Below are 281,598 nucleotides of genomic sequence, written 5' to 3'. Positions count from 1 at the left end.
CCGCTTCCTACATGCTTCTATTGTTGCTTGCTCTCGTGTTTTCTGAGCGCTCCAAGCTTCATGTTCTAAGGTACTTCTTAGATACTTCCTCTTGCTTCTCACGTGGCTTGTTGCACCAACTTCTTGGTTTGATATTTGTTGCGGTGTTTCTTCTCCAAATGTGTGTTTTGCAATAATGCCCATTAGGATTTGGGTCTGTATTTTAAGTTGGATCTAATTTGATTTTCAAGCTAAATCCCATTTAGTTTTATATACACTAGAATATGAGAACGAGAAATATGAGCATTTTCAACAATTTTTTTACAAATCCAACCATGTGGATGTGCTTGGCATCATGAAATTTCTAGGAATTAACGATTGGATTGTGTATTTGCAATGAAAAAATGTGATTTTTGAATGCTTGAATATTTATGAAGATTATGAGCCATCAATTTTAAAGCCTTAAAAAATCTCGTTTATGCATCAAAATCAGATGATTCAAGAACTGATTCTTATAAAACTAATCATGTAGATGACATCCGTACAATTAGATTCAAGAGAAAAGAATAAAAATTCCATAAAAATCACAGATAACACATTAGTTATCATATTTTCAGTTCTCATATTCTAATGACTATATATGGCACATGCAAAGAGTTTTTTTATCCTTTTTTTTCTCCAATGGATCCGATACCATATCTTTCCAACCCATATGCAAACTTGGGCTGCAGAGATGTTCACGAGATTTGTGTGGCACAGATCAGACTCGATAATCTATGGCAAAAATTGCCATTTCCTTCCCTTTTATTTTTTTGGGACCTCCTTTTGCTTCTTTTTTTTGGGAGGTCTAGGGCAAAGATGGGGAATTCGATGGGGTTAGATATGATGTGTAGCCTTTTCCTTCTTTTTTGGTTACGTCAGATCTGATCAGAGATCAGAGGGGAGAAAGAAAGAGGTAGTTACATAAATGAGAAATAGGGAAAAGGAAGAAAAGCAAAAGACGTCCTTTTGGGTTTCAAGATTCACGGTTAGATATCTAATGTCACGAGAATAGATAAGAAAAGAACAAGGTCAAAACGAGAGAGAGAGAGAGAGAGAAAATAAAAAATGGGTGACTTATTTTTTTTTGTTTGGAAGAAGAAAAACTGGGACAATAAAGATGTGAAGAACAAGAAGAGAAAATTAAGGAGGCTAAACCAAGAAGAATAACCTGTATGGAATCAGCAGCCTTGACTCGAGAGGGTCTTATCCTTACCCCGGTCTGCTGTACACGTTAGAGAGAAGAGAAGGGAGAATGACGCAGCAATAAGATTGTTTTCTCTGGGTCACACGGATCCGAGACGCTTCTGCTAGAATCGAAGGCCTTGAACCGCTTAAAATGGACAGATCTCTAGGACAGAGTCGGTTTCATTTGCTTTATCAGGACAAATGAAAGAATAAGCTGTTCTCCAAGAAGCTGCTGTTCGGCCTTGAGCTTTGGGTTATTTGGTTGAAGGAAGAGATTGCAGCGTTTGGCCAGAGATCTTATATAAAATAGTCCTGGAGACAAAAATACCCCTCTATACAGCAGCAAAATTCAAACATGTCATAATGAACAATTACAGAAATGCCATGTCATAATATAGAACAATTACAAACATGCCCCTGGGACGTCTATTCTCACTCTCTGAGGGGTACCTAATCTTGAAACTCCCTGGGGAAACATTGTCCTCATGTAGTTCAGGTTCTTTGAGTGGCCCTTCTGTCATAGGCCTCCTAACTGATTGTACCTCCATCCATGTTATTTTAATTTTTTAGTATAGTTAACACATAATTCACCATATTTCTGTTTTGGGTTCTAGTGGGACGGGTCCTAGGCCTTAACTGACAAGATTCACATAGGATTTGAACCTAGACTGTCCGTCTAACAGTCTAGGTCCCATCCCACTACACCAAACCCCTTGGGTCTTGTGATGATTTTTATCTTATTTGGCTATTAGCCTTGTAATTGCCTTTGCAGCAAATGAAGAAATAGATCTTTTTATTTTTTTACCCTTATTCGATATAGAGAATGGCTCTTAGTGATAACCAAAAACCAGTGACGGTTACCTAAAGAACATCCTATCCACTTTGAAGCATAGTAGGCTCTCATGTTGGATAAAACAGTCTTGTCCAACTTTTTAAAGGTGGTCACACAGTTGATGAGTGTTACATTATTAGGTTTCATGTGTCGAAAATTATCAAAATATTGATGGATATAAGTTAACAATGTAGGATCCAAAAGAGCCCCCTGTATCTCCTGACCCCTGCAATGAGGTGTGCCTTGACTAAACCTTTGACATGAGTGATAAATATTAAATACTTTGTATTGAGAGATGACGATACTGGGTTTGGATCCAAACCTAGATCCATCAGATCTAATTCAAGTCTGGATATAGATCCGGATCTAGTGTTTGCATTTGGAATTGGATTTTGATTTGGATATGATCAAGTACATTGGATTTGGATTCAGATATGATCTAACCCATATCTGATCGGTTTGCACCCCACCTCATAGAGAATATGGGCACCTACTTGGCTACTTCTGGATGAGGCCTCATTTTATCTTATTTTCTCGTTAAACTTTAGAAATCTCGACCTAAGCAGGTATCACTTTCTGCTACGGAGAACTTTTTGGAGTTTTTGTTTTTCATGATCAACATGTATAGTGAAGAGGGCCTTCGTCTTATACTTAGCCCGGTTTATCATGTCAAATAACGGTTTATCATGTCAAATAAGTAGGCCTTTCGCAATTTCATGTGAAAATTGTTGCAAGGGCTCACCAAAGATGCTGCGGAAATTGGGGATATAATCAACGGGGTGCCTCTAGGTGGTGGGCAGCATAAGGGCTTGGCTGTCGGTGACTCTACCTGTGGTTTACATTACAAAGAGTGGGCTCATTAAGTGACCCGGTCCACCATGAGGGTTCCATTATATGTGTATATATATATATATATATATATATATATATATATATATATATATATATATATATATATATATATATATATATAATGATGATGATGATGATAGGGCGCTCTTGGAGCACCTACTCCCTCCTATTAGAAGCTTTAGATTTCCAAATTTCTTGAACTTTTTTTTGTTAACCAGACCCCATATATATATGATCTACAAACATTATTTAGTAGAAAACAAGTTTTCGATAATGTGATTATAGCATACATGTGGGTTTTATAAAACCTTTAAAAATCAACAACTTACAATGTATCAAAATTTCATGACTTGAAAAATCCTTTCTTTTATGTCCAAAAAACATGTTTTGAAGCATGATTCTAACAAATAAACTATGTTGAATACATCAATAAGGACTAAATGAGAAGATGCAACCTACAAGTATGATTTCTAGTATGTGGGGGTAGGTGCACCTCGAGCATTGTAGCATTACTCTCTCTCTCACACACATATATACATTGCGAACATGCTAAATGAGATTTTGAGGCTTCTTTATCATATCTTTAAATTTTGATGTGGTCAAAAGCCTTCATTTTTTAGGGATCAGCTATTAGAGTGTTCAAATCTCATGGGAAGATTTTTATAAGGTTAAAACAAATCAATGATCCAAAATCTTTGTAATTTTTTGAGGCTTTAAATATTATTTTTTTTATAAAAAACAAATGATCTGTGTGTTGATTCTTAGTAAATCAAATATATATATATATATATATATATATATATATATATATATATATATATATATAGAGAGAGAGAGAGAGAGAGAGAGAGAGAGAGAGAGAGAGAGAGAGAGAGAGAGAGATTAGGGTGTAATAGTGGTCAACATTAGTGGCCCACTATTAATGGACGTGCACCTGCCATTGATTGCACACACGGTCAATGATGAACATTGATTTAAACAAAAAATACCTTTTAGCAGTTCTCGACCGCCTCTAAAGGTGTTTTTTTTGCCTAGAGCTTCACTGATGATCAAGACTGCCACTAAAGCCCATAAATTGCATAAGAAAAGTAAAAAAAATGATCATACTGTACGATAAATATGATGCATTTCTTCAAATGCCACAAGTTTTTTGAAATCTGCCTATTGTCCAAAATCGTAAATATTTAGCTTTAAAAAGACCATTTTATTCTTTGCACATGTGGATTTTTTTTTAAATATGTGAATTTCCTCTCAACTATATGGTTGCTTTATGCAAAATAATCTCTATTTTTAAATCTTTCTCTCTCTGATCTAATGTCAAAAACTTGTATTTTTATAGTCGTTGGAAAGATGAGACATATGCTTGTAACTTTTCTATTTTGAGTTAGAACCAAAAACCCCTCTAGGGTTCTCATTTATGAGTTTCAAAACTAAAATAAAAACATACTCTGCAGACTAGAACAACCAAATAGTATATCTTTTAGAAGATGTTTCAACTAAGAAAATAAAAGATTTCAGAGAAACACACAAAAAAAAAGAAACTAGAAAAAAATACCTTTACAATGACACCTGATTCATTGAAAATGATGAATGAGCGTTGAGATATATCTTCAACAATGTTTCTAAAAGATGAGATGAACAGTCATAAGTGCACCATTTCTGTCTATTCTATGCTTAACTGCACCAAAAAGAAAAAAATAGTAAAAAGGATAGACAAATCGAGACGTTAACTTTTCAACTCTACTAAGATCACCTTAATTTAATTAGTGGTTGGGAATAAACCTCATCTAAAAGATAGACCATTCAACTATTTCAGTTTGTAGAGCATGTTTTTATTCTGATTTTAAAACTAAAAAATGAGAACCCTATATGGGTTTTTAATTTTGATTCAAAACAAGAAAGTTACAATAATGTGTCTCAACTTTTTAATGACTATAAAAATGCAAGTTTTGACATGAAATCAGAGAGATACAAATCTGATAACATAGATTGTTCTGCAGAAAATATGTGAATATATGAATTTTTCTTCTAAATATGTGAATTTTCTCTTAAATATATGTAATTTTCCTCTCAAATATGCACATTTTTTCTTAAATATACACATTTTCTATCAAATATATGCACATTTTATCTCAAATACAAGCAAATTTTCTTATAAATATATGCAAATTTTCTCTTATATATGATTTTTTCTCAAATATCTAAATTTTCTCTTAAATATATATGATTTTTTGCTCAAATATGTGAACTTTATCCTAAATATGCAAATATGTGAATTTCTTTCTAAATATGCACATTTCCTCTCAAATATCTACATATTTTCTCTCAAATATCTACACATTTCTTTCCAAATATATGTGAATTTTCTGCCAAATACAAGAGAGTTTTTTCCTAAATATATAAGATCTTCCTCCCAAATATGTGATTTTCCTCATAAATATATGCGATTTTTTCCTTAAATATACAAAATTTTCTCCCAAATATGCATATTCTTATATTTAAGATAAAAATCACATATATAGGAGGAAAATTATATATATGTAGGAGGAAATTCACATCTTTAGAAGAAAAATTGCATATTCACATATTTTTTGTAGAACAGTCTCTGTTCTTAGATTTGTATCTCTTCGATCCAATATCAAAAACTTACATTTTTATAATAATTAAAAAGCTGAAATACAAGCTTGTAACTTTCTTGTTTTGAGTTAGAACTAAACCCCCCCTTAGGGTTTTCGTTTTTGACTTCTAAAGATGAAATAGAAATATGCTCTAAAGACTGGAACAAGCGAATAATCTTGCAGAAGATGTTTCTCACCAATCGCTCATCAGATTAAGGTGATCTTGGTGGAGTTGAAAAGTTAACATCACTATATGCCTTTGTTTTTTTTATCATATTTCTAAATTTTTGGCATAGGTAGCTAAAAAATAGCATAGAATAAACAGAAAAAGTGCAAATGCTCCTATTCATCTCTTATTTTAGGATCACTGTCATGACTGTATCTCAACGCCTGTTTGTCATTTTTCAACAAATCAGGTGTCAATGTAAAGGTAATTAAATTTAGTTTCTTTATTCTTTTCTATATTTTTTGGGTCAAAACGTTGCCTAAAAGATAGACTGTTCGACTGTTCCAGTCTTCAGTGCATGTTTCTATTATGGTTTTAAAACTTAGAAATGGGAATCCTAGAGGGGTTTTCGGTTTTGACTCAAAATAGAAAAGTTATAACTTTCCAACAACTATAAAAACATAAGTTTTTAATGTCAGATCAAAGAGATACAAATATGAGAATAGAGACCATTCTACAAAAAATAGTCATATAGTTGTGAGAAAATTCATATATATGGAGAAAATTTGCATGTGCAAAGGGTAAAAAGGTTTTTTTAAAGCCAAATATTTGTGGTTTTGTACAACAAGCAATTTTCAAAAATTTTAGGGCATTTGGGAAAATACATCATATTTGTTATATAGTACACTCTTTTTTTAAAAAAAAGTATAGCCAAATATTTGTGGTGCGTTCAATGATTGTTCAACAGAAGGGTATCCCTTGTTACGCCCTTCCGTGTGTGTATATATATTTCTACTTTATAGTATGACCATAACTTATGCTGGTACACACTTGATTTTCATAGATCTAAGATCAAATTGCAAAATTTAACCTTTGGATCATGTTTAACATGTGCTATTTATTTTCTCCATGTGTTAAAGTTGACTTAGATAAGATATATGATATTTTATACCAATTTTAGAAAACCCTTATTTTCATTAATTATGAGCCATTGGTGTTTAGTATATAAAAATTATGATCATGTGATGGATTAGACATGATAAAACCTTGTAATATAGTAAATAAATCATGCTAAACACAACTGTATGATTAGGTATCATGGTACAAAATCACCTTATATATATAGTAGGTGTTAGCTGTCTACACTTTTCTAGCCTATCGCCAGTCTATCGGGCTTTGAAAGGTTTTTTTTCTATTTTTTTCAACAGCTGACCATACAGTTGTGCTCTTCATGTTTGATTTTATAGGAATCGACTCTTGGATTATCTGATTCTAGCACACAGGCAATTTTTTATAAGATTTAAAAATCAATGGTCTATAATTTTCAAAAATATTCAATGATTAAAAAATCATGTTTTTTTATCGTAAAACATGATACAAGTATCGTTTCCTAGCAAATCAACCATGTCAAACATATCTGCAAGGTCAGATTTGCGAAAAAAACTTGAAAACACTTATTCACTTGTGGTAGGCTGAAAAGTAGTAGGCAGCTATCACTTTTCACATATATATAGTAATGATATGTGCTCCCGGAGCACATACTCATGCAGAAATATAGCAGTGTTGTACTTTAAATATGCATACTGCTTACTTAAATGGTAGCCCACCAAATTTCCATTAAAAGGGAAACTGAGCATTTAATATTGGGTTTACTTTCTTAAATGACTCTCTCTCTCTCTCTCTCTCTCTCTCTCTCTTCACACATGCATACATGGTTCTCTTGCTCTCTCATCACCTTTCTCTCACACACATGACATGGATGATGGCATGTGAGTACATGCATCCATGTCCAACTATCTTTGGTCTTCTAAAAAAACTTTTGTAAAGTCTCCCTTTAGTTGTCTAAACTCTCTCTTGTCCATCTTAAAATTTCATTTTATATGTACTGCCTATTTGTTCTTATGTCTTTCCAAGACATTTAGTTGGGAATCAATACCTGTTTTCGTGTCACATTCTCAGCTAGAGCAGAGTATCACCCAGGTTTTATTAGTTTTTTACTGTACAAGGTCATATAACTGAATAGCTAATTACATCCTTTGCCAGTAAACCATACTTGATATGAAATAGGTAACTGCTAGATCATTGTAGAAGGATGATCAATTGGCAGATCATGTGATCATATATTCTCATCAGCATGTATAAGGATGATGCTTGGATGAAACGATTAGTCTTTGGTTTGGAGGAACATAACATGCACTACAGCAGGTAGAATTCAAAGCAACAGAGTTCATTTTATTCCAATTTGATCACGGCTTGTTTGGCAACGTTTCTCTTAACACACTGTCATATAACGTGTAAAGCTATTTTTATTTTTTTCAAATTTGTTTGTCCAACAAATTTTTTTTTAATGAACTTTTGTGAACTGGTGTAGGGTGTACCCAGTTAGGCACACGCATGCAACAACCAAAAAAATATCACTAAGAGGTGCGTAGAAAAAAAAATCTCTAAAAAGAAAGAAAACCCCAATTCTGTCAACACTTATTTTCGACACACAATTCTATGAACACTTTAAAATTCTTTTTTTTCTTTACATGCATTGATATTGCATCCAACCAAACCAATTCGGTTTCAGCACAACAGTTGTGTTTGCAGCACTATATTCAAGAAACACAAGACACACACAGAGCACACAATCGGTAGAACACATGAGCCCAATTAATGCAGCCACATGTTCATCTGCCAAACACTATTGGTCCTCTTCTCTCTGACACACATGCCATCATCCATGTCATGTGTGAGAGAGAGGTGATGAGAGATATCCACGTATGCATGTGTGGAGAGAGAAGAGAGATCCACGTATGCATTTGTAAAGATAGAGAGAGAGACATTTAATAAAGTAAACCCAATATTAAATGCTTAGTTTTCACCATTTAAGTAAGCTGCAAACATAATTAAAGTGCCATCATGCATCACAACCATTGGATCTTAAAAGTTTCAACATTTAATAAAAAGGAGTAGGTGCTCAAGGAGCACCGCATCATTACTAATTGTAGATACCAAAATTTTATGATGCCCAATTGCTAATATCTTTTAACAAGTGTTTACATGTATTAAGAAGGAATCAAGCACCCTTCCAACTCAGACCACTAAAAAAATTTCACCATCTATCTAGAGGACGACTTAGTGAACTGTCGTCTACTATCAGACAGCAAAACATATCACAATCTATTATATGATGGTATAATGGGATGCCATCCACTATAGGATGACAACAGAACATTGTTTGCTATGGGACGACACAATCATTTCATCATCTGCTGCATCAAACATGTGGATAAGCTTTGAGGCTTATCCTTATCTCTTTCCAACCATCCTGCACATTTCTCAGGGTGGGAGGACTCCTCTTGGATGAACCTTCATCCGAGAGTACTCTTATAGATGAGTCTTAACCCCATTTGGGAGAGATTTAGATCCTCTAGAATCGGATCTGGACCTAGAAAATCCAGTGATTCATGTCTTGTTCTGAACTTTATAAATATGGGCTCGCCCCTATAACCTGATCATCTAAAAATTAGATACCCAAGTGTTGGCTCTGTAAGAACAAGTCTACTCATGCCTTGTCGGTATGTTGTCCCTACACCATTGAAAAATACTTATATCTACACGAAGCTGCTAGCATACATGAAGGAGCTTAAAAGCTAAAACAAAACCTTGAGTACGAAAAAGGTATTTTCAAGATCCCTAATCTGTCTATCTCAATTTCATTTATTCTTTTATTTAGGTACTTATACACGCTTAATTCTTATTTACATATCAGAATCCGCAGCGGTGTGATTCTAACTCCAGAAATTGAGAGACCTGTTTTGACTCTACCTTTCCTTCAGATAAAAGACGGTCAAAGCTTGCAAACGGTGTCCCCATAATCTTAAAAAGGATTTTACGTAATCCATGTAAGTCTCATCTTTCTCAAATTTTTAAATTTTTACCAATAATTTTTGGCAACCATGATGGGACGTCATATTTTTTTTATTTTTATAGCTATAATTTGCATTTTGGGAAGATTTTGAGCCCTAACGAGCCCAAAATCTATGTTTTTCGGGTTGTTGTCTCAGTCTGGACGACAAACCCTGTTTTGTCGTCCATTGATCTTTAGTCATTCGTTGACCATTGTCCTTTGGCTCTGGCCATCTAGTGACTGCCGTCCACTAATTTTTGGTTATCCATTGACCGCCATTTGCAGACCTGTAAATCTGCATATCCGTTGTTAAACAATATTGTGTCATCTAGATTCTGCTATTTGCCTGATCCTTTGTCCGTAGATAGTGCCGTTTGTAGAAAGTGTTATCCGTAGGCAACACTATCCATAGATTATGTCGTTTGCTCTATTTGCAATATAAAAAAAACTGTTTACAGGTTCTGCCATTCACAACAACACTATGATCTGCAGACCTTTGTGTCTATAATTTTAACAACTTCTGCTGAATGTCAAATTCTGCCATCTGACATATTGGTCGTTTGATAAGGTTTTGTTGCCTAGATGACTTTGACATTTGGGTAGTGTGGTGTAGATCACCATTGCTTTCTTTTGCTTCTTTTTGTTAGATCTCCTATTTAATTTTGATTTAGCCGTTTTACCATACAAATAGGTTGCTTTATATTAAATTCATATATCAAAATTAGGTTTAGGCTTATTATATTTTAGAAACTCTTGTTGGGTATGTCACATAGAAGATAGAAAAATAATAACCTCTAGCAAGTTAGGGTTTGTTTGAGACATTGCTTGATCTCATTGTGTGCTCTTTATTTTTTTATTCCCCTCTCTTAGGAAAATAACCCTTATTTTATTATGATTTTTTCAAAAATATCTTGTCCTATCATTTGGATCTTCGGATCCCCCCATTAGTACCCTTAAGTTATTAGTTTGGATATATCGGTGGTGGTACTATTGAAGCCAGATATTTCATACTAGTACACTTAAGTTGTTAGCTTGGGTATATCAATGTGGACCTAGAAGGAAACCCTAAATTTTAGAACCCAAAGAGACCTCACGGATATGAAGAGCCCTCAAGTTGTTAGCTTGGATATAATTTTCTACGTTGTCCATTATTTTGAAAATCTCTCATTACTTGTTTGGGCCTGTGTGAACCAATTGTCTGGGGTACAATGAATACCCGATCTAAAATCCAAAAACTTCAAATCCAATCCATCCTAGAGGAACCACTTCTAGAAAATCTCATGTACAGAATGACACCCCATATGATGTAAAACATCATATTTGATAAGGATTTTGAAAAAAGAACCCATACTGACATCCCTGATGAGTCCATAGATGATCAAAAAAAGAAAAAGGCCCTAATGTTTTCTGAATCCAGCTCACGTAAGTACTGTCATTGGTCTCGTAAAGTCTCCCACATGGGTTACGAGTTAGGTAATTTTAGCATGGATGACTTTACCAAAAATGAATCCTTGGAACCTCACATTTCAAAGCTTGGTTCAAAGAATGATACCCTCACCAGTCTCATAAAGTTTCCCATACAGGTTATGAGATGAACAACTCCAGGACAAGTGAGTTTACCAGGAGATGAACTCTTACAGACTCATATTTCAAAACCTGGTCCAAAGAAAGAGATATGCTAGCACAAGCAAGATAGAACATGGAGAGGATTGAAGAGAAAATGAGAGAGATCAAAGAAAGGTTGGGGCAAGAACAGACACAAGGTGAAAGAAGAGTCAGAAGAGCCCAAGAATCAGAACATAAAAAGGCATAGGCTGACAGAGAGATTAGAAGAAGGACTCCAGAACCGCAAGAGGACATAGAGTACAATTAGTAGAGAGAGTCTCAGGTGTCTGATGTGGAGAAGATAGTCTACAAATGTAGGCTAACTTATCTAGTTCAAACCATATTGTTCAAGTCAGACAGAAAGATCAAATCACTGGAAGACATGATCTGGAGTCTAACCTCAAGAATGAGATACATGGATATGAATTAGAAAGAATACTCTATGAATAACTTTTTGCTGGAGAAATATGATGAAGTGAATGATTAGGCCCCTCCAAAATTCCTAAAGTTCAATGGAAAGGGGGACTCAAGGACTCACTTGTTCCTATTTATGAAAAGTATGACCAAATATCGAAATAATGATAGGAAACTAATTAATTGGTTCCTCAGAAGCCTGAAGGGAGAAACATTTGAATGGTTTTCTACCTTTAATCTCCAAAATATCAGAGAATTTAAGCAGATTATCAACCTGTTCATGAAATGGTTCCGCTTTAATGCAGAAGCCCTCCCTACCATTAGCTAGTTATATGATTTGAAACAAAATAAAGAGTAAGTTACCTATGAATTTATCAACCAGTGGCAGTCTATGGCCAGTAGGATGAAGGAGTCGATCTTAGACTCTCATGCATTGGTCATCCTGATGGACAACTTCTCTCAATCTCTATGGAGCCTCATCAACATGGCTTAAGTGAAAACCTATGTCAAACTCATTAAGAAGGATACCACCTTTGAAGTAGGCATTACAAGATAAGTATATGATGGGTTTCTGAAGAGCAATAAAGACAATAACATATATAGGAAGTCAGACCCATCTAAAGGTCAGGTCAACAAAAATGCAGACTACAGGACAAAAGACCAAGAAAAATGGTAGCTAGAGGCAGACGATAGACAACCAGATGGGCTCTCCGAAGAAGCTGAACGAGAACAAATATTAAGTCAATCCCAAGTAGACCAAAGACCAAACATTCACCAAGTTCGAGCAGCCTCAGTCATAGGTCCTGGGTCTACTGTTACAGGATAGCCTAGTCAAGTTACCTGAGCTATCAGATTCACCACAGATGAAGGGCAAAGACTCAACTAAGTACTGCCAATATCATAGAGCTGTGGGTCATAACACTGAGGATTGCTTTATCCTTAGACACATCATCCAAGATCACATAGACAATGAGGAGCTGTTGGTAAATAAAGAACTAGAGTCAAGCAACAACAACCGCTCCATAGAAGAAGTGGTTCAAGTTTGTGAAACAAGAGAGAACTGGTTCTCAAGGAAAGGTATAGAGTAAGGACCATCTGATAACATAATGGTTTATGCTCCATGAATCTTCATCTATAGTAATTGTTTCTGCTCGATGCCTCTAATACTCCAAATCTGTTATCAAGGAGGGTGAAGGGTCTAAGAAAAAGGAATTCTATGGAAGAACCAAGAAATCAGTTAGATAAATGTGACTAATCTAGGTTCACCAAAAAAAATCATTCCAAGGTTCCTCCCCCTGCATCCGAGCAACGAAAGTCCATTATAGAAAAGGACAACCTTCCTGTATAACCTGTATCGTCTGAATCTAAAAGGCAAACTGGCGTACCGACAATTTAGTTAAAGGAAGAAACAATCCCATCATCTAACTCATTTGTGAATGCGACATCATCTAGTTCAAGCTAAGTGTCAATAAAAACCCTCTATAAAGGCCCAAGGTTATACGAGAGCCTCTTCCAGCCGCACCTAGAATGATAACCCAAAGTCTCAGCTACAAAAGGCTTTTGTCTCAGCTACAAAAGGCTTTCAATGAAGTAGTAGACAAAAGAGCTCACATGGGTCATGAAGGACCATTTCACGAAAATGGCCACCATCATAAGCTTAGTAGAAGATCTGACCACATTAGAGAACACAAGACTGACTTTTCTCCTATAAGGACTCAACCTAGGACAAAAAAAGCTACAAGGCATCCTGGACTTTTTTGTCTCTCTTTGAGCAAAAGGAAGACACCGCCCTCAGAATATGACAACAAAAAGTCAGAGCAGAATCATAATGATATGAAAAAAAAGGATATCTTGCATGAGTCATTATCCCACGACCCCAAGTAAGCCTTCAAAACATGAACTTTGTAAATAGCTTTTTAAAAAACAAAAAAAAAGCAAAAAAACCAAAAAATTCAAAAAGATTTTTCTTTCTAGGGTCCAAGCTATGCTCTTCATTGCAGAAGCATGCTATTCCTGTTGATGAGACTAAGGAAGCTTTTATCAAGTTCTTAGTTGTTTTCTGATCATTCTCAATAATGTTGTTTTGTCAAAATCATGTGGGGGCATGACAAAAGAATATGAATCTATTTCAAACCCAATGAAAGGGAATCATAAAGCCATTTTAAAGTATAAATCTCTTAGGCAATATAGAACCGTTAGCAGCCAAACATTTAATCCCAAACCAGCTCAACCTCGTTTGATGAGACCTAAGCAGTCTTGAAAGCTCGGTTTAGCTCTGGACACTGGTCTGACATTGTTCGGCGAGACCCACAACAATCTCTACATCCGAGTTGTTCTTGAACTAGTCTGACCTCATTCGATAAGACCCAAAACAGTCTTGACAATCCACTTTACCTTGACTCCAATAGTCATAGGAGAAAGATAGAGCCATCATGATGCTAGGCATATCATTGAAAGATCATTAAATGTTAGAGATCTTCTCTCAAAATGGATTCAGCTCTCTTCATAACGTTCCTTCCTGCAAATGTATCCTTGCACATAAGAATCTATCACATAAGATATCCAATTCTCATGAAAAGATAAGAAAGTGATATAGTGAGGCTAACATATTTTAATCCAATGATTCTAGCCCATGAGTCTATAAGGATGAATTATAAGGGCATGCGATCATTATCAATGCATAAATGTAAAGCCTGTGAAACCCACCTAAGCAATCAACTCTCTAAGAAAAGGATTGAGTGTTAAATACCTTTAATGCTAATCTGTTTCATAAGTTAGCCTCCCTAAGGAGTCTTTTTCTTTACCTCGATAGGGTAAAACATTAAAAATATATAAAAAATATAAAAAGTATAAAAAAAAATGCCAAAAAGAAAAGAAAAGGCCCAAGAGTCATTTATGCATTTAGGCTGACACCTACTCCGAGTCCATGATGAGGTAGCAGGCTCCGGTCATGAGGTTTCCTTAGAGGTAGAGGTTAGAATAAAAAAGCGTGTGCTAAAATAAATTCAATACTTACATTTAGACCTATGACAAGATGGTAGGATCCGATCATATGACCTTTGGAGGCAGAGATTGGATTGCTAGGAGCATTCCCCCTTAACTGGGTAGCCATGAGACTCATGGTTGCCAAGCCTCAGGTCAAAGGACAACAAAAATGAGGATTAAAGCCCCTCTGAGCTGAAAACAATGACTTTAGTAAACTTACCTAGAGGGCAAAAGGTGTACTTGATTGCATTCTTGTCAAGCTCTAATTCTCCACTGAGGCTTAAACTCTGAAGGATTTTTCCTCTCTCGAGTTGGTATAAGATAGTGACATTCGACTTCATAAAAAATTCTCCTCTAATTTTGCTTTGTTTTCGAGCGACTAATTATAGGCACATGAGATTAAGTCTAATGCATTCAAGTACTATCATATCTAACATGAATGAAAATGGTGTATTATCATACCTAACATGACTACCTTGAGACCTAATCTCATGTGCCTATAATTAGTTGCTTGAAACCAAGGCAAAATTAGACGATAATTTTTTATGAAGTCGAGTGTCACTATCTTATATCAACTCAAGAGGAGAAAATCTGAAGTGTAGGAATCTGAAGTGCATGACTCAACTTGTTAGGAATGTTCTAATTTTTAAAGAAAGAAAAAAAATCTGTGACCTTATATGATCAATCATTCATAGTTGTCATATGAGACCCACTTTATCACAAATGCATGAGTCACACTGCATATCATAAATTCTCATTACATACATCAAACAGTCAAGCTATAGGGATGATGAGTATAAGATACACACAAATATCTGCCCTTTTTTCGATGTTACCTAATCAAAATATGCCTGACTCCCCTCACTTGGATGGGAGTCTCATATCTAAATTGATTATCTTAGGAAGGGTATATTCGCCCTACGACCTTATTGGAGAAACTCTACCCTATCCACGATCCCACAAGAGTTGGACGTTTGATGTTTGCCCTCACAAATTTTTAAAATAAAATGATCAAAAGGCATCAAAAAAATAAAAAAAAATTGGCGTAAAAGGCATGAAAGAGAGCCACATTCCTCTTATGCTATCTCTACTCGAATCCCAATATTTTCTCTCTATTACAAATAAAGTAGTTTCTGAACTGACCTGACCTGACCCCATTTGGCGAGACTCACAAAATGGTCTCTATATCTTGATTCTTTTTCTTTTTTTTGACATTGGCACCGACCTCATTCGGCGAGACCAGTCACAGTCTCGACAATTCAGTTTTTTTATAAAAACACTGGCACCGACCTCTTTCGACGATACCAATAATGATCTCGACAACCTAATTTTTTTACAAAACTACAAGCATTGACCTAGTTCAGTAAGACCAATCACGGTCTTGGCAACCCAGTTTTGCTCAAAAAAGCACTAACACACTGGAGAGACCAATCACGGTCTCGACAAACCAGTTTTGCTCCAAAAGCACTGACACTGACTTTGTTTAGCAAGACCAATTACGGTCTCGGCAACTCAGTTTTCTCTTTAAAAATGTTGGCTTGTCGGACAAGATCCAAACGATCCACAAAACCCAATAATTTTTGAACACTAGCCCACCGTCGTTTGACAGGACTGAGCCTAGTCCCAACAACCTAGTATTTCAAGCCTTGAGTGTATACTTCTTTGTCATAAATCGAATCACATTGATTAAAGACAAAGAAAGGAATATGTTGACGCCAAAATTTTGTGATGCTCAATTGTTAGTATCTTTTGACAAGTGTTTGTAGGTGTTAAGCAAGAATCTAGCACCCCTCCAACTTGGACGATGAAGGATACTTCATCGTCCATCTAGAGGATGACTTACTGAATTGTCGTTGACTACGAGATGGGAGAATAGATCACCATCCATTATGAGATGACAGAATGGGACACTGTCTACTATGGAATGACAGAGCAGACTGTCGTTGGCTATGGGATAACACAATCATTTCACCGTCTGCTGCACTGAACTCATGGATAAACTTCGAGGCTTATCCCTATCTCTTTTCAACTGCGTTGTGTGTTTCTCAGGGTGGAAGGACTCCTCTTGGATGAACCTTCATCTGAGAGGACTTTTTTGGATAAGTCTTATCCTTATTTGGGATAGACTCAGATTCTCTGGGATCAAATCTGGACCTAGAAAATCTAGTGATCCATGTCATGTTCTAAACTCTATAAATAGGGTCTCACCCCTATAACTTGATCATCTGAACATTAGGTACCTAAGTGTTGGCCCTGCAAGAACAAGCCTACTCAAGCCTTGATGGTATGTTCTCCCTATGCCATTGAAGAATACTCATACTTACATAAAGGTACTAACAGACAAAAATGAGTTTGAGTCTAAAAAAGGTACTTTTTAGTTCTCTAATCTGTTTATGTCAATTTCATTTATTCTTTTGATTAGGTACTTATATACGCTTAATTCTTATTTGCATATCAGAATCCGTGACAATGTAATTCTGACTTCAAAAATTGAGAAACCTATTTTGACTCTACCTTTCTTTCGGGTAAAGGATGGTCAGAGCTTGCAAACGACATCCCCATAATCTTAAAAAGGATTTTGCATAATTCAGGTAAGTTTTATCTTTTTCAAACTTCTAAATTTTTATCAACACTAATATATATAAGTCACTAGAATATAAGAACTGAAAATATGAGAACTAATGTGTGAACCATAATTTTTATGAAGTTTTGTTCTTTTCTCTTGAATCCAATGGTACATATGTGATTTATATGCTTGGTTTCATAAAAACACTCTCTTAAATCATCCAATTTTGATGCACACATGAGTTTTTTTAAGGATTTAAAATCAATGGCTCATATTCTTCATAAATATTCAAACATTCAAAAATCATATGAGTAATGTGTTCTTTAGACCCCTTTTTTTCGTTAGGTCTCGTCAGGCCCTTTCAAAAATCACAATTTTAAGTATTTTTTTTCAAGTCTAACACCGTAGATGTGATCTATAAGTTTTGTTTAGTGAGAACCAACTTTTGGATCACCGGAATCTGACATGTATACAGGTTTTTCGGTGATCCAAAATCAATGGCTATGAAGGTACCAGTTTTTTTAGGCTCATAATATCTTCTTTTTTCCATAAAAAAAACATGATCCAAGAGTCAATTCTCACTAAATTGATCATGATAAACACATCTAATGGTTCAGATCTATCATAAAATACTTAAAAGATTTTGATTGACCAACCAACTCGAAAGCAGGATTTTGTTTTATCGACTAGCTTGAAAGCAAGATTTTGTTTGATCGACCAGCTCGAAAGCATAATTTTGTTTGATCGACTAGCTCGAAAGCATGATTTTGATTGACTGACTAGCTCGAAAGCAAGATTTTAATTTGACCGACCAACTCAAAAGCAAGATTTTGTTTGATCGGCCAGCTCGAAAGCATGATTTTGATTGATCAACCAGCTTGAAAGCAAGATTTTGATTGATTGACCAGCTCGAAAGCAAGATTTTGATTGATCGACCAGCTCAAAAGCAGGATTTTGATTAATCGACCAGTGCAAAGACACAATTTTGGTGGAAAGATTTAATCCGAAGGATTGAAATTAATAAAATTGCAACCAAAAGGTTGAAAAATGATTGACATTGATAGGATTGTAACCTGAAGGTTGGAAAATGATTGAAATTGATAAAATTGTAACCCGAAGGTTAGAAAATGATTGACATTGATAGGATTGTAACTCGAAGGTTGGAAAATGATTGAATTTGATAAGATTGTAACTTGAAGGTTGGAAAATGATTGAATTTGATAAAATTGTAACCCGAAGGTTGAAAACTGATTGATCTTGATAGAATTGTAACCTGAAGGTTAAAGAATGATTGAAATTGATAAAATTGTAACCCAAAGGTTTGGAAAATGTTTGAAATTAACAAATTGATGACTCGAAGGTCTGATTGTGAAAACATGGCATTACGCACAAAGTTGAATTTGGAAGTTCGACCTGCTCGAAAGCTAGATTTTGAAGAAGGTCCAACTCAGAAATTAGATTTTTGAAAGAAAGTCTGAGTCAAAACTCATTTTTGAAAAAAAGTTTGAGTCAGAACTCGTTTTTGAAAGAAAGTCTGAGTCAGAACTCGATTTTGTGAGAGAGTTTGAGTCGAAACTCATCTTTTGAAAGAAAGTCTGAGTCAGAACTCGTTTTTGAAAGAATTAGACAAACTTGGGAGTTGGATAACATTCAATCTGAAAATAAAATTTTTGAAAAATTACCGGTGTGAGGAGTGAAACTGTTTGATTTAAGATTGAAGATTTTGAAAATGACCAGTGTCGGGACTGAGTTTAGAAAATGATTCGATCTATCTGAATGGGGCAGAAGGAAAAATGCGTCTTAATATATTCAATGTTATATATATATATATATATATATATATATATATATATATATATATATATATATATATATATATATATATATATATATAGTACTTAGAATATGAGAACTAAAAATATGGGCATTTTCAACACTTTTTTTGTGAATCCAACATGTGAATGTGCTTAGCATGGTGAATTTTCTAAGAATCAACTATTAAATCATGTATTTTTTTATGAAAGAATGTTATTTTTAAATGCTTGAATATTTATGAAGATTATGAGCCACTGATTTTAAAACCTTAAAAAAATCACGTTTATGCATCAAAATCTGATGATTCAAGAGGAAGTTCTTATAAATCCAAGCATGTAGATCACATTCGTATGATTAGACTCAAGAGAAAAGAAAAAAAAATCCTTGAAATAGTGGTTCACACATTAGTTCTCATATTTTCATCAGTTCTCATCTTCTAGTGATTATATATATATAGGATAACTGAAATATGTTTACTGGTGTGAATCAAGATTTTCATAGGTTCTTTTTTACTTTTTTTCAAAAATTATGATTTCTTAAGTATATGCACAAGGTGCCCAATGTCGGAGGGGTCGGATTTCAAAACCAACCATATAGATGTGATCTAGATGCTTTGTTTTATAGAAAAATACTCTTGAACCATCCAATTACGATGTATAAGAAGAATCTTTTAAGGGTTGAAAATCAATAACTTAGAATTTTCATAAATATTCATGCATAAAAATTCATATTTTTTTATCTGATTATGATGATCCAACAATTGATTCTTAGCAAATGGACCACGTCGAATGCATATACAAGGTTAGATTTGCAAAGAAAAACTTATGAAAATCTCGATTCATACCAGCAAATATATTTGGTTGGTAAAATATTTTAGTTTTTCATATATATATATATATATATATATAGAGAGAGAGAGAGAGAGAGAGAGAAATGTTATGGTGCTCCAGAGTACCTACTCCCATGTACTAAAAATCATGGTTGTAGGTTGTATTTCTTAATTAAACCTCTTGGATGCATGTATCAACATAGTTTATTTGATCATGCTTTGGATCATGTTTTTTTGACATAAAAATAAGATTTTTTAAGTCATAAAATTTTGATACATTGTGAGGGATTGACTTTTAAAGGTTTTAAAAAACATAATCCAAACCTTGTTTTATACTAAATATTGCTTACAAATCATATCTGTAGGGTTTGATCAACAAAAAAAGTTACTAGAAATTAGGTGGGAGTAGGTACTCTAGGAGCACCTTATCATTACTAATATATATATGTAAGATTTATAATTACATGAGAACGGGTGTCATGACTCATGTATACCATGATAATCCCGTGACGATGAAATTGAAGTCTTGATTTGTCACCTTTTTGTGGGCCCATACTTCTGTCTTACTTGTACGTGTAGGCCCACATCATAGCGTGTATGTAAGATGTAAGATAGAAGAAATAAAAGTGAGGGCACTCCCGCCCAGTTCACGAGGAACGGATGGGAACAGTCGAACCTTGGGGTGGGCAACGGGCCGGCCCATGGCCCGTCGATTAGGGCCGTTGGCTTAAATGGGCTGAGTTATATATATATATATATATATAAAAGTTTTCTCACACAGGTGTTTCCATAATTTTAGCAATTCACCGATGAAAAACTTATTCCTTATCTGTAACTCATACAAGGAGGTTGTTTTTGACCAAATATGACCTTATACGTGTGTTCAGCATGGTCAAAATACTCTGGAGTCATAGTTTTTGGATGTAATCATATTTTTTTTGAAGTTTGAAAATTCAGTACATTGCGTAGGCCGTTGATCTTTAAGCCATCATAAAATCTGACATATACGTCTTAAAAAGATGATTCAAGGTCACATCTGGAGGGTCCGGTGTGCAAACAAGAAATAAGCAAATGAATGAATAAGAATAAATGAGCCTATGGAGGATGCGTGCATAGTGTGTGAATAGAAAGATCATGAATGCACGGAAATCCCTCAAATCCGTTTCTTTCTGCTGTCTCTTTAATTACCATTTACTAAAATCCATCACCATAGACCAAAGCACGTTACAATCTTTACTCTAATTAAGCAAATTAAGAAATAATATACAATATATCAAACACCAAACTGGCCATGATAAAGTCTCCATTTTGGGTTACACTGACTAGGAGACCTGACCAGACCCACATTGGCCTAGCAATTGGAAGTTGGCACCACTTAGTCAAGCTCACGAGCAGTTAATTTTCCCCTCATCGGTTGAGTCATGAAGAAAAAGATAATATAAGTAATAAAAGATTAAATTGGTTTAGTAACTGTAAAGAATTCATTATTATGAAATCAATTAACTAAATGATGATTAAGCACGTAATTGTCACAATATTCCAACGCTCCTCTTTCACTCCTTTCCGTATCTGAAAAAGTTGCCACTGTGACTCCCTGACATCCAAAAACCATGACTCAGAAGTCAAACCTCTCTTCAACACACGCGCACTCCAAATAGAGTACTGTAAGACCTCCAATTCTCTTTAAACAAAGAACACCCAACAGAAAAAACAAGAAAGTTTCAAACATAAAGAGATGAGGATTGCTCCATGAATATGAATTGATGGTCTTCATCAATGGGAGGAGGCTGGTTTAGATCAATGAGAAGGACGTGACTACTTTTAGTTCCATTTGTTGTGTCCTTTCGCTTCTCCCAATGACACCTCTTGTGCCCACCCAATGCTTGTCCTGTTGGGAAGAGCTTCTTGCAAATGGAACACTCATGGTGAGAGGAAGGCCTCCTCTTCCTGCTACAGACAACTCTACCACTGTCCTTTGTCTCTTTATCGTGGAAACTGAGGGGTTCTAAGCGTCCCATCATCAATTCCACCACGGTTTTCTCTCTCTTGCTCTTCTTATCACAGTCTTCTTGCTTCAGGCCGGTAGCAAAGCAGCAGCCTTTGATATTTCTGCGGCTAGCTCGGTGACCAACTAAGGCTTGGTGAGAGATGAATGACTTACCACACTTATTGCATTGGTGCTTAGTCTGTACTGCAGAAGCATGATCAGAATATTCTTCATTGTTGGTAGTCATGATTGTAGAAGCTTCAGTGTTTGTGGTGGTGTTGGAATTACCACCAGATGAGAGCATCACAAGCAAGTGGGCAGTGTAATATTCTTGAGAGAGAAAGGATGGAGGAGAGAGAGTCTGTGAGTGTACTCTCTTTCTACCCCGTTTGCCAGTGAGAGACCAGGAGAGAATGGTGGAGTTGTGGTTGTTGGGCATTGGGGGAGATGGGTTTTGGGTGAAGTGAGGTGGAGTGTGGGCGTGGTGAGGAGGGGAGGGCGAGGGAGAGGGAGAAAGAGAAGGGAGGGAGGGGTTTGTTGGGGAAGAAAGGGAAGGAGTGGTGGGAGAAGTGAGGGTCTTCATGAAAGAGTGGTGAGCGAGCGTAGGAGAGAAAGAGTAAGAGGAGAATGTCTACTCCTATCCTTGACAGTAGTAGCATCCCTACCCATCTTTGCTCTCATGTTTTTGTACTTGATTCTTGTGTAACTGACTCTCCCTCTCTCGTATTTGGGTTCAAGGTATAACCTTCGCACTCCTGTAAATAAGAAGAGATGACCTTAAATTTCTAGCGGGGACTCTCTCTCTCTCTCTCTCTCTGGGGTAGTGGGGACCTGTCCCATTCAGCTTTTAATTCTCTCGATTTAGCTTATTACATTTCGCTTTGAATGCATTTCACACCTAAACGGAAGCTGAATAGTTTTAATGTCGTTTTTGAGTAGTTTTGATGCCAGAATTGAAAATAAATACTTGGCAACTCTCTCTCTCTCTCTCATATCTGCCCGAGCATGTGGCTCAGTCGTCCAGGTTGACTAGGATCCATCTTTCATTACAAACCGTGGTATGGATCACTTGGAACAAGAGGCTTCAAATTAATTGGGAGATATGGATCACTTGGGACTCGGTCAAAAGTCAAAATCGAGTCCACACGGTGGCTTAGACATGGATATCAACCAATGAGGCTCAAGCCGAAGTCAACCTGAGTTCCCACCATTCACTTAGTGTTTGTTTCACCACTTTTCATACGAAAGAGACCCACTTTCATATGAAAAGATGGGCAATTTCTCACAGGGATGCTGGGCTTAAACAGACGCCCGGGGGAAAAGCGGATGTGGTGTTCACATTCTTTCATGTGAAGCACCGTGTCTTGTATGAAAGTGGCATAACACCTGCCAAACCACCCATGGAGAAGCAATTTTCCACCGGAGAGGGCATTTCGTAGGACCCTGATTTCCGGCGGCCGGGCATACGTAACAAACAGCCCTTAGGTTGATTTGACTTATCCATTGTGAAACTGCTCAAGTCATTTAAGCCCGACTTAAGATGCCCATGAAATCCTTAAGGACTGCCTTAGCAAAGGAAGTATCCAACTTTTTGTTTGATATTTAAACAAAGAAACCACCCACAGGATCAAAGACCTAACTTCGCTGGTTTTGCCTGCCATACTTCTCGTCACTATCTTGGCAGTATAAAACTCCGTGGAGATCCGTGGACCCTTGCCCTCAGTGAGTCTCCACGCTTTGGCCTGTGCAAGAGTGATGTCCATGAGATTTGAACCTAGGCCACCAAAAAAATTTCTTCTTAAAGCATCCTTTCATGTGGATCCCACTCTCATTGTAGCTTGTCTACCAAGTTAAGGGAAGAAGGAGAAATGAATCAAATTGAAACGTTCATTGATCATGTAAATCTGTACCAAGCAAATTTCCTAAAACTGTGGTTCCCATCTTTATCAGTTCATTGCTTTCGCATGACATGGGTGCACATAAAAAGAAGAAAGAAAATCATGAACTCCAACATAATGTTAACATGACCAAGTTTGTCAAAATCTGAAATTCTAGCAGTAGCCTTGCCGCTCATGAACTTAGTCACGTTCAACATTATCCATAGTGTAACTTATTTGTGATTCTAAATCTTGCCTTAACTCGATAATTAAGGTCTCTGCATTACTTTTTTTTTTGGACAATGAAGTCTCCACCAAAGCAAGTAATCTCTGAGTAAGGTCACCAATACCCAAGCACTTAAAGAGCCCACCAGTTAAAGGCACCTGCACACCAGTGGGAGGCTCCAACATAAGACAAAGGGGTCAGCACCTTCTCCCCAAAGGCGGGAGTGCTTTCGGCATCACATTAAACACAATAAAATTCATGCACACCAACTACTTTGCTAGTTTAATGAAGCATTGGAGTCCACGAATTTGGCAAAATTTCGTTTCTACAAAACTGATGTTGTCAAATGCTCAGTCTCGATTCATTTGCATGGACAAATAGACTTAACCCTATGATCAAGTCAATAACCACCATGCAAACTAATGCAACAAATATATGCTTCTTAATTCAAGATAGGTGATTCTTCTACCAACCAGAGAAGTCATCATAGTTTCATCTTGCTTCAAGTGGATCATCATCTAGGTTGTTATCGATCTTTACAAACTAAAAGGTCGAGCTCTTGGCCTATGCATGTTTGTCAATTCCCTCCTAGGCACCCCACAATCAGTTCCCTTAATTGTGTGCTGATGGAATAACGAGATTTTAGGAGAGCGGTTGGCATTTTCTATCTTTAGAGATTGACATGTTTTAATTTAGAACTATCATTAGAAACCTCCCATTTTGTGTTACCTTTTACTATTCTCTGTTGCTTGTGCTCCTATATGTAAAATGTACATGGTGACTAAATAAAAGAAGAAGGAATGTGCCTATTCTCCATTGTGGATGTAGGTCATAATGACCAAACCACGTAAAACCAATTGTTCATCATGCCGTTCATTTATTTTCTTATAGTTCTTCATTATTACTACTTCCACATGTTATCCGAGCCATCCAAGCGGAGAATCTCATCATCTCATGGCCCATAATACTGATTCATCATCTACTATGGAAAATCAGGGGAGTGCAAAAACTATTGTTCTACATGAAGCCTTAAATCCATCCAACAAGATTACCTTAGTTCTGTTGAACGAATTCAAGAACTACTTGGCATGGGCTAGATCAGTGATGTTCTATCTCAGTGGTAAGAAGAAAGCTGAATGTCACTGGTGACCTAATGCAACCATCAGTAGATGATGTCAAATACAAAGAATGAAAGGCCTCTAATGATATCGTTATGTCTTGGCTCATAAACTCTATGGTGCTCAAAATATCACAAAGTTTTATCTTCCTCGAAACTGCAGAGGAAATATAGAGAAATGCACACGACTTATACAACAAACAAAATGATATTGCTTGCATGTTTCACCCGTCCCAAAGTATCAGTGAACACAAGAAGAAGACTCAATTCTTCAGTGAGTATTTAAGCAACCTGAAAGGTATGTGAGATGAACTAGATTATTACATGAATATGTCAACTAGTTTGAGAACTATTCATAAATTGAAGGAACAACAATTTTTTTTAACTCCTTGCAGGTCTTGGGCCTGAGCACAAGAGCATTAGAAGTCAAATTTTAATGTCTCCATAACTGCCTTCTCTCAATATGATGTGTTCTATTTTAATGAGAGATGAGTTACGAAAAAAAGTGTTGAATCCATCTAAGGATGAAATTAGTTCAAATGATGCAAGTGACAAGGTTGCTTTTGCTTCTATGAGTCGTGAATGTTTTTAGGATAATCACAAAGGAAAGAACAAGGTGTAGTGGTTTTGTTCGCATTGCAAGAAGGATGGGCATACCAAGGAGAGGTGTTGGGTGTTACACGACAAACCAAATTGCAATAAAAGGGGGAGCGAGCAGGATGGGCATACCAAGGAGAGGTGTTGGGTGTTACACGACAAATCAAATTGCAATAAAAAGGGGAGTGAGCAGGAAACATCCTCAACAAAGTCCTTACAGATGCAGCTGATAATGCATTCATTCTTAATACATAAAATTATTCACTTTAGCATCTTTTATTGGTTTACATTTCATGCTTATAATGTTTTAGGGTTAAAGAAGCCATGGTTCAAATTTCATATAATTCAGAGTTAAAACAAGGAAGTTACGACCGTTTTACGATTTTTGAGCAAATCCCAAGGCAATTCAAACCTTGATCCAGTTCAAAACATGTCAATTGGATCATGGATCCAATTCAAACATGTTAAAAAAATATTCCAACTCAAATCCACATTGAAAAATTATGGAAACCTCTTTTGAAAATGACGCTAACACCTCTTTTTGGAAATTTTTAGTTAGTGTCATAGCTTTTTGTAAATAAGAAAATATTAGAGTAGTTAATTAATAATTTTCTTTCTAACCTAACATAGGCTATAAATACTCATTAAGGGCTGGTGTGAAAGGGGTCTTCATCCCCTTTTACGTCACTTTCTCTTCTTTCTCTTTACCTCTTTCTAAGAATTTTGAATAGCTCTCTCTCTTGCTCCTTTTTCTCTTCTTCTTCTTCTTTTCTTTTTCTTCTTTTTTCAGCAAAGAGGGTCTACTTGGAAGCCACTTCGAAAGGGATCTGGACATCTACAACTTGTTGAAGATCATTCTTCTTTACCTTCACTCGTCGGATTCATTGGATTTTGCAAGAAATTTGGTGGATTCTCTTTATCCCTCTCTTTATTTCATGTAAGGAATTAGATTAGTTTCTTTCTTTCAATTGCATTTTCATTTATTTAATTTTTGTTTTAATTCTGCAATTAGATTATTTAAGAATTAGATCTTAGTCCATGATTCTCAAATTTGTTGTCCTTTGATCTAATTCAATAGATCAAACTGTGAAAATCAAAATTCTAGAAATTTGTTTTTGTTGATTTTCTGTAGCTTTTTATTTTGATCATAAATAGAGTTTTCAAAATCAAAATCATGATCTGTAAAATAGATTTGATTCTTGCTTGAGGCTTCTTGCTCTCTACAAAAATTCAGCAAGATCAGATTCATTGTCCATTCTAAGACTTTTCTAGAAGCATATTTCGACAACTCTGTTTTCTGCAACTTTTATTTCCTGTATTTTTTATACTTTTTGTTTTTGATATATCTGGAGCTTTCAAACTCCAAATCCAAATCCGTAAAATAGATTAGATTTATGAATGGATATAATTTTTTCTATGAAATTTTTGTTAATTTTTAACCTATTTTACTATACTGAATCTGTTAAATACTGGAAGCTGTCAGAAATTTTGACAACAATTTCCAGAGTTTTGAAGTTGTTTTTCATTTGTTAATGAATTGAGTTTTACATTGAATTTTATAATTCTGTAAATTGGATTCTCTTCATTCACATGTTGAAAACATATCTAGAAATTTTGAGAATGATCTAAATTTAATTGGTACCTGATTTGGTCAAATTAAAGAAACCAATTCTGACAGAAAATTCTGTAATAACCAGTGTCAGAATTATAATTTTGTATATTAATTCAAATTAGTGTAGAATTTCATATTTTTATATTTTTGCTGGTTATTTTTGCAGGAAGGCACCATTTGCTTATTACACAGTATCGAAGTAAAGTGTATTTGAATTTAAAGTGAAGAGGCATAGGGCAAAGAAGCTTTATTTTTTTTTGTATTTTCCTTTTTCTAGTTAATTAGGGCCTTTTTGGCCACATTAAGGAGTTGTAATTAATTTCAATTAAGTTCTTGGGTTTGTAATAATTCTTAATTATATTTTACTTTTATATTTTTAGTTAATTCAAATCTTTCCTTTTAAGACAATAAACAATTGGCATTTATGGAATACAAAGTTTTATCAACCCATTCCTCGAGTTCGTTACCGGTTCTCAATACTTGTGAGAGTTGGATTTTTAAAATTTGGTGACCAACTTTCATAAATACTTTTCATCAAAATATCCTTTTAAAAATACATTGATAAAGTATACACCAAATTTTTGGTGCCATTGCCGGGGAATGGTGATTGAAAAATAAGTATTCATTTATTGCCTTCTTGTTTGTTTACGCTTAATTAGGATTGTAAGTTTATTTTTTGCAAAATAATTAGGATTGTTAGTTTAATTCATTGCATTTTTTTAAGATTGTTAGTTTATTTTTGCAATTAAGATTAGATCCACGTTGCTTTCAATCCATAGTGCCAAGTTTACTTTTCTTGCACAGCCTATCGAGTAAGACAATCCTTTTCTAGGTGACGTGTGCATAATTGATACCTTTCACTTAGTTTAATTTTAAAAATTTAATTACGTGTTTGCAAGTGCATGTTTGATTGTGTTTACTTACTTTTTAGTTTACTTTTACAAATAATTGCTTACTCCGTAGTTTGCGTGGTTTGATCACATGTGCACACTAGGTTTAGATAAAAACTCATTTAGGAGAGTTGATTACACCAGACTCAATCTAGGTGTGTGCGCGTACGTAGATTCAAGGATCCTAAACTTGTATTGCCAATCGAGGACCCTGAGTCCTTAGTTAGAAAAGCGAAATGATTTATCCCCATGGAAGAAGATCAAAGATTAAACCGTTCACTTTGAAAATACTTCATTTCCAATATTTATAGTCCTGCCTCTTGCATCACGAGACCTGATGTGGAGGCAAACCAATTTGAAATTAAGGCCAATGCTATACAAATGCTTCCATCTTTTTATGGCCCTAGCAATGAGGACCCATATCGTCACCTCGTGAATTTCTTGAGATCTGCTCTACTGTGTGGATCCATAATTTTGGGAATGACGCTTCAAGGTTAACTCTTTTTTTATTCTCCTTTAAGGATAAAGAGAAACACTAGCTTAAATCCTTAGATAAAGTTTGTATTACTACTTGGGACCAAATGCTAAAAGAATTTCTAAAAATTTATTTTTTCATTGGCAAAATGAACCAATATCGAAAGGCAATAACCAATTTTCTCTAAATAGAGGGAGAATAGTTTCATGAGACTTGGGACAGGTTAAAAGACCTACTCAGAAAGTGTCCTCACTACCAAGTGCCCAAGTGGCAGTTGGTGTAATATTTTTATGATGACCTGTCTAACAAAGATAGGCAAATGAATGATTCATCTTGTGGGAGCATATTTATGTTGAAAAGCAAGGATAAAGCATGGACTTTATTTAAATTATTGAGTAAAAACTCAATGCATCATATTGTAGCCTTGCTAATTGATAGGACACCTACGGGACCCAAGAAAGGGGGGATATACGAGGCAAAGGCCTCCCTAGAGCTGCACCAGAAAGTTGATACACTAACCCAAAAATTAGATAAGTTACTTTCATGCTCTACCCCAGCACAGCAGGTGTGTGCTTTGTGTGCTATGCCGGCATACCATGTCATGGATTGTCCAATTGCACCACAATATCCTGAATTTGTTCAAGAATAAGTCTAATTGGTACAAGGTTTTGCTAGATCTGAGAACAACCCTTTTGCATAGACTTATAACCCAGGATGGCAGAACCATCCAATTTTTTTTTGAAGAATCCACAAGGCCCACTCACCTTTCTTTCCCAAACCCAGGGTAGACAAGGTAACTTCCAGTCAAGTTACTCACGTCCCATTTTTTCTCAAGCTTCACCTCAGTATAGTCAGCCTTCTCCCTAAGAATCCACTTCTAGCTAATCATTTCAGAAGAAACTTTTGGAAGCCTTTTCTAACATAAAAGGCTAACCTCAGTTCCCATACGTAGTCAATAGCCAAGCTAGAGACTCAAATGGGACATCTGGTTGAGGTGTTAAGTAGGCACAATGAGAGAAATTTACCTAGTCAGCCCATTATCAATCCGAAGGGTAAGCAAGTACCCATGCACCATGGTTTGCATTTGACATATGATTATTAAGAGCAAGCAAAGGTTGTGATGACCCTTCAGAGTGGAAAGGAGTTTCACCCACCTAAAATGATGACTAAAGAAACCATTGACCCACCCATAGAACAATCGAGTCCTTCTACCAGGCCCAAGGAAAGTGGCCAAGGCACACAACCTGAGCCATCACCTTCTTGCATCCCTAGAGCCCCTTTTCCATAGGCCATAGAGAAGTCGAAGTCATTTTCCAAGCAGAAAGTGAAAATGAATGAGATATTTGAGTTATTAAAGCAAGTCAACATAAACCTCCCATTGCTTGATGCAATTCAACAAGTTTCAGCCTATGCAAAGTTCTTTAAAGAACTTTGCACCCAAAAGAGGAAGTTAAGGTCCAATGCTCCCAAGCGAGTATATTTGACAAAGCAGGTGAGTTCAATGCTTTTGAACTAGACACCACCTAAACTCAAGGACCCAGGGGCGCCTATCATTTCATGTGTCATAGGAAACATTACTATCGAGCGTGCATTGCTCGATCTTGGGGCAAGTGTCAATATCTTGTTGGGTTTTATCTATGATACATTTGGGCTTAAGGATATCAAGACTACACCTATGACATTGCAATTCATAGATAGATCTGTCAAGGTCCTGCGAGGGATTATTGAAGATGTATTGGTCAAGGTGGAGGACTTCTTTTTTTTTGTTGACTTCATAATTTTGGATATGAAAGGCGTATATAACATCCAACAAGCACCCATCATTTTGGGTCGACTCTTCTTGGCTACAACAAATGCTTGCATTAACTGTCGCACTGGAGCCATGGATGTATCTTTTGGCAACAAGAAGATGCGATTAAACATCTTTAATGCTGGCATGAGACTCGCAGACAGTGACACTTATTTCCAGGTTGATGTTGTTAAAGACCTGGTTGAAGCCGAGTCTTTATGGATGTCAGTAGACCATCCTCAAGAGGAGGATGTTGTTTTATGTTCATAAGATGAATTGGATGATAATGATATGATGATGGTCTCACCAGGCGAGAGGAGGGCAGCCTGGACCTTTGAGCTCTTCCTTGAGTTGGCAAAGTTACCTGCCAAACCCTCTATTGAGTGTCCGCCAATACTTGAGTTGAAGCCCTTACCGGCTACCCTCAAGTATGCCTTTCTAGGTGATAGCAAAATAATTTCCATCATGATTGCTTCAGACCTGACAAGTGATCAGAAGAATCAGTTGATTCAGGTTCTTCAAGAGAATAAAACGACAATAGGGTGATCAGTCATAGATTTAAAAGGGATTGATCCTTCTTTCTGCATGCATAGAATTATTATGGATGAGGGTGTTATACCGTCTAGAGAGATGCAAAGAAGGTTAAATCCAAATATGAGGGAGATGGTGAAAAAAGAAGTGGTTAAATGGTTGGATGTTGGGATCATATATCCCATTTTTGATAGCCAGTGGGTGAGTCCTACCCAAGTTGTTCCCAAGAAATCAGGTCTCAGAGTGATCATGAATGAAGAGGGAGAGAGCATTCCCATGCGAATCAGTACGGGGTGGCGAGTCTACATTGACTATATGAGATTAAACAATGCAACAAGAAAAGTTCATTTTCCTTTGCCATTTATTGATTAGATTTTAAAAAGACTCGCAGGCCAGAGTTATTTTGGCTTCCTGAATGGATATCCAGGATATAACCAAGTGGTCATTCACCCAAAAGATAAGGAAAAGACCACATTCACATGCCCTTGGATGGATAATATATCCAATTATGGACTCATCCAGTGGATCTTGTTACTACAAGAATTTGATCTCGAAATTTGAGATAAGAGTGGAAGTCAGAATGTAGTAACAAATCATCTGTCGAGACTGATAGTTGAGTCATCCCCTCGGTTGGGGCCAATTAATGACTCTTTCCCAGATGAGCAACTTTTGAGTGTTAGGCGTTTCCCTTAGTTTGCCAACATAGTCAATTATTTGGTGACAGGAGAATTACCTACGGATTGGAGTAAAATAGAAAACGGCCATTTTATGGCATAGGTAAAGCATTACTTTTGGGAGGATCTAGAACTTTTTTTATTAGGAGTAGACCAAGTCATTAGGAGGTGTGTTCCCGAGGAGGAGGTTTATTCCATCTTGAACTTATGTCATTCCTTAGTATGTGGAGGACATTTTTTAGTAGAAAGACTGCAATAAAGGTCTTGCAGTCTGAATTTTGGTAGCCCACATTGCATAAGAATGCTTATGAGTTTTGTCAGAAATGTTTGCGGTGCCAACAAATGGGAAACATATCCAATAGGGTTATGATGCCCTTGATCCCCATCTTGATAGTTCAGATCTTTGATGCATGGTGGATAGATTTCATGGGTCTATTTTCACCTTCATTCAATTTTGTTTCTTGTTGGTGTGGATTATGTATCCAAGTGGGTAGAGGCAGTGGCAACTAGAACCAATGATCACAAGGTAGTGCTTAAGTTTATTAAGCATAACAACTTTAGTTGGTTCGATATGCCACGTGCCATCATTAGTGATGGAGGTAAACATTTCAAGAATGTGCAAGTTGCTTTTTTGCTAAAGAAGTATTCTGTGCATCACAAGATAACCACCCCATATCACCCACAAACTACTAGGCAAGTTGAAGTCTCCAATAGGGAGATCAAGAGGATCTTAGAAAAGTCAGTCAGACCAGACCACAAGGACTGGTCTTAGCATTTGGATGATGCCCTATGGGCATATAGGACCGCTTTCAAGACCCCCATTGGCATGTCGCCATATCGATTGGTTTTTTAGAAAGCATGCTACCTTCCCGTTGAGCTAGAACGTAGAGCCTATTGGGACATCAAAGCGTTTAATTTTGAGTTATCCCAGGTTTCTAAGGAATGCAGGCTATAATTGAGTAAACTGGAAGAGTTGTGTAATGAACCATATGATAGTGCCAAGATCTATAAAGCACGAACCAAAGCTTTCCATGACAAGCACATCAATATAAAGCAATTCATGTCTGGACAAAAAGTTTGGCTATTCAATGCTAGATTGAAACTCTTTCGAGAGAAACTTAGATCTAGATGGAATGGTCTGTTTGTGGTTCACAAAGTTTTTCTCATGGAGCAGTCACTCTAGTGGACCCCAAAATGGGAGGGCATTTTAAAGAAAATGAGCGTAGGCTGAAGCCCTACATTTTCGATCTTGGTGAAGGACAAGACATGGAGTCCATCAATCTCATAGTCTGTGAGGGCTAAGCACTATCTGACGTCTGTCTGAAGACGTAAAACTTAGCGCTTGGTGAGAGGCAACCCACACTATTGTTGTAAATTAGTAGCTTTATTGCTTTATTTCTTATGCTTTTGTAGCATGAGAGTTAATAATAGATCATGCATACACACCATGATGAGTACAGGTATAGGACAATTTGGAGCTTCACACCACAAGGCATCTTATCAAAAGAGCTCTAATATTTTTTATCTGATCGTATCTTTTTCTTCTTTTGCTTCTCTATGCCTTTACGTGCATTCATTCATTCATATAGTTTCATTCAAGCATGAGGGAGTGTCACTTAGGATAGTGACATTCTAGCATGGGGAAATGTATGATCTACCTAAAATTTTTTGTCCATGTATACATTTTTTTGAAAAACTCATAAAAAAATTGGCATTTATAAAGCAAAAATTGAACAATATATGATGGGTTTTGCATATCTTTTAAATTTTGAGATGAATTTTAAGCCACATGTGAAAATTTTTCCAAAATCAATTTAGATGAAAATGTTACTTATATGGCATTTGAAGAAAATATTTGTTTATAACTGTGAAAGTTTATTATGATTTAGATAAATACAAATGTGCTAAATTTTTCAAAAATAAGCAAATGCTAACAAAGAAAGTAAAGAAAGACCATATAAATAATATTTTGACACTTCTAGCTGTAGTGCATTTAAAAGCAAGGTACATGCACAAGTTAAAGTGCTTGTACTAATGTGATTGAATTCCTAATCATGGAGCCCAAACATGAGTTGAAGTATTTGTACTCAAGTGAATAGTGCAACTTGAATATCAAAACTCTCTGTGCAATTATCACATGAGGCCTTTTGGATTCGAATAATTAAGCCCAAGGGGTGTTCTATACCGGGTCCCCTATAGCCATCTAGTTTTGGATCCACCGGCCCAAAGCTCGTTACGAGGATCCATTAGAAAGACCAGTTAGTAGAGACATTGCTAAAGCAAACAAAAAAAACTATACGTAACTATGAAAATTCAAAATGTAGTAACTCGAGTGACTAAGTCTGAGGGACACTTTGTGTCTAGTACCTTAAGGTTGTCTGACTTAGGAGTCACTGGCCTAAAGCTTGTTACATGGGTCATAAAATTTGATAATTGATATAGTACTCAATGAAAGAAAAATAAAAATAAAAGAGCTTAAAGAAAAGAAAAACATTGCTTGAATTTTTTTACAAAACAGTGCAAAAGCATTTGTGTAAGGATAAATAGAGGATGACAGGAGTAAACAAATGTTTCTAAAAATAAAATATAGCCAATCTAGAAATATAAAGAGATAAATTTTTTTTTCTGTTGTGTAGACATGGATGATTCAATAAACAAAAAAGAATATGAATACTTGAAATATACTTGTTAAAAAGAGCTTTTTACTTGCATGATATTTGAGATAATTATGAAAAATATGTATGACAGAGATGTTTGTGGGTATCATCACTGAAAACCCTCATAAGACCTTACTCGTCCACTGGGGTAACCTAGGAGTTTAAAGTGCTTGTTGCATGTGCTAAATGCAACCGTGATTTCTACAAAAGTGAGTTAGTCATTTTTCTTTAGTTTTTATATTTTTTAGAATTGAGCTTTCATTTTTTTTATACTATGGAATAACGTTTGCTCGAGGACTAGCAAACAATAAGTATAGGAGAATTTGATAATGCATGATAATATATTTATTTTTAATATATAAAATCATGCATTTAAGCATCTTTTATTGGCTTTTATTTCATGCTTATAATGTTTCAGGGTTAAAGAAGCTATGGTTCAAATTTTGTGTCATTCAAAGTTAAAACAAGAAAGTTACGACTGTTTTACGGTTTTAGAGCGAATCCTAAGGCAATTGGGACATTAATTCAGTCCAAAACACATTAATTGGATCATAGATCCAATTCGAACATGTTCAGCAAATACAAATACCCATTTCACTTCATAAAAATTCTAGATTCTCTTTTGAAATTGGCACCAACCCCTCTTCTTGCAATTTAAACTTTTGTAAGTCGCTTTTTTGGAAATAGGCTAAAAATAAGAAGTTAAGTTGTAATTTTTTAAAACCTAGTTTTTACTATAAATAGACCCTTTTTTTTTTGGGGGGGGGGGGGGGAGGCGTTAAAGGGCCTTCAGCCCATTTTACGCCAACCCTATTTCCTCTTCTTCACCTCCTCTTCTTTGTCCAAGGCATTCCCTCTTTGCCTCTTTTCTTTTATCCATCTTCTCTTATCTAATTTTCTTCTTCTTCTTCTTCTTTTTCATTTATTCTTTATTCCAGCAATGGAGGCATGCTTAGATACCAATCCAGATTGGAGTTGCACATCTACCTTTGGTTGAAGATCATTCAAATTCATTAGATCTAATGATTTGGTGAGTTTTCCTTTTCCCTCTCTTCAATTCACGCATGGGAAATGTGTGAATGCTTGTGGTTTTAATTCTCTTTTTCTTCTTTGCTTTGTTTTAATCATTCTGCAATTCTTATTTTTTTGCAATTCAATTAGTTTCTGCAAATTGTTTTTAGAATAGTTTTCATATTCAAGAGCCAATTGACCACTTGAATCGCTCCTTGCGCAATCCAATAGGTCAATTGGCCCTCTTGAAGCAGTTAGTTGTTTTCCTTTTAAATTTCAACATAGTTTTGCTTCTTAGTTATAATTAGATCATATTAGATTAGATCCAATCAATGGATTTATGTCTAATCTGAGTTTTTATTCTTTTTCTTTTATTTTATTGAAAAACATAAAAAAAGAGAAGGATCTATGCTGAATTGATATACATTCAATTATAGCTTTAGATCAATCATTATCATATCATAGATTTCAATTGCTGCATTTTAATTGTTGTTTCTTTGATTCAATTTTTGCAATTAGATTAATTAGATATTAGTTTAGTGTTAGGGTTTTAGATTAATTCACTCTTTGATCCAATCTAATGGATCAAAGAGGAAAAGATCAACATCTCTTAATTTCTGTTTTGATTTTAATCTCTGTCAGATTTTGTTTTCTGTAGAAATGGAGATTTCAGAATTCAAATTACAATCCGTAAATTGTATCTGATTCGTGTTTAAATTCTCTTGTTCTTTGCAAAAATTCAGCAAGATCGGATTCCATTTCATGGTCCGTTTTGAGCTTTTTACGGTCGTATATTCTGGCAACTCTGTTTTCTGTAATTTTTATTTCTTCTATTTTTTCTACCTTTTGTTTTTAATATATCTAGAGCTTCCAGACTTCAAATCCAAATCTGTAAAATGGATTGTATTTCTAAACAAATTTAATTTTTGTTCTGAAATTTTTGTTCATTTCCAATCTGTTTTACTATACTAAATTTGTTAAATACCGGAGGCCGTTAGAAATTTCGACAACAATTTTCAGAGTTTCGAAGTTGTTGTTTATTTGTTAATAAATTAAGTTTTAAGTTGAATTTTATACTTCTGTAAATTGAATTATCTTCATTCACATGTTGAGAATATATTTAAAATTTTTAAGAATGATCTGAATTCAATTGATACATGATTTGGTCAAATTATAGAAACCTATTCTGATAGAAAATTCTGTAATAACTAGTGGTAGAATTGTAATTTTGTATATTAATTCAAATTAGTGTAGAATTTTATATTTTTGTATTTTTGTATTTTTGTTGATTGTTTTTGCAGGGAGGCACCATTTACTGATTCCATAGTATTGAAGTGAAGTGTAATTGAATTTAAAGTGAAGAGGCAAACATCGAAAAAGCTTCATTTTTATTTTTTTTGTATTTTTCTTTTTCTAGTTAATTAGGGCCTTTTAGCCACATTAAAGAGTTGTAATTAATTTCAATTCAAGTCTTGGGTTTATAATAATTTATAATTATATTTTATTTTTATATTTTTAGTTAATTCAAATTTTTTCTTTTAAGGTAATAAACAACTAGCATTTGTGAAATAGAAAGTTTTATCAACCCGTTCCTCGAGTTCGATTCTAGTTTTCACTACTTGTGAGAATTAAATTTTTAAATTTTGATGATCAACTTTCATAAATACTTCTCATCAAAATTTTCTTTTAAAAATACAATGATAAAATGCACATCAAGGAGATTTTAGGAGAACGGTTGGCATTTTCTATCTTTGGATATTGGCATAGTTGTTGAAGATAGCATTCTGTTTTAATTTTAAGCTATCATTAGAAACCTCCCATTTTGTGTTACCTTTTACCATTCTCTATTGCTTGTGACCCTATATATGAAGTGTAAAGGAAAAAAGAGTGTGTCTGTTCTCCATCATGGATATAGGTCATAATGACCGAACCACGTAAAACCAATTGTTTCTTGCTGCTGATCATTTATTTTCTTTTAGTTCTTTATTATTACTACTTCCACATGTGCACCCATATTAAAGCGATGTAAGCAACTTCCCAGTGGGGGAGGAGGCGAACTTGGTTTCTTTTATATCCAAGTCGGAGCAGATCCAATGATTGGTTCGAGTACTTTACAAAATACTCGGCCAACACAAAACACATAAAATCCTGCAAGTGTGGCAAATTTCAATGTTTTGTGTTTTACACAGAAAATCGATGCCCACATAGCGTTTTTTTGTATTTGTATTTTACATAAAAAAATCGCTGCATAGCAAGTTTCTGTATTTTGTGTGGCCTGAGTACTCATCCCGATCACCTAAGCATTCCTCTATCCAAGTAGGGGCCAGTCCATGTGAGATTTGAGCCCACCTCGATTGATCTAGACTTTAGCACCCTGGACAGGTTTCCACATTATCTTTTTTTTTTTCGAGAGAAAGAGATATATATTAATCACGATATAGCAGTACAGCAGAAAAGGAACAAAGCATAACATTGGGAGGTTGGGAAGTGATGAGATATCACACATCCAATCCCACGCACTCAGCAACCTTCAGAATATAGAAAATTAGAGAGAAAACAGGGCAACAAGACCAAAACCGTTCTTAACAAAACACAAAGCAAAATAAAAAGAAATGTCCATTTTTAGCAGGACCACATCTAAGAAATAGACATCCAATTTGTCAAAGCAAGTGAGACTCTGTGTGCTTGAGAAGGTTGAAATGCTGCGGTGGTGCTTCCTGTTGAAGAAAATGCAATGGACATTGGACCATTGATGAATCCTCTCATTGTCATGTCTGTTTTGCACTTAATTGGTTATGTCAAACCAAGTGTGGTTATTGATAATTCAAAGATCAATATGCAGCAAATCCTGCGCTCTTGTTTATTGGCAGAAAGAGAACATATCATCAGAGTATGCAATGATCTTGATCACCCACTAGTTTGCCGTTGGCGGAATGCAGGTCGGTGGGTCCTCCCTCCGATCAATTGGACACAAATAAATATACAGTGTTTTCAGTAGACTTATGGCAAGTGGGTTTTACAGTTGGGGACTCCCAAGGTCGATAACTGAAAGCAGGATGGATAGTGGATGACTTGAACATCCATTTGGATGACACCCCAAACCAGGTTTCTAATTTGGTTTTGGGTGAAAATCTAGTTAACATGCAAAAATCAAGTTTTTGGCATGTTTGGATGCCAAAAACTTGGTTTCACTCAAGTATAGACCATTAATTGTCATGTTTGAATTAACAAGCCCGGAGCTGCATAAAAAGCAAAAAAGGATTGCTACATGATATGTGTCATGTGTCGATCTTAGGATATGGATAGTTAAGATTGGTTTACATTCTCAACTGTGATCATAGATATGAGCGTAATATGCATATAGCATGATAGCTAGGAGCGAACCCTCATGTTTGGGGATTGGTCACAAAGTGACAGGTTACCATTGCTCCTCTTGCTATTCAAGCCTGATGATAATCCTTGGTCGTCGACAAGATCTTTGAATACTTGGCTAGGTGGATTTGCTTAGGGTATTCAGGTTGAAGGATGTCACAAGTTTGATATTTGAGGTATACGTTCCTTGCTGTAAGGTTGATGCCAATAAAAAACTATCTGGTGGACAAGGGACTACTCATAGAGTTTTGTATTATGCACACCGAAACAAGGACACTCATGGCACCTCGGGGTCTACAATGGGATATCCAAACCATAGCAGTGATTTCTCCCTGTTATTGAAAAACATCATAGCCCCTAGGTGGATTTTCGCTCCACCTGAACGTCAAAGCTTCACCAATCATCACTAAGAAATTTGGTATATATATATATATATATATATATATATATATATATATATATATAATGCATTCCTTAGGCCCATTGAAAAATTATAGTTTTAAGTATTTTTTTCTCACGTTTAACACCGTAGATGTGATCTATAGGTTTTGTTTAGTGAGAACCAGCTTTTGGATTGTCGGAATCTGACCTGTATACAGGTTTTTTAGGTGATCCAAAATCAATGGATATGAAGGTACCAGTTTTTCTCGGCTGATAAAAATAAATTTTTTTTTGTCGAAAAAACCTGATCCAAGAGTTGATTCCCACTCAATCGAGCATGCTGAACACATCTAATGGTTCAGATCTATCATAAAATAATTAAAACCTGTGGGGGCAGAACGAGAAATGGGGTCTAATATGTTCGGTTTATATATATATATATATATATATATATATATATATATATATATATATATATATATATATATATATATATATATATATATATATATATATATATATATATATATAGTGTGTGTGTGTGTGTGTTTTACAGTTGCTACAATCATTTGTATGTACAAAAGACTTGGCGATTTCTATTTTTTTATATGTTTTGGTCCAAATGATCCCATTAATGTAATCCACATGTTTTTAGAGAGAACCAGCTTTTGAATCACTGAAATCCTACCTGTGTACAACTTTTTCACTGATGCAAAAATCAACAGTTATAAATGCACCGATTTGTTTACTTAAAAATCATTTTTTTATAAGAAAACATTATTTTTCATCGAAAAAACATTATCCAAGGGTTGTTTCTCACTAATTCAAACATGATAACACATCTATAAGGTTAGATTGAGTAAAAAAAACTTGCATCATGAGATTCCAACTAAATTGTACCTATAATCGATTGAATTTTATATTATATAAGTTTCAGACCATTTATCTCCTAGGCTGTCCCAAACTCCTTTAAAAGGCAGACTTACATGTATTTTTTATTTAATTTAAATGTGTAGATGTGATCCCTATGCTTTATTTAGTAAAAAACATGTATTGGTTTAAACATTTTTCATGTTTTTATGTGTTTTTAGCTTAACCAAAAAATTAATGGTTCATATTATACCAAAAAACTTGATTAAATAAAAATCAAGAATTGTTATTAAATTGTTTCAAGCCAAAGCATGATTTTTAATGAATAAACAATGATAAATACATCTACATGTTTAGATTAAGTATTAAATATATGCAAGTACATTTTTTATACATGACATTTCAATCCAAAGCATGATTTTTTAATGAATAAACAATGATAAATACATCTACAGGTTTGGCTTAAGTATTAAATACATGCAAGTATATTTTTTATGCGTGATAAATGGTATGACACTTACACACACTTGTCTACTAGAAACCATGGTTGTAGGATGCAGGAATATATGCACATGTTTTATACTAAGAAGTGTATGCAGATCATATCTTTAATGCTTGATCAACAAAGAAAAACTAAAAATGATGAAAATTGTAGTATCTAGCAAGTGGATATAGGTGCTTCAAACATTTGGCATTACATGAAATGTAACCAAAGTTGTGGATCCTAAAAAGTTTCTGCTAGTAATGACTGGGAAAGATTAATTGTTTAGGGCGTGTTTGGTGCCCCATATTGAGGATGAACTTCTGTAGAAGTTAGTTCTAGGGATGGCACAATTCATAAGTTCATCTACAAGATGAAGAAGTTGTTTGAAAACTGTATCTTGAAAGGACTTTTAAACATTAATAGTGTATTTGGCACATTAATTAAGAAGGCCTTTTAAAGCACTGTTTTTGTAGTAAAGGACCAACTTACCCTCAGCCTTCTAGAATGGGCACAATTTTGGGTTGGGTACATGTTAGACTCACCCAGCCCAACCTGAACCCAACTCGAGGTGGGTCTGGTCTGGTCATGAGTCAGGCCAACCTGAACCCAACTCGAAGTGGGTCCGGTCTAGGTCCATTTCACATCGATAAAATTATGCCAATCTTATTCATATGTTAAAAAATATTAAAGTTATGACATGAATACAAGAGCATACATGCATTGGTTACATAATTAAACCTTCTAAAAATAACCTATATGTCCTCTTTGTACACTTTCTTGTACCACCCACTAAGATTTTATCATCCCTTGTCTTCCATAAAAAGTGAGAGCTATGAGGGGAAAACAATTGTTTAAGTGAATTTTTGAAAGCTATAGGCCTAAAGGCAAACAACTATATCACTTCACACTGAAGCCAAAAAAGCAACCCCAGTAGATTGAAGACAAGACAAGATGACCCATAAATAAACTATGCTACTACAAATTTGTTGGTTTCTTTTGAACTTGTGATAACTCTGTGTCTTGGCCATTGCACCATTTTCCCAACAGCAACCACATTAAGGATAACAAGAAAAATTGATAAGCAGAATCTATTTCAGTTGTAATGCCCCAAAATCTTAAACTTGAGAACTTTTTAGGAGAAATTTAAATGCTTGGCAATCAATCAATTTTCAAAGTTTTAAAATAGCAGTTCAGTGAAAAATGGTGTTTGAAATAACAAGTCAACGGACCTTGAGCTAATTACAGGCAAACTTTTCTTTACACAAAAGATTTGTATCTTCGTATAAGCATTAAAACCACATAAATTCAAAATAAGGTTTTTGATAATTAAAGTTTATACAGAAGAGAGATTTCAAAAGAAACCCTTATGCAAAATTTCAAAACATGCTCAAGAACAAAACATTAGAGAATAAGTGGGATCTTGAAATCATCATGTCATTGCATCATCGCCAGCCGTACCGACCTAATCATCACCTGTACCCTATAAAACGGGTCAGACTTATAAAAATCTGGTAGGTGCATAGATATCAAAATTTAGAACAAAATTAACATGTGCATTATTCCTTTAGTGATGTGTAGTTCAGAATAAGTAAAATGTTCATGATAATCTCATTTCAATATTAACTATCTTGAGGGCATACATAGAAGAAATGTAGAAACAACTGAGACTGCCTGAGGGTTTATTATTTTATGTATTTTGATACCCCAGACAACTAGCTAAGTCTGCTTCTAAAGAGACAACCGATTATCGAGAGAATTCCCCAGAGGCATACATGGCAAGGGATGCATTTGAACTTCTGCAGAAACCAATGAGATATACCACCTAAAATAATTTTTGATAGCTCAGTCCCCTAACTTCGATGATCGAGAATGTCGAGTTATTGCTACTAGAGGAGCGTAGTTGTTAACAACTTGTCCATCGGAGTTTTTGTATTATCCCATCTTCTCTCTTGAAGGAACCAAATAAATGAATGAGTATGTCAGGTTCTATTTTAACTGATGACCTATTCTACATGCCCTGGCCTTTTAAATCAAATCGAGCATTTTGCTTGTGAAGGCGATCATCACCATTTATTTGATTTTCTTTTAATCATCGTGCATTTTCATACTACAAGGTTACCATAAACTTCCAATCCAATCATTGTAGTACTAACATGCCATGCATGTCTGATAGTACTACTACAATGAGGACATTGGTTTCTCGAAAAGAAATCTCAACTTTTATTTAAAATTTCAATGTTTCATGCTTTAGACCAGAGAATATCTAAGACATTTCGGATACCAAAAAGAAGGACCGAACATACGTACCACCTAGGGTTACATAGTCGATGCCTTTCTATTATATAGGTTTGAGGGAAAAACTCAATTGTGAATACGCAAATGCTAAATACTTGTTTTATTTTTTGAGACAACGAATAACATGAGCTTAAAATCTCGCATGTGAAATCCTTTTAAAAATAGAGACTCGACGAGATGCACAAATCTGTGTCTTTAAATGTACGCGTAATCTAAAGTAAACAAGAGTGTGCAAAATTGCATACTTTATATATATATATATATATATATATATATATATATATATATATATATATATATATATATATATATATATATATATATATATATATATATAAGCATAAGCCTATGCACATTGCAGCACGATGGCAAAGTAAATGACATAAAGTTGGATTTAAATTGAAATATATATATATATTTTAGTTGTCTTATCTATAAGTTAAGATTGAACTTGGATACAATAATTGATGATGACATTTCCTCGTTAACCTTCATTTCAATAGAGAGACCTTGATCACTATTTGAAAGGTGTTAAGAATTTCTTAGAACTTGCCTAGAACAATAATGTAGTATGCCAGAGAAATCTCAGGTACCCATGTCGAAAGTGTGCCAACCACTTGTGGCAACTGATGCAGGATATATTCGATGATATAATATGCAATGGATTTCTAGAAAGCTATGTCAACTAGCATTTTCATGTTGAACCTTTAAAACCAAGTGCAAATTCCTTAGTGAATACATGTTTTATAATCATCTCATTATAACATATTAATTCAATATATCATATTTTTATAATATATTGATTGAATGCATCTTAAATCTGATTTTTTTTAAAGTATGATTTAAATTTTAGGGGTTTGTATATTAATCCTTACTTTTGCAATTTTCTTAGTGAATGCATGTTAAATCTGATTTATTTTCTCATGTATAATTTAGAATTTAAGGGTTTTGCATTATAATCTATATTTTTTTAATATGTTATTGAATTATGCTTATTTTGTCATAAATATTGTTAACTTATTTTTAAATTTTCAATAGACGCTTCCAATACATGTATCATCAAAAGCATCAATGTAGGGACAAAAGCATGAGGTTGACATTAATGTGTGGCCAACCCATAATGTGAGAGGCGCAATATCTAAGTAGCTTCATAGGAACAATTACATGAGATCCTAACAACACCTTTATATTTTTTTTCTGGCATATATTACTAAATTCTTATAAGGAAGATGTTTGGACTTTAATATTGGTATATATATTCCTTATATATATAGTATCTTTTTTTTTTTAGTTTTAACATTTATTCATTCAACTATATGTAAGATACATATATTGTTAATACAGAAAATGTTAGACATTATTCATATGATGAAAGCATGGGTATTAAAATAATACACAAAAGCCTAAAGAAACTTCAGGTGCGAGCTTAGGAAAATCTTCAAGTAACATAGTACTTTTGATGAGTGTCCGACATAATGTCCACCTTACATCCCTTTTTATCAGTGGTTACAATTGATGTGTTGTTTTGACTAAAAAACTTCAAGTTATGAGATGTCATTATTTCTTTATTTTGTGAACTATAGAACTCTTTATACATATTTAAAACAAAATTTGTTTATTTTTTTGTTAGCTAATGTTATCTAACATGTAAATTCATGAATTTTCTCTAATATTCTAAGATTTTAAGTTCCAATATAAATGTTGGAGCTATGGATGTTTGAGTTATGGAAGGCTGAAGGAAGAAATATATATAGTTGTATGTGTGTATGCTTTAAATATTGTGTTTCTTGCAGGGCTTCAAATATGAATGTTTGAGTTATAGAGGTTCAAATGTGAATGTTGAAGTTATGGGAGTTAGAGTTATGAAGGGTTAAAGAAAGAAATATATAATTGTATGTATGTATGCTTTAAATGTTGTGTTTCTTGCATTGCTTCAAATGTAAATGTTGGACTTATGAAGGTTTAAATGTGAATGAATGAGAAGTATGATTTTAAATAAATAAAATATTTGCATTAAATGAATGAGAAGTGTGATTTAGAATGAATGAATGAATAAACTACTTCAAATTAAATGAATGAATGGATGAATGTATAAGCAAGTTTATTTTTTAATAAATGTATATATAAGCATGTTTATTTGATGATTAATGAATGAATGATTCTAAGAGTTGGTTAATATTGGATACAAAAAATGAATGTATGTATAAGTAGGTTCATTTATGAATAAATGAAATGAATGAGCAAGTTCATTTTGAATAAATGTATAAACAAATTTATTTTTAAATGAATGAATGCATGCATGAGTATATTCAGTTTTTGCACGAATGATTGAATGCATGTATGAGCAGATTCATTTTTTAATAAATGAATATGTATGATTCAGTTCATTTTTTAATGAATGCATGTATAAGCATGTTCATTTGGTGATAAATGGATGAATAAATAAATGATTATAAGAGTTGGATCATATTGAATACAAAAAATAAATGTATGTATGAGTATATTAATTTTAGAATGAATGAACATGTTCATTTCAAATAAATGAAATGAATAAGCAGGTTTATTTCAAGTAAATAAAATAAATTAGCAGGTTTAATTTTAAATGAATGAATAAATGATTATAAGAGTTGGTTCATATTGAAGGCAATATATATATATATATATATATATATATATATATATATATATATATATATATATATATATATATATATATGAACATGTTTACTTTAGAATGAATGAAATGAATAAGCAAGTTCATTTCAAATGAATGAAATGAATGAATGTATGAACCAATTTATTTTTAAATGAGTGAATGTACATATAATTGTGTTTATTTTAAAATTAATGAATTAATGTCTAAGCGTGTTCATTATTGAATGATTGTATGAGCACGTTATAAATGAGAAAAAAATGAAATTAGCAAAAAAACCTAGCACTGACGCTAAAATAACATCACAAAAGGTGTTTTTTTTGCCAAGAAGCACTAGAAAAGACATTTTTTCTAGCTCTATTTTAGCATAAAAAAACATTTTTCTAGCATTATTTTAGTGTAAGAAAATGTTTTTTGGCACTTTTCTAGCACCAAAAAAGGCTTTTTTAGTGCTAGTAAAACATTTTTATTGGTGCTATGCATTAGTGATAGTAAAAACTCTTTTACTGGCGCTATGCATTAGTGCCAGTAAATTCATTATCGGTAATACTTTTATTGGCAAAACTATTGGCGTTACATTAGATCCAATAAATGTCTTTATTATTGCTAGGAAGACTTTTATTGGTGCTAATTTAGCATCACTAAACATCAGATTTCTTGCAGTGCCTGCTTTTAATAAGCTATGGTGTGTCTCTTCAAAATGAAGTACATAATTTATTTTTACAAATGTCACTATTTTTAAAGGTGTCTTAACCATTTCTATCAATTTGAAAATTGCTATCATTAATATAAAATGTTTAAAAAGTATGAATGATCTTTTACATATAAAAATCCTTTAAAATAGAATTGTTGTGAGTTGGGTCAAGTCATATGGCTTGGCTAATCCGATAAATGCAAGCTAATTGGTAACCAAGCTTTTTTTTCATTTTTTTTAAGAGATAACCCCATGGGACTCAAACCTGAGACACTCGGTTATGATAGTACGACCTGCTATCTCATGCATTGAATCCAACTTGTAGCCAAGCTAAGCAGGCGATACAACTGAAGTTGCATGAGAAAACCCAAGTGGATTGACATTATAAAACTTTAAACTGAAATTGCACTTGATCACCTTTACACATGAGATTGAGCCAGACTTGGGGCAACACTCAAGCGCAGGTTTGGATTAAGCGAAAACCACATGCAACTATGTTTTTTAGATGCATTTGGGATGGTATATGACATATATATGCACAGTTAAATCTAATTACATTTGGTGGCTAAAGCATGTAAACAAGAGTTTGTACCATTGCATGGTATCATGGTACAAAACCATCATATGTTTTTTTCATATATATTACAAATTTTATAATAAAAAGATAAAAAAAAGGAAAACATTTTAGACCATGGCAACAATAATGTTTGATTACCGAGGTGCCTCAATACGCAAGTTTTCCTCCTAGGTTTATGCCCAAAATCGACCTCTATAATCATAGGTGTGTGTGTGTGAGAGAGAGAGTCTAGGGGTTTGGGATGGTAGGTGGTACAGGTAAGGGAGTAAGGTTAGGGTTACACACAAGGGCAAAGCCACAAATTTAAGCTAGGGTGGGCATAAACGCACAGTGACTCAGGAATCAACTCATCCACTAGTGACTCATGACTCAGGCGGGTCAACTTGGTGACTCATCCAGGTTTTGTTAACTTTTGATTTTATATAAAAATAATATAGTATTAGTCAACTAAATATAAAAAAGCTAAAAAATAACAGAATTTTTTTTAAATCACTAAAGAAATCAAATAACATCATGTTAAGTTACAACTAGGCTAATCTAGTCATTTATTAATAAAAAAATGAAGTACCAAACAACTAAACTAATGTCTCCAACTATAAATGATATAACATAGTTTATATAAGCAGTCTAACAATATCCATAGAACCCATTTTAACTTGGGGTCTTGCTTTCAACTTTCATAAATTCATTCAAACACATTTTAACATGCCTATCAAACATTCAAACATATAACTTCATAGCCTACCTATCAATTCATTCAAAAATATAAATTTATTATCTGAACATAAATTCCTTCAACCATTCAAAGTTCAAACACAAATATAAATTTTTTCTAATATATAACACAAACAAAAATCATTCAAATACATTCTAACCTACCTATTCAATATTCAAACATGTAACTTTATAAACTGACCAACAATTCATTCAAAAATATAAATTTATTTATTGCTTATAAATTACTTCAAACTTTCAAAGTTTAAACACAAACATGCATTATTCAATCACAAACTCATTCACCTGGCTCAAGGGGGGTTGGCATAGTGGGGTGAGGGCTTGATTGCTAGACGGGCAGTCAAGGTTTGATGCTCATGCTTGTCACCCCTCTGCGCAAGCCAATGCATAGCATAGGCCCTTGGGCAGGGGTCCTAGCCTCAGAGTTTTACGCAGTTGGCATGACAAACCATAAGTATGGCAGGTTGAGCCAACGCGACTAGGTCTTTGTGTTGGTTGTGATTTCTTCGTGTTATAAAAAAAAATACAAACTCATTCACTCAAATAAAGTACCTTCCATAAATAATGTAGTGTGACTAAACTCAAGCTTCGATCTTGAAAAGAATTAAAAAAGACTTGACAAAAAAGCCCAAACATCCTATAAATAAATAATTAATTAATTAGTTAATCTTCTAAAAAATCTGCAAAGAACATCATAGATGTTTTATAAATAATTAGGAAAATCTCAAGTAACTCAAAATGAAGAGGAACATAAAACATATTTAATAAATTTTATGTCTTTCAAGCATGTAGAAACTACTAAATGAAAACCTTAATCCTATTAAACATCATTCATGGTTTTCATGCATAAACTAATTGAAATAAAAAAAAAACCAAATTTTTAACTAAAATCAAGCATGTAGATTATGTATAGTGTTGATTAAAAAATACAAAAATAACTAATTAATATGCATCTCATTAAAAACCTAAATGTTAATTGGAGAAAAAAATATAAAAATTCTTAAACCTAAATGCTAATCAAAACTCTAATTCATACATCATCAATTATGTGCTTATGATATTTAAGCATATAGAATCATGTTTAATGTTAATTAAAAAATACAAAAAACTCTAAAACCTAATTAAATACTTATTATTTAAAAAAATAACTAAATAAAAACCTCAATCCTAGCAAACATAATTCATAGTTTTCATACATAAACTAATTGAAATAAAAAAAGCAAAACCCCCAAGATTTTAACTAAAATCAAGCATGTGGATCATGTATAATGTTGATTTAAAAATACAAAAATAACAAATTAATATGTATCTTATTAAAAATCTAAATGCTAATTAAAAAAACATAAAAGCCTTAAACCTAAATACTAATTAAAATCCTAATTCTTACATAATTAATTATGCACTTATACTATTCAAGCACATAGAATTATGTTTAATGTTAATTAAAAAATATAAAAAACTCTAAAACCTAATTAAATATTTATGTTATTTAAAAAAACTAAATGAAAAACTCAATCCTAGCAAACATCATTCATAATTTTTATACATACACTAATTAAAATAAAAAATAACAAAATCCCTAAAATTTTAACTAAAATTAAGCATGTAGATCATGTATAATGTTGATTAAAAAAATACAAAAATAACTAATTAATATGTATCTCATTAAAAACCTAAATGTTAATTGAAAAAAACCTAAAAATCTTTAAACCTAAATGCTAATCATAACCTTAATTCTTACATCATCAATTATTCATTTATGCCATAAATACAAGAGAGTAGACCTTGTCTTTTGTTTGTTGTGGCTAGGGTGTCTCTGTTGCTGGGGGTCGGGGTCAAGAATAGAGGGAGAGAGGAAAATAGAGAGTGGGGCCCCGACTGTGGAGTCATGAGCAGGGGCAAAGCTGTAGAGAGAGAGGGCCACAAGTGGGGTCACCGGGAGGGTGGAGCCACATAGGTGGAGAGAGAATCAAGAGAGCGAGAGAGAGTGTGGGTGGGTGGGGGTGGGGGGGAGGGGGGGGGGGGGGGGGGGATTGAGGGATCGCTGGTAGGGGTGGACCGGAGGAGAGGGGGGCCACAAGCCCACATAGACACAGAGGTGGGGTTGCAGGGATGACAGAGCCATGGAGGCGGAGAGGTGGGCGGGAACGACTAGAGAGAGGGAGAGAGAGAGGCCTGAATGTGGGGTCATGAGGAGGGACAAAATGACAAAGATGGAGCCATGGCCCAAGGCACAGAGGTTGGGTCGCTGGTAGGGCGAGAGTGAATCGAGAAAGAAAGGGAGAGTGTGTGTGGGACTGGGGACCCGACTATGGGGTTGCGAGCATGGGCGGACGGCAGGGAGGGGAGACCATAGAGGTGGGGTTGCACCATCACGGGGAAGGCGGAGCCGCGGAGGGCCGGAGAGAGAGAAAGAGAGGGCTAAGGATTCTGGGAGAGAACGATGGGGATTTTGAGAAGGAGAGGCATAACCCAAAAGCCACTCTGGGTTGAGCACTCCCCTGCCACCGTGACCCCCTTTCCCGGGAGGGTGGTGTATGTTCGCCCCCGATGATTCACTGAATCCCACGTCTGTGTTCGGGGGATCGAATGAGCGCCACGTATTCATGCACATGGGGCTCGTATTCCCGTGTATGTTGACATAACTTTGCATCGGACTCTGGTGCTGTTGCAAAGACTTAATCACCCTTACTTGCTTTTCCTGCCCTGAAATGACGGTTCGAGGAAATGACAAAAATATCCTCCATTCAAAAGTTGTGAAACGACGGGTCGATAAAAAGACAAAAAAGTCCTCCATCCAGAAAGTTTGATGTTAACCATTTAAAGTGGAGACGTTCCCTATTCATTAAACTCCTGCGCCATCTGCTGTAACAGTTGCTCCCATTATCAACCAAAACTTTGCCTTTGTCTCCAGTCTAGCTTTCCGCCTTGTTTTTTATTCGGTTGTACAACACACTATCGCCTTCTCGTGCCTGCCTTGCGTTACAAAACATTCCAGTGTCTTCTCTTCATTTTTGTTGTCGTTCGGCATCATGGTAGAAAGCAATGATTCACAAACATTCATTCCAGTGCCATTAAGGCAGCGTGAGTAGCTTTTCATCTCATCATGCGATCGATGAAGAAGGCATGTCGTCTTGTGTGCCATTAAGGCATTGTTTGGTTAATGCAGGTAGATCTTGTTCTTACAAAGGTTGGGAACTTATCGATATTTGTAAGACGCTGGGACCTATTGACAAGAATGCTTGTTTGCAGATGCTAGGAAGGGCCTCTACCCCATCAGGTATCCTACATTCATTCATCGTATGCATTGTATCTCAAACCGCTGTATTAGTAACAGACTCCCGTTTTTGTGAGATACATTTTTGTTAGTTAAAATCGATTTGTTTGCTATTATGCTCAAGTTCTTTCTTATCGATTTGTAATTTATTGTGCGATATATTTATCGACCTTTTAGATAGTATGGTTTTGTATCGTCGAGTTGTAAGTTATTATGCTGAACTGCCGTATCGATTTTCAATATCTTACACATCGCTATACATACGATATTTGTAAGACGCTGTGACCTATTGACAAGAATGCTTGTTTGCAGATGCTAGGAAGGGCCTCTACCCCATCAGGTATCCAACATTCATTCATCGTATGCATTGTATCTGAAACCGCTATATTAGTAACAGACTCCCGTTTTTGTGAGATACATTTTTGTTAGTTAATATCGATTTGTTTGCTATTATGCTCAAGTTCTTCCTTATCGATTTGTAATTTATTGTGCGATATATTTATCGACCTTTTAGATAGTATGGTTTTGTATCGTCGAGTTGTAAGTTATTATGCTGAAATGCCGCATCGATTTTCAATATCTTACAAATCGCTATACATACATATCGTTTGTGTAAGATATTATATTTCATGTAATATGTATTTGTAAGATATTTGTACACAGACTTTGAAAACATGTGGATGCAGAAACACATCGTTACACGAATGGCGGGGCGATTTTCGCATGCATATCGCTGCTCTCTCAGCGACTTCTATTGAACTCGCTTTAGAGACTCGTGGATATTATGAGAGCATTATCGTCAACACACATGTACGACATGAGTATTTTATTGGCATGGTAAGCGATAAGTCGATGCTCAGTATAAGCAAACATCAAACTGCACTTGATTTGATACTATCATGCATTAAATCGTTGCTTTGACTTGCTTAACCCTAGTGGTATCCGTTGTTATATGCATCCTGATTAAATCGTAGTAAAGCTATGCCGCTTGCTAACGCAAATTGATATATTGCTTACAAAACATTCCACTGTCTTATTTTATTTGTCGTTGTTGTTAGGCATTATCGAAGAAAGCAATGATGCACAAACATTCCAACCAGTGCCATTAAGGCAGCGTGAGTAGCTTTTCATCTCATCATGCGATCGATGAAGAAGGCATGTCGACTTGTGTGCCATTAAGGCATTGTTTGGTTGATGCAGGTAGATCTTGTTCTTACGAAGGTTGGAAACTTATCGATATTTGTAAGACGCTGGGACCTATTGACAAGAATGCTTGTTTGCAGATGCTAGGAAGGGCCTCTACCCCATCAGGTATCCTACATTCATTCATCATATGCATTGTATCTCAAACCGCTGTATTAGTAACAGACTCCCGTTTTGTTAGTTAATATCGATTTGTTTGTTATTTTGCTGCAAAACACAAATTGATATATTGCTTAAAACATTGTTGAGCTTATCATCAGGTTATAATGAAGACGATGTAGCTGAATCCATCGAAAGATCTAGAGAATTGAATATCTATACTTATGACGCAACTGAAGTATTGAACATCTGCACTAACAATGCACATGAAAAGAAGGGTGCATGCATTAGACCCACTCTTGACTTGAATGTTCCAGCGGAAGAAATGCAATTCAATGATGAGTTAGACTACCATGACAGTGCACATAATAAAAGTGTAGGCCCCGGGAATGTACACGGAGTACACTTGACTTGAATGTTCCAGGAGAAGAAATGCAATTCAATAATGAGGTAGATTTTGATGACAGTGCACATAATAAAAGTGTAGGCCCCGGGAATGTACACGGAGTACACTTGACTTGAATGTTCCAGGAGAAGAAATGCAATTCAATAATGAGGTAGATTTTGATACCGTAGGAACTGGGAATGTACATGGAATTACACATGACTATGTTCCTGTAGAAGGAATGCAGTTTAATAACGAGGAAGATGCATATAAATTTTACAATGATTATGCCTTAAAAGTTGGCTTCAGTGTGAGAAGGTTTTCTTGGTCAAAAAATGCACAGGGTGTCTTGGTTAGAAAGACATATGTCTGTTCCAAGCAAGGTTGGAAGAAATCAATGGGAAATCCAACAAGGAGAATGCCAGAATCAAGATGTGGATGTCAGGCGAGATTGGTTTTGAGAAGACATCTGAATGGGAAATTTGTCGTGCGTACTTTAATCAGTGATCATAATCATGATTTATCTGCATCATTTATGACTGCTATGCTAAGGTCACATCATAAAGTAACTGTAGCGCATGCTGCAATGGCTGAAATAGTCGATAGCGCCGGCATTGCACCAAGGAAGACATACAATTTGTTTACCCGCATAGATGGTGGTCGCGAAAATGTGCCATTCACTCCTTTGGATCTAAGAAACCACTTGAGAAGGAAGAGGACAGATAACATGAAGAACGGAGAAATATGTTGTTTGGTTCGCTACTTACAGAATAAATCAAGCAATGAACATGGTTTCTTTAGTGCAATTCAAGTGGACAAAGATGGATATGCTGTGAATATGTTTTGGGCAGATTCAAAGTCTAGAGTAGATTATGAATGCTTCAATGATGTGCTTGTGTTTGATACTACAGTAAAGATTAATACTGAACAGTGGTCATTTGCGCAGTTTGTGGGAGTGAACCATCACGCACAGAGTTGTATATTAGGCGGTGCTTTTGTGTATGACCAGACCAATGAAAGCTTTGAGTGGTTGTTCAGAGTATTTACACAGGCAATGAACGGGAAGCATCCTGAAACTGTACTTACAGATGGTGATCACGCAATTGCGGTTGCAGTGCATCATGTGTGGCCAGATGCACATCATCGCCTATGTTTGTGGCATATCTTTCAAAATGCAGCAAAGAACATAGGACACATACTTAATCAGAATATAGGGTTTGACAAATCGTTTACAAGGTGTTTACTTCATAGCGTAGACGAGGTCACTTTTAAGTCAGATTGAGATAAAATGATTAAGACATACGACCTTACTGACTGTATGTGGTTACAAAATTTATATGCAGAAAAAGAGAAGTGAGCATTGGCATATGGAAGACAATACTTTTGTGCAGGTATGATAAGCACGCAAAGAGTCGAATCTATGCATGCCACCCTGAAGAAAACTCTGTATTCATGTTTAACAATGTTTCGTTTCATGGAACAATATGAATTATTTGTAGACGGTCTAAGACAAAATGAGCTTGAACATGACGTGAAATGCTTCAATACACGACCTCAAACTTTTGGCATGCAAATATTGATGCGACCTGCAGCTCTGTATACACTAACTGTATTTGAATGGATCAAGAAAGAGGTGTTGCATGTCATGAATTGCAAAATAGAAGGACTCATGCAAACCGAGAATATGCACAAATACCATATTTTTTGTCAGGGCGAAAAGCATCAGGAAAGGCAAGAAGCACATGTCACGTACAATGTTGACAACGGAAGGGTAGAATGTTCGTGCAAAATGTATGAATTCAAAGGCATTCTATGCTATCATGCATTAAAGGCACTCAATCAAGAGAAGATACAAGAAATACCTGAGTCTTACGTAATGCGAATATGGACCAGACGCGCGAAGATTGAAATGCTCGTTATGGACAATGCGAGTAAATCTGGTGTTGACGAGAAGTGCCACACAGCCTCCCGTTACCAACAACTGTGTAGGTCATTCATGCATGTTGCTGATTTGGCATCGAGAAGTGAAGAAGGCTATTCATGTGTGAGAAAAGCTGCAACGGAGTTACTTGAAAACGTGGAGTTAATTCACATTAAGTCCGTTGCAGCGAATGAATACCAGACGAAGATAATGGGATAAAAAAGCGTAGGTCAAAATCATGTTTCGCTTGACACTCCTGAGAAGTTGCACCGAAGCGTAAACATTATCTTCAACAAGTAAGTAGTGAACGTTGTTGATTATGATGAACATATTCATGAAGCGAAGGGTATCAAAAGAAAACCTGCCTCTGATCGCAGTCGTCAGAGGGCAAAGGGTGCAGTAGAATTGGTTGGCAAGAAGAGGATCAAGAAACAACCTACCTGTAATAAAAAACAACAAGGCCCTTGCAATGAACAGGTATGTAAAACATTATATTGCTTCCCATTGCGAGAAGCTTGTCAAATAGCTAACTCGTGTAATGTCCATCATGCAGCAATACCATGCCAAAGTACCACCAAACGTTCAAACCTACATTCCTCCCGACCAGATTTCCGGCAACGATCGCTACAGTTTTACAAGTCTTTTGGTATGTAATCAATGTTGCGAGAAGGTATGCATTTCTTGTGAAACTTAATTCAGTGTCTAATATTTTCTCTTTCATGACAGGCTCTGATGCATTCGACAGATAGGTATGTGACACAGGAATCTCGTGTGGGCCATTAATTTAGTTGTTATGCCTCTTTGCATGCCCCGAAGTCCACAATGCCGGATTTGTTTTTGAGTTTATAGTCAATTGTCACTGACGACTTGCGGTCCGTGGTTGGATTTGCTTAAATCGATAGATAGCGATTTTTTGCTTCTGCAGGAAGTCGATCGATGACATCACTGTGTGGCGATTTGTGATTATCGTTGATTAGCGATATGTGGCATCGCAGCGAAGTGATTTGAGTGTATTGTTCGAATGTCGATCAAAGCGGGATGACAAAGGTTGTTCAAGTAAGCTTTTTTCGGCCAATGAGCAAGGTTGCATTCCATTTTATGATCTAAGTATGCTATCACCTGCGCGGTTGAAAGCCTACTTGGATCATAAAATGAAGCGCAACCTTTGTCAATGCCCCAAAAAAGCTTACTTGAACAACCATTGTCATCGCGCTTAGATCGATAGTCGAACAATACCCTCAAATCGCTATGCTGCGCTGCCACATATCGCTAATCAACGATAACGACAAATCGCCATACAGTGATGTCATCGATCGACTTCATGTAGAAGCAAAAAATCGCTATCTATCGATTTAAGCAAATCCAACCACGGACCGCAAGTCGTTAGTGACAAATGACTATAAACGCAAAAACATACCCAGCATTGTGGAGATCGGGGCATGCAAAGAGGCATGACAACTAAATTAATTGCCTACACGAGATTCCTATGACACCTCCAATTGCCTTTTGAAATCATTATTGTTATCTTGTGAAATGTTGTATCCATATATTATAAATAAAAGGCTACTCAATGTGTCTTTTCTCTTCCTCACTTCATTTCTTAAGAGGTAAGTCAACCTCTTCATCTGGTACAGGGGGAACATTGTTCGCTTTAACAGTCGAAGTGCAAGTGTGAGTGGTACATCACAATCACTTTATACTAGTATCGTTTAACACCGCAAATCGGCGTTGACTAACACCCTTTACAAAGGCCGAGTATTGCTGCACAAATCGCTATTCAACGATAACCACAAATCGCCATGCAGCGAATATGAAGTCGAATTACTCAGTTACGACGGATAACAATAAATGTTTGATTTGTCGTACAGTATTCATTGATCATGTTGGTTGAGCAGTACATCTTTTAGGTCATAAATAGTCGCACGAGTACTAGAAGCTGTGTTTGTCTTCTACTTCGTGAACCAGCAACAATCAAACAGACGGTTCCTTCATACATATAAACTTACACAGACGAAGATAGCTACACGATCAACAATGGCGAATCATGGGTATATTGTCTACACATCGTCTACATTTTCATCAAAATCCGTCTGTTTCATGCCGTTTTTTGCGATTTGTGTTTTGTGTACTGTATAATGTATTTTCAATATCGTTCGTTGCAATGTCCACATTCATTTCAGTCGAACATCCACCGACGAAGTTGGGCGAAAACTTAGTCAATCACTCCTGGAGGACATCAACAGAATGCAGAGTGAATTCGCACAATACAACATGATCAGTAATTTTGTTAGTATGAAACTAGTAGCAGTTGTCTATATACGTAAGCCATGTGTACGTCCGTTAACAACAACATATTTGCTGCAAACAGACTATATCCGATTTCGTCAGTTATATTAAAAGCAGCGCACCAAGCCAGACTATATGCATCGTAAGCCCGTATTTCATGGTATATCGGTTTTATTTTATGTTGTTTTCTGTTATTGATTTATTCCATATGATTCGTATGTTATCGTTAGTGTTAGCAATGTTTGGGTTTGCAGACTATCTTACACCGTTTGCCATACTCTAGTAGATTTCAACACGGCATACCTTATTGGGTTAACGGTAATCACTGCAGAGACCCTTTGTCAAGTGAAAAGGTAAGCAAACAAACCTACAGTGCAATATTACAGCATAACAAGTGCTAATATCAATTTTTTGATCTATTTGCAGATATTGATTCCTACACTATGGCAATCTGAAAAGCATTGGGTCTTATACGTGATGGATTTACGCGAAAAACAACTATGGTGTTACGATTCGTTGGAAGTTGACAGTGGTTTACGGCTAGACATTTCCCATCTCGTAAGTTTCAATATCTATGTGAGGAACAAGTCGTGTACTGGGGTCATGAATTTACTGTCGGTCGCATTATTCTCAGATCGGTTTCCTCAAAGCCATTTTGGGAGTCGATGCTAGCGAGTAGATCTATCGCACGGCATACAATGCTCCTTTACAAGATAATGGCGTTGATTGCAGGGTATTTGTAATGAAGTACATTGAAGCAATATACAATGGTGCAGAACCCTTATTCAACGCTGTATGCCATTTCTTTGCCTTTGTTATTGGGGATTAAGTGCATGTCTATTGCTTCTACTTTACAATCTGTTTTTGCAGGTTGATATACCCGGATTCCGCGAAGAACTCTGCAAAAAATTGACGTCCTTTCTAATTGCGGAGGAGAAAGTGAAGGAGGCCTCGCGAGCATCTAAAAGGCTTGCAATTGATAAAAGATGTGCGCTCAACCGGCGTGGTTGACAGTCGCTGAATGAGACTGCGATGTATTTTAATGAACAAAGACTTCTAATGTTCGAAATGATAATATTCAACATCGCTATGAAATGTTGTATGCTTAAACATCGCTTTATTTCTGGCATATGAAAAAAGTGGTGAATAACGGCCATTAATGTAGCTTTCATATTTTACGAATAGTACGAAGCGATACGCTTAGTGGTCTACCGTCAACTACACTGCTACCACCATGAAAACTTGTCGGTGTAAATATTATCGATTTGTCGGTTCCTTATTCGCGAAGCAAAGTGGAAGTGTGTGTTGTGTCAATCAAATATTAATGAAACGTCCTATCACCCTTCGTCAGTTTTCAACTATATACGTCAGTTTCATTAAACCAAAAGCAAATCTTCAGTAAAAATGCACTCCGCATTAATGAAATTGAACAATATGGGGGCTATTCCAAATATTAATCAATGCGATTGGACCGAATTTTTCGATCTCAAATAAATCCAAAAGTACGTCCAGCCGCGTCCCAAGAAATCGCCTTAGGAGTACCTTACCATAGGTTTAGCAATACAACGATTTCTGATTACGATTTACATTTCGTAGAACACCCGTCACCAGAACGAGATGAACACCCGTCACCGGAACGGCGGCTGTGCTGAGACCTCCTCGCTAGGGAGAGGAAGACAACGTGGTGGAGCTTCTGCTGGCCATCCTCAGCGCAACTGCACCAATTGGGTTGCTGTCGAGGAGGAGGGCGAGAACGGTGATGGCGAAGAGGAAGACAACATATTTTGTCTGTCGTTCTTTTTAAACTCAATCAATCGTTCGCATATTTCGTCGCGTATTTCCGGCATAATATCCTGCAACAAAACATGTAATGTGAAACAAATATATAACAGTAATAAACAATAACATCGGATACAAAGCTCATACAACGTGGAAAGTGACATCTATTCCATTGTATATTGCTTCAATATGCTTCATTACGAATATGCCACAATCGACCCCATTACTTTGTAAAGGAGCATCGTCAGCACAGAGCAACATCCACTCGACAATGTCGACACCCATAGCCTCGTTAAAAAATCCCGCCTGTGATAAAGGGATAATATATTACACTCCGGTCCACCTCGAATAGCTACGATTCACCTATGACCACAATCTTACCAAATGCATAGTGTCGCGTTCTATGCCACTGTGGCAGTCCAATGAGTTTTAGCACCATAGTTGTTTTTCCAGAAAATTCATCTCGTATAGGACCCAATGGCCGGGATTTTGCCAGAGTGTAGGAAGTAAAATCTGCGAATCGAAAAAATAATTTCTCATTCCAGAGACATATCGTGATGGGGATGTTACGACTAAACCTTTGAGAAAAGGTTTGTTCACTTACCTTTCCAAATTTTGAAATGTCTAGGCACTCATCATCGCTGTTCTAACAAGGTACTGCATCTTTGAATCGAATGCTGTATGGCTTTCGCCGGACGTACATATGTTGCACAAAATAGTAAGATTTAACCATCAAGAAACTTTAGTACGTAATAAAAGCAAACAAAACAACAGCGGAACAACCATACCATGAATTAAGGGGTGATGATGCGTACTGTATTGCTCGTTGGCTTGCTCTGGATGTAATTGACAAAATCACACATTGTCTGGTTGCACAAATTTACGAACTTCAAAACATACAAACTGGAACGACCTAGAAATTGATAGTGGTCAAATACTTACAAAATTACTGATAGTGTTCCCAACTGCAAATTCATCTTGCATCTGCTCGATGTCATCTATGGACTCGTCAGAGCGTTGCCGCCCAACCTTGCCTGTGGATGTTGAACTGTGTGCACCATGAGCGTGGTATTCAAGATTCGATATTGAAATTATTGTCTACAGTAAACAACAATAGTCCAAATACGACATGAAAAGGCAAATGTTGACTAAACCGCTCAAGCGTTTCAAAAAATATATGTCTTAAGCGCTAATGCTGGTAATGTGGATGTGGTTGTGTTCTTCTTCGGCGCCGTGTCTGGCCGTTTTGCTCCCATCGTCCTCTCCGTTGCCGCTGTGTCTAGTCGTTTTGCTCCCATCGTCCTCTCCGTTGGCGTCGTGCCTGGTCGTTTTGCTCTCACCGTCCTCTCCGTTGCCCCCGTGCCCGGTCGTAGTGCTCCCATCGTCTTTGGCATCGTGCCGGGTCGTATTGGCCCCGTAGTCGTCTTCTTGGACGCCATGGCTGGTCGTACTGCTCCGATTGTCCCCTTCTTCGGCGTCATGCCTGGACGGAGATATCGATGGCACCTTTGCAACGCAAATACGGAAACGCCGTCCTCAGTCAAATACAAAGGTAAAATCCTTTCTCGAAAATGCCGCCCTTTTTCGAAAACAGCCCGCTAATTAAATGATTGCATTTTAAATAAATAAAAATATGTCATTTCGCATGCCACCCTTTTTTCTGATAGCCGCTGCCAAATTAAATGATTGCTTTCGAAGTATTTAAAAATACGTCTTTCCACAAACCGCCCTTTTTTCGATAGAAATAATTAAAAATACGTCGTCTCACATGCCGGACATTTTCAAAAAACAGCCCGCTAATTAAATGATTGCGTTTTAAATAAATAAAAATACGTATTTTCTTATGCCGCCCTATTTTCGATAGCCGCCGCCAAATTAAATGATTGCTTTCAAAAAATTTAAAAATACGTCTTTCCACAAACCGCCTTTTTTCGATAGAAATAATTAAAAATACGTCGTCTCACATGCCGGACTTTTTCAGAAATACCCCCGAAATTTAATTATTCACTTTTAAATAATAAAAACCCCGTCGTTTGTCGGTCGTATTATAACAAGCTTTTGGGTATGAATAATCTTTCACTATTATTCTATTGATTATCGTATATGGATACATCGATATATTCATGCAACGACAAACCCTTTTCTTATCGCTATTGACTATTATCATTTACGCCGTCAGAACTCGTTAAATTATTGTTCAAGGCTTACATCGCCAATCCTTATTGCGATATTCTTTCGAGGCGGAGACAAATACAGCGATTGCTAAACAGAAATGATATATCTTAGCGATGCTAGAGAGGTTAGGCAATGCCACGATTTTTGAACAAACATCTATTTCGATTAAAGTTTATTTATTATAGAGATCCACAGACGAAAAGATGTAATAAAAAAGAATTAAACAATAAAAGAATGTCACGTTACTACAACTCATTATACAATTACAACAAAAACCTAGCGTGATAAAAATGAAAAACTACGATTTATTCCGAGGCACTTGACGAATCAGATGAAATATCATAGACTTGTCTCTCACTTTTTATTTGTGCACTGTCTATCCTGCGTGACATCTTCGTTGCGAGACCTTTATTAAGAAAACTGATCATCATCTCTACCACTGAGTTCAATTGAATCCCCATAGTGCTTACTTCTGCCCTTAATTTCTTATTCTCCCTCTCCATAACTTCGAACCTTGAGGTAGAGACAATGTTCTCTTTTAGTGCAAGTGTTCGCTCTTCCTCACGCTTTGTTACTGAGGGACCATTCGTAGTAACCGAAAAGAGACGATGTTTTGGTTGTAGAGGCTCGGCTGAAACATGAGAAGGGGCAGTTGGGAGGCATGGGTTCACAATTTTTTCAATCTTCCGATTTCGCCGCATTGGTTCCCAATACCTTTCGAAATAGAAGGGATCAAATTGTCGTCCTTCATGTGGTTTCGAAATAGAAGGGATCAAACCACCTGAGTTCCAATTTAATAATTCGTCCCTGTAGCGATCGGGCCAATTAACGTTCCTGCTACCACCACTATTCATCTTCCTTCTCACTTCCAAAGGCTTATTTGGGATAGACTGCCCCAAGCCAGATTGTAGAAGAACTCGACTACCTTGCTACAACTCGGCTTCAAAATTGCAGAATAGCCACAAATCGCGGTAAGACAATCTAGCAGCCACCGCAACAACGTCTTCATCATCGTCCTCTCCATCTCCATAAGGTCTTCACAAAACCTGTACATTGGTAATTCTTTTTAATAACGAATGACAAATATATTAACATTTATTTACGCATGACATGGCAACAACGATATGTACTACGAAAGACAATCCTGCAGCGATGGATACTTAAGAATGTTGAACATTACAACGATTTATAATACTCAATGGTAAATGCTGTCGTGATTGTAAACAATTTTAGAACGTTTACCTCGTTTAGTTGCAGCCCATCTAAAATGGACTTAGCATTATAAACTGCAACGTTTATTCTAGCCCAACGACCGATCTTTGGAAAACCACAAATCGGAGGGTCACAACGAGGACACAATGGGATAATATGTTCCAACGCCCAGGCCTAACAAAAACAATATTATTAGTAACACCACAACCTGCAATGAGATTGTTCTACAATTACTAAGTATGTAATCAACAAATACCTGAACAAATGGCCAAAATCCACCAACTGTTTTCGTACCGTTACTCGCATGGTGGAGTTGACTGTACAAGTGTGCGAGCATAGCGACACCCCAGGCATAGTTGTCTACTTCGTCTAAGTCTGCCAGGTACTGCAGCCACATGAAACTTATTCTCGAACCAGAACAATCGGAAAATAATGTAAGACCAAAAAAATATAGAAGGAAGCCGCGCAACTCTTGGTCAGCTATTTCAGATGCACAAGTAGCGGAGTGGCCTTCCCATTTATTACGAAAAAATGAGACCTTCATTGATGTGGAATTTATTCCACCAGAAATACATTGACTCTATTCGTCCATCGACATTCCTAACAGGGCCGTGCATTTCTCCCTTGCGTTATAGTTTGAATGCCGTAACAGGACATCACTGTCATCGCACTTAAGGCCAGTGATCCTCGCCACATCTTCTAGAGTCATGGTGATCTCAAAAGAATCAAACTGGAATGTGTTCGTCTTATCATTCTATTTATTTACCAGGTGGGTCATGGTATTCCAACAAGTTTCAAAATATTGCTGGTCCAAAAGGCCACCGAAGTGCATATTTCATAATCGGACCTTCTGATATGCACTCAGCTGACCATACCACGACAGAACTACAGACCATTGACACCGACCTCCGAGCTTTTCACCTAGTGCTCTACTTCTCCTGTGATCTCCCTGTAACACAAAATAACATATTATTCCTACCAATTGTAATTTAGTTTCATTTGTACTTATAAATACTATTCTACTAACCGCTATAAATAATATTGGTTGCAGACAGACTATCACAGTAATCTCTATACAAATTAATACCTAACACAGTAATCGCTATACCAAAATCGCTAAACATGTTATTAAATCTTCACAGACAGAACGGATATATTTACCTTCGTCGCTATTTTCTGTTGTTTTCCATCCAACCTGGGACTTTCTGGTGGGTCCACTGCCTCCAATTGCATTTCAATCTCCATCTTTACCGGCTCCACCATCGCATGCCTTTCTCTCGCCTTCCTTTTCTCGCCCTCCTTCTCCATTCTTTCTCTATCCTTCCTTTTCTCATCCTCCTTCTCCTTCCTTTCTCTCTTCATTTTCTCTGCCTTCTTCTTCTGCTTCCTTTCTCTCTCCCTATTCTTCTCCTCCTTCTTTTCCTTCCTTTCTCTCTCTCTTTTCTCCTCTTCCTTCCTCTGCTTCCTTTCTCTTGCCCTTTTCTCCTCCTCCTCCTTCTGCTTCATTTCTCTCTCCCTATTCTCCTCCTCCTTTTTATCGTTCCTTTCTCTCTCCCTTTTCTCTTCTTCCTTCCTCTGCTTCCTTTCTCTCTCCCTTTTCTCCTCCTGCATCCTTTCTCTCTCCTTTTTCGCCTCCTCCTCCTTCTCCTTCATTTCTCTCTACTTTTTCTCCACATCCTTCCGCTTCATTTCTCTCTCTCTTTTCGCCTCTTCCTCCTGCTTCTTCCTTAACATTTCCTGCACTTCTTCCTCCTGCTTCTTCCTTTCCCTTTCCTTTTCTTCCTCCTCCTTCTCCTTCCGCCGCCTTTCTTTCTCTTCCAGTTCTTGTTTTCTTCTTTCCTGGAATTCTTCCTCCTGCTTCTTCCTTTCTCTTTCCTTTTCTTCTGCCTCCTCCTTCTCCTTCCGTTGCCTTTCCTTCTTTTCCTCATTCTCCTTCTCCTGCCTTTGCATTTCCTTAGCTTCCTCAAACTCCTTCTCCCTCATTCGCCTTTCCTTTTCTTCCTCATACTGAGGAATATTCTGTTCCTTCTTTTCCTCCACCTTATTCATTTGCCTTCGCCTCTCCTCCTCCTTCTTCAGTAGCCATGCCTTGTTAAACATTGCACTGCGCTCCAAGTCTCTCCTCTTACATTGTGCCGCAGTTTCATCCACTAAATAGCTAACATAACTTTGATACTGCTCCTTATTCTTCTTTATCCTTTCCCTCACCCGTGCGTCAATCCTCAGCCTTCTTTTCAAATTCTCAACAATATTTCTTGCCTTTGCCTTCTCTTCGTCATCCTTGTTCTGCATCTTTCGTAATTCAGAGTTCTTCATTTGGTCCGCAACCTCGATATCTTATGGATAATCCTCCGCGTAATACGATTCCAAGGCTTTTTCCCTGTCTTCATCGTTCTCAATCTTAAGTATATTTTGGTATCTTTCAAAAACCTTAGATAGATGGGACTGGCGGATCACTTCTCTAATAGACAACCCATAGAACGACGGGGTATCTCTAATCTGATGAGGCACAGACATTGTTAACCTGCACAACACATTACACGATCATCATGATTAGAAATCGTCGGAATATTTGGGTTTATAAAAAACAAATCGTTGTATAAGAAGCAAAGTTCAGATTGAAGAAAGAAACCTTACACGAAACTCACCGAAACGATGAGAATTTGGATATTCCAACTGTAGAGTAAGCGGTGGTAAGACGGAAACAGATGCTCTGGAACAAAGGAAAAGGATGCTCCGACGACTCCAGATGAAAGCAAAGAATCTTCGGTAGAGTGCTTAGAGCGAGAATGGATTGTTTCGAACTATTTGAATCCTACAACATAACGCTTGCTACATACGCAAACTCTGCGGAACGTTTTGGCGCGATAACGATGGAGGGCAGTTTTGTCCTTTTCACAAACCGACGGTTCAGTTTTCTAGAAGGAGGGCATTTATGTCCGTTCGAGGAAGATGAAGCGAATGGCGATAAAGGGTACTTAAGTCTTTGTTGCGGCACCAAATTACGATGCACTATGATGCGGACTGTCATCGGGAACCATGCCGGTCTCGATCGTATACGTGGCGCTATTTGGAAGCCCCGAACATGAGATCTCAGTACCGGCCCTGTTGGGGGGGGAGAACATATAACCTGCTTTGCCATTTCCCACCCGTCGGCCCATTTCAAGTGTCTGCAGGGCCATCTACATGTAATTAATGTACCTTGTCACATGCATGCACACTCCGCCGCGGCACCACCACCATATCATCATCATAATAGTAACAATTGTTACTATTATTACGTTTTAGTTAACCCCATATTCACCGTAGACCAATGCCAGTGTCACAGGTTCGTGAGCCCGTGTGGCACCCCAGGTGAACCTGACCAGATTAGAGGTCGGCATGTGACAGCACTGAGAAAATTCAAACCAGTTAAAAAAAACTTTTAAATAACTAAAAATATACATTGCATTTGTTGACTTGCAACTCGTTGTGTGATATGAATTCTGACACAGAATCTTGTCGGCAGAGAGCCGTTTGTGTTTTAGAATCTAAGCAAATATATTATTTTGAAAAGCAGGTAAGCAGGTACTAATTAAATAGTATTTTAGCCAAGAAAAAAAAATGCAAGCAACAGCTCAAGATTTCTAGCTTTCCCATGCACTTTGTACTCTTTCCACATGAAAAGCAGATTAAGCCATATTCTTGTTGGAATCAGAAGGTCCCACTAGTCCAATACAGCCTATGTCTCGAGGGACTCCTATAAAAATACATTTGCCTATCAAAGCAATAAATTAATGAGGTCCAATTCGCGCTGAAGTGCTATTGGAATACTCATGGAGTTTTACATTGCAGACCAATGTTGTCAGTATCGGTGGGAATAGACCAGAAACCGATACATGGCTGATTTGGGCTTATTTTTAAAATTTTTTAAAGTGGTGAAAATTAATTTTTAATATTATGTTAATATTTTTATTACACGTGTCATTTCCTCATTAAAAGTTGGACGTTTCAGTATGATTTAGATTTAAATAGGAATCGGCCGATTCACCTGAATAGTTTTCAAAATGATTCAAGGCCCGATACATTAATATTGACAACATTAATGCTGAAGAAATCGAAATAGAGCTGTGGTCAATGTAGCATCTTTCGGCCCATAATGGGATGTCTAAACAAAGGGATCATTTCTCCGTATCATCAAGAAAAAACAAATATAAGGCCCACTTGAATCCTGATCCACTCATGTCTCCATAGGGGCTACGACAAAATAAAGTTGGGACTTGGGGAGAAAATCTCCAAAAATATCTAGACTTGGTTTGGGATTAAACCAGTTGGACTTTATATAAATGTTAAGTTGTGAATGACCAAATAAACAAGATTTCACTGCAGCATAAAACCTTATTGGCCACGGCCATGGTCCATCGCTAGAGAATTTACCGTCACCAAAACTGGCGTCGCTGGAAGCATTGGTGACGGCTTAAGCCATCACGATATTTAGTGCAGCGACGGCTTAAGCCGTTGCTATGAAATTTTAAAAAAAAATAACAGTGGTCACGGCCAACTTAGATGATCTTAGCTACTTAGGTTCTTGACTTCTGTGGTTCTGAGTTAGCAAAGTCGTAGTGAAATCACATTTTATCTGATTCTTTAACAGAGAAGCATATGTTGAAAAGGGTTGAGGTATCCCTTCCTGGGGATTTTGTTTAGGTGGGAGGAGTGTGTTGGTTGTCCTGAGTTCATAGGAGGCTATAACACAGGTCAATAAAGTTAGTAACTTTAATGATTTTGACTGGCAGTAAAGGTTCGATTCTCATGAGCGTTGCTTCTCTGCACAAGCTAATTCGCGGGAGCAGGTGTCCTAGCATCCGAGTTTTAGGCTGTCTACATGATGACTGTAGGTATGGCAGGCTGAGCCAGCGTGACCAAGTCTTCGTGCTGGGTGCTGTTTCTTCGGGTTATAAATTAAGAAAACTTTAATGATTCATTTGAAATTAATGAGGGCATTATTTATATTAAGCCAAAGTAAGAACCATAACTACACGGGACAATGCACGGCCATCTAAATGTTCAACACGTAGACGCTTGTTTTGTTTAACAAGTAACAAACAATTAAAACCCTAATTTAATTTACTCCATACTTCACATGGTATAGTTGACCTTTCATTTCTCACTCTTTCTCAACATCTCAGCTCAAAAAATTTCATGTCCACATCGATTCCTTCTTAGGTGGTTCTGCATATCCATGGCTAGTTGATCCATAGTTGATGAAAGGGAGAAGATTGGCGTGCATCAAAGGCCTGTCATCCATATCTTCTAGCATGAGAAGGGAGGATGACTCCTGCTGCATCTGAATGCATACCATCTCTGCTTGTGCTATGGCAAGTTGCATCTGCAACTGAGAAATCTGCTGCTGGAGGAAGGAGATCGCGCCGACGCAGCCGTAAACTGGATCCCTCATTCTTGCATTTGCTTCATACACTAGACTAGTCGCCGCGTCGGCTCTCTGGTGAACAGGAAGTTCCTGAAGAACAATTCATTTGAACATCAGTAGAACAATCACATGATACTATGAAGAGCATTGCACTTGTTGCAAAAAAAAAAAAAGGAATGGAATGAAGTAGGCGGTATGCCCAAAATCGCATCATCTTAGTTATCACTAATTCATTATCAACCCCCCATTCTTACTTACATGGGGTTAGCTTTATGAACCATATTTCTTCATTCCTTTCTATCTAGAGCTGCAACTTCTGTCGCCTTATATAAAAAGTTAACTCAAAATAAAGTTAATTCATTATCAACCCCCATTCTCACTACATGGGGTCAGCTTTATATCAAAGTTTGACTATCAAAACCAAAGAAAAGAAATATGTTGGCATATGTAGGTACATCAGTCGTCTACTATATACTAGTTACATAAAATTGCCTTATGCTTAAACATTTTATGTTCATTACTAACAAGAAAAAGTACTATATCATTTCATGGTATTTAGGGGTTTACCTGGAGCATTTTGCTGATATTGCTAGCACCAAACACCTTGTGAACATTCGCAAATTTAACGGGATCATCGGCCGGAAAGAAGGGAGCAAAAATGCAGCCTTTCGCACATCGTCGTCTAAGAAGCTTGCATGAAGCACAGGGGGGATTGCCACCCATGGCCTGGAGTATGTTCTGCAATATGATCAAGGACTGAGATAGTTGATTGCTGTACAGAGTGCGAGAGGATGCATGAGGGGTTTTCCCTTTATACTGTTGAATCACTTGTGTGATTGATAGCTCCACTTAAACAAATGTGTTGAGCTTGGCTTGAAATTTCAAAAAAGACGGTGATGCCCTTTGACTTCTTAAATTATCATGAGTACGGTATTAGAATATGGAGTAAGGAAAAGACAAATTGGTGAATTATAAAGTGCATAGTTTGGTTACTTAGGCTCTGTTTGAAAACTGGTAGTGTCAGGAAGTTAATGGATTTGGAAAAGTGGTAGCTGTCAAATCCACTTTTGGGTACAAATATACGAGGGGGACAGTCTTACTTCCTCTCCCAAATGCATAAACTCTCATCCCAACTACCAGTTTTCAAACGCCCACAACCAAGACCATGTATCTACCAAATGAATTCATAAACTCCTATCCCAGCTGCCAGTTTTCAAACAGAGCCTTATATATGTCAGTTGAATGGAATCGTCGTAGAAGCTAAGGGATAGCAGGAGTTCCGCACCCACGAGCACACATCCCTTGCCGCAAGGCCCAAACTAAGTGTACTCTTTTGGTGGCCAAGAGGGACTCGGGGTTATTACACGAATGAGCTTGTGACCCAATGAGATGATTTTCATTTCATCATTTATCCAAAAAAGGAATGGGGCTTTAGGAGCAAAGAGAACCAGTATGATACACTCCATCTCTGCCTGCATTCTTCTTTTCAATGTTTCAAAAAACTGGAGCTTGAGCAATATTGGTTCAATTCACTAGAGGTGCATTGGGCCAACCTGGTCTCAAACATAACACATTTATAAAGGCTTTTATTTATTTATTTTGTTATGCAAGCCGCAAGGAAAACAAAGCAAACCACAAGATAAAGAGAAGAAAATAACAGGAGAAAACACAAGATTTACATGGTTTGGCACTCAGGCCTATGTCCACAGGTGAAGGAAGAGCAAGATATCCACTAGCAAATGTGAGAAAATACATAAGCAAGACAGAGAACTCTCAAACCCTAATCACCAATACACCTGAAAACTTCCATAACCCAACTCTGAAGGGAGGAGGGTACAAATATCATGAAGGGCATAAAACCCTAGCCAATACAAAAGAAAAAAAATTTATAAATTAGACATGTTCATACTGCAGGAGCTCCGCCCCAGCACTCCCAGAGTTGTCTGTGGTAGACTCCAGTCCCGGGCCATTAGGCCGTGTCCCTCCGCACCACCATAAACTCCTATTGAAAATCCACATTGTACTGTCACCAAAATATTTCGGGCCAGGTCTTGAATTAGAGTGGGTCTAAAATTGAAGACACCCACAACATATTTATTTATTTTGCATAAGGGTCATCTAGTTTGCAGTTGGGCTGCAATTCATTTGGGTAGCTAGCTGCATAAGTATATCCAGTACAAGTCCGATGAACTATTTTTGGGTATGAATCTCAAAATAAAATCGGAATGTGTGTATTTCAGGTTGTACTCGGATTTAATTGGTTGGAGCTTTTTACAGCTGCGGAATCAATTGTAGGATTTGTTCTTGGATCTGAAGATATATTTGCACTTTTTACATGTAAAATCCTTTGCTCCTAACTTTTTTTATCAGATCTAGTACTATATATAGTACATAAAATTCAGATTCAATCCTGCGACATCAAATCTAGTTTGGATCCAATCCCTCATTCAGACCTACCTGCCACTCAAATTTCAGAGTCAGATTCAGAACAAATATGATCAGGACTGTACATATCCAACTCGTTTTCATTCCTAATCTCTAAGATGGAGGTGAGAAGTCGATGTCACGGACTCTTTTTTTTTTCATTTTCTAGGCTAAGCCAAGGGAACACCCACCCCTCAGGTGCAATTACATTGCACACCTGACCACTCTCCATCTTTTCCATGCAGCCTGTCATCTGTGGGACCCAACAGCAGATGGTGGGTGTTTAAGTACAGCAGCCTATTTAAAATGTGCAACGTCATTGCACTTAATCTTTTTTCCCCTTTTCCTGTCTGTCTACCTATTAGTAGACCCAGTTTTGACCTTGAGACAAGGGACGCACCTTGTGGGGTTTCATAAACAAACCACGATTGCCTCTATTTAGGACGGATGAGCCCTTATGGGCGTAAGATGGCAGACATAAATCAAGAGCCACATGGTATGCTGAATCAAGCACCATGGTTCGTGAATCCCTCCACAAAGAGTAAATGCTGCACTAGGGGAAAGGAACACTTAGATGGGACCTATCATATTTCCATGTTGTGTGCTTTGACCCTTAGTAGGGGAGAGAGGAACTTGTCATATCCAAACAATGGTGATAGAGAAATATAGACCAAGCAGGTGATCCTGATGAGAAAACACTGCCCGACACGTTTTCCCCTCGATGGTGCTTGGGCCCCACTCTCACGGTTCACGAGTAAGATTGAAGTGTGTGGTAGAGATTGAATATAACCGAATATCAGAAATGAAGATCAGGTGCAATGTGATTGCACCACTACCTCATCATGACCCAACATCTACTGTTGGGCCTCACAGCTAGGGTGTCAACAGGTTGGACCCGACCCGAACCAAACCCTATAGGGTACGAGTATGGTGATAAATAAGAAGACCCGATTAAGACCAGGGACCAAATCTGAAGGTCCAATTAATATATGGACTGGGTATAGTTTGTGAAATTTTATACCAGACACTGGCCTGACCCGAGTTCCGATTAAGACCTGCAATTTTTCAATGTAAAAATGATAAAAAAAAATTGTTTTACTGTGTATGATCCTGGTCTAATTTATGTAGTTCTTATCGGGTTTGAGTATGGTTTGTCTTATGGTAAGACCAATTAGACTTGAATCCAAACCCGATACCATACCCGAAAATCAGGGCCAGGTCTGGTTTCACTTGGGTCCCAACCAAACCCATTGACACCCCCTACTCACAGCTAACAGGTCGTTTCCCAAAGGTGGTGGGTGATCAGGTGCAGCAACATGCTAAAAGTGTACAATTACATTGCACCTGATCCTCCCTCGAGAATCAGTTGCCTACAATCTGACCTAATCTGTTCTTGTTGATAGACTCTCCTTCCTGTCATGTGGGGACCACAACAAAGGAAACGTGTATAGAACGTATTTAATATCACCAACTTCCGGTGTTATTTGAATATAACCTGATCTCTTCTCCCAAGGAAGCGAGGGTTAGGGACGTGTGAGAAGGGTGTCTTTCCAAACAAACATTGAGGGTCGAATCACGCTGGGAACGGCACATCAAACATACCCTCAAAGACCAAGGCTCCCTCCCAACCCATCTTGGGAAGTCCCTAACTTGAGAGCAACAAAGCAATCACCAACTTGCACTCCTCCATTTAAAAGTTCAAGCCATAGTCATAAATCTCGTTCTTAGAAAATTGTTTGCAAGGGAAAATCTCGTGAGATTTTGAAAAGGTATGTTTTCTCTAGAAAATTGCAAATATATATATATATAAAGCTAGGTAAAAATGTTTTTTATCATGTTAATATAAGGTTAAAAGCATGATATTTTCAAACCAGACAATTTTTTTGAAAATATCATGTTTTCCTTGATATAATCTCCCTTAGAAAAATATTGTGATTTATTGCAATTTTATCACGATATTTCAAAAAAGTGGTGATATTTGTAACTATATGGTTCAAACCTTCCCAGCCATGACCATACTTTAATATACTATGGAACCATTTATTCCTCATGTGAAAGTGACAATCTCATTCAAATACATCCATTTGGTATCTTACACATGTTCCAATCACGTGGGCATGCACTCGTTCTAGGGTGCACATAGATATGAAAGGAAACTAGAAGTGACTAAAACATCTCATGCTCAAAACCAAGCCCCATAGTTGATGTGTACCTTTAGTCATATGCTCGGCCTCTATATAAAAATCAAAGCATTCATGTGTTCTATGAATGTATGTTATTTCAGTTCATATATATATATATATATATATATATATATATATATATATATATATATATGCTAAATGGCTTTTTTGGCATTTCATGTGCCTTTTTGCGTTTCTGACCCATAGATTTGTTTGTCATGAACTATTTACTTGGAATTGATGTCTAGACCAAGCCTTTTTTTATGAAAAAAACGATATTTAGAACCTTGAATATTTACAAAGATTTTAGACTTCTGATTTTTCAAATCTTATAAAACCCAACCCATGCATGGGAATCGAATGCTTCAAGAGCTGATCCCTATAAAATCGAGTAGGTAGATCACATCTGTACAGTCAGAATTTCATCTAGTCTACGTATAGAGTAAAAAAAATAGGAAACGATTATGACACGTCTCGTGCCATCTGCCCTCATTAAATGTTATTCTCTAATTTCAACCATCAACATATGCTTGTCCCTGAAGAAAAACATCCAGGGCTTAGTTTTTCAAAGCATTCGTTGATTTATTACCAAAATGAGTCAGTGTTACTGTAGGTAGGGTATATTCTCTAATTTCAGCCATCAACATTTGCACGTCCCCAAAGAAAAATATCAGAGGCTTAGTTTTCCAAAGCGTTGGTTGTTTTATCATCAAAATGAGTCGAGATACCATAGAGTGTTCGCGCTTTGTCAACTGTAAGGAAAGCATAAGCTACGGTAATCATCATGGACAAGAATAATTGATATAGGGCTTCGCAAAGGTCGTTCCTAAAACCCTCATATTTTATCTAAAAAATAACTAAAATTACCTAAAAAACAGGAACTAACTGACAATTTTAATATTTAAGAAAGCAAGAAATAATAAGAAATAAAGATATCTTGAAATTAACTCATATCTCTATCTCCGGGCTCTCTTGGACCCGGTAGGGTTTCAGCTTTTTTTTTCACTGGGAGAAACCGCCCGAGGCGCAGAGGCCTAGCCTGCCATACTTATGGTAGCTGTCCTGTCAGCATAAAACTCAGAGAGCTTACCCCTCGGCCCCAGGGAGTTGCCAAGCTTCGGCTTACTCAAAGGGGTGATGCCCATGGGATTTGAACCTTGGCTTCCCGTCAAACCACCTAGGCCCCCATCCCACTACGCCAAACCCCTTGGGTCTGGTAGCCCTTCGGCTTTTGCATGATTAATGATTGAGAATTTGTATGTAGGCTACCAAGTTAGCATGAATAGAGTTCTTTCAAAAAGAAGAAGAAGCGCAAATACACTAATTGCGCAAGTTGCTTGCAAAGAATTTCATTTTACGCTTTGGGTGTAGATGATATACTGTGGGAATCATGTATAGCAACAAGACTCAATGGAGATTTGTTTTCGTAAATATGGTTCTGCATGGGCCTCTTAACGCGTTTCTACAGCTTAGCTGCATCTGAATAATGATAGATTGAGTTGCTTAGATATTATTCTTTGATATTGTAATAAAGGGGTATTATATATTAATTAAAGCTGAGAAAGCACATACATCTTTCGTTGTGGAACACCTTGTAGGGCTCCTCCTAGGCGCCTTTGATGAACCGTACTCTGTCATATTTTAATAAATTTTTTTTTTTTATATCTACAAGGAGAAATCACCCCTGGGATCGAAGACCTAGCTCCGTTGGCTTTGCCTTATTATAATGCGGTTTATTATTGTTTTTTTTAAGACAGCTATATAGGTTGATAAACAAATTGACTTTGTGGATGGGCAAGGGAGTGTGGATCACGGTGGTTGTTGACTGGCTATAGAAATTGCAAAGTTGTTTGTTACTCTGCTAAATGTTTGGCAAAGGGTAAAAATATAGGAAAATGACCGTACCATAGGGTAAAAATAATAAATACTTTATTAATTATGTTATTTTTAGAGCAAAAAAATTATGTTATTTATGTGATCTTCTCAGTTAATCATAAAATCATAAATACCTTAGTAAAATAGCATGTTTTATACCATAGCCATGGGATACCATGCGAACCTCTTTCTTCCTTTCTTTAACCGTCACTTAAATGTATGTTCGCACTTATTTTTTTGTGGTCTTTAAGAAGCGCACAAAAATAAGTTTTGTGAATCTCTTTATGATCGTAACTTCACAAGTGCTTAGCAAAATCACATATATCTGGTACTTATAAAATATGATTTTCATGGAGAAACGTGCTTATTTTGTGTTGTGAACATAAGGAATTTCGGGATGTGACATGTATGTCTCCGCACAATTAGATATGTGATCCTCTTATAAAATATATGTATTTTTGTACGAGCATAGTATAAACGCAAAGCTAAGGTTTCATAAAAATTAGGATTTTTGTGATCTTCAACTAGTAAAAAATTATGGCCATTTTCACATGGCCAAGCATCGATGATGAGAAGATCAGTGACACTTCATCGACGGAAAATCGTCGACAATGAGTTTTTACGATAAGGGCATCTTATAGAATGGATGGCATAGAAAATAAAATCCACAACTCATTCTTATCATAGGGAATGTGAACGATAATGATGTAGAATCAATGATATATTATATTTTTTCTCTATCAACACAGATTCGACGTATCTCACAGTCATCATTCGATCACATGGTATGGGTGAGATAGGAAGCATGATATGCAACATTCTTGAAGCCCAAGAGATGGATGTACCTTTACACATACTTTGTTTTCTCCCCCATCAAAGAGGTAGTGATAACCAGCATTCTTGTGAAAAAATGAAATGAATGCAATATATGAGCAACTTCATTTTGTGAAAGAATAAAATAAATATAATTTATTACTATTCATTCATTTTGTGAAAGAATGACATGAATGCAATATATGAGTAACTTCATTTTGTGAAAGAATATAATAAATGCAATGCATGAGCAACTTATGAAATAATTGCAATGTAGGAGCTTCATTTTCTAAAAGAATAGAATGAATGTAATGTATGAGTGACTTCATTTTGTGAAAGAATGAAATGAATGCAATGTATAAACACCTACATTTTGTGAAAGAATAGAATGAATGCAAACAAGTCCGCATATATTTTATGCGAGAATGAGAAAGTCCACATATATTTTATCAGGAAGACATCATAAAGTCTGCACAAAATATAGGCAAAAAAATAACCAATATTTGCAAGGATAAGGAAGTCTGCATAAAATATATGCAGACTTACTCATCCTCACATATATTTTATGCAGACATACTCATTCTCGCAAATATTGGCAATTTTTTGCCTATATTTTATATGGACTTTGTGTATTTTTGTACGAGGGTGCAACACATCTTCATGCAATTCATTCAAGCTAAATGTGGTTATACGTATATTTATTATATTTATTTCATTCATTCATTCAAAAACCACTACAAGAAAACCGTGGATTAGCAACGGACGATATCCATCGCTAATCCATCACTAAACTGTTTAAAGATGGATTGGAGATGGATTAGCGATGGATAGCGTCCATCACAAATTTCTGGTCGCTAATTAGCGATAAAACTTTTCTGTAGCTACTTTTGTCACTAATTTGTGACAGATTAGCAATGGACATGATTCGCCGCTAGTCTGTTGCTAAATAAGCACAAATTTGGTTTTGCGACGGACATTATCCGTCGCTAAATTTTAAAAAAAAAAATTTGCTCCCTGTCGGGCGGTATTTCAGTAGCAATAGGCCAGACTTGTACCGTACCCCACAGACGTTGCACAGGGTCTTAGACCCGAGCGGCTCGGCCCGCCGCTGCGGGGTCTTCTGCACAAAACCGGTGCACTCTCTGGTACCCTCTTGACCTGGTTCCCCGCTTATCCAGCCTGGCCCGCCACTGCAGGGTCTTCTGCATAACGCAGGAGACTGCACCTCCAAACTGGCGCACTCTCCTGCGTTCCTCCGCCACCATGTTAAAGGGAAGCTCAACAACCCCAAATTGAAGACATACCTTTGCCTTTGAGATGATCTTCACGGCGATGAGTTGGCCTTTGATTTCACCCTTCCAAGCCCTAGCAAAACAGGTGTGACCGAAATGTCTCATCCCAACCTCCTTCTCGAGCTTGTACTTTATCGTGAAACTTTTGTCCAACAACCACTCTACCTCATCGTCGTCCTCCGGTATCAGCCCTTCTGCTTCTGCTCCGCTTGCTTCTGCCACTTGGCCAGGGATGCCTTGATATGCTTTGCCAACGACGGTCAAGGAAACAACCATCAAAAGAACCTCTGCAGCGTCAATGACCTTGTCGGCGATGGCGTCAACTCGACCATAGTGAACTGCTTCGTGCCCTCCATGAAGAGGTCGTTTGAACTTTGTCGCCCTCCACGAAGAAGTCAGTTTAAATCGAACGATGGAGAGGTCAATTTAAATTTTGCACGAAGAGAGAGGGAAAATTTCGGGCCCTAGATGGGTCGGTTTAAATAAAAAATTAGCTACAAAATTAGCGAGGGAATTTTTCTATCACTAATTAGTGATGGATTAGAGACGAAAAAATTTCCTCGCTAATTCCGTCGCTAATTTGTAACAAAATTTATTCATCGTAAATTTTCATCGCTAATTAATGTTTTTCTTTTATTGAGAATTAGCGACAAAAACTGCCATCTCTAATCTGCCGCTAATTAGCGACAGATTCATGATGAAAACCTCTCCGTTGCTAAGTTGCGACTGAGTTTGAGACATAATTTTTTCGTCGCAAATTCGTCGATAAGTAGCGACATATTAACTACGAAAGTTTTTTCATCACTAATTAGCGACAGATTCATGACAGAATTTTTTTCATCGCTAATTTCACAAATCATTCAAATGTTAGTGAATCTCTAGCTAATTCGGTGCAAATTTGCGACATAAAAAATTCATCACAAATTTTCGTCGCTAATTAACAATTTTCTTGTAGTGAATAAACATGCTCATACATATATTCATTACAATCATTTAATAATGAACTTGCTCGTACATATATTCATTCCAACCATTTAATAATGAACTTGCTCATACATATATTCATTTTATTCACACTACAATAAATTTGATTTTTACTTGTGCAATCGCTACACTAGTGAAAATCCTTTTTACTAGTGCAAAGCCTTTTCACTAGTGCAAAGCTTGCACCAGTGAAGTTACTTTTTACTGGCTTAAAGTGCGAGCTAGCGAAACTGGTTTCACTGGCGCAAGTTCAGTGCCAGTGAACAATTTTTACTGGCGATGTGTTTGCTTCAATGACTAGTTTTCACTGGTGCAATCACAACACCAATAAAATCTGTGAGAATCTACTTTATAGTGTATGCGATAGGGCAAACGCCTTTACTGATGCTAATTTATCACCAGTAAAAGACTTTTATTGCTGCACTAAATAATTGCTCTAGTAAAATTGGTAAATAGTAAAAAAATAAAAATACATATTGGCTTTTACCCTTACCCTGTACTTAACACATCTGGATGCAGATTGCATTCCCTAGCAAACACAAATGCCACCATTCTTGTGGCATGTCAACTTGGTACATTTCATGATTCAAATTAACACTTTGTCCCTCATTGAATACTGTCAGAATCCAAAAAGAAATAATCAAGATGAAAATAAGTAAATGGCCTCATGCACAAGACTTACTTGAATAATGGAAACCCTTAGAATGCTCCCCCCCCCATTGCCAAGAAAGCAACTGTCATTACTGCAGGTCCTGCAAGAAACCTTGTCAACATACCATATATGGCAAGTCTTGTCCCACATGATATTATCCTTGGTTGAAGAGTCATGAACAAGCCTGAGACAAAATTAATTAAAACCATCTGCCTGATGAGAATTTGAATTTAAGGATGCTGGCCTAATGTAGTTAAAAGTAGAAAATCAGTGATTGGTACCAAGATTGCATTCCAAGACCAACATTTGACAAGATTGTTATAGAGTTCTCCATGATCTTGGGTTTGTGAAATCCCCACCTGAATACATATAACTATGATGGAGATGAAAAAAATGAAATCTAGTACTTCTTGCTTTCATGAGTGAAAGAAAATTGAATTACCTATAAGAAGCTAGAGCACAACTTAAACCTAGAAGACTTGAATATAAATTTGGGTTTCTGATAAGTTTAAACCACACCATTTTCAGAATCAATCTCACCATCTTGGGTGAAAGGGAATATTTTTATGTAATTTCCTGATGGTCCTCGGCTTTTTCTGCAAAATTCTCCACTTCTTGCTGCATATTTGTACAAACCTGTCACAAAACTCTGTTATAAGAAACATCCACAAAAGAATAAACATTCAAAAAGTTTTCATCAAAATCCTTCAAAAGAAAAGAAATTTTTTTTCTTTTGAACTGATTTAACTAAACTCTTGCCTTGAGAATTACAACCACAACTCCTGATAAATGTATGAATCTCTCTGCCATCTTCATCTGCTACTTTGTTTGAAGTCCTAGAGACAACAACATGGACCACTTCCTTACCTTCTAGCCCAGAAGTTTCATCCCCAACCTCTCTCATACTAGTCCCGACTGTTTCACCAATGCCACTAAACCTTTGAACAAAAGACTCTATAGCTGCTCTATACTCAAACATGAACAACAATAAGGTATACCAATTGATGCACCGTAACACCACAGTTTGAATCATCAATGTAAGCATCCATATTTTTCCTAATTGGCAGTATATCATTATACTCAGAAGCATGTCAAGTAACTTGTAAGTTTTTTGGATTATTTTGAAAACATGAATTTTAAGTTCTCCCTATATATATATACATATATCTCCAATGATTTCAAAATTGAAACATTATCATAAAATTTTCACAAAATGATAATGGAAATATTTACCATGATCCTTTTGAAAATATAAGAACTTTTCAAAATAGTGAGACATTCTTATAAAACTATAGTGATAGTTTTGTGTTAAAATATTTTACCTTCAAATAAAGTGCTTCTTACTAAGATATATTGTTTTTATTATGTAAACAAACATCAATACATTTAGTTCTATTTTTGTGCTTTTCCCAAAATCACTAAGTGCTCTCCAAGAATTTTCTGAAAAAAATATACTTTAGACCTTCATGCCTATCTGAGATAGTATAAGTTGTATTCTCTCATTATATTTATGAAAGTGTATGAGTTCTTCCTTCATATGCTTAAAAAATCATGCCCATAAATCCTTTGACTCTTTATCAACAATAACAAATGCTACTAGAAACATTTTTCTACAATGATCAATACTATGGGCCGACTACAATATACCCACATATCTTTCTTTTAGAAATATGCTATCTATCATAAGAACTGAAGCCATCCTTTCAAAATCCATCGATGCTTGGACAGAAGGATAAAAACAAGTACTAAATCAATCTTTTTGATTGGTCTCAATGTACTCAAGCGATCTCAGTTAGCCTTCATCAAATAATCCAAATAGGCGGGAAGCATCCTGAAGGACACTTTGAATGAACCATATAGCGCATCCTTAGTTCATTCTCGTCCATGACATACTTGTTTATAAATAACCTCCATACCTTCCTCGTGACTGACGTCATTCATGATTTCTCTTAAAAAGGTTGTCTAGTGATCCACCACATATATGTTCACTTTGATACTTCTTCACTTGAAAGAATCCTACTCTTTGCACGTTTGTACGATGAATCTTTTAGGAAAAATCAACCGTCATCTGTAGGTTTTTTCTTATTCATATGATAGTGACTATGTTATTGTAGCTCTTTAAGAATTTTGCTTTATAGTTATTCTTGATTACATGATCTTTCAAAAACTCGCGATAGTGCTGAAGATCATAAAAACATTTTGCCAAAGCAATTTTTTGATCATTTGAGCTTATTGTTAGCCACTGGAATTGTTTATAATCATTAAGTTGTTTGTTACGCATGTCATCATATAAATGAGATGTCGTTGTTTCAATGATTTTTAATCGATCTTTATTATAGGAGAATCCATTGAACAAGAACCTACTCAAACCATGTTTCATTAGTGTAATAACATAAAACAATTATTCAGTCCAACAAATATTTATATAGGTTATACAACATACTAAGGGTTCAACTTCTTAAATGCCATTTGTCTTATATCATCAGTGTCTTCCTCCTCTCCCGTCGACATAATATAGTCATCATCATCAATATCATCTAATTTTTCACCATCGACGTGATAGTTGCAACCACTAATTGATTGTTTGGTTGCATAAACTAAATCAAAATTCATCGTATCTATCGCTTTTGCTGCTTACGTGCATTCAACATTCCTGCATTTTCAACATTCATGATTAATCATAAAAACTTTACATTCATCCTAAATTACAAGCATAAATTATAAAGTTCAACAACTTATACCTAGCTTTGTCATCTACCTGAGAAGTTTGGGTGTCATTCAAATTACTGTGATGAAGATCAATGGCACTTGTTTGCCTACGTGGTTCCACATCCTCTATAATGATCCTTTGATCATGTACAACATCAATTATTCATTCTTCAATGTTTGCACATCGAACATATATATACCTAATTGGTTTGGGCAATTGCATGCCCTCCATGTGCTTGATCTGAATGTTTGGGATGTTAATATCATTCATTGTTTGGGATAGTTAGATCATCGCCAAGGGACGATAGATACACGTTCTCTACTTCTTTAGCTTTGCAAGCAATTAAGCAAATGTCACCACGAAATAACATTGATTCCACATCATCATTATCCAATACATCCATCCATATATGTTGGCTATCTAGGTTCGAAGAAAAATTATATCAGAGGATCATTGACTCTTCCATATATCCGGTTTTATGAGACACCAAAGCCATAAATTCCTTATAGCTACTATTTTTTAAGACGATTATATATCTTCAAGTAGGGTGATCAATGCTATGGTAGTGTACTCTAACCATTTTAGAGTTCACCATTAACTGTCTATACCAACTACACAACATATCATTCATCTAATGAAAATAACATGTGAGAAACAAACATCTATATACATTTCATACATTCAATTAACATAACTACCTACAATAACAACTCTGAAAACCAACTACCCACAATAACTCCTAAATGAATATTAATGGGACAAGTAAACAAACATTCAACTTTCGATCCTAAACATAGTAAACCAACACAAAAACATCGAATATTAACTAAAGGATAAGCAAACAAACATAAATCAGCTACAACATAAACAAATATATATGTGAAAAAAAACTAAATATAGTAAACCCTAAATGGTAAATTTGATGGTAAATATTAAGCAAAATACAGAAAACATACAAAAAATATTCACAACAACGAGACACAAATATTCATGGGTCTATTAAATGCCCATATCTACAAAAAAAGAAAAAAGTTTAGAATGTAATATAACAATATGCATATATATATATATATTGTTCGTATGAAACAACTTTCGACTTAACCAGGAAAGTCTATGAAAAGGATTATACTGTAATTTTGATGGAATACAACAAAAAAAATTTGCAGAACTCGCCGCAAAGAAAGAGGAAAAATGCTTAGGGCTCTAGAGGAAAAATATTTAAGTTTCTTTTCAAAAATAAACACGAAAGAAAAATAAAATGAACAAAAATGACTTTATATATGATTCAGCAAAGCATGCAAAGTTACACATGTTCACATGCCAAAAATTTATGCAAATCGATATGTATTTACAAATCTCTTAAAAAATTCACATATTTGGGAGTAAACTCACATATTTGAGAGGAACTTCTCATATTTAGAGAAACTTCACATATTAGGAAGATATATATGCTCACTTAGTTAGGCATTTGCAAAGTTTTGAGGTTTGGGTTTAAAAGGATGTTCACAAATATTATTATGTGAATTTCATGAGATCAGTGAAAAAATGTGCAGACCTTTTAAATGAGAGCTTGTGATACTCGATGAACAAAGTGATATATCGAGCAAACTTTGTGAGTTTTACACATGTGAATGGTAAAAATGTCCTAACAAAGTTGGCTATTTGTGGTTTTGGTCATCGACCAGATTTTGGCAAATTATGGGTTTTTAGGGAAACACAACAATTTTACCATACAATATGGTCATTTTCCATAAAAATATAGCCTACAAGGGCTTCGTTCATTTGGTAAGAGCAACTTCTGAACATCACAAGGTTGAAACCCACCAAGCTTGTCTAAGGTCAAAGCTTGGTGTACTCCATGTGGTGCGCAGGTGGATCGTGAGGGTTTTATCCACCGAAAGCCTGCTAATGGATCGGTGGTGAGCATTTTTTCCTTGCCTTAGCAAAATAAAAAACAGGTTTTCCCGTGGACTAGGCTTTTTAAGTCCTTGGAGATTTTTAATTTATACAAGAAAAATCTTAGGTATATTAAAAAATATTAACAGTGGGTACTAATAAAGGCACTAAACTATTGAGTAGGAATTTCCTTCTTTTTCATATTTTTAAATCTTTTTTTGTAGATTGTACCTTATGATTGTGATCTACGAGATTTGCTTAGTAGAAAATAAGTTTTGAGTCATGTGACTGTGACATGTATACAAGCTGGTCTTTTAAGGGCTTCAAAAATCAATGGCCTAAAATATACCAAAATTTTATTATTAAAAAAAAATCATATTTTTATGTTGAGAAAACATGATCCCAAAGTTTAATCCTTAGCAAAAAAAATGTTGAATGCATCAATGTGGTTTAATTGATTGAGGCAATATAGCCTCAACTTATGATTTTCAGCTCTGTAGTTCCATACCTTGGTTAGTACTAAACATAAATCCTATTAAAAAACTACTTTTCAAAAAAAGTGATTGTACTGTATGACAAAAATGGTGAATTTTTTGAAAAACTACAATTTGCCAAAATCTGTCGATGGCAAAAACCGCAAATATCCAATTATAAAAGGACATATTTTAGCCTTCGCATGAGCAAAACTCATGAACTTCGCATGATATATCACTTTGCTCATCGAGTATCACAAAAGAGGTCTGCATATTTTCTTTGCGGACACCATGAAGTTCATATAATTATATTTGTGAATATCCTATTAAACTCAAACCTCAAAACTTCACAAATACTCAAACTAAGTTCACATATATATCGTCTTAAATATGTGAAGTTCCTCCCAAATATGTGAATTTTATCATAAATATGTGAAGATCCTTACAAATATATGAATTTTCTCTCAAATATGCTAAGTCCTCCCAAATATGTGAATTTCCTCCCAAGAGATCCCCAAATACATAGTGATATGCATAAATTTTTGGCATGTGAATTTTATCAAACTGCATTGATTGTGACACTTTGATATTTAAAATGATGCTTCAATATTAAAAAAGTGATGATTCTAATTTTAAGGTTTATTTTTTCCTTTAAAAATGACAACGGAGAAGATTTTGGAACATCTAGAGGAGGATGTCATGGTTGAGGTGGAGAAGATAGGAAGTGGAGATTCTGAGGTAGTGAATGATATTGATGGTTCTCAACAAAAGGAGAAGGTCCTAGGAATGGACAGTGCACAGAGGAGACAATTTTGCCTTAATCATTTGTACGAGAGAAGAGAGGGTCTGCAAATAAAAATAGTAATCTGGTGGGCATTAAGAAGCCAAAGATCGAACCTAAAATATGATGTGTAGCTATGTCTGATTGAAAATGAGTCCTTAGAGGAACAAATGCATGCTCTAAGATTGGATTGCAGGATTTGCAGGTTGAAAAGTCAGATTGCAGAGGAGGTGGTTTCACCTCAATCATTTGCTCGAGAGAAGAGAGGGTTTGTGGACAAAAACAATAACCCGACTGGCATTAAGAAGCCAAGGATCGAACCCCCTAATGTTGAGTACTTCTCTATTTCATCAATTAATGACCTTGTGTGATGTACTCTGTCGAACCCAAGTAGAGCACTTATATATGTATAAGCAAGTTCATTTTTTAAGAATGGAATGAACAAATATATGTATGTGATCTTCTTAGAAAATATATTTGTCTTTATGCACAATTAAATATGTGATTTTACTATGTTATTTGCGAAGTTACGATTAAAGGAAGTTCACATAAGTTATAATTGTGCGCTTTGTGAGGACCTCAAAAAATAAGGTGCAAATATACATTTAAATGACGGTTAAAGAAAGGAGAAAGAAAGAAAGTTCACATGGTCTTCAACAACTTTGGTATAAAATATGTGATTTTACTAAGGTATTTGTGAAGTTACAATCACAAGAAGATCCACAAAACTTGTTTTTGAATGCTTTGTAAAGACCATAAAAAATAAGTACGAACATACATTTAAGTGATGGTTAAAGAAAGGAGGTTTCCACGATTTCCTGCAACTTTAATATAAAATTTGTGATTTTACTAAGATGTTTATGATTTTATGATTAACAGAGATGACCACGTAAATAAGATAATTTTTGTGCGGTTATTGAGGACCATAAAAAATATATATACAAATATACATTTAAGTGAGATTTTGCCTCAGACGACAGGTAGAACGATATATCACATAAACTTCCTAATGTTCACTTGTGCAAAGGATAAAAGGGTCCTAAAATTTTCCTATTTGCGGTTTTGGACAGTGGGTAGGTTTCAAAATTTTAAGGACATTTGGGAAACACATCATTTTGCCATACAATATGATCATTTTTTATTTTTTTCATTGTCTAAAAGTTATGTGCTTTTTTGAAAAATTTCCTATATTTTTAAGTTATGGGGTTAGGCTAGGTTTTCCATTTCCATGACTTGGATCCAACATCACTACGTGCTATTTGGACGGTTTTTTAGTACATCACGACAGGTCAAATTTTTAACCAGCCAAGAGCCCCAATTGAATTTTAAGATTTTGTGTTAAAAAATAATCATAGTTTAATTACAAACCAATCTGATCTTCGATCCTCCTACCTTTTCTTTCTTTTCGAGAGCAAATGCATGAGTTCTATACTCTCTCTCTCTCTCTCTCTCTATATATATATATATATATATATATATATATAGAGAGAGAGAGAGAGAGAGAGAGAGAGGCTCAATCCATAGGTGTTCAACCCACACTCAATAGCATTGACCATCCATAGCATGTGCATGATGGATGGTCAATGTGCAAGAATCAACAAAAAAATGCAACAACATGTTTTTTTTTTGCTAAAAACAACCTTAGCAATGCTTTGAAACACTGTTAAAAACAAAAACTGAGCTTTTAGTGGCACTTTGAACTAAAGAGTTTTTTTTGCATTTTTTTCATGTTTTTGTGTTTTTTGCACGCTGACCGTCCATCATGTGCACGATGGACAGTCAACATGCTTGAGTTCGGATTGAACACCTCTCTCTCTCTCTCTCTCTCTCTCTCTCTCTCTCTCTCTCTATATATATATATATATATATATATATATATATATATATATATATATATATATATATATATATATATAGTAGAGCATAGGTGCTTAATGGATTTTTTTTGCATTTTTGATCCATAAATGTGTTGGGCATGGTTGATTTATGAGGAATCCACACTTAGATCATGCATTTTCAATGAAAAATGATATTTAGAGCCTAAAATTTATAAAATTTTAGACCATTGATTTTTTGAACCATATAAAAACCCATCCATGTGTCGGAATTGAACACTTCAAGAGCTTATGTTTATAAAATCAAGTACATAGATCACATCTTTACGGTCAGAATTTAAATAAAACAGAAAAATCCATTAGGCACATTGCTCTACTTATATATATATATATATATGAGTAGAGTGTAGCTGCTTGACCAATAGATGCTTGAGCACTTACTTGATCATGTTGGTCGTCCATCGCACGCTTGATGGACGATTAGCGGAAAAACAAAAAAAATCTCAAAAAAATGGGTCAAAACGTGCCCAAAACAGGTCAAAATGCACACAAAACAGCATTAGCGACACTGATAAAGATCTAAGCAACACTAAAAAATGCCTCTAAATGTACAAAACGATGTGTGCATCATTACAATTTTGAAATAATGTGTGCATCCCTAAGTCTTTAATTGTAACACCCCAATTTTTAAGTCTCAAAAATCATGATTTTTTTTTGAAATACTTTTAAATGATTTTATAGTATTGCAGCCGAAAATCAAATGGGACTAAAATTTGGTGTGTTACTTTCTTGTTTACATTCACATTCATACATGCATTTAAACTTAGAAATTAGACATTCGTAAATGAAATAAAAGTTCATACACGCCCAAAATTAAATACAAATATCTAATTAACAAATTAAATCAAATATTAGAGTTTTGGGGCAATTAAAAATGCTCTCAATCCAAAACATCGGAGGTTTGGGAAAGATATGGCTCAGTCCCCGTCGCAACCTTCCGCCATCGCATGTGAGCTCACTCACTTCCTGAAAAATATTAAAATTCATAGGGTCAGACAAAATTGTCTTAGTAGGATAGAGCTATACTAAACATGTAATCTAGAATTCGTAAACAGTAATTACGTAAGATTTCCATGCAATTAACAAAAATCAAATACAACAAAGTTCAACATATACTGCAAATATCTCAAGTAAGCATATCATTGAAAAAGTTAACATTTATCCACCATTTATTCACACTAAAACAAGTAAAAATATATAAATAGTTAAAAATGAATATACTTACCAATGCAGAAGTCATTCATATGCATGAACACATTTTTATCTTTAATTATCTTTTCTTTCTTAGATGATGCAAGTTATGCCTTTCTAATGCACACATACTTAGGTTTCTCTTCTTAGCCCTGTGGGTACAAACACAGGCATATACATGGATCAGGGTTGTGGCGCAGGCGGTATTTTCATACATAGGTGGCTTTGGCCTTTCACTAGTATCGGGAGAGGGACAACAAGAGCGAGAGAAGCTCTCATCACCACCATCCCGATGGATCGAACTTTCACTCATGAGTTTTTTCTCCCTATGTTGCAGTCTATTGCAGAGGATTTTTCCTATCTTCGTGGTTGGAGAGGAGCAACCTTCTGTGCTCAAAGACATTCTCATGAAGCCATTTGTACCGCTTGCCCTCTCCTTGCAAGCCCTTGCTTTAGTATTACATGTTTCAGTTATTTAAAGTAAATGTCTTACATGCAACACCATATTTGAATCCATCAAAGAGGATCCGGTCACTTCAGGCCAATGGATGTGTATTTAGAATATTGCATTCGATAACATGCTCATATTTCTTGCTTTGCGAACATGCGCACATACACATAAACAATGTGATAACTTTCATAACTTTGTATAATCCATACATTTACATCATCATCATCATTATAGTAGAATTATGCACAAACATACAACAGGGAAAACATTTTAACATTTGTCATTAAGATAGCAAATTGGACCTTACAATCTCTTACATAGCGCATGGCCATTACGAGCACATTCGTTAAGCATTCAATTCATGCCCCATAGTTGGGCACATCATTTCCTGTAGAAAATCAGATTTTTATAATGTATACACAGGCTAAGAACTATCTGGAAAGGCACATATATCAATGGATAATTTACGCAACCGGTTCTAAACTTGTGAAAAGTCCAACTCTGTCTGAATGTTACAGAAGATACAAAAAAATTTTCTAGTGAATGTTCAGAGCTGAATTTTTCACAGTTTATAGAAATTTTTTCAGCTTTTCGATACCACAAACCATTTATAAAAATCCATCCGTATAAGAGAGCTACAAACATTTTGGTGCAAACCTATACTTTTCTATTCCGACTATCATAGAATAGTGCTCAATAGATAAACATAACTCAAAATTTTACAATAGATGTGAAATTTATTAGCTTTCCAATGCAATAAACCGCTCATCAAAACTCTTCTGGAAGAGTGAGATAAGAGCGATTTACCGATCGAGCATCAAGCCAAAAAATACGTAATAACGGGTATATGCATTCGAGTGGGGCCAAAACGAGCCACCCGAATTCATATTTCCAATTTTTTTTACATAAACTAAGCAAAAAAATTTATAAAATTTTAACTACACTAAACTAAGATAAACTACAATGGATAGATCTTATTTTCGCAGTCGTTGGGCCAGAAAACAGACCCATCTCACAAAGGACTATTTCCTCATTAATGGATTCGATAAATTTCATAATAAAATAAGTAAATCATATAATTTTACTATAAATAAAAAACAAAAAAATCATGCAATAATTCCAAAATATTCACATGTAGATACACTATCATTTTTAATTAGATTTTGCATGAAAATAATGAGACATATCATAGTTTTTGCTAAAATTACTAATTTTTTTTAGAAACCTGATAATACAAAACACGTATTTTCCTATGAAAATGACTATGAAAATCATTATAATTTTTATAGTACATCTATATGAACATGATCTACTAATCCTAATCAAATTTTGTAGAAAAATAACTAGGTAACATGTGTATTTTGAAATTTTTACAATTTTATTTTCTGAGAAATCAGTTTTTTAGATAATACAAATTTTAGAGGTTTCGAAAACCCCTTTCTATCACATACTTTGATATCCCTAAGCCAAACCCACATGTGGGAGGCATGATTTAGGGTCTATCCTCACAAAAATCAAAGGAATTCATACTCATGAATTCCATTTTATGTGTAGAGTATAGAACCTCCTACCTTTTTGGCTAAAATTGATTCCTACACGCGTAGATCGCTCTTCTAGCATGAATTAGTCATTCAACATGAACAATGGTCTCACCCATGACCTCTTTTCACTCCTCATGTAAGTGTGGATGTCTCTTTTATTGAGCCAAGGGTGAAAACACCAAGGTTTTGGTGTGGGGAAAGGAGAAAAGAAAAGAGGGATTTGGGAGAAGGGGAAAAAGCTTAGAAAAAAACTAAGGGGAGAAAATAGGGGGGAGCGTGAGCCCCTTCTTTGTACTTATAGGTTCTAAAGTTAGGTCAAGGGCTGGAATAAATCCCAGCCCTTGATCTAAATCATAGGCTAAATTTCCAAATTCCAAACTCTACTCCCTTTTCTTTTCTTTTTTTTTTTTGTTTCTTTTTCTTCTCTTTTTTTTTGTATTTCCTTTTAGTGGCTTAGGCATATAATATATATTATGTAATATAGATCATAATGTACATTATATATATTATATAACATATAGAGGGAGAAGGGTTGGTCGACCCTCTTTCCAAAACAAGTTTTCAAACTTGCTTGCTTGGCAAGCAAGTTTGACTACATGTGTGTGTGTGTGTGTGTGTGTGTGTGTGTGTGTGTGTTTTCTTTTTCTCTTGCCTTTGTTCCCTTTCCTTTTTCCTTCCTTGGTCCAGCCACCCCTTCCTAGACTCTCTAGGGGTGATGCCCCCCCTCATGGGAGTCTTGTTTTGAAACAAGGCAAGTTTTGACTTTTCAAAACTTGCCTTGCAATTTGGTAAGTTTTAATTAAAACTTTATTTTAAAGGTTTCTTTGTTTTCTTTTAATTTTAAACTTTAAATTAGAGTGCCATGTAGAATGGGATGGCCCACCTATGGACTCCTACTATATTATAAATTCCACTTAATTTTTAAGTTTGTAGGTGATACTTTAACGAATACATGGTCTCCCACATCGAATACGACCTCCCGGCGCTTCAGATCTGCGTAACCCTTATGATGGCTCTGAGCGGTCAGAAGTCTTTTACGAATCAACTATACTTGATCTGTGTAGTGCTGCAAAAATATAGGTGCTTTGATTGCTCGATCACCAACCTCACTCTAAAAAATTGGGGACCTACAAGGTCGCTCGTACAACGCCTCATAGGGAGCCATGTCGATACCCGAATGATAGTTGTTGTTGTAGGTGAACTCAACTAGCTTTAGATGCTTACTCCAATTGCCTTTCCACTCTAAATCACAAGATCGTAGCATGTCCTCCAAGGTCTAGACAGTCCTCTCTGACTGTCCATTTGTCTGCAGGTGAAACGCCATACTAAACTTTAGCTTTGTCCCCAAAGCTTTCTGAAGTTTCCCCTAAAACTTCAACGTAAACCTCAAATCTCTATCTGAGATGATTGAAATAGGTACTTTATGTAACCTGACAATCTCGTGGACATACAAATTCGCCAGACTCTCTAGTCTCTGATTTTCCCTAGTTGATAGTAAGTGTGATGACCTCGTAAGGCAATCCACAATCACCCAAATAGTGTCATACTGCTGGCGTGTCCTGGGCAGACCTACCACAAAGTCCATGGTAATGTATTTTCACTTCTAGTGTAGAATCTCAATCATCTGTAACATGCCATTAGGTCTCTTATGCTCTATCTTGACCTGCTGGCAGACCAAGCATTTTGATACGTATTCAACAATGTTTATCTTGATGTTATACCACCAGTAGTTTTTTCTAGAGGTCTTTGTACATCTTCGTGCTACCCAGATGTATAGTGAATCTAGTCTGATGTGCCTCATCTAGAATCTCTTTCCTGAGGATCTTCTCGTACCCAAAGCCTCTGGCTATACCAGATGCTTCCATCTTCCTCCAGATGCAAACTTGTCTCATCCTGCTTGCATGCTGCAACCATCTTTGTGAATCCTGAGTCATCCTTCTGTTGAGTGATGATCTGGTTCATAAGCTCCGTCCTCACTGTTAAACTGACAATCTAAATGCGACCTGAATCTGTGTTAAACGATCTCCAGTCAATCAGGTCCTAAAGCAGTCTTCACTCGCTGCTTATCATGCTCACAAGGCTTTCTGCCTTTCTTCTCAAAGCATCAACCACTACATTGGTTTTTCTCGGGTGGTAAAATATAGAAAAATCATAGTCCTTTAAGAACTCTAACCACCGCCTCTGCCTCATGTTCATGTCTTTTTGCGAGAAAATATATTTGAGGCTTTTATGATTAGAGAAAACCTCAAACTACTCTCTGTACAGGTAATGCCGCCAAACCTTAAGTGCAAAGACTATTGTTGCAAGCTCCAAGTCGTGTTTGGGGTAATTTCGCTCATGCACCTTCAACTGGCATGAAGCGTATGTTATAACCTTGTCATGTTGCATCAATACACATCCCAATCTAGTACCTGATGCATCACTATAGACCACAAAACCTCCTTATCCTGAAGGCAAGGTGAGTACTAGGGATGTAGTAAGCCTCTTCTTCAACTCTTGGAAACTTTCTTTGCACTGCTGAGTCTAAACAAACTTGATTCCTTTGCGAAGCAACTTTGTTATTGGAGTCATGATCTTTGAGAAGACTTAAATGAATCTTTAGTAGTATCCTGCAAGTCCAAGGAAACTATGAATATCTGATATGCTCTTAGATTGTTTTCAGTCTAAAACCACTTTCACCTAGATTCAAACATAAGATTCAACAAATCAAAATAAGGATCCAAACAATTTTTCTCAAACATAGTTGTTGAGGTGCATTACCTTAGCAGGGTCTACTAACACCCCATTTTTGGAGATCACGTGTCCATAAAACATGACTTTCTTTAACCAGAATTGACATTTTGAATACTTAGCATACAACTGATGATGTCGAAGTGTCTTGAGGATAATCCTCAAGTGCTCTCTATGGTCTTCCTTGCTCTCAGAGTATATCAAAATATCATCTATTTACACAATCACGAACCGATCCAAGTAGGTCCGAAAGATTCGATTCATCAAATCCATAAATGTTGTTGGAGCATTGGTTAGCTTGAACGACATCACCAAGAATTTGTAATGGCCATACAGCATCCTGAAAGTCATTTTTTGCAAATCTGATTCCTTGATCCTTAATTGGTGGTAACCTAATCGAAGATCTATCTTGGAGAAGACCTTAGCATCATGAAGTTGGTCGAACAAGTCATTGATCTGTGGAAGAGGGTACTTATTCTTGATCGTCACTTGATTCAGCATACGATAGTCAATGCACAAGCTCATCGATCCATCCTTCTTCTTGACGAATAAAACTCGAGCACCCCATAGTGAAACGCCCAGCCATATAAAGCGCTTGTCCATTAATTCTTGTAGTTGCGTCTTTAGTTCCTATAACTCTGTTGGGCCATGTGATAATGAGCTCTAGATATTGGGGCCATTCCAGGCACCAACGCTATGGCGAAATTAACCTTCTGTAAACACCCCAATTTTTTCTCATTCATTTCCAAACACCCCCCCTCCCCTAACAGATGCCAATCCTCTGTAGGTCAATGTAGGACTCTAACCCTAAGTTTGTCCTAGTTTAGGTGTCGTTTTCCCCATTTTGTTAGGAAAATTATCATTCTGCCCCTAGATTACCTTGAATCCTTGACAATCAGACCCAACCAAGCTTGTTTCTAATTTTAGAACAGTTAGAATGTCTGTCATTTCTAACTCACCTGAGCTCACAAGGAGCAAACCCTGTTCATTTCTGACCATTTTGGCTAAAATCAGTTCATTTCTCGAGAAATGAGCTTATTTCTTACCCGAATTCTAGTCAATTATTTTTGAGTCAGTTAATCCCAGTTGACCTTATTCTTTTGAGTCTAATTTGAGCTCACCAAGAGTTCAAATCGCTCAGATCCAGTTCAATTCCATTTTCCACAGTTTAGGAGTCCATTTTAGATAAAATTGAGTTGAGTCCAGTCAGTTGAGCTACTGTTTGAGCTCTGAAATTAGTTCATCTCAGTATTATTGATCTTTATTCCAGCTCAAACATAGTGCAATCTCATTGTCCATTTCACTCCAGTGGTTATTTCTCACCATTTCTCTGAGAATTGTACCATTTCTCGGTCATTTGGTCTAGAAGTTCAGTTGAGTCAGTGTTATTTTAGTTCCTTTGAGTTTAGAAACCCTAGGATTCAGTTTAAACTGGTCGAGACTAGTTCAAACCTCGTTTCTAGTGTCATTCCATGCTCTGTAAGGGCAAAATCATTTCTTGGATCATTTTGTCTGAAACTTTATTTTGTCATCCCCCCAGCTGGTATAACTGCTAATATGAACTCAGATCAGTTCATTTCCTAAAAAAAATAGATATATCTGAGACTCATATCACATTTGGATTAGATCCAATGTCGGGTCAGATGCTCAATTATTAATTTTCATCCTCAAACAGAAATGTTCAATTCTTTGTCTCTGCCAAGGGTCCAAGGCTTCAAATCTCTCGCTCAAGGTTTACATTTTGTAATCATTTCGTATTATTTCACATCATTTTATATCATTTCATTTCATTGCATTGCATGTCATTTCCGAGATTTAGCACTCTGGCTTTTCAAAATCTCCAATCCAGGTTTGATTTTAAAACTTTTCTTTCGAAATCAATTTCAAATACCTAGGTTTTAAATCGATATTTGCCATTTGTCACCCCCCAAGATCTTATACTCCTTTCAAAATATTTTCTTCAAAAAACCAATCTGGATTTGTTTTAAACTCGATTTTTAACTGATCTCAATTCTCGGATAGGACCCATCCAGGTGGTGTCGCTTCTGGATCACTTCTTTCATTTTCTCAAATTTTAGTTATTTCAGAGTTTTAGTTAGATTAGGACTCTGTCTTTTAACCTTTTAAACCCTTTTCAAAAGTTCATTTTGGTTTTAAATCAGAAGTAGCCTTATCCCTTGCCCATTTCTTTAATTTTGGCCAAAATTTTAGAGTTTCAGTCTGATTAGGACTCTACCTTTTATTTTTATTTTACCTGTTTTCAAAAAAAACTTTCAAAATCCTTTAAAAGAAACCAAAATTTTAGAGTTTTAGTCAGACTAGAACTCTACCCCAGAGTTTCATTTGGATTAGGACTCTATCTTTCGTTTTCATTTTTACCTGTTTTCAAGAAAACCTTGCAAAATCTTTCAAAAAGAACTGAAATTCTAGAGTTTTAGTTGAATTAGGACTCTATTTTAGAGTTTCAGTTGATTAGGACTCTAAACCTGATTTCGTCCTTTTATTTATTTTTACTAATTTTTGAAAAGATCTTTTAAAATCTCTTCGTTTGTCTTTCAGAACCCAAACTTTCAGAGTTTTAGTCGGTTTAGGACTCTAGTCCGGAGTTTTAGTTGGTTTAGAACTCTAATTTTCTCGATTTTATCCTTTGCCTTTATTTTTATCTATTTTAAAAATCCTTTTTAAATCTTTATTTTAACCTTTTCAAAACCCGAATGTAGGGCCCACATAGGTGGCACCATATTTGAAGGATTTTCAATTCACTTAGGACTCCAGTTGAGTTAAAACTCTGGTTTTTATCTTTTGTTTCAAACCCCTTTTGAAAACCTTATTTTTAAATCCCTTTATTTTCAAATTTTAAAATCATTTTCTGAAAAATCAAATGGGGCCCACAGTAAGTGGTGCCATATTTGAAAGAGTCTAGGTTAGTCCAAGTTTAGTTAGTATCCTAATTGAATTAAAAGTTTGAAAAGACCAAAATTGATTTTAAAACCTAACCTTTATTTTTACTTTTTAAAACCTTGTTTTTAATCTTGTAATTAGAACTTTAAAAACCAAATATGGGCCCACAATAGGTGGCACCACATTTGAGATTGTTTTAGGCTAACTAGGACTCAATTAGGTTAATTAGTGGTTTAGTTAGGTTGAAACTCATCTTAGAAAACCGCCCCCCTTAATTGGTTTAATTAAGAAGAATTTCAAAGAAATATGACTCTTTAATTAAGCCCTAAAAAAATCTATATAAAGAAGGCTATGGGAGTCAACCCCCACAGGCTTTTCACCCTCTCTCTCTCTCAAAATCATGGCTCTCTCTCCTCCTTTAAGCTCTCCTCCATTGCTGAAGCCTCCAAGGTAAGATTTCTTCTAACTTTCTTTATTATTTTATTAGTTTTTTTATTCTATTTAGGATTTTAGCCATTGTCGCCCTTTGCATGATTGAATCAAACTTTATTTTCATTCAAGAACCATTAACATGATTCAAGAATATGATCTAATGATGTATTAGAGTGATTTTCATATTTTCATCCATTAAAATAGCTTGGATCATTGTTTTTTTATGTTTATGCCAAAGAAAAGATGAGATTCGATCCCTCTATGGATCGAATCCCTCTTTCAAGGGATAAATCAAATTTTATTCATGCTTCCTTTATTTTTATGTTTCATTCAATCATGTTCATACATATTTTCATGGTTTAATACGTTGAAACATGCCTAATAGCCTTAGTTTCAATTTTATAGTTATTTATAATGCTTAAATCAAATTTATTTCATGGAATGCTATCTTAATTCTCTGTCTTTATTTTTAGTTGTTTGTTTCTATATTTATTTTTCTATTTATGTTCATCATAAAAATCTCATTTTTTTAGGGTAGATCTATGTATGTCCTCCCGATTTTCAATAAAAAAATGGATTTTTTAGGGTTCTATAAACCTATTTTCAAAAATAGAATTCGGGTATGTGTTTCTGTAATCTGTTAGACTGGATACAGAATCAGGGTCAACTTGTTTCAGTTATATCTCCCTAACGAGAGATGATTTTTCAAAACTGTAAAAACCAGGTTTTTTGTTATCATGTCTAGTATTTACCCTGAATTTTAATAATTATTGGAGTCAGTTTGGCTCTCTTTTAGGATTTAAAACCAAGACTGATACAAAATTCAGATTCTATAACAGACCTCCTTTCAAAAATAAAAATCCCAACTTCTTGAAGTCACTCAGCCCTAACTAAGAATTATTTTTCAACCCTATGAACTGGAGTGTGTTCCCCGAGATGTCTAAAATGTTTACCAAAATTTTTGAAAAAGATTGAATACTTTTAGATCCTGAAACACCCAAAATACCAAAAAGTATTTTAAAATCATATTTCCTGTTTAAAAATATTTCATCTCCAATGTTTTCGTCATAAGGCAAGTTTTATAAAATATTTTTCAACTTTATCAATTTCATTAGATTTCCAAATGTGTCTAGAGTCTTTGTACTCAATTTGAGTTTAATTTGAGTTATTTTTTAACTCTTTTTGGCCAAAATACCATAACCAATTTTTTAACTTGTTTGATCTTTGTCAAAAATCAAGTTATTTTACAAAATACCTTATTTTCCTAATTTTTTTCAAAAGTCTTCCTGATTTTTAGATTCTAGGATATCTCTAAGGCTATTAGGAGTCTTCAAAACAATTTTAAGATTTTTTAAAAGTTGATTTTCATGCATTCTATCAAAACTAGTTCTTGAAAAACCTTAAAACAAGGGTAAAATCATCATTTTTATTTAATATTTCTAATTTTGGGCAATATTTCTTTATTTCAATACTTCAAACATGCTCTCAAATATGTAAATCACCTTTAAAATCAATTTTATCAAATTATGAATTCTTAAATAAGAGATATCTCAAATTTATTTTGAAAAAACCCTGATTTTAAGGCCATAGTCTTGTTTTCAGGGGTATTTTGGTCACTTTACTCCAATTTTGAAATTCAATCTTTCAAATAAAGTTCATTTTCATATTATATTCAATCACACATGCATTCAATACTTCATTCATGATTTTCTTACTCCATAGAAGCTTCAAAAAGGCTTATATCTGGATAAATCCATCAATTTCCATATATTGTTGGATAAATCCAGAAAAACTGACATTTATCTACTAATGAGTTTGTTAATTTTGCAGTGACATAAAAAATTATATTTTATTTATTTCCCTTTTCTTTTTTTCAATTTATTAGTGATGTAAATTGTAAATATTGGAATAAGAATTTAATTTTTTGCTTAGATTAGGGTTGCATTGCATATAGTTTATTTTCAATAATATGATTCCTCTGATGGATGATGATTCATGCATATTCAAATTCACAATAGTCTACACAAATGACACGTGCACTTGTTTTTAAGAAGTTAATAAACTCGATTGAGTTCGTATTTTTGGCCATAGTCAGAATACGAACAATATCCAGATTTAGCATCTTCTTTTAAGCCACAAACAACCTACACTCTTAGGCATTTTCAGAAATCATAGCACATTTTCAAAACTTTTCTAAGTATTTTCCTATTTTGGAATCAAATGAACTATATTCAATGCATATTCGTGTCCATAGTCAAGAATATTTGTTGAGTTTATTTCATCTAAATTCTATAAGGCACAAAAATTCTTTTGTGAAAGATTTTCCATAAATTCTTCAAAAAATATTTTCTCAAATTGTATTTATACATCATCTAGGTTTAGATTGCATCATAAAAGGATTTCACAGGGCCGCACTCCCATCCCTTTTGACTAACTCAAGAGTTCAAAACTCAGAAAAAAATTGATTTTCTCAAAAATCTCTAAAGTATTCTCAGAATTCGATTTTCTTAGAAAGATCTTTTCTTCATAAATCGATTTTCAAAAACACTTCTTAGGTGTGGCTCATAATTTTCAAGGTGTTCTCTTTTACAAGAATTTCAAAATATTCAAAGCATACATCATATTTTCAATCCACATTTTCTAAAGTTCATAACACATGTCTGATTCTTTGTGCATTTAGGAATATAACATTGATTTAGACAAGTTGAGCAAAGCAAATCACTAGATTGATCCTTAGTTCGATTACCTCTGGTTATGACGTCAGGAACAGTTGAACCTCGTACCGACAAGCGAGTCTCATTTCTCAGAATTTTAAAACGAAGGTGAGTTATTTTCAAAATCTTTTTCAAATTTCAGTTTGACTGGCAAAAGTAAAATTTTGCAATGACAACACCTTCCTTGCAGGCGATATGCTTGGCAAGTCATATGAGAATGCATCTGCGAACTCATGAACCACGTCTAAGTCCTCCATCGGGGTCATGTTAGGGTCTATCAAAGAAACATTGTCCAACAAGGCCTCACGGCCCTTTTTCATGCATTATTGCGCCTTCATCGCCAAAACCATTCATCCTTTGCTTTGCTTTCCTTTTTACTCACTTTGTACTCAAGTACAAGCTGATTTGGGTGAGTAATTCAGATATGTTGCTTACAACATATCATACAAGCATAGTGCTCATACATCCAATCAATGCCGAGAATGATATCATAGTCCACCATGTCCAATAAAATTAGGTTGGCAGAGAGGTTCTGCCTTGAAATTATGACTTCTACATCGAGTAGAAAGGTACAAGTGATGAAACTACTGCTCGATAGTGTGATAATCTCCAAGATGTAACCCAATGTGATCGGTGTGATGTCAAGTAACTTTGCAAATCAAGTAGACACAAAAGAATGCATGGCGTCGATATCAAACAAAACCTTAGCCTTGAACTGTAAAACCTATAAAATTTGGATATTATTAATAAATAAATAATTCATCTTTATCTTCAAGTTAGAAATGCGTTTCTATCATTTAAATCTCATTTATTGGTGTTTAAATGTTTAATTACTCATTTCTGGCTAACAAAGATAAAATTGATATTTTTAAAACTAATTCAGATATTTAACAATCAATTATATTACTTCTTATCAAAAACATGTTTTTAAGAGTTTTATAAAATATTGGTATGATATCATTGAATTTTAGAATTTACTAGATGAATTTAGCAAGATAAAAAACTTAATTTTTAACCAAGGGGCATTTTGATAATTTTAATCAAAAGTACTATTTAAAATATTTAATCTATGTTTTACAGTAACCAAATTTGGTGAGATGGAGATGTTGGTTTATGCAGTGTTTTCTGCTCAGCAGTTAGTATTTATTAATGGTTCACCTTATCTTTCTGGTTTTTTAGGGATTTCATACTTTTGGAGCTTTTGACATTTTTTATCGCGCACCAAGTGTTTGGTACATCGTTGCTTGAGCAGTCTTTGTGGATTTTGAAACCCCTCAGTCTTTTGGGTTTCGATTTGTTATTATTCGTATTATTAAAGTTTTCTTAACTGAACTTATATATAGCATGTTTATGCACTAATTGCGTAAGCATGATGTTGTTATGCTAAATACTTCACTGAATTGCAAATACAAGTTATGCGCACACACCGCACATAGTTATGAATATCTAGGGGTGCTATAGTTGCCTATATATTTAACTGATTTGAGTGAAGGATATACTAAAAATATGATACTTACGCTAAGTATCAAAATAGCTAAAAGTCAATGTGCATTGAATGCAATGCAATGTGAAATGCAAATCAGATAAATGTCCGTGGTAAGTACGTGGTGCAAATGCATCACCCAATAAATTTATTTTTATTGTATGCAACACTTTTCTGCTCACACACACCACTTAGTTGTTGATATCTAGAACTGTTGTTATTGTAGTTCGGAGATCATGCTGAGCATGATTTGAATGTATGAGAATAAAAGTGATTTTCTTGTCATAGTTTAGAGATCATGCTCATCATGATTTTAGATAGTAGAATATGAAGTATTTGTTGTAGGTACATGTTTGAGCATGCATTTATGTGAATGAATGTTGCATAAATTGATGTGTAGTGAGGGCTTACAAGAGGAAGTCCCTCTGAGCCGTCCAACTAGATAGTTGTCGTGAAGACATCTACAATAAAATTTAAATTAAATTAACTTCTAAATTTTGCATAAATGATTTATTTGTTCTGATGTCCTTACTAGGCATCTAAGTTATAATTTTGCACAATTCATAATTTGTAAGAAATTTACAAAGATTTTCATATCAAGTATGAAACAAACACAAAATTAGAACATACTCACAGCGATAGTGGTTGGCTGAACAGGATTTGAGCCACACTTTCTCATTGCTCTGATACCAAGTTGTAACACCCCAAATTTTAAGTCCCAAAAATCATGGATTTTTTTTTTGAAATACGTTTAAATGTGTTTATAATATTGCAGCAGAAAATCAAATGAGACAAAAATTTGGCATGTTACCTTCTCGTTTACATTCACATTCATACGTGTGTTTGAGCTTAGAAATTAAACATTCATAAATGAAATAAAAGTCCATATACATCCAAAATTAAATACAAATGTCTAATTAACAAATTAAATCAAATATCAGAGTTTTTGAGCAACTAAAAATGCTCTTAATCCAAAACGTCAAAGGTTTGGAAAAGTTATGGCTCGGTCTTCATCGCAACCTCCTGTCATCACATGTGGCTCACTCACTTCCTGAAAAATATTGAAATTCATAGTTTTAGACAAAATTGCCTCAGTAGGGTAGAACTATACTAAACATGTAATCTAAAATTCGTAAACAGAAATTACTTTAGATTTTCATGCAATTAACAAAAATCAAATATGACAAAGCTCAACATATACTGTAAATATCTCAAGTAAGTATGTCATTGCAAAAGTTAACATTTATCTATTATTCATTCACATTAAAACAATTAAAAATGCATGTACTTACTAATGCAAAAGTTATTAATATGCCTGAACCGATTCTTATCTTTAATTATCTTTTTTTTCTTAGATGATGCATGTCATGCCTTTCTAATGCATACATACTTAGGTTTATCTTCTTAGCCCTATAAGTACAAACACAGACATATACCTGGATCAGGGTAGTGGCGCAAGTGGTGTTTTTATACATAGGTGGCTTTGGCCGAGTACCTTTCACCAGTACCGGGTGAGGGAGGACAAGATCGAAAGAAGCTCTCAACACCGTCATCCCAATGCATCAGACTTTCACTCATGAGTTTCTTCTCTCTATATTGCAGTCTATTGTAGAGGGTTTCCCTTATCTTCGTGGTTGGAGAGGAGAAACCTTTCGTGCTCAAAGACATATTTTTACAAAGTCATTTATACCGCTTGCCCTCCCTCTCCTTGTAAGCCCTTGCTTTAGATTCAAAAATCTATATATTTCAACTTTTTTCTTTAAATATTATTTAAGAGGTTAATTTGAATTCTTTAGAAGTAAAATCTAGAAAATTCGAACTCAAATTTTTTTCTAAATCTTACGAATCCTATAACAGAGTGCCTAATCAAATTTAAAATTTTTGATTTATCATACAATAAGAAAATTAATAAAACTTACAAAAAATATAGGTATTACATTAATAACACTCTAAATGGTATTTTTAGCACAAAAACTCATTTTTGATGGGGTGTTTTTTGTTTTTGTGTGTGATCATTCATCATGCATGCGATGGACGGTCTGCTTGATTAAGTAGGTGCTCAATGCCAGCGGGATGACGCTGAGCATGATCCATTGTGCGGTGTGATGGACCCTCAGCAGTAATTTCCGCAAAAATATTTTTACTGGCGCATTAAAAGTGTGCATCAGTAAAGGCTACATCTTTACTGGCGCACAATTCTAGTGCGCCTGTAAAGAAAGGGTTGTGCAGTTACGGCAGCCACGTTGTCCATTGCGGGCACGATGGATGACACACTTCTTATTTTTTCGCAAAATCGACCTTGCAGCGGACGCAACTGCTAATAAAGCAGATAACCCACAGCAGGGTTGCGATAGGCATCTAATACCGTACAATTCCTGAGCTTTCATTTGGGAGGATGAAAAACGTCGTCTTATGTTTAATAAGTCCAAGCAGTTCCGAGATCAAAAGCCTCCGGCAGATAAATGAGCCAAGTAGCCCCCACACTTAACTCGAGAGTGGACACACTTTTTTTTTTTTTTTGAGTAAAGAAATTCATTAATCATAAAAGAAGATGAGAAATCGCCTTAAACAGAGAAAATTACATATACACACATATTGCCAGGTCCGATAAGGATTATGTAAATCTTGCACAGTCCATATCCGACGAGCAAATATTATTATGTCTTTTACACTAAAAAATACAGATCTTAATCAGAACTCAGGTTGGTCCTCTGTCTGGCATGAAATTTCATAAACCATGCTCGGCTCCTGCGACCTGGATCTATAGTTAATCGTACTCCTTCCATTGTTATCAAACCCTGAACCTACTGGACCGGGTTATACCCAATCAATCGACACCTAGCTACTAGCAGTAACCTTTCTGGAGAAGCATCGTTCAGCTGGGACCTTGTAGACAGGTTAGGATGAGATTTTTGGTGGACTTAATTTTCCTAAGGTTCACTACATTGATGGCATGGGTGGGTGTGAGTAATTATTACCAGATTCGATCTCTTAAACTATACCTTTAAGTTCAGTAAAAAATCAGGACTCTAATGTCACATCTCTATTTTATATTCCTAACGCAACCATCAAAGTCTTTTCCAATTGTATTGAAAAATGCATGATGCTTCTTTCATCTCAAGGAAAAAAAAGGAAGTCTTGACATCAAATTATGGGACTTGGTAGCCCCTTCGTACCGTTTTTTGAACTAGGTGATCTTTCATGGCTATTTTTCAAAGGTACTGCAATTATTTATGCTCAGACTCTTTGTAACATATTTGTATCTAATGTCATTTAACAATTATTGTATCATGTGGCACATGATATGACAACAATTGCTTAGAAGTAGGTTTCCACAACCTATTTGTGACCGCTGTTTTTGGAAAGTCAACTAGAGAAATTTCATACTTGAGAAAACCCCATGTTGAGCTATTTAATACATTATCCTACTATGCCGTACACCTTTATTAGGAGTTAGCTTTCATAGATGTAGGGTGAATAAAATGCAAAGTTCACATACAGTATATTATTCTAAGATGCCCTATACTTTTATTAGTAGTTAGCTATCATAGGTGTAGGGCGAACAAAATGCAAGTTCAAGCAACCAACTTGGTAAATCTACCTAGCCTATAAGATAAAGGTGATTAGTCGTTGCATATATACATGTTCATTATGAGGCTCAAACTCATTGTTTGGTTGTTTTGGTTGGTATGTAATTGGTCTTGGACAGAGTTCAAATTAAAAATATATATGGGTAAATATTGGCTACTAATAAAAGTACGGAACTAATGAGTAGAAATCACCTTTTTCTTCAAAAATTTCTATTTTTTTGTAAATGATCTAAGAAACTTGTTTTGAATCATGTGATTAAGACAAGTAATTAGGTTTTTAAACGGGTTTAAAAATCAACAGCCCACAATATGCCAAAAATTCATAACTCAAAAGATCACATTTTTACATCAGAAAAGCAAGATCCAAGGTTTGATCCTTAGCAAACAAACCATGATGAACACATCTATGTGATTAGAATGAGTTGATACAACTTGCTCCTATGATTTCTAGCTCATTAGTTCTGTACCTTCATTAGTAGCCAATATTAACTCATATATATATATATATATATATCCCATCTCATTGAGCAAATGATTGATCAACCACATGGGAAAAGCCTTCTCAAATATGGGTATATGATTAAATCCAATTTAGTTCCGTTCATATTCAAGCTGAGACTCAGGAAGCTCCTCAAAATGTATGTTTCTGATTAGATATCCGCCTAATTTGGGTTGAAATCATTATCAAACCTGGATTTCACTTATCAGTGTCTTATGTTTCCTGTTATTCACCATACTTTGCTTCATGTTCCTTACATAAACAGTTTTAGCTTCTCTCTTAACTTGTTTATAAATAAGGCACTTGGACTTTGACATTACCCAAATATTGCCAAAAAGTTTAAAAATATCGTGATTTTGTCATGATACTTTGAAAGGCCAATATAATACTGAAAAAACAAAAACATGACATTTAAAAAAAATCTCCAATTTTGAAAATCGCTTAATTTTGTGTATTCCTATATTTATGTATACCAAAATTTTCTTGAAAAAAGCCTATAATTTCTAAATATTGCAAAATTTTGCAACACCGCAATTTTCCAAGATTGAGATTTGTGACACCGGTCAGGACCCTAGTTGGCGTACAATCTACCCAAACTTACTGATATGTAGCTGGTCAAGGGAAAGTGGCCAACCGATTGACATCCTTTCATCTGGTAGGGACTTGTGAATGTTACCAAGTTGATGAGACGTCACGAGTTTGAAACCCACGGTGGGCATCCTTGCTGCAAGGTCGAAGCTGGGTAATACTCCCTGGCAGGGGAGGCCTGCCAATGCGAAAAAAAAAGGCAAACTTACTATGAGCCAGGGATGCCAATAAATTAGATTCAGATATCTATCTGACAAATTGTCATACCTGGATTTGTAGGCGCCCTGTAAATCCATTAAAATGGTTGGATCCAGTCTTGGGGTTTTTTTGTATTTAAAATGACAAAATTTTGAATCAAAATCAGGATTGATAAGGGTAAAAAGCTAATCATCTATAAATCTTTTGAAGCTCTACGATATCCAAGTATTTCTCATGCACAAATACCTAAAACAGAAAATGATCCTATTGTCCTTGTAAAATGGCATGATTGCGAAAATGCCTCACACAATAGATACATAGTTGTCTTTCGCAACATCTCAATAACAAGGAGATTTGCATAAATATTTCACGGACCTAATGAAATTCACATAAAGTATTTGTGAACATGGCTAACTTGAATCCCAACATAGGAGATTTGCATTTGAAATGCGCAGATATTTTGAGATTCGCAACCATAGTATGAACTTTTTAGAATTTAAAAGTTCTAATTCGACAAGTTCGTTTTATACATTTGCAGTAGTCCTTACATTCGCAGATGTCATGCAAACCTCGTTTAACTAAAAACTCTCATAAAGTTAAGATGTATGTTCGCAAATGTATGTATAACATTCATAAATATTTGTTGTGAATGTTCTTACCATCGCATGTTTACTAATTGATTACAAGTTCGCATCACATATTTGTGAATGTCATGACCTTCGTGCAAAAATCATGCAAACTTCTTTTAACTAAAAACACGCATAAAGTTTGGACATACGTCTATAAATGTGTGGTATTTGCAAATATGTGTTGTGAATGTCCTTACCTTCACATGTTTACTGACTGATTGTAGGTTCACATCACATATTTGTGAACATCACGACCTTTGCACGGATACTATATGAACCTCCTTTAACTAAAAACTCACATAAAGTTTGGACGTACATCTGCAAATATGTGTTTTAACTTTTGCCAACATGTATTGCAAACCTCCTTACCTTCGCATGTTTCCTTATTGCAAATTCTCATCATGTATTTGCAAATGTCATGACCTTCACGTGAATATCATGTGAACCTCCTTTAACTACAAACTTGTATAAAGTATGGACGTACATTTACAAAAGTTTTATATTCACAAATGTCCTTACCTTCACATATTTTTTGCTTCTGGTCGCATGATACATTTGTGGATGCCCTCCTAACGTTTGCACGGGCGACTCACGATCATCCTCCATACATGTGGAACTTCTGAGCTCAATTGTGAATATACTGAGCATTCGCATATTCAACATTAGATTCACAAATACTCCCATGAGGTTTTTGTGAATCTCCTTACCTCTCATGAGGTTTATGCGAGTTTTTGTTTTTAAAGTAAGTTTGTATGATATCCACATAAAAGTTGTGATGTTCAAAAATATATGATGTGAACCTGCAATCAGTCAGTAAACATGTGAAGGTAAGGACATTCATAATATATATTTGTAAATATCAACACACATTTACAGACATACATCCAAACTTTATATGAGTATTTAGTTAAAGGAGGTTTGCATGGCATTCGCAAGAAGGTCGTAATGTTCACAAATGCATGATACGAATCTACAATCAATCAGTAAACATGTAAATGTAAGGACATTTACAACAAATATTTGTGAATGTCATACAAACATTTGTAAGTATACATCTTGACTTTATGCTAGTTTTTAGTTTAAGGAGGTCCGCATGATGTCTGCATGAATGTCAGAACTGCCATAAATATATAAAGCAAACTTGTTGAACTAAAACTTTTAAATTTTAGAAGGTTCACACTAGGGTTGTGAATCTCAGAAGATCAATGCATTTCATATGCAAATCTCCTGTGTTGGGATTCAAGTTAGCAGGTTCATAAATACTTTATGCGTAATTCATCAAGTCCACGAATGTTTATGTGAATCTCCTTGTTATTGAGATGTTGCAAGCTTCGGCCAGCTCACGTATCTATCATACAAACATCAGCAGGTTCGCTTGTGTGAAGGGTAAAAATGTTCTAAAAAGTCAAGAATTGAATTTTATGGCATGGGGAAGATTTTGGCAAATTGTGAGGCATTTATGAAATCCTACCATGTTACCAGGACAGTGCGGTCATTTTCTATACCTAAAATTTGAAGGTTTGCTTGTATTCCTAGCTTAAATAGTTCTCTATATATATATATATCCAACCCACTTTTACATAGAGATGAGGACAAGGATGCATATAACTAAGCTTACATAAGGGCAAGGATGAAAAGAGTCAAATATTGGTCAGTTTGTGTTAGTCTACATCCATTACCGTGTATAATAGAGAGACTTGGAGGTTCAGTTATAGGTCGGGTATACTTAGGTCAATCCATATCCATTTTCATATTTGTGTGTTACACGGATGTGCATGTATTATATTTCAATATAAATGCATGAGTTAGATATAAAATGGACACATATAGTTCAGATTTTCACTCATATTCATAGAACTATATTTGAATTTGTATCCAAGTAACTATTACGTTCAACATCCATATCCTATCCCATTATTATGCAAAAAATGATTGTATTATATGACAAATTTGATGTGTTTCCCTAAATGCCCCATAAATTTCACAGGTTTCTAACTTCTTTAGGACCTTTTTACCCTTAGCACAAGTGGATCTCTTGATTTTTGCGTTTTATGTCACAACATTATGTCGATCTCGCTAAATTTCACTAAAAAAATTGCATGACATTTTTATCAAAATCATGAATTTCTCAAAAATACTACGAATATTGCGACACAACATGGAAAAATCCCTTGCAAATTTTATCAAGAGTTTTGCATTGATGGTTGCGAAAGTATGTATCCCTATGCAAAATTCATAAAAAGTTTATGAAATTTACAGACTTTCGTATGTTGTCGACTTATAGAGATGAAAAATTCCTTTTTAGCATGCGAATTTACGTGTAAATATATATAGAGGCAATTAGATTGCCAATTGCATCAAGAGTCGCATTGGTGGTTACAAAAGTCTACTTTGATGTAAAATTCATGAAAAATTTGTGAAATTTACATACTTTCACATTATGTCGACTTTAAGAAATGCGAGATTTTGTTTTAGTGTGTGAATTTACCTATATATATATATATATAGGCAGTTGTGTTCATTTTTTTTTCCTTTTTTTGTTTATATGTGAAAAGATTGATAACACTTTTCCCTCTAGAAGCCTAACCCTTTTTTTGTACCCTTACGACAATTTCTGTGAAATTTTTTTTGCCCCATTCTGACGCTCATTGACTCTTCTGGTTAGTTTTTTTGCTTCATTTCAGTGATTGCTGTTGTTTCTGAACTTTTTGCTTTTTCTATAAATGTATAGTTAATAGCCTTGTAGTGTTTTTGTTTGGTTGTTGTTGTGGATGTATTATGTATGTTTTCTTGTTGTAAATGTTTTACTTGTGGGTGTCAGTCTAGGGGTTGATCTTTCCAAATCTTGGCCATTCTCCCTTTGGTAGATGTAGTTGGGGTTGATTGTACATAAGCATTGAATAGGGGTTACAAAGGCTATTGTGGGTTATTGGTTTTCTAAATGGTTATTGTTAACTGAATGATATGTTGTGTGGTTGGTGTAGGCAGTTATGATGACTTCTAAAATGGTAGGGGCATGCTACTTCAGCACTAATCAACTTATTTAGGGATCTATATTGGTCTCTAAAAACAATAACTATAAGAAATTTGTAACATTGATGTTTCATAAAACTGGATATGTAGAAGAGTCAATGATCATCCAGTATAAGTGGTCTTCAAAATTAGATGGCCGACATATATAGATACATGTCTTGATGATGATGATGTAGAATCAATGTCATGTAGTAGTGATGTTTACTTAATTACAAATAAAGCTATAAGTGCTAGTAAAGGTAATCAAGAAGTCATTCTTTGTGAAGTTAAATAAGAAGTTGAATTGGTTGCAAAGTTACACAAGAAGCAGTCACAAGTAATGCACATGAACTAGTTGATGAATAAAATGATCAGCCAATGTTTAGATCAACCTAAGTATTTAGCTAGTGGATTTTAATGAATTGCTTCTTTATAATTTATAGTGTTTTTCAATAAACTGCTCTAGCATCTTATGTTTGTGGTATATATCTTGTTGATCAAAATGTTGAAGATATGGTACGATAGCATTATTTATTCAATGATGTGCTTATTTTTCTCAAGTACTTGTTAGGTTAAATGTTGTATTGCAAGATTTTTTTTACAGAGTGGTTTTGCAAATGAAATCGTAATTACATGCAATACTTGGGCTTAGGTGAAGGATTAAATTTCATGCAAGTATGTTGTATGCCATTTTTCTATGTAAGCTATTGTTCATTGTTTACTAATAACCTTTTTTTTTTAAATGATGTATCTATTTACAGAAAGCGTATGATGAAATAGTATAACGTGAGAAGAAGAAGGTCAGTTTGAAGTGGGCCAAAGAGATGGTTGAGGCGGAGGAAGAAAAGGTTGAGGGATTGGAAGAGAGGGCATCAAACAATGAGGTTCTGGATGACGATGAGAAGTTAGTTGAGCTCTGGATGTAATTTTGACAATATGTGGATGTAATTTTGATAGAATAAAAAAAACTTGGATGTCATTTGAATGTAAAGTTCATTCATGGTTGTATTTAAAATTTTGGTTGTAGTTTTGCATGTTAGGTTGACAAAATTTGTAATTGTTATGTTATATTTATAGATGAATTTTAGTTGTAACTTTCAGAAGTTAATGTATTGTTAAATTATTAAACAGGCTAATCTATTCTATAACAGTAAAATTTAAAATAAAATTATTGCATATTTGATGAAATTTCACACATAAGTAGAAAATTCATAAATTTTAAAGAAAATTCATATATATATATATGTGTGTGTGTGTGTGTGTGTGTGAATTTTCATAAAAAAAATTCCATGTATATATACGAATTTGTATAAGAACTTTGCATGTATACATGTGATCTATTCTGTATACGTGCAAATTTTTCATCATTTTGCAAAATTTTGCACATAAGGAGAGAAAAAAATCACTTATGTGTGAATTTGCATAGGAAATTCACATATTTAGTTAGAAATTTGCAAATTTAGGGAATATTCCTATGTTCATTATCTGTATGAATTTTTCATCATTTTGCAAAATTTTGTACATAAGAAAAAAATTTGCTTATTTTGAAGGAAACTCGCATGTATACGTGAAAATTTTGCACAAAATGAAGTTGCTCATACATTGCATTCATTCCATTCTTTCACAAAATGAAGTTGTTTATACATTGCATTCATTTCATTCTTTCACAAAATGAAGTCACTCATATTGTATTCATGTCATTCTTTCACAAAATGAATGAATGGTAATACATTCTATTCATTTTATTCTTTCACAAAATAAAGTCACTCATATATTGTATTAATTTCATTCTTTTACATGAATGTTTCTTTTCACTGCCTCTTTGATGAAGAAAATAGAGTATGTGCAGAGGTATCTCTATCTCTTGGGCCTAAAGAATGTTGTATCTCAACACCTTTGATGGGAAGAAAACATAGTATACCACTGTTGATTCTATACCCTGTGTTATTTACCTGATTTTTTTTCTATCCCACCTATACCATGTTATCGAACGATGACTGTGGGATATGTCAACTCTATGTTGATAAAGAGAATATAGTATACCATCGATTATATATCATCATCGTCCAACACATCTATTCAGTTATCATAGTTCGTTAAAGTCATTGACCCCCCATCGATTCTACATCAACATTGTTCATGTTCTCTATGATGAGAATGGGTTTTCAGATGATCAACTGCAACACTCATGAACAATTTGCATACTTTTGCTTTCTATCAAACCCATACCATAGGATATGCTTATAAAAAAAAAACTCATCGTCGATGATTTTTCATCGATGAAGTATTGTCAATATTCTCACTATCGATGCTTGGCCATGGGAAAATGACCAAATTTTTCTACTAGTTGGAGACCACAAGAACCATAGTTTCTATAAAACCCTAGCTTTGCTTTTATATTTGTCGAGGAGGAAGAGGTTTGGGGACCACAAGAACCCTAAGGTACGCATAAAAGGTTTTAAGAAACGAAATGTGATTTTTCATGCTTGCAGAATTATCATGTTGAAAAAGAAATTTTCATCACCTCATGTGAAACTTCATGATTTTTGCAAACCTTTTAGGAATTTCACAAATATTTCAGAATTTTTGCAACCATCAACGTGAAACTCTTGACAAAATTTCCACTCTAAATGCCTATATATATAGATAAATTTGCACACTAAAACATAATCTCGCATAGCTTAAAGTCAACAACATGTGAAAGTATGTGAATTTTGCAAACTTTTTATGAATTTCGCATAGAAAGGCAGACTTTCACAACCACCAACGTGAAACTCTTGACAAAATTCACAAGGGATTTTTGCATGGGAGTTGCGAGGCAGAGAAGGTGTGCACGTTCATTATGCAGATCTATTTTGTTGGGATGTAAAGTAGCCTTTTTTGCATTATATATTATACAAAATTCATGATTTCTCTGAAAATATCATGTGAATTTATTTTTAGTGGGACTTAGTAAGATCAAGAGAGTGTTGCGACATATATAATGCACAAAAATTGGGAGATTTGCTCGTGTTAAAGGTAAAAAGGTCCTAAAATAATTAGAAATTTGCAAAATTGGACATTGATCGGATTTTAAATTTTGTGGGGCATTTGAGAAAATGCATCAAATTTGTAGTGCAGTACGATTATTTTTTGCCTTTTATGTGTATATTAGTACGTATCATCCATTTTGAAAATCTTAAACCCTAGAAACTTACTTAAATAATCAACACAAAGTGACTAACAAATAAAAGCATGGGTAAATATAAAACAAAAAATGATGGTATTGTTCTTGAAAATGGTGCACTTCCTGAAATGCCTACCAATTTGTCGACATCCCATGCATATTTAAAATATTCATTTTTTTATTTTTTTATGATATTTTTACCCTTCGTAAATATGGTATGACCTTTGCACATATACCCTACGAACCTTCTTTAAGCAAATACTCCTGAAGAAGGTCTGCAATTGTATACTGACATTCACAGGTACCTGTTGCAAATGTCAATGTACACGGCATTCGCACTCTGTTAAGACTGAAAATATGGTACTACTTTCATAAATTTAGCATGACCTTCATGAACAAAGCATGCAAACCTCTTTTAAGTAAATACTCGTAAAGGAGGTCTTCAGATGTATACCAACATTTGCAGGTAGTTATAGTGAATGTCTGCAACGTTCACACCCTGATAAGGCCTCTGTAAATATGGCACCAGCTTTGCAAATATAGTAGGACCTTTGCAAAGAAGGCTTGTGAACCTTCTTTGATGACATACTCTGCATCTAAATGTCATCACAGAGTTTCGGACATCCTCCTGACATTCACAAAACGATTTGCTAACATGCTCTGTATATGTGAATCTTCTGACTCATTTGCAGACTTGCCAAATATTTGCAAATTTGAGGAATGAGTTTACTACAATTTTCTTATCCTTTTACGAACATTTGTATGAACATTATTTGTGATGCTTCATTTATTGAAAAGCCATGGTTTGCATCTCGGTACTATTTTTGCAAAAACTAGGATTTTTTAATGGTACCCAACGTGGTTCCCCCGATAAAATTTTCTGGTGACCATTTGTTGTGAATCCTCAGTGCTATTGCTTTCTTATCGTCGAGTGGCGATACTTTATCAATGTTTGACACATCATCCATGACAAGTTTTTCTGGTAAGTACATCTTTAATAGTTGAATCAATTGTTTTTTGAAAGCTTTGGCATGAATCAATTATTATTTGAAACATTGGCATGATTAAGTTTTTTTGTGAAAGTATTGCATGGTTCTCAAGTTATCTTCGGATGTTGAATACCATATTCTGATTTTTTTATTTAATTCATTTTTATGTGAGTATCTGTTTTTCACTTTTTTCCCTTAATTTGATATGCCTCTATCATTGAATTTGGTTGTTTATCTATTGTATATCTTGTATTATAAAAATGGCTAGGGAACACTTGCATCATTTTTAAGTTTTTTTTGTATTGTCAAAATATCTTATTATGTTTTTTTTTTGTAATGCTTTTTTAGTAACCTATTTCATGTTTCTCTTGCCTGATTGTTTATCTCTATTCTATATTTTGTTTTTGTAGACAATTCTTAGTTTATTTATTATAAAATGATGATTCAAGAAACTGTCTTGGAGAGGGCACACCTATACCATCCGCTACTAATGAAAAAAGCAAACAAAGAAACTGAAAGAATGCCCCCTAGCTGATACTTCCTACTATGAAGTATGAAGTAGGCTTGACAAGTGGATAGAGAGGGAACCTGCTCCGTAGCCAAAGTTTGGATGTCTGACATATTTCACAAAAAGTGCAGCCTTAGTAATATGAAGCTCAAAAATATGCACTCAACTAAGGAGCAACTAACACCTTCAATGGCAACAAGAAGACATGTTGAACCTGTAAAAAAGGTTGAGGGTTTGTGGCCAAAATGATCTCTCCCATCCCAAAAGCATCACAAGAGGGAGAGGGGGATTCATGTGTGTAGTCGGTAGTGAAGAAGTTTGATCCATTGACTTAGTCTAAAGTTGTTGCTAACCTCAATACCCGACTAGAGGAAGCTAAAGATGTGGCCACCTTTAGTGGCAGTGGCAAGATGAAGGGGGGGAGTATGGACACTATGAGGGTGGAAAGGGCAGATGATGTACCTCAATAAAGTGAGGATGCAAAGACTGAGGTTGAGGTGAATGTGGAGAATAGAGAAGTTAAAGATATTGAGGTGGAGATTGATATGGATAGTCCTCAAGGTATGGAGGAGAGTGAGGATTCATTTGCAAAGAGGATGCTCAACAAAAGTTTGAGGTTGGGTTGAAGAGTGCACAGGAAGACCCTCAAGGGGTTTATGTGGAGATATCAGAGAAGGATCCTTAGGAGTTTGAGGTGGAGGTTGTGAAGGAGGTGGCAGATCATTCCTTGAAGGAGAAAGTGCATGCTCTAAGGAAGATGTTGCAATGGCAAACAAGGTCTAGTGGTCATTGACAATTATTTTCTTCAATCGTTATTTTGTGTAATGTGTTTATAAGATGCTTTTAATATATGTGTGTGTGAAGCATATTTTTAGAATAATTAGTTTAATTCTTTCAAATTCATGTTTAAAATGCTATATTTATGTGTGTGTGTGAAACCTGTTTGTAAGATAACTAGGTTGAGTATTGTAATACAATGATTAATTTTCCATATATATGTAAATTATGTTTTTAGGATAACTAATTTGAATATAGACAAGCATTTGTTAAATTGTCATATATGTGTGTGTGAAGCATGTTTTTAGGATAACTAGTTTTTTTCTTGCAATTTAATGTTTAAAATGGTATATGTGTATATATATGTGTGTGTGTGTGTGTGTGTGTGTGTGTGTGTGTGTGTGTGTGAAGCATGTTTATAAAATAACTAGTTTGAATATTTTAATTGATTGATGAATTTTTCATATATATATATATATATATATATATATATATATATAAAGCATATTTATAAAATAACTAGTTTGAATACTGGAATTCAATGATTAATTTATCATATATATCTGTGAAATTAATTTGAGTCTTATATTCAATAATTAAACTATGATATTTGACTAATTCTGTGCAAATTTTATTGTGATTATATAATCCATAACCACAAAATTCAGAGGATCCAACAAGCCTGATGCATTGGTTCTACTAGTTTCAAGCACACGAGTGGTTTCTAACACTATAAGAGGAAGCGAAGGATTGGTTGGATTGAATGCATTTTCAAAATTTCTTGGAGGTACGACCATGAAACATTGGTCATAGTCTCATAGATTTGATTATGCAGTTTTGGAATTCGACAACAAAACATTTCAATTCTTTGATATTAAGATGATCATCACGCTAAAAGACGTGGCACACATCACCAGATTTTAAGTGCCTTATGCATTGTCCTTTACAATTTGTTTGGCCTTTGAACCTTTTGTGGTAGTTAGCTTCAATTTCCTTACCATTGTTTTCTATTGCAGACCTTTTTAGTTTTTTTCCTCCTCCATTGCCTTCTTTTATGGAGCATTAACCTCACTTTCATTCTTCTTCCTCAACTTCTCATACAATTTGATAGGGATGCACACAAGTCGGGCTTGGAATGTAGAAGCTCAACTCACCCAACTAACTATATGTACAAGCTCGCCTTGAGCTCAAACAGAGCCTAAAGTTTGGTGTTCATGCTTGGCTTGTGCCAAGCTTGACTTTGTTCGTTAAGTTCGTGTCGAGCCCGAGCATCAGCCATCAGAGCGAGGCAAGGGGGAGGTTTATCTGAGGGGAGATCGAGCAAGGGGTCCCCTGTGGGTAGGGCAAGAGACACGAGGAAATGATGCTAAGTCACGAGAGTGTGGTGGTGGTCTGATGGGTGATGGAGTGGGAAGATTGCAGCCGACAAGGGAGCATCGACTGTCAGGGCAAGGCAAGAGAGAGGTTTGTCCAAGGGAAGATCAGGCAAGCATCCCTCTGTGGGCAGGGCGGGAGACACAAGGTGGTGACACCAAGGCTCAAGAGTATAGTGGTGGCCTGATGGGTGATGACGTCAAAAGATTGCAACAACGAGGGGCATCGGCCATTGGAGCGAGGCGAGGGTGCATCGATCATCAAGGCAAGGTGAGGGGGAGGTCCGTTCAAGGGAAGATTGATCAAGCAAACTGGAAAACCCTACTTCGATTGTTCAAGAAGGAGTAAAGGGGTAGGACTGGTCTGAAATTCCCATAATACAAACCAAGCCTTATCGAGCCTACCGAGCCTTATCGAGCTTAATAGGCTGATCAAGCTTGTCTTGTTTGCTCTTCTGAGCCTCAAAGCTAGTATAAGCTCAACGCATTTATAGCATAGACGAGCCATAAGTCGAGCTTAATCGAGCAGGCTTTGTTCGTTATGCATTCCTACAATTTGACCATACCATACACCTCCTGCAGTTTGTTTCATCAACTTGAAAAAAGGGTTATTAACAAATAACTACCTAGCTCACATCCCAAAAACATAATAAAATATGACATATAAATATGTACCTGTGTGAAACTAAGTTTTATGTTTCTATCCAACTATTGCATATACAGTATGACAAATATATCATAATCAATCTTGAAACAATTATATACAAGGTAGAAAAACATGAAGACTATCCCTTTCGAGACTCACTCAGAAATACAATGTAAGGTAAATAGTTTTTTATAGTTTTATTCCTATTGTTGTCCTATTTGTGTTGATCAAAAATTCTTTTTATGAATCTTTCTAGATGCTACATGATCAATATATGTGATATATTCATGTTAGATTCAAATGAATCTACATACAAACATAACACTTATGTCATTGCTTAATATAGTGTCTATATAAAATTGTACATTGAACAATTGTTTTTCTTGTTGCTCATCTTGTTGGTTCTCATCAAACTATTTTGATGGCTAATTGAAAATGAATACATGTCAATACCATGTGCAAACCTAACAATTGAAATTGTATACAAACATAACTTGTTTCATTATGAATCTTACCACAATTGGATCCTTGCTTGGGGGTAGGGTTTGGTTATTTTTTGGTTGTCACATTTCTCTTTATGTGTATAATATATCGTAAAAGAACTAAGATATACATAAAATTCATTAAAAAAAAAATAGATAACTAAATAGAAGCAATTCATTATACAATTATTAACAAATATACACACACAAAGAGAGAAAAACACACAAATACATATATTTTGCAACAAGAGGTACTCAAACATACTATTATGTGTGCTTCCACCTGTTAGCACTTGTATGGTACAACATTCTTTGGTGTTGTTTTTTGTCTCCTCAACTTAGGTCACCTTGGTGGATGTAGCATCTTTGGTGGATAGACTAAAATAAGAGTCAATGGACCATTATCCATCAACAGAATGAACAAAAATGAATGATATGCAGCTTTATATTATTCAACTTTGAAGAACTTGTCACAGTAATTACTTAGTAGCTTGCCCTCATACAAAATGCATGCAACTGCATGTTTGCATGAAATCTCATGTCTTCATGAGCATTTCATCTTCTCAAGATCAATATTGTAACTGTGAGATCAGTCGTGGGCCTCGTAGTGATGTAGGTGATAATGTACAATAACACATAGTTGTTGTGCATTTCTCTTTTATTCCTCTACCTTCTCTTTTACTTTAAACACAATAATGCCTGCCATTTTTTATATAATATTTTTTCTTTTCTTAAATAGTGTCATCAACATGAGATGAAGCCTCTCCAGAAGAGGCACTAGGGGGTTGTCACGTATGGAAAAAATCCATGAATTGAAACTCTCTACTATATTAGATGTCAAACACCTATATTTTTTTCTGAAAAGTGAGATGTAGCCCACAATTATAGTTTCACGTTGAAGGCAATATAATCATATGTGATTATATCTTACTTCCGAATTTTTTTAAGAAAATATGTGCATTGTGGTTTCGTGGTTGCTCGAGTTATGCTTCACCAAAGTGCACTTAGTGGCGAACCAAATTTCTTAACAAAGTTTCTTGTCAAGTGCTTTATAAAATATTCAATATGACATTTAGAACATGTGTGGGGAACAACATACTATAGCCTCACATGCCTATCTAAGATGCTTCAAAAACTATGTTCATGACTCTTTGGACTCCTTATCTATAACTGCAGGCATAGGCATGTAGAGCATACATCTTAGCTATTTGATCATGTTCCAAACAAAGTATCAATGGTCTTCTATTAGTTTACCCAATTTGTCAAAAACTCTTAGCATCACCTCAAAATGAGCTTCATAGTTTATATACATAGATCAGTCCAAAAGTTGAACTCATTTATTTTGAAATTATAAAATCGAAAAAAATTGATATATAGGGAGCCAAAAAGCAGATAGATCAAGAAATAAGCAATTATTACCAAAACCAATTCACAAGCTTCACATATACACATGCATGTATGCAAACTCACAAATGATTCAAGAATTAGGGGGGCGGGGAATAGGGTTTGGGTGTTAGGTCATAATTTTATATCCTCATAACCAAGGTTGTAAGTATTGTATCTTTACTTGTATCGATCGAGCCCAAAGTAACACCGTATTGTATCATATCGTAAACATATTATAAATTTTTAATATATTTTTTAATTAGAAAAAATCATAACACATGAAACAGATCATGCAAGTGATAAGTGACAATGTAAATAAAAGGCAACTATATAATTTAAACACAATTAAAGCTTTAACAATATTAAATTCACATCCAAGTCATACTAAAATGTCATAAGTCATAATTAAACTATTGAGAGTTCATGATAACTAGAAACATCACATGTAACCAATGTCTTATCTGCTAATCTTTATCTCTATATTCTAAACTATAAAAAATTCTATTTTTTTATAGGCCAAGAATTAGGACAAAAAATTCTTATTATTGCATTCAACCGCCACGCTACTGCCTCTTTGTATTCACACATTTTATTGGCAAGTGGGTTATTATCATCATCTTCAAAATCTAGAACAATGTTGGAAGTCCTTTGCATTTTTTTTAAATTCTTCTTTGAATTTCTTCTAGTTCAGCAATAACATTAGCATAAAAAATGGCAGAAATAGATGAATAACCACATGAATATACATGTTGACGAATACTAGCAATATGTTAATTAAATCTATGTAGCCCACCTCTAATAATAGCACCACAAAACAAACATCTCAAATTCAATGTTGACCCTAGTAGTGGTACATTATCAATGCTTCTGCAGTATTGCCATATAGAATCATCTTTATGACATGAACGTGAAGATGACATTGAATGATCTAAAATAAAACATAACCAATTAAAAAACTCAATAAGAAGCATAGAATAAAGATTTTTTTACCTTAAACCACTTTCTTGAGTAGAAAAATGGATGAAAATGCATTCTTACTTGAGAAACTTGTAAAATCCCTCTTGTACACAAATCAACCCAAAATCGATCTTACAGAACCTAGGGTATGTAGGTTCCCTTCCAACAGCCTCTAGACATATGGAGAACTCGGCTCTCAAGAGACCTTTTAAAACCAAAACAAAAAAATTGACTTTTGGGTCATATTTAAGTGCATCAGACCTTATAGTATGATAAGGGGTGTATCATATCGTAAAGACCAAAAGTAACAATATGTACGGTACAATACAGACAACCTTGCTTACAACCATTTGAAAAAACTAAATCACCATCTCTTAAGGTGAAGAACCACTCAGTGCCTTGATCCCCTTGAAACTCGAGTGTTTCATTGATTGTAGAGATCAATCAAGATAGAGAGTCACACGGCGCCCAATTTGAGCATCGAGATATCAACTTTCAAGAACAAAACGTTGAAAGGCAATGTAGATGCAAATGAGGTGAACAGAATGAAGAAGAGGCAGAGAAAGGGATAGGAGATTGATTGAGAGAGGTTAGGGAAACACATTTTTACTTTATATATAAAATTAATATGGACCATCCGATCATAAAATGATCAAATGGTCTAGACTTATCTAGCAGGTTTTGCATGTTTTTAGTGGGCAGGCTTTCATCTCTCTCTCTCTCTCTCTCTCTATATATATATATATATACATATATATAATTTATATAGTAACATGTATCTTCAAACATGTAAAGTGTTTGAAGATTGTTTGGATGAAGCATTGTTATTGATCTCTAGACTTTTAGCGGCAATCTAGATGAAAAACCACACATTTAGCGATGGTTGAAAATTGCCACTAAATCTTTTTTTTTTAAGATGCATGGCATTACACCATGCACCCAAACGAGTTTGAAGGAAAACCCGTCCGAAGATATAGTTTTCCTATATATATATATATATATATATATATATATATATATATATATATATATATGTGTGTGTGTGTGTGTGTGTGTGTGTGTGTGTGTGTGTGTGTGTGTGTGCGGTGTAGGTTTTATGAAATAAAATTTTAAAGAGATATTTTTTATACAAATATTTTGTGAAAACCAGACACCAAATAATAAAAACCAGCTCATGCTAGGGTGAGATCTAGGTCGAACTCAGGGAACAGAGTGAAAATGTTTGTATTCCACATAAATGAAAGCTTTATTGCCTTAAAAATAAAAATAACTAACTAATTACAATGAGTTATCCTCTTACAGAGGGATCAAAAAAATAATAAATGGTTTTATTACAATTTGACTTTAAAAAATGAATAAACCTAAACTAAAAGAAAAGAAAAATGGTCTTCAGTTTTGAGCTCTAGTCCCTTTGATCATCAATGTTTATATTTCTCCTACATGTACTTAAGGGCTCTTTGAGGGGCTTGAAGGGCCTTTTTAAGAGACCTTTTAGGGATCTCAGGGGGCTCTTCAGGAGCACTTTTGAGGGCTTATCACATGCATAATCACAAAAATACAAAACACACAAACAAACGAAGAAAACTATGCCAAAATCTAATATTAGTTTAAAAAATACTCAAGAAAATAAGACTCTAACAACCTAATCTAATAGACTTAAAACAAACTAACTAACATGTAACAATTAAACTAACATGTAACAAATAAACTAACTAAGCAACAAACTAAATAACAACTTGATAACAAACTAACTTGAAACAAGAAAGAAACTAACTAATTCAAAACAAACAACTTGACATGTAACAAACTATAACTAATTAATCTTGAACATTAAAACTATGAATCTAAATTAACTACATTAAGACTTAATGAAGGCTAACTAAATATGAAATAAAATAAACAAATTGCTAATTCTAATTCAAGAAAACATGAACTTAAAAAAATGTCTAATTTAGGTTTATGAAATAATTTAATCTAGTCTACTTAATTATACTAAAAACAATTGCTTAACCTAATGTCAAATTCTAGATGAATAATTAATAAAACAAGAGAAACAACAGCTTGAATGATGGCTAACTAATTGTAACATAAAATTATACTAAAATAAAAAGGTTTAAATAAAAAAAGGATGGATCTGAACACAGACATTGAATGGCCTACTCGATGGGCAACAAGTCAGGTTTCACAAAAAAAATATACATTTTTTTCTTTACTCCACGACTGAGACTCGATTGTAACTGCAACAGCTCACATTGATCTGCATTGTCCATCTGACACAACGTGATCTGATCTGGTCAATTGATGACTGATCAGATCACTAAGCCGATAAAAAAAACTACTCAAACCGGTCGGCCTGCACCGATTCGCATCAATCGATGGCGAGGATCTGATTTCGTGAATATGACCAGATTTGTCAATGATGACAGGTCTGGTAGAAAAATATATTTGTGACCCACAATGCACCGTGTGTCCTCTAACAAAATAACGAAAATGAAATAACGAAACAAAGAATCAATATGAACACAACTAATTTTATGCTATGTTAAACACATTTTTTTTTTCTTTTTGCAATGGATAAAAGTAAGCAAACTAAACTAAATGCAACAAATACACGAAGATTAAACTATACTATATGCAATGATGAAATATTACGCATGTATTCTACAAAATAAATAAAAACTAATCTAAATAATAAACTATGAAGAGACAAGAGAGAAGAAGCAAACCTCGCAATTTACCTCCGATGGAAGGGTTGAGAAGAAGAACGTGGTCTTTCTTCGGGTTGCACGTGCCTCCGACGATAGGGATAAAAAGAAGCCGGCGATAGCAAAAGTTAGAAGCAAAATGAAACGAAGAAGGAAAGAAAAATAGAGGGAGAAACCAGCCAAGAGAAAAACGGGGAAAGAAGAGAAGAGAAGAAGAAAGGTAGAGGGGCATGAATTTCAAGAGGAAAGATGCCCCTCTCTTCTTGAAAAAATAATTTTATACTAAAAAAAATTAGGACAAAACACTATTTTCTAAAAACTCCAATTAAGTTTCAAAAATTCTAAAAACTACACTTTTAAAAATATATTTTTAAAAATAATAAATCATAAATTAATTAGAACACTAATTAAAAACTCCTAAAACTACTAAAACACTGCAAAACATGCAAAAGAGGGTACACCCTCATAGAATCATACTAGCCAAACTACTGGTTTTGGAACATGTACACTCACGTGGAGCTGTACATCCTCATAGGCTCTCTCTAGCTAGACTATCTGATTTTGAATATGTAAAACTTCACATGATTCTCTTCTTAAGAATAGTTTCTTAACGGTTTATGAATTTTATTAAGTGACTTTTAGCATTCTAATTACGCAAAGTCAAGTACCCACTCATAGGGTCGATAGTCACCAATTTGAGCATAAGCACATATAAATTCAATGTTGACAAGCCCAAGCTTTCGATTTTAAAGCTCTGAGGCGTTACAATGCGGGTAATGGCAATGGTGTTGGCCATCAGCCATACGCATATGCAACACCACCTGTTGTTGCGATACATGGAGCATCTTACAAACGCTTCATGGAGTTGAGCCCTCTTGCTTTCACAGGAAAGGAGGATCCTGAAGCGGTAGACCGGCAGACCTGTACGCATCATCGGTGAGATCTTTGAGATTCTCAAAGTTTTTGCTGAGAGGTATGTTTCTTTTGCTACCTACCGGCTCCAGGGTGATGCCAAGAGTTGGTGGGAGACGACATGCGAGGTGCGCTACACTCCAGACGAGCAACGTGCCCTCACCTGGAAGGAGTTCAGAGGTGTTCTTGGACACCTATTTTCCTTAGTATGCTTGTGATCGCAAGATGCAGAAGTTTCTGGATCTTCGCCAGGGCTCAATGAAGGTGACAAAATATACCACTCATTTTCGACACCTGGAAATGTACTGCCCACATACGTACACCACTAATGAAGCACGAACCAAGAAATATGTGCACAGGTTACGTGATAAACTAAGGATACGAGTACTAACTATCCATCCTCAAAATCTCAATCAGGCCATTGAGATGGCCACAATACTTCAGGTAAGAAATCTAAAACTTTATCCTTTAGTTCTCAAAGACAACCCCTTATAGGTAGTAACGATGTTTTTCGTGTCGCAAGACGATTGGGAGACTTCTAAGAAAACTCAGCCCAGACGCTTTGACAAGTCGAAGGGTAGCGGGAACAAGGCTCCTCGACCAGCCGTTGAGACTAGTTGAAATGTGTGTTTTTTCTCATTTTAATTTTAGAGCAATCTCTTGAAAAATATTAACACGAATGGGTTTTTGATGCATTTTTTCGATGGATCATGCATAAAAAATATATAGAAATTATGCATGATCAGTGTGGAAGGGGGACCATTCAACCAATAGAAGGTGCAACCTCTACAACCATTGAAGATGGAACGGAATTACTTCTCGGATTATTGAGTTTTTCATCAACCCACTATATATATATATATGTGTGTGTGTGTGTGTGTAAGGGGGACCATTCATCCAACGGAAGGTGCAACCTCTACAACCAATGAAGATAGAACGAAATTACTTCTCTGATGATCGAGTTTTTCATCAACCCACTATATATTGGATTTTTCTCATTCATTTAATATGAAACACAATTTAGATTGTGATTTTTCAATATTTAGATATATTTTTTATAAGCACTAAAAGTTAACGACCCACAATAATTTGTATTGTACAATATTAAATGCATTGTGAGTGAGCCATTAGTTTTTCACGTTTTAAAAACATGTCTAGACGTTGTAAAATCTTCATGTATATTATATTTCTTAATAAATTATAAAAAAGAAATAAATAAGATCTGATGAATGAAACACCCAAACATTAGAGGGATTGTCATCCGATCCGATCCGATCCTCATTGGTTGTAGATTTTGGACTTTTTGGTTGGACGGTCCACGGATTGTATCTTCTGGCTAAAAACCATTGGTATTTCCACATTTTAAATATATTTCCCACCTCGAAGATGATGGAGAAATGAACCTTGCAGCTACCTGTATATTGTTTGATGTGCATTAAATAAAACCCGTTAAGTTGCAAGGAGACACAAGAACTTAACAGCTGCTAACAGAGGTCAGAGATCAACTGAACCTTTGGCTTAGAAGCAGCAATTATAGCATAACTGGAAGAAAACAGAACTTGCACAAATTTCAAACTCATTCGAATTTATACTTAAAAATATCATAAAATGTCATAAGTACTTATAGTTTAATCAAGAACTTCTTAACAGATTCTAAAAGAGGTCAGCAATAAAGTAGTTATAGTTTATTCAAGCACCTCATAAACTATGGGGAGTAGGCACTAGTAGGACCGGAGCATCAGCAAGTTTCTGCACAGCACCATCAGCAGCACAAACTTGAAGAATGAACTTCAGATTTGCAACATTTGGTTCAACTGCCAATAAAGACACATAGAATGCTTGAACTTTTGCTACGCCAAGATATTCTTCTTTCCCAGTAATTCCATCATCATATGGTCCACCAACTAATCTTCTAACATATACATTGTAGCTTGGATAAACTGGCATACTTCCTGAACTTGAGAAAGCAACATGCTCTCCAAGTTTCCAAACAAGTTTAATACTAATAGTTTTTATTCCTTCAGAACTGGAAGACCAAGAGACATCTTGACCCTCAAATACCCATGCAGTAGCTGGAGGAAAGATAACGTAATTTCTGGAAGTTTTAATGCTAATGTCCCCAAGTGATGCATGATAATTTGTTGAGATTGTCAGTGCAGAATCCCCACTCTCATGTTTTATTGGCTGCAAAGCAGGCATTCCTTTGTATGAAACAGCATATATATTTGTTAATATCTGCCCAGGCATTTTAATGCTGCACTCTTCCAGGAGCCAGTTAGTCAAGGTCTTATCTTGGGTTTCCAAATTTCTAACATGCAGTGGCAAGATTCTGTCAAATGCTCTTGGTAATTCATTTGCACCATAGAGGCTGCCAGTAACATTGCTTTTATTAGGGAAGAATTGTCCTTCAGGTGCAAGAAGTATCATACTCCTTCCATTGGACATGGAAAGAAATTCCAAGGCCAGGCCCAATATAGAATCACCCTCTAACAGCACCTACAAGAAAAGGTTGATCTCAGACTGATTTCTGTCCATAAGCAGAAGCATAAACAGTGGGAACACCAAGAACATTAAATATTATGGTATAATTTAAGCTATTGGTAAAAAGAAAATGTGTAGTAATCACTGATTTGCAACATAGAGTTTCACGACCATTTTAGCAAGCACTTTACAGATTTCAAATTATTTCTGCAAACCAAATCATGACTACAATCATCTTAACATTGCAACATATTTTTTGATAGCTTCAAAACTTTTTCTTATTTGAAATGAGTTGATAGTTTTTCCCTGAAATGAGAAAGACTGGGATATTTAATTTCACTAAAAGATTGGTTGTTGATTCCTGAGACCAGAAAAAATTATGCAGTTTCAGAGGAAAGAAAGAATAACTATATCAGAAAAATTGAAGCTACAAGCATCATGACACACTTTGCATGAATATATGCCACAATGTATAGCTTTAACATCATAGTGTGAACTGTTAAATAATATGTAATAATCTAAGCTAACTAGGAATTGTTCTTTTCTTTTTAGCTTAGTTAGCATAGGCCAAGTTTAGTTAGAATAGGATTTTTTTCTTTTTTCTTTTTTAGCCTTTTTGACTAGTCAACATTTGACTTAGTCAAAAAGCAAAAGAGTCGACGGCTCTATTTAGTCTCTTCTACTCTCTCAATGTATATAAATATGGGGCTTTGCCCACTTACAATGTATGTTTTTCTTTAGGGTGATTCCCAATCAATAATATATATATTTTTCTTGTTGTTTCGTACCCTTTTTTGGGTATTTTGTATGAACCATTGTGGTTCTTGTGAGTGATTTTTCTCGACACTTTGGTTGGAGCTATTTGAAGTTTCGATTGGTGGTGATCCAAGAACTCATCTTCTTACATGGTATCAGAGCTTGATAATCAGGCTAAGTTTATTTTTGGTACATCGGGAAACGTGCCATTCAAAGTTTGAAAAAGAAGTGCAGTTCTTTTCAAGTGTATGAAATTGTGATCGTGTAAAAGCTTGGAGGAGCACTCGTACTTGTTATCGGTGGTGGAGTACTCATTATCCTCTCTTTCATCTGTTTTCTTCTTTATTTTTCTTCTCAAACCTTGTAAAATAGATGACAATGATAATGTCACCATTAAACCCATTAAGCTTAATGATTCTAACTATGTTACATGGGCTTCTAGGGATTAGTTGATGGGACTGATTTGAAACCTAAGCTAATCCTTACGAAGGTAGGTGAGAAAGAAATATCTCTTACGGAGGTTGAGAAAAATAAAGTCATTACCACTTACGAAAAAAGTGGAAGGAATGGAGAATGGGACATGCAAAGATTATATCTTGGTTCATTAGTAGTGTCGATATCGAAAAATGTTCAAGTCTTGCAAAATTTGAACATGCAAACGATGCATGAAACTATCTTAAGAGAATGTATTCTCTTAAAGACATTGCACATGTGTGCAACTTATAAGGCAAAGTACGAAATATGGTTCAAGGGGACAAAAGCGTTAGAGAGTACTATAATAGCTTGTCTGAATTATGGGAAGAGTTGGCTCTTCTTGAACCAAAGTGGCATTCTCCAAAAAACATAGAACTCCGTCAAAAAACCAAATAAATGTGAAGCATTTTTTTCAATCTATTAGTGGATTAAGATCGAATTTAAATCAACCAAATCCGTTCTTCTTCATCGAGGGAAAGTTCCTTTAGTAGAAGACACAATAGAAGAATTAAGCATGGAAAAGAATAGGCTTAAAAAGAGAATAACCAAGTGTGATGATAACTCGGTTCTAGCTGTATATAGACTGTGAAACTATGTTCGTACATACAAACCTCCACACTATGGGGGGACAAATGATGAAAAACAAGGAAATGAATTTGAAAAAAAGAAAGTCATTTGTTATTATTATCGAGAATTGGGACACATGAAAACTTATTGTCCGAAATTGAAGAAACCCTATGAGAAGAAGGTTGCTTCTGTCGGACCTCCATAAGAATCAAGCAAACCATCCATTAAAAGCATGTGGAGGCACTTCAACCTCTACTCAGTTGCATCTTCATCCACTAGAGTCGCAGTCTCTTCCGTCAGCATCTCTAATCCCGGTAAATCTCTTTGGCTCCTTGACTCAGGTGCCTCTTTTCATATGACATCAAACATTGATATATTATCCGAATGTCATAACTCAAGTAGGTCAAATGTTTTTACGGCTGATGGAACATCTCTTGAAATCAAAGGAATAGAAAATTTTGAAAATATTTCTCAAAACTCAAAAAGATTTTGTATTCCACAAATTAGATATATTCATAAACTTAACCTAAATCTTTTATCTGTCTCTCAATTATCTGACCATGGATGTAATGTTTCTTTCTCCTCTCATGGTTGTCGAGTGCAAGATCACCAATCAGGGAAGTTGATTGGGGAAAACCATAAAAAATGAGGCTTATATACTACATGAATTTTTTTAAAATACCCAAGAATATATTATGTTGTAATATTCAGAAAATGTATTTAGATCTATGGCACAAGAGACTTGGCCATCCTAGTGTATCCAAGATCCAGTTTTTTCAAAGATGGAAAATTTTTGTAATTTTGAAACCTTTACATGTGAAAAATGTATTCTTAGTAAAATGAAGAGATTACCTTTACCTTATTAAGAAAGAACCTTTGTCTCTTCTCGACCACTTGAGTTAATACATTCGGATGTGTGGGGACCCACATCTGTTATATCAAAAGGTGGCTTTATGTATTATATAATTTTCATAGATGTTTTACAAGACATATTTGGATCTATTTTCTTAAGCATAAATCCAAGTTTTCTCACACTTTCAAATATTTTATAATATAGTAAAAAATCAATTTAAGAATGATATTTCAATCTTTCGCACCGTTTCAGGAGGAGTGTTTTTATCAAAAGAATTTAAAGATTATTTGAATCTATACGGTATTACATATCAAAGATCATGCCCCTATACCCCTCAACAAAATAATTTAACAGAAAGAAAGCATAAGCATATTATAGAAACAACAAGAACTTTACTTATTACATATCAAGTACCAAAGATTTTTTGGGCCGAAGTCACTCTAACTGCAGTTTATCTTATTAACATAATACCATCCTCTTCATTAAACAATATATCTCATGTTGAAAAACTTTTCAAACAAATTCCACATTATTCTAGGTTAAGGGTTTTCGGGTGCAAGTGTTTTGTTTTTTCTGACAAAAATGACAAACTCTCTCGTACTATTCCTTGTGTCTTTTTAGGATATGCATATTAAAATGTGTATATACATAAATATATATATACGTGTATATATATATATACGTATATATATATATATACATATGTATATATATAAGTATATATATATACATATATGTATATACATACATATATCCTTTTTTTCTTTTTTGTACATACAAAAAAACCCGATAGGGGTATTTTGGTAAATTTCCATGTAATTTTCCTTTTTTAGGTTTTTCTTTTTGTCTTTCTTTTTATCCTTTTTTTGTTTTTTTCTTTTTGTAATAGGACCACCAAGGGGCCCCACCCATCTAATCGTTGGGGCCCCAACGGTCATATTTATGACCGTTGAGGCTCCCAACGACTAGAAGGGAGCCCCCCTTGTGGTCCCTCTCTATTCCCTTTTCCTCTCCTATAAATAGAGGGCTCTCCCTCTTGTAAAAGCATAAGTTTCCAGCTCACTTTCTCTCTCTCTCTTCAATGTATTTTTGCCTTCTAGGCATTTTACCCTTTAGTGGGTTATTTGTGCACTTTGGGTGCTTGTGTTCTTGACTCCTTGCTTGACTCTTTTAAAGAGTTCTTTGGTTTATTGGTGCTTTTGTTGTTTTCATTACATGGTATCAGAGCCATTGGTTTTTTCAATATTCTTGAAAGATCCTTAGTGCTCTTCATTTTCTATATTTCCCGTCATCAATAGAGCATGAATCAAGAGTTGAGCTCTCCTTCAAACTCAATGGTGCAAACTATCTTATGTGGGCATCGGCTATGGAAAATAATCTAAGGGGTAAAAAGTCGTGGGGTCTTGTGATGGGCACCACTCTTGAACCCACTTTAAAGCTCACCAAAGTTGAAGGAGGTGTTGAGAAAGCTCTAGCTGGAGACGACCGCATCAAAGCCATCAATGAGCATCAATCCAAGGTAGAAGATTGGGAAAGTAACCATGCCAAAATTTTGGCATGGTTCACGAACAATGTTGATATTAGAAATTGTGCCAACATTGCTAAGTTTAGGAGAGCCAATGAAGCATGGTTCTTCCTTAAGGGTATGTATACCCCAAAAGATCTAGCTAGACAATTTTTTTGTCAAGAAAAGATTAGATATACTAGACAAGCGGATATGAGTGTCCGTGACTATTTTAGTGCTTTTGTAACGACCCCAACTCGTACCCCTTAAAAAATGCGATTTTTTTTTATATTTAACATGTATTAGAGAACAAAATCATCCATCCACCAACATATAACAATTAAGGAAACATGTAAATATGCATGATGTAACACAATTTAAGTTTATCTTTTTAATTACCGTTGTCCGCAGACACACCAAACGGGTAAAATCCCCGAGGTCAAGTTAAGTTCCCAGAGTAGCTTAACACAATTTGTATTTTATTACTGGGTTCCAAACTTAGCCCTCGGCTGATATCAAGAAACAGCACCATCCACCGAAACATTAGAAAATAACATCTAATGTCGGGGACACCATGAAAATCAGAATCCATTGACGCCACTTTTCTTGGTATACCAAAACAACAGTTATGTCAAAACATCACCCTCAGGCAAAGTGACAGATTCTTCCTAAAACTATAGTCAGGAGAAGAACCTCAATATCGGGTTCAAGAGCAGCAATAATGCACACAGAGTTTTTGTATAATCATGGTTTCCCCAAAACCGCAACTCCAAGAGTCTTGTACTCTCGACGAGACATCTTAGAAAGTATAATGCATTGTCCTTTTATTTTTATTAGATTATTATTATCCCATTTCTTTAATTTGCAATTCAGCGTGCAAACAAAGGCAACAACTCGCATCTACCCTTGCGAGAGCCATCACGGGACTCCCGCCCGTGGAAACACAGAACAGTGCAATGCAGTAAAAAATATTAATGCAATTTTTGCGATGCATTTAAAATAAATAAAGGAGCAAACCATAACTCGATGCTCACTCGGCCCACGATGATCCATTTCGATCATCGATGCACCATATGCAAAAATCGAAACATGCCATGTGTGGAATAAAACACATGCTTTCTAAATGCACATTTATATATGCAAATTTCAACTCTGCTCATGAAACAAAAATATTTAGAAGCATGTTTATATTCAATTCATATAATACTGACAAGTGCAACGCTTTCATTTAATGAACATATTTAATCCAACTGCATGCTTCCATTTATGACTCACTTGTATGATCATCGAACGTTCATGCAAAACACACTTATTTAATTAGGTATATAAACATGAGTCATGAATATAATACTTTGATTAAGCCAATCACATTGATTCAAACACCCAAAACTTTTCATTCATATCGTGTGTTAAAATCAATACACATGTACCTAAACAGGAACTGGAAACTTAACATGCATACCAAAAGTCTAAATTCTAAATTTAAATGACTTAGAATGTCTAACTAAATTACTTAGAATGTATGTGCGTGTGTTTCACACTGGAATGGTCAAATGTGATTTGACTTCTTGTTTATAAGAATTATAAATGCATATGAAAATGACGCAATGATCTGAATGTCTTATATATATATATATATATATATATATATATATATATGCGATGACTTGTATGCATATAGATTATGCTTTATTGTATGAGTTAATGTGGAATAAAATATTAAGTGATGAAATGCTTTATGTTCGAATGCTTGAAATAAATGACTCATGGGACGTTTCTTTGTGAGCAAGAAAAACCGGTGAATGATTATTTCAAATATTTGGGATCCATCATTCAAAAATATGGAGAAATTGATGGAGATGTAAATCATAGGATAAAGGTTGGGTGGATGAAATGGAAAAGTGCAACTGGAGTGTTGTGCGATCGTAGAATGCCATTGCGGTTGAAGGGAAAGTTTTATAGGACGACTATTAGACCCGCTTTACTATATGGTACGGAATGTTGGGCTGCCGAGAGACATCATATTCAAAAAATGAGTGTAGCTAAGATGCGGACGCTTAGATGGATGTGTGGAAATACAATAAAAGATAAGATTCGGAACGAGGAGATACGTAAGAAGGTAGGTGTTGCACCTATTGAAAATAAGATGCGAGAGAATCGTTTACGGTGGTTTGGACATATTCGGCGAAGGCCTAATGATGCTCCAGTTAGAAGGTTGGAGAAATGGGAAAATATATTAGTTAAAAGAGGTCGGGGTAGGCCTAGGAAGACTTGGATGGAGATGATAGGAAAGGATATGAATGCTTTGAACCTCACCGAGGACATGGCATTGGATAGAAATGATTGGAGGAAAAGGATTCATGTGGAAGACCCAAAATGAATTTCTTTTTTGGTTCATATCGCTGACCCCAATTGTTTTGGGATGAAGGCGTAGTTGTTGTTGTTGTATAGGACGTTTCTTTGTCTATCACCTGACGATTGATGAATAATATTACATGTCTTTACCTTTAAATGCTTGATATGTTTTCTTTAAGTTTGAGTTTGGGTTGCTTTATTAGACTTTAGCGAGTCTGACCCTGTTTTATGGGGGACAGGTAATGCAGGTAAAGTATAATGAGTAGTTGGAGCAAAGGGTTGATCGAGCTGCATCCTTGAAGGTCCACTCGTACCTTGTGATCTTGGAATTCATGAACTTTTCGGTTTAAGTACTTGATAATATAGAGACTGAAGTGTTGTTTTTATACTTTGATTTGAAATAAAATTAAAACTCTTCATATTTCAGTCTTATATTGTACGTGGTTTGAAATGTGTATATCTCGTACATTTTGATTTGATTGTTATCTTTAGTGTAATCTTGCCCAAAGTCTTAACCATTTTTTAAAATTGTTTCTGCATTATCAGATTTGATTTACTTATACTTATAAAAAAAAATTGGCCTCGAAATTTCAAAATTTGAACAATAATTCAGGTTAGGGGGCATTATAGGGTCGGGTCTGGTCAACCCCAGATAGGGCGAGCCTGGCAGTAGACTGCCAGGCCTGTCTCAGCCCTACCCAAGGGTCGGGCTGGGTCTGGCAGACCCCTGCCAAGCCGAGCTGGCCGGGCCAACTCTTACACAGGCCCAGCCCGGGCCTGTGTGAGTGTTGTCAAGGCGTGGCTGACAGCCTCACATGTTTTTTTTTAAAGCACTTAAACTTTTTATTTAAAAATCCCCTTTTTTCACAACAAATGTAAACCTGTTGCCCAGCAGGCCTAACAGAACAGACCTGCTAGGCTCGAACCAAGCAGGGCCAACAAGGCTTGCGATCGGCCAGCCCAGTCTGGCAGCACCTTATGAGGGCTGCCAGGCCTGGCCATGCCCAACCGAGCTACTGGTCGCCACGGGCTGGTTCCTTCATATACAACAACAACAACTACTCCTTCATCCCAAAACAATTGGGGTCAGCGATATGAACCAAAAAAGAAAATCATTCTGGGTCTTCCACATGAATCCTTCTCCTCCAATCATTTCTATTCAATGTCATGTCCTCGGTGAGGTTCAAAGCATTCATATCATTTCCTATCATCTTCATCCATGTCTTCCTAGGCCTACCCCGACCTCTTTTAACTAATATATTTTTTCATTTCTCCGTCCTTCTAACTAGAGCATTATTAGGCCTTCGCCGAATATGTCCAAACCACCGTAAACGGTTCTCTCTCATCTTATTTTCAATGGGTGCAACGCCTACCTTCTTACGTAATCTTATCTTTTATTGTATTTCCACACATCCATCTAAGCATACGCATCTCAGCTACACTCATTTTTTGAATATGATGTCTCTTGACAGCCCAACATTCCGTACCATATAGTAAAGCGGGCCTAATAGTCGTCCTATAAAACTTTCTCTTCAATCGCAATGGCATTCTACGATCGCACAACACTCCAGTTGCACTTTTCTATTTCATTCACCCAACCTTTATCCTATGATTTATATCTCCATCAATTTCTCCATACTTTTGAATGATAGATCCCAAATATTTGAAACAATCATCCACCGGTATTTCTTGCTCACCAAGCTTCACTACACTCCCATCACTATATATATATATATATATATATATATATATATATATATATATATATATATATATATATATATATTCAGGCTTTCGAACATATGCATATGCAAAAATTTCCAATCAAGGGTGTATGTGTGTGCATAATATATTCCATGGCCCAAATATGCGTACACACCCACAATCATATACATGTAAAAATAAATAAATAGAGAGGTCATGCTTACGACGTTCTTCATGAATCCTTGAGTCACTGTCAAAAACATATGCATGTCATGGACAAAAACTAATCATGTGCTGCCTCATGGATTGCTTGTACAGATTATTGCTAAAGTATACAGGCATAAACATATATATTTTCTTTTTCTTTTCTCACAACAATATATGCCTTCAACGGCTCATACGATGGACTTTTCATGGAGATCAACACTAGTACAAAAGCAACCCATATATCAATCCATCATTACTATGAATTAAATTCTGTTTAAGGATGAAAACCACGTACACAGAAATTTATTTTGAAAAGATAAAAGAATCAAGGACCAATCCATGAAAATCGATCTTCATCGAAAACGAACACGAAAATCATATTTTTATTAACAATAAAAATTTTGTTTTAGCAAAAAGATACCATGTATAGAAATTTATTTTTTTTAAAGGATGAAAAGAATATAAATACATCCATGGAAGATCCATGAATCATCCTTCACGTGTTTTTACAAAAACATGGTTTTAAACACCTTTTCCGTGGATTTCCATCAAATTATTGCACGGAAATTCAATCTATATAAATTTCTCACTTGATTCAAGAGAGAAAACCCATACCATGAATAAAAACTTGAAGAAAACAATGGTGGATGTTGAAAAGCGTGGGTAAATGGTTGGAGATGGCCCAAACTCCATTTCTTCCTCCTTTTTCCTCTCTTTTCCTCACTTTATCTCTCCTCCTTTTTTTCTTTTTCTTTCTCTTTTCTCTCTCTTTTTTGGGGTCTTTTTATAGGCCCCATAGGGGAGGTCGCCCCTCCCTTTTTCTCCCGCCCTCTCTAAGAGAGTTTCCAAAAGATGGAACTCTCTCTCTCTCTCTCTCTCTCTCTCTCTCTCTCTCTCTCTCTCTCTCTTTGTTTCCTAAATTTTTTAAACTCTTCCAAATGTTGATTTTTTTCAAAATTTTGTTAAAAAAGAACTCTTAGTCTCTCAAATCCTCTTGAACTCTTTCATAGGTGTTTAAGGGCTCTTTCAAGAGCCCTAAACAAAGCTCAAAATAAATTTTCGAAATTGCATTACATTAATTAATTATTTATTTATTTATTTATTTAATATTAAATTACAAATAAATTTCCAAAAATTACCAAATTAATGTTGGAGGCTTCTTAACATAAATAAACCCCAATTTAAAGGTTTTTGATGAATTTAAAATTAGAAAAATCGTTGGGCATGAATTTGGATCTGGATCTGGATCCAAGATCTAAATTCATATCTGAAATCCAAATGGGTTTTAAACTGGATCAAATCCATATTAATATGGGTCTAGGATAGGATCCAGATCCATATTAATTTGGATCAAATCCCTCAGATCCGGTCCGATCGAAGTCCGGATCCGAACCGACAAACTGCTCAATTTTTTAAAAAATGTGATTTTCGGGCCAACCGTAGCCCGAATTTAGAAAAGTAAAATAGCGTTGCACTCAGAATTCCGAGACGCATCCAACGACATATTACACAAATATCAAATTCTGAATTTCGCCCAAAAATAACTCAAATTTCGCTTGAATTTAAAGGTAAAAAATAAAACTTTTTCTCATGTTTTGATTGGCTCGTTTAGACCTAGTTGATGAGACTTGAGTCAAACCCAGAATCAAAAACATCAATCTAAAATCGAGGTTCAAACAATTTTTCTCTCAAACTTAGTCAAAATTTCGAAAATCTCGTATTTAACTAAGTGTGAAAATACGCGATATTACATCCATACCCCCTTAAAAGAATTTCGTCCTCGAAATTAGAACGTACCGAATAAGTATAGGTAATCATTTAAAACACAAAAAATTAGAAAAGTTATACCCCAATCGATCCTACCCTCTTAGGATTGATCCCGAAGATAATAAGTACAATTATACAAGGACATTACAATTTCTTAATTCATATTATAAAAATTAAGAAATAAACCATAAATACATAAAAAAAAATTGCATACTTTCATAAAAGTACCTCATAGCCTTACCAGTGAAAGATACTGCTCTGGAGTATGAGGCACGACTTGCTGGCATTCTTAGACATAACTCACTTACCTAAAGGAAAAATTTTAGTACAAAAGATGATAGAATATAAAATTTTGTGGTGGGCTCTGATACCAAACTTGTAACGACCCCAACTCGTACCCCATAAAAAATGTATTTTTTTTTTACAAGTGCAGAAACAATCCCAGAGACCCAGGGCCTTTACAGTTGAACACAACCACCACTACAAGAGATCTTATACGCATCTTTCATACCAAACCATGATCAAACCAAACTTCATTTATTCAAATGTAAAGAGTCGGACACATAATTAATTAAAAGTAAAGAACGTAAAAAGAAAGAGTTACGCCATCCCAAGAATTTGCCCTGCAGTCGTGTAGTCCCCTCGTGACTCTTCTCAAAAGCAAGTCATCTCCACTAGGCATCTGAGGCTGCAAAAAACACAAAAAATAGGGTGTTAGAATCCAAAGAATTCTGCGTACGAATCCCTCCAATGAAACAAATAAACATCAAAAACACTGATACGATTCATGCGATAATTTAGAAGTACGCAATTATGACAAATTCATAATTCGATTAAGCATTCATGCATTAGAGACAATTATTAAACATAGGGGAATATTTAATAAATAACAAGGATTACCCTTTTAAGCAGTACAATCATTTAACATGTATTAGAGAACAAAATCATGCATCCACCAACATGTAACAATTAAGAAAATATGTAAACATGCATGATGTAATGCATAACAGGAATATGCATGGCTTCAGTGCAATGCATGAGTAAATTATTACCTCTTATTAAAATTTTATTTTCATATGCATGTCTCTATTAAATCCACACAATTTAAGTTTCTCTTTTTAAATGTCATTGCCCGCGGATACACCAAATGGGTAAAATCCCCGAGGTGAAGTTAGGTTCTCAGAGTAGCTTAACACAATTTATATTTTATTACTGGGTTCCAAACTTAGCCCTCGACCGATATCAGGAAACAACATCATCCATCGAAACATTAGAAAATAACATCTAATATCGGGGACACCATTAAAATCAGCATCCATTGACGTCACTTTTCTTGGTATACCAAAACAACAGTTGTGTCTACACACCACCCTCAGGCAAAGAGGCAGATTCTCCCTAAAACTGTGGCTAGGACAAGAGCCTCAATATCGGGTTCAGAGGCAGCAATAATGTACACAGAGTTTTTGTGTCCTCGTGGTTTCCTCAAAACCGCAACTCCAAGAGTCCCATACTCTCGACGAGACATCTTAGAAAGTACAATACACTATCCTTTTATTTTTATTAGATTATTATTATCCAATTTCTTTAATTTACAATTCAGCATGCAAACAAAGGCAACAACTCGCATCTACCACTGTGATAGCCATCACGGGACTCCCGCCTGTGGAAACACATAGAACAGTGCAATGCAGTGCGAAATATTAATGTGATTTTTGCGATGCATTTAAAATAAATAAAGAAGCAAACCACAACTCGAGGCTCACTCGGCCCACGATGATCCATTTCGATCATCAATGCACCATATGCACAAATCGAAACATGTCATGTGTGGAATAAAACACATGTTTTCTAAATGCACATTTATATATGCAAATTTCAACTCTGCTCATGAAACAAAAATATTTAGAAGCATGTTTATATTCAATTCATATAATACTGACAAGTGCAACGCTTTCATTTAATGCACATATTCAATCCAACTGCATGCTTCCATTTATGACTCACTTGTATGATCATCGATACCCCTACGTTCATGCAAAACACACTTATTTAATTAGGTATATAAACATGAGTAATGAATATAATACTTTGATTAAGCCAATCACATTGATTCAAACACCCAAAACTTTTCATTCATATTGTGTGTTAAAATCAATACACATGTATCTAAACAGGAACTGGAAACTTAACATGCATACCAAAAGTCTAAATACCAATTTAAATGACATCAAGAGTTATATTTCTTAACTTTGGCTTATCAGGCCTAAATAACCTCACTGACTAGGGTTCAGCCCTGATCCAGCTGAACCCAAACAGGCCATCCACCTGTCAAAACAGGACTTCTTTTAAATATATTTTTTTTAAACTTTGTTTCCCAAAGGTTATATGTTTCATACTTCAAACTTTTCTTGTATGTGAAAACAGGTCAGCACCCATTATAGAAATCTTTTTTTTCTACACACCCAGGCCTTCCCAAGGGCCGGGCTGGGTCTGGCAGACCCCTGCCAAGCCGAGCTAGCCGGGCCAGCCTTTACACAGGCCCATCCCAGGCCTGTGTGAGTGCTGTCAGGGCGTGGCTGACAGCCCCACATGTTTTTTTTAAAAGCACCTAAACTTTTTATTTAAAAATCCCCTTTTTTTCACTACAAATGTCAACCTGCTGCCCAGCAGGCCTGACAGAACAGACCTGCTGGGCTCGGTTCTGCCGAACCAAGCAGGGCCAGCATGACTTGCGATCGGCCAGCCCAATCTGGCAGCACCTTACGAGGGCTGCCAGGCTTGGCCATGCCCAACCGGGCTGCTGGTTGACAGGGGCGGGTTCAGGCTTTCAAACATATGCATATGCAAAAATTTCCAATCAAGGGTGTATGCGTGTGCATAATATGTTCCATGGCCCAAATATGCGTACACACCCACAATCATATACATGTAAAAATAAATAAATAGAGAGGTCATGCTTATGACATTCTTCATGAATCCTTGAGTCACTGTGAAAAACATATGCATATAATCATGTGTTGCCTCATAGATTGCTTGTACAGATTATTGCTTAAGTATACAGGCATAAACATATATATTTTCTTTTTCTTTTCTCACAACAATACATGCTTTCAATGGCTCATACGATGGACTGTTCATGGAGATCAACACTAGTACAAAAGCAACCCATATATCAATCCATCATTACTATGAATTAAATTCTGTTTAAGGATGAAAACCACGTAAACAGAAATTTATTTTGAAAAGATAAAAGAATCAAGGATCAATCCATGAAAATCGATCTTCATAGAAAAGGAACACGAAAATCATATTTTTATTAACAATAAAAATTCTGTTTTAGCAAAAAGATACCATGTACAGAAATTTATTTATTTGAAAGGATGAAAAGAATATAAAATACATCCATGGAGGAAGATCCAAGAATCATCCTCCATGTGTTTTGACAAAAACATGGTTTTAAACACCTTTTCCATGGATTTCCATCAAATTATTGCATGAAAATCCAATCTATATCAATTTCTCACTTGATTCAAGAGAGAAAACCCATACCATGAATAAAAACTTGAAGAAAAACGATGGAGGATGTTGAAAAGCGTGGGTAAATGGCTGAAGATGGCCCAAACTCCTCTTCTTCCTCTTTTTTTCTCACTTTATCTCTCCTCCTTTTTTTCTTTTTCTTTCTCTTTTCTCTCTCTTTTTGGGGGTCTTTTTATAGGCCCCATGGGGAGGTCGCCCCTCCCTTTTTCTCCAGCCCTCTCTAAGAGAGTTTCCAAAAGATGGAACTCTCTCTCTCTCTCTCTTTGTTTCCTAATTTTTTTGAAACTCTTCTCAATGTTTTGACTTTTTTCAAAATTTTGTTAAAAAAGAACTCTTAGTCTCAAATCCTCTTGAACTCTTCTATAGGTGTTTAAGGGCTCTTTCAAGAGTCCTAAACAAACCTCAAAATAAATTTTCGGAATTGCATTAAATTAATTAATTATTTATTTATTTATTTAATATTAAATTATAAATAAATTTCCAAAAGTTTCCAAAAATTACCAAATTAATGTTGGAGGCTTCTTCACATAAATAAACCCCAATTTAAAGGTTTTTGATGAATTTAAAGTTAGAAAAATCATTGGGCATGAATTTGGATTTGGATCCAGATCCAAGATCCAAATTCATATCTGAAATCCATATGGGTTTTAAACCGGATCAAATCCAAATAATATGGGTCTGGGATAAGATCTAAATCCATATTAATTTGGATCAAATCCCTCATATCTGGTCCGATCCAAGTCCAGATCCGAACCGACAAACTGCTCAATTTTTGAAAAAATATGATTTTCAGGCCAACCGTAGCCCGAATTTAAAAAATCAAAATAGTGTTGCGCTCAAAATTCCGAGATGCATGCAACAACATATTACACGAATATCAAATTTTGAATTTCGCCCAAAAATAACCCGAATTTCGCTTGAATTTAAAGGTCGAAAATAAAACTTTTTCTCACGTTTTGATTGGCTCATTTAGACCTAGTTGATGAGACCTGGGTCAAACCCATACTCAAAAACATCAATCTAAAATCGAGGTTCAAACGATTTTTCTCCCAGACTTAGAAAGTGTGAAAATACGCGATATTACATCTTTAACCCCTCTTTGGGATGAACTCGTTTTCCTTGAGCCCAAGTGGGTGGCTCCGGAAGATATTGAGCTCAGAAGAGAACAAATTGGAAATAAGCATTTCTTTCAATTTCTTCATGGGCTTAGAGCCGAATTTGAGCAAGTTAGGGCATCTCTTCTTCGTAGAAGTAAAGCCTTACCTGTTGAAGATGCTTTTGCCAAAGTATGCCAAGAGGAACCTCGTCTTGGCATGTCTTAAGAATGATGAAATTTTGGTTGCCACTAGGTCAGAAAACAATATAGACCGCCCCATTTTTCAAAAAATAATGGGTATAGAAAGGGAGTGATTTGTCACTATTGTAATGAATCGGGGTATATTATGTCGGTTTGTCCAAAGCTTAAAGGAAAGGTGGCCATGGTCAGAGAAAACACTACAAAGAAGGAAGAAGAAAATATCAATGGAGGAGATATCAAAGAAACTCTTTGCCAAAATTCGGAAGCCCTCCAACATCTTCTCAAGACTTCTTCAACATCAACTTCTGGAGCCACCATAGCCTATTCTGTTAAAATATTATGTCTCTTTTAACTGTAAACTGAAATATCCATCAGGGGTATTTCAGTCATTTTACTCAATAGGTGTCAGCCACCCTAATGAGATAACATTTTTACTTTTTCTTTTTTTTATTTACTTTTGCTTTTTACACTTTTTTTTTCTTTTTGACTGTTGTGAAAGGGACAGCTCCATATAGCTGTTGGAGCTGCCCCAACAGTCACAAATGTGACCGTTGGGGTGCAGCTCCAACAGTCATATTGAGCTGCACCTGTGGCTTCTTTTTGCATTATAAATAGGCCTTAGTGGCCCTTGTAAACACATTCTTTTTTGTGAGTGCATATGCAATATTGTAAAGCCCCTCTTGGGAACTTATGAATTGAAGTTCATTTTGTTTCATGCTGTTTTGCATGTGTATCCGTGCCTTCGTGCACTTGTGAGTGTTCTCATTTGTGCCTTTGTGCACTCTTTGTATTTCTTGTATTGTGGTGTTACACACAATCTCTTTTTGTAGAGATTTTCACATGGTATCTGAGCAAGGTTGTTTGGAGAAAGAAATTGGTGTGATTCTTCTCAATATCAAGTGCCTCGAAAAATGTGCCTTCAACTTTTTGGTGATTGGAGTGGAGGCTCTTCTTCATTCAATATTTTAGAAGATTACTACAACAAGAAAGATTTAAAATCTTATTGTGGTACGTATTCTTTTCTTTCTTCTTTCCTCTCTAATGGGTGAGAAAGACTCCCATTTTTCTCTTGGTTTCAAGCTAAATGGCTCAAATTATCATGTGTGGGCCGGAAATATGGAAGCTCACATCAAAGGGAAAGGGCTTTGGGGTTACATTCAAGGCTCGATTCCAGAACCCGAGCCTAAAATTACTTTGGTTAAAGAAGGAGAAATCAAAATCCTTGAGGGAGATGAAAGAACTAATGCTCTTGAGGAATATAGTAGGAAACATGAGCAATGGAAAATGAAGAATTTTAAGATCTTGTCTTGGATTTTCTCTTCCGTTAAGACAAGGATTAATGCCAACATTATAAAATTTAAAAAGGCTTCTCAAGCGTGGGAGTATCTTGAGAAGATGTATACTTCTAGGGACTTGTCCCATAAGTATTATCTTCAAAAGAGAGTGTTAACTCTTGTTCAAGGTGATATGTCTATAAGAGAGTATTTTGCGGAACTCTCTTCAATTTGGGATGAGCTTGTCATGCTTGTGTTAAAATGTATACTCAAAAACATTATTGTAAGTATAAATATATATACTTATATACATAGAGATACGTATACATATGTTATATGTATATGTATCTCTATATATAAGTATATATATTTATACATTTTTCCCTTTTTACCCGAAAAGGGTATTTTAGTCCTTTTACATTTTTTGCGCATATTCCAATTGGAATATGTTGTAACTTTTTTCTTTATTTTTTATTTCTTTTATTTTTTATTTTTCCTTTTTGTAATTTCAAAAAGGTGCCTTGGGGGTCTCCCCAATAGAGTCGTTGGGGAGCCCCCAACGGTCACAATTGTGACCGTTGGGAGCTCCCCAACGACTCCTTTGGGGAGCCCCCTTGCACCTCCCATTTCTTGTATAAATAGGGGTGTTCCCCCTTGTAAATCCTTAAGCTTGAGAGTCTCAAGCATTTCCTCTTTCTTTATAAAACACATGCATTATTGCATGTTTATTATTTTTACGCTTTTCGCGTATTGTGTTCAAGTGTTGTGAAAGTGCCTTCGTGCACTTCTTTTTTAAAGTATTTATGCTTGTATGCGTATTGTCTCTTCGTAGACAATTTTACATGGTATCAAAGCTCGGTTGGTGATTAAGGATCGTGGGATTCTTCCTTTTTCGAGTGCCTCGAAAATCGTGCCTTGGGATTCTTGGAAGTTGAAGTGGTGGATCTTGCTTCTCAAATATTTTAGAAGGAGCTTGTGCAAGCTAGAAGTTGAAACATTGTGTTGGTACGCCTTCTTCTCTTTTTCTTTACTCCTTAATGGGTGAAAAAGAGTCTCACTTCGCCCTTGGCTTCAAGTTGAATGGGTCCAACGACCATATTTGGGCTGGGAACATGGAGGCTCACATAAAAGGTAAAGGATTATGGGGTTATGTGCAAGGCACTATTCCGGAACCGGAACCCAAAATAACTGTGATGGACGGAAATGAAATCAAGGTTCTTGAGGGAGAGGAAAGGGTCAAAGCTCTTGAAGAATACTCCAAGAAGAGAGACGAATGGGAAATGAAGAACTTCAAGATTCTTTCTTGGTTCTTCGCATCCGTCGAAACAAAGATTAATGCCAACATTATCAAGTTCAAGAAAGCATCCGAAGCTTGGCATTATCTCGAGAAAATGTATACATCAAGAGATCTATCCCATAAGTATTACCTTCAAAAGAAGGCCCTCTCCCTTACTCAAGGTGAAATGTCCATTAGGGAATATTATGCCGACCTCTCCTACATTTGGGATGAGCTTTCCATGCTTGAACCAAAATGGAGTGGAGAGGCAATTGAACTCCGCCACAAGCAACTTGAAGAAGATCGGTTCTTCAATTTTTTGAATGGGTTAAGACCGGAATTTGAGCAAATAAGGTCATCTCTTCTATCCTCATTTACTCCTCCATCTCTTGAAGATGTTCTCACCAAATTAAGTGGTGAGGAAACTCGTATGAGCTTATGTAAACAAGGATCAAATGTTCTTGTGGTTCCTTGTAATCATGAAGAAAACAATGAGGTCAATGTCATATCAAGACCCGGAAATAATGTAAAGACCTATCGTCCTCCTCATTTCAAATTCCAAAATCAAGGAGGAGATGGTGGACAAAGAGGAAAGAGATACTATAGCAAGACTATTTGTCACTTTTGTAAGGAACCGGGGCATATCAAGCCCGTATGTCCCAAATGGAAGAGGCTTCTCGCTATGGCCACCACCGGTGTACCACAAAAGGAAAAGGAATCATCAAGTGGGTCACTCTCGTTGAATCAAATAGTGGAAGCCCATCAACCTCTTCTCAAGGGAGCTACATCCGGTGCCGTCGTGTCTACCTCTTCCATTCCAGGTAAAGTCTCTTGGCTTTTGGACTCAGGTGCATCTTTTCATATGTCCCCAAACATGTTTTCACTCTCCGATTTTTCAAAAAATATTTCTCCATCCTTTGTTTCCACTACGGATGGAACCTCTCTTGAAATTAAAGGAATAGGTAATTTTGAAACTCAAAGTTTTTCCATTCCAAAAATTAGATTTATACCTAAACTTAACTTAAACCTTCTCTCTGTTTCTCAACTCTCGGACCATGGATGCGATATTAAATTTTCATGTGACAAATGTTTAATACAGGATCGTCGGTCCGGGAAATTGATTGGGGAAGGCTTTAGAAAAGGAGACTTATACTATATGGAATCTCTCCAAGTTCCAAAATCATTTTGTAATGTTGCCCGGAACAAAGATATAAACATATGGCACAAAAGACTTGGTCATCCTAATGCCACCAAGTTATCTTATTTACATTTTGTGAAGGATTTATGTAAAAGTTCATTTTTATGTAATGATTGTATTCTCGGAAAAATGCAAAGTTTACCGTTTAAGCAAAGAACTATGTTCTCATCTAAAACCTTCGAAATTGTTCATTCCGATGTTTGGGGACCCGCACCTGTTGTTTCAAAAGGAGGCTTTTCTTACTATGTTATTTTTGTGGATCAGTGTTGTTAAAAACGCGCCTCAAGGCGCAAAAAGTGCGCCTCGCCTCGAGGCGAGGGCCTTTTCGCCTTGAGGCGCACTTAAAAAGCGCAAAATCGCAAAAGCGTACGCCTCATGCGCCTTGAGGCGTACGCCTTGAGGCGAGGCGCGCCTCAAAGTGAGGCGCGCATTAAGAAATCGGATGGCCCGGACCCGAGTTCGACCCGGATCAGGGCTCGTATTCTCGAAAGATCGAGAACCTGTCTTTAAAAAAGACAGGCGCTTCGGGGCGAGGGAAAGCCCTCGCCCCTTCTCTCTCCACTCCGTCCCCTCTCGTCCCTCATCACTGCTGTCGCCGGCCACCACTCGCGCGGAGGGACGGGATGAGCCGTGCGCCGGTCGTGAGGTTGGCGTCTGCGAGGAGGGCCGCGGAGCTCAAGTTCTTCGTAGAAAATCCGATGAATTTTGAGACGGTGGCAATGCTTTTCAATAGGTATGTTCTTGGTTTCTTCTTTTTCTCCGTGGGTTGTTTCCTTCTGCTGCTTATTTGTGGCTTCTTTACCTTACCTTTGTTCCCAAAGTTTCTCAAGGAAAAAAGATGTTTTTCTTATGGTTATGTTTTTGTGGGTCTTTCTGAATTTATTTTTTAATGCATTGTATTTGTTTTATTGAGTATTCTATTCTGTCTATTGGTTGTTCTTTTTTCTGCATTTTTATTGTTTTTTTTAAGACAAGCTGGGGTTAGGCAGACCCCTACCAGTTATACAACTATACCATTGGGTTTTGAACCTGCAACGTTCCAACACAAGGTGACGTGCACTAGCTGCTCCTCCCAGACAAGTGGAGCCCCCGTTGGTTGCATTTTTTATTGAGTTGATGATTAGTTTCTTGGTTTATTTTGGAGGAGCTCTTTTAACTATTTCTTTAGGCGCGCTTTTTTATCTAATAGAAAAGTTTTTTATTCTTGACTTGCTTTCTTCTTTTCTTTTATTTTTTGATTGATTGTAAATTATGTTTATAGTTTTAATGCCTTATTTGGGCACTTCCAGTGTGTTAGATTTATCATACTTCTTTTTCTTATCGTTATGGATTCATCTCCTTGTTCAATTTGTGGTATGCTTTCGAATGGGTTTCTTTTATAGTATTGTTTCATCATTTTCTTTCGAATGGTTAGATTTCTAGGATTTTGAGATGGTCTTTCTCTCCCTCTCTCTCTCTGCGATTGCAGCACCAGTCGATTTGCGAGGTTGCAGAGCATCAAGTGCTCATTAGCAGGGAGGATCCTTTACATGAGGTTCATTTGCGCCACGGGAGATGCCATGGGCATGAACATGGTGTCCAAGGGAGTCCAGAACGTGCTGGACTTCCTTCGCAATGATTTCCCCGACATGGATGTACTTTCGTGAGTGTGCTTCTTTCACAGATCATTATTTTGTTTAAGCCTAATTGGTTGTTGAATGGTCATTTTTTGTAATTTCTTTCTTCAAAGTTTTGATTGGTAATTTAGTAGGTAACACTTGATATTCTCTGTCATAAGTGATTTTAATGAACTCAATTTTTGTTGTTTATAAATTGAAGATATTCTTATTGGTTGTTAATGTTAACATGCATTTTTTAATTATGACATGATGTTGTTAGTGCTAATATGCATTTTGTTGTTAATGTTAGTTTTTTATTGAATGAATGCTCATGTTTATGCAATTAGATACTTATATAGATCAAGTTGTTGCATTAATGTTACTTTTACATGTTAATCTCATATTTTTTTCGTATTTATTTGAGATTTTTTATTTCGTGTTGGTTGGTGCTTCATCAATAAAGCATTTCTTATTTATTTATAATTTTAGATAATTTTTATAATTTTTTTTAAAGTTTAAAAAAAAAATTGAGGCTTACGCTTTGCGCCTCGAGGCTTACGCCTCGCCTCAGATTTTGGTGGAGCGCCTCGCTACGCCTCAACGCTTTTAACAACACTGTTGTGGATGATTTCTCCCGGTATTCATGGATCTATTTCCTAAAGTACAAACATGAAGTTTTTACATGTTTTAAAACCTTCCATTCAATGATCAAGAACCAATTCAATAGTAATATAAAGATTTTTAGAAGTGACTCTGGAGGAGAATATATCTCCAACCAATTTAAAACATATCTTGAGGATCACAGAATTATTCATCAAAGGTCTTGTCCTAAAACCCCTCAACAGAATGGATTGGCCGAAAGAAAACATAGGCATATCATTGAGACCACTAGGAACCTGCTTATTTCTCAAAATATTCCTAAGAACTTTTGGGCTGAAGCAGCTCTCGCTTCTGTTTATCTGATAAACCGCTTACCATCTAGGATATTAGGAAAAATATCTCATTTTGAGATCTTATATAAACTTGAACCTGATTATAATAGGTTACGTGTTTTTGGGTGTAAATGTTTTATTCTTACGGATAAAAATGACAAGCTCTCTCCCAAAGCTATTCCCTGCGCCTTTCTTGGGTATTCTGAAACTCAAAAAGGATTTCGTTGCTATGATCTTTGAAATGATAAGTTATATGTTTCTATAAATGTAACGTTCTTAGAAAATGAGAGTGGATTTGAAAAAAATGTTTCTCAACAAGAAAATTTTGATTACTCATTCCTTTTTTATTTATTGGCTAGTAATGATGATATATCTAGTGATGATGATGTACCATCAAATCACGATGAAGAAAATGATGGTGATGTCGAAGAACATAACCCTCCCAATGAACAAGAAAACAGGATTTCAAGTGATCCGATAACCTACTCCCGTAGAAACCAAGACACCTTTAGAAGTGACATTGACCAATATAGTGAGCTTGTACCTACTCTCGATCACCGGAGATCTAAGAGGAATAGGAGACCGCCAACTCGTTTTGTCTCTTTTGATTCATTTTCACCCCGGTATAGGGCTTGTCTTAGTGCCATTCACTCTTATTTTGAGCCAAGGAATTTTGAAGAAGCTAAAAAATGTATAGAATGGCAAGAAGCCATGCAAAAAGAACTTAGTGCTCTCAAAAGGGCTGAAACTTGGGATTTCCAAACTCTACCCATAGGAAAGAAAACTATAGGTTGTCGATGGGTTTTTAAAGTTAAAACTAAAAGCGACGGATCCCTGGAAAGGTATAAAGCTTGCTTAGTTGCAAAAGGGTATGGGAAAGAGTATGGAATTGATTATGAAGAAACCTTTGCTCCTGTAGCCCGAATGGTTACAGTTAGATGTCTCATTACCATTGCATCTATTAAAAATTGGAATATTTTTCAAATGGATGTGAAAAATGCTTTCTTAAATGGTGACCTTAACGAAAAAGTGTATATGGAAGCCCCACCAGGCATGACGATTCCTAAAGATAAAGTTCTTCGTCTTCGAAAGGCTCTTTATGGTTTGAAACAGGCCCCCAAAGCTTGGTATGACAGATTTACCAGTGTAATGCTGGAAAATGGTTTCTCCTCATGTTATACTGATACTGCTTTATTTACTAGGAAATCTAAAGCAGGGATTGTAATATTGTTACTATATGTTGATGACATGTTGATTACAGGTGATGATGTTCAAGGAGTCAAGGGTATTAAGTCCGTCTTGACTTCAAAATTTGAGATGTCAGACTTAGGTTTTCTGACATATTTTCTTGGAATTGAGGTTGCCTATTCGCAACGTGGTTATTTTCTATCTCAGTCTAAACTTGCTTGTGAGATTATTGACAGATCAGGAATCTCTGATGACAAAGTATGCGAAACTCCTGAAGTTGTGGGAGCCAAAATGAAGATTGACGATGGTGTTCCTCTAACCGATCCTACTCCCTACAGGCAGTTGGTAGGTTCTTTAATGTATCTTAGCATTACTCGACCTGATTTGTCACATGCTATACACATCGTCAGTCAGTTTCAGCATGCTCCTACAACAGTTCATATGAGTGTTGTGCTTCGCATTATCAGATACTTGAAGGGAACGGTAAATAAGGGAATATTCCTATCCTCTTCTTCTGAATTAAAATTGCTTGCTTATACTGACTCAGATTGGGGAGGTGACCCTAGTAACCGTCACTCCACCACTGGCTTTTGTATTTTCTTAGGAGAATCTTTGATCTCGTGGCGATGTAAAAAGCAACAGAAGGTCTCCTTATCATTCACTGAAGCCGAATACAGAGCCATTGCATCTACCACCATGGAAATAGTATGGATTAGACGCCCTTTGGAAGATATGGGAGTTGTTGTCAAAGAACCAACAAAGCTTTGCTGTGACAATAAAAGTGCAATCTACATTGCCAAGAACCACACATTTCACGAGCGAACAAAGCATATAGAGATGGACTGCCATTATGTCAGGGAAGAATACTTGAAGAAGGTCATTGATCTACTATACGTAACGTCTGAGTATCAACTTGCGGACTTCTTCACAAAAGCACTTTGTTCGCCTAGGTTTCATTTCCTTCTTGACAAACTTGCGGTTATCACACCGTAAGTTTGAGGGGGGGTGTTAAAATGTATACTCAAAAACATTATTGTAAGTATAAATATATATACTTATATACATAGAGATACGTATACATATGTTATATGTATACGTATCTCTATATATAAGTATATATATTTATACATTTTTCCCTTTTTACCCGAAAAGGGTATTTTAGTCCTTTTACATTTTTTGCGCATATTCCAATTGGAATATGTTGTAACTTTTTTCTTTATTTTTTATTTCTTTTATTTTTTATTTTTCCTTTTTGTAATTTCAAAAAGGTGCCTTGGGGGTCTCCCCAATAGAGTCCTTGGGGAGCCCCCAACGGTCACAATTGTGACCGTTGGGAGCTCCCCACCGACTCCTTTGGAGAGCCCCCTTGCACCTCCCATTTCTTGTATAAATAGGGGTGTTCCCCCTTGTAAATCCTTAAGCTTGAGAGTCTCAAGCATTTCCTCTTTCTTTATAAAACACATGCATTATTGCATGTTTATTATTTTTACGCTTTTCGCGTATTGTGTTCAAGTGTTGTGAAAGTGCCTTCGTGCACTTCTTTTTTAAAGTATTTATGCTTGTATGCGTATTGTCTCTTCGTAGACAATTTTACAGCTTGAACCCAAGTGGAGTGAAGAAGCCATAGAGCTTCATCATAAGCAATTAGAAGAAGATCGATTCTTCAATTTTTTGAATGGGCTAAGGCCCGAGTTTGAGCAAATAAGATCTTTTCTCCTATCCTCTTTTACCTCTCCTTCTCTTGAAGATGTCTTAACTAAATTAAGTGGAGAGGAAACCCGTATGGGCATTAGCAAGCAAAATCCTAGTGTGCTTGCAATGTCCACAAATCAAGAAGAATGTGATGGTGTTAATGCCGTTTCTAGACCCGATAACAATTTAAGAATATATAGACCTCATTTTAAGAATCAAAATCAAGGAAGAAGAAGAGATTATAGTAAAATCTCGTGTCACTTTTGCAAAGAACCGGGTCATATCAAACCGGTTTGCCCAAAATGGAAGAAACTTCTAGCAATGGCAACTACATCTCAACTATCCAAAGAGGAATCTTCAAAAGAAGCTCTATCTCTCAATCAAATTGTGGAGGCTCTTCAACCTCTTCTAAAGGGAGCTATTTCCGGTGCCGCCGTATCCACCTCTTCTCCTCCAGGTAAAACTTCTTGGCTCTTAGATTCGGGTGCATCCTTTCATATGACCCCAAACATTTCATCTCTTTCCGAGTATTCTAAAAATGTGTCACCTTCTTTTGTTTCGACCGCGGATGGTACTTCTCTAGAAATTAAGGGAATTGGAAATTTTAAAACCCAAAACTTCTTTATTCCAAAAATTAGACTTATACCAAAATTAAATTTAAACTTGTTTTCCGTTTCTCAACTCACGGACCTTGGGTGTAACATTCAATTCTCATCTAATAAATGTTTAATACAGGATCACCGGTCCGGGAGATTGATTGGGGAAGCTCTAGGAAAGGAGACTTGTACTATGTGGACTTTCTTCAAATTCCTAAAAACATTTTTTGTAATGTGGCCCAACATAAAGACATAAATGTTTGGCACAAGAGACTTGGTCATCCCAACATTACCAAGTTATCCTATCTACATTTTGTTAAAGATCTTTGTAAAAATACTTTATCTTGTAATGATTGTATTCTTGGAAAAATGAGAAGTATACCTTTTGAACCAAGAACTATGTTTAGTACTAAACCTTTTGAAATTATTCACTCGGATGTTTGGGGACCGACACCTATCATATTCAAAGGTGGTTTTGCTTACTATGTGATTTTTGTAGATGATTTCTCACGATATTGTTGGATACATTTTCTCAAACATAAGCATGAAGTTTTTTCATGTTTTAAAACATATCATATGATGATTAAAAATCAATTTAATAGTAATTTAAAGATATTTAGGACCGATTCCGGAGGTGAATATCTCTCTAATGAGTTTAAGAAATATCTTGAGGATTGTGGCATTGTCCATCAAAGATCGTGTCCTAAGACCCCACAACAAAATGGTTTGGCCGAAAGAAAGCATAGGCATATCATTGAAACCACTAGAACCCTTCTCATTTCCCAAAATATTCCTAAAAATCTATGTCACATGGGTGCGAGTGCGGGTGCGACACGGATGCGGCGCAATTTCAAAAATTTTGGACACGGGGACTCGGCTATATATATATATATATTAAAAAAAATAAAATATATATATATATATAAAAGACTCGGTCAAAGTTGTGCCCATTAGGGGACAGGTGATGAGTTGTGAAGGCATTCTGTACACTTTCTTCATACAGGAATAATTCACTTTCGGGCACTTTCTTCATACAGTGTAATAATTCACTTTCTTCATACAGGAAAAAACCACAAAAACTTGAGTTGTGCCCATTCTATACTTAAAACTTGAAAGTGTACAGGTTTTTTAGTTGTGATGGGTTTTTTTCCTTACAGCTGTAGCCTAGAAAATTTAAAAAAAAAATCAAAAAATGGACCAAAATGACCCTGGGTGTGTTGACCACACCCAGGGTCGGGTTGACCGAGTCCGAGCCGCACCCGTGTCGGTGCGTGTCGACGCGGGTGCGGCGACCTTGGAGCCGAGTCCGTGTGACATAGCTAAAAAATTTTGGGCCGAAGCGGCTCTTGCTTCCGTCTATCTTATCAACCGACTTCCATCCAAAAATTTAGATAAAATTTCTCCCTTTGAGATTCTATATGAAAAAGAACCTGATTATAATAGGTTGAGAGTTTTTGGTTGTAAGTGCTTTGTTCTTACCGATAAAAATGATAAGCTCTCACCAAAATTCATTCCTTGTGCTTTCCTTGGCTATTCGGAAACTCAAAAAGGATTTCGATGTTATGACTCTAAGAATGATAAATTATATGTTTCAAGGAATGTAACTTTTTTGGAAAATGATAGTGGTTTTGAAAAAAATAAATCTTATTTAGAAAATGCCAATTACTCCTTTCTTTTTGACCTTTTATCTAAGGATGATGATATCTCTAGTGATGATGAATCAACATATAATAGTGAAAATGAAATGGCTGTAATCAACAATAACTCTAACCCTTCTACCCCTCAAGAAGAAAATGTATCTAGAGAACCCATCACTTATTCGCATGGAGATAGAAGCACCTTTAGGAGTGCTATTGAACTATATAGTGAACCTAGTGAGACTATTTCTACTCATGATTCTCATCCTAGGAGAACTGAAAGAACTAGGACTCCCTCTAGATTCGTATCTTTTGATTCTTTCTCTCCTAAATATCGAGCTTGTTTGAGTGCCATTCACTCTTATTTTGAACCAAAAAATTTTGGAGAAGCCAAACAATGTACTGAATGGAGAGAAGCCATGGAGAGTGAACTCAAAGCTCTTAAGAAAGCTAACACTTGGGAATTTCAATCTCTTCCCAATGGCAAGAAAACTATAGGATGTCGATGGGTGTTCAAGGTCAAGACTAAGAGTGATGGTTCTCTTGAAAGGTATAAGGCTCGTCTTGTAGCTAAAGGGTACAGTCAAGAATATGGGATTGACTATGAAGAGACATTTGCTCCAGTAGCTCGTATGGTTACTGTCAGATGTCTTATCACCATTGCTTCAATTCGAAAATGGAATATTTACCAAATGGATGTCAAAAATGCATTTTTAAATGGAGATCTTAATGAAGAAGTTTACATGGATGCTCCACTTGGTATGGAAATCCCTAAAAATAAAGTTCTTCGTCTTCGTAAAGCTCTTTATGGACTGAAACAAGCACCCAAGGCTTGGCACGATAGGTTTAACAATGTAATGACTGAAAATGGTTTCACTTCATGCTATACTAACACTACATTGTTTGTTAAGAAATCTGATGCAGGGATTGTTATATTATTGTTATATGTTGATGATATGTTAATAACAGGTGATGATATCAAAGGAATCAAGAGCATTAAATCTATTTTGACTTCAAAATTTGAAATGTCAGACTTAGGATTTCTGACATATTTTTTGGGAATTGAGGTTGCCTATTCTCAGAGAGGTTATTTTTTGTCTCAAACTAAACTTGCTTGTGAGATTCTTGATAGATCAGGAATCATAGATGACAAGGTCTGCGAAACTCCTGAAATAGTAGGTTCGAAGATGAAGATTGATGATGGGATTCTCTTAAAAGATCCCACACCTTACCGGCAATTGGTTGGATCCCTAATGTATCTCAGCATTACCAGGCCTGATATTTCTCATGCAATACATGTTGCTAGTCAATTTCAACATGCACCTACTACAGTCCATATGAGTGCCATCCTTCGCATCATCAAATACATAAAGGGTACAGTAAACAAGGGAGTATTTCTATCTTCTACGTCTGAATTAAGTTTAATTGCTTATACTGACTCTGATTGGGGAGGTGACACAAATAACCGTCACTCCATCACTGGTTTCTGTATTTTTTTAGGTAAATCATTAATCTCTTGGAGATGCAAGAAGCAGCAAAAAGTATCGCTTTCATCCACCGAAGCTGAGTATAGAGCCATGGCATCTACTACCATGGAGATTGTTTGGATTCGCAACTTGTTGGAAGATATGAATATTCAAGTTCAAGGGCCCACAAAATTATGTTGTGACAATAAAAGTGCAATCTTGCCAAAAATCACACATTTCATGAGCGCACGAAGCATATCGAGATGGACTGCCACTATGTTCGTGAAGAATATTTAAGAAAAACCATTGACCTTCCTTATGTTACATCAGAATATCAACTGGCAGACTTCTTCACTAAGGCGCAGTGTTCTCCAAGATTTAACTTCCTTCTTGGCAAACTTTCGGTCGTGACACCCTAAGTTTGAGGGGGAGTGTTAAAATATTATGTCTCTTTTAACTGTAAACTGAAATACCCATCAGGGGTATTTCAGTCCTTTTACTCAATAGGTGTCAGCCACCCTAATGAGCTAACATTTTTACTTTTTCTTTTTTTTTATTTACTTTTGCTTTTTACACTTTTTTTTTTCTTTTTGACTGTTGTGAAAGGGACAGCTCCATATAGCTGTTGGAGCTGCCCCAACAGTCACAAATGTGACCGTTGGGTGCAGCTCCAACAGTCATATTGAGTTGCACCTGTGGCTTCTTTTTGCATTATAAATAGGCCTTAGTGGCCCTTGTAAACACATTCTTTTTTGTGAGTTCATATGCAATATTATAAAGCCCCTCTTGGGAACTTATGAATTGAAGTTCATTTTGTTTCATGCTGTTGTGCATGTGTATCCGTGCCTTCGTGCACTTGTGAGTGTTCTCCTTTGTGCCTTTGTGCACTCTTTGTATTTCTTGTATTGTCACTATTGTAATGAATCGGGGTATATTATGTCGGTTTGTCCAAAGCTTAAAGGAAAGGTGGCCATGGTCAGAGAAAACACTACAAAGAAGGAAGAAGAAAATATCAATGGAGGAGATATCAAAGAAACTCTTTGCCAAAATTCGGAAGCCCTCCAACATCTTCTCAAGACTTCTTCAACATCAACTTCTGGAGCCACCATAGCCTATTCATCATCACCTCCAAGTATGTGGATACTAGACTCTGGTGCTTCTTTTCATATGACATCTCATAAAAATTTTCTCTCGAATGTTTTTTTCAACCCTATATCTTTGTATGTTTCAACGGTCGGTGGGACATCTTTAAAAATTGAAAGTATTGAAACACTTGACTTGAAATCCTCCAAAACTTTTTTGTTCCTAAAGAGTCGTTCCAAAAGTTAACTTAAATCTTTTTTCGGTTTCTCAAATTACCGATCATGGTTGCCAACTCTTTGTCTCACCTAAAGATTGCATTGTGCAGGATCTCCAGTCAGGGAAGCTAATTGGGCAAGGCCATAGGAAGGGCGATCTTTATTTTATGGATTTTTTGACCCTTTCATCCAAGTCATTTTGTAATTTTGTAAATGTCAAAAGTATTGAAATTTGGCATAAGAGACTTGGTCATCCAAACTTTTTAAAGATGTCTCTTTTCCTTTTTTTGGACAATACTTGTAAAGACAAATACATGACTTGTAAAGATTGCATTTTTAGGAAATCTAAAGCTATTCCATTTCCTCAAAGAAATTATGTTTCCACACGGCCGTGCGAACTTGTTCATTCTGATGTATGGGGTCCCTCTCCTATTGTATCTAAAGGAGGTTTCTCATATTACGTTGTCTTTGTTGACGATTTTACTCGATTTACATGGATGTACTTCCTAAATCGTAAATCTGAGGTTTTCTCTTTTTTAAAGAATTTCATACAATGGTTAAAAATCAATTTTTAGGAAACCTGACCATTCTTAGATTTGACTCGGGAGGTGAATACATGTCCAATGACTTTCAAAGCTATTTAAAAGAAATAGAATTCTTCATCAATGTTCTTGTCTTAACACTCCGCAACAAAATGGTCTTGCGGAAAGAAAGCATAGACACATAGTAGAGACAACAAGGACTATTAGTTTCCAAAAATATTCCAAAATCCTTTTGGGCTGAAGTTGTTCTTACTTCAACATATTTAATTAATAGAACACCCTCGTCCTCTTTGAAAAATCTTTCTCCGTTTGAAAAACTTTACAATATGTCTCCCGACTATAAAAGACTATGAGTTTTTGGATGTAAGTGTTTTGTTCTAACTCACAAAAACGATAAACTCTCTCCAAGGGCAATTGAAAGTATTTTCTTAAGATATGACGAAAAACAAAAAGGTTGCCGCTGTTTTGACCTATTAAATAACAAACTTTATATCTCAAAAAACGTTACTTTTCTAGAAGAAGAAAATGGTTTTTCGCATAACCTAAATGAAAATGTTGATTATTTTTTTTTGTTTGACTTGTTACCTCAAGAAAAATACATAAACAATCATGTTGAAACTATTGAACCCCCTGTAGCTGCCATTGAGAATCATATTAAACCTCAAAATGATAAACAACATGATCCACATGAAAACCTAGATGAAAATATGACAAGTCATACACAAGTTTACACTAGAAGAAATGAAAATAATCTTCCTTGTGCCCTTTAAAGATTCTCTCAAAACGAATCGTTAGAAGAATCCTCTCAAAGGAGATCAAATCGTATTTCTAAAGCACCTAATAGATTTGTATCTTATGATTCTTTTTCTCCAAATTTTCGAGTTTGTTTGTTAGCCATTCATTCTTTCCATGAACCGTCCCATTATAATGATGCCAAACAATATGCCCATTGGAATGAAGCAATCAAACTTGAACTTAATGCACTTAATAAAGCTCAAACTTGAGAAATCATTGATCCTCTTAATGGCAAGAAACTCATTGGATGTAGATGAGTTTTCAAAGTAAAAACTAAAAGTGATGGTTCTTTAGAAAGATTTAAGGCTCGATTAGTAGCCAAAAGATATGCCCAAGAATATGGGGTGGATTATGATGAGACTTTTTTTCCTGTTGCTCGAATGACTAGTGTTTGAGCCCTTACTGCAATAGCCTCTATTAAAAAATGGCCTATTTTTCAACTTGATGTCAAGAATGCCTTTTTAAATGGATATTTGGGTGAAGAAGTTTATATGGAACCACCTCCTAGCATGAATTTAAATGGTAAAATTTTGAAATTAAAAAAAGTATTATATGGCCTTAAGCAAACTCCCAAAGCTTGGTATGACAAGTTTAGTAATGTATTAATTAATTTGAGTTTTATTTCTTGTTACACTGACATTGTTCTTTTTATTAAGAAAACAGGTGACTCAATTGTTATTCTACTTCCGTATGTTGATGATATGATCATCACTGGAAGTGACAAAAATGGAGTAAATGATGTTAAGTTTATGTTAAAGAAAACTTCTGATATGTCTAACTTGGGGTTTTTGAGATATTTTTTAGGTATTGAAGTGGCGTATTCTCCTCGAGGATAAATTCTATCTCAAATGAAATTAGCAGCAGACATTTGTACCAAATCAGGAGTTTCAGATGAAAAAAAAAGTTGAAACTCCTGAAGTTATAAATGCAAAGTTGAGACTTGAGGATGGTGTTCTTCTTGAGGATCCTACCCCCTATCGGCAATTGATTGGATCCCTTACTTATCCATCACCCGTCCAGATATTGCTCATGCGGTTCATGCTGCAAGTCAATTTCAGCATGCTCCTACTACAGTTCGCATGGCGGCCGTGATTCGAATTGTGTGATATATCAAGAACTCCATCTCCAAAGGGCTTTTCTTATCCTCTTCTTCATCTCTTGAATTAACTGCTTATACTGATGCAGATTGGGGGGAAAATCCCAATGCTCGAATCTCAACTACTGGTTTTTGCATTTTTTTAGGTAAATCCCTCATTTCATGGCGATGTAAGAAGCAACAAAAAGTTTCTCTATCATCCACTGAAGCTGAATATCGGGCCATGGCGATGACAACTATGAAAATTGTGTGGCTTAGAAGTCTCCTCTGTGACATGGGCATCCTCATTTCTTCTTCCACCAAGATGTGTTGTGATAACAAGAGTGCAATTTATATCGCAAGCAATCATACATTCCATGAACATACCAAGCATATTGAAATGGATTGCCACTATGTTCGAGACGAAATTCTTAAATGAACCATCAAACTACCATATGTTACTTCTGAATATCAGTTGGCTGACTTCTTCACCAAAGCGCTTCCAACTCCGCGTTTCATGTTTCTTCTTGGCAAACTTTTGGTCTTCTCCCCGTAAAGTTTGAGGAGGCGTGTTAAAATGTGTGTGTATATATATATATATATACATATATCCTTTTTTGTACATCCAAATACCTGATAGGGGTATTTTGGTAAATTGCCATGTAATTTTCCTTTTTTAGGTTTTTCTTTTTGTCTTTCTTTTTATCCTTTTTTTGTTTTTTTTGTTTTTTATTTTCTTTTTGTAATAGGACCACCAAGGGGCCCCATCCATCTAGTCGTTGGGGCCCCAACGGTCACATTTATGACCGTTGGGGCTCCCAACGACTAGAAGGGAGCCCCCCTTGTGGTCCCTCTCTATTCCCTTTTCCTCTCCTATAAATAGAGGGCTCTCCCTCTTGTAAAAGCATGGGTTTCCAGCTCACTTTCTCTCTCTCTTTAATATATTTTTACCTTCTAGGCACTTTACGTGCTTGTGTTCTTGACTCCTTGACTCTTTTAAAGAGTTCTTTGGTTTATTGGTGCTTTCGCTATTTTCATTAAAATGCAAATCACCAAAAAGGTTATAGATGTTTTGATCTTAAAACTAAAAAGTTATATGTGTCAAGAAATGTATTTTTTTTAAAAAGAAAAGTTTTTTTTAGAGTGAGAACTCTAAGGAAATAGACGAGTATTTTTTTTATTGGACTTAGTTCCAAAGATTGATGAAGGTGATATTAATGAAAGTCAAGATCAAAATGACATGATAAGTACAAAATCATTGTGTGATAATCAAGATTGTATTCAATACTCTAGGCAAGGGCAATTTAGAACAACCATGTGCTCTCGAAAAATATACTAAACAGGAACAAATGTCAACTAGAAGGTTATCTAGAGTGTCAAAAGTCTCCAAAAAATTTGTGTCCTATGAGTCTTTTTCACCAAAGTATCAAGCCTACATTGCCTTAATACACTCCTACATAGAGCCTTCTAACTATGCTGCAGCAAAGGAATAGTCTGAATGGGTCGAAGCAATGACACTGGAACTAAATGCCTTAGAAAAGGCGAATACCTAGACTATTCAAGATATTCTGCTAAGCAAAAAGCCTAAAGGTTGTCGATGGGTGTATAAAGTTAAAACCAAGAGTGATGACACTCTTGAGAGGTTTAAGGCTCGATTAGTTGTCAAAAGCTATTCTCGAGAGTATGAAATAAACTATGAAGAGACATTTGTTCTAGTCATTAGAATGACCACAGTTAGGATCTTAATAGCTCTTGCCTCTATAAAGAAATAACATATATATGAAATGGATGTCAAGAATGCATTTCTCAATAGAAGCTTAGCCGAAGAAGTGTATATTGAACCACCACCTAGCATCAATATTCCTAAAGGAAAAGTTTTTCGTTTAAATAAGGCTTTGTATGGTCTGAAGCAAGCCCCAAAAGCTTGGTATGACAAATTTAGTCAAGTTATGCTTGATTTTGGTTTTCGATCTTGTCTTACTGACACAGCTTTGTTTGTTAAGAATTCTGATGCAAGTATTATTATTCTTTTTCTTTATGTAGACGACATGATCACTGAAAGTGATAAGCAAAGAGTTGACAACATTAAAAAAAAATTCAAAACACACTTTTAAATGAGTTATTTGGGTTTTTTAAAATTCTTTCTTGGTATAGAAGTTGTTTATTCCTCTAGAGGCTATTTGCTAACTCAATCTAAATTTGCTCTAGATATTGTTGACAGGTCTGGTATCTCAGATGAAAAATAGGTCAATACTCCCGAAGTTGTAAATATCAAAATGAAGATTGATGATGAAGAACCACTTAAAAATCCAACACCTTACAGACAACTTGTCGGGGCACTGTCTTATCTCTCCATTACAAGACTTGACATTGCGCATGTCGTTTACACAACAAGCCAATTTCAGCATGCTCCTACCACTGTTCATATGAAAGTAGTTTTACGTATTATTAGATGTATTAAAACCTCTATTTTTCGAGGACTTTTCTTGTCTGCTTCTTCCTCCCTAGATTTATTTGCTTATACTGATGTAGATTGGGGAGGCGGTCTCAATAATCGACACTCAACTATTGGTTTCTGTGTATTTTTAGGTGAATCATTGATCTCTTGGAGGTGCAAGAAGCAACAAAAAGTTTCTCTCTCATCAACTGAAGCCGAGTACAGAGTTATGGCTACAACCACTATGAAAGTAGTATGTCTAGCTAAGGTGCTTGCTTCATGACATGGGTGTTCATAGTACAGAAGCATCACGACTATACTGCGACAACAAAAGTTCTATTTACATTGTTAGCAACTGGACATTCCACGAACGAACCAAGCACATCGAGATGAATTGTCATTGTATACGAGAGAAATTTCTACACGACACCATTGATCTTCCCTATGTTTCTTTAGAATATCAACTCGCAGATTCCTTTACCAAACCTGTCGTTGCTCCTCGATTTCACTTTCTCTTGGACAAACTTTCGGTTATCCAACTGTAAGTTTGAGGAAGAGTGTAAAATAATATGTAATAACCTAGGCTAACTAGGAATTGTTCTTTTCTTTTTAGCTTAGTTAGCATAGGCCTAGTTTAGTTAGAATAGAATTTTTTCCTTTTTTCTTTTTTACTTTTTAGCCTTTTTGACTAGTCAACATTTGACTTAGTCAAAAAACAAAAGAGTCATTGGACTCCCAACAGCTCTATTTAGAGCCATTGGGAGCCCGACTCTCTCTTCTACTCTCCCTCAATGTATATAAATATTGGGCTTTTGCCCCCTTACAATGTATGCTTTTCTTTAGGGTGATTCTCAATTGAATAATATTTTTTTTTCTTCTTGTTGCATATTGTATGAACTTTTGTGGTTCTTGTGAGTGATCTTTCTCGACACTTTGGTTGGAGCTATTTGAAGTTTCGATTGGTTGTGATCCAAGAACTCATCTTCTTACACGAACATGACCACTTCTACAAAAGTGTGGCGAGTGTTGCAAAATGCATAGGAATGTACTAAAGTGACTACAAATTCCATGTAAATTTTACTCGGGAAATTCATGCTTCCTCTTTTTCTAGTATATGTGAATCTTTGAAGAGTACAGGAAATGTACTCTGTCAGTGTATTACGATTTTGTTACAATGACACACTAGAAGAAAATTTGAAAAAAAAATTGAGGTTATGTTGTCTTCTTTCAACATGTCATATCATACGATTTTCACAGAATGCTTGAAGATATTTGTGAAACTAATCATATTTGTTTGTGAATATGGTGGTTATTGCAATAGTTGGACTCCTAGCCTATGTTATACAAAATTGTCACAGTTTGAGATGAATGCAATAATCACAACACGGATTCTCTTATAAAGACAAATATGTTCAAATAAATTCTTAGAGAAAGGCCTTACTTTACAAACTGCAAGATATCCATTGAAAAAATAGTTTTTGTTGCTTACAGAAAATGAAATGTCAATTGGTAGATCTGACAAAGGAAGCTCCCCACAGAAAAGCAATGCCATTATATACTTGTTGTCATCAAGTCTTCCTCTGAGTGTAATGCTTTGGCCCCCACTATAAGATGGTTCACTAAAACTACAGTTTCATAAAATTGAAACTGAGCTTAGAATTACATAAACCATTTGTTGGAAAGAAATTTGCAATAAACTGAATAAAGCAGAAAGGATCTGAGAACTCCAGCAAATATAAGATAATTAAGCAGCAAAATGGAACAATAATGTAGAAGCAATCAAAATCCATGGCTGATGAATGGATTGCATGAAGATATATATTGTAATCTGTTAAGGATATGGGTCTAGGACCCAAAATACAGAACTGAGTTCCGATCTGCTTTTGATTGTAAAAGACATCATGTATTTATCACTTAAAGGGCAGTTTTGTAATTTATCTTTAATGTAAATATATATACTAGATGTCAGCCCTAAGGAGAGTTGTGGGGATGTCTCGTTCCCTCCAAGTCTTCCTCTATTCTTTCTCTCTAATCCTTCCTCTTACACAGCTGCACTTGTTCCAGTAGGGCACGTGTTTTGAGGCAGTTCTTCACATGGTATCAGAGCCATCGAAGAGATAGCCTCCACTGGATTGCGGCTACAATCTCCTTCTCTCTTCCTTTCTTATAAGGTTCCTTTTCTTCTTGTTTTTCTTTCATCTATCCCTATTTCAAAATTCCTAATATCCCTAGTCATTCAAAATCTATCTTTCTTTTTTCTTTTAAATCCTAAATTTCTTAATCTCAATATTTTCTTTAGTATCGTATTACTGCAGCCCTATTCAAAAAAAAATGGTTAAGTCTTAGATTGACATCATGTAAAAACCAGTGTTAAAAAAAAAAAATCGAAAGCCGGGTCTGACCCAACCCAGATCTGTAACCCGGTAGGGTTTTAAAACCCTGGCCCGAGTTTTCTTTCCTCCTTGTAGCCGTCTCGCATGAAAGGGGCTCCCCGTAACCGACGGGCCACGATCTCCCCCCTTCCCTCTGTGCCTTCCTATTAAGCAACATAGAGGGAGAGGAGACCCTCACCCGCAACTCCTCTCCCCCTCCCTATCGTTCGTCTCCCTATGTGCAGCAGCCGACGGCGCCAGCGAGATACAGGTACGCTTCCCCTCTCCGTCCCTTTGTCTTCTCCCTTAACTACCCCCTTCTGCGTGCATCGAGAGGCCGGCAGGGAGCCGACGGTCGCTCCCTGCTGCGATTCTTCTCCGAGCCGTGATCGCCGGGATGCCGGCAGGGAGCCGACGCCCCCCCCCCCCCCCCCCTCGGCAACTTTTTCCCCCTTTCCTCTAAGTTGGTTGTCTGGGAACCCACAGAAGGCCGGCGACCCCCCTGCCATGTGCCTCCTCTCTTTTGCCTATCGGAGGTCGTCAGGGAGCCGACGGGCCCCCTGCGACGATTCTTCCCCTTTCCGTCGCTCTTTGTCCTGTTCTCCCTCCATTCTCTGCATTCGTTGGGAGACCGACAGGGTGCCGGAGGCCCTGTCGTGCCTCCCATCGCTCTTCCTTTTTCCTGGGGCCCTGCCGGCGGTTGGCCGGTGGCCCCTGTCGCCCTTAACCCCTTCTTTGTGGCCCGTCATGGGGTCGACAGGGGGGGGCTAGAGCTGGGCGGCCCTGCCTCCCCTTTTCCCCTCGGTTCCGACCAACAGGCAGAGCTTTCCCCTGCTTGATCCCCCTCTTTTGAGGAAACCCAACGGGGGCTCCATGTGGCTGGTAGGAGCAAGTGGTGCACGCCACCTTGTATTGGGACATGGCAGGTTCAAAACCCAATGGTATAGTTATAAAACTGGTAGCGGTCCGCTTAACCGCACGTCGCAAATTTGAAATCCAGTGGTAAGTTGACTAGTAATCGGATAGGGTCTGCATAACCCCACCCTTTCCTTTTTGTTGAGCCGATCTCAGCACGATTGGGGTCCAACCGAGTGTGGCTCTATTAGGTGTTAAAATGTAAAATTCTACATATATATAATAATATTATATTATTATATATATATATATAAATATATTTTTCATTTCTTTCTTTTTTGTAATTTTTTTCCTTTATTTTTATTTTTTGTCGTTATGTCATCTAGTTCAGTTTGACTTAAACAAATCAAACTGGGTCGGTTGGGCAATACCCAGTCCCTATGAGGCCTGGCAGTGCTTGCCAAAGTACTGGCAGGCCCCATCTGTAACAATATATATATATATATATATATATATATATATATATATATATATATATATATATATATATATATATATATATATATATATATATATATGTGTGTGTATGTGTGTGTGTGTGTATGTATATATAAATATACACATATAAAAGATTTTGTTGATGTGAGCTGGCTGGCCTGACAGGCCGAGCCTGGTGGTTGTGGAGCCTCAGCTGAGTGCATCGGCTGGGTATTCTTTTAGCATAAGGACCCAGCCGACTGTCAGTCCGCTGGGCATTTTCGGCCTTAGCCCCAGCCGATTTCATGTCGGCTGGATAATGATTTTGGGCCCGGTGTGGCTTTATTTTGGACTGGGTGCAGTTAAAAACAAATTGTTTTTGTTGTAAATGGTATGGCAGGCTGCACTGTTGCGAAGAAAATTTTCAGACTGTGTATGCTCAGTTTGTACTCAGACAAGGGTCAAACAATACATCAAGATTTTCTTATATGTATAATCCTTGTGTTGGATTGAATCGGAAACAAAAGACCCACTTAGCATGCAAATTGCAGAATTTGTTTTCTTGTATTAAACCAGCCATCTACATGCTTAAGAATGAATTCTTTTCATATGCATTTACTTGGCATAATATGTTGAATTAAAGTAATATCGCAAGGCTGCATCTTATGCATGTGTGTACATTAAATTGATGTGTTTGGCAAGTGCACCATTGCATGATTGTTCACTTGTTTATTTGAGAAGATTTGTGAATAGAGGCATGTAATTGGCATGATTATGTGATCACTTGCATATGAAGCTTGTCTCGTACACAACTCAAAAGTTTGCATACATGAATATGCATCGAGAAGCATGGGAAGTGAATGCGCAATGGCATGTCGATTATGGTTTTTGCATATGGATGCAATGATGGTCAATTGGATCATCAGGGGTTGGATGAGTCACGAGAACCAGTTGTTCTCTTTTTTAGTTATCTTGATGCATTGTGCAAATCCGAAGTGATATTATGGTTTCTACTGCACTGTTCTTTGTTGCTACGGACTATGGTCCCGTGAAGAGCTTGGCATGCTGTTTTGCAAACTTATGATATTAAATTTTTGCATGTTGATTTGCAAATGTAAAAGAGATATATTAACAACAAGATAAAAGGGAACCTACTCCGCAGGCGTACGAGGACCCGCAACCCCTCAAGGTAGGGGATTTTTGCGTAAATGAACAATGAATGGATAAATGCTAAAATAAGGAAAGATAACTAAAAATGAAAGAGGACGATGATATATGTATACGTATAAAATATATACGTATGTCTTTTAATTCAAGGACGCGGTTTCACGATCCTTATCCTCTTTACTTTCTTGCACTTTCCTTTTCTATTATCGTCGCGCTATATGTGTCCAGGCTTTTAATTCATGTCTTTACAATTCATGTTATTTGAACTGAAGGACGCAGTTTCGCGATCCTTGTCCTCTTTACTTTTTCGTACTTTACTTTTTTGCTGCCCCGCGCTTTGCGCCGTTATTTACTTGTATATGTATGCATTTTTACTCCAGGATGCAATCCTGGTCTTCCTTTACGTTCACGCACTTTACTTTCTGCATTTACTTTTGCTGCCCCGCGCTTTATGCGCCATGGCCTTACTACTTACTACCTTACTTTCCTGTTGTAGTCGTGCTTGCTTTTGCACTTACTTTTCGTATGTGTTGTTCGTCCTTACTTTGTTGTCGCACTTCGTGGATATGCTTTGCTCGTGCATGTATTCTTATTCCTGTCGTATGCTCTTTTACTTGCTTACGCTTATTGATCTATCGAGGTACAACTCCATGCCTCGCGAGTCATCTTTTGCACTTGCTCAGTCAGGATAGGATCACATACCCCGTGAGTTGCTTACGTAGTTGTCTGCTTGTGCGTTTCGATGGTCGAGGTATGATTCCATACCTCGTGTGTGGCTTGTGTGTTTTACGCTTGAGGTGCAGCTTTGCACATCGAGACTTGCTCCTCGATTTGCCACGACACTGTAATGTGCACGGGTTTGCCCCTTGTCAGCTTGCACTCCCTGAGTGCAGTTTCGAGTGTATAGTGTATATTGTTTCCCTTATTTGTCTTAAAAGCCACGACACACACTTATGCACTTTGGTTCTCAAAAAATGATGGTTTTTAGGTGCAAACCTATTTTCAAAATTTTATAGCTTAGTAAAGCAGATTTCGAAAGCCTTTTGCGAGATAGCAGATGGATATCCCAAATCAATGTATTTGGGAGAAGTGTGTTGCAACTTCGGTTCGTGTATCCGATACGATTCAGATAACCTTGTTTAGGAGCCTGTACACGAGTAGGGCGAGAGTCCTATCGAGGTACGTGTGACATCCCTAAGATCGCCGTTATATCACCTCTGATGTGAGACGTAGTTTTTAGGCTTTTTGATCAAACCAAGATAGTTGGTGTTAAAATATGTGTACTCGTACACATATATGTATGTTGAAATATAATCCTTAAATGTACATGTATATATTTATATATATATATATTTTCTCTTCCTAAAATACCCTCAAGGGTATTCTTATAATTTGTCATTTTACGCATATTCCAATTGGAATATGCATGTAATTTTTCTTTTATTTTTTAGTTTCTTTTTTTTTTGTGGTTTGCGCCATCTAGGGAGGCTCCCCAAAGAGTCGTTGGGGAGCCCCCAACGGTCACAAATGTGACCGTTGGGGGCTCCCAACGACTCCTTTGGGAGCCCCCTATGTAGCTCCTCTCTTGTGTTATAAATAGGGGTCTCCCCCTTTGTATTCTTTACTCCTTGGAGGAGCATTTGCTCCATTGTATTGGGTTTTTACCCTCTTCTTCCTTTTCTTCAATGATATTCAACTTATGACTTTAAGTCATATTTTGCCCCCTTTGTGGGTTTATGTGTTAGCACATTATGTGCTTGTGTTGTTCCCTTTAGTGGGTATATTCGCACTTCATGTGCATGTGTATGAGTTCATTATTGAACCTAATGTATTCAATGTCACTTTCTAACAGTTGGTGCACTTCCATCTTTTGCGAGATTATTGCAAGAATATTGTTGATGGATTTCTTTTAAAAAATTCATGCTCCTCTCTTTGTAGTCGTACTCTCCGTCATGTACAATATGTTTGGACTACGAAGAGCAGGATGAGAGGTTTGCAGTAACCTCGAAACGTATATTGACACTTTAAGTTAAATCTTGTTATGTTGATATTCGCCTAATAGGCAGAATGTTTGCGTCTGTCTAAGAGACCCGAGCACGATAAGTTGGAACTCGAATGAGTTCATTATGGACTTCTGTAAAGCAGATGTGTGGGGGATTTCCTATGAGAAATCCTTACCCCTCTCATCGTGGTTGTACTTTTGAACAGGTACGTTGCGTACTGCAGTGAGTAGGATGAGAAGTGTGTGGTTGCCTCGAACGTGCAATGGTGCATGTAATTCACATAATAATAATTATGCGCTTTCACAGGTAAGATGCTCGATTGGGTTGAAAGACCAGAGCATGTAGAATGGGACGACGGTTAAGAAACCCCCGTCGTGCCCGTTTGGGATGGTTCATCAAGAGAGAGGGTGAATGGTACAAAACTCTGATGGACAAGCCATTAATGGCTATTACGGGCAAAGGTCCGGCTTCCCCAGTCATCAGAGGTAGGGAAAAATTGGGGCTACCATAATTATCCTAGGTGGTAATCGTTTGGCACTTCTGCAGAAGTTGGATGCATCCATAGGCCCTGTTCGCCTTGGGGGACTTACTCTCTTGGTCACTAGTCGTCCCCTTAAGATGCGGACTCAGTCAGTCATTCAGGGTATAATAAGATACATAGCATAATCGACCCCCGAATCGATCTTGGTTATTTTTACGTTTTTGCCTTGTGTGTACCCATAATGGCTAGCTCATAATGAGAACAAGATATAACCTACGCACATGATTATGAGATATGCGTGTTGTGACGTGAATTGATTGATTGCTTACTCGGTAGTTCAGTATGCTACTCGTTGAGCTATGCACGCCTGTCGAGGCGTTACTCTAGTTGGTTAAACTGCTTACGCAGTCTTTGCTTAGTAATAACTACCTTCTCATATTAGTTAAATGTTTATTCGTTGGCTTGCGTCTCTTATGATTGATGTGATTGCATACAGCTCGTAATCTACGAACTGGTGGCAAATAGGACTGATGTAACCGCTTGTTTTATAAGTTGCTTACATATTGTGATATAACTGCTACCGTATGATTGCTTACCTATGTCACATGGGTGCGGGTGCGGGTGCGGGCGCGGGTGCGGGTGCGGGTGCGGGGATTCGGCACTTCCAAAAAACCCAGGTGCGGGGGTGCGGTAGGGGCAAAAATGTAATAAGTAATATATATATATATATATATATATATATATATATATATATATATATATATATATATATAAAGGGGGTTGGGGAATAGGCGGGGTTTTTTTTTTAAACTTTGCAGCTGTCAGCTGCTGTCAGCAGCTGACAGACAGCTGCTGCAGCTGACAGACAGCTGTTGCAGCTGTGCTGACAGCTGCTGTCAGCAGCTGTGCGTGAAAAACTTACTTTATGCTAGTCTGTCAGCAGCTGACAAACTAGCATAAAGTTTTTTTAAAAAAATTTCGAAGCCCATTTGGGCAATTTTTTTTTTTTAAAATGGACATTAATGATCCTGGGTGCGGTCAACACACCCAGGATCGAGTTGACCGCACCCGGTGGGGCACCCGCACCCGCACCGGCGTCGAGTCGCGTCGGCGCGGGTGCGGCACCCTCCTAGCCGAATCCCTGTGACATAGTGTATGGCTTATGAATTGCTTGTGATGCAATAGCTTATGCCTTAAAATTAATATTGTCACTTGTCGATGAACTGGATCATCTAATGGTAATTGTATATATTGCGAGCATTGCTATGAATGTTTGTCTTATGCAGTTGTTTTGTTTGACTGTTGGATAGAGTTAGTAACTCTTCACCTTTAGAATCAGTTGGACTGCTATAGTTGTTTGTTCAGCACTATGGTCCTCACTGCCCTTGTATTTAGCTATTTGTCTTACTAGGATTTTACTTACACCACGGCATGTTTGGTTAAATCTGCTAGTCTTGCTTTTCCCTGCTTGATCTACCGAATATCTTGCTTATTTCAGCCTTTGTTCTTTATCTTTTGCACCCCTACTAGTTTGTGTGAGACTTCATGGGCAGGTGGTGAACAGGTTGAGACAGCTTGCGATGGCACGATGACGTGAGGCGTTCAAGGCGAGACCCTTTCCCTGACGTTGCACTCCTGAGGACACTTTTGGTAAATGTGGTATAAAGTTTCTTTGAAAGCATCTCTTATTAAAACTCTAGATTACTAAAACTGTATTACCAAAACTTTGCTCTTCTTTTCATCTTAACAAAATATATATTCGAGTTGCAAAACAATTTGTAAAGAGAAGTTTGCGCTGTAATGCGCCCAAGGTCAAGGGACTTGCTATTTCAAACATGATTTTCCGCAAAACTTTTGTTTCAAACTCTGATAAGTGATCGATTTCAAAGCTTTCAACATTTTTCATAAAAGGTTTCAAGTCCACGATTTTGGGGCGTTACAGGGAGAGGATAAAGAGTTTTCATTGGTTAGGACTCCTTTTAAGTGAAGGAGTCTAGAGGAAAACGATGAGAAGGCCAATAAGAGGAGCCGAGAGGGAGGTGAGAGAGGAGGAGCATAGGGAGGTGAGGGTGTTCCCTCCCCTTGCGTGCGCTTAAAGGCACTGGGGGGCGCCGAATCAAGAAACCCCAAAGGGGTTTCCCTTTTTACCAGAGAAGCGGGCGGTGTGGAGGCTCGCGGCTACGAGGGGGGTGAAAAGAAAGGGTTTTAAAACCCTAGCCCCCCCCCCCTTGCGCTGCGGGTATTAAACCCAGCAGGTCTGGGTCGGATCTGACCCGGGTCCAAATCTGTTTTTTTTTTACTCGTGGGTTTTACAGATTTTGTCTAATGCAGCCACAAGCCCCTCTTTTTCTCTTGTTCATCTCAAATGAATGCACAAATTTACATAGTATATAGAATATAAATGCTCATGATTTTTTACTTTAGTCCTATTGTTTTGATTGCAAAAACAATTCCTTTTATTTTTTTGAATTACCATATCTAGTTTGATATGTTTTTCTATATGCATGTTGAAATGTTGTGCTCTCTCTTAATTGCAGTTGTTTTGTTCTCTGTTTCATAATATAGCTACACTGTTCAAATTTTCAAATTGTTGAGTTCTTGAATAGAGGAAAAATAGCTTATCAACCTAACTTCTATTACTTTTGGACAACAAGTCAGTAGTTTTTATGTATCTTATATGCAACTTTATTATATTACAATTACTATATTCATACCTACATTAGTATGAAAGCATTGGCGATACATAATTAGCTATATGTTGTCAGATGATGTTTTGTTAACATATTTAGGCTCAATTGAAGTTTCTTAGAATTGTAATATTTGTGATGAGTTACACATCAATTGCTGCACAAATTTTTTGTTATTTTAATGCTTTGTATCCAAAGTCCGAAATAAACTTATGAACTTGTAGTTTATAAAGGTTTTGCATTTTTATTGATTGTATGTGTTTTATTCTATATTAAATGATCTTAGGTAGCTTTTCTAATAAGATGATAGAATTTTCAATTGTGGATGTCATTTCTTAATTATTCATTTTGACATGCATTTTTTTTCTTCAAAGAACATTCTTTAAAAGTTGTCTTCTTGCATCCATCATTTTATCATTATTTTTCATAATTTCTTAAAGCGCTTCCTGAACAATTCCCTCTACCGCTTCCCGAATCCTCCAAAAACTTGGATTGACCGCTTTCTGATTCCAATTCCCATACCGCTTCCCATTTTCGATCCTTTTTCTGGCAACTATCAGCAAGATTTAACGGTGCAATACGAACAGATCTTCCTTGTAATGCATGATATTCACAATGGAAATGCTGTATTTGGTTCTTATGATTATCATGAAGCCATGTGATGCAACAACCTCCAAAAGAAAAGAAAAGGAAAAGACTAACATTTGAAATTGCTATTGATTAATTTAGTGATGCATGTTGGACAAAATGAAATCACAATTATCCAGAGGTATGGAAAAAGAGAATATGAAAACATAATAACTTACTTCACAAATACTTGGATTGTGCTTTGGGAAGTATCAACATCAACCCCTAGAACAGGCTATAATTGGAAAGAGTAAAAAAAAATTAAGACAAAACTCAGATACTATTGAAAACTGACATTGAATACAATGAATTGAATCAATACAGGAAAAAAAGTTTGTACCTACTAATTGAAAACCAAAGATAATAAAGGAAATCTTCAACCCTTATTCATAGAAGAAACACATGAAATAATTACAAGTCCAATAAACAACAAGAGATTGCAGCCTATGCAGTCAAAAGCCTCGACTAGGCACAGACTAGTCCGCCAAGTCGGTCTAGGTGTAAGTAAAACGCCTAGGCTTTGAAATTCCTATGTGGCTACCTTAAAAGGTACCAATTTTGCAAACTAGGCACCGACTAAGGCGCCTAGTCAGCGACTAAGCTGCCCCCGCCTAGACACGAGGGCAGTTTAGTTATTTATTATTATTATATATATTGTGTTATTTTTTTGTATATATAATTATATATATGTGCATGTGTTTGTGTTATTTGTTCTGTGAAATGATGAAAACATGTTTTTATTTATATATATAGATAGATATATAGATATATTTGTGTGTGTGTTACTTTGCTTTTGGGATTTTTTCTGTGAAACATTGAAAGCATGCACAGTTAATTTTAATTGATTATGTTTTTTTTATATGTGTGTTACCCTGTTTTTGGTGATTTTTTTTTATAAAAGCCTAAAAGCATATTTTGTTGATTACACTGAACATGTTATGAATAATTGAATATATATATAGTCACTAGAATATGACAACTGAAATATGAGAACTAGAAATATGGGCATTTCCAACACTTTTTTTTGCAAATCCAGCCATGTGGATGTGCTTGGCATGATGAATTTGTTACGAATCAACCATTGGATCGTGTATTTTCGATGAAAAAAATGTGATTTTTGAATGCTTGAATATTTATAAAGATTATGAGCCATTGATTTTAAAGCCTTAAAAAATTTCGTTTATGCATCAAAATCGGATGATTCAATAGCGGATTATTATAAAACCAAACATGTAGATCACATTCATATGGTTAGATTAAAGAGAAAATAACAAAAAATCCATGAAAATCATGGTTCACACATTAGTTCTCATATTCTAGTGACTATATATATATATATATATATATGTGTGTGTGTGTGTGTGTGTGTGTGTGTGTGTGTGTGTGCAATTATATATATTTATATTCTGGTTATGTATATTAATATATTTTGTGAAAGCATGTGTAATTTGTACTTGTGTGATGAAAACATCTTATTCATAAAATAATTAAACATATTTTTATGTATATTTTGCACACTTTCCTCAATTCAATTGTCCAAGTCCTCCGTGCAATCTTCCCCTATCTTGAGGAGTTACAAGCTTGCTGACGTCTGCGGGTGTAAACGATTGATGGCTTGGGCCGCGGAGAGCGAGCGGGATACATCGTACGAGCCACAAAAGTGACGATCTTAGCAAGTTGACACCAAAAATAGAAGGTCAGGGACGCTGTCATCGTCCTAACGTGAAGGAAGCAGAAGCAAAGGCAGCGTGCCCCCGGCGAACCTGTTTTACGAGCAAGAAACAGGGGCAGAGGCTGTGAGCCCCTACTGACCTGCTGTCAGCGAACTACGAGGAGGCAGGAGCCTCACTCTTGCTGACAAAAAGCCATAGAGGCAGGGAGCTCATGCTCCCTGCTTGCCAGGACAGAAAAGCCAGGGGAGGGAGCAGAGACTCCCTATCGGACCTGACTCAACAGGAAACAAGACAGGGGGCATAGCCCCCTCCTGAAAACGAGAAAAGCAGTGGCTCTGCCCTTGCCGGCAACAAGATTGAGGCAGGGGGGCTTCGCCCCCTGCCCGGAATCAGGAAGAAGGCAGGAGAGGCTTCGCCCCCTGCTGAGAAACCAAAGGAGGCAGGGGGAGCCTCGCCCCCTGTCGGTAAAACACAGGAGAGCAGGGGGAGCCTCGCCCCCTGCCGGCAAAACACAGAAGAGCACGGGGAGCTTCACCCCCTGTCGGGAAACACAAGGAGGCAGGGGAAGCCTCGCCCCCTGTCGGCAAAACACAGAAGAGCAGAGGGAGCTTCGCCCCCTGTCGGAAAACACAAGGCAGAGGGGCGAAGCCCCCTGCCGAAAAACACAAGGCAGAGTGGGGGCAGGGGGCAGGGGGCAGGGGGCAGAGCGCCCTGCTGGAAAACCACAGGAGGCAGGGGGCAAAACCCCCTGCCAAAAAAATAGCAAAAGGCAGGGGCTTTGTCCCCTGCCGGGAAAACAAGAAAGAGGCAGGGGCTCCGCCCTTGCAGGAAAAATCCACAAGAGGCAAGAGGCGGAGCCCCCTGCCGAAAAAGCAAGCCGACACAGGGAGCGGCTCCTTGCCAGCAAAATGAAAGAAAAAGAGGGGGAGAAGAAAAGAAAAGGAGGAGAAGAAGCGGCAGAGGGGTACGCACCTGGGCTGCCAGCGGTAGGTGGCCGGACGCAGGGCGAGAACGGAGGGTGTCGGAGCGGAAGGCGGTGGCAGTGGGTCGCCAGTGCCTTCGTTGGAGAGAGAAGGAAGAAGGTGCTGGCCAACGGCTTCGGTCGTCAACGCCTTCGCAGCAGAGAGAAGGAAGAAGGTGGTGGCCGGCGGCTTCGGTCATCGGTGACTGTGGTCGTCGGTGGCTGCGGGGGGACGAGAGGAGGCGGTCGGGGGAGAGAGCAATGATTGCCAGGTGGAGGGAAGGCCGCCGACATGTGGAGGAGGGGCTCGATGGTTGTCCCTCCCCTGCGTGCTTTATTGTTTTAAAGCATGCAGTCGGTGGCAGCAAGGCGGTGCCCGACCCAACTACATGTTTGGATCCGGGTCGGGTCCGAATTCGGATCCGACCTAGATCCAACATTTTTTTACGGGTTTTACAATACGTATATGGACACAAGTATCCACATGTTTAACGTGAAGGTATGCATTAAATGAAATCATGCACTTGATATAAGTTTGGGAGTTGAGTGAAAGCATGCAATGAATACATGCACTTGTCATAAGCATACGAATTTCATAAAACATGTGCGAAGAGGACCACACCTAAACACTCACACATGGATGGTGAATACAACCATATGATTACGATGGCTTATCCACACCTAAGAAAAATTTGCTTTGATGTGAATTATGTGCCTGTAATGCAATTGACATGAGTATATGTAATGAATGGAAGTATGCATTTGATATAAAATTTAGCATTTAATGAAAGCTTGCATTTGTCACCAGCATATGAAATGAAATCATTCATGCGCATGAATATTTTTTTGTCATGTGCATAGTCAACAAATTGCATATATGAATGTGCGTTTAGATAAGCATGTGATTTATTTCGTATATGGCATGTGGTTATGGTTTTTGCATATGGTGTATCGATGATCAAAATGAATCATCGTGGGCCGGGAGAGCCTGGAGCTTTAGTTTGCTCTTTCTTTAATTATTTCAAATGCATCGCGAAAATCATATTAATGTTATTGCATTGTTCTATGTGTTTCCACGAGCGGGAGTCCCGTGATGGTTCTCGTAAGGGTAGATGCGAGCTTTTGCCTTTGCTTTTGCATGCTGAATTGCAAAACTCAATAATTGGTTTTTAATAAAAAGATAATGAATAAGAACAGTGTAATATACGTTTTGGGATCTCCCATCGGAAGAATGAGAATCTTAGAGATTCGATTTTGGGGACCATGAGGATACAAAAACTCTGTGCATTAATGTTTACTCTTGAACCCGATTTTGAGGTTCTTTCTCCTGGTCACGGTTTTAAGGAGAGTCTGTCACTTTACTTGGAGGTGGTGTGTTCGACACAGTTGTTTTGATATACCAAGAAAAGTGACACTCGTGGATGTTGATGTCCCTGGTGTCCCCGACATTAGATGTTGATTTCTAATGTTTCGATGGATGGTGTTGTTTCCTGACATCGGTCGAGGGTTAAGTTTGAAACCTAATAATAAAATACAACTTGTGTGCTAAGCTACCCTGAGAACCTAACTTAACCTCAAAGATTTTACCTGTTTGGTGTATCCGCCGTTAACAGTAATTAAAAAAAGAAACTTAAATTGTGTGCATTTAATAGGAACATGCATATGGAAAAGAAAACTTAACTAAAGATAATAATGTATTCATAGATGTGCATTGAAATCATGCATACTCCTGTTATGCATTAGATCATGCATATTTATTTGTTCCCTTAATTGTGGCATGTTAAATGTCTATATTGCTTAACTTGTGATATCTATTGATTATTAAATTGTCCATCATGCTTAACAATTGTTCCTTATTACATAAATGATTAATTGAATTACGAATTTGTCATAAATGCATCCCTCTAAATTATTGCATGAATCTTATATGTGTTTTTTATGCTTATTTGTTTCATTAGAGGGATTCATACGTAGAATTCTTTAGATTTCTGACACTTATTTCTGTGGTTTTTCGCAGCCGCGGGATATCAGTGAAGCGACTAGATTCTGAGAGAGCTACGAGTGTCACGTTTTCGCTAGACAGTTCACAGAGGGTCAACATAGATCATTCTTCCTTATTTTTCTTTTACATTTAAATGTTTGTACACTCTGAATTTCATTTATGCAATTGTCTCGAGACTTATTACTTATTATTCAATAAAAGTTTGGTTTGATATGGATGATAAAGGTAAGAGCTTTTGTGGTGTGTTTGGTTATCCAATTGAGAGTGGAACTGTAAAAGCCTTAGGTCTCTGGGAAGATTTCCACAATTGATTTTAAAGAAAAAAAAATTGCATTTTCAAGTGGTATGAGTTGGGGTCGTTACACTCACGGTTTTCCCAAAATTACCATCCAAGATTCCCACACTGTGGAAGGGATATCCAGAAAAAAAATTAATTACATTGTTTATCTCTTTTAACTTTTTAACAATTTCAAGTTCTTTACACAAGAACTATTTTGCAAATCAACATGCAAAACTCAACTCGGAACCTGGCCCACTACCATTTTTAATGGTGCAATTAAATTAGAAAGCCAATAATTCCAGAACGAATTTTGCATTTCATGCTCCTGGCCCACGTGGCCTGTAGTGGTTCATATCTGACCACAAAAGCATCTCAAGTGATGTATGCATCTTATGCAAAATTCTTATTGAACATGCACACACTTGTTCAAAATATGTCCACAATACACATTTCATCACACACCACAAGAATGCACATATAAAACAATTTGCATAAGTATGCAAAGACATGCTTGCAACATTCATTAACATAATCCAATTTATGCATATGCTCTCAAACATGCACATGATCATATTCATGCAAACATCAAAATGAATTTCAGAATTTTCATGCGTATGATATGCATATTTATGCAAACATGATCAAATCAAAATCATGTTTATGTATCAATTTCGAAAGAAGGCATACATCAATCTTAAATGGGTACATGATAAAATTCATGTGTTAACTTAACTATGCAGATATTTCTCATCGAGCCGACAACTAGGGCTGATCCATGTACATGCTTGAATTCATGTACATGAGACTGCCAATGCTAAAAATACATAATTTCAGCATGCTGACAGATCCATGTACATGACAATATCATGTACATGGGTTGGCCAAACTCAGAATTATGCTCATAACAGCTTGTATCAAGTGTTTTCTGATCCATGTACATGCTCAGCAAGACCATCGAGCATGTATATATTAAGCATGCGCATCATATATACATTATTAAAACTTAACCAATGATAATACGCAGATGCATGAGCAAATAAATCAAACCATTGTGTCCTAATGCATGAGCATGTAATTCAAACCATAGCATTCTAATGCATGAACAGGTAATACAAAAACATGAAATTCCGATGTATGAACATAATCTACCAAGTATAAACCAAGATCAAAATATTCAGCTGTATATGCATGTAACCATACGGGTTTGAATTAACGGTTCAAAAAAACATGTACTCAGCAGATCTGGACATAATTGTCAACAAGTGCAAATCGGCAGATCTATCCACATGTGAACAACAACAACAACAACTACGCCTTCATCCCAAAACAATTGGGGTCGGCGATATGAACCAAAAAGAAAATCATTATGGGTCTTCCACATGAATCCTTCTCCTCCAATCATTTCTATCCAATGCCATGTCCTCGGTGAGGTTCAAAGCATTCATATCCTTTCCTATCATCTCCATCCAAGTCTTCCTAGGCCTACCCCGACCTCTTTTAACTAATATATTTCCCCATTTCTCCATCTTTCTAACTGGAGCATCATTAGGCCTTCGCCGAATATGTCCAAACCACCGTAAACGATTCTCTCATATTATTTTCAATGGATGCAATGCCTACCTTCTTACGTATCTCCTCATTTTGAATCTTATCTTTTATTGTATTTCCACACATCCATCTAAGCATACGCATCTCAGCTACACTCATTTTTTGAATATAATGTATCTTGGTAGCCCAACATTCCATACCATATAGTAAAGCGGGCCTAATTGTCGTCCTATAAAACTTTCCCTTCAACCGCAATGGCATTCTACGATCGCACAACACTCCAGTTGCACTTTTTCATTTCATCCACCCAACCTTTATCCTATGATTTACATCTCCATCAATTTCTCCATAATTTTCAATGATAGATCCCAAATATTTGAAACTGTCATCCACCGGTATTTCTTGCTCACCAAGATTCACTACACTCACATCATTACTTTGTTGCTTACTAAACCGACATTCCATATATTTTGTCTTACTCTTACTCAACTTAAAACCTCTTGCTTCCAATGTTTGTCTCCATAATTCTAACTTAGCATTAACCCCAGCTCTAGACTTATCAATCAAAACAATATCATCAGCAAACAAACATACACCACGGCACATTTTCTTGAATTGATCTCGTAAGCTCATCCATCACTATAGCAAATAGGAAAGGGCTTAATGCAGATCCTTGATGTAACCCAACCTTTATAGGAAAATTGGTTGTCACCCCTCCACAAGTGCGGACATTGGTTACTACTCCTTCATACATATCTTTAATTATACTAATGTACTTAAGAGAAATACCTTTCTTCGTAATTGTCCACCAGAGAACATCCCTAGGTACTCTATCGCATGCCTTCTTCAAATCAATAAAAATCATATGCAAATCTTTGTTCCTCTCTCTATATCTCTCAATAAGTTATCTAAGAAGATGTATAGCTTCCATAGTTGATCTTTCAGGCATAAAACCAAATTGATTCTCCGATATCATGACAACCTTCCTCAACCTAGACTCAATCACCCTCTCCCAAAGTTTCATAGTATGACTCATGAGTTTTATACCACGATAGTTTGTGCAATCTTGTATATCACCCTTATTCTTATATAGAGGCACCAAAGTACTCTTCCTCCACTCATTAGGCATCTTATTTGTCCGCCAAATCTTGTTAAAAAAATTTGTCAATCATTTTAAACCATTCACACCCAAGCATTTTCAAGCCTCGATAGGTATACCACCTGGGCCAACTGCCCTTCTTAATTTCATTTTCTTCAAAGCCTCTGCAATTTCTTTCTTTTGAATCTTGCGCATGAAGTCATGATTCATCTCATAAAAAGAAATGGAGAAGTCTTCAAGATCCTGAGTATGACTTCCATTAAATAGCTTATCAAAATCATCTTTTCATCTCTCCTTAATCTCCTTATCTTTGACTAAAACCCTTTGTGTTTCATCTTTGATACATCTAACCATACCTAGATCCCTCAATTTCCTATCTCTCATCTTTGCAAGCTTATAAATATCCTTCTCGCCCTCTTTGGTATCCAACTTGTCATAAACCTCCTTATATACCTTATCCCTCGCATTTCGAACTACTTTTTAAGTTTCCTTCTTTGCTATCATATACTTCTCCAAATTCTCATTATCACGACTCTTACATAGATTTTTATAACACTCTTTTAACCTTAATAGCTAATTTGACATGCTCGTTCCACCATGATGTATCCTTACCTAGCGGTGCACTGCCTTTGAACTCACCCAATACCTCCTTAGCCACCTTTCTCATGCCACCTGCTATCTTATTTCACATTAATTCTGAATCCTCCTCGAGACACCAATCAGCTTCATTAACTACCTGCTCTACAAACATTCATTGTTTAGCTCCTTTCAGTGCCCACCACTTAATTTTAGGATTTATCCTATGTCTATCCCTTTTGCGGCATTGTCTAATTCTAAGATCTAAAATTAAGACTCTATGTTGTGTAGCTACACTTTCTCCCGGTATAACCTTACAATCGATGCAACAACCCCTATCTCTCTTTCTAAGTAGGAAAAAATCTATCTGACTCGTATTAACCCCACTTTTAAATGTTACTAGGTGAGACTCCCTCTTCCTAAACCAAGTGTTTGCTAAGATCATATCATAGGACAAACAAAAATCTAAAATCCTTTCTCCATTTTCATTTCTTTCTCCTATACCATAGCCTCCATGAATACTCTCAAATCCATCCCTACTAATGCTTACATGTCCATTACGGTCACCGCCGATGAAAAGCTTTTCTCCATAAGATATCCCTTGTACTACTCCATCTAAATCTTCCCAAAATTGATGCTTAATGGACTCATCTAAACCTACTTGAGGTGCATAAACACTAATAATATTAATAATATCCGTACCTAATACTAATTTAATAAGTAAAATTCTATCACCCTTCCTACGGACCTCAACTACATTATCTATAAACTGACGACTCATAATAATCCCTACTCCATTCCTATTCCTATTTATTCCTGTATACCAAATCTTATATCCCCAAGGTTCTATCACTTTTGCTTTTTCACCTACCCATTTGGTCTCTTGTAGACATAAAATATCAATCTTTCTCCTACACATAACATCTACTAACTCTACCAACTTACCAGTTAAAGACCCTATGTTCGAAGTGGCTAACCTAATTTTATGGTCTTGGACTAACTTCTTTACCCCCACCCGTCCAACAAAGTGAGGGAACCCTTGCCTATTTGACACCACACCCGGGCGCCGGTGTGACGCGTCGCTTCTGGGCGACGACCTAGCAACCCTTGCCCATTTATCACTGCCTCCGGGCCTATAGAGTACAGCGCATCGCTCAGTAGAGAACACCCCAACGAAATTCTCATATTGGTTCATATTCAATAGGTGTGACTAAGTTTTTATGTTGGCTGTCACTGGCCTACCACAACCCTCCTCCTTTATCCGAGCTTGGGACCGGCAGTGTATAACTAAACAGTTATACACAGGCGGAGTATAACTAAACAGTTATCTATCCACATGTGAAAAAAAAATAAAAATTTGCAAATCAGTCCAGAACAAAACGTGTTCATGTTGTTCGGCAAAATCTGATCCAGAACATGTCAGCAGATCTGGTCTGAAACAGCATGTACATAATGTTCAGCAGATCTGATTCAAAACAGCATATGTATGCTGTTTGGTAAATCTGATCCAAAACAACAAATGCACAAATCCAAAATCCAGATATTCAGATATACGAAAATAAAATTCAACGAATCTGAAATCAGAAAGTAATTTTCAAACGCATGTTTATGTGAAGCAAACAATCAAAGACAACATAACAGGATTAGCTGTATGCATGTGAACTTGATGACCTAAATCCATTAAATATAATCAGATTTTCGAATACATATATAGCTCGACAAATCTAGTTTGAAATAGGCATATTCCAATGCATGGACATAAAACATAATAAAAACTGAATATGAGCATGCAACGCACTGAAACTAAAGAACACGCATATATGTTCAGCTTTATGGAAATCGATCATCCCCAAATTTAGTTATATATATATTCAGCTTGCATGAGCAAGAAAGCTTCACAAGACTGAATCTATATATATATATATATATATATATATATATATATATATATATATATATATATATATATATATACATTCCCGGCAAGCATAAGCATGAAAAACAATCATTGACATGTATTACATGCATGTTCGATCTCAAATCAAGAAATCAGCATCTATAGAATCGGAATCATACATATTTTCAAAATTTAATATTCTAGGAAAATCGACAAATCTCAAAAATGTTAAATATATACATGAATATCTATATAAAATCGTCACTATATATATATATATATATAGATATAGATATAGATATATTCTTTTAGGTCAGATTTCCTTTTTCCTCTAATATTTTACATGAACCCGATTTAAAACCCTCTTCCTATACGAATCTAGAGAGGAACACGTAACTTAGTTGGAACCGAAAAACGGACCGGAGAATCGTCGGATAAAGGGTGGAAATGACAGATCGTTTACTCCTTCCACATCTTCTTCTTCTTGTTCCTTCCTCTCTTTCTTTCTTTTCTTTCTTTTCCCTTTTTCCTTCACCCTCTCTCTCTCTCTAGAAAACAAAATCTAGAGAGAGACGAGTTAGACCCTTTTATAAAAAAAAAATTGTATTATAGAGAGAGAGGGTGACATCCCCTCTAGAGTCCTATCAATAGAGGATAGAGTTCTACAAAATGTGGAACTATATCTCTCTCTAACTACTACTTATCCTCTTATTATCTCTTATATTTTATTTTTTTTAATTAATTAGAGATCTATCTAGAATTTCGTTGGGGTGTTCCCTACTGAGCGACGCGATGTACTCTCTAGGCCCGGAGGCAATGATAAATGGGCAAGGGTTGCTAGGTCGTCGCCCAGAAGCGACGCGTCACACCGGCGCCCGGGCGTGGTGTCAAATAGCAAGGGTTCCCTCACTTTGTTGGACGGGTGGGGGTAAAGAAGTTAGTCCTAGACCATAAAATTAGGTTAGCCACTTGGAACATAGGGTCTTTAACTGGTAAGTTGGTAGAGCTAGTAGATGTTATGTGTAGAAGAAAGATTGATATTTTATGTCTACAAGAGACCAAATGGGTAGGTGAGAAAGCAAAAGTGATAGAACCTTGGGGATCTAAGATTTGGTATACAGGAATAAATAGGAATAGGAATGGTGTAGGGATTGTTATGAGTCGTCAGTTTATAGATAATGTAGTTGAGGTCCGTAGGAAGGGTGATAGAATTTTACTTATTAAATTAGTATTAGGTACGGATATTATTAATATTATTAGTGTTTATGCACCTCAAGTAGGTTTAGATGAGTCCATTAAGCATCAATTTTGGGAAGATTTAGATGGAGTAGTTCAAGGGATATCTTATGGAGAAAAGCTTTTCATCGGCAGTGACCTTAATGGACATGTAGGCATTAGTAGGGATGGATTTGAGAGTATTCATGGAGGCTATGGTATAGGAGAAAGAAATGAAAGTGGAGAAAGGATTTTAGATTTTTGTTTGTCCTATGATATGATCTTAGCAAACACTTGGTTTAGGAAGAGGGAGTCTCACCTAGTAACATTTAAAAGTGGTTTTAATACGAGTCAGATAGATTTTTTCCTACTTAGAAAGAGAGATAGGGGTTGTTGCATCGATTGTAAGGTTATACCGGGAGAAAGTGTAGCTACACAACATAGAGTCTTAATTTTAGATCTTAGAATTAGACAATGCCGCAAAAGGGATAGACATAGGATAGATCCTAGAATTAAGTGGTGGGCACTGAAAGGAGCTAAACAAGGAATGTTTGTAGAGCAGGTTGTTAAGGAAGCTGATTGGTGTCTCGAGGAGGATACATAATCAATGTGGAATAAGATAGCGGGTGGCATGAGAAAAGTGGCTAAGGAGGTATTGGGTGAGTCTAAAGGCGGTGCACGACTAGGTAAGGATACATGATGGTGGAACGAGGATGTCAAATTAGCTATTAAGGTTAAAAGAGTGTTATAAAAAATCTATGTAAGAGTCGTGATAATGAGAATTTGAAGAAGTATATGATAGCAAAGAAGCTAAAAAAGTAGTTCGAAACGCGAGGGCTAAGGTATATAAGGAGGTTTATGATAAGTTGGATACCAAAGAAGGCGAGAAGGATATTTATAGGCTTGCAAAGATAAGAGATAGGAAATCGAGGGATTTGGGTATGGTTAGATATATCAAAGATGAAACGCAAAGGGTTTTAGTCAAAGATGAGGAGATTAAGGAGAGATGAAAAGATTATTTTGATAAGCTATTTAATGATAGTCATGCTCAAGATCTTGGAGACTTCTCCATTCCTTTTCATGAGATAAATCGTGACTTCATGCGCAAGATTCAAAAGAAAGAAATTGCAAAGGCTTTGAAGAAAATGAAATTAAGAAGGGCAGTTGGCCCAGGTGGTATACCTATCGAGGCTTGAAAATGCTTGGGTGTGAATGGTTTAAAATGATTGACAAATTTTTTTAACAAGATTTGGCGGACAAATAAGATGCCTAATGAGTGGAGGAAGAGTACTTTGGTGCCTCTATATAAGAATAAGGGTGATATACAAGATTGCACAAACTATCGTGGTATAAAACTCATGAGTCATACTATGAAACTTTGGGAGAGGGTGATTGAGTCTAGGTTGAGGAAGGTTGTCATGATATCGGAGAATCAATTTGGTTTTATGCCTGAAAGATCAACTATGGAAGCTATACATCTTCTTAGATAACTTATTGAGAGATATAGAGAGAGGAACAAAGATTTGCATATGGTTTTTATTGATTTAGAGAGTACCTAGGGACGTTCTCTGGTGGACAATGATGAAGAAAGGTGTTTCTCTCAAGTACATTAGTATAATTAAAGATATGTACGAAGGAGTAGTAACCAATGTCCGCACTTGTGGAGGGGTGACAACCAATTTTCCGATAACGGTTGGGTTACATCAAGGATCTGCTTTAAGCCCTTTCCTATTTGCGATAGTGATGGATGAGCTTACGAGATCAATTCAAGAAAATGTACCGTGGGGTATGTTGTTTGCTGATGATATTGTTTTGATTGATGAGTCTAGAGCTGGGGTTAATGCTAAGTTAGAATTATAGAGACAGACATTGGAAGCTAGAGGTTTTAAGTTGAGTAAGAGTAAGACTGAATATATGAAATGTCGGTTTAGTAAGCAACGAAGTAGTGATGGGAGTGTAGTGAAGCTTGGTGAGCAAGAAATACCGATGAATGATTACTTCAAATATTTGTGATCCATCATTGAAAAGTATGGAGAAATTGATGGAGATGTAAATCATAGGATAAAGGTTGGGTGGATGAAATGGAAAAGTGCAACTGGAGTGTTGTGCGATCGTAGAATGCCATTGCGGTTGAAGGGAAAGTTTTATAGGACGACTATTAGACCCGCTTTACTATATGGTACGGAACGTTGGGCTGCCAAGAGACATCATATTCAAAAAATGAGTGTAGCTGAGATGCGGATGCTTAGATGGATGTGTGGAAATACAATAAAAGATAAGATTTGGAACGAGGAGATACGTAGGAAGGTAGGTGTTGCACCCATTGAAAATAAGATGCGAGAGAATCGTTTACGGTGGTTTGGACATATTCGACGAAGGCCTAATGATGCTCCAGTTAGAAGGTTGGAGAAATGGGAAAATATATTAGTTAAAAGAGGTCGGGGTAAGCCTGGGATGTAACGCCCCAAAAATCCAGGACTTGTAACTTTTAGAATAGTTTAGAAAGCTTTGAAATCATACAATTATCAGAGTTTAAATAATACTTCAGCGGAAAATGATATTTTTAAAACCACAAGTCAATGGACCTTGAGCGCATTACAGTGTAAACTTTCCTTTGTCAAATCTCGCACAACTATTGAAATCAAATGGTTTTGAAATGCAATTTCAATGATGGAGAATTTGTTTGTTGAAACCGAAAAAAGCTCTATCTTGATCTCATCACGCCATCGTGCCATCGCAGACTGTATTACCTATCCAAAACCTGCCCATAAAATGGGTCAGTTTCACTAAAAACTGGCAGGTGCACAGACATGACAATATTGAACATAATTAAGCAGAATAATTTAATATGTTAAGTAGACAGGCAATTATATAGCAATTTAATTTCAACAGATTCACAGAGCAACTATCATGAACATAATGTTAAAATTATTACAAGCATTTTACTGGCACAAGTAGGCTAACTATTACAAGCAAAGCACTGCACAAGAAAGTTAACTAGCAAAATACAATGCTTCATCAACCACACACACAATTCCATAAGTATTGAACCTGTTGTACCCTATAACTTTTATACGTGCATAACTGAACACATTGCGATCAGATTTAACTTATGTTTCGATATTAACTGGCCAAGCGGGTACGCACAAGGCACGACTCTAAAAACAGCCTAGACTGATCCGGGGGTTTATTATGTCATGTATTTTATGATAACCCAGATAGCTGACTGAGTCCGCACCTAAGGGGACGGTCGGTGACCAAGAGAGAAATCCCCAAAGCAGCATAAACAATGGATGCATCCCAAACATGGAGAGCTACCACCTAGGATAATTATGGTAGTCCCATTCCCCTAACTCCGATGACTGGGGAAGCCGAGTCTTTTGCTCGTAACTGCCATTAATGGCCTGTCCATCGAAGTTTTGTACCTTCCTGTCCTCTCTCCTGACAGGAGTCAGTGATTCGAATGAGTACATCAGGGGTAGTTAACTGAAGACCCATTCTACATACTCTGGTCTTTCGACCAACTCGAATATCTTGCCGGTGAAGGCGTAAACATCACTTATTTAGGTGATCACAACATTTTGTTAGTTGCACTCATCGAGGTTGCCACAACCTACTTATCCAATCATCGCAACGTAAGAAGACGTACTTGTCAAAAAGTACGGTCGTACATGTCATAAGTACGACTACGATGAAAGGGATATGGTTTCACAAAAGAAACCCCAACAGATATTATCTGCAAAAGAATTAATACAACAGAGCCTGACAAGATAAGTTTTGAATTCACTTCAACAACATTTTTCATATTTCATGATGCAAGGTCATCTTGGATCTCTCGTCCGATCAACAAAGTACTTAACATGTTGTGCATGTCTAAAAGTACGCTATACTGAACCAGGGAGGTCTGTGGGCTTCTCAAAAGGAATACCCAACACACAACTTCATAACAATTCAAAAAAATATAGGAGTGCTCATTTGGCACGATTCATCCTTAAAAGCCATAATGCCACATCAAGTCATTCACACAAGACACAATACTATCAATCTTACATCCAAAATTTATCTTAGTATCGACATGTGACACTAGATTGATACATAAAGAATGGGTCCTTCAACAGAACCCCACTCATTCATATGCTCATGCCCCTGATCGGGGTTATTCAAAATGAGCCGCAACTTGAATCAAGGTTATAAAACATTTCTCCCAAGTGTGTGGACTTGGGAGGGGCCAAATGTGACTTCGCAATCCTGCAAGACCTAAAACTTAACTTTGCAAAAGCTGTGCAATTTGAAGAGCACTGGGTTGACAGAAGGAAACTCGCTTTTAAAGAACTACAACGCACAAACACAACTTCTAGTGTTTTGAAAACAAGTGATATCAGGATAGGCACAAGACTACGTTTATGTAAGTACATATTTACCATAAATATGAGCATATGCAGGTTATAACCTGACAACAAGCAACTCTCGACTTGCAATGCCGCACATCGAGCGAAACGCACATAAGTAACACACGAGGTACCAAAATCATACCTTGACCAGTTAGATAGGCAAACACATAAGGTCATAAGTAATACACGAGACACGAAGTCGTACCTCACTCAAAGGAAACGTGCAGGCAAAAATGTATGCAAGCAAACAAGGGCATATGTATTTCAAGAAATACGAAACCACACCTCAACTCATAAGCAACTATGCAAAATAATGATCGAAGAATGAAATTGTACATTGACCCATAGGAACGTACAGGCAAGTATATATGCAAACAATTAAGGGCATGAGTATTGCAAAAAGTATGAATCCACCTTCAACCACATAAGCAAATACGCAAATTAATACTCGAAGAGTACAACCGTACCCGAACTCATAATTATGCAGACAAGAAAATATGCAATGCAGAAGCAATATAAATCTAAGTATATCCAGCATGGACATCTTAATTATTTTAACTTAATTAGGTTCATCAATTGCCCTTTGTGCGACTTTACCCTACCTTGGGATGTCGTGCAGCTGCGTACGCCTACGCATGAGGATAATACGAGGGTTGAGCAGCGGAGCACGATCGGGACCTGTTGCGTAAATATGCAAGAGTGTTAAATATTCAATTATGTTAATATAACTAATGGTGCAACAGGACAAGGGCAGAATTAGGCGAAGGCGGCACCGACGACAACGGGGCGACAGGGAATGAGCCACTGTCAAAAACAGCGAGGCGGCAGGGGGTCAGCCCCTGCCGACAGCAACGAGGCGGCAGGGGACCTACCCCTGCCGACAGCAGCGAAGCGGCAGGGGCTGAGCCCCTGCCGACAGCAGTGAGGCGGCAGGGGCTGAGCCCCTGCCGACCGCAACAAAACAGCAGGGGCTGAGCCCCTGCCGACAGCCACGAAACGGCAGGGGGCCAGCCCCTGCCGACAACACGAGACGACAGGGGACCAGCCCCTGCCGACAGCATCGATGCAGCAGGGTAGGCAGCCACGAGACGGCAGGGCTAGCCCCTGCCGACAGCAACAAGGAGGCAGGGGCCAGCCCCTGCCGACAGAGAGAGGGAGAGAGCTCGGGACGAGGGGGTGACAGGGGGACAAGTCCCTGCGTGCAGAGAAACAAGGGGCAGCAGGGGGGTTATCCCCTGTCCTCCCAGAAGCCAAGAGGCGGCAGGGGGGTGAGTCCCTGCCAGGCCAACAAAACAAAGGGCGACAGGGGCATTGCCCCTGCCAGCCGAGATAGGAAGGCGGCAGGGGCACTACCCCTGCGCGCCAAAACCCTAGAGGCAGCAGGGCGAGCCCCTGCCTGCCGAGAAACATGAAGCGGCAAGGGCATTGCCCCTGCCTACAGGTGATCTAGGGGTGGCAGGGGGACTGACCCCTGCCAGAAAAAGAGAGACCGGGGCGGGGGTGACAGGGAGGGCAAGCGACCTTCCGTCGGTTTCCCTATCACCCATAGGGGTGAGGGGGTGTCGCAGGGGCCATTGGTCCCCTGCCGGCACTCCGGCGCACCCCCAGAGGGAAGAGGGGACGACAGGGGCCCCATAGGCCACCTGTCGGGCCCCCGATGGGCACAAGGAAGGTGGGAGGCCGCGGCAGGGGCTGTGAGCCGCCTGTCGGCCTCCCGGCGAGGTGACGGAGAGGGGGGGTGAGGAAGAGAAGAGGGAGGAGGAGAAGTGGCGTACCTGGGAGGCGGTGGCCGGCGTCGGCGTGGGGAGATCGAGGGCGGCGTGCTGGGGGCGAAGGGTTGTGTGCCCTCCACCGCCCCCCTGCAGTGCTTTTAAAAGCCTCAAAGGGGCGATGAATGGGGAAACCCCGATGGGTTTCCCCTAATCTCCCCGAAATCGAAGGTGGAGGGGGGGAAGGTGTTGCGGCGCTCGAGAAGGGGTTTTCTCAAAATCCCCTTCTCGAGTCGGGTTAACTTAAAACCCTATCGATGGCGGGCCCGGGTCAGGTCCGGACCCGACCCGGCCCGGGTCTGATAAATTTTTTTTTTTTGAAACGTGGGTTTTACATAGGAAGACTTGGATGGAGATGATAGGAAAGGATATGAATGCTTTGAACCTCACCGAGGACATGGCATTGGATAGAAATGATTGGAGGAAAAGAATTCATGTGGAAGACCCAAAATGAATTTCTTTTTTTGGTTCATATCGCTGACCCCAATTGTTTTGGGATGAAGGCGTAGTTGTTGTTGTTGTTTGTTGTTGTTGTAGAGATCTATCTAGAACACCTATCGAGGTAGAGTTCTACTCCATGTAGAACTCCACCTTATCCCATAAATATAATTTTGAAATTTAATTAATTAATATTTTTATTAATTATTTAATATTAAATTATTAATTGATTAATTTTTAGAATATTCTAGAGGGTGTCTCCCCCTCTTTGGAAGTCCTCTCAACGTGGAATTCTTATTCAATTTAACCTTTAGATTGATTTTAAAGCTTTAAATTGGTTACTCTTGGATTTTGGATCTGGATCTAGATCCAAGATCCAAATCCGTATCCAAAATTCATATGGATCTATGTCACATGGGTGCGGGTGCGGGTGCGGGGGTGAGGCAAACAAAAAAAAATAAAAATAAATAAATATATATAGGACTTATAACCAGTTTTTTTTTTTGCTAGTGTGTTTGTTTGAAGACTCGTTACCCACGTTCTGCTTGTTGTGTACTTTGGCGCAACGGGACAAAATTGATAAACCGGAAGGATTGGCAATTTGATCAACCCAGCCTGTTGCGTTCTGCTGACTGTCATGATTCAATCATGCCTGAAACTCCCTAGTCTTCATAAAAAAAAATATAAGCGAAAGGTTTGATGTGGTTTGTTGGAGAGAGAGTCTTCACGAGGCCTACGGCTCCACCGCCACTGCCTAGGGTTCTTCAAAACTCATTTTATATACAGTTGCACACAGATCTTCGGTCTGGACTCTAAAAGAAATTTATTGGATTTGACATGTGGAAAAGAGAGGTTTACACCAGACTACGGCTAGAGCACCCATCTCGTCATGAGAAAAGTGAATACTAATAGCCACCAAGGCTACCACCACCATTATCATTTATTATGGAGAGAGAAAATCCTTGACGAAGAAAGATATGGATGGTTGAAGGATAAAGACTTCAAAAGGCTCTTGAATTTTGGTTTTAATTTTTGAGGAAGATGGATCATCATTTCCAAGTTAACAGTATGTTTTCCAACGCTGCGAATTCATTGTTTGGAGGCAGGAATAGCATGGGATGCCAACAAAGCTCGTCAGATGTTGTGGACACAAGTGCCCCTTTATAAAACAAGAGCAGCAGCAGCAAGTAGCCATCCACGCTTCGGTTGTTATGTCCTTTCATTCTCTCATCACTACCTGCAGGGATCCAGCAAGGGGTGGGGAGAGGTGAAGAATCTGAAAGTCCTCGTCAGGGAATAGGCAACTCTAAAGAGACCGAAGCTATTAAGGCCAAAATCAAAATCAAAATCAAATTCCAGCCAAGGGCGGGTCCCCCTGCGCGGTAAGTTGTCAGCAGAATTCTTTTTTTTTAAATTTCGCAGCCCATTTCACAGGGGAATTTTTTTTAAAATAAAAAATCAAAAAAATTGGACCAAAATGACCCTGGGTGCAGTCAATGCACCCAGGGTCAGGTTGACCGCACTCGGTGCCGCACGCGCACCCGCATCGCGTCGCGTCGACGCAGGTGCAGCACCTGTCTGGCCAAATCCCTGTGACATAGATATGGATCCAACCTGAACTAGATCCTAGTTAATATGGGTGTTGAACTTGGTCCAGATCCATATCAACTTGGATCAAACGGATCAGATCTAATCCAATCCAATCCAGAAAATGTAAAAATAGAGGCGTCATTTTTTAAAAACATGATCGTAACCCGATTTCAGAAAAACAAAATATCAATGTTCTCAGAATTACAAGACGCATCTAACGGTATACTTACCTGATTTTCGCCTCCGAATTTTGCCTGAATTTAACCTAAATTTTGCTCGATTTTTGCTTTGATTTTAAAGGTTTAAAACAAAAAGTTTCTCAAATATTATTCACCTCGTTTTGGTCTTCTTAGTGGGCCCTAGGCCACGCCCAAACCCCGCTGACATCACCAATAATTGAGGATGTTTTTTATGATTTTGATCAATTTTATAAAACACTTGGCCAAAATTTCAGATATTCAAAATTTAAAACTATGAAAAACACACGATATTACACTTAATGAGGAGGAGATCCTAATGATAGACGCTCAACTACAAGTTTCTGTATCTTTGTAGGTCAGGTTTCTGCATCTTTGTAGGTGACTCGCTGGTGTCCTGAAAATGCAAGAAGTAACAGAAGGTATCATTATCGTTAGTCGAAGTTGAGTACTAGTCCATGGCCACCACAACATATGAAATTGTGTGGTTGAGAAGATTATTGGAAGACATGGGAGTGCATGCGCAATCACCCCAAGATTATGCTGTGATAATAAAAGTGTCATCTACATAGCTAACAATCACATGTTTTATGAATGCACCAAACATATTGAGATGGATTGCCACTATGTTCGTAAAGCGTACTTGAAGAAGACCATCATCATGCCATATGTAGCATCAAAATTTCAGTTTGTCGACTTCTTTATAAAAGCTCTTCCCTCGCCCCGGTTTCACTTTTTGCTTGATAAACTTTGAGTGCTTACACCATAAGTTTAAAGGGTAGTGTTAAAGTATATATATACTTATAATTTTTTGTATGTATATATATACATATATTAATGTATATATATATATATATATTTATTGATGTAATAAGTATACCCATTAGGGGTATTTTAGTTATTTCACTTTATGTAATTAGTTGTGTTCATTAGGGTCACTTTAGGGTTTTCTATTTTTTATGTATTTTATTTTTTTTAACAAGGGCATTATAGACTTTATAATGCCCTTGAAATAGAGTTGGGAGTGATTCCAACGGCTATATTTCTAGCTATTGGGAGCACTCCCAATGGCTCTTGATGTCCCTTTTGTGTATAAATAGGGGATGAATCCCTTCTTGTTTGTTATGCTTGTTCTTAGGCACTCTCTCGATAAAGTCTATATTTTTTATGCTTTCTCTCTTGCCCATAAGTGTCATTGTGTTTGTGATTGTATCTTGACCCATAAGTGGTCTCCTTTTGTGTGTGTTGTACTTGCCCATAAGAGGCACTTTGTTGTGTTCTTCATATTTCATTAAGACTGCATTCTTGTTTGATCTCTTACCAAGGCAAGAAACTTATTCTTGTGAATCAAATGATTGTGAGGTAAATTGTGATGATGCTTTAGATAATAATGCTCTTGAAGAGAGTCACAATATTGGTTCTTTAGAATTGTCTTTTGTTAATGACCACTTAATAGAAAACGCTTCCCAAAATATTCAAGTTTATGCCCAGCGGATACATGGAGACCAAACATGTGCTCTTGAAAAATATTCTCAAGACCTTTCAATAAATGAAACACCCAGTCAAGATGTATCTCTTGAGAACACCATACTTACGAAATCTCATAGAACTTCCAATTCACCAAATTGGTTTGTGTCCTATAAAACTTTTTCACCAAACTATAGGGCATGCCTACTAGCTATTCATTTCTATTATGAACCCTCTCATTATAATGAAACCAAAGATAGTCTTTATTGGGTTGAAGCTATGAATTTAGAATTAGAAGCCCTTCGAAAGGCCCATACTTGGGAAATAGTGAATTTATCTTTAGGAAAGAAACATGTAGGTTAAAGGTGGGTGTTTAAGGTTAAGACTAAAAATGATGGGACTCTCGAAAGATACAGGCTAGATTAGTTGCCAAAGGTTATTCACAAGAATATGAAATTGATTACAATGAAACCTTTGCACCTATATCTAGGATGAATAGTGTTAGAACTCTCATAGTTGTTGCATCCATTAAAAAATTGCCTATTTACGAATTAGATGGAAATAAATGTTTTCCTTAATAGTGATCTTGTTAAAATGTATATATATATATATATGCATATGCATATATTTTTCTTCATTTTGTATCTAGTTCAGTTTGAACTAGATAGGCTGACTAGTCAACTAAAAGTTGACTAGTCTTGGAGTCATTGGAACTAGTCAAATGGCTACAAATAGAGTTGTTAGACTCCAACGACTCTATTTGAGTCTTCTCTTCCCTCTCATCTCAAGTATATAAATAGGGGTCACCCCCCCTCTTCAAATGCATGTTTCTTGCATTTTAGTGGATGAATAAAATATTTATTTTTAAGTGTTCTTGGGAATACCCCTTGTGTGGGTTTTGGTAGTGTGCCCTTTTGTGGACACTTGTTCTTCTCTTGGATCTTAGAGGATGTATTCTATGTGTTTGGAAGATTCTTGTTTCATTACAGATCTTAGTGAAGTATACATGGATCCTCAGTCAAAATTTAATATTGGAAAGGAAAAAAATTTAAAACTAAGAAAGGCATTATATGATCTTAAACAAGCCCCTAAGGCTTGGTACGAAAGATTTAGTAATGTTATGATAAGTTTGGGTTTTTGGTCTTGTTATACTCACGGTGCTCTCTTTGTTAAGAATACAGGTACAAATATCATGGTATTTTTGTTGTATATAGATGATATGATAATTACAAGAAGTGATAAAAAGAGAGTTAATCAAATTAAAAATGTTTATCTGATTTGAGTTTTCTGAGATATTTTCTAGGTATCGAGGTCGCCTATTCTCCCAGAGATTATATTCTATCACAAATGAAACTGGCAACTGGCATTTGTACTAAGATAGGGATTTCAAATGATAAGAAGGTGGAGACTCCTGATGTTGTCAATGCAAAGTTAAGGCTTAAAGATGGGACACTGCTAGAAGATCACACACCATATCAATAATTGATTGAATCTCTCACATACCTATCCATTATCAGACCTGACCAGAGTTACCGGAAGCACCTAGGCGTAAGGGGAAGTGCGCTTCCCCGATACGCACTTCGGAAGCGCGAAACGTCGCGCTTCCGAAATGCATGGGGAAGCATCCCTCATTTATGGGAAGCTTCCGCTTTGAAAGTGCCTCGCTTCCCGCTCCCGCTTCCCGTATCGCTTCCCGCTCCCGCTTCCTCGACTGGTAACTCTGGACCTGACATAGCCTACGTGGTTCATGCAATCAATTAGTTCCAACATGCTCTAACCATTGTGCACATGAGTGCACTATTAAGGATCATTAAATATATTAAGCATTCAATAAGGTTTTTTCTTATCCTCATCCTCCTCTCTAGATTTACTTTTTTATACCGATGCTGACTGGAGAGGAAATCCTAATGATAGGATCTCAACCACTGGTTTCTGTGTGTTTTTTAGGTGACTCTGGTCTCTTGGAGGTGCAAAAAATAATAGAAGGTATCTTCGATTGAAGCTGAGTATCGGGCAATGAATATGACAACAATGGAACTTGTATGGTTAAGGAACCTTATCAAAGACATGGAAATTGTCATCTAAAAACTATTTAAGATGTGTTGCAATAATAAAAGTACAATCTACATTACGATCAATCACACCTTCCAACAAACTTTTGGTGATCTCACAGTAAGTTGAGCATCAGGCGATGACTAATGACAACAATGGAACTTGCATGGTTAAGGAACCTTCTCAAAGACATGGGAATTGTCATCATAAAACCATTGCAATAATAATAGTGCAATCACACCTCCCAACAAACCTTTGGTGATCCCACTATGAGTTAAAAGAAGAAGACAGAGGTTGGTGTTGTTAAATGTTAAAAGTATATATATATATATATATATATATATATATATATATATATATATATATATCTTTATGTAATAAGTGAAACCCATTAGGAGTATTTTAGACATTACACAGTAATTAGTTTTAATATTTATCTAGGATTTTCTATTTCTTATTGGTTGTTGTTTCATCAATAAAACAATTTTTTATTTATTTGTATTTTTAGATATTTTTTATAGTTTTTTTAAGTTTCCAAAAAAAAAATTAAGTCTTAAGCTTTATGCCTCGCCTCAGTTTTTGGTGGAGCGCCTCGCTACGCCTCAACGCTTTTCACAACACTGATAGGTAGTGTTGATGTGTTCCTTTTTTCATGAGAAATATATTCTTCATCATTTCAATAATGGTAATGCAATCTCTCAAGAGATTCAAAAATAATATGTCTTCTTGGAGTTACGGGGAAAATATCAACAATTTTTTAAAAATAAAAATACAAAATGGAATTATTTTCACATGAAAATACTGGAAAGAGTACTGTTGTATTATATCAATAAATTTACATAATTAAAAAGGCAATAAATTGAATTTATCATGAAAAAAGGAATACTTCCAACAAGGAGCCTGGTTACATACAGTCTATTGTTGATTAATTGCATCACTGTTATACATACAAGCTATAAAACCAAAATACCTTTCAGTCATAGGGTAAAATTTACCAAAATGAACAATTTCATCAATTAAAACATTGTAATATGTGTTTGATTCTTGAGTTCAACGTACAAGATCGTAAAATAGTGGAAAATAAGTTGGATAAATGCAAACTAAATAGGAGGATAGCACTAAATGATACTGAACCTGAATACTTTGGCAAGAAATATTGCTCCATGGATTATTGGATACTAATTTCCCATCAACGAAAACATGAAGACCAGTGCCCTGTAAACACTCAAAGATTTAGAGAAGAAAAAATAAACTGCATTTTGTTCTCTACAATTTACAAAAAAATGCCACTCTAAGGCTTTATTTCTAGTATACTGACAAATATATAGGAAATTAGTTTGTATACATTTTTCAGACATCTTATAGTTCAGCATTTATGTGATTATTGCTAAGAAAGTTCTGAAGTTCTTTTCATTTTGGAGATATTATAAGCTATTAATGGTTCTAAATTCAAGGTGTTAATGACTTTTCATATATTTATTTAGTAGATTTTAAGTCCAATTAAAAAATATAGGAAAAAGAGTTTTTTTCTTTCAATTGAATTTCAAAGTTTACAAAAAATTCACTAAAAGAAAAGAATAGAAACTTGCAATACTTATGGTTTTTCTAAGATTATCCAAATCATTTAACAAAGATACAAGGGAGCAAAGGTAAAGTAGTGGAAAGCAATAAATGAATTGTCTTTTTTTTAAATAGCTATCCAATAATTCAAACAGTAAAGTGAAAATAAGGTATTGTTTTTTTTTCTTTCTTTAATAACCAAGAATTAAAAATTAAAGATTTATTAAATAGTCAGGCACTACACATCATCAAATCACAAAAGAGTGTGATGATTTATTTCCCAGACTATAAATCACATTGTACATGTAGAAATCCTTTGATATTGCAAATTATGATAGATTGTGGTGATACAGCCACATCCAGACTATAACTCAAAATGCACAGTATTGTGATACTTGTAAATCTCAACAAAAAAAGAACTAGTTATTATGTGAAATGCTCTTGATAGTTTATAAATGAAGACCTTCACTCAAAGCAAAAAATAAGTAACAACCTAGGTCTTTTATGATATAATATTGAACATAACATGTGGTCTTTCACATTTCAGCCATTCTGGAGGACATACTAAGGGAAAAAAATCATGTCCTGTTCAGTTTGAGTCTTCACATTACTATTTAAAAATTTGTATATTAAATTTTTATGGTAGATCTATTCTCTGTGCAATTTCTTTTGCATAGGTACAAGTGAGTTTCTAACTGAATTATGAGTGCAGGAATTCAGCACCAGTGAACAGGAGCAATTCATGTACATATATCATTAAAACTGACATTCCAGATGCATGTGTGAAAGATCACTTTTATAGCAACCTTAAAGTGCACTTGACACATAATGCTGTGACCCTGGCATTTTTCCCAGTAAATGAAATTCCACCTGTTCTTTATAGTAACATAATATATGTGGCTTCTAATGAAGTTTCACTAATTCATCCCTTCCAGACCTGCGATGTTCAAACGTATAAAAGATTTTCTCATCCTTGGAGAGGGTTTGCCTTGAGAAGCTTAGACGACTTGGCTTGTTACGACATATTTAAAGCCACCAATACACTTGACACTCATTAAACCAAATGTACAGTCTCTCTTTTGAACCGATGACCAAGAGAAGCATTTAGAGACTACCATTCCGAGATCACCTCTGCAGTGATCGTTAGTCAGTTGGCAGTTTATGGCTAGTTAGTTGGTAATTAGATCTATTGAGAGATAACATTGGTGAATCTGGGATTTGGACCCAGATCCAGATTCATAGATGTCATGTGTTTTCTTGTATGTTCTTTTATTCTTTCCGATGTTTCCCCTTCTGCTATTTTTATGTATAGTAATAAATATTGGGGCAGTTCTGTAATTTCACCTGTGTTGTAACTGTTTTGAATATATAGTGGAAAGATATACACAATCTCCCAATTGGAATCGTGTTTCAGCAGCACCCCCTTTACGTTTCGTCGTCCTCTATTCTTTGAGATAGCTTTGGGTAACAGAAAGATACCAAAAGTTTATATGATTTACCATTCTGAGACCACTGCTTATCGTTAGTATGCTGACACTCAAATGTGTTGGGTGGTTGTGCATGTTTTTTAGGGGTTATGAAATTGTGTACATAACAGGCAAGAACATGTACATGTAGGTGCATGTATATTCAATTTCTTTGCCTGCTTGTGCATGTGAAACAGTTAATTTCATTAACCCTATCCAAGAAGACTGTTAGTCTTGATTAACAACATTTCCATTTGGTATCAAAACTTAAATTTTTCAACATTCAGATTCTGATGACTGCCACTAAACTGCACAAGGAAGCTCACCTGGTCAAAGTTTGAATAAAATGGTAATGTTCTTGGATACTTTTGGACTAAACCCCATGACTTTGTGACAAGACTCCACCAACTGCAAAACAGAAAACCTCGAGTATCACAAAAATTTAAATAATTTTTTTATGTTTTGAAGTAAAATTATTGTCTCATCAAATATTTGTCAACATGCTTATCCAAAAGCAACTGAAGTTACTTGAATTTGCAACAAAAAAGATAGCAATTTATGTTTGGATCAATTAAAGAGCATATTGTGATAACCTTGTTAAGATGTATTGGTATATATATGTATATTTGACTGTCTTTTATTGTAATAGGTTTTGCCCATGTAGGGCATTTTTTGTCTTTTTACATTATGTAGTAGGTACTGCCCATTAGGGACAGATTAGTCTTTGTCTATATTTTTTTATTTTTTGTCTTTTCATTCTTGTATGAGGGCATATTGGTCCAAGATCAATATAGTCGTTGGGACCTCCCCAACAGCTATATTTATAGACGTTGGGAGCAACCCAAAGACTACATTGGGTCTCAGTGCCTATATAAAGGTGAATAAATATTATATTTTTTATCTTGTGCTCTCTTGTGATAAACCTTTGTGGCTTTTTGTGTGTACTTTGTGCTTTTGTATTTTCCATTGATTGACTTTTGTATTGTCCCTTAGTGGACTTGTGTTTGTGTACTTGTTTTTGGCTCTTGTATGCCTTTAGAGGCTTCAGTATTGTATTCTCTCTTGTTTCATTACAAACCTAGGTATATTTCAGTTGCACCAAATAGATCCCAAAGTTTTGTAGGTGGTGGCACTGTAGCCATCACTGAAAAAATATTAGATGTCTATCGGTTACAAACTATGTCACATGGGTGCGGGTGCGGCGCAATTTTAAAATTTTTGGACACGGGGACTCGGCTATATATATATATATATATATATATATAATTTTTTTAAAAAGTGCACAGACACAACACAGTCTGTGACTATGTCTGTGTCTGTGCAGTGTGCACAGTCACAGTCTGTGACTGTGCACAGTCCACTGTGCACAGCACTGTGCACTGTGACTGTCCACTGTGCACTGTGACTGTGACTGTGACTGTGCACTCTTTTTATATTTTTTTTTAAATAAAAAATATAAAAAAAATCAGTTTTTTAGGGACAAATGGTCATTTTTGGACTCGGTCAAAGTTGACCGAGTCCAAAATGTGGACGAACTCGGCCTTGACTCGTTGACCGAGTCTAGGCCGAGTCCGAAGCCGCACCCGTGTCGGGGCGTGTCGACTCGGGTGCGGCACCTCCTAGCCGAGTCTGTGTGACTTAGGTTACTAAGGAACGTATTATTCACTAAAAAAAATATGACACTGACTTGATAACCAATACACGCATGTACTAGCATACTTGCATATGTACATACATGTATCTATGGATGTATGTATCTCTGTGTGTTTGTCTTTTGTTATCATAGTCACCAATACTGAACTTGGAATAACAGTGTGAGGCCATTTTGATTTTTAACCTATGTCACACGGACTTTTCTAACAGGGCACCGCACCCGCGTCGCACCCGCACCCAGGCGGGTGCAACACTTGGACACAACTTCCTTTGTGTTAGGTGAAGTCCACCACACTGAAGTCCACTTCTATCCAAAAGTAGATTCAGTTAACCCTAATCAAGTTCATTTTTATCGATATTATATATATATAAATACATAAATGCACACACACACATAGTGTTAACTTAAAACTGTTAAAAATTATATATATATATATATATATATAAATACATAAATGCACACACACACACGCATGTACTAGCATACTTGCATATGTACATACATGTTGCATACAACTCTCATTTATGATCTTATGAGATTTATTATGATATTATGAATGTCATGGATGTTGATTATATGTGTTCATGAACACATGTTCAGAAGAGGAGGGGGGAGGGGGTGGGGGACAGTAACTTTACCTCCAGGAAAGAATTGGTTGGAACATGGTTTTAACAGGTGAATTGTCATTTTTACTTGATGGATCATGGGTGTAACTTGATTGTTACATTATGTATTTTATGTCTTTCTTTAAGGTGTGGCATAGTTGTAATGTTAAAGGACTAAGCATTGTTGTAGATTGCCCTATTAGGTTTGGCCTATATTATAAAGGGATAAAAGAGTGGCCTCTCTCTCCAAGAAAAAACATCTGAGAGGTGGTGGCTCCCTTTCTTTTACATCATCTTCCTCTTCTCTCTTTCCAACATTAACTTCAACAACAATTTTCATAAGGAACTCAAGAAAATGCTAAGGGAAAGGTTGAAGAGGGCTAGATGCGGCATGAGGTGGTACAGTGGAGCAAACAAGCAGGAGGTTGGCAAAAGGAAGGAGGGTTGAGAAGTTGAACTTAGTCATGGTTTTCCCCACTCAGAGATTGCTTCAAATCGATTGGATATTATAATAAAAGCATATAGAGATGGCAAGTTAGATGGACTGAAAGGGGATAGAAGATACTAACAAAATGAATTATGTATTTTACATATTGCATTTGTGTAAGTTTCCTTCTACATCTTCCCTCTTAGAGTCTTCACTCTTTCTCCTGTCTTCACGATTCTTTGATAAACTTAACATATCCCTCCTGGGATTAAATAACAGTGAGATTACACACAAATAGTGTAGGTCGGCTGGACTAAGTCTGGTATCTAATCAGGATAAAGCTTGTCACAAGGATGAGCACATCTGATCCAATTTTTATTTGGGCTACTTTTTTGCTGTCATATTCAATAAAAACAGATTGTGGGTGGTCAGAGCCTAGCCATGATACTTGTTGACAGCTCTAAGTAGAGGAAGATCAAAAAAGTAACTTATGAATTGCACCTGATATTTATTGTATCATGAAGAAAATATTTGCCTCTTCAAGGCAATGAACTTCCATAAACCAACACAAAGAATGCATTAAGCACTTCAAGATTTCACTAAATCATCAGGAGCCAAAAATCAGTTCATGCATGCACATGCATTTTTAGAAGAATAACATAATTTGTATGCAGATTCAGCAGGTAGAAAACCAAAGATTCAGGATGTTGCTCTTACAGCACTAACTTGAATCTCAGCTATAACAATATCCCGATTTGGGATGAAACAAAACAAAACTCACAATGCACATGAACAAACAACAAAATATCTACAAAGGTCATAATGAGTTAAGATGAAACAAAGTGCAAAAAAATGGAACTAATTATCACTTACTGATTTTGTGCAGTCCGAAAGCTGGGTTGTTGCTTAGTTTCATACACCCACCCAGGAGCAAATATTGCTGCTGATACTGAACTCCTTTTTATAACATCAAGGGCAACATTTGTCTATAATATTTAATGAAAAATATCAGTGTTAAAACCATGTCGACAAAGCCATTAGAATGATCTTCATCTTGTGAACTGGTCTCACTATGTTAGAACAGTGGCATCATTGTAATAATTGCACCAGGTTTCATGTCATCTATGAGTAGAAAATCTGCAAGGCCGGTAAAATATGGTATGCCACGTCTAGGTGGCACATCTATGTCACAAGGACATGCTAGTTGTAGTCCCATGTCTAAGGCACATGACATACCCCAGACATGCCACATGACAACACTATGAGACTATGAGTATGACACATGGCTGACATGATATAATCTATGATTCATAAATATATTTTCAAATACTAAGCTATTTAAAATGTATGTTTTGAATCTTAAATGTTTAAAATTATACATTTCCATATTTCCTACTTTTACAAAAATTATGCATTCATGTCTCAAATCTGTATTGCATTGCGTCTGTATACATGTGACATAGTGGCATATTAATAATATTTTTTAAAACTGCTTGCAATCAGTATTAACCATAATCAGGATTTGCCTATAAATAAACCAATGAGCTGCTCCCAAGAATCACAATGAGCCGGTACTATTCATCTCCAACATGTCTTTTGGCTGCCATCAGATCAAAAGTTATCTACCTAATCATAGAATATAATCTCTTCCTTATCCTTTATCCTTTCTGCTGGCTTCATTATTCTTCTTGACCCCTAAAGTTATTTGTCTTCTACTTGCTTATCTTAAACTTTTCTACCTTATTGTTGCTTTGCTCTTCTATTTATCTCGTTAGAGTGCATTTGTGTCTATAATAAGGTCTCTCCATTGATATTGATCAGACAAAAGTACACGGGTATCAATGATCAGATTCTTCTTTTCTATTTACAAATGGCATCAGCTATGATACGTCTATAATTGGAGTTGACACTATCCAGCCTATTCAGCCTCAAATCAACTTATAAAAAGAAAGAAGACTTGCCCAGAAAGATTTTCATGTTTTAATTCCAGGTCAAAAAATGGAAACATGGGGTAATCAATTCTTTCATATATTTCAGTGCCCACTGTCACAAATGGCACGGAATCTGATTTACACGTAATACAAAAGAATAACAACAATTTTATCAAACATAAATGAAATCCAAATGCATTTGGCTAGATACAATAAACCATACATAGCCATAGGGAAAAACAAGACATAAAAATTAAATATTTTATTAATGAGAAATATCCACACAAATGTACAAGTCAACCTCACTACAACACTGATGCACACACTATATACATCCATTCTCTGTCACCTATACAACAAAAGGATGAACAATACATAGAGGAAGACATAACAGCTAGTTTTACTATTCAAACTAGCCATTAAAGCAAATCCTGACGCTAGCCATTACAAACCCTAATGGCTAGTTGGTCATTCAAAAAATGACCAAAAAAAGAAAGCAAAAAATAAAAATAAAATATTTAGTCATTCTAATAATGACCAAAAAACCTAATCTAACTTAAAGCATACCATAAGTATATTTACTAATCTAATAGGTATACCTAGAGTATACCCATCCTAAAATACATTAAAGGCATACATACAACTCGAATTAAATATACAAGAATACACATCAAAAGAAAGAAATAAAAAGCATAAAGTACACTTAAGTATATTTTTGGTATATACAAGACAAATACAACAACATAGATAAATGCTACATATATCTTAACACCCAATTCGTCTAAAAAAATGAGTGGTAAATAAGATCTAATCATATCTAAAACTTGAAGAAATAAGGTAATATCACATATTTTTCCATGATTTTTAAATTCAAAAAAATATGAATTTTCATTTAAATATTTAATTAAATTGATAAAATCATGGATATATAGATATACATTTATAGGTGACGCCAGTTGGGTCTGTCATGGCCCAGAGCCCATTGACAAGAACTAGTTGAGCTAATTATAATTTGAGAATTTTTTTTATTTTTAACCTTTAAATTCAAGCAAAATTCAGGTATGTACAGCATTAGATGCACTCGTTTTTTCAAATTTGGATTACGATTCGCCCAAAAATTGCATTTTCAAAAAATTACCTATTTTGACTTTTTTCTAGATTGGATCGCACTATATTCGCTCCATTTAATCCAAATTAATATGGATCTGGACTCAGTCCATGATCCATATTGACTAAACTCTGGTCCAGATATGATCCATATGGGTTTGGATATGGATTTAGATATTGGATCCAGATCTAGATCCGAAATTCATCCATGGCCAATTTAAAACTTTAAAATCAACTTTAATTTAAAAGAGGATGAGGTAGAGTCCTACCTGGGGTAAAACTCTACCCCATAGAGATTTCTAGAGGGGGCCGACACCCTCTGAAATATTCTTTAGAATATTAAATTAAATAAAATAATAAATATTAATAATTAAATAAATTTTAACTAATAAAGATTATCTAGAAGTGGTAGAGTTCCACATTGAGTAGAACTCTACTTTCTTAGGCCTCATCTAGAGGGGACATCACCCCCTTCTAAATTAAATTAACTTAAAAAAATTAAATAAGAAAATAAAATGTAAAAGATAAAATATAAAAGAAGGGTTGGTCTCTTCCTCTTTATAGAACTCGTGTTCTAGAGAGAGAGAGAGAGAGTTAGAAAGTGAGTTAGAGAAGAAAAAAAAAAGATGAAGAACCCCAAAATCGTGTGAGGAGAAAGGAAGAAAAAAGAAAAAAGAAGAAGAAAATTTTAGTTTTTCATACATCCATCAATTTTTTCGATCTTTTTCTACACTACGATCAAGGTACGGATTTGTCTCTAAGTTCTTACGGGAAGAAATATATTTAAATTGATTCATGTATATATTTATTCACATAGATGTCGATTTCCCTATCCCTTGTGTTTGAAAATACAATTTGTCAATTTTCTTTTAATAGCTTCTCATGCTGAATATATATATCTAGTCCTATCGACCTTTTGATCATATTGTTGAACATGTGCATACGACCCTTGTGTGATGAATTTTTAGCATGTTTCTAAAAAATATTATATGGTTCAGATTTGTTTTTGTTCATGCCTAATGTGTGTGTATATATATACACTTTGTTCAGATGTGATAATTTCTTAACATGCATATAGTTGAATGGGTCTTAATGTTCCAAATTTATATAAGATGCATACAGACAGATCTGGACAGATCTACTGACTTTTACATAATAACAGATCTGGACAAATCTACCAAGTGCATGGATTGACAAATCTGGTCCAGATCTGCGGATTTTCTTAAGTGTGTAGATCTGGCCAGATCTGCTAGGTTGGGTGCTTTGTTTCTGATTAAACTTATAAACTTTTATTTGTGTGCAAATCTGATCAAACTTACTGAATTTTATTTGTGTGCAAATCTGATCAGACTTGCCAAGTTTCATTGTGTGCAAATCTGATCAGACTTGCCAAGTTCTAATGTGTGCAAATCTAATCAGACATGTCGATTATTATAAATATACAAATTTGATCAGATCTGCCCAGTTATATGATATGCAAATCTGATTAGATCTGCCAAGACGTAAGTGTGGAAATCTGATCGAACTTGTTGAGTTTCCTTAGTAAGGAAATTTGATCAGACTTGCTGAGTTGCATGGGTATGCAAATTTGATCAAACTTGTCGATTTCCTTTAGTGTGCAAATCTGATCAGACTTGTCGAGTGACACGTGTGTACAAATCTGATCAGACTTGCTGAGTTTCATTAGTCAACAAATTTGATCTGACTTACCGAGTTGTGCAGGTGTACAAATCTGACCAAACTTGCTAAATTTCATCCGTATGCAAATCTGATTAGATCTGCCAAGCTTTTATATATATGCAAATCTGATCTAGTTTGTTGAATTTTGGTTGTGTGCAAATCTTATCAGACTTGCCGAGTTTGTTGTGCATGTAAATTTGATCAAACTTGCTTAGTTTTATATGCGTGTGAATTTGATCAGACTTATTGGGTTCTATATATACCCAAATCTGGTTAAGATTTGCCGAGTTTCATAGGTACATAAATTTGATTAGTTTTGTCAAGTTTAGGTGAACTGTTATGAATCAGATTTTGCCGAGTGTATGCATTCGACAGATCTAGTCCAATTCTACCGAATAGATGATTGTTTGGTTTGTGAATTCATATATGCCTAGTTGATGGTTCGATAAAGAATTTCCACATGGTTGAATTTGTGCATGAATTTGACCAAGTTTAAGATTGATGTATGCATTTTTCTGAAATGATACATAAACATGATTTTGATTTTATTGACTTGCAATTGTGCATATCATACGCATGAATCTGAAATTTATTTAATGTTTGTGTAAATATGATCATATGCATGTTTGAATGTTTATGCATGGAATTGATCAAGTTAATGTGTTCTGTGAGCATCGATTAGCATGCGTATGTGTTTGCCTTTATGTGCATTCATTTTATGTGGTTGAATGTGCATTGTGAACATGTTTTGAAACAATGAGTGTGTTACATGTTCACTGAAATTTTGCAAAAGATACATAAATCACTTTTGAGATGTGTGGGTGGTCAGATATGAATCACTGCGGGCCGTGTAGGCCAGCAGCATGTATTGCTCTACTTATTGTTGATTTTATTTATGCATTGCAAAATTTATTTCTGAAAATTTAACGGTTTTCCAAAAATTAATTACACTATTAGAATTGTGTGGGTCAAGGCCCGAAATTGGTTTTACATGTTGATTTGCAAAACGATTCTTATATAAAGAACTTGAAAATATTTGAAAAGGTAAAAGAAACCAATTAGTGTAATTAATTTTTTCCTTAATGTCCCTTCTACAATGTGAAAAACTTTGATAGCGGTCTTGGGAGACCGTGAGGATACTAAAACTTCGTGTGTAATTGTGCCCCTAAACTTGATATGATGGTTCACCTCCCGACAACATTTTTAGGGAGATTCAGCCACTTTGCCTGAAGGTGATGTTGTTGACTCAGCTGTAGTTATTGGTATACCAAAAAAGTGACATTAATAGATATTGATTTCTCTGATGTCCCGGCATTAGATGTTGATTTCTAATGTTCCGATAGATGGTGTTGATTCCTGATATCGGTCAAGGAACAAGTGTGGAACCTAGTAATAAAATACAAATTGTGTGTAAGCTACAATTGGGAACCTAACTTGGACTTCGAAAATTTACGCCCGTTTTGAGTATCCGCAGGTTTAAGGAAAAGTGAAAATTTAATTTGTGCGCATTTAATAGAGACATGCATGCAAAAGCAACTCTGGTAAATAACTTAATAAGTTATTTATGCATATACATTAAATCATGCATCTTTACCATTCAGTATTAGTTCATGTATTATGCATATTTGTCGTATAATATTTGATTCTGCATGATATCTTGTTTAAATGCTTGAATGGTAATGATTTTGGTAAATTGTTTCTTGTGATATTCCTCTAAAATTTATGCATGAATTTGGTTTATGTTATTTTCTTTACTGTTTGAATTTTTAGAGAAATTCGTACAAAGGACTTTGGTTCTTACCTGTTTTTATAAAAAAAAATCACATGCACGGAAGCTCAATGATGTCCTGACTAGCTGGCTGAAGACTGCGAGCCTTATGACTGGTTTCTGGTTCATGACAGAGTAGCTCTACTGAGATAGACGATTTTGTTTCAAGACTATTTGACACTATTTATTGAATTAATAAAGTTTGATTATTCTTCATTTGATTCCGTGCACAGTTTGGTTTGTGGTTTGGTATATAAAATCTTTGAAGCCTCGAATCCTTGGATTAGTTTATGCAATTGTTATAAAAAAATCACTATTTTTACGAGGGTCAGTTGGGGTTGTTACAAATACAACTTGATTGCCTATTATTTTCCGTAATAGAAAGGTCCCACAAAGTTGTACTCACATCAGCATATAGTTGCTCACATCATTGAGTTGCCATCAGCCCTAAATTATTACATGTTGTGGCCATCTACATCTCTTATCAAAACCAGCCTCTTGGGCCAGGGAAACTAATGGATGCAATCTAATTATTAATGTGTTCAGCATTCCTCTTGATCTATGTCAGACGGGTGCTTCACTTAGAATGCACATCCAGTGTCAACATGACACTGCAGTCAGACAGTTCATGGACACAGTCAAACCAGTTTTACACAGTCAGCATTGTTTTGTTAACTTTATTTATTTTTACAATCTTATTTACTTATTTTCTATTCGCTTGAGTTTTTTTCTTTTAAAATTTGTCATTAATTCCATTACATTTCAATTTCAACTTATTTTCAGTATTTGTTCATAATTATAGTGATTTGCTGTTTATAGACAAGCACACACATACACATCTATGTGTATGTGTAAAGTTGTGTCCCCATGTCTTAATTTTTGAGAATTATCATACCAAGTGTATCTGCATCATGTCCTGTTCCTGCATCCATGTGACAGCTCTGATTCATTTTGTTCCTCAATTCTTCTCCTATCTTTAGGTGTCATGACCAAAATGCCCATTCCTATGCCTACAAATTTATGTGTCCTGCCTCAGTTCCTGAAAATTGTTATCCTCAGATTCTCTTATTGGACATGTTGAAACTGTCTGTCCACAGAAAGGTTATATTTGATTGGAAATCTGGATGGTTTTGATTTCACTCAACTGCCATATATTAAGGAGAGTAATGCCAAGAGCAGAGATGGGTATCACACTTATTCCAAATCCAGCCTAGCAAGTTTGGAGTCAACAAGAGAAAATATTAGTGGGCTATATCCTATCTACTTTATGACAAGAAATATTAGTTGGTAGAGAGGATGGTTTAACAATAACAAGTAGGAAAATTTTTATAACATGATTATATGATGAAAATTTTAAAGCAAGTTAAAAACATTGGAATGAACTTTAAAATCTTCTTCCAAGCCACTAGTCAAGGTGAAGAAAAATATTTACCATATAAAGAAAGTCCATAAAATTGTTTATGCATTTTTCCTATATCTAGAGAAGGTACACAAGACCACTAGAAGCTCAACACTATGCATCTAATCCACCTACAGATTTTTATAAAATTAATGTTTTGGTCAGCTATGTTAAGATTACCATATAAAGAAAGTCCATAAAATTGTTTATGCATTTTTCCTATATCTAGAGAAGGTACACAAGACCACTAGAAGCTCAACATTATGCTTCTAATCTAAGTCACACGGACTCGGCTATAAGGTCGACGCACCCACGTCGACACGCCCTGACACAGGTGCGGACACGGGTGCGGCTTCAAACACAGGGCAGACACGGTCAACCAAGTGTTGGACTCGATCAATGCACCGGGGCCGAGCTCATCCACATTTTGGACTCAGTCAACTTTGACCAAGTCTATTTTTATCCATTTTTAGGGCAAAAGACGTATAAAAACTAAAAAAAATGATCTTTTTATATTTTTTTTAAATAAATATATTTATAGCTAAGTCTTATTATTGTTATATATATAGCCGTGTCCCCCAATGGGCACAACTTTGACCAAGTCTTATTATTGTTCTATATATATATATATATATTAAAAAATATATACATATATATATATATATAGTTGTGTCCCCGTGTCCAAAATGTTTGAAATTGCTCTGCACCCGTGTCGCACCCTTACCCGTACCCGCACCCATGTGACATAGCATCTAATACACCTACAGATTTTTATAAAATTAATGTTTCGGTCAGCTATGTTAAGATTAATGTATCCTTTTGTGTGTGTATATATATATTGTACATATACATGTGTATGTATATATCTTTATATACATACTATATATATTTAAATATTATATATATAATTATATATATATATTATGTAAATATATATTTATTATAAATCTCAACCACTAGAATTCTAGTTGTTGGGAGGCCTCTCCCTTAGGTTATTTGAGAGAGTTTCTTCTCTCTCTTCCTTCACTTCTTCCTCTCCTCTTCTATAAAAAGGCATGTGTGTGTACGTGTAAGGGTGAGAGAGTGATGGGTAGTATTAGGCTTGTGTGTTGAGTATATTTGTAGTGAGCATTAAAAGTAATTTTTCTTATTGTATTTTTAGTATCCATTATGGATAGTGTTATTCATTCACCAATATAATTTTTTTTTCATATTTTTAATGTCCATTATGAATAGAGTTATTCATTAACATGTGTCAAAATATACAATGTTTTGATTCTTGGAATTCATGGAGTGCATTGGAATCCATACCATTTTGTGACATGGCATTGGGGCCTTGAAAAGGATTCATATTAATGAATGAAATGGATTCAAGGATTTTGCATTATGGTATGTATCTTTGGCATTCGACCAGAACGGCAAGTGAGGTGAAGATTGTTTCTGCATTAAAGATCTCCAAATATCACAAGTAGGGTTGTATGGTGTTATTGGCCAGTATGTCCGCTGAGGACAGTCAAGCGACACCCTTGGAGCAACTAGACGTTATTCATGAGTTCCCGGATGTCTTTCTCGAGGATTTGTCAGGTTTGCCACCGCATCGAGAGATTGAGTTCTCGATCGAATTAGTGCCTGGTACGGCACCAGTTTCTCGAACTCCATATCGCATGGCACCTGCTAAGTTAGTAGAACTGAAGAAGCAATTGCAGGAGCTTCTAGACAAAGGTTTTATCAGACCGAGTGTGTCTCTCTGGGGTGCATCGGTCCTCTTTGTCAAGAAGAAAGATGGTTCAATAGGACTTTATATCGACTATCGTATGCTAAACCAAGTGATGGTGAAGAACAAGTACATATTGCCTAGGATCGATGATTTGTTCGATCAGCTGAGGAAGGCAACGGTGTTCTCGAAGATCGACCTTCGTTCTGGGTACCATGAATTGAGAATTAAGACGGAGGATATTCCGAAGACAGCATTCAGGTCCAGATACGGGCATTATGAATTTCTGGTGACGTCTTTTGGACTCACCAATGCCCCTGCAACGTTTATGGACCTGATGAATCGGGTTTTCAGTTTATGGTTGTATTTGTTTGTCATCGTGTTCATCGATGATATTTTTATCTACTCGGAGAGTGTAGAAGAGCACCGAGAGCATATGCGGATCGTATTACAAACACTAAGAGAAATATCAGCTCTATGCTAAGTTCTCAAAGTGCGAGTTCTGGATTGATACGGTGATGTTTCTCGGTCACGTGAAGAAGAAGAGTCAAGCCCTGAGAGGGGCGTGGAGGTTGATCCACCCAAGGTAAAGGCCGTGTTGTCATGAGAGCAGCCGAAGACGGTGACTAACATCAGGAGTTTCTTGAGATTGGCAGTCTACTACTGTCGATTTATTCAAGACTTCTCACGTATAGCTGCCCCTATGACTCGACTGTTGCAGAAAGAAGTGAAGTTCTAGTGGTCACCTCGATGTGAAGACAGTTTTCAGGAGCTAAATAAAAGGTTGACCACGGCACCTGTTTTGACGTTGCCTTCTGAGACGGATGGTTTCGTTGTGTATAGTGATGCTTCGGAGACCGAACTGGGTTTTGTCCTCATGCAACACGAAAAGGTCATAGCGTATGCTTGTAGGCAACTGAAGGTGCATGAGAAGTATTACCCCACGCATGACTTGGAGTTGGCGGCAGTGGTTTTTGCATTGAAAAGTTGGCGCCACTACCTTTATGGGGAGCGATTTGAGGTTATGTCCGATCACAAGAGCCTCAAGTATATATTTACTTAGCGGGATTTGAATTTGAGGCAACGTAGGTGGTTAGAGTTCTTGAAGAACTACGATTTCTCCATCGCTTACCATCCTGGTAAGGCGAATGTAGTGTGGCAGATGCGCTTAGTAGAAAGGCATCGGTCACAGCAGCTAGCATGATTGGACGCAATTGGGATCTGGTCGAGGAGTTTGTCAGATGATAGCCGTTTGCGGATGACTCCGTACGCATCCTTTGTGCGGGGATGCAGGCAAGACCATAGATCAGATCGAGGAACTTCAGTCAGCCGATCCGGATTTTGAGAAGTTATGTGAGAGTGCCCAAAAGCCAGAGGCACAGTTTCACCGAGAAGATGATGGAACCATCATGTTCGGAGACAGATAGTGGGTTTCGAAGGCGTTGCGGGAGGAGCTGATGAGTGAAGATCACAGGTCTAGATATTTCGTTCACCCTTGTTCCACCAAGATGTATAAAGATCTTCAAAGGACTTACTGGTGGAATGGGATGAAGCGGGACATTGCGGAGTTCGTGTCCCGGTGTCTAACCTGTCAGCAGGTGAAGATCGAACACCAGAGACCTGGTGGGCTTCTGCAGCCACTCGAGATTCCAGAGTGGAAGTGAGATGACATCTCGATGGATTTCATAGTAGGGTTACCTAAGACCCGATGACAGCGAGATGTCATTTGGCTAATAGTGGACCATTTGACAAAGAGTGCCCATTTTCTTCCAATCAGGATCAGTCAGAGTTTGAAGAATTTGGTTGATCTCTATGTGGATGAAGTTGTTAGACTTCACAGGGTGTCGTGTTCGATAGTGTCAAATCGAGATCCGCGTTTCACGTCTCGATTCTGGTGCCAGCTTCGGAAGGCTTTGGGCACTACGTTGAAGTTTAGTACTGCGTTCCACCCACATACGGATGGGCAATCAGAGCATACAATCCAGACGCTCGAGGATATGTTGAGAGCGTGTGCTTTGGATTGGGCAGGCGATTAGGACAAATATGTGAAGCTTGCAGAGTTTTCGTACAATAACAGTTTTCATGCCAGTATTGGCATGTCCCCGTATGAAGCTTTGTACGACCGACCATGTAGATCTCTGGTTTGCTGGGATGAGGTTGGAGTGAAAGCAGTGGAGTTTTTGTACCATCCATCATCTCCCTTGATGAATCGTGAAGGTCGAATGGGTACGATGGGGGTTTCTTAATCGTCGCCCCCATTCTACATGCTCTGGTCTGTTAAACTCACTCGAGCATCTTGCCTATAAAGGCGAGTTGTCACCATTTATGTGATCTCAGCATTGTGCTATATGCACGCTTTGAGGTTGCCACAACTTCATCATCCAAACATCGTAACACCCATGTGACGTACTTGTCCAAAAGTACGGTCGTACCTACCTAGAGGTACAACTACGATGAGAGGGCAATCATTTAATATCTTGCAATTCATTTAGTTCATACATGATACGCATTATTCTTTGAGCATTTGGCCTATGGAGGCTGATATCATTATTTCATTTATTTCAATAAAGTGCTTATTGCACACTTCGAGGTACTCAACGACCTCTCATACTTCTTATCATACTATTTATACCGTACTTGTCTAAAGGTCCGGTTACAATAGCAACTTGTGGGTTTCTCGAAGGATAACCCATCATAGTATTTCATAAAATCAGTAATATACTTGGCATGCTCAATCACTACAAAACAGAAAATCTCAGACAAGTCTTGGGATCGTTGTAGATCCAATCATTTCCTCCGAGTAACCTACTCGGGGTACTTTTAGTTTCATCTAGCAACGCACAAATGGAATATTCATTTTTAAAACAAGATTTTATGCTCGAGAAGTCGGGCCTTGCAACAAGAAGATCATGTTCTCGAGATTTTGGTGTATGTACCCAATTTCGCACCTTTTCGAAAGTCACGAAATATGGTACGCGCACCTTCACACCCTATGAGGCTCACTTGAGGGCGGCAACAAGATCTAACATGTAATAACAACAAAGCATCTATAATGCAATCACAACAGTGAGCAGGTACAGAAACGCAATAATAGGAATCACTGTAGAAATGAGCTTACCCATATAGCATACATCAAGCATGTAATTTTAGAAGAATAGGAACGAGGAAACACAAAACAGGCAATCACAAGTTATATTGTTCTACGTGTAAACATGTATGCAAAATAAATTATTCTATCTCAGAATCCTTATACTTTATTTCATTCGTCGAAAATCCTCGTGCGACTTTCCCCTACCTCAGGAGCCACCTGCCGACCCTCAGGCAGGCACCAAAGGAAAGGGGGAGAAAGGGCGACAGGGGCCGTCGGCCACCTGCCGACCCTCAAACAGGCCCCAAAGGAGAGGTGGAGGGGCGGCAAGGGCCACCTGTTGGACCCCTCCCGCACACAAAGAGAGGGAGGAAGGCGCGATAGGGGAACTGTCGACCTCCCGTCGGCCCTTCGATAACCAATAGGAGAGGGAGGGTGTCGTAGGGGCCACCGCCCCCTGTCGACTCTCTGACAAACCACAAGAGAGAGAGGGAGAGGGGGAGGGCACATGTCGGCCCTCCGACAGACACAGAGGGAGCGAAAGGGCGCAGTAGGGGCCGTTGGCCTCCTGTCGTCCTCCCAGCGAGACAACAAAGGGAGAGGGAGGGCACGACAGGGGCCTGTCGGCCTCCTAACGAGCCATCAGAGAGTGGAAAGAGGGAGGGCACGGCAGGGGCCATCGGCCTCCTGCCAGCCTCCCGACGAGACATCTGAGAGAGGGGAAAGAGGGAGGGTACGGCAGGGGGCATCGGCCTCCTCCCGGACTCCCAGCGAGACAACAGAGAGAGGGAGGAGAACTAGAAGACGAGGGAGAGGAGGAGAAGGGGGAGTCACAGCAGGGGGCCGACAACCTCCTACTGACCTTCCGACAATCGAAGAAGAAGAAGAGAAGAAGGGAAGGACGTACTTGGGAGGGGATCAGCGGCGATGGTCGGTGTTGTCGCGCACAGGGAACGAGAGAGAGGTGCAGGCGTACCGGTGAGGTGGCCGGCCATGGCAACGTCAGGGGTTGCGAGAAGGCGGCGCCGACGCGAGGAGGAGATAGGTGCGTCGATGAGAACCCATCCTCCCCTCTTGCGATGCTCTTAAAGAGCTCGAGGGGGGGGGGGGTGATATGTGGGGAAACCCTCAAGGGTTTCCCTTATCTGGTCGAGGGGGGGAGAAGCGGCACGGGCGGGGTGCGGCGCACAGGGGAGAGGGCTTTCTTAAAAACCCTCACCCTTGCGTCGGGTTTTACAACCCTAACGAGCCCGATTGGGTCCAGACCTGACCTGGGTCCGATTTTTTTTTTTTAAAACGTGGGTTTTACAATTGTAGCTGATTTGTATTGTCGGGGAGCCCTGTATTGCCTGTGCATAGTCACATAGGTGATTGTTGCCAACATTCGTGATTGATCTCTTAATTTGTATTGTCAAGGAGCCCTGTATGGATTGTGCATGATCACAGAGATGATTGCTACTAACATTTGTAATTGTGCTCTTGTTTTAATAGCTGATACACTTAAAGTTTAAGGTTTGGAGGTCTAGAGAGGTGATTGCTTGTGGTGGTCGAACTAGTGTTGAGATTTGAAAATATCATTCATTGTGTTTTTATGGGATTTTCTAAATCTTCAAACTCATTCATGGCAAATGATTATTGAAACACTTTCATGCATTTTGCATTAATATGCTTTAAAAGCATGATTAAGGATATTTAAAAATTATTCCATGCATAAATTTGATTATTGCTTTATCAAGCATATTTTATACAAAAACTCATCTATGGCCCTAAGTGGTCTATGTGTATGTGTTTATGTGATTAATGTAATGAGATATTGCGGAAATATAAAGAGTGCATACAAGCACTTACAACAATGAATAAAAGAGACAATATCACAAGTCCACAAAGGGACAATACAAGCACAAGCCTTTAAGAAGGCAACAATATAAAAAGCCTCTTATTGAGAAGAGAGAAAAGCTCTCAAAGATAAGAATACACAAGGGGTTCACCCCTATTTATACAAGAGGAAGAGGAGGAAAAAGGAGGGCCAAAGGGCCTCAAAAGAAGAGCCAAAAGAGGGCTCCCATAGAGTCATTGGGAGCCCCCAACGGTCACATTTGTGACTGTTGGGGGCTCCAACGACTCTATGTTGGAGCCCCTTTAGGTCCTCAAAAAAAAAATAAAAAAGAATTTAAAAAAACAAAAATAAAAATTACATTTAGACAAAAAGGAAAAATAGTTGTTTTCTAAAACAACTATGTGAAATTACAAAAATACCCCTATCGGGTATTGATGTAATATACAGCATATATATATATATTAGATACATTTTAACATCTCCCCTCAAACTTTACGAGGGAATGACGGAAAGTTTGCCAAGAAGAAATATGAAGCGAGAAGCCGGAAGAGCTTTAGTGAAGAAGTCCGCCAACTGATATTCTGAAGTGACATATGGCAGAGCAATAGTTCCTCGTAAGAATTCATCACGAACATAGTGGCAATCAATTTTGATATGTTTTGTACGTTCATGAAAAGTATGATTGCTCGCAATATAGATGGCACTCTTGTTGTCGCAACATAGCTTTGAGGCTTCGGTAATATCAACGCCCATGTCTTTAAGCAAACTGTGAAGCCATACAAGTTCCATTGTCGTGGTTGTCATAGCCCGGTACTCAGCTTCAGTGGATGACAGTGAAACTTTCTGTTGCTTCTTGCATCGCCAGGCAAACAAAGAGTCCCCTAAAAAAACACAAAAACCAGTAGTTGAGACTCGATCATTGGGATTACCTCCCCAATCCGCATCAGTATAAGCAAGAAGATTCAAGGAAGAAGAGGATGATAGAAATAGCCCTTTATTGATGGTATTCTGAATGTAGCGGATGATTCGGAGAACAGCACTCATATGCACAGTTGTAGGAGCATGTTGAAATTGACTAACTGAGTGAACCGCATGCGTGATATCTGGTCTGGTGATGGTTAAATAGGTAAGAGATCCAATGAGTTGTCTGTAAGGTGTGGGATCCTCCAGAAGAACCCCATCTTCTAACCGCAATTTGGCATTAATAACATCGGGAGTCTCTACTTTCTTATCATCAGAGATCTCAGACTTAGAACATATATCTGCAGCAAGCTTCATCTGTGACAAAATATATCCTCCAGGAGAATATGCAACCTCAATTCCAAGAAAATATCTGAGAAAACCTAAGTCAGACATATCAAAATTATCTTTTAACATATTTTTAACATTGATAATACTATTTTGATCATTCCCAGTGATAATCATATCATCAACATAAAGCAACAAAATTACGATACTAGAACATGCATGTTTAACAAAAAGAGCAGTGTCAGTATAACAAGAATGAAATCCTAACTTTATCATGATATCACTGAAACGATCATACCAAGCCTTAGGGGCTTGTTTAAGACCATACAATGCCTTCAAAAGTCGAAGGGTTTGACCTTGCTTGATATTTATTCCGGGTGGCGGATTCATATAAACTTCTTCACTTAAACTTCCATTTAAAAAAGCATTTTTTACGTCACGTTGATAAATAGGTCATTTTTTTGTTGATGCGACAGCTATTAAGGTCCTGACACTAGTCATTCGAGCTACGGGAGCGAATGTTTCTTCGTAATCAATGTCATATTCTTGGGAGTATCCCTTAGCAACTAATCTAGCTTTATATCGCTCTAAAGAGCCATCGCTTTTAGTTTTAACTTTGAAGACCCAGCGACAACCAATAGGTTTTTTGTGTGAGGGTAGATTAACTATTTCCCAAGTATTGGCCTTTTTTAAAGCATTTAGTTCAACTTGCATTGCTTCAACCCAATGAGGTATAGATTTGGCTTGATTATAGTGGGCCGGTTCAAAATAAGAGTGTAGAGTTATCAAACATGCCTGATAGTTGGGAGTTAAGGAATCATAGGATACAAACCTATTTGGGGGTATTGATATTCTAGAAGAATGCCTAACTTGTGGTTCCTCAGTGGATTCAGAATTTTTAGAGTATTTTTCGAGGGCACTAATAGGTTTTTCTTGATTTCTTCTTGAGTAAACATTTATATTGGTATCACTATCATGAACATTTATATTTGAATCACTATCATTTGAGAGTGTTATGTCAAGAGGGGATACCTCACGAGTATCATCTATGTTTTCAAGAAAATCTTCTTGTATGTCATCAATAAAATCATATAAGAATATATAATCAATTTCATTTGTTTCTTCTATTTTATCAAAACCGTTTTCTTCTTCTAGAAATGTTACATCTTTTGAAACATATAGTTTATCATTCTTAAAATCATAACATCTATACCCTTTTTTATTTTCACCATATCCGAAAAATACACATTCAATTGCTTTTGGAGATAACTTATCCCTTTTATGTAGTAGGACAAAACATTTGCAACCAAAAATACGAAGATGATTAAAATCGGGTGAAAACTTAAAGAGTTTTTCATAGGGAGAAGCATTTTTTAACTTAGAAGAGGGCATTCTATTGATTAGGTAGGTTGAGGTTAGAACGGCTTCGGCCCAAAACTTCTTTGGAATATTCCTAGACACAAGTAATGTTCTAGCGGTTTCTATAATGTGCCTATGTTTCCTTTCCGCTAGGCCATTTTGTTGAGGAGTCCTAGGACATGACTTTTGATGGCAAATGCCATTTTGGGTTAAATAGTTTTGGAATTCGTGAGATAAGTATTCGCCACCGGAATCGGATCTTAAAATAAATATGTTACTTTGAAATTGATTTTGAACATTTTTATGAAAATCTTTAAAGAAAGTAAATACTTTCAACTTATGACTAAGGAAATAAATCCAAACATACCGAGTAAAGTCATCAATAAATGTAACATAATATGAATAGCCCCCTTTAGACATAACCGGAGAAGGCCCCCAAACATCCGAATGCACCAATTCAAAAGGCCTTGATGAGAGAAAAGTTCTACTTGGAAATGGAAGACTTCATTTTTCAAAAAATGCAATCTTTGCAATTAATTTATTTTTCCTTACAAAATTTGTTTCCAAAAGGAAAGAGGTACATTTTGGAATAACTTGGATGACCAAGTCTTTTATGCCAAGTTTTCATGTTTTTTTCTTGGACATAAGAACAAAAAAAGTTTGTAGGGAAATCAAGATGGTCCATATAATAGAGGTCTCTCTTTCTATGGCCTTGCCCAATCCGCTTCCCGGACCGGAGATCCTGCACAAAGCAACCATTAGATGAGAAAGATATTTCACATCCATGGTCGGCAATTTGAGAAACCGAAAAAAGGTTTAAATTTAGTTTGGGAACAACTCTTACTTTTAGAACACAAAAATTTTATGAATCTTTAAAAAAACCAATACTTGAAATTTTCAAAAAAATTCCATCGGCCGTAGAGACACAAGAGTCCTTTGAATTGGTGCAAACATCACTAAGTGCATTTTCATGAGGGGTCATATGAAAAGAAGCTCTGGAATCAAGGATCCAAGAATACATACCGGGTGATGATGTTGAAGCAATAGCCGCACCCGATGTGGAGGAAGAAACTTTTAGCATTTGTTGGAGAGCCATAGATATTTGTCCAAGAGTTTCTTTAATGTCATTGTTCTTGCCTTCATCTTCTTTGGTGGTGGTTTCTTCAAGAGAAGCCACTTTAGGCTTGAAGGTTCCAATAAGCTTTGGACAAGCGGGTCTAATGTGTCCCGGCTCATTGCAATAATGACAAACAATCATTTTTCTTCCTCCATTGTAGTTCCCTTGTTTCCCAAAATGAGGAGGCTTATAGGTTCTAACATTGTTACCCGGTTTGGATACGGCAAGGACTTCATCAACATGCTTACTCATGCCAAGCCTTGTCTCCTCTTGAGTGATTTCGGCGATAGCGTCCTCAATAGGAGGAAAAATAGATCTATTGAGAAGTGAAGATCTCACTTGCTCAAATTCAGGACGTAGCCCAAAAAGAAATTGAAACAATCGCTCTTGTTCCATTTGTTTTTGCCTTAAATCAATATCTTCCATAGAAACCCATTTTGGCTCCAAGAGAGCCAATTCATCCCATAGTGGGTTTAGGGCACTATAGTAGTCTTGAATGCTAGAATCACCTTGCTTGGTGGTTCTAATCTTTTCTTGCAAGAAGTATGCTCTTGCAAGATCCTTTTGGGTATACATACCCCTCACAAAGGACCAAGCCTCATTGGCTCTACGAAATTTAGCTATATTATCACATACCTTAAGTTCCACATTGTTCATAAACCACGCAAGGATTTTTGCGTGATTGTTTTCCCAATCTTCCACTTCCTTTTGGTGACTTTCAATGGCCTTGAGGCGAGCATCTCCCTCAAGAGCCTTTTCTTGACCTTCTTCCATCTTCGTGAGCATAAGCTTCGGTTCCGGAACGGTCCCCATGACAAAACCCCAAAGCTTCTTTCGTTTGAGATTATTCTCCATAGCCGATGCCCACATCATATAATTCTTTCCATTGAGCTTGAAAGATAGGTCAATCTTTGTCTCCATGATGTTGCCAAGAAGTGAGAAGATGTTCACAAAATATGAGATACACGAACCATACCTTTCCTTCAAGAATCGAGTGGCTCTGATACCATGTAATGAGATATTGCGGAAATATAAAGAGTGCATACAAGCACTTACAACAATGAATAAAAGAGACAATATCACAAGTCCACAAAGGGACAATACAAGCACGAGCCTTTAAGAAGGCAACAATATAAAAAGCCTCTTATTGAGAAGAGAGAAAAGCTCTCAAGGATAAGAATACACAAGGGGTTCACCCCTATTTATACAAGAGAAAGAGGAGGAAAAAGGAGGGCCTTAAAAGGAGAGCCAAAAGGGGGCTCCCATAGAGTCGTTGGGAGCCCCCAACGGTCACATTTGTGACCGTTGGGGGCGCCAACGACTCTATGTTGGAGCCCCTTTAGGTCCTCAAAAAAGAATAAAAAAGAATTTAAAAAAACAAAAATAAAAATTATATTTAGACAAAAAGGAAAAATAGTTGTTTTCTAAAACAACTATGTGAAATTACAAAAATACCCCTATCGGGTATTGATGTAATATACAGCATATATATATATATATATATTAGATACATTTTAACAATTAATTCACAAGTGGACTTTGTGCTAAGCCCGTAAGAGGCACTTTCTTATTCCTATTCTTGTTCTTGTTCTTGTTTGACTAATGCTTTTCTAAAATATTTCATTAGTGAAATTATATGTTTTTGTGTTGTGTGTGCCCATAGAGACTATTATGTGCATTTGTTATGCTCTTGAGATTGTTGACCCTTTGTATCAAGGGTATCATATTTTGGTGAATTAATGTTTTTTAGCACTCAAAATAGTGTTGTTGATGCTTGGAAGCTCCTCTTGTATTTGTGTTGAACCTCATTGTGATCATTTTTGTATTTCTGCTTATATTGCTTTCTAAGCATTTGAATGATATATTATTTTTACTTTGTGAATTGTTTGTGTAGTCCATAAGTGATCCTTTCAGTTATATTACTTCTAAACTGAAATTGAACTATATGTGTATTTGGCATCTCTCAAATCTTTGTTGAGAGATTGAAATTATTTTTTATCTTCCACTGTGTGAAAATGTTTTGTGATTCAAACTCTTTTGTGAGTTATTTCTTTAATGATCGTGTCTTTTATGTGATAAATATATGAGAATTGAATTTAAATAATGCATGTTTTCATGTATATATTATCGTATTTGAAATTAATTTCTTAAAATAGTTTTTATATATTGCATGTGTGCTTGACCATCCTCTCTCCATAATATATAATTAATTAATCTTTTTATGATATATATGTGTATAGTTATGATATTTTGTGATCTCTATTTACAAGTTCTCAAGCTTTGATGATATTGAAAATCCTAAAGACCATTTTAGAGCATATATTTGAAGATCAAGAGCACCCCATAAGAAAGCCGTGAATGGAAGATCTTGATGAAGACAAATGATGATATTTTATGTAAAGGGTTGTGTTAAGATTAATGTATTCTTTTGTATATATACCCATACATACGTGTGTGTGTATATATATTGCACATATACATGTGTATGTATATATCTTTATATATATACTATTTGTATATATTTAAATATTATATATATAATATATAATTATATATATTATGTATATATATTTATTATAAATATATATACATAGGGGACTAAGTCAAACAAGTTGACTTAGTCTCAACGGCTAGAATTCTAGCCGGTGGGAGGTCTCCCTCTTACGTTATTTGAGAGGGTTTCTTCCCTCTGTTCCTTCACTTCTTCATCTCCTCTATAAAAAGGGATGTGTGTGTACATGTAAGGGTGAGAGAGTGATGGGCAGTATGTATAGTGTTATTCATTCACCAATGTAATTTCTTTTTTGTATTTCTAATGTCCATTATGAATAGAGTTATTCATTCACATATGTATCCAAAGGTATAATGATTCGATTCTTGGAGTTCATGGAGTACATTGGAATCCATACCATTAAATATATATACATAATATATATATATATATACAAAAGGATACATCAATCTTAACAACCTACACACATTTCTTATTGTTTTTAAGCTCAACAAAAAATTAAATTTCACTCATTTATATGAACATTCTATCTTAGTTACAGAGGGTCCGTCAGCATCACAGTTGACTTTTCAAAACCAAAATTGTTTTATTTTTATATTTACCATAAAACTGGTCACATGTTTAGCATCAAATTTATTTCATTGACCTCTTATTATTTCTAAAAGTATGAATATACACTTGTAAAGAGGCAAATCTTTTTTAGGAAATGTTTTCCAGTACAACGACTCAAATTCAAGGTGTTGCTGAAATGCCTTTTCTTTCTGATGGTCAAGATTGGGAGTAGCCCTCATGGAATTCAAACCCGAGACCACTAACTAGGATAATGAAACACTGCAACCCTCAACAATCCCAGCATCTTATGAAATCTAGCTTGTAGATTTGATCTTTAGGCTAGATTTGGGAGCTAGAGATTACAAATCTCATCATTACAAAACTCTACCGTCATTTTTTTGAAAAAAAGATTGCACAGAATCACTTTTCCAAAACCTAAAGAGGAAAATAAAAGCATATGACTTGCAATTTGTCTAGCTGACTAAATCCAATTTGAAAGTATATCTATTTGTTTGATTTTGACCATGCGTGCCAAGTTGTGATAATTCAGAGTTGGTAGAAAATCTAGTGGCATTATTTTCAAAATTAAATAAAATTATCATACATGAAAAGCCACTATTGATGATCCATCTCAAGGTTTACACTCTTGTTCCTAATCTCCAAGAGACATGATCGAGGTTTTTTAATCCTTTCTTGACATGAATATACAACACTAGTTTTCTAGACTAGTAGCATGTCTTGTTGATAGACAAGAAAATTGAAAAGAAAGCATAGTGCAATTTGAGTCAACATAGACTCTCAACAAAATGCAGCATTTCTCTGTAGCCATTAGATAGGAATGCAACCATCCTTAAGAATATATAAGCTGCTACATTAGGTAAACGGGACTAATACCACCCACCATCACCAGGAATGTTTTACTTGCTTATTATAAAGTAAGCATAATTCATTCTGGGCTTGTGATGCCAACGTACATTCCATTGTCCACCACCATAGGTACCTCTTCCAAATACATCGATGCCCATGTATACATCATAATTTCTCTCACCAGCTATGATAGCTGACTGTTTGGCATAGTCTTCCTACAAATTATTAAAAGAAAATGTAAGATTATTGGAAAAAATGGAATCTGGAACAAAATAAAGTGAAGTTAAACAAAGTAGTTACCTGCCATGAATAGTTGACAAATATTCCATCGCACAAATCAAAGAATGGCTTATTCATTGCATTTAGTTCATTTTGCCAAAATAGATTTCCATTTACTGTCACAGCATCATACCTATTACCAGAGGTGAGAATATCCAATCAGATATGACACACAAAACAGTATACCAACCAATAAGAGTAAATGGAACCCCATAAAACCCACCATATAACCAGTGATCCCGGCACAGAGGCGTGCATGGTCTGACCTAAATGCTTAACAAATTCCTTCATCTTAGGAATTTGACTTGAGGTTAGGTTTACCTCCATGTTGATCTATAATGAGACAAGAAAACTGATGTCAGGATAAGGAGAACATGTGCATAGAAAAATACAAATGTAGACATTGTTTTTTCAGTCTATGCTTGCTTGATTGATTAATTATAAATGAAGTAGCATGATTTATACAAGAGGCACAGTGTGGTGTATGTCTTTTGCAACTTATTTAGCCAAACTAAAGAAAGTTAAATGAGAACTGCAGTTATAGAGGAGAATTTTGAAGCACAAGGTTTAAGAGTCAACAACACAAAAGCAAAATATATGAGTGCAAGTTTAGTCAAGAGGCTAGTGAAAAGATGTTAGGGTTAACATAGGGTTATAACATGAATCTCAACTTCTGTTTATTTCATTGTTTATCCCAAATTTGAAGGCGTGCTGGTCCACTTTTATGTTTTTTCTAATTAATATCTACATTTTTCTCAATTGTTGGTTTCATTCATTATTTAATCATTTTTTTCTGTTTGTAAATGATAAAGGTTAAACCAAACCCAGGTTCAACAATTATATTTTCTAGATTTGGACTGTACAAGCATTTAGCTTGTTTTCTTTCTCAAGGTGCTTTTCTTATATCCTATTTCGAAAGAATATAAAACACCTAAGAGAGAGAGAGAGAGAATGGTTGTGTTTGTGTGTGTATAAAACAAGGCACAAAGATGATGATGATGATGATGTGTGTGTGGGTATGTGTGTAAAAAAAGGCACAAAAATGATGAAGATGATGGTAAGAACTTTGGCTAGTGCAGAATAAAATCTAAGAGCATAAATCAATGTTAGTGATAGTAAATCCAACCATATAGGTGTAAAAGAAGAAACTAGAAACTTGATATTGCATAAATCTCCTCGGCATGTACAGATGAACATGTTCATGCATGCACTCTTTTGCATGTCCACACACCTTTATCCTTTGTTATTTTATTATAGGTAGTTCTGAATCACACCTAGGTCAAGAATTACATTTTTCGAGATTTCGATAATGCATGTGTTTGTTTTTTTTTCCAATGTAATTTCATGTTCATTTGTTTTGAAATCGAACCTTATTTGTTTTGGGCACTATATGTTAAGAAATAGTTTGAACCACACCTAGAAATGCATGCTCTCAATAACTTTGCTCGATAATATTTCAAAACCCGGTAACTGACACAATCAACCAATTGATTCATTAGATCATGCTGCTATTTGATGAATTAATATGCACATATAGTTATTTATAGCAACAAATTTGCCTGCTCTTAGAAAAATCATGTTTTTTTTTCGGACCCGTTATAACCACTTGTTCGAGGCCGCCATTTGTTCTTGTACAAGATCCAAGTTGATGAAATAGTTCATAAAAAAGAGTAAATATACTTGGAGGCCAAGCAGAAGCATTTATAACCAACGCTTACCAGCCACCCATCAAAGCCCAATTTTTCAGCAAGTTCTGACAGTCGCTCTGCATACATCCTAGCAGATTCATTTGTTGCCAGCAAAGAATTACAAACAGCTATCCCTTCATTCCACTCCGCAATGAAGGTACCCAAAACCTTGAGAGTCAATATTCACACATTAGCTCCCACTAAATAACCAAATACCACCAATGAAACCGAAAGGAATTAAGGCTCATTCATATGCACATTAAATACATCCAAAAAAAAAATCCAAACCTTTTATTGGCCAAAGATCCAGAACCCAAAATTAACAAAAGATTTATTCTATTAGAACCCATGTGATAGGTCAATGATCATCAAATAGAAAGCAAAAGAATTCAAGGACAATTTCCTTATATCCATTTCAAAAAATTTACCTCAACAGAAATTTTCCATATTTTAGCAGAAGGAAACACTAACTCATCATAAAACAAATATAATGAAAGGCAAGAAAAAAATAAAAAATAAAAAGACTAACTATAGACATAGACGATATAGATATTAGCACTAACGAGAGAACTGTCTAAACCATCAGAAAGCAAATATTCTGCTCGAATAACAGGATATGAGAACCACAAATCAGGAGTAGGCGGTAGCTGCCTACCATTTTTTTGCCTACCGCCAGCTTACTGAGCTTTTGAAGGTGTTTTTTCCATGTTTTGCTCATTTCTAACCGTAAAGATGTGGTCTACATGATTGATTTTACAGGAATCGACTCTTGGATAATTTTCCACCGATGTTGCTTCCAAATCAAGGAAGCTGAAGGCTTCCTCGATGGATTCTTCGTTGCCTGCATTTGATTGACGTAGTCAGTAGCTAGCTCCTTTCTGATTCCTACTTAAGGTATTAACCAACCGAACAACCATCCGCCCTTGAGCCCTTCTTTCAGACAGGATTAGATATTTCATTCCTCTGCTCAGGGGGAATCAAAGAAGTAGCCAGTCTAGTAAGAGCTGACTTCTCGACTCTTGAACTTTCCCTATAAGACCCTTTCAGTAAAAAATGAAAAAAAAAATCAATGTTTTTTTATCGGAAAACATGATCCGTTTCCTAGCAAATCGACCATGCGAACACATATGCAGGGTCATATTTACAAAAGAACCACCCGGCAACACCTGTTCGCGGACGGTAGGCCAGAAACGTGGTAGGCAGCTTCCACTTTTCCCACAAATCCGTATATAAAGATAAGAAATGCGGAAACAACAAATATCCAAGTTAGGAAAAATGGATCGATATCAGAACCTTAAATCAAAATCTTGAAAAAAAAAAGAACAGATGAACGGGAGAGCAGATACCTTGACTCCATGACGGTGAGCAGTGTTAGTCCAACAAGGTGGTGGCATAGTGACGAGATGATGAGAAAAGTAGACGAAGACGTCGATCAAGTACCAATGCCAGATGGCGTAAGCATCGCCGTTGGAGTTCCCCTGAACCCACTTGTCGTCCAAGTACCCGCCGGCCATATCATGGCAGACCAGCAGCTTGCGCCGCTTCTCCATGCCATGAGCGGCGGACGGTGGCAAAGGAACGGTGGCCTTGTTGAAGGGGAAGTGGAAGGAGTTGAAGTACGTCCTCCGCTCCAAATCCTTGAGTTTCTTGATGGGGGCCGAGATGGGTACCGATGGTTTCGATGGATCCATCTTGTCGGAAGTTGGTGGAAGTCGGAAGTCGGAGAAGAAACGATGCGACTTCTGGTCCCAAGGGGAGGGTGGTGTGTGTTCTCCCTTAAACGCGGGTTCCTGTATGTACGGAGGAACATCTTGGGACTCGTAATAATTCATATGTCAATGTTGTTCACTTTATAATAAAATAGTATATAAAAAAAATAGATATACTTTTAACAAAAATGTTCTCTCCTACGATAGATATGGATTGGACAAAAATGTTCTCTCGCTCTTTATATATACATTTGCATGTTTAGTTTTGTTGTAGCACATAAAAAAGAAGAGGAGAATGTGAAGTAAAGAAAGTCACTTGTTAGATAAAAATCTTTTTTTGGTTCGTTCCTACCTCGTGGAGATAACTATAAATCGAACGACTGATTCGATCATTAGTGGGCGTCAAGAAGGATTTGTCGGCCATCTCTTTTTACAGTCTTCTCTTCTTCTTCATTTTCGTTTGGCAGTATGTAAAAAGTAATGAAGTACAAACATTCCAACAAGTGTCATTAAAGCATCGTGAGTACCTTTTCATGTCATCGTGCTATTGTTGAAGAACGTATATCGTCGTGAGTGTCATTAAGGCGTTTTGTTATTCCAAGTAGATTTTATCGTTTCAACGGTGGGAAACTTGAAGACATTTATAAGACGCTAGGACCTGTTGACAAGAATGCGTTATTACAGATGCGAGCAAGGGCCTCTACCCCATCCGGTATCGTCCATTCACTCAGTATATGCAATGTAACACAAATTACGATTGTAGTACATGTATATCAATTTGTAAGATATTGTTTTGTTTGTAATATATTATGTTGAATTATCGTATATTGATTTATAAGATATTATGTGTTTTCTAGTTTCAATTTGTGAAATATTGTTTTGTTTGTTGATATTGATTTATAATATTATGTTGAATTGTCGTATATCGATTTATAAGCTATTATGTGTTTTCTAGTAACACTTTGTGAGATATTGTTTTGTTTGTTAATATCGATTTGTAATATATTATGTTGAATTGCCGTATATCGATTTGTAAGATATTATGTGTTTTCTATTATCGATTTGTGACATATTGTTTTGTTTGTTAATATCGATTTGTAATATATTATGTTGAATTGTCGTATATCGATTTGTAAAATATTATGTATTTTTTTTTGTCGATTTGTGAGATATTGTTTTGTTTGTTAATATCGATTTATAATATATTATGTTGAATTGTCGTATATCGATTTGTAAGATATTATGTATTTTCTACTATCGATTTAGGAGATATTGGTTTGTTTGTTACTATCGATTTGTAATATATTATGCTGAATTATCGTATATCAATTTGTAAGATATTATGTGTTTTCGAATATCGATTTGTTAGATATGGTGTTGTTTGTTAATATCAATTTGTAAGCTATTATGCTTAACTAATCGATAGTCGTTGTTAGATGCATCTTGAATAAATTGTAGTAAACGTATGCGCTGGCTAACACAAATTGATATTTTGCACATGACAGTGTTGAGCATATCAACTAGTTGCAGTGAAGATGACGTATCTCGATCATTGGAAAGTCATGGAGCAACGGACATCCGTACTATCGACGCACCTGAAAAATTGAATATGTGCACTAATGATGCACATGATAAGAAGGGTGCAGGCATTGGATTCAATCTTGACTTGAATATTCCAGCAGACGAATTGCAATTTGATAATGAGGTAGACGATCATGACAGTGCACTTGACAAAGGTGCAGGCACTCAAGTCTACATGATAGTACACTTGACTATGTTCCTGTAGAGGGAATGCAATTTAATAATGAGGAAGCTGCATACAAATTTTATAATCATTATGCCTTAAAAATTGGCTTTAGTGTTAGAAGGTATTCTTGGGCAAAAAATGTACAAGGTATCGTGGTGAGAAAGGCATATGTTTGTTCAAAGCAAGGTTGAAAGAAGTCAACTGAAAATCCAACAAAGAGCAAGCCAGATTCAAGATGGGGTTGTCCAGCGAGAATGGTGTTACGAAGACTTCCGAATAGAAAATATGTAGTTCGTACTTTAATCAATGATCATAACCATGAATTAGTCGTTTCATTTATGACTCCTATGTTAAGGTCACATCGTAAAGTAAGTGCAGCGCATTCTGCAATTGCTGAAATAACTGATACTGTCGGCATTGCACTAAGGAAGACATATAATTTTTACGTGCACGTAGATGGTGGTCGTGAGAATGTACCATGCACACCTATGGATCTAAGAAATTACTTGAGAAGGAAGAGGTCAGAAAACATGAAGAATGGAGGAATATGATATAACATTCATTCTAAACACCAACAGTGCAAAAATGTGTACACTATGATAGTAAAAAACCTTCTGAATTCCCATATTATTTAAGCATTTGTTGTTTAAAGATCGCACACAAATCTTTGTTGCTCAAAAGAATTAAATTTATGTATAGTTATACTCTTAAGACCATAGTCAAGTTGCCACGATTCATTAACATGTAGCAGTCTTATGATAGCTAAGACTAGGCCTAAGAAGGTCTTAAAAAGCCTTGCCACTGCCTCTGTGCAGTCTACCACCATCCGTGGTTGAAGTCAAAGTGACTCATCCGACAGTGTACAAGAGGGTGCAAAAGTTTATGTTGTACACAATGTCTGTTAGCCATTAAAATGTTCGGCCAACTGTACATTTTAAAAATCATCTCCCATACGAATAATAGGTTAGAACGTTCTATTCATCAACTTTGCTTGATATTATAATAACTTATTTTTTTGTATTGACTTGTTGATAGACTGGTTGCACTACTTCAGCAAAACCTCAGACCAATTAATTTATAGGATACTTGAAAAACATATCACGAATTCATTGGCCAAAAAGAAAACAAACCATTCATGATTTCTCACCATCTTACTAATGTCGCAACTATGAGCATTCCAAGAACTTCTTAAACAGTAACATGTATAACCATTGTGAATGTAACAGAATAGTTTTACTTCATCTTCATCATAGTAACCGAAATAGAAAATAACTTAACAGTAGTCAGCAACAACAAAGGAGCTGAAAATCCTCTACTAATGAACACACAAAAAGGTGATCCTTGAAACTTGAAACAAAATTACAAGATCTAATGAACTTATCAAAAACAAACCATTACGAACAAGGATATTTCTATCCAGAGCAAAAATATAAAATAACAAACTGATAATTTCTTTAAGCACCCCTACGATCTATGTAAAGTTGGCAAAAGGTCCTTTATATTCAGTAAAAGAAATCACAACACACATGGTTTACTTTCGTTGGTGAGCATTATGGTTTACCCATGTGCTTCATGGGATATGCTTACATGTTTCTCACCTATCGCAATAGTGATGCTAAGACAAACTCTTGATAATGTAATCATCTAAAAATGACATTAACAAAGATATATGCTACTCCAACAAGGAAACTAATTGGTTCATGAAAGAGTCTGAGTATCACGATTTCACATAAATGTGTTCATATCCAGTAGCAAAACACAATGGTAGATTAGCAGATTTTCAACTTGCGGTCATTTGCATAATAATGAACCTTAACACTAAGTCTGAGTTGCTGAAATTCAGATTGCAAACTGTCAGTCAAGGGTGCATCACATTTAGAATGATAAATAACATTAGCGCTAAGTCGGAGTTCAATAGAACTCAAGCTTCAACTATTAGTGAAGGTTTGCATCCCATTTGAATTGAAACTTAACGTTAATATGAAGTCTGAGTGCACTGAAACTCAGATTGTAAACTATCCAGCTACATATATATATATATATATATATACATATATATTCTATTTAAAAATTGTGTGTAATCATTCTTTTCTCATATCACTCATTTTGGGTGTTAAATGCCACAAAAATTTGACCAAACATTCAACATTTAGACGACCTATGCATCCAGAATTTTTTTTCTTTTATTTTAAAAACCCACCAAGACTAATACCTACGGTTGAGTGTATATGCACGGGAAACAGGAACTACAGTGGGTGGCAGATTGATTAGTGCAGGGTATAGGTCGATTGGTCTGACCTAAGCCTTCTGAGGATAGCAAGCAACCCGCTTGCACGTAAATACCCTGGTTCTTACGAGTATGCATCAATGAAAATAATGACTACACAACAGGGATATGCACACTGCATAGATTGAAATCACTGGTACACTCATGGAAACATGAACAAGAAAGGAAAACATTTTTGTAATATAATATTGATAGGTATTCTAATATTCAATCTGATATAGGTATCCCATGGCGCAATGCAAATACATAAAGAGAATATGCTCCTACCTGGTTCGGAGGTTCGAGCCGGTGGAGATGGCATCACCTCTTCTCGGTTGGAGCTCCACATAAGGCGAGGAAGAGAGCTCCCTCACGTCAACAATGGTGGCTTAGGGAATAGAGAGAGAGAGAGAAAATGGTGGTAAGGATTGGGTTAGATAAAACATGGAGAGAGGAAGATGTTGAAAAGAGAAAAGGTCGGATGGAGTGGGAAGGACTTGCTCTTTGCCCTTTTTTTTTGTCCAAAGCCTTCATTGCCACCTTCCCAAACGGTTGCTCAACATTTATTATTTTTCTTGAAACTGACCTCCCCCTTGAAGACCTTGTAATTGCTCCCCCCAATTTGAAAACCGTGAGGCCTTTCACCTTCCCATCCTTGACCCCCCCCCCCTTCCCTTCCCAAAAGAGGTGGTTGGATTCCCATTTTGGACCACCCGTTCAACTCTCCAAAACATTCAATAAAGGAAAATATTAGTCTAGTTTCTATATGTGTGGTAACTCACCTTGATTGCCTCTTTTTTTTTTTACTTCCTTACAAAAAAAAGGCCTAGCCTCCCAAATTGAATTCCAAGAGCCCTATTCAATGCTCTTAGTTGGGCTTCCCATTTGGGAAAAACGCCCAGCCCATCTTACCTTGAAAACATGTTTTCCTATTAAAGTCACTTTAAAAAAAATCCGTTGGTTATAATGTATTTAAAAAAAAAAATCCTTGGCACACCAGGGGATTTGAATTAGGGTCCCCTTCTGTAAGGGGTAACGAGCCCCACCAGTGTGCCATACACAATTTCGTTGCATATCTTTGCAACAAAATTTTATTTAACCACTTATAGACGTCTGGTGGATTTTTCCAAAAACGATGTCTTAGGTATTTATTTCTTTTTGTCTTAGTAACAAACCTCCTTAATTGAGGTCTTGAAACTCCCTACCCAAATTTCGAAATTTGGGTGGCTCATTATTTTCTTTGTTTTAAGACCTCCCCCATTAAGGTCTTAATGAAGGAGTTATTACACCATTTGAATTTTTTTACAAAATTTGTCTTTAATAAAAAGATAACGGTGCACAAAGGGATTTGAACATAAGTTCTCTTCCCTAAGTGGTAATGAGCCCCATCAGTGTGCCACCTCTTGTTTCGTTGCATACTCTTGCAATCGTAATCCTTTTATCCTCTTTGGACGTAATTTACAAAATGACGGCTTTTAACAAAATTTCTGGCCTACACGAAGATTCGACTCACGTTCTCTTCCTGTTAAGGCAACCAACCATACCAGTGCGCCAACTCTTACTTGGTTGCACTTCTTTGCGACTAAAACTACTTCAATGATGAGCGATGTTCGATATCACGTAAGACATACAAAGTGGCGTGAGCACTGTTTATGAAGAATCAAGTCCCGAGAATTGTAAATCAAAGTTATAATACATATGACTAGTAAATCTTCGAATTTGGGACCCAAACGAGAAAAAAAACTCGTTATTTCATGTGAATTAATGGAAAGCGTACATGAATCAGATATGGTCATAACGAGGGCGATATTCGCAAGAGATGAAACATTAGAAAAGTACTTTGCAAATTCAGTTGTAATTGAAAACTAAAATTTGGATTTTAATCGGGTTTCAGATTCATCCAAGATCTGAATCCATACATCGTATCCGAATCCAAAATCTTGGATCTATTTTATCCAGTTTGGATACAAGATCCATTTGGATCGACTCTATATCACTTGATCATATTTATTTTCAAGAATGGTAATATTTATTTATTTTGATAATTATTGAAATTTTGTGGGTTTTACAGGGTCAACCCATTCTTCGTAAAGAACTTCAATTATTTTTTTTGATAAGTATGTACAACCACCTATTGAAACAATATTGAACATAACAAACATCTGAGAAACTGTATCGATTTGAATGGTGCAGTGGACTGCCATTACGAATGAGCTCATTTGCTTGCAAAGGATATGTGAGATCTGACCCCTGATACAGAGTTGTTATCAGAACTTCTGCAGAAGAACATGGAGCTACCAACTGTAGAGTATACTTTTGAATCTACTCTTGTTGATTTAATATCTGATAGATCCTCAGCTGCATGACAAAGGGTGGTTCAACAACAGACGACGGTAAAAAGTGGTCCTGCAGCAGACGACGGTAAAATGTGCTCCGACAACAGACAACGGTAAATGGTGCTCCCACGACAGCAGACAACGACAAAGGGTGCTCCTTCGGAGGTGTAAAAGTGATCCAGTACGGAGAGGGTGACATATTTCGAGGTTGAGACTCTTCAGGCAGAGGTGTTGCTTAGGGCAAAAACAAAAGGTTATCCTTCATTTTCTGGTTGGAGGAGATTTCGGTACATTACTCAAAACGTATTTTCATGACGTTAATGGCAAGAAAGGATACTTTAATCTTTGCAAATGCACTGAACTTCGATGCTAAGTAATACAGACACACACGGAGAAATGAGCCCCACGTGCTTATATACGTTGCGCTCATTCATACCCGAGAACACGCAACTGCCTGTTTCAGGGAGGAACATATAACCTGCTTCAGGTCCCGAGCGTCCTCAAATTTCTCGACCACTAAATAAATAACTGATGAAGAAGCTCACTTCAAGAAAGAAAGCGCGTACTTCCAGGAGGCAGCTGACGTAGAGCACAATCTGTAGGTCAACGCTGGTGGGAAGGACATACCGTGTGAGAACCGCGTAGCGTTGGAAAATATCTTTCCCTTCTTGCCCCTCTCCCTCACAAAAAACTGACAAAGGCTGAGACAAAACGCCCGAATTTTAGACCCCATTACTTTTTTTTCATATTTTTCTCGCATTTAAAAAATAAAAATATATACTGTAGAATAGAGGAGGAAAAGGGAGCCTCACTATGCTCGAATATCTATGACTTAAAGGGTTGGGAATATTAACATTCACTTTTTGTTTGTTTTTTTCATGGTAGAGTATAACGAAACTACCCTTTCACTTCTGAGTGTCCAACGGTTGTGCCCTTCGTGTTTCGGGATTTGAAAAATGTATATAAGTATGTTTTTTGCACCATGTAATATTTAAATGAAGAGATCTAACGATTTTTTTTTAATAAGCTTTGGTTAGGCAGATTCCTACCAGTTATACAACAATACCACTGGGATTCGAACTTGCAACGTCCAAATGAGTTGGAGTTATAAATATTGTAATTCTTCTGTCCGATTACTATTGATGAGCTGTTTGGGGTAGGGGTGTTAATGGGTTGGGTTTACCAGACCCGACTTGGACCAAACCCTTTTAGGTTTGGGTATGGTGATAAATAATAAGACTCAATTAAATCTAGGGTCTATACCCCAAGGTCTGATTAATACATGGATACAAGTATAGTTTGTGAAGTTTTATACCACACTTGGGCCCGACCCAAGTTCCAATTAAGACCCAAAATTTTTTAATATAAAAATGAAAAAGTATTAGTTTACCGGGTCTAGTTCATGTAGTTATTATAGTGTCCAGGTATGGTTTCTCTTATAGTTGACCCGGTTAGACCCGAGCCCGGGCTTGATACCATACCCAAAAATCAGGCCAAAGTCTGGTTCTACTTAGGTCCGAACCAAACCTGACCCACTGAGACACCTAGGTAGGGTCTGCCTAACCCGAGCTCTTTGGTCTGACAAAAAATAAAGACCAATTTTATGATCAATTTTCATAGGATTTTAAGAGTGAAGCATTTACGATTGAGAATCACAATCACAATTTGTACTTTCTCGTGTTCCATATTAAACTTAAAAAAATAATCTGATTGTAATTTGCTATTCAGGAAGCCAAGAAAATACAAGAATTCTAGGGCATTGAAAACGTGCCAATGCAGGATAGGAGTATTTGTTTAAGGAAAGATTCATCCTTAGAGGTCGCTTTTTTTCTTTTGGTTTGGCTTTGCGGCTCTAGTTGGGGAAATAATCAATCTCTCAGAGCAAGATTCTACAAGTTGGATGCGCAAGCTGGGGTTAGACAGACCCCTACCAGTTATACAATGATACCATTGGGATTCGAACTTGCAACGTCCCAACACAAAGGTGAGGTGACGTGTTCATCAACTCTTTCTTTTTTTAAAGGCAAGCTCAGTCACCTACCAAATATCTCTTAAAGCCCAGTGTCTCTTGTTTTGTTTTTTTTAAAGGTGAGGTGGTGTGTGCATCAACTCTTGCTTCATCTGAAATTGGAAAATTGGATGCCAGCGTTGCGCAAATGAGAACAACTCAGTGTCTCTTGTTTTATGGTCATGTAAAACTCCAAAAGGAATGTTTGATAGCATTTCATGAGATTCGAACTCAAAGCAGAGAATGAACCGCATTGGCATCGCCAAACCAAACATCAGAAAATGAGCGGTGAGAAACCAACTTTAATTTGCAAAGGAAAACAAGAGTCAATTTTCTCATTTACCATGGACCTATTGTGATTTTGATTCATATGACTACAAATCAAAATTTGATTTGGAGCTGCATTGGCCCAGCAAACCAAACACACCTAAAACATTTAAAGAACAATGTAATTGCATGTACGATTGGTAGGAGATGTCAGTGCGCGTTTCCGTGTCGTGTGTAGGACCCATGTTCAAAACCCCAGTTGTACGTTGACTAATAACTGGTGGGGTTTGCCTAACCCCAGCTTGCCTTAAAATATATATATATATATATATATATTGCATGTAATTATGCAACTAACATCGTATCACTGTCATCCGTATAACCATTTATACGCCATTTTGCCTATATATTCAAACCATCACATTCACGAGGAATTAGACCTGCCAATTCACTTCTAATCAGAGTGACAAATATCGTGAAATTTATGAAAATCTGCAATAATATCGCAAGAAAATGCTCGAAAGTTTAAAATGACAATTTCTTGTGAGATTTTCAAAATATTGTGAGATTTATGAAAAAACATAAAATATTCTCATTTTAAACAGCTATTTATCATGAAAAAAATCATGTGTTTTTATTTTTAAATAATTTTATTAATATTTTCTTATAAAAATTAATTTTTATAATTTTTAATTTATTTTTCTGTTTCCAAGATTTTGCCAAAAAATGCAAGATTTGTGAAAAATTTTCAAATTCTGGCAAGTTTTTGAAAGCTTTTAACTTTTGTGTTACAACATGGGTCATTTTCCCTATCGGTGCATCCATGTACTGATACCAACACCTTTCACAAGGTTATGCATGATTCATAAGAACAACACACGTTCATTCATTTATCGTTGAACCTATAACTAATGCAATATTTTGATATTAACTGTTCACCCCTAGTACGGGGGAGAAGCACGAACTTCGACATTAATGCAACATTTTGGGGGTTTATTATGCTGTGCATTTTATATACCCTAGAGGCCTGATGTCCCTGTCCATGGTGGGGCAGTAGTCAAAGCTCATACCGGAAAAACCCCACTAGGCCGGTTCAAATACATCCTTCTGCTATAGTAGTGGGGTTCAATCCTTAGATCTTAAGGGTAACCCAACCTCCAAACCTCCTGAGTGATGAGAGATCTCTTGAACTCTTTGGTTCATACATAATTCATGTCACTCGTGGTTGTACCATCATCGTTTACCATGACGAGCATAAGTCCTGAAAGAGTTCGTCGGCATAATCTTTCTTAATAGGACTTCAAATGCTACTTGAGCAATCCAGTGCATTTTGCACAAAGAAAAATGTGTACTCCAACCTCATTCAGTATTCCAAAGCATGGGCCGCCCATGTGGTCCAGGGACTATTGTCATGTTTTATTCATATGCATGAAAGACCCTGCTCTCGGCATTTACAACTTTCATGAGCGCTTCACCCCTTTTCAGGTGGACAACCAACTCCAATACAACGGCCCTTACAAGTCTTGTTATATAATAGTGTTTCAAATGGGCAGAAATAGACAACAATCACTTTGGATCGACTACTTGGTGTATGTAGCCGCAATGAGCACTGGCCTAGTCAAGACACAATGGTTACTCTGGTGCATCGACCCTTACGAGTACAGTGCCCTTGCAGGTAGAGGTGGATCAAGCCATTTAAGTAGGGTTCCGACAGCAAGGGCATTATCATGCCATTCAAACTAGCTCACATTTGTATGGTCAGGTTTTAGAAAAAATAAAAAAAATCCTTTTAAAGGCTGGTAGGCTTAAAAAGTGGCCACGCAACTACCACTCATATATATATGCATATTGTTTATTTTTCACTCCAAACTTTTTTTTTTATAGATATGACCATTTAATAGCCCCGTGCGTATTTCTCTTTGGTTGTTGCTATGGATATTTTTTTGTATGTTTTTCTGTATTGTTATCGACTTCCCTAGCCATCAGATTTATCGTTTAGGTTTATATATATATGTATATATTTGTTTTAGATGATTTATGTTTATCCTTTATTTAATATTTGATATTTGTGCGTTGGTCTAATGAGGCTAGGATTTACTGTGCACAACTATTGAATAGGGGTTAAGAGTTTATTGTTTTCAGATTGGTTGTTGTATGTAGTTATCTTAATTGAATGTATAAAGTATATATGGATGGTCTTTTCTCACATGCTATTTTCATTAGGTGAATGATATATTGTGTGGTTGGTGTAGACAGTTAACGATGAACTCTGAAATTGTTAGAGTATATTACTGTAACACTAATTACCCTACTTGGCGATCTATAATTGTCTAAAAAAATAATAGCTATATGAAATTTATGGCTTCGATGTCTCGTAAAACCAAATATGTGAAAGAGTCAATGATCCTCCATTACAAATTTTCTCCGAACCTAAATATCCAACATATATGGATGGTTGTGTTTGACGATGATGATGTGAAATCGATATTATTACTTAGTTGCTTGCAAAGATAAAGAAGTGAGAAATGTGCATCTATCTCAGACATCATCTATCGAGGTAAGTCATTTGCCAATCATCCAAATGTCCCAAATAGTGAATACTATTGATGTTGTACATGATTAAAGGATGTAGAACCATGTGGGTAAAGAAGTATCACTGATCTTCATCGTAGTAATTTGAATGGCATGCAACATTCTTGGGCATATGACAAAGCTAGGTACAAGTCTTAATTTTAATATAATTTATGGTTGAAATATAGGTGTAATGATGAATGTGATATTTTGATGGTTAATCTTGAATGTTGGAAATGCAGGAATGTTGCACATATAAAAAAAACAAAGCGATAGATACAATGAATTTTGATTTAGTTAGTGCATCCAAAGAGTTAATTAGTGATAGCAGCGATCATGTTGACAATGAAGAATCAGATGATATTGATGATGATGAGTATACCATATCGATAGGAGAGGACGAAGTCAGTGATGACATGGGGCAAATAATGGCAGGTGAAAGAGATGCACCAATAGCATTTGAGAAATTGAACCCTTGGTATGTATAATTATATGAATATTTGTTGGGCAATATAACTTGTTTATGTTTTTAAACACTAATGATACATGTTTGAATAGGTTCTCATTCAATAAATTCTTGAACAAAGAAGAGCAATTGAAAATCATTGAAGCAAAGATATCTTATTTGTATAACCAATTGTGTAATAGAAAGTTTAATGATTGTAAACAATTTCAGTGGCTAACATCAGACTCAAACAATTGAGAAAATACTTTTAGCAAAATGTTTAATGATCTTCAACAGTACCGCGAGTTTTTGAAAGATCATGTGATCAATAATAACTATAAAGCAAAAATTCTAAAGAGATGCAATAATAGAGTCACTATTGTATGCATGAAGAAGAACTTGCATATGACAGTTGATTGCCTCTGGAAGATCCATTGCATAAAGGTACGCAGAGTAAGGTTCTTTTAAGTGAAGAAGTATCAAAGCAACCATATATGTGATGAATCATTGGGCAACCTTGTAGTGGATAAAGTATCTTTCAAGTAGATTTCAGGTGTTATTTACAAATGCATGCAGGATAACCTGAAGATAACTCTAAAAAAAATCATGAATTCCTAAAGAGCTGCAATAATAGAGTCACTATTGTATGCATAAAGAAGAACTTGCATATGATGGTTGATTATCTCTGAAAGATCCATTGCATAAAGGTATGTAGAGCAAGGTTCTTTTAAGTGAAGAAGTATCAAAGTAACCATATATGTGATAAATCATTAGGAAACCTTTTAGTAGATAAAGTGTCTTCCAAGTAGATTTCATGTATTATTCACAAACGCATGCACGATAACCTGAAGATAACTCTAAGAGAAATCATGAATTCCTAAAGAGCTGCAATAATAGTGTCACTATCATATGCATGAAGAAGAACTCACATATGACAGTTGATTGCCTCTAGAAGATCCATTGCATAAAGGTATGCAGAGCAGGGTTCTTTTAAGTGAAGAAGTGTCAAAGCAACCGTATATGTGATGAATCATTGAACAACCTTGTAGTGGATAAAGTGTCTTCTAAGTAGATTTCAGGTGTTATTCACAAACGCATACACAATAACCTAAAAATAACTCTAAGAGAAATCATGATTGACATCAGTTATGACGAAGGTGTGGAGGTTACTTACAAACAAGCATGGCATGAACAAGAACAGACTAAGGAGGCCTTATATGGTTCATTCAAAGAGTCCTTTAGTACACTTTTTGCCTATTTGGATAATCTAATAAAGGCTAACTGAGGATCACTAGGGTACATTCAGACCAAGCAAAAAGATCAATTTTAGTACTTATTCTTACCCTTTTGCCCATGCATCGATGGGTTTTTAAAAGGACACCCTCTAATTCTTATGGTAGATGACACATTCCTAAAAGAAAGATATGCAGGTATATTGTTGTCGGCCCATAGTATTGATCCTTGTAGTGAGATGCTTTTGATAGCATTTGTAGTTATTGATAAGGAGTCTAATGAGTCTTGAGCATGGTTTTTAGAGCATATAAAGCACAAATTGATATACTTCAACGAGTTTAAAGAGAGGAGAGTATTGACAGTTATCTCAGATAGACATAAAGGTTTAAAATATGTTGTCCCTCATACATGTCCTATATGTCATATTGGATTCTGCATTAAGCATTTGACGGAGAAATTTTCGAAGAAATTTGGTTCACCACTCAATGCACTTTGGTAGAGTGTAGCTCGAGTAGCCAGGAGAGAACAATGCACTTATTTTCTTAAAAAAATGAATTATCAAAAAAAGATGCATACAATTATGTTGTCACTAATGTGAAATCAAAACTGTAACGGCCTAAACAATTTTAAACCAAAAATACCACATTTTTTTTAAGGTTGAATCTATTCTTTTCCTTTCTGTTTTTTTTCTAAAATGTAATAATGCAACGGTCTCATCAATGGACTCGTTCCAACCATACCAAGTACTAGATGGCCCATTTGAGCGCAAGCACGAGTGTGTCTCAACCTCATAGTACCAGATTTAGTACGAAACCATCCATTAATGAATCTGATTGAACCATTACATAAAATAATTTATTAATATATCAAGTTTTTCATCATTGACTTTGTCTTAATTGAATCAAGCTCTAAGGAGTCAACCTGCGCATGCACAAACATTTAATAGCTCCATAGAACAAGGTTCGAAGTTAAAGCATCCAACTGATAAAATCCTTATGTTATTATTAGGTGAGTAAACACAACGAAAAAATATTGATTTTTGAAATCAATTTTATAAATTGGTTTCTTGGTTAAATCTCTGGACACATTACATTAAGAGACTACTACCATCACATATCTAAATAGACATTGACTATGTATGAAGTAACTGAAATTCAGAATTAAACTACTAATCAAATATCCAATTAAATAGTACTTTAACAATTCAGAAAGTATTAAAATTTGAATTAAACAAGAAGCCCTTGGAATCATCAAAAACATAAGTGTGCACAACCCCCTCCAGCTTCCTGTATTCACTCTGGCCATCACATGTCTCCTAAAAAATATTTTATTTTGAAAGAATGAGACTTTAAAAAGTCTCAGTAAAACTCACACAGCTAATGCAATGTATAACAAATAAGGCTTGCATGATATATGTATCTCATAATTTTGCATTAACTATCAACAAGGCAAATATTGAATAACAATCTTAAATATGCTAACATGAAATTCTAGATGATAACAAGACATATATCTATGAACATGAATTCACCAACTTTCAGGAACAAAAATAATTTGCAGTAATATAAAGTAAAGTAAAGCAAAGTGCAATAAAGTAATGTGAGCAAATAATTTATGTTTCATCTTGAATTTCTCGGCCTACTTGGGTATGACGTAGACCAACCCGAAATAGGTTGAGTAGCTCTGGTGTTTATTATGCTATGTATTTTATTATGCCCGAGTAGCCCCTTAGTTGTATCTCCCAAGGACGGAGCCCAAAAACCGTGAGAGGAAATGGTCGCTCTGAGAGAACTCTACTCGGGGACGTGACACCAGCGTCACAATGATGATCATGATCACTTCTATTCTCATATATTCAAATCATTGCATCATTTTTATATGCATTCATAATTCTTATAAATAATAGGTCAAATCATATTTGGCCATTCAAGCATGAAACACGTGCACATACTTTCAAAGTAAATCAGTTAGATATTCATGATACACATTAATCATGATACATAGGTGTGATATATTCGAATCAGACAATCATAATGCAATCATTTGTAACAAAACTATATAGACGTGATGCATCATTCACCTAATAAGTCAACCTAGTCATTTGTAGGGGTGATGTGTCATTCACTTATACACTAACATAAGTACCATAATCATAACCTCATATCGAGATCTAAAATCAATAAGGATTTGGTTATCATATCTAAGTTCAATATATAATCATGCTACAACAGAAAAGTCAAATCTATAGATTCATAACTAGCAATCTTAATCATCTTAGAAGATCATCATCATTTATCATAACATTTCATTTATTCATAATAAAGATTTATAAGATCCACGTCAGATCACCTGGTTTGAAAAATGTACAACCTCACAAGGAGTTACTGCCCTAGATGGATGACTTGTCTTGTCTTGGACAATGCACTTTCTCACAGGAATATACCATCTTTGTAGGCTACCCGCTCTTGGACAATGCATTTCCTCAAAAGCATTTACTGCTCTAGCGTATGACCTAATCTGGTCATACACATCATATAGAATCCTTTGGGAACAGTTCCTCAATGGATACCATATCTAGTGAAAACTATTGTCATACATGCATCAAAATAATTGACCACTCTCAGGGTCTATAGCCACCAACATGGGCACAAGCATGTATATAATCAATATGCATAATTTCATATGGTATTAAAATCATAAAATCACACATTTAACCAAATAAGGTTCCATAAACCATAGTTCACTATTGAACTTAAATATTTATCACATGCATTCATAATTTCACATCACGTGACATTTAAATCATATCATACAGAAGAATATTATCCCACACATCAATCATCACCACAAAAAACATTGTATTTTCATAAATTGAACCTCGAAGCATGCGTAAACAAAACATGAGTTCTATGCATGCATACATGAACTTGCATATCTCATAATACAAAGCAACTAAACCTCAACATATGTAACTCCTATGTTGTTCGAGTTATGCACACAAGATGAAAGTCGTATATACATTTTCACCACATGAATTGATATATTACCTTAGATATAATTTCATAAGAAAGGTAGGTCAAAATCTCATTGACTAACATATGACACGAGAATAGTAGTTATATGTGCACCATGTATCAAATTCATACAAACATACAAAACAATATAGTATGCACAAACCAAAGTACGATGACACACATTGCATACATATTACACATTACTTAAACTTAGTTCATACTATTCAAACTATAAGCAATTCATATCTCAATGGAATATGCCTTCGAAGTCAATCAGAATAATATATTTGCAAACCAATACGAAAGGGAGTTATTTATTACACATATGATTCATATAAACATCCCAATATGATCTTCTCACATGGCTAGATCATTAATATTGATGCAGTATGACATAAAATCACTAATAATATGCAATACATGTCAAAAATATATCAAAATCATAAGTTTCTAACACATTGCTAATTAAAAACAAGTGTAAGTTGTTGAAACAAACTCGGATCTCTGATAATCTGATTTTATAAAATCTGTCGAGAATAACAAAACGCTAATAAAATCATGATATTTTTATCGTGGTTACATGTACTTATCAAGAATCCAACCCAATAAACCGTTTACAAAAAAAATAAATACATAAATAATTAAAAAACTTTTACAAAACCTTATTTTGATAGAGTTTTGGTCCAGAATTTGTAATCTGCAGGATTTTAATCCGATTAAGGTATTTCTTGCATTTTTTAAAAATATTTTTGACAAAACCCTTTTTACACGGTCTAATATTAGGTATTAAGATTCATCCAATTTTTTTATAAAATATTTAGAGTCATTTTTCATAGGCATTTTAATGTTTATCAAAGATGAGTCAAAATCATCCTCTAAACAGAGTCAGAAATTAGAGCTCTATTAAAACATGTATATCTGTATCAATACAGATCCAAAATGAGCAAAAAAAGATTATAAACTCAAGATCAAGATGTGTATATAATCATAATATTTTTATTTAGATTTTTCGGACTAGTATTCATAGAGTTATCAATTTTTGTCTGAAACTGGTAAAAAAAATTTATCAGACATCATAGCTTTAGGTTTCTCAAAAAATGATTTTGTAAAAACCCTTTTTAAGATTATAAAACCTTTAGAATCTGATTATTTTTTGTTTGATCTAACTTAATACAGGTTAATATATGAATAACACCATAAATAATCATAATATGATTAGATCTAATACAAAATAATAAATCCCTAATTTCGCATGTTTCTCAAAATCATTTTTAGAAAAAACATAATATTTATATGTTTTGATTCAAGAAACAATTTTTTTCACCAAGAAAATATATTAAAAGTTACTGAAAATAAATATACTTCAATTATACATGCTCCAAGGGTGTAAAAACATCGGCTATGTAAATCTTACCTATGTACGTTTGATTTTCACAGTTAAAACGAAGAAATGAACAATCCATCTCCTATTCCACCACCACCACTAAATGACTAAGTGTAGGTCTAATGGCTGCACCAGGGTTCTCTAAGGCTCCTACATGTTTGGGAGGAGAGAGAAAACCCAGAAACAAAAGAAAAAAAAGAAGAGAGAAAACTAACCTTGTTAATCCTTCTCATGAGGGCCTCTATTTATAGATGGGCTTAGACAAGAGACATATCTATAATATAAAAAGTTAATATTTATTAATTTCTTTTATTAATAAAATAATAAAATAAATTATAAGACCTAATTAATTAAATTTCAAAATTACTTAAGATATAAAAGAAAAGTAGAAACTTCTTACCATGGTTTGAACTTTAATGATATGGTAACCTTTCGGGAGGCCTACAAACTCAAAGACTCATCAAAATTGGATGTTTAAATAGTCGATTTGATATCCCTAAAAACGTAGATCATATTGGTGGTCTTAGATTTAATCATACGCATGCAGATCGACAAGAAAATTTAGTCGATGTTGAAAAACGTTAATTTTTGACTTATAATTAGGCACAAATTTTGGTCGATGATAAAACACTCAAATCAACACCAATTTAGGCATATAGATAGTCAATTTTGATGCCCTCGAGATGAGGAACATCAAGATCAACTTTACTTTAATGTATGAGCCACTGATTGGCCAAATTTTCTATTGAAACAATAATGATGTTATTCGGAGCATCCTACACTATGGGTTCAATCCAATGAGACTAGATCCAAATCAAAAATACATAATCTAAAAATATACAAATAATTTACTTTCTTGTTTAGTCCATGTATTTTAGCTTTTTCAATTATTCTTGAAATAATCTTTATAACTTAAGACAAAGGTTTATAATTAATCGAAATCAAGAAAATCAAGAATATCAAGAATTTACGATTATAGTCATGAATGCATCGATAATTCATCATTTATTCAATTTAATTATCAAGAAAAAATCTTGTGTTTTACAGAAACATTGGGCTAACAGTTACTTTCTAACAAAAAGATATGGGTGCTTAATGTCTAATATAGCAGAGAGCTTCAATTCGTGGATTCTAGCCATACGACAAGCCCCTAATTCTTCTTATTGAAAATATTTGTCTCATGATAATAATACTTTTTAAGAAAAGAAAGAATGTCAGACAACATATGATAGGCATTGTGGTGCCAAAGGTTAATAAAAATCTAGAAGAACTAAAAAAAAAGGCACAACAAATAAGTGTGCAAGTAATATTGCCTCCGACATTGGTATGATGCTCACGATCGATCTCATAGTTATAGTGTTGATCTTCAGAAGCACTTGTGCTCTTGTGAAGAGTGGAAGGTTAGAGATATTCCTTGCGAACATGTGATTACATGCATTTTGTATGAGGGCAACTTATCAGAGGTTTACTCTGACAAGTTCTTCACAGTTGAATTATATCAAGCTGCATATAATTAATATCCATTTTTTCCTGTGGCAGATAATGTTCTACACATCATTCCATCTACTTTTATAGATATATATCCACCAAAAATGATTCATAAAAAATGGCGGCCTAAGGTTAACAGATAAAGAACAAAATACAAGGATGTTATGCCATACAAGTGCAATGCTTGTGGTGAGGTTGTCCATAACGAGAAAAAGCATGAATACTAGTATGCTAGAATATGTATGCTTTGCAAAATATGAGATTTGTTGATCATTGTTTAATGAATTATTTTTGTGTGTGTATATGTAGTATTTTTTAATGAATTACTCCAATGTCGTATGTCTTTTATATATATCTTAGGTAGTTCGCAATGTATAACCATAGAGGTTGTTGTGGTAGAAAGGAAATCAAACTGCCTTGAGTTTCGAAGAACAATAAACAAATTATCGGGAATCAGGTATAATCAATATCCCAAGTCATGTGTGTGTATGTATTGTACTATCCATGTGTGCGAATCATATATAATTTATTTTATTGTTAAGAATAGGTTAATGAAAAAGAAAATTTTGTATAATAGAACACAAAAGAGTCGAAAGAGTATGAATTTGGCAAAAAAACTTTGTTGGCAAGTGATGTAAGTGTTAGGTTTGCATGTTTGTTTGTTTGTTCTTTTGTTATATTTACATGTAGACTCATTTTAATCTAACATGAATGTACCATACTGGATTTATACTATATAACATCTAGCAAGATCCATAGATAGACTCCAAGCAACTCATAATCAGGACAAAAAAAAAACCAACTCGTTGAAAACCCTTTTTTGTTCACAGCAAATGGCAAACCATGGTTGGTAAACCTTGTTTCTTCATAGCAAGTGGTCACAACTAAAGGGCAACAAAGTGGGGCAACTGACTTCTTAGAGAGCACGAACTTGTCGTATCATTTCCTTGAAACTGACAAGGTATCACTTACACAACTTTGCCTACTTACAAAACTTTAATTTTTACGTGCACAACAACCTTAAACTAATTTATGTTGCAACTCTTAATTACTTTCAACTAGAGCAACAAGCATTATATTCTTTGGGAAATGAACATGAAGGAAAATCACTTCAGGTTGTACAATTCTACGCAGAACATATATTTAGCTGATAAAAATCACAAACAACTAGTATGATAATATAATGTATTCAATAATATACACGCTTTTTTACGTATATTTATTATCTCATTTTCTTGCATACATGTTGTAGGTTCATTTTTTTAACGCAATTTGGGTTCAACTGTTACAAAGATTGGACAACATAGACTATGGAGAGTATTCTTTAACAAGAGAATGAGTAATTACTTTGCATTTGGTTGTTAATTCAATTCATACATGTACATGTTCTTGACTTAGTATATGATTGTTGTAGGTATGATTATGATATATTTGTTATAGTGTAAATGCAGTACTTGGGTAAAAACTAAGAATTAAACTTCACGCAGGTATGCATTTATATGTCAATTATTCATTTCTTTGGGATGTTGGTTATAATTGGTTGTTGGCTAATAACTTTTTCATCAACATGTCACATATATAAGGAATCGTATGATCAACTTCTATAAGCACATAATGAAGAGAGCATTCAAGGGTACGAAGGCCAATGAAAATGTGAAGGTTGAGGAGACATCGGTTAGTGAGGTGTCGGATGACTTTGTCCCCATAGCTGAGTTGTGGACAATTATGGGTTCATTGTAAATTTGTATTGTAAAGTTTAAATATTAAGAATATAAATGCACATATACATATGAGCTGTGAACATTGTTGTTGCTCTTTTGTTATTGTTTGTATTGTTTAGATTCAGTTTTTTATGGTTTGTACATACACACATGTATGAATGAATATATGTGGGAACATGAATGTATCAGCATGTTCATTTTCAATAAATGAATGCTATTAAATTTATGCAAATATTTACTGGAATGAGAAAGTTTGCATAATTTGAAATTTTTGACTTTCGCAAATATTGTATGCGGTATGTCGCATCATCGTAAATATTTTATGTGAAATGAATAACTCCTCATTTGCGCAAATATTTTATATGACATCCACATCATCACAAATTTTTTATGCGACAATTGACAAATATTTTTGATAATGAGGAATGTCAAGTTTCACAAATATTTTATGTGGACTTATACATTCTGCATAAAATAATTGCGATGATGCAAGAGTATGCATAAAATATTTGTGATAATGTGGAATGTAAGTTTCATAAATATTTTATGCTAACTTGTACATTCTGCATAAAATATTTGTGATGATGCGGCATGCTGCATAAATATTTACGAAAGTCAACTTTTTACAAACATAAAATGCAGACATCCTCATTCCAATAAAAACAATCACATGACATTACATAAATTCATTCATATAAAAATACAAATTCATAAAAACAATCAATAAAAACTCACTCATACATATAAATTCATTCGAATGACATTATATACAATATTAATTAATATACAATGTTGATCTTCACAAAAATTTACAAAACAATCACATGAAGTGATTGTTGAGGATGTTGTCAATGACGTGATCATAGCTCCTTGATGACCTTATTTGCGTTCTCGAGAAGGCCAACTTGACTATGTATCATATCCTTTAGACGACAAATTTCTTCAAGTGCAAGAGTCAACTCTACTTCTAATCCACTTAAGGTCCTTTTGTGCTTCACCCCAACTTTCTTCTCTCCTCTTTGTAGAGGAAGGACATGCAACCAACTGGGCAACGACAAAATCATCATTAGTGGCACATACTATGGATGACAAGCCGATGTCTTCGCCACCCTCACGCCAGTATTGAAGTCCAGAGAGAAATATTATGGGGTAATCTTTCGTCTGATCCTTTGTAGAAAATGACAAAAATTGGCTAAGTGTGCGACGGCGACTGGGTAGTTACTGAACAAAACCAAATTATCGGATGACTCGACCAGTCATTTGGTACTCAACTTTATTCATGCTGTGCAACCAAATGTCCTTCCTTGCAATTTCCTTCACCCCCATAACTACATTGCCATTCTCCTCCTCCTCCTTTGTGCTTTCATAGGAGCACATGTTTACCTACATTTTCTTTATGGTTAGGCCTATAAACATACATTTATAAAAAAAGTGTAGAAAATATCAACAATACTTATGTATGCCCTAGTCAGCCTGTGCAACGATGTTGTGCATTCATCACATGACATGTGACAAGCCACCAATCTTCGATTACGACCCTCTTTGTTGCATGATCGACTCCATATTGCGGCACGTGAAAATTTATGGACAAAGGCATGCATCTGGGGCCTTTGAATGGATATATGCTCACATATCCAAACCTGCAAGAATTAATACAATGAATAACAAAGATTAATACACAATATGCATGTATAAATTAAAACTTTAGGATTAATACACAATATGCAAGTACAATGTTAAATAATGTATGAGTATAAATCAAAAGTTTAGGTACAATGAAGGAATAAATACCTCTAACAATACCAACATCCCAACAATATTTTTTCACTCCTCACACTACTTAAACTTGCATACAAGTATGCAAGTGAAGCTACTCCCCATGCATATTGATCGACGTGATCCAGGTCTACCAAAAGTTCGATGTATGATATATGAACGACTTTCCACTAGTGTCAATGAATAAACATGAGCCCAAAAAATATAATAAAAGTATTTTCACTGCCTTGTCCACCCTACTACTGCCCTTCTCTCCATCACATGGTAGTTTTGCCTTTATCCTCCTCACCCTACCAAGGTCATAGTAGCTCTTAAGTCACGAAAACATGATCTTTTTGCTTTCGAACACATCATTATTTATCATAGTTGAGAGCAATGAGTAGAGGGAACATAGTGCTTGCAAGTAAATATCATACAAGTGCTTAAAATCACCCCACCATTGTCCACTCATTGGCTCTCCATGACACTTTAGTCTAATGATTTGGGCCATGTCCTCAAACATGATGGTCATTTCAAAATCGCTAAATTGGAATGCGTTGGTTGTCAGATTCCAAAATTGCACAATAGTCTCTAAGAGGGGGTGATTAATGTTTCATGGTGTGTTCTCTAAGAATTTACAAAAATGCATTTGATCTAGCAATTCCTTCGCTTCCTTCGTTAGTATTACGAACCATTAGTGTGCTTGGTTTCAGTAGAACCAGTGCATGCAGGATGTTGGCTTTTCTAAATCAATTGATTGTAGATCCTGCAATCAAAATTACTTTTACTGGAATCAGTCAAATTAATCATTGAATTACACATATATAAATATATATTTTTACATGTTTCACATATACATGACAAACTAACCAATTGCATCTATGGATAGTGGTAATATTAAACTAATCAATGATTTAATATATATATATATATATATAACAATTTAATCAATGATTGAATATAAAATTGATAATGATTACAAAATAACAAATAAACAAAATACCTGTCCACGAGCAACAAACCTTCTTTCTCGATGTGACCTCTTTCTCGGACCTTGTACTTTCTCCTCTGCGACATCAACCTCGGACTCCTAAAAAGAGTTCATATTAACCTCAATATTAGGGTTTACATCTGATCCAGCCACATGACCCTCACTTACATCCACTTCTTGAGGATGATCTACATTAACCTCAACCTCTTGTTGAGGTACCTCCCCCCGGCCTCTCCATCTTTATCTCGCCACCACTACTAGTGGGCATTGAGGTTAGCAACAACCTCAGTGCAAGCCAATGGGTCGCCCTCCCCTTCCTTAAATGCTTCTGAGATGGGAGACAAGAATGTGCCAACAAACTGACAGTTTTTGCATATGTTACCTTAGATATGGGCCACTTTGAAATTTGTAATTGTTGTTTGCATGACATTGAAGGTTTTTGTTGCTTGTTTGAGCACATTTTTTTAGGTTTATGGAAGGTGCATCTTTTTGTGGAAAACATCAAACACCAATATTTTTGGCTTTGGATGTGACTCCCTCTCTATCCACTTATGCACACTAAGCCATGCAAATGATAGGACTCAATTCAAAATTCATCGTTGACTTTTGTTATGGGCTAGTGATGATATGGTAGGTTTCCTATGGTGTGGCATCGTTTTGATCTCAGACCCACTATTGTGCATTGGTTGTCCAACTGCATCACCGAGTCTTGGCTGCCAAAAACCGTCACCCAAAGCAAGGGAGGACGGCCTTTGTCAGTGGGTGGCCGGCAATCTGAGACAATGATCATCCGACTCTCTGGATCTTCTTTCTTCTGTATGATCGAAGAGGCAGTATTACCCGCAAGGATTGACTTCATCCTTGGCTATGGAGCCCACATCAACTATTGTCGTTTACTCTACGATCATCGCTTTAACCGAGTAATTATCTTGCACGGTAACTTCATCTCTTCCGATAGAGATAGGACTCGAGGATGGACCCTCTTCATGATTCTCCTCGCTGGTGAGTACCGAGAATCGGTTGGTTGCAGAGTTTGGCATAGGACGCTTTTGCACTGGTCGTGGCTGACGATGCAACCGGACATGTTGCCATTCATCTGGAAGGGGAGGGTCAGCTTTCTCTTTATGAGGAGCTTTGTGCATAGAGCACTTACCCTGCGAGTGATTTGTTGATTCGCATTGAGGGCATAAGCGAATCCATTGCTCATATATTATTTTCTTATGGAAATTGCGCCGATTGATTATGGCAATTTCTATATGCGATTTGGGCACAAAGTCCAATGGAACCAAGATGCAGATGCGAGCAAATGTGCATCGTTCCATCACTATGGTGTGATTGTCTACATCCAATAAAGATCCTTGAAGGAACGCTGCAATTCCCTCGAAGACGTCTTTTGTCCAACATTAAGCTGAAAGATAGGGAAGACGGACACATAACAGCACTCTATTGGAAGCTTGCAGTTTCAGATCTATACCGGGCATCCATTGATGCACTACCAATGTCTTTCCCGCCACTTTCCATGGTCCACCATGAAGCAAGCGGGTCATTTCATCCATGCTGTTGAGACATAAAAACCAGATCTTGACTCAGAGAGGAGAATTTCATTGGAGACGTCCATTTCCACAATAACACAAGTTCTTGAAACGCATATTGATATTCAATATGCTTACGAGGGTTCCCTCCCGAAAACCCTTCCAAAAGGGTCCATTTGAAAGGCACCATCATTTCATCATGGCGCACTGGTGTGATTTCCAACCTCATAGAGTCACCATGTTGTACCATAGTTGCCTTTGGAGAAGTTCATGCAGTCGCAACTTCTTCCACTACACTAGCCCATGAGCGATTGGGCGTGTTGGGGGCATTTGGTAATCAGGACTATGACAAGCATCATGCTTATCATCTCCCTCAGGAAGGGGACGCTGGATCACAGAGGGGATGCCTGACGCTGGTTCCATCTCTAGCTCAATCTAGGGCATAGCCAATCTTAATGATTGGGAATTGTGCCAGTAAGCAACGGATTATAGATGGAAAATAGAACCACACGAACCTTAGTTTGAGTGTGGCTTAGACAAAGAAATGAGTTCGAGGTACCTTCCTCTGTGTGTGCCTTTTCGTTAGTGCCATCCATCCCAAAATTATAAAAAAGATCCAGCCCTAATCCCTACAAGAGTTTTTTTTTATATAATGCAAGGAAAAAAAAACCCATCACCCACTGCACATTGGCTGGCATCGGGTTGGTAAAACCCATGAAGTCCCCATACCCACTGCGGAGTACACCCAGCTTTGACCTTGCAATAAAGGATGCCACCCGTGGGTTTTCAACTTGTGATGTCCCGTCAACTTGGTAACATTCACAAGTCGCCCCTACCAGATGAGCAGAGCCCTTGTGGGTGAATTCCTACAGAAGTTACCATCAGCTAGCTACTGAGGGATATTCTGCTAAAAAAAACAGGGCAATTATACAACCACTGGCCGATCTTAATCCTGGGCACCATCAATTTTTTGAGTAAACAATTCTTTGGCTCCGTTCTTGTAGAGGTCAACAGTAGATTATCTAATCTCACAGGGAGACTGATCAAAGTGGAATGATGACTGCTTGTAAAGGTGCGGTGAAAAGGGCCTATCTTAACTACACCAACTAACCCTCTAACAATACTCACCTGCATCAAACCATTACTATCCTGCACAGACATTTTAGCATATGAAAGGATGAATTTTGGTTCTTTTTAGCTTTCTATAAAATGCCAACATGATATATCTTTTACAAGAGTCTTTTAACCTTCTATTTAGATGCCCATATCCAATCATGTATTTTATTCATTAGCACCATGGAATTTTCTCTCAAAAGAAAATACAGAAATTATGTTACCATGTTATTTTTGCAACCGAGTTGCAACATTTTTCTCAAAACTAAACCTGTAGATTAAGTACAGCAGGGTATTCTTGATAACAAATTCCTATAAGGCTATAAACTTGTACTGCAAAAAGTAGCCTACTAAGATCTAAAGTTTAATAGAATTCTTCTCCGCTCTATTTAGCAAGAATACATGACAACTTAATACAGTATACCAATTCTTTTATAACCAACAAAGTTCTTACTGCTATTCAACATACAAAATTGCATCCATTACTCTAGTACAAAGGCACATATAATGAAAATGTGTAAAAAAAGAGTTATTTTTAACATCTCTAACTCAAATACAAAAAACTGATACTTTAGTGACCTTAAACATTAAAAATTTGAGACCAAGATGAGCAAATTAATTCAAATATCCCGGTCATGTTTCAGCAACTAACCTAAAGTCGGACATGTTAAGCTTCCTTAAAAGGCCGATAGTCTTGATGAGTGAAATGAAATGTCATCATACGCCAGTAGCCAACAGTAACTAAATATCATGCAGACGATGGCTATCACAAAGTGCAAAGCATAGTTGACAGCCAAATAAGCAAGCAATCGAGCCAACACATGCCGATTTGAAACAACAGAAACTGCAATTTTGCATGTTCATAAATATAGTGTGTATAATATAAATAGCATCAGGCATCCCTTCCTACTGCTATCAAATTTTAAGAGCAGCCCTTGCCATTGCTAGAGCTCCATCATAAGTCACGTTTCCACCAATGAAGCCACTCATATGGACGAAAACACACCCAGGAATGCCTGATTCCTTTGAAAGCTCAGCATCTCTTAAACCTCTCCAAGGAGATGGGAGAGGCTTTCGGCTCTCAAATTTATCGGGAGAAATAGCCACTGCTTGCACTCTCCAATGTTTGCTCCTGTCATCCTTCAATTTGACATAGTAAAAAATGGGCATTACTTGTAGTTTGTAAGCATTCTCAAAGCTCTGATAATGGGAGACAAGAAACACAAGCAAGTAGATTATCAATAGGCTATAATTCTGGGAAAAAACGTTTCAACCCGAACAGTAAGATCTTAAAAACCATGCACATTAACAATTAGAAATAGAGATTAAAAGCAAAATGAATCACAATAAAGAACACCGTTTTCTTGGCTATGAGAAAGCATGAATGCATGCATTCTTAGAAACACATAGTTGAAGAAAATGGAAAGCAGCCATACTTGGGGAACCATTAACATCTGAGGGATATGTTTACACTCTGATTAAAACTGTTATTTCTATTAGCACCAAAACACGTGTTGGAAAAAGGAGCACTCTCATGGGATTTCTCTCTTATGTAGTTCCACATTTTAGAAACTACAAGTATTATTTCAGTTCAATAACCACCCCAAGTGCTATTTTAACCCAGGGCTCTGACACCTCGGTTATTTTATTTAAAATGCATCAATCTGTAATATTAGTGTCGTGTCCAACCTCGTTGATAAACATAAGCACAATGTCCTTCAGCTATGCAGCTTATGAGATAGGTGGTCAACAACTGTAATGAAATGGTAGGCTCCACGAATGCACTTGAATCTACTCAAAAGGAAGTATCTAAAAGATACTTTAGACAAGACCCATAAAAGGGTATAAATGGAAAAGCATAAAAATAAATAACACTTTATTTATGAGAGAAAAATGCTTAAAAAGCATTTAGAGAAATGAATTACACAAGGGGATGCACCCTTATTTATACAAGAGTATTAAGGAGAGCTCATAAGGAGCTCTCCCTTTCTAGCTGTTGGAACTAGTCCAACGGCTAGAATTCTAGCCGTTGGACTAGTTCCTGTTAAAATATATATATATATATATATATATATACATATACATATACTTATATATATATACATTCGTATATATATAAGTATATGTATACATATATGTATATATATACATATTTTATTCTATTGAAATACCCGATAGGGGTATTCTTGTAATTCAGTCAATGTACCTTTTTATTTTTCTTTTTTATCTTTTTTCTTTTTTCTTTTTCCTTTTTTTGTTTTTTATTTTCTTTCTTTAGGATGACCACAAGGGGCCCCACTCTTGTAGTCGTTGGGGCCCCAACGGTCAGATTTCTGACCGTTGGAGCTCCCAACGACTACAAGGGAGCCCCCTTGTAGTCTCTTCTTTAGTGCCTCCCTCCTCTATAAATAGAGGAGGTGTTCTCCTTCTTATGTATGGGTTTTATACCCCTCTCTTCCTTTCTTCAATAATATCCAACTTATGACTTTAAGTCATTTTCATATTTGAGAGTTTTTGTGTGTGCACATTCCGTGTTTGTGTTCTTGGCTCTAGTGGTCACTCTTAAAGAGTGACACTTGCTCTATTGGTGCTTCCGCCTCTTTTCATTACAGTTCCAACAGCTAGAAAGTTGGTTAAGTTCCAACCGAAACTTGATCAAACTAGATGTATCGAGTTCTAATAGAACTAGATACCAAAAACAAAAAGAAAGATTACAAAAAAATAAAAAAGTATAAATACAAAAATATATAATAATAATATAATAATATTATTATTAAATCTTATTATTATATATGTGTTGTTTACATTTTAACACTCCCCCTCAAACTTATGGTACAATGAGCGAAAGTTTGTCTAAGAGAAAGTGAAATCTGGGAGCCGCGAGAGGCTTGGTGAAGAAGTCTGCTAATTGGTATTCTGACGTCAGATATGGTAGATCAATGGTTTCATGCAAGTACTCCTCTCTGACATAGTGACAATCCATGTCAATATGTTTGGTGCACTCATGGAAAGTCCGATTGCTTGCGATATAGATTGCACTCTTGTTGTCACAACACATTTGTGAGGCCTGTGTTTCAGCTCCTATATCAACGAGCAGTCGCCTGAGCCAAACAACTTTCATTGTGGTGGTTGCCATGGCTCTATATTCAGCTTCAGTGGAGGAAAGAAAAACCTTCTCTTGCTTCTTGCACCTCCATGATATTAGAGATTCACTTAAAAATACACAGAAACTAGTAGTTGAGTGCCTATTATTAGGATCACCTCCTCAGTCAGCATCAGTATAAGAAATTAAATCTAATGGTAGGGGTGGCAATTTCTGACACGACCCGTCAACCCGGCCCGCCAACCCGCCTCTTAGGCGGGTTCGGGTTGGGCTTAAGCCAACCCGTTTAATAAACGGGTCGACCCGCGTAACCCGTTTATTAAACAGGTCGGGTTGGGGGTATGCCAACCCGCCAACCTGACTGACCCGTTTAATAAACGGGTTAGGCGGGTGGGTCAACCCGCCAACCCGTCTGCACGACCCGTCAACCCGACCTGCCAACCCGATCCGTCAACCCGCCAACCCGACCCACGAACCTGAAAACCTGTTTACCCGACCCAACCCATTTATTAAATGGGTTGGCGGGTCGTGTCGGGTTACCTGTTTATTAAACGGGTCGGGTTCGTGTTTGCCACAGCCGACCCATTTAATAAACGGTTCGGGTTGAGGTATGCTGACACACCAACCCGCCAACCCGACCCGATAGCCACCCCTATCTAATGGTGACGATGCAGACAAGAAGAGTCCTCGTGAAAGAGAACTTTTTAAATATCTAATAATACGTAAAACCGCTCCCATGTGAGCAAAAGTAGGAACATGTTGAAATTGGCTAGCTGTGTGTACAACATGTGCTATGTCTGGCCGAGTGACGGAGAGATAGGAAAGTGCTCTAACAAGTTGTCTGAACTGAGTGAGATCATCAAGACACTCTCCATCATCAATTTTCATTTTAACATTGACCACTTCTGGAGTGTTCACCTTCTTATCATCTGTAATGCCAGACCTGAAAACAATATCAAAAGCAAATTTAGATTGAGATATCAAATACCCACGAGGGGAATAAACAACTTTTATTCTTAAAAAGTATCTCAATAATCCTAAATCAGACATTTCAAAATGAGTTTTAAGAAGAGTTTTGATATTGGTAACTCCTTGTTTGTCGCCTCCAGTGATGATCATATCATCCACATAAAGAAGAAGGATGATGATACCTGCATCAGATTACTTAATAAACAAGGCAGTGTCAGTCAAACAAGAATGAAATCCAATATCATTCATAACATGACTAAATCTGTCATACCAGGCTTTTGGTGCTTGTTTGAGGTCATAAAGGGCCTTCTCAAGACGAAATATTTTACCCTTAGGAATAATAATACCAGGCGGAGCTTCCATGTAGACTGTTTCAACAAGACTCTCATTTAAGAAAGCATTTTTGACATCCATTTGAAATATAGGACATTTTTTAATAGAAGCCAAGTAATTAAAGTTCTAACAATGGTCATATGGCCCACAATGGCAAAGGTTTCTTCGTAGTCAATGCCATACTCTTGAGCATAACCTTTGGCTACGAGTCGTGCCTTATATATTTCTAGGGTCCCATCACTTTTGGTTTTGACTTTATAGACCCATTTATTAGAATATGGATCGGATATGGATCTAATAGAGGATCCATATCACGTGTATGTTTATGTAATATGTATTATTAATGCAGGGCAATTTTATCCATGTAAAAGAAGTTGTAACCCTATTAAACTTAATAGTGTTTTAGTGCAACCAATAAAGATTAGAGTGGTTGTCGATTCCCAACAAGCACCCGAGTTCTCTTTCTCCTCCTCATTTCTCGATTCTAACAACAGTTTTATCATGGTATCAAAGCAACGTCAACTCTGGGCATAAAAGGGCCTTCATCGAAAACATGGAAAGCTACGTCTTCCTCCTTCTCGTCATCAGTTATAAGTATCGCAGTTCCTTCTTGTCTCACGCAAAGGCTTCACGCAACTTCCCTTCTCGTCATCACACGACTTCCCTTCTCGTCATCAGGTTTTATTCCTCTTGTCTCACGCGACTTCTGGTCACAAAAAAAAACTCGTCTGGTCACATGAGTTTTTTTTTGTTTTATTCCATGCAACCTATTCTGGTCACATGAACACCATCTGATCACGTCACCTGCGTGTTTTCCCTGTTTCACGCCTTCTTTCCTCATACGAGTTTCCTCATCTTCCATCTGATCAGCTTTTGCATGCAGAAGCCGAGTCCCTGCACCCTTCTTCACATGTTTTCCCCTACTCCAGATCTGCTTGAATCAAATCAGTTTTTTTTTATCTGTCATTGTCTGTGTTTCTTCATCCGATTGAGTCAGATCTGTTGTGCACCCTACACAGATCTGCTGTCGTAAAGCTGTTTTCTCTCACTTGATTCTTCAAAATTCTGTCGTGAGTCATGACATAATTTTCTTTGTGTGCCGAGTCCTGCTGTAAATATGTTTTCTGTCATAAGTCTGCATATAGATAGTTCAGTCAACTCGGGGCTTTCCTCCAATTTTCTTGGGCAGCTAGTTTCTGAAAAATTGAATATCAACAATTATTTGACTTGTAAACGTCAGATTACTCCTTTCATCCGAAGCCAAGATCTTTCAGGTCACTTGGATGGCTCCACTCCAACACCTCAAGAATTTATCACACAAGAAGAAAAAGAGGATGGAAGTTTACCAAACATTATTCGTAATCTTACCTTTGTTACTTGGATGAAGCACGATCAAGCTCTCGGCGAGTACATCACTTCCACATTGTCACAAGAAGTATTAGTTTCTATCCCTAATGATTGTACAGCTAAAGAATTATGGGAGACCCTAGCTCAGACTTATTCTCAGATATCAGAGGCTAAGGTGTTATTTCTCAAGCATGAATTTCAGCTTTTGAGAAAAAAGACAATGACCATTATTGAATTCTTAAATCAAGTCAAAAGCATCACAGATCAATTAGCCATTGTTGGATATCTAGTGTCAGATAAAGAAAAAGTGCAGCAGACACTGAATGCCCTGGGATCAGAGTATCATGTTCTTGTGACTTCCTTATTGTGCTTGCTTATGTTACCTAGTTTTGAAGATTTGTGTGTTAAACTGATCCAGCATGAGATGTCCTTGAAAAGCATTTTTGATGCTTCAGCAGGGCAATCATCTATGCATGATGTTCTTGCCACAGGGATGACTGCTAATCGTACACGAGGAGGGCGTGGCAGGGGAGCACAAATCCAGAGTGGATGTGGGTTGCTACCTACACCAAATGTCACTCCCAGCCTGTCAAGGAATGTTCCCACGTGCTACCAGTGCAACAAACGTGGCCACATCAAAGTCAACTGTTGGTTCAATCCTCAAAATCGCAATAGAATACAAAGCAATAGAAATGTTGCTACATCAGGATCTGCGGGTACCTTTCGCGTCAATGATGATGCTAAGGATCTTCTCTTGTCTGCTATGGCTAACTTGAACCTGAAACAGAATGATGATGGAATATGGTATGTAGATTTTGGGGCAGTAGCTCACGTCACTGGCAATGCAGGTAAGTTCTCTACCTTGACTCCCTATTTTGGGTAAATCTAATATTGTAACTGGAGATGGGACTCACCACCCTATTTCAAACGTAGGCAACGTCTTCATTCCTTTGTCTGAATCTTTATCCATTCCTTTATCTGATGTTGTCCATGCACCAAATATAAAGAAAAATATTGTCTTTGTTTCCAAGCTTGTTGATTCTACAAATTCATCTGTTGAATTCGTTTCCACTTCTGTCTTTGTCAAGGATCTTCAAACGAAGAAGATGTTCGCTAAAGAAGAGCGACGTGGAAACATGTATATCTTCAATGAAGATCCAGCCTCTAGTGTTCTGAAGCCCCCCAAGTCTGATCACGCCTCTAGAAGTGTTCTAAGTATATCCCAATGTAATAAGTCAGAAATTTGACATTCCCATCTTGGTCATTATAGTCAAGTCTTTATTGAAAAATTAGTGTCCAATGAATTTCTTCCAGAGTCTGTTTCACCTTCATTGAAGAATAAAATGTGTTCCAGTTGTCAGGTCTGCAAAAGTCATGTACTTCCTTTTCATCCAATAAATAAAAGAGCATCCATGCCTTTTGAGATAATATGTTCTGATGTTTGGGGCCCAGCCCCCAATCCTTCTTCTGGAAGTAAATATTATGTATCTTTTATTGACAACTTTTCTCGCTTTACCTGAATATTCTTTATGAAACACAAATAAGAGGTTTTCCTTACATGCTTACGTTAATACCCAATTCTCTCAAAATATTCAAATTCTCCAATGTGATGGAGGTGGTGAGTATTCCTCCAAGAAATTTTTAGATTTTCTCTAAGATAATATGATACATCATAGAGTTTCTTGCCCGTACACTCCACAGCAAAATGGAGTTGCTGAACGTAAACATAGACACATTGTGGAAAGTGCAATGAGCATGATGCATGGTTCTAATGTGCCCATTAGTCTTTGGACAAAAGCCTTTCATACTGCCACTCATGTGATAAATCGTCTTCTTATGCCTATTCTTGAGAATCAGTTTCCCTATTATGTTCTCTTTGGGGTACATCCTGATTATGATGAGTTACGAGTTTTTGGCTGCACTTGTTATGTTCATGTTGATAAATCCATGAGAACCAAATTTCAGGACAAAGCTTTTATATGTCAATTTGTAGGTTATGCAGATGAACACAAGGGTTACAGGTGCTATAGCCCTGTCAACAAGAAGATCAGAATCTCCAGAAATGTTATTTTTGATGAAAATAGTTTTCTGAAAAATAAAACAGATCATGATAATCAACCAATTTTCCTATAACGGTTGGGTTACATCAAGGATCTGCTTTAAGCCCTTTCCTATTTGCTATAGTGATGGATGAGCTTACGAGATCAATTCAAGAAAATGTGTCGTGGTGTATGTTGTTTGCTGATGATATTGTTTTGATTGATGAGTCTAGAGCTGGGGTTAATGCTAAGTTAGAATTATGGAGACAGACATTGAAAGCAAGAGGTTTTAAGTTAAGTAAGAGTAAGACAGAATACATGAAATGTCGATTTAGTAAGCAACGAAATAGAGATGGGAGTGTAGTGAAACTTGGTGAGCAAAAAATACCGGTGGATGATTCTTTCAAATATTTGGGATCTATCATTCAAAAGTATGGAGAAATTGATGGAGATGTAAATCATAGGATAAAGGTTGGGTGGATGAAATGGAAAAGTGCAACTGGAGTGTTGTGCGATCGTAGAATGTCATTGCGATTGAAGGAAAAGTTTTATCGGACGACTATTAGGCCCGCTTTACTATATGGTACGGAATGTTGGGCTGCCAAGAGACATCATATTCAAAAAATGAGTGTAGCTGAGATGCGTATGCTGAGATGGATGTGTGGAAATACAATAAAAGATAAGATTCGGAACGAGGAGATATGTAAGAAGGTAGGAGTTGCACCCATTGAAAATAAGATGGGAGAGAATCGTTTACGGTGGTTTGGACATATTCGACGAAGGCCTAATGATGCTCTAGTTAGAAGGATGGAGAAATGGGAAAATATATTAGTTAAAAGAGGTCGGGGTAGGCCTAGGAAGACATGGATGGAGGTGATAGGAAAGGATATGAATGCTTTGAACCTCACCGAGGACATGGCATTGGATAGAAATGAATGGAGGAGAAGGATTCATGTGGAAGACCCAGAATGATGTTCTTTGTTGGTTCATATCGCCGACCCCAATTGTTTTGGGATGAAGGCGTAGTTGTTGTTGTTGTTTGCACGATCATGAACATATTGACGCAATTGTCAATTGGTATGATCCATAGCTCTCTGCTGAACTTATTTCACATGCTGCAGAAAATACTATTTTGGCTCCTGAAAGCATAAATGATGAGATAGTATGAGATATCAGAAACAGAATGTCTGAGATACAAAGAAAATGTCTATACCAGGAGACCCAGAGAGCAAACAGATGTACTTGCTGGAGAACAGGTGGTGTTGTCCAATAACAGAGAGACACCAAGAAGATCAGGCAGGATAAGACACCCTATTGAGAAATGGGTGAGTTATGATAACTTTTCTATAGATTTTCAGATTTTTCTATCCAAGATTGAAAAACACGATGAACCACTTGGATTTCGTCAAGCTATTCAATCTAACAAATTGATTGAAGCGATGAATGAGGAGATAGAAGCACTTCATGAGTGTCAAACATGGGAGATAGTTGGTCGTCCCCCAGATAAAAATGTTGTTGGTTCAAAATGGGTGTATAAGATTAAATATAAACCGGATGGTAGCATTGAACGATACAAGGCATATCTTGTTGCCAAAGGTTTTACTTGAATACGGTCAAGATTATGATGAGACATTCAACCCAGTGGTGAAAATAGAAACTATTCGTATTATACTTGGCCTGGCAATTGAACATGGGTGGACGCTTAGTCAGCTTGATGTTAAAAATGCATTCCTTCATGGGGATTTAAAAGAAGAGGTCTACATGGAGCAACCTCAAGGTGCATAGAGGGAGACCCAAAAGAATATGTATGCAAATTAAGCAGAGCCTTGTATGGTTTAAAGCAAGCCTCCAGGTCATGGTTTGAAAGCTTCTCCTTAGAGATTCAGAACCATGGTTTCCTTCGCTCCCAACTAGAGCATTCTCTATTTATATACAGAGATGGAACCACTATGGTTTTCTTACTTATATATGTTGATGATATCGTGATCACTGGTAATGCTCCATATCATATTCAACAAATTAAAAACTTGTTGAGTATGCAGTTCAGGATGAAAGATCTTGGGGAACTGAGATATTTTCTTGGTGTAGAGGTGGACAGACAGGATGAAAAAATGTCATTAACTAAACACAAATACACTCTTGATCTTCTGGCCAAAGCAGGAATGACAGATTGCAAACCTCTGCCTACACCTAGTGTTGTCAGTCAAAAGCTCAGCATTTGTGATGGTGAGTTATAGCCTGATGCAAGCAAGTATCGCAGTTTAGTGGGCATGTTACAGTATCTTACCTTTACTAGACCATACATTGTATATTCTGTAAATCAGATATCTCAATTCATGCATGAACCGAAGACTGGTCACATTAATGTTGTCAAACATATTCTTCGTTACCTAAAAGGCACGGTGGGTGATGGACTCACATATGTACAATCCTCATGAGGGACACCGAAACATGGCATATTGGCTTATACAGATGCGGACCGGGCAGGGGACCCAAATGAGAGGAGGCTTGTTTCAAGATACTGTGTTTTTATCGGAAGAAATCTAGTCTCATGGAGTAGCAGGAAACAAAAGGTTGTGGCACGATCTAGCACAGAGGCAAAGTATAGATCTATGGCAGCTACCACAACAGAAGTGACCTGGATTAGACATCTACTTACAGAGATGAGAGAGAATATCTCAAGTTCGACTCTTATGTGTGATAATAGAAGTGCTATACAAATTGTGTTCAATCTTGTTCATCACAGTCAGACTAAGCATATTGAGATTGACCAACATTTCATCAGACAAAAGATAGCAGACAAAGAGATTGAACCAGTTTATGTAACTTCAGAAGACCAAGTCGCCGATATGTTCACAAAAGGCCTCACAAGTAATCGCTTCATAGCTTCAACCCATTCTTCATAGTTTTGGGCTTCAGAATAGGAGGAAGGTTCAACATAGGATTGGATTAATGCAAGGGCTGCCCTATACAAGGGTGAAAAAGATTCGTAAGAGACAAATTTTTTGGGAGATCGAGAAATTCTAGAAGTCCTATGAGGGGAAACTTCAGAAAACCTTTTTAATGCACATGGTGGGTGTTGCTTTCCAACTCTTCATCTTGAATATTGCAGACCATCCCTACTGGTTTGGTCTTCGCTATCATTTTAAAAAACAATAGGACTTTGATCATTGTCAAAGTTATATTCAAAATCATCTTCATTGAATTTTGAAGTTAAATCGATTAAAAAGGAATATTCAGTAATATCTTTGGATTTTTCACTTTTAAAATAACTTTCATTTTCTAGAAAAAATGCATTTCTTGATACATATAATTTGTCATTTTGAAAATCATAGCACTTGTTGCCTTTTTTATTTTCAGCATATCCTAAAAAGGCACATGGTCGCACGAGAGGAAAATTTATCATTTTTGTTTGTAAATACAAAACATTTGCAACTAAAAACTCTTAATCTATAGTAGTATGAAGCTAAATCATAAAGTTTTTCAATTGAAGATATATTTTTTAATAAAGAAGATGACATTCTATTGATGAAATAGGTGGCAGTTAGAGCGACTTCAACCCAAAAACCTTTTAAAACTTGACTTGCAATTAGCAAATTTGAGTGATTTTCATAATGTGGCGATGCTTGCGTTCCGCAAGACCATTTTGTTGAGGGATGTGTAGGCATGATCGTTGATGAGTAATGCCATATAGATTAAGATAATTTTTAAATTCTTCAAACATAAATTCTACCCTTGAATCGGTGCGAAAAATGGAAATATTACTTTGAAATTTGTTTATGACCATTTTATGAAATATTTGAAAGTGAGCAAAAACTTCGAATTTATGTTTAAGAAAATAAATCCAAGTGTGTCTAGAAAAGTCATCAACAAAGATGACATAATACGCATAACCACCTTTAGAGATAACTGGTGCGGGTCCCCAAACGTCCGAATGTATTAACTCAAGAGGTTTTGTAGAGACAAAGGTTCTACTAGAAAAAGGTAATCTTTTCATTTTACCAAGAATGCAGTTTTTACAAGCAAAATTTTCAGATTTACAAAATTTTCCCAAACTTGGGAAGTATTGGATTTTTGACATATGAGGATGGCTAAGTCTTTTGTGCCATAATTCTGTTTCTAATTTCTGAACATTTAAACAAAATACATTCTTTGGTAGTTCCAAAAAGTCTATGTAATATAGTCCCCTTTCTCTATGGCCTTCCCCAATCAGCTTCCATAACTGGCGATCCTGTATCCAGCAACCATCAGAAGAGAAGGATATATTACATCCATAATAAAAAATTTGTAAAACAGATAAAATGTTCAAATTTAATTTTGGGATATATCTAACTTCTGAAATACAAAAAGTTTTGGATTTTTGAAAACTTTCAAAACATCCTATTCCTTTTATTTCAAGAGATGTTTTATCTGCTGTAAAGACTTTTGATATACTTGAGTTATTTTTAAGACATTCGGATAAACATTTAGCATTTGGGGTCATATGAAATGAAGCACTAAAATCTAAAAGCCAAGGGAAGTTACCTGGGCCAGATACAGATGCAACTGCCGCTCCAGTTAAGGCTTCAGTCGAAGAGGATACCCCTTTGAGAAGAGGTTGAAAAATCTCCATCAGTTGAGCCATGGAAACAGGTGCATCTTGATCTTTTGGTTCGGTTTCAACAGATGCAACCCTCTTTTCGTCTCTCCTTTTTAGCTTCGGACATTGAGGCCTATAGTGCCCCGGTTCATGACAGTGTGACAAATAACTTTTCTTTTGTCAAACTCACCACTCTGTCTCCCAAAATGAGGCGGCCTATAAGTGCGAGTATGATTCCTTAGTCTAGACACAGCTAGAACTGAATCATCAACTTTTGGAGTACTCTTTCTAAGACGATTTTCCTCCATAGTTAGTTCTTCAATAGTATCCACAATAGTAGGGATTTTACCACAATAAAGTAAAGCCGATTTGGTGAATTCAAATTTCGGCCTTAATCCATTCACAAAATGGTAAGTGTTTCATATCGAGTTATTTTTGATGAAGCTCAATATCTTCGGTGCAATGCCATTTTGGCTCTAGAATAGTCAATTCTTCCCAAAGTTCGGACAACTCATTATAATATTCACGAATAGTTTTGTCATTTTGAGTTAATGTCCGAACTTTTTCTTGAAGATTGCACACATGGGCAATATTTTTAAGGGAATACATATTTTTGAGGTATTCCTATGCCTTATTGGCATGTTCAAATTTAGCGAGGCTAGAACATTTTTTAATATCTACGCTATTAATAAGCCATGACATTATCTTTGCATGCCCCATCCTCCACTCTTCCTATTTTTTTCATAAGAGGCTAGAGCCTTAGTCTTCTCCTCTTCCGTTAGAGGGACTTCCTTATCACCCTCTTTTTTGGTGAGAGATAGTTTAGGTTCCAAATCGGAACCATCCACTATTCTCCATAAGCCTTTTCCCCATATGTGGTGCTTCATAATTGAAGCCCACATCACATAATTAGTATCATTCAACTTCATGGGTATGATGGTGACCTTATCATGGTCATCCATCATTTACAAGGGTGTGAAGAAGATAGTAAGGAGAAGAAAAAAAAAGAAAATAGAGAAAAAGAGAGAAAGGGATACAATACAATGTTGTTGCTAAGTCCTTTTCTCCAAATGGATCCTCTTGTAGTCGATAGAAGAGTGATAAAACACTCTTTTGGCAAGTGATGAAACACTCCTTTGCAAGTGACGAAACACTTTTTGTAAGAACAAAGTGATAACGCACCTTTACACAAGAGGCACAGAAATCGAGGCAAAAGTTTCTCAAGATCTAAGAGTTTCGTAGCTCTGATACCATGTAATGAAATGGTAGGCTCCATGAATGCACTTGAATCTACTCAAAAGTATCTAAAAGATACTTTAGACAAGACCCATAAAAGGGTATAAATGGAAAAGCATAAAAATAAATAACACTTTATTCATGAGAGCAAAATGCTTAAAAAGCATTTAGAGGAATGAATTACACAAGGGGATGCACCCCTATTTATACAAGAGTATTAAGGAGAGCTCATAAGGAGCTCTTCCTTTCTAGCTGTTGGAACTAGTCCAACGACTAGAATTCTAGCCGTTGGACTAGTTTCAACAGCTAGAAAGTTGGTCAAGTTCCAATCGAAACTTGACCAAATTAGATGTATCTAGTTCTAATAGAACTAGATACCAAAAACAAAAAGAAAGATTACAAAAAAATAAAAAAGTAAAAATACAAAAATATATAATAATAATATTATAATAATATTATTATTATATATGTGCTGTTTACATTTTGACAAACAACCTGACCTGCCATAGCACCTAGAAGAGTTAAGGCATATGTCCGGAATTGCCTCAAGGAGGCCAGCCAACATCTAGTTCTCAGTTGAAACAAGCATCTACATTTAATATAAATGTAGCATAAACACCCGTAATCTATGTCACAAAGATATGTGGACACAAGGACATGTGACGAGGGTTCGACTCACAAGTTTGAATTTTTTTCAGAAAATAGGACACAAACACAGAATATTTTAAATTTTTAATCAATAAAAAAATATTTTTATATTTTGATAATAAAGATACAATTATTAAAAAACATTAAAATATCATTGAAAATTATTAAAATAACATCTGCATATGTCAGCACCTATGTCAGCATGTCCTAATGCCACCAGGGACAAACATCCAAAATGGCATGTCCCTGTGACAACTCGTAATATGTTTGTGGTTAAGTTGGCTCAAATTTCTTTTAGTCAACAACAACAACAACAACTACGCCTTCATCCCAAAACAATTGGGGTCAGCGATATGAACCAAAAAAGAAATTCATTTTGGGTCTTCCACATGAATCCTTTTCCTCCAATCATTTCTATCCAACGCCATGTCCTCGGTGAGGCTCAAATTTCTTTTAGTAAATTTTTTTAATTATATTTAGCCCCCTCAATGCAAACAAATGTGCTTATTTATACTAAATATTTTATTCCGAGGAACAAATAAAAGTAGCTAGAAAGTTGTTTCTTTTCATGTACAATGCTTATTTACCCTAGCAAAAGAAATAACAAATCAAGATTCTAATATTCAATCAACAAAGAAACACAAGAGTGGTCTCCAATATATTTCATTTAAAGGTAGTCCAAGAAAGCAATAGATCATACTAAAATAGGAATGATTACCTGATACAAGACATATTTGATAGAAGGTTCAAATTTCATCTCCTCTTCAAGCTCAAACAGGTGAAGCTTCCACTGTAAAAACAGAGTGATATCATCATCAAACTATATCTCAAAGTGCCGTATAAACAAAACTAAGAGACTGACCCACTAATATAAACTTAACTAGATTATGTTTATGCAAGAGAAAAGCTATCATCCGCATTCAATTCAAATAAGGACTTTTACCTACAAGGTCTCACCCACCAGAAAGAGCAGACAACTATCAGCTTGAACAATCAGGCATTTTATTTATGAACTTTAGAAAGGTAAAAAGAACACCAATGCAATCAAGACCAACATAGCATATTCATCTTTATAAAGTAAGTAAATCCATCCTGGGTATACTAGGTTTTCAGCAATTTCAAATGAACCAAAAACTGCTACTAGCAAATGGGCTGTTGCAAAAAATATAAAAACAAGGGGTTTGGCAGTGGGAGAGGGCCTTGACTGCTAGACGGGTGGCCAGGGTTCCATTCTCACGGAAGTTAGTGTTAGGGCACCGATCTCAAGATCGGTGCCCTAACAGATTTCTCGAAAACTATGAAGGGCTCGAGCCCTCGTTGACGCGTTCGTGAAGCCTGAGAAATAGCAGATGCCACGATCGAAGGGAGAAACACGTTCCCGACGATCGGAGGCGGTGGATTCAACCAAAGAGAGATCTTGAATCCCGATGGTTGTACCCTCGAAAAACGTGAAAGGAGAGGAAAAGAGAAAAGAGATCTCAGAGAGAGAAATTTGCCAAAAAAAACTTCCAAGATACTTCATTATGGGGCTAAGTCCCCTTTAAATAGTCTAGGGACGGATTGGGTCTAGTGTGGATCCGATTCATTACAAATAGATGCAAGCCAAGGCAAATACGAAAGCAAATACGGATCGGTCCAAGATGGATCCGATCTCAACAAACCAAACCAAATCAAGAAGTCCAAAATCCAACCACATACCCGACCCACATATATACAGGTCTAAACAAGAAGAAATTGATCCTATTGATCCAAACAAAAAAGAATGGATATGGGTCTGTCCGTAACAATTCCCCACCCCTGAAAAACTACCTTGTCCTCAAGAGGAGAAGTCGGGGTAACCCTGCAGCAGTGCGTCCTCAACCTCCCAAGTCGCCTTGTCCACTTTTTGCACTTGGGGCAAATCACCCCGGATACGGACCGACCCAGATCCATTCTTTGCAAGTGACTCCACTCGGAGCGAGTAGCGTGAGAGGGGGACCGGCAAGCACCGTCCCTCACTGCAGGGTGATGTCCCTCGTTGCAGCGTGAGAGAGGGATGCAGTAGAGGAGGGCCAAAGGAGAGATCAGCGGCAGCGGCTCGGACAACAGTGGCTCTCACAACGGTGGTCGAGGGAGATGCTGGCGATGATCGATGGCACCAATAACCTGACTCTAAAACCAATGTTAGGGTGTCTCAAAAACCGTGAAGGGCTTGGGACCTCATTGACGCATTCATGAAGCCCAAAAAACTGTAGATGCCACGATCGAAGGGAGAAACACATTCTCGACGATCGAAGGCGGTGGGCTCAACCAAAGGGAGATCTTCTATCTCGATGGTTGTACCCTCAAAAAATGTGAAAGGAGAGGAAAAGGAAAAATAGATCTTCAAGAGGAAAATTCCCCCAAAACTTCCAAGATACTTTGTTATGGGGCTAAGTGCATGGGGGAATCGGGACCAATGTGAATCTGATTTAGTACAAATAGATCCAAACCAAAGCAAATACAACAACAAATACGGATCGGTCCAAAATGGATCTGATTTGAATAAACCAAACCAAAGCAAAAAGTCTAAAATCCAACCAAATACCTGACCCACATACATACGAGTCCAAACAAGAAGAAATGGATCCTATCGATCCAAACAGAAAAAGAATGGATTTGGGTCAGTCCGTAACAATTCCCCACCCCTGAAAAACTGCCTTGTCCTCAAGGCGGGAAGTCAGGGTAACGCTGCAGCAATGCGTCCTCAACCTCCCAGGCCGCCTCGTCTACTTTTTGCACTTAGGGCAAATCACCCCAGATTGCATCATCTCATGTTTTTTCACTTGGGTGTACCAGTATGGTCTCACATTAGCCGGTTTGGCTCCCAACTCTATCGATATCACGTGGTCGTGGCTCACATGTGGCTCACTGAACACTGATATGTACTCGGTCAGGACCTGCTCCAACTGTAGGTGCATCTCTGTCTGGCCCAAACTGTTATACCATTGGCCACCATCAAATATAATTGCACATCTCCCTATCTAAGGACTCAGGTCATCTAGTGTGCCTCAGTCTCGGTGGAGGGTGCTCATAGTGATCCTCTCCCTTGCATGTTGGAACTTCATCCTCATGTCTTTGGAATTTCATTCATTCATCTCAATCAAGTGTTGAAACCCGATGTCATTTGACGCATCATAAGAATGGGATGGTGAGTTTTCCATGAGCACATGATGGGTTTTAAAGGCTACCCATTGCCATTTTTCACTGATCGATTGGCTCTTGTTGCATGGCTCATACGATTCATCAAAAAACGCAACAAGATTGGCATGGACTAACCAAGAATTCATGGTTCTGCATGCTTCACACGATCCTTCAAAGAATGATGAGAGTTTCACATCTGTCAACACCTAATCTAGCTCCTCACACGAATCAGAGAAAAACTCCAGTAGATCATCGCAAAAAATGATCCAATCCAAATCCCTTCTCACCTTTCGCTCAACGAGTTTCAGGCCTGCAAACCAGCTGAGGGTCTGCTCGAGGCGGGACAAGTGCTCCTCCATGTCTGCCCTGAGCTTTGTGACGATCTCCGGTGCTCACATAATCTGGGGTGTGAAATAACCCTTGGAAGCTTGATCATGCACAATAAACAGACAAGACAAAAGGAAGAGAAGAAAATCAATGTTGGGGGCTGAATAGACGTCTCACCCACTCTAGGGTGACATCCTTTCTTTTATATAAAGAATACTTTCAGCAGATTATACTATTACCCTTTAGAATATAAAGAAAATACAAGAATACAAGAATACAAGTTTTGGATCTGGATCTGGATCCATCTTGATAGGGACCTCTACTCTTGCAAGGGCATGATAGGAGATCCCTGCAGTCTCGTAAGCCTGATCCTTTATCTATGGCTTAGCCTCAGCACCTATGTCACATGGGTGCGGGTGCGGGTGCGGGTGCGACACGGGTGCGGCACAATTTTAAAATTTTTGGACACGGGGACTCGGCAAAAATATATATATATATATATATAATTTTATTTTATTTTATTTTTAAAATGCCACAGGTGTCTGTGCACAGTCACAGACTGTGACTGTGCACAGGCACAGCACTGTGCACAGGCACAGCACTGTGCACTGTGCACAGGCACAGCACTGTGCACTGTGCACAGGCACAGCACTGTGCACAGGCACAGCACTGTGCACAGTCACAGACTGTGCACAGTGCACACTGCAAAGACTGTGCACTGTGCACAGTCACAGACTGTGCACAGTCTGTGACTGTGCACACTGCAAAGACTGCACAGTCACAGTGCCTTTTTTATATATATATTTTTTAAATAAAAAATATAAAAAATTAGTTTTTTAGGGACATTTTTGGACTCGGTCAAAGTTGACCGAGTCCAAAATGTGGACGGACTCGGCCTGGACTCGTTGACCGAGTCCGACTCGGCGTTGACCGAGTCCGGGCCGAGTCCGAAGCCGCACCCGAGTCCGCACCCGTGTCGGGGCGTGTCGACTCGGGTGCGGCACCTCCTTAGCCGAGTCCGTGTGACATAGCTCAGCACCCTCTTCGTCATCGTTCTCACTGTCTGAGTCGCACACGTACAAGTATCGAGCACATGTGCCCCGGCTGCCACACCTCATCGCAATCATAGCATAGGCCCTTCTTATGCCTCTCTACCATTTGCTCACGGGAGAGTGTGTCTCCCATCACTTCTGCTCGGGCCTTGCGAAAACATTCCCTAACTCGCTTGTCGATGCAGGCCCTACTGGCCTATCTGGTCTATCTGTTCTACACGACCTGCCTTCTTGTGCTCGCGCAATGGTCATCTCGACTATGCTGACACTGTCTGACCCCACTAACACCTGAAAATAAAAAGGCCAAACCTCCAAACTACAAGGCCAAAAGCATCCACCACTGTTGACAGTTGCACACGAGAAACTTGGCGGGAGTTTGCGTGAATTCCTTTCGCCAAGCGCATTTTGATATACCCACAATCTCCAAACTCTTTGAATTGTGTGCTGACAATGGTGACGTATCCGGAATAACAAATCCAAGAAAATCTAAGAAAACCCAATATAGGAAAATCCAAAATTAGAGGCACATGATCGCATTCAATCCAAGTAAACGAGAACGTTGAGAGGGAGTGTGTGGTGCTACAAGTCGTTAGCGAGCAACGAGGTGCAACAAGCGGTGGGACGCACAAGTCAAACGACCAGGCTGCGGGGCGTGTGTAGCAAGTAGGTTGTCCTGCTGCTAGCGGTGAGGTGCGGTAATGCGCACCAAGGTTGACAACAAGTGCATGAGCGTCTGCAGTACCACGTAGGAAGGCTGCAGCTTCTGTGACAGTGTTGTCTCTGTGAAAATCAAGCGACAATAATGGTGATGCCCTGTGAACAGTGGCGATGGGGGGGGGGGGGGGGGGGGGGGGGTACAGCAGTTGTTGGGGACAGAGATGATAGCTGCAAGGAAAGACGACCCGAGTGGGGGTTGCGTGCTTCGGCATCACTGCCATTCTACAAAGATAAAAGGTTCGGACGGTGGCAGCTGAGGCTGCCCCGTCCCATTGATTCAAAGAAAGAGAGGGGGAGTGACTTCCGGTGTAGGCCGGCGAGGAGCAGCCGGGGCAGCAATGGAGACGACTGGGGGTCGACCGTCGAATGTGGTCATCGAAGTTGGGAGATGATCAAGAAATCCCACGTGAAAGCTACACCCTCAGCGGTTAGGGTGTCAACGATGAGGGTTCGAGAGAGGGGCCGACGGTGCCTGCATGAGGGAAGGGTTGACGGTGTTGCAGATTGTCCCGTGTGAGGGAGTCCCGCGGCTGCAGTGTGCAGAGACAAGAGTGAGAGGTGGTGGGTTGGCAATGGTGGGCAGGGGCCGACCACGCTTCCTGGATCCGTTCTTTGCATGTGACTCCACCGGGAGCGAGTCGCACGAGAGAGGGAGAAGTGTGAGAGAGGGACCGGCGAGCACCGTCCCTCATTGCAGCATAAGAGAGGAAGCAGCGCGAGAGGGCCGAGGGAGAGATCAGCGGCAACAACTCGGTTGGCGGTGGTTCTCGAAACGATGGTTGAGGGAGAGGCTGACGATGATCGATGGGTTGCATGCTAATAACCTAGCTTTGATACAAATGTTAGGGCGCCGATCTTCGGATCGGTGCCCTAACAAATTTCTCAAAAACCGTGAAGGGCTTGAGCCCTTGTTGACGCATTTATAAAACAGAAAAAACCGCAGATGCCAGAATCGAAGGGAGAAACATGTTCCCGATGATCAGAGGCAGTGGGTTCAACCAAAGGGAGATCTTCAATCCTGATGGTTGTACCCTCGAAAAACGTGAAAGGAGAAGAAAAGAGATCTCAGAGAGGAAAATTCCCCCAAAACTTCCAAGATACTTCATTATGAGGTTAAGTCCCCCTTAAATAGTTCAGGGGCGGATCGGGTCCAATGTGGATTTGATTCAATACAAATAGATTCAAACCAAAGCAAATATGAAAGCAAATACGGATCGGTCCAAGATGGATCCGATCTCAACAAACCAAACCAAAGCAAGAAGTCCAAAATCCAACGAAATACAACATACATACGGATCCAAACAAGAAGAAACAGATTCTATCGATCCAAATAGAAAAAGAACGAATCTGGATCAGTCCGTAACAGTCAGCCCCTTGCATAAAAGAAGGGCTAAGGGCATTATGTCCCTTGCCTATGTCGAAGCAAGGTGACTCCCTGGGGGCAAGGGGTGCACCACGGGTTTACACTGTCAGGAAAGCGACCGTAAGAACGGCAAGCTTAGCCAACGCGACTAGGTCTCTGATTACGAAGGTGGTTTCCTTATTCCTAATGAAAAAAACTGGTCAATAAATAGATAAGAAGGCATTATCTGTAAAAAAAAGGCTATTTCTAAGATAAATTTAACATGAATTAACTATTAACAGAAGTCATGACCAATGAAACAATACACAAAATGGTGATACAATACGTACGGCTCCTTGTCCATCAAAAGCAAACATGGGTTTCTTATACTTGCTAGACAATGAAGGAAGAAAGCATCTACAAGAAAGAATAACAAAGAGGATTATGAATAATAATTTCTATATCAATAAAGCTTGAGAAACTTCTATCATTCCTTTCTTGGCACGATTCTCAAACTTCTCATATGATTCAAGAATATAACGATAGTACTAGAGGAAAACAATGTTATATATGAATATGCACATCATGATGAAACATTTTGCAATCAGCATATGATCCTTAGATTATGTTTTGCAGCAAAATGATTGGTAATAAAATCATTGTAAGTTCAGTAAATTAAACAAATAACATATGTGCAGCATCGAATCAAGAATGGACGCAAAATAGAAATCCAGAATCAAGATGATGAATTTTCACTCACAGGGCAGAATCGCTTCAATGCTATTATTTCTCCACTGGCATCAACATCTTTTCTTGCTGATAATGTATCCATAACAATAGATCGTGCAGGAAGCCATGATCTGACATAAAATCTAACATTCTGAAAATAAAATTGGGGAAAAAAGAAAAAACTCATTGTTAATAACTTCTTTTCTACATTGTGTCTTAGTGTTGATAATATATAAGCATATACCATGTTTTGCAATCATTTTTCAACTATACTTTTCAGGAAGCAAGCTTTTCTCTACATCAAGCTAGTCATCCTGAAAAGATATATTGAATATATTATAAAGGAAAGAAAGAAAGGAAATGAATAGTGCCAGAAATTTCTTTGATATGGTCCTTACCTCCAAAAATTCACCACCAGAAAGTGTCATTGCACTGTGAAATGCTTCATTCTCCTTTTCAGGTGACTGATCAGGATCCAACCAGTCCAGATTCAAACGACCTACGCGAGAAGACAAGCCAGTATTGTTTACATACCTTGGTGGTTGATCCGTGTCAAATTGGTTGATTCCATTGTCTATAGCATCTATTGCCTGTTGCAATTGATTCTAATCAACACCATAGATCAACATAGAATACATTCCACAAGAAAAGGGAGAATATCACAGACAATCAACTGAAGAAAGAATGTCATAGCCTCAATGTTCACCTAGATTGAACAGAAAATTATTTTCAGCATTTCTTTGTTATACCGTCTATTAGTTTTTAGGAGCTCAGTGACTTCCAGAGTAGGTGTCTTCACTCTTTTTTCCCTTTTTTAAGTTAAGCAAAAAGGAACTTTTTTGACAAGCTTTCTCTCAAAAAGAAAGAAGACAACATGTGGGGAAGGGAAGTCGCCAAGAGGAAACTAAATGAACGTATATCATATTACGAGAATCAAGGATAGTCCCAACCAGTGGCGAGCAAACCAACTAAGCTTTTTATTACTGCAAATCACTTGGGCACAAACTTTGATGTCCCATTGAAAAACATGAATGGTTAGAGTAAAAACATTTGTTATGAAAATGTTCACTGGTAACCTCCTCAATCAATGAGAAGATTTGTATGGAGAATTTCACTTGCAACCTTTTCAATCAGAGAAACAGCCAAGTCATCAAAGCCGTTTTCGCCAATTTTAGTATACCTAAAGAGAAGCGCCTTGGGGAATTCATACCCTGCTCAACACTTTCCAGCCCATGTTTAAAGAGCTTTTTTACTTTTTAAGATAAAGAAAATTTCATAATCCTAATCGTGTACCTTATACAATTAATATAAAACCCTAATCCCTTTACTCGGATTTCATGTACTTGTAGCACACCATTGAAAATTTGTTGCTATAAGCATTCCAATGAGCTGCCTTTGCCCTTATGCACACCCCATCCTCGGATTCCTCTCCAGCCATGTCAATCACCATGCTTCAAACAACCACCATTTTCCAAAATCTAATCCATTTTTCACCTTTGCCCTGATCTATTTTGCAAGAATAAATGATGGGATATTCTGTTCTTCCCTCACAAAATCGTACGTATCAAGCTTAAGCATGTCCAACCCAGCCTATGAAAATAATTTCTTTAAGGACAGAACCAAAGCAAGTGAAAGATTGATTCCTCCTCCCTCCTGTACATCACACACATACTTGCCAAAAGCCACCACCCCCTGCACTTCGAATTCAACTGGATCAAAGGCATATTTGGAGATTACAAAGCAAAAAACCCAGTCCTAGGAGAAGGACCCCACCTCCACATGGCTTTGTTTGGAAAATGACTACCCCTTGGTTCCAACAAAACAATAAGGCCAATTTTACAGAAAATGACCCTCCCTGACTAGTGCCAAATGATTCTACTCTCGAATTACCCAGATAAACGTTTACCAATTGTTTCACTATGTCCAGCCATTCCTTCTTAAATCAAAATGCCACACCCCTACGCTTCCAACAGTCTGCTACCTGTAGTCTTTATCTAAAATATAACGTTGCATAAATTGGACACAACATCTCCTATCTGCATCATCAAACTGTCTTGAAATTCATGCATATTATTTGTCTATCCCTTTCATATACCACATCCTGCTTTTCAACCAAACTTCTCTCTCCGGTTCCATGGTAGACACTGAATTCATACTTCACTATAAATAAGCCTGACACAACATCTCTTCATTATCCGAACTCACAATCACTTTATCAGCAATGATTTATTCCTTCCCTCCAGTTTCATTTTGCCCTATTCTTCAACTTGAGTAGGAAGGTAAAACCTGATCAGTGCAAGACCCATGTCTTCCCTCTTGAACCATGTTGTCCTTACCAAGGAAACTTTCTTTTCAAATGAAAACTCCCTTTTCAAAAGATTATCTTGGGGTAATCGCTTCCCTCTCACCACGGGTTGAGCAAAGGCTCTTCGCTTGGACCTCCCACTATCTTCAAACAGATCCATGGTGGAGTTTCATCAACTCAAGTTTCTAGAAGGGCCCTATAGCCAGGTATGAAAATGTCAGCCCAACTCCAAGCCATCAGGTATTACACCCAAGTCCTATACTCCTATCCATGTTTATTTTAGTTGTTAGATTAAGTAAATCAAGTTGCTGACTCATTTCTGTATTCAACCATGTCTGAATTTCAGTACTTGCATAACTTCAAGCAGTAAAAGCCACTTATTGCATGCAACAAAAGCTTTATGAGAACAAATGCCACATGAAAATTTTCTCAAACAAGAAATAGATGATGCAGGAGCTCAATTGAAATTTTGTCCATGCAAGAAAAAAGTTACAAGGATCTGCATAAAAAAATGTCAACTGAAATTAGCACATATGAATCAAAAACAAATTTGTGAATGCAATTACTCCTACAACTGAATGGAACATACAACACAGAACAAGAAGTTTGATTGCAGGTACTATTTAATACTACTTGCATTGGGATATTACAATTCCATAGAGTCCAACTCCACTCACTGATTTTACATTTTGAATAATACTTCAAAAGCGTGAAAACAAATCTGGCAAGAAAACTAAAGGCAAACATATCAAGAATAGAAATACAAAATGTCGCAATTGAAAGAAATGTACAAATTTAAACATGTAAAGCATATGCACTAAAGCCATAGAAAATGGTTTACATTGTTCGAATCAGAGTTACAGGAAGCTTCTTAGACAGGTGGGAGTCCGCTTCTCAGAAACTCGCTTTGGAAGCGACTCCTTGCTTCCGAAACTTGATGAGAATCTCAATTCTCCCATGCTTCTCCTATGTTTTCCACATGTTTCACCCATACTTCCCTACATGCTTCTTATATACTCCTCTTGCTCTCTTTTTTATATTTTGCATGTGCTTTCACACTTCTCACTCACTTCCCTTCTACTTTCTTTAAATTGGTAACCATCATTTTTCAAATCTGACAAAATTTAAATTTTTAGACTAAAAAAACATGAAATTTAATAGTAATCTTTTTTATTTTAGTTTTTATTCACTTCTTGTTAGTTTCTCATTTTGCTTCTCATTCACTTTCCATATCACTTTCCATTTTGCTTTCAAATTGATTCCTCGTATCTTGCTTCCACTTCTGTATCATTTCCTGCTTTCCTAGCCTGGCGACCTTGGTCCGGACATAATAAAAAATAATGCACTTCCTTGACAGGTTATGTACAAAAAATCCAAGATTGTGGTAAAATAAGTATCTCTTTCTAGTTTGAGTTCAGTGATAGAAGTGTGCACATTTCTGTTCCCATAAACCTAGTGTTCTCTGAACTAGAAAATATCATAACCGGCAGAATAAAAGGGACTTTTTTTTAAAATAAGCCAACCGAAGATGGGTAGGAATAAAACACTAACAAGATACTCCCTTTCATTAGGTCTAAAAGTACTTGAGGAAGTATGACCAAGGAGGAAACAAAAATATAAGCAACCATTACCTCCATAAAGCTTTTGTATACAGCAAGATAAAGACGATGCACATCTTCATGTGCCTTATCCAAATTAAGCTCTTTGGCAATGATCTCCAGCCCATAGTGCTGCAATGAAATCACATCCATATCAACACACTAATAGATAAATCTCAGAATGAGTACCATGACCAAGATAAATAGTCAACTGAAAAATGTGAAGATTCACAACCACATCAAACGTAAGATTTTTTCTAATCAGTTTTGAAACAAGCACCATTATTAGCTAAAATCGAATATTTTTTGTGTAGACACTAAAGAGTATCATAAAATAATAAACCAATAAGTCCACGAACATGTCCTTGTCTGAATAACTCCTGAAAGCATTACAAATTACTTCCCCATTTTTATGATTTGCGTAAATTTCTAAAACAGCAAGACAACTTATGTTGAATGCAGATTGTCAGATGAAATTTACTGAACAAAAGCTCATATAAAATCATAACTGGAAGCAACTATTTTGGTAACCATGAAGATGATGTGTGCACCATCTGAACAAATTAAACATGGCAGTACAATGGTGAAAAAATGCATAATGACTATCTAAACAGATCAATCAAAAGGGTTTTTAAGAAAAAGTGCTTGTTAGGGTTGTCCTGTGAGTTGTTACCATTTGTTGCTTTTAGTGAACATTAATAAGCTCATCATTCTCTTTCTTTTTTTATTTTTAATAATTCCTCATATCATATACCATGGTGGTAGCTTGTGAACACCGCCAAAAGTATTTCATTTATAGAAGATATGAATAGTCCCTTCAGTTTTGTAATTTTTTTTCTTTTTCTTACTGGTGATATTTATGGGGTAAGATGACAAGATCAATTAAAGTGGAACCATCTAAACCAAAGGATCTCAAGTTTGAATACCATCAGGAGCATCACCATCTTGGCTATTGAAAAGGAAAAATGAAGTGACATGTACCTGCAAACTTACTGATATAACCTAGGAATGGCAGCCATTAAAAGTCTCCCCCCCCCCGCCACACCCTTTTTTTTCTTTTGAGTATCAACTATCAACATCCACATGGTCATTTGGCAACTCCCCTTTTCATACATCCAGTGATGGAATCATAGAGTTCAGGATCAAATGCGCACCATAAATTGATCTGATGAAGATGCAAAGTACTGGTATATTAAAACTGATACAACAGGTGTTTTTTAAAAGAAGGCTGCCTGTCTATGTGTGTATGCATGAATATGTTTGAGATTGCAAATGGACAATTTCATGCATACAAAGAAAATAATATTAAAATATATTAATCACGTATAAACAAATAACTTATACATTAATATCTAAGTTTTGTATATATGACAATCCTCTGACTCACATAGCACAAGCACCCAGAATATTAGCAACAAGAAAGGTAAGGTAAGCATTTCAAAGCACCAATTCTACATGGTTGTCAAAGTAGGAGCAGCTTCTTTTTTAAGCATGCAACAATACTTAATCTCCAGTTACATTTTAAGAGTTTGGAGAGAGAGAGAGAGAGAGACCTTGTAGATAAGCCCTGCACTGCTAAGTTTAGTGGTAAATCCATGACCAAATACTTCATCAAAGCCCTTCTGATGATGGTCATAACGTTCGCGGCTAGGATCATAAACACCACCAACATCAAGCACAGCATCAAGTGTGTCCAGCAGCTGAAATACACGATCCAAGATCATTGATGTAAATATGACCATGATAGATTTGAACTTCAAGACAGTCCATGAATCTATCATATGACGTACTATCTGATATGCATATTTAAATCATTTTATAGAAATCACATGCAACATTACAATGTGTGTACAAAATTTCTATTAATGAACAAAATGCATGAGAATATAAATCATGGAAATTCATAATTTCTCAGTCTATTATTAGGTTCAATTTGCTCAGTCTGTTTAACAAGAGTCATCTATGTCACACAGACACTCCATTTTTTCCAACATACCCGTGTCGACACGTGTGTCCCCATGTCGACACACATCGACACCTGGACACGCCAAGTTTGTATTCAATTTATAATTTATAATTATATTTTCCATATATAATACATATTTTAGATATAGCATATATATTTAGATTATATTCAGTTTATTTTGTATTTATGTGATATTTAATATATATAGCCGTGTTCCTGTACCCACATATTTTGAAATTTCCATGTCGTACCCATACCCATGTGACATAGAGAGTCATAAATGCTACTTGTTTATAAGTTTAAATGTATAAAATCCAAATTTTCTTTTCAATCAAAATTTTTTAACTGTCTAATTACAAGAGTGATTTTAGGGGTACTGCCAAGCTTTTCAGCCAAAGCTGTGAAGATAAACTTCTAATAGTAATCTTCCACTCTATACATAGTTACATACATATATACAAGCAAATACATATGCATGCATATACAGACAAGCACACAAACATACATGTGTGTGTGTTCCATACATAATACCTATGTTGGGTCCTTATACCCATTGCAGATGCATTTATGTCAGAGTTATCAATACCAAATAATTAATTTATTGGAATGGTAAAATTCCCAAGAGCATCTAAGAAATAATAAGTTTCCTAGAGAACTTTGCAAATCTGAAAGCAGGAAGGAAAACATACATATATTTAAAAATGAACACTTTGATACATTCACTATAAGCCTGTCATTCTAACCTTCCTTACAATCTATCTCACATGGGTGCGGGTGCGGCTGAATTTCAAAATTTTTGGACACGGGAACATATATATATATATATATATATATATATTTAAAAAAATATATCTACACAGTCTGGTAAAGACTGTGCAACACAGTCTGGGTAAAGACTGTGCTCTGCACCGTCTTTCTCTCTAAAGGCAGAAGTATATAAAAGATATATTTTTTTTAGTTTTTATACATTTTTTGTCCTAAAAAATGAACAAAAATAGACTCGGTCAACATTGACCGAGTCCAAAACAAGGACGGGCTCGGTCTCGACTCGTTGACCGAGTCCGACTCGGTGTTGACCGAGTCTGACTCAGCGTTGACCGAGTCCAACTCGGTGTTGGCCGAGTCCGACTCGGCATTGACCGAGTCTGGGCCGTGTCCGAAGCCGCACCCGTGTCGGGGCGTATCGACTCGGGTGCGACGCCTCCTTAGCCGAGTCCGTGTGACATAGCTTACAATGAAATCATTGCATATTGCATATGTGGCTCTCTCTATTATTCAGTTTCAGCGAAGTCCTACTCAGTTCGCATGGTTGTGATTATGATGTCTTCAATATATTCAATCATACGGACTGAAACTTGTTTTTATTCCACCACTCATTTATGTTTCTTCTTAGTTACCTTGTGACATGGATCTTTCACTTACCTCTTCCACCCTCTTGTATTATGATATGAAAGTCACCATCATTCCTAAGCATAGTGAGCATGAGAGGTTGGGTTTATCATTACACTGTGCATTTTGAGCATAAGTTTTTTTTTTTAATTTATAACCCGAAGAAACCACACCCAGCACGAAGACCTGGTCGCGCTGGCTCAGCCTGCCATACCTACAGTCATCGTGCCGGCAACGTAAAACTACGAGGCTTGGACCCCTGCCCCTGGGGCCTATGCATTGGCTTGTGCAGAGGGACGGTGCCCATGAGAATCAAACCTTGACTGCCCGTCTAGCAGCCAATGCCCCACCCCACTACCCCTTGGGGCGCTTTGAGCATAAGTTACTCATGCTTTTGTGATTTCTCAGTTTCACTGGCAACAAGAATTGCACGTAGCATGATTTTTTGCAGCGCTGGTCATGTATGTAAAAAGTGGTATTCCAAACATTTTCTGTCTGTGTTTTACTTGTAATCTGTCAAGTGTTTCCATCTCACCCCACTCTTATACTCAAACATATGCGACCGTGACATAACCCAAATTCATTAGTTATGAGAATCACAGATTTTCAATCTTCTACTACAAACAGGAAACATGTGAACCGACTATGGCTCTATTATCAATCTTTCTACAACAGTTGCAATAATATATTAAAAACAAAGTCTGCTCTTTATTAAACTCTAACTAAAGACAGAATGCCGCAATCCGGGAAGAAACACACTAAATTTTATGTAAATATACAGGTTCTGAGCAACCCAATTATTCAACTTATATTAAACGAAATTATCAAAAACACTAAAAAAAACGTTAAACACAGAGAGAATATGCGTTCGCCAATAACCAACAAAAAAAGGTAACAAGCAAAGTGATAAAAATTTCACGCCTCAGCCGAACCACATTGATGAACTCTGCATGTTCTTCAGTACCGAGAGAGAGAGAGAGTATGCACTCACCAATAACCAACAAAGAATGGGTAATATGCAAAAGGATTAAAAAAACATGCTTTAAACATCCATAATTCTTCAGTGTCTCTGGAGAGAGAGAGAGAGAGAGAGAGAGAGAGACAGAGAGAATGCTTCCACCAATAACCAACAACAAATCATGGGTAACAAGCAAAAGGATTTTTTTTTAAATCATGTTTTAATCGAACCATATTGATGAAAACATCCATATTCTTCAGTGTCTCTGGAGAGAGAGGAACCAACCTGGGGGTCTCTGGTTCGAACGATCTCGGCGTTGGAGAACTTGTCCGTGAGGCGAATCATGAAGCAGCCGAGGGCCTCGTCGCAGTGGAAGCTTCCGTTGTGGGTGCCCACACGCTTCACCGGAGCCGTCGCTGACGCCGCCATGGAGAACGCACGGTGCGAGCTGCGGAAGCTAGCGAGGAGCGGCGCACTAGTCGTCAACTCGAAACTTGTGCTGGTGGTGGTGAATGTGATGCTCAACCGCAGAAGCTTGCCCCACGACCTAACCACCAACATGGCTTTGCCCCTCGCTTAGCCTAACCCAACACGTTTTATCCCTCTTTTCAAGTTGATAGTACGGTACCCAACTGCTCGCCGCTCGGGTGAAAGCAGACCGGACCTACTTGTGGGTCGATATAGGCTTTTGACAAATGAGCCTCCTAGGTTAGTAGGGATGTCAATGAATCAATATGTGACCGGATGATTCCGTTTAGCTACATTTGGTAAGCCAAAATCATATCCAATCCCGTATGCCGATGTGGTTTTTTATTTTTTGTTATCAAATCCGATAAATATCCAAAGTTGACCGATACTCGAATTCGTTTACACGTAAAAAAAGCCAATATGGTATGAACTTTTCACCATCTGAATTCATATTCATTGGCCATCCGATCTGAATCCGTACCATTTACATCCCTATGAGTGAGCCAAACTATCATGAGCCTTAAACCTTACAACTCTCCCATTGCCCTTCCACCCTTCATTAGAATTGGCTAGTATTTAGCATAAACGAGAAGGATGTTGGGGAAAACAACGGACAGACCAGAACTTTCCCACAAGTGTGAATCGACGGAAACAATGCAATGATGACAATGGAAGAAATAATAAACCAATAGCGGAAATAAAAGAATAAAAAACACAACGATTTACGTGGTTCTCTCTCAATCTGAGGTACGTCCACGACGACCGATAGGTCAGCACCTTCCACTATCTTCAAACTAAGATTACAAAGTGGCCAAGAGGCATAAGCCTTACAAACACACAAGGTGTAACGAAATAAACAAGAGGATATACTTCACTGAAGAACAAAGAACAAAGAACAAAGAACAAATACTCTGTAGAACCAGCCTCACGAAGCTCTCCTGAAAGAAGTGTAGCAACACTTCTTGCTTTTGTTCTCTCCACACCCTTTTCGGTGCCCTAAAAGAGTTTTTCGCTCTCACTCCCTATTATTTTCAGCCCTCTCTCTCTCATTCATCCCTTAAATAGAGGATGAGACTCGCATTTAATGCAGAAGGCTAAACGTCTTACACAACTAACAATGCGCCTGAATCATCTTTTCACAAATTGCTATCCAGTGATAACCACAAATCGTTGATCCTCAAAACTCTGAACAACTGAATCGTCATTCAGCTGAGAGGACTTCTACAAATCGCTATCTAGTGAATACTTCAAATCGTCCTCGAGAAAATCAAGCGTAGTGCTTGAAATTCTGCAGCGATACTGAATGTGCATCGAACCAATGGATCCCACAAAGGAGGAAAACCCAACAATCCTCCTCCTTCCCAACTTATGTGGAAGCTTCTTTCATTCCTGCTAGGAATCGTCACTTCTCGTGCTTGTCCTTGGGCAATGACTTGGTCAGCATATCTGATGTATTGTCATCAGTATGCACTTTCTTAAATTGCAGCAAATTTTCATTCAAGACATCTCGAATCCAGTGGTATCGAACATCGATATGTTTTGATCAAGAATGAAATGAGGAATTCTTACCCAAATGAATTGCACTCTGGCTATCATAGTGAAGAACATACTCTTCTTGCTTCAAGCTCAACTCTTGCAAGAATTTTTTCACCCACAGCAATTCCTTATTGGTTTCTGTAATGGCGATGAACTCAGCCTCTGTAGTGGAGAGAGCTACACATTTCTGTAATTTCGACTGCCATGCAATTGCTCCCCCTGCAAAAGTAATCAAATACCCAGAAGTAAACTTTCTACTGTCTACATCACCAGCCATAATAGAATCTGTGAACCCATCGAGAATAGGTTCACCCTTTCCAAAGCACAGACTCATCTTTGAAGTGCCCTGAAGATACCTTAGAATCCATTTCACTGCTACCCAATGTTCTTTCCCTGGATTTGACAAAAATTGATTAACCACTCTAACAGCATAAGCTATGTCTGGTCAAGTATAGACCATAGCATACATCAACGAACCTACTACCAAAGCATAAGAAATTTTTTGCATCTCGATTTCTTCTTCATCATTTGCAGGACATTGATTTGAGCTAAGTTTGAAATGCCCTGCAAGAGGACAATTGACAGGCTTTGCTTTGTCCATGTTGAACCTTTCAAGAACTTTTCTGATATACTTCTATTGAGATAACCAGATCAGCCTATGTGATCTGTCATGAATGATTCTCATCTCAAGAATCTGCTTTGCTGGACCTAAATCTTTCATGGCAAAGGTCTCACTCAACTCCAACTTCAGCTTGCTTATCCTGCTGATATATTGGCCCACAATCAGCATATCATCCACATAAAAGCAAGAGAATGGTAAAATTTTCATCTGATTTTTTTTTCACAAATACACAATGGTCTGTGAAGCTTCTTGAATATCCATGCTCAGTCATAAAAGAATAAAACTTTTTATACCACTGCCTTGGTACTTGCTTCAATCCATACAAGCTCTTCTTCAACTTGCAGACTAGGTGTTCTTTACCCTTGTTAATGAAGCCCTTAAGTTGCTCCATATAAATTTCTTCATCCAAGTCACCATGCAGAAATGCAGTTTTCACATCAAGCTGCTCAACTTCTAAGTTCATGCTTGTAGTTATACCGAGCACAGTTCGGATGGAGGACATCTTCACAACTGGTGAGAAGATTTCATCAAAG

The 281,598-nt window shown here is 36.6% G+C and overlaps 4 protein-coding genes across 5 annotated transcripts; all 4 read right to left on the bottom strand.

The window, feature by feature from the left end:
- Window positions 1-21,504: 21,504 nt before the first annotated feature.
- On the bottom strand, window positions 21,505-22,017 carry LOC149846369 (zinc finger protein ZAT3-like). Its single transcript, XM_089991082.1, has one exon. The coding sequence runs from the start codon at window positions 22,015-22,017 to the stop codon at window positions 21,505-21,507; it is 513 nt and encodes a 170-aa protein (XP_089847208.1).
- A 44,570-nt stretch (window positions 22,018-66,587) lies between these two features.
- LOC149846368 (LOB domain-containing protein 12-like) lies at window positions 66,588-67,813 on the bottom strand. The gene is made up of 2 exons (XM_089996329.1): window positions 67,602-67,813; window positions 66,588-67,124 (listed from the first exon to the last, which is right to left on the bottom strand). The coding sequence occupies exons 1-2, from the start codon at window positions 67,755-67,757 to the stop codon at window positions 66,804-66,806; spliced, it is 477 nt and encodes a 158-aa protein (XP_089852455.1). The 5' UTR covers window positions 67,758-67,813; the 3' UTR covers window positions 66,588-66,803.
- A 31,538-nt stretch (window positions 67,814-99,351) lies between these two features.
- LOC149846367 (cytosolic endo-beta-N-acetylglucosaminidase 1-like) lies at window positions 99,352-222,794 on the bottom strand. Of its 2 annotated transcripts, none has more exons than XM_089996327.1 (11): window positions 222,407-222,794; window positions 221,091-221,228; window positions 219,596-219,705; window positions 219,394-219,505; window positions 219,201-219,308; window positions 197,788-197,900; window positions 194,555-194,636; window positions 192,337-192,417; window positions 168,227-168,282; window positions 158,868-159,003; window positions 99,352-99,506 (listed from the first exon to the last, which is right to left on the bottom strand). In XM_089996327.1, the coding sequence occupies exons 1-11, from the start codon at window positions 222,749-222,751 to the stop codon at window positions 99,435-99,437; spliced, it is 1,353 nt and encodes a 450-aa protein (XP_089852453.1). In that variant the 5' UTR covers window positions 222,752-222,794; the 3' UTR covers window positions 99,352-99,434. The 2 variants fall into 2 exon arrangements, with proteins under 2 accessions (XP_089852453.1, XP_089852452.1); XM_089996326.1 differs by lacking the exon at window positions 99,352-99,506 and adding an exon at window positions 122,432-123,368.
- Window positions 222,795-249,148: 26,354 nt separating this feature from the next.
- Window positions 249,149-279,005, bottom strand: LOC149846366 (uncharacterized). The gene is made up of 7 exons (XM_089997962.1): window positions 278,725-279,005; window positions 275,680-275,826; window positions 274,160-274,258; window positions 270,622-270,813; window positions 270,255-270,374; window positions 263,613-263,684; window positions 249,149-249,780 (listed from the first exon to the last, which is right to left on the bottom strand). The coding sequence occupies exons 1-7, from the start codon at window positions 278,998-279,000 to the stop codon at window positions 249,556-249,558; spliced, it is 1,131 nt and encodes a 376-aa protein (XP_089854088.1). The 5' UTR covers window positions 279,001-279,005; the 3' UTR covers window positions 249,149-249,555.
- Between the last annotated feature and the right edge of the window lie 2,593 nt (window positions 279,006-281,598).

This window comes from Nuphar pumila, chromosome 2 (assembly GCF_984573655.1).
Source record: "Nuphar pumila chromosome 2, dmNupPumi1.hap1.1, whole genome shotgun sequence".
In the NCBI taxonomy this organism is placed as follows: domain Eukaryota; kingdom Viridiplantae; phylum Streptophyta; class Magnoliopsida; order Nymphaeales; family Nymphaeaceae; genus Nuphar; species Nuphar pumila.
Note: the sequence above shows the minus strand (reverse complement) of the source record. Positions and strands in the feature narration are given on the sequence as shown.

Bases quoted from the DNA above. Each gene is read 5' to 3' on its own strand.
- LOC149846369 (XM_089991082.1), bottom strand. From the start codon at position 22,017: ATGACTACCAACAATGAAGAATATTCTGATCATGCTTCTGCAGTACAG.
- LOC149846368 (XM_089996329.1), bottom strand. From the start codon at position 67,757: ATGGGTGGCAATCCCCCCTGTGCTTCATGCAAGCTTCTTAGACGACGA. The intron at 67,125-67,601 runs GTAAACCCCTAA...ATTGTTCTTCAG, and splicing joins ATATCAGCAAAATGCTCCAG to GAACTTCCTGTTCACCAGAG.
- LOC149846367 (XM_089996326.1), bottom strand. From the start codon at position 222,751: ATGGATCCATCGAAACCATCGGTACCCATCTCGGCCCCCATCAAGAAA. The intron at 219,309-219,393 runs GTAACTACTTTG...AATAATTTGTAG, and splicing joins TTGTCAACTATTCATGGCAG to GAAGACTATGCCAAACAGTC. The intron at 168,283-192,336 runs GTTCAGTATCAT...TTCCAATTATAG, and splicing joins TTTCTTGCCAAAGTATTCAG to CCTGTTCTAGGGGTTGATGT.
- LOC149846366 (XM_089997962.1), bottom strand. From the start codon at position 279,000: ATGTTGGTGGTTAGGTCGTGGGGCAAGCTTCTGCGGTTGAGCATCACA. The intron at 270,814-274,159 runs GTAATGGTTGCT...CAATTGCAACAG, and splicing joins TATACAAAAGCTTTATGGAG to GCAATAGATGCTATAGACAA. The intron at 263,685-270,254 runs GTGAGTGAAAAT...CTGTTTTTACAG, and splicing joins CATTGAAGCGATTCTGCCCT to TGGAAGCTTCACCTGTTTGA.